The sequence below is a fragment of the Ursus americanus genome, chromosome 18 (assembly GCF_024610735.1).
Source record: "Ursus americanus isolate L20-20 chromosome 18, mUrsAme1.1.p, whole genome shotgun sequence".
In the NCBI taxonomy this organism is placed as follows: Eukaryota; Metazoa; Chordata; class Mammalia; order Carnivora; family Ursidae; genus Ursus; species Ursus americanus.
In genome coordinates this window covers 41,545,145-41,815,751 of record NC_142144.1, presented here as the reverse complement: position 1 = coordinate 41,815,751, position 270,607 = coordinate 41,545,145, and the positions used below count along the sequence as shown (strand labels likewise).

Below are 270,607 nucleotides of genomic sequence, written 5' to 3'. Positions count from 1 at the left end.
TGAACATTAAGTTGCGTTTTTGGTACTCTAAAATATTAAAATATTTTATGTGTTAAGCAATTCTAAGATTTAGAACATTTCTCCCAACTGTGACATCTGCATACAAATAACAAATGCTGAATCCCCCTCCCTTGTGTCTGAAGGCACTCAGGAAGAAATCTCCATAATGTCAGTAGCTTCTCTCAGACAATTCTGTGTACGGAGTAGTTGAGCAGCAGATGTTGTAGGGAAAGAAAAAATCTTTTTTTTTCTTTCTACCCTTCTAGGCTTTCCGTGGGGCGCTGTGACGAAAGACAGATCAACAAGAGAAAAACAAATTTATTAACATGTATATCTCCTATTTACAAGAGAAACTCAGAAACGAGTACTCAAAAAGGTGGTTAGAGTCTGGGTTTATATAACATCTTAACAAAGGAACAGTGTTTACAGAAGAAAAGAAAAGGACCTCAAGTCTTTAGAGGCAGCAACTTACGGAGAGGCAAATATATGAGGAGCTAACGGTAGATGAAGGCCAGTTAGTGAAGTTCGTTATGTAGACGTCTCCGTGTAGTCTCTAGGCTGACAAAGGGTCTAAAGTTGTCTCCTATGACTAACTTTTGTCCTTCCTGGTAGAGACAGGCAAGAAGGGACACCTTTGAAAATTTATGTCCTGCTTTTACGCAAATAGGGGAGTGGTAGCTTTTCTTGTATCTCCTTCTTTCCAATTGCATTTAGCTCAAAATAATCCTTATACAAAACTGGCATATTCTGGAGTGGCAAATGCTACTACCATTCACTACAGTGTCCAAAAGGATAATAAATGACCATTACAAATATGTTGGGCTCAGATGGGAGAATTACATAAAAATATCTTACAAACTTGAAGTGAGAAGTTAGCCACATGACATTATTTCATTTTCAATTAGATTCATTTTAAACTTCTTGAAGGCAGCATATTAGAAAATAAATCTGTATATAAATAATGTATGCAAGTTGGAAATAATGTAAAAAACGTCAAAAGTCCAATATATATGTATGTTATGATTATAGCTGTAATCACATTAACTCTGTAGGAAGACTGGAAGAAAACCAACTAGTAGTTACTTACTAGATCGGTGGGATTTGAGATGAAGTAGTTCTTACATTTTTTTTTAAATACTGATACTAAAATAGTTATTTTAAGACTACTGTCCATTTAATTCATCCTTTCTCACAAATTTGGACCAAAAGAACTCTGAAAGTAAGCTTAAAAGATAGGAAGCTTCCAACCAAATGAGGAATAGATGGTACCAGAAACGCATCTATACTTAATGCTGTGTATGTTGTGCAGTCCTAACAGAAAGGAAAATCATCTCTAATAAGAAGTAAAAAGACTGTACAAGGCTGCCTACCACAGATAACTTTAAATGATAGCACATGTGAGGTGACATAGCGACATAATAAAACTCGCTAAGAATGAATGCAGGTCGAGCACACAATCAGAGAGGTTGTTGTAATTATAAAGAACACTAAAATTTTCCAATAAAATGTTCTTTCGCAGCCAAGTCGCCGTCTCCTATTTCTTCCAGAAAAGCACCAAGGTATTCGGCCACAAAAATTAGCCCTCCAATCTCGCGAGAGCGGTTTACTCTCGCCTAGCTTGTAGTTACCGGGGCAGAGTCAGAAGATTGGCCAATCAGGATGAGGGCTCTCTCTCCGCCCCGCCTCCGTTGCCGGGATACGCAGTCGCGCGGGGCCGCTAGTGGTTAGGTCTGAGGGTCTGGGAAAGCTGCGCGAGGGAGAGCGAGGAGTCGCGAGTGAGCCAACGGGTACCGAGACAGACTGGTGGGCTCCGCAGGGGTGGCGGCCTCGGAAAGAAGTTGGAGCTCTTCTGACCGCTGCGACCTCCCTCCTGACGCGACGGAGGAGGTGAGAAATCCCAGGTCTCATCTATCCCTCCCTCAGTCCCTCGGCAACCGGTTTTCTCACGTAGGAGAAACTGGTCCGCTCCGAAGAAAATATTTCCGAACTTTTCGCCTCTTAGCTGTTCTCCTCAGCCTGTCGCTAGGCTAGGGAAGTCCGACTCCAGTCCAGGAAAGCGTGTGGAGAGACCTCCTCAGACAGTCTCCTGTGGAAACCTGACAAGGCGAGACCAGAGAAGGATTCTAGAGCCTCAAAAAGAAAATTCACTGTGGTCTGAGGGATTTTACTCAAAGTAACAAATTTCTGTCTCGTATTCGCAGCTTTCCGCTTCTTCATATATGTTAAAATGGCTGGTTTAGGAAGGATAATGGTAGCAGTAATTCGGAGGCAGATGTTTTATATGTAGTATCTGTCATCTTCACAACAGCGCTAAGGTACAGCTCATTGCCACACTTGGGTCCTACAGATGAGGAAACATATCCAGCGGGGATTATGTAGCTGGTAACTGTCAGAGCTAAAGTTTGTGTCACTCATTTTTCTGAAATCAAAGGCCAGGCTCCTTCTCTGTGTGAATAACGGTGGGCATTGTGTGAATGACCCAGGAGTTAGTGGCATGTTTGTTACTAATGACCCTTTGTATTTTACCCTCTGGGACTGATGTAATGCTAAGCTTTCTCCAAGACAGTAAAGCAGTGGCAATCAGGTGGAAATTTTATATATTGTACATTTTCTTAAAGTTATCAGGAAAGCTAGAGTAATAGGCTTAAATTTTACATTGACAACAGTCATACCTCATTTTTCTTGAGCTTCTCAGATACTGTGTTGTTTTTGTTTTTGTTTTACAAATTGAAGGTTTGTGGCAAACCTGCATCAAGTAAGTCTGCTAGCGCCTTTTTCCCAACAGCATTTGCTCACTTCATGCCTGTCACATTTTGGTAATTCTGGTGATACTTCAAACTGCTATTATATTTGTTATAGTCATCTGTTAATAGTAATTAGGACTTGCTGAAGGCTTAAGTGATGATTAGCGGTTTTTAGCAATATTTTTTCACTAAGGTGTAAATTTATGTAAACATAACTGAAACAAAATTTAGTGAAATACCCTTCCTTTGTGCAGTAAACTCTTATATTTTTTTATTTCACGTTTAAAATATATTGATCAGAACCTACCAAATTGTTTTCACAACCCACTAATAGGTCGTGACCCATAATCTGAAAAATGCTATTCTAAATTATCAGCCAAACTTTAAATAATATATTCTGATGAGTAAAGGAGGGGGCTGAAAAACTGGGAGAGAATGAGTGAATTAAGGAACTGGTTTAAAAGGAGATGCAGTGAGAATAAAGATGAGATAGGTATAAGGAGTGGAGATTAAGGTCAGAGAATGAAGTATTTTGATTGATACTGAGGTGAAACAATTCCAGGTGATGACAAGCTCCAGGTCTACCCACAGCTATGGATGACTGAAATGGAGTTGAAATGGTTACTGAAATTTAGGTCAGGGAACGGTGACCTAGAATGTTAGGTATTGAATCCAGTATCCCTGTGAAAGTCATCTAGGACATTGGTGGAACTGAAATAGAGAGAATGAACTAGGTACAAAAGACTTTAGTGAAGATGGAGGGAGAGATTAGGTGGTCCATAGATAAAAGCAACGAGGAAAGATCCAAGGCAATAAGGTTGCAAAGGAAGAGAGTCTTGTTCATTTTTTTTTTAAAGATTTGGAATAATAATATTTTGAAAGTGACGCTGGGGAGCAAGGGGAGTGTTGTGCACTCCCTTTGTTTTGGATTTGTGTATTGAGAAGCTAAAACAGCCTTTCCTACTGAAAGTGTTTTTGGGAGAAGCTGGGATTCTGTTATAGCAAAGAGTAAAATGAAGTATTTGATAACAGGGTTGAGAATATAAGGGAATGAATCATATACCAAGAGCCCAGAGAAAAAGTAGGGAGAGAAGAAAGGTGCTGGATATGTCAGAAAAGAGAAATTTTACGAGAATATGGGAAGAGCTCAAGACAGAGGGGCTTGCATTTTAGTAAGAAAATAGGGAACTGAGGAAGGCATATTATAATAAATGATTTCATGGTTCCATTCTAAATGTAACAATGTCAAACTTGAACAAAATGAAGCAGGTTTAGCCTTGTAGTGGTACTTGGAATGGCAATTCACAAGAAGTTATTGTGGATTAAATGTTTAAAGGAAAGCTATGTGAATGTCCAGTGTCTTGCTATAGAAGATACCAAAGAAGAATTGAACTGTTTCTTGTTTCCAAATAGTGGTTAAAGTGAACAAACAATGGCCAGTAATCACAAACCTTCTGCAGCTCGCCCTGTTTCACGAGGTGGAATTGGGTTGCCTGGAAGACCTCCTTCTGGAATACGACCCCCATCAGGAAATATTCGAGTGGCAACTGGAGTAAGTTTCAAACAATTCTATTGAATTCTTGTGCATATGTCCTGGTAGAAGTTGGAAAGCCTGTCTATAATAATTTTTCTTTGTTCTTTCTTTATTTTGTCAGCATACTATTACACATAATTTTGGGGGGGAAATACCTAGAAGTATAAATGTGGGAGGATGTCTGAAGGACATTATTGAGAGAAGATGCCTGCTAATACTGATATTCAAATTTATTTTAAAGGTACAGTAATTTCAGTGGTGTAGTTTATTGGTGCCTGGATCAAATGAAATGGAGGAGATGAGAAACAAAATTATACATACATAAGAACATAATGATTAAGGTGACATTTCAAAATAGTTGGAAAAGCATGGAGCATTCAGTAGTGCTTTCAAATAATGGGTAAACCATTTATTTTTAAAAATCGACCTCTCCCTCACACAGAATTCTAGATGTTTTAGAAACTTTATATTTACAAAATGAAACTGTAAACGTACTGGAGGAAAATATAGGCGATTATTTCATATAAACTTGGTGTGGACTAGGCCTTTGTAAAACAAACACGAAGTACTGAAAAGGAAAGTATTTTTATATTTATATATTTCAATTTTTTAAAATTGAAAACACCGTAAGAAGTTAAAAATGACAAATTGGTAAAAAGTATTTGCAACATTTATATCATAAATAGAGTTCAAAATCTTAAAATGAAAAAGCAAACTTTACTAACTTGTAAGAGCTCTTTTTATAGTAAGGCTCTGAACCCTATGTTCAATCAAAATTACATGAAAATTACATGTTCAATCAAAATTACAATATAAAACTATTCTAAAATTCATCTAAAACAATAAAAAAGCAAAAATGAGAAAAGTACAGTGCTCTAATATAAAAATACATTATAAATAATAAGTAAAACAGTATTTTGGTTGCCACAGCAGCCTAGAAACAAACTAGAAAATGTTCATAACTTAATGTGAAATGGAGAGTCTCATAAATCAGTAAGAGAAACATATACCACATTAGAAAAAATTGGATAAACTTTATAAACTGATAATTCTAAATAGACTAATATCCTGTAAAGATGATTATTACAGTTTCATTAGAGTTATAATAGTGAAAATTTTAAAGCAACTTAAATTACCACAGGTAAATCTTAAATAAATTATGATATATCTATCCTTATAATAGGCTATTAAGTAGTCATTGAAAATTATTTTCAAAGAGGATTTGAGGAAATTATATATCTTTATAATATAGTTTTAAGTGTAAAAAGCACTGTGGTGCCAGTTGAACATAAAAATATACATTTATATGTAAATAGAAAGAAAATAATATGCCAAAATATTCATATTAATTTTTCTGAAGATTGCAACTGATGGTTTCAACTCCTTGTATATCAAGCTTACACAGTAGGCTAACTGCAAACTAGAAATAATGCTGGGTCCTGTGTTTAATTCATTAGAAGAACAGTAATTTTTGGCGGGAAAAATTTTGGTAAAGTCAGGTTTTCTTAAATTTTTCTGGTTTTTCTAGAGTTTCAGGTAATATTGTTAACATCATCAACTTACACTGACATGGTTTTTCTAAAGTCTTCACATATATAGTTTTGAGCTATTAAGAATTTTTATTTTAGTAAGAATTTATGCTTGCTAATGAAATATTTATAGAAGAATTCAGATACTTATTGGCCACCTACTCAGTGCCATGTGCTTTACCCATTTAATGTTTGTAGTTTTTAAAATATTGATGCTTGCTGTAAAACATACAAAGGAAAATGTCAGAGTTCCTTCCTACCCCAGGTATTACTATTGTCGACAGTGTGATGTGTATCCTTCCAGACTTTTTTCTGTTCATTTACAAACACTAATACACATGCATGTGAGATTGTATGATTTTAATATTTTCTAAAATGACTATATTATATACATTGTTATGTATCTTATCCATTACTTTCAATAATATAAGTATATTTTCATATGAGTACATATATGTCTATTCGTTCTTTTAAATGTGTGTAATTTTAATTTATACTTCTCTGTATTTTTATTTGGTAAAGTTTACCTAGGAAGAGATTTAGCATTCTCTTCCAAAGATCACTCAGGATAATCCTGAATTCATTTCATTTGAATTTGTGGTTAACAGTGTTTCTGTGTCCAGCATATTCTTTGGTATGTTTTACTCTTGCTGGCCCCCACAATAATTACCAAGTAATTCTCAGAATCACTTAAGAATTATGTTATCTTATAGGATTAGAGGCTACCATCTAACAGTATTAAAGACAATCAAAATGAATGACAATGGTTATATACAATCCCTATCTAAAATGTCTACTACATATTTAATCTACTACTTAATTCTTTGACAGAGAGTGGGGAAAAAGGAAAGAAAGGGTGGAAGATAAACATAAGAATGATAACTTGGAACAGCTTCGGGTTGTCTCATACCTTCCCAACCTGTCCATGTTGTATGAACTGACATGTCTTTTTTTCCCCAAAGATTTTATTTATTTATTTGAGAGAAAGAGAGAGAAAACACAAGGGGGTGGGGGAGCAGAGGGAGAGGGAGAAGCAGAGAGCTGGACAACGGGGCCTCAATCCCGGGACCTGAAGGCAGATGCTTAACTGACTGAGCCACCTAGATGCCCCAAGAAGGGAGTCTCTTGTTCTTTCCGCAGAGTGTATAATGTTATATTGGATTTTGAAGACCTGACATAGAGAATCATGTGGAGTAATAATATGAATGCTTATTGAATAATGTAATCCTTTAACTCTTATTTGGCTATCTTGTGATGGAATTATATATAATTTCAATTTAAAAATGAAAATTTCTTTTTTATTTTGAAGGTAATGTATACTTACTGTAATAATGCTGAAAATACCAAATTGTGAAAAGGATAACATAAAAATGAACTATAATATCATTATATTATATGAGAATAACCATTGTTACTGTTTTTTATGTAATTCTCCAGACTTTGTTTTACAAAATGGAATTATGAATACTGTTCTATAAACTATTTTTTTATATATTACAAGTTATTCAACCATTCTGGTGTTTAAATAAGGACAAATATGTGTATATTTAGTTTCTTTCCAATTTAGGGGTGTTATAAATAATGTTTGCACATAGAAATGTATTTATTTATTCATTTAACCTTATTTTTCTTGAAATATAGTTGACACAATAAAAATTTTTTTTAGAATTTTAAATTTTAAAGAAATGTGCTATTTAATGTTCACAGAATTTTAAATGTTAAAGAATTTTATTTAATAATATTTCATATTTCAGAAATTCAAAAATATAAGGAATATTTTACAAATTAAATAGGATTTTAATTTTTAAAAAATATTCTTTGCAGTCTTAACAGTAGTAGGAGGTGTAGTATTTTTCTAGTTTACTAAAACTAGAGTCATGTTTTTCATTTAGATGCCACCTGGAACAGCAAGACCAGGCTCTCGTGGTGGTCCCATAGGGACAGGAGGAGTTCTCTCTTCTCAAATCAAAGTTGCTGACCGTCCTGTAACACAACAAGGTTTGAGTGGAATGAAAACTGGAATGAAAGGTATCTATTTTAAGAAGATGAGTATATATATATATATTTTTAAAGATTTTATTTATTTATTTGACAGAGAGAGGCAGCGAGAGAGGGAACACAAGCAGGGGGAGTGGGGAAGAGGGAGAAGCAGGCTTCCCGCCAAGCATGGGGCCTGATGTAGGGCTCGATCCCAGAATGCTGGGATCATGACCTCAGCCGAAGGCAGACGCTTAAGGACTGAGCCACCCAGGCGCCACAAGATGAGTATATTTTATATAAGAAGTATTACAGGGGCACCTGGGTGGCGCAGTAAGTTGAGCATCTACCTTTGGCTCAGGTCATGATCTAGCAGGGATCAGTGGGGAGTCTGTTTCTCCCTTTCCCTCAGCCCCTCCCCCTGCTTGTGTTCTCTCTCTCAAATAAATAAAATCTTAAAAAAAAAAAGTATGACGGTACCTTATTGCTAAATGAGAATTATAAAAAAGCTATTTTATTCAATTTTTATTCCTTGATTCACAAAACTGTGGTTAGGGTTAAATAAAAAAGTGAATGTGAAAATACATTGTGAACTAGAGAGTACATACATATGTGAGCTATTTTAATCTTCATTTTTCTGAACATGGAATTTGTTATAACTTGAAGAAATTTGAAATAATTTGAAGAAAAGTTCAGGAATGAAAATTAGATTCTAGTACTACATAGAAATATTTTGAAATACGTTTTGATATAAAAAAATCACACTATTAAGATATTTATGTAATTATGAGAAATGAGTCAAGAAGTGTTACATTTTCTAATAATTAATGCTTCATTATAATATAACTCCCTAAATAAGGAAATAAGGCTAATGTATAGATTTTTACTGCATCTTTCCTTATGCCTCTGTCTGTGTTTAAAAAGGCATAATAGTACATTACGTGTTAAGATTCAAAAAATTGGTCTGTGATATATACAAATCAAACCATGGTGAACTGCTTTATAATGAGTTTTTTATTTTCTGTATTTGTGACAAACGACTTATCAGGGATGAAGATATTCTACTGGGAAAAAAGTAACTATAAGATATTATACACTCTTGTATAATGTAAGGTGCAATGCCTTTGAGAAGTTTTCTTTATTGTAATACTGCTTAGCTTGCTGAATATTAAAAAACAATTGTTTAGAAATGCTTGCTTAATAATTATCAATATTGTGGAAAAAGTGTCAAAATTATATAATTGTTTAGTCTTTAAAAATGTATTCATAGAAATGTTTGTACATTTTATATTATTAAAAATTGCTATAGATAACTTATCAAATATTTATTACTCTATAGATTTCTCCTTCAGAACAGAACCAGTATCAGTTAAGATAGTTACTACCAGTATACTTCAGAGTCTTACATGAAAGAGTTCTGATTATTAGCGCTATGCACTATCTGCTGTAACTTGTTCTTACCTGCTCTGGTGCCCCATTTCCCACTCTAACACATTTTCTCCCTCTTCTGAGCATACATCTCACAGTCAGTGCTCTCTACCCTTACCTCTCCCACATTGCAGAGCACTTCATCTCTCAAGGTTTGGGACATTTAGCCTAGGACTATATTCTTATTCCTACTGAAATAACTGAAATAATATCGTGTTTCTGAAAAAAAGATCTCTGAGACAAATTATGAAAAATCATAATCTCTTGCATTGAGAAATACACAGTCTAAATCTGCACTGTCCATTATGATAATCAATAGCTACATGTAGCTATTTTTAAGTTAATTAAAATTAGATAAAATAAATAAATATTCAGCTGTCTAGTAGCATCAGCCACAGTTCAAGTGCTCAATAATCCCACGTAGCTACTTTATTGGACAGTGTTGATACAGAATATTTCCATTGTTGCAAAAGGTTCTCTTAGATAACCCTGTTCTAGACTTTCTTAGTTTGCATTCAGTCCACCTGACCTGTAGAGTCTATTTGTCTTAACAGCCCTACCTCTAGTCCCATTTTTGTGGTCTTAATTCAAGTTTCCATTATGACATGATGCTAAGATACTCTCTTTTCATTTCACCTTGAGATCAAGAGTCACATGCTCTACCGACTAAGCCAGCCGGGTGCCCCACTGTTCTTTACCATTTTAATGATTCATCTTGATTATCAAATTTATTGGGGCATAAATAAAGACTGTCAGAACTGTGGAGTGTAACTGTGGTTCTGCTTTGGCTTTGCTATTTTGGTGGCATTTCCAAACTGAACAGTAATAATTAAAAACCTTTTTTTTTTTTTAGGTCCCCAGAGGCAAATTTTAGACAAATCTTACTATCTTGGGCTTCTTCGGTATGTTTTTTCCTATGTATGGTCATGAAGTTTTAACTCTGGTACTTATTAAGATAACTAGGTGTCTTTTGAGTTCTAAGAATTATTTTGTGTTCTAATATAATTTCTGGTTAATTTGTGTTAACAAAATATATGTGATAATACAATTAGGCCGAGATTTTAAATTGTATATATTTGCATGTATATGAGCTGTTTATGTTCACTATTTTTCATAAAATGATAAGAATAATCTTTTATGCTTCTTTCACTAATTACTCTGAAATATATTATTCATACCACTGACATGTCACTAGTTGTATCTAATAAGAAAGGAAAAATGTATACTTATTTATGATATATTAACTAGTGTAGGGTTTTACATAAATGTATATTTGGTCAATTGCTCCAAATGTGACATAATTTTAATTAATTCAAAAGGTTTATCATGTGACTCTTAAGAATGAAGTTCTAAATTGAGAACTTTTTTCTTATTCTCTACCTACCTTTTTCTTGCTCAGATGTCGTACTGTCCTATCTCCATTTTCCCATTTTACTTTGTTTTCCTCTTGGCTCATTATCTAGATCTTCTTTCTCTCTTACTTCCATTTCTTTTAATCCATCCTTCTAATCGTGTCCTAAAAGTCCTGTTTTCTTTCTCAGTTATCCTGGATTCTTTCATTTCTCAATTATCAGGATCCTTTATGATTCTCAAACTTCTAAAAGGCAATAAAGAGAAGTGTAGGTTTTCCCCATCAGTCCATTAAGGTTAGCATTAAGCTAAATTAACATCAGCAAAAAAAAATAGTGAGGCCATCAGTTATATAGCATCTCTTATTATCCAGCCACTTCTTAATTAAAAGAAGGAAAACATACAGAACTATTTTTCATCATTGCATTTCCTTGCTTCTCCAGGATTTGTGCTTCTGCATAAAAAAAGTAGTTCTAGATATAATTATTATATTATATTATCTAGATGTAATTATTTGATGCTATAGCAGTGGTTCTCAACTGGCAGTGATTTTGCCCCCTAGAGAACATTTGGCAATTTTTAGGTACATATTTTGTTGTCACAACTGGGGTTGAGGGGTTCTGCTACTGATAACTTGACCAGGTGTACTGTTAAACATCCTACAGTGCACAGGATAGCCCCTTCCCCACGGTCAGACCATTCTTTAGGACCTAAAATGTCAATAGTGCTGCTTTTGAGAAGCCCTGTCCTAGAGGGTAGCAGGAGCTGTAAGGGTGACAATTAAGCATCTACTTCTGTCTAAAGATAGTTCATTTGACCAGGCTTACATTCTGGTCCTATTGCATCTCAATGATTAGAGAATCTCTTTCAGTTTCTTATCAAATTTGGGATATGCCTCATTCTTAGTTAAATAAGCCACATAAATTGTTTTTCTTTCTTTAGTGAAATTTCACAAAATAGTTTATATTGTTACACATCTATGAGAAGTTTGTTTTGTTGGACTAGAAAAGCTCTTTTCTGGGTTAGAAATATTGCTGACTTTCTAATTTCTTTTCATTTAGAAGTAAAATAAGCGAACTTACAACAGAAATTAATAAACTTCAGAAAGAGATAGAAATGTACAATCAAGAGAATTCAGTATATTTGTCATATGAAAAGAGGTGAGTAATTTTGGCATTAAAATTATACAAGACCTTTTTTATTAATAGGCAACATTTAATGTAATAGATTTCAGAAGTTTAATACTGAATTCATAGTTGAACATAATGTTTGTGATATTCTTCTTATTTATGTGTTTATGAATATTTGTTTTATGCTTGCAGAGCTGAGACTTTAGCTGTTGAAATCAAAGAGTTTCAAGGACAACTAGCAGACTACAACATGGTATTTGCTCTTTCCTGAGATTTTTTTGAATATTTTTATTGCTTTTTGCCACCTTAAAAATGTATTATTTTAAATACCAAATAATACATGAATACATGCTTATGGTAAAAGATTGAAAACAGGGAAAGTGTACAGATTAAAGTATCACTTTGCTTTTTCCCTCATTTCCCTCCCCAGAAATAATTTGGCTTAACCGATTGACATGCATTCTGCCAGTTGTCTTTTTTTTTTTAATGTTTCAATTTTTTATTTAAAATTTAGTTAGTTAACATACAGTGAGTGTAATGTCAGTTTCAGGAGTAGAATTTAGTAATTCATCACTCACATATAACACCCAGTGCTCATCACAAGTACCCTCCTTGATACCCATCATCCATCTAGCCCATCCCTACCCACCTCCCTTCATCAGCCCTTAGTTCTCTATCATTAAGAGTCTCTTTTATGGTTTGCTTTGCTCTCTCTTTTTTTCTTTCCCCTATGTTCATCTGTTTTGTTTCTTAAATTCCACATATGAGTGAAATCATATGGTATTTGTCTTTATTGACTGACTTATTTTGCATAGCATAATACACTGTAGCTCCATACATGTCATTGCAAATGGTAAGATTTCATTCTTTTTTATGACTGAGTAATATTTCAGTGTGTGTGTGTATATCACATCTTTATCCATTCATCAATTGATATCCATTCATCAGTCAATGGACATTTGTGCTCTTTCCATAATTTGGCTATTGTTGATAATGCTGCTGTGAACATCAGGGTTCATGTCACCCTTTGAATCAGTGCTTTTGTATCCTTTGGGTAAATATCTAGTAGTGCAATTGCTGGATCATAGGGTAGTTCTATTTTTAACTCTCTGAGGAACCTCCATACTGTTTTCCAGAATGGCTGCACCAGTTTGCATTCTCACCAACAGTGCAAGAGCATTCCATTTTCTCTGCATCCTCACCAACCTCTGTTGTTTCCTGTGTTGTTAATTTTAGCCATTCTGACAGGTGTGAGGTGGTATCTCATTGTAGTTTTGTATGTATTTCCGTGATGATAGGTAATGTTGAGCTCGTTTTCATGTATCTGTTAGCCATCTGTCTTCTTTGGAAAAATGTCTATTCATATCTTATGCCTTTTTCTTAAGTGGAGTATTTGTTTTTTGGGTGTTGAATTCATAAGTTCTTTCTTTTTTAAGATTTTATTTAGTTATTTTATTTATTTATTTATTTATTTATTTTAAGATTTTATTTATTTGTGTGACAGAGAGACAGCCAGCGAGAGAAGGAACACAGAAGGGGAGTGAGAGAGGAAGAAGCAGGCTCCCAGTGGAGGAGCCCGATGTGGGACTCGATCCCGGAATGCCGGGATCACGCCCTGAGCCGAAGGCAGACGCTTTAACGACTGCGCTACCCAGGCGCCCGTTATTTAGTTATTTGACAGAGAGAGAGAGTGGGGGCACACAAACAGGGGAGCGGCAGGCAGAGGGAGAGGGAGAAGCAGGCTCCCCGATGAGCAGGGAGCCCAGTGTGGGACTCGATCCCAGAACACTGGGATCAAGACCCGAGCCGAAGGGAGACGATTAACCAACTGAGCCACCCAAGTGCCCTGAATTCATAAATTCTTTATAGATTTTTGGATGCTAACCTTTTGTCAGATATGTCATTTGCATATGACAAATATGTCACTTTCTCCAATTCCAAAGGTTGTCTTTTAGTTTTGTTGATTGTTTCATTCACTCTGCAGAAGTCCCAATAGTTCATTTTGCTTTTGTTTCCCTTGCCTGTGTCTAGTAAGAAGTTGCTTATAGCTGATGTCCAACATGTTACTGCCTATGTTCTCTAGGATTATGATGGTTTCCTGTCTCACATTTAGGTCTTTCATCCATTTTGAATTTATTTTTGTGTTTGGTGTAAGAAAGCGGTCCCGTTTCATTCTTCTTCATATTGCTGTCCAGTTTTCCCAACACCATTTGTTGAAGAGACTTTTTTTTTTTCCATTGGGTAGTCTTTCCTGCTTTGTTGAAGATTAGTTGATCATATATTTGTGGGTCCATTTCTGGGTTTTATATTCTGTTCCACTGATCTGTGTGTCTGTTTTGTGCCAGTACCATACTGTCTTAATCACTACAGCTTTATAATATAGTTTGAAATTCAGAGTCCTGATGCCCCCAATTCTGTTTTTTCTTTTCAAGATTGCTTTGGCTATTCGGGGTCTTTTCTGGTTCCATAGAAATTTTAGGATTGTTTATTCTACCTCTGAAAAATGCTGGTGGTATTTTGATAGGGATTGCATTAAATGTGTAGATTGCTTTGGGTAGTATAGATGTTTTAACAATATTTGTTCTTCTAATCCATGAGCATAGAATGTTTTTCCATTTCTTTGTGTCATCTTCAGTAACTTTTATCAGGGGTCTATAGTTTTCAGGGTACAGATCTTTCACCTCTTTGGTTAGGTTTATATACCTAGGTATCTTACGGTTTTTGGTGCAGTTGTAAATGGGAGTGATTCCTTCATTTTTTTTCCCTCTTCTTCATTATTGTATAGAAATACAACACATTTCTGTACATTGATTTTGTATTCTGCAACTTTACTGAATTGGTATATCAGTTCTAGCAATTTTTTTGGTGGAGTCTTTCAGGTTTACTACATAGGATATCATGTCATCTGCAAGTAGTTAAAGTTTGACTTCTTCCTTGCCGATTCGGGTGCCTTTTATTTCTTTCTGTTGTCTGATTGCTGAGGCTAGGACTTCCAGTATCATGTTAAATAACAATGGTGAGAGTGGACATCCTGTCTTGTTCCTGACTGTAGAGGAAAAGCTCTCAGGTTTCCCCACTGAGGATAATATTAGTTGTCGGTCTACCATATATGGCTTTTAGGATGTTGAGGTATGTTCCTTTTAACTCTACTTTGCTGAGATTTTTTATTAAGAATGGATGCTATACTTTGTCAAATGCTTTTTCTGCATCTATTGAGAGGATCATATGGTTCTTTTCTTTTATTAATGTGGTGTATCATGTTGATTGATTTGCAAATATTGAACCACCCTTGCAACCCAGGAATAAATCCCACTTGATCATGGTGAATGATTCTTTTAATGTACTGTTGAATGTGATTTGCTAGTATTTTGTTCAGAATTTTTACATCCACGTTCACCAGGGATATTGGCCTGTAGTTCTCTTTTTTAATGGAATCTTTGGTTTTGAAATCAGGGTAATGCTGGCCTCATAGAATGAGTTTGGAAGTTTTCTTTCCATTTCTATTTTATGAATAGTTTGAGAAGAGTAGGCATTAGCTCTTCTTTAAATGTTTGGTAGAGGGGCACCTGGGTGGCTCAGTTGGTTAAGCATCTGCCTTCAGCTCAGGTCATGGTCCTGGGGTCCTGGGACTGAGCCCTGCACTGGTCTCCCTTCTCAGTGGGGAGTCTGCTTCTCCTTCTCTCTCTGCCTGCAGCTCCCCTTGCTTGTACTTGTTCTCTCTGTCTCTCTGTCAAATAAATGAATAAAATCTTAAAAAAAAAAAAAAAAAGAACTAAGTGGATATAATACTATCCAGTAATTATAATAAAAAGAAAGGTTTGGTAGAATTCCCCTGGGAAGCCATCTGGCCCTGGACTTTTGTTTATTAGGAGAGTTTTGATTACTGCTTCAATTTCTTTGCTGGTTGTGGGTCTGTTCAAGTTTTCTATTTCTTCCTGTTTCAGATTTGGTAGTTTATGTTTCTAGGTATTTATCCTTTCCTCCATATTGCCTAATTTGTTGGCATGTAATTTTTCATAAATTCTCTTATTATTCTTTGTATTTCTGTGGTTTTGGTTGTGATCTGTCCTCTCTTGTTTGTGATTTTGTTTATTTGGGTCCTCTCTCTTTTCTTTTTGATAAGTCTGGCTAGGGGGTTATCAGTATTATTAATTCCTTCAAAGAACCTGCTCCTGACTTCATTGATTGGTTTTTTTGCTCTTTTTGTTTCTATATCCTTTCTTTCTTTTTCTTTCTTTCTTTCTTTCTTTCTTTCTTTCTTTCTTTCTTTCTTTTTTCTTTCTTTTCTTTTTTTTAGAGAGAGAGAGAGAGAAAGCACATGGGGGGGAGCAGAGGGAAAGGGAGAGAGACAATCCTAAGCAGATTCCACACCCAGCGTGGAGCCCATCTCAGGGCTCAGTCTCAAGACCTTGAGCTGAAATCAAGAGTCGGATGCTTAACTGACTGAGCCACCCAGGAACCCCATATCATTTATTTATGCTCTAATCTTTATTATTTCCCTTCTTCTGCTGGCTTTAGGCTTCATTTGCCATTCTTTTTCTAACTCCTTTACGTGTGAGGTTAGGTTGTGTATTTGAGATTTTTCTTGCTTTTCAAGGTAGGCCTATATTGCTATATGCTGACCACATTTGCTGCATCTCTAAGGTTTTGGACCATCGTGTTTTTGTTTGTTTCCATTTTTTTTTTTAATTTCTTCTTAAATTTCCTGGTTAACCAATTCATTCTTTAGTAGGATGTTCTTTAACTTCCATGTATTGGGTCTTTCCAAATTTTTTCTTGTTATCTTGTGGTTAACTTCTTCCAGTTTTATAGCATTGTGGCCAGATAATATATGTGGTATGATCTCAGTCTTTTTATAGTTGTTGAGGCCAGATTTGTGACCCAGTATGTGATCTGTTCTGGAGAATGTCTCATGTGCACTTGAAAAGAATGCGTATTCTGCTGCCTTAGGATGGAATGTTCTGAATATATCTGTTAAGTCCATCTGGTCCAATGTGTCATTCAAGCCGTTGTTTCCTTGTTGTTTTTCTGCTTAGATGATCTGTCCATTGCTGTAAGTGGGGTGTTAAAGTCTCTTACTATTATTCTGTTATTATCAATGAGTTTTTTTTTAATGTTTGTTATTAATTGTTTTATACATTTGTGTACTCCCAAGTTGAGCATAAATATTTACAATAGTTAGATCTTCTTGTTGGATAGACCCCTTAATTATGATTTAGTACCCTTCTCCATCTCTTGTTATAGTCTTTGGTTTAAAATCTAGTTGTCTGATATAAGTATGGCTACTCTGGCTCTTTTTTGAGGTCTGTTTGCATGGTAAATTGTTCTCCATCCCTTCACTTCCACTTTGCAGGGGTGTTTAGGTCTAAAATGAGTCTCTTATAGGCAGCATATAGATGGGTCTTGGTTTTTTTCTGTTTCTATGCCGTGTCTTTTGATTAGAGCATTTACTTCATTTATATTCAGAGTGGTTATTGATAGATATGAATTCAGTGCCACTTTATTACCTGTTAAAATGTTGTTTCTGAAGATTTTCTCTGTTCCTTCGTAGTCTTTGTTGCTTTTGGTCTTTTTTCCCCACTCAAAGAGTCCCCTTTAATATTTCTTGTGGGGTGGGTGTACTGGTCATGAACTCCCTTGTAGTTTTTGTTTGTCCTGAAAACTCTTTTATCTTTCCTTCTACTCTGAATGACAACCTTGCTGGATAAAGTATTCTTGGCTGCATATTTTTTCCATTCAGCATGTTGAATATATCATGCTACCTTCTTCTGGCCTGCCAAGTTTCTGTGAAGAGGTCTGCTGGTTAACCTTATTTGTCTTCCCTTATAAGTTAGGGATTTCTTTTCCTTTGCTGCTTTTAGGATTTTTTCCCTTATGTCTGTATTTTGCATATTTTACTATGATAATCTTGGTGTTGGCCTACCTTTGTTGATTTTGATGGGAGTTCTCTGTGCTTCCTGTTTTTGGATGTCTGTTTCCTTCTCCAAATTAGGGAAGTTTTCAGCTGTAATTTGATCAAATAAACCTTCTGCCCTGTTCTCCCTCTTTTCTTCTTCTGGGACTCCTATGATAAGAATGTTATTGGGACGCCTAGGTGGCTCAGTCTGCTAAGCGTCCACCTTTAGCTCAGGTCCTGATCCTAGGGTCCTGGGATCGAGACCCACATCAGTCTCCTTGCTTAGCGGGGAACCTGCTTCCCCCTCTGCCTGCCTCTCCCCCTGCTTATTCTCTCTCTCTCTCTCTCTGACAAATAAATACATAAAATCTTGGGATGCCTAGGTGGCTCAGTCAGTTAAGCGTCTGCCTTTGGCTCTGTCATGATCCCAGGGTCCTGGGATTGAGTCCTGCATCAGGCTCCTTGCTCAATGTGGAGCCTGCTTCTCCCTCTGCCTGCCGCTCCCCCTGCTTGTGCTTGCATGGACACGCTCTCCCTCTCTCTAATAAATAAAATCTTTAAAAAAAAAAAAAAGTTTGTTATTACACTTTAAGGAATAGCTGAGTTCCCTAAGTCTACATTCACAATCAAATATTTTTCTTTCACTCTTCTTTTCTGCTTGATTTTCCATAATTTTATCTTCTTTTTTATTTATTTTTTATTTATTTATTTTTAAAGATTTTATTTATTTATTTGACAGAGAGACAGCCAGCAAGAGAGGGACCATAAGCAGGGGGAGTGGGAGAGGAAGAAGCAGGCTCCCAGCGGAGGAGCCCGATGTGGGGCTCGATCCCAGGATTCTGGGATCACACCCTGAGCCGAAGGCAGATGCTTAACGACTGAGCCACTGAGGCACCCCTTATCTTCTTTTTTTAAAAAAGATTTTATTTATTTATTTATTTATTTTAATAATAATTTTTTGTTATGTTAGTCACCATACATTACATCCCTAGTTAGATTTTATTTATTTATTTGACAGAGAGAGAGAATGTAAGCAGGGGGAGTGGCAGGCAGAGGGCGAGGAGCAGGCCCCTTGCTGAGCCGGGAGCTGGATGCTGGACTTGATCCTAGTACCCTGGGATCATGACCTGAGCTGAAAACAGACAACCGACTGAGCCACCCAGGCACCCCTAAATTTTCTCTTCTTTATCACTTTTTCATTCTTCTTCTTCTTCCATCCTTGTGGTCATTACATCTATTTGGTTTTGCATCTCAGTTATAGCATTTTTTCTTTTAGCATGACTAGTTTGTAGGTCTTTTATATCTGTGGTAAGGGGCTCCCTGGTGTCTTCTATGCTTTTCTCAAGCCTGGCTTGTATCCTTATGATAGTTGCTTTAAATTCTGGATCAGGTTTATTACTTATATCTGTTTTGATTAAATCCTTGGCCATGTCCTTTTCTTGTTCTTTCTTTTGGGATGAATTAATCCCATTTCAGTATTTTGTCTAGGTCTCTGTCTTCTTTTGTGTGTTGGGAAAGCCTGTTATATTTCCTCCTCCTGAGAGTAATGCTTTATTAAAAAGGGGTCTTATACTGTCCAGGGCTTAGTGCGTAAGCAAGTGTTTCTGGTGTATGCTGTGTGTACTCTGCTGCTGTGTTTTGGCTGCTCATTCCTTCAGGTCAGTCCTCTGCAGAGTTTCTTCTTGCCTGCAGTGGGGAGTGTTTGGACCTTGGCCAGAGTGTGGCAGGTTTTAACTAGATGTGCTCTGGTCTGCTTGTTAAAAGAGGCCTGATACTATTTCCACTAGAGTGGAAGCTTTGCAGCTCTCTATGGTTAACAGACATTAGATAAGAGCCATTTTTAGTTGTAGTGGGATGTCTTAGGTAAATTAATTAGTATGATAATATTAATAATGTGTAAAATATGTTGTTTGTAGGATAATGAACTAACACCTAATAGAGGGAAAACATTTAGCCAATATCTAACGTATAGTGAGATCTCAAATGTTAGGTCTTAGTAGCACTTATTCATATCAGAAGTGAAATATGCTATATACTAACACATAGTACATCAATAAAGCTTAGTCTTTTAGAAAGTTCTATCCAAATAGCTTGCTTTTAGTAGCTTTCCGGTTCAATTTCTGGCTCCACAACTTGCTAAATTTCTTTATGGGCAAAATGTGGGTAGTATCTACTTTGTGGAATAATTGTTAAAACTGTGTGAAGTAATACATTCAGCAGGCCCAGAATAATGTTTGGCACAAGGTAAATACGTTAGCTATTTCTATTATTGCCAAATTTTTTGAGGTAGGCTTTCTGGTGTTCTGATGGTGCCTTACCCCATTGGGGTGGTTTTTTTGTTTGTTTTAGTTTTTAGAAGACGAAGAAAATAATTTTGCATTTTCACTGGTATAAATTTATAAATATGTTAATACCCTTTCTGCTGGGGAGAAGAGACACAGGTTCCCCAAACTTTTGTCATCTTCAAACACTTCTTTTAAGGTCAAACATCTTTTCAAAGCAGGCAAAGCTCTTCTAATGTACAATCTTTTTAAAGTAGTTTATTACTGCTCACTATGCACCCTAAAAATGTGATTTATTGATTGGCCAAATGCATAGTATATACTTAGCTCAGTATTTGTTTGTATCTTAGAAGATAAAATACTTGGAAATATTAATACTTAAAATGACTACTCTTTGTTTGTAAGATTGAATACCAATTTACGAATTATAGAAAAAATTTATAAAGACTAATAGAGTGGTTTTTTTGTATCTTTGTTTTTAGTTGGTAGATAAACTTAATACCAATACTGAAATGGAAGAAGTAATGAATGATTACAACATGGTAAGAAAATTTATAGGTATAAGCAGTAGACCTACATAGATCATATCCTCCAATACAAAGCATTTATATCTAGAAATAGTTTGATAAAACTTAACACACATTACAGTAGGTATTATTCTCATCCTAAATACTATTTTCACAGTTGAGTTCCCTCAGTTGCTTTTTTTTTCATTAAAGATTTTATTTTTAAATAATCTCTACACCCAATATGGGGCTTTAACTCACAACCCCATCAAGAGTTGCATGCTCTACTGAGCCAGCAAGGTGTCCCTTCAGTTGCTCTTTTTAAATTCCTTCCTCTTGGTCAGATTTTCCTAATGAATGCTTTAGTGTCTTTCTACAAGGCTAGATTGAACCAATCTCACACACATTAGTTAGGGAATCTCATCTATATTTCCTTGTATATAAATTAGTTTGGAATACATTGGGTTTAATTTTTGCACAAATGGAGCTGAGTACTCACTGGAAATACAATACCACCTTTACAAAATTTTGTAAGAGAGAAAAGTGAATAGTTACTATATGATGCCAGATATAATTTACTTTTTGATTGATAAATGAGAATTTGTGTTCAGTGTTCTTAGATTCTTTGGCAGAAAAAAAATATTAGTAGCTAACTTTTTTGATTACAAACATTTGGAAGAAAATAACATACATAGAGCCTATAGTTTATATAACTTACAATTTATTTTTACAACTTTTATATAGCTTATGATATAGTTTGTAACTTACACAGAGTATTCTGTGAAAGCATAAAATTTATAAAATGACTTTTTTCTAAATTGGGGTTCTAAAAACATAATTTGGTGAAATTAGTCTTAGCTTTAAAACACAGGAGAATTCCCAATTTAAAAATATATTTTTAATACCACATGTAAAATGTGGAGACTTCTTTATGTGTTCTGTCAGTTGTTTGGGATAGAACCAAATTCTAGGCTGAATATGCACAGGTAGAGTCAAGTAGGAGTACTCAGGTAAAATTCTGTTTAAGGATAAAACTTGTGTTTGGTCTAAAATCAATATATTACTAATCAACTATTGAATACCCAATAAGTTTTAGAAATTCTATTTGCATAAATTAAGTTTACATTGGATTATTCGAGAGGTCACTAAAGAGTGGTGAATATTTTTGGTGTGAGATTACAGTGCCTGTGAAAAAGACTTCCTTTTTGGGGGGTTGTAGTTTGTTAAGCGAAATAAATACTGTATATTTTTTTTAACTTTGCATGTGGCATTAGGATTATTATAATAATCTCTCAATTAGTTCATGACCAGAGTAACTTTTAAAGAAGTAGTTCAGTTTAATGGTAATTTTTTATCACTAACTTCTCCGTTAACTCTTCCTTCAGCTTAAAGCTCAAAATGATCGAGAAACACAAAATATGGATATCATATTTACTGAAAGACAAGCGTAAGTACAATCTGTGTAGAAATCAAACATTTCTAAGGAGCTGAATTAGGTAGTTTAACTTTGAAGTCATTTCCTCTTTTTTCCCTTGCTTTTTTTTTTTTTTTTTTAAGTAGGCTCCACACCCAGTGTGGAGCCCAGTGCAGGCCCAAACTCATGATCTTGAGCTGAGATCAAGAGCTGGATGCTCAACTGACTGAGCCACCCAGGATTTTATTTTAAAAAATTGAATATTTGCAATACAAATTTTATTGTTTACACATCTGTTATTTTCGTTTACCATTAAGTATCCAAATCCTGAGTAAATAAAATTACTATCATTTATCACTAAGTACCCAAATCTTGGATAAAAAAAATAACCAACTAGATTAGATAAATAAAATTTCTCTTTCAAGTAGTTTAAAATCTAAGATGGATGAGAACATCTTCATCTCTACCATTTATAATTTTAATCTGGGCTTTTTAACTAGTTTGAATTATGAGATTCAAGGCCCAGTCTAATAAAATTGCACATTATTAGTGAGCTGTTTACATTATTTCATTACTCAATTATTAATTTATAATTAATAGTTATATTAATGCATATATGTGTATACATCTTTTTATATAACATGGTTAAAAATCCAATTACAAATAATTTTGACTTTGGTAATAAGTGGTGGTGTGGTAGTTACAAAGGCCTACAAAGGTAATAGGTAGATGTGATGTAGTTGTCATAGTCCATTTGGGCTGCTATAACAAAATACCATAAACTGGGTAACTTATAAACAACAGGAATTTATTGCTCACAATTCTGGAGGCTGGGCAGTCCAGGCTCAGGCCACCCACATGGTCCCATTCTGCTGAGGTCCCTTTTCCTGTTCATACAGGCATCTTCTTCCTCTAAACTCCCATGGTAGAAGGTGTCTGTGGGATCTCTTTTATAAGGGCACTAATCCTGTTCATGAGGGTTCCACCCTCATTACCTAATCACTTCCCAAAGATTGCACCTACAAGTACCATTACCTTTGGGGGCTGGGATTGCAACACAAATTTTGGAGGGACATAAATATTCAAATAACAGTCGTTAATGTAATTATTTTTCATTGATTTTTGGCCTTAATTAAATATTGTCCAAGGCAATGCAAACATAAAACATAAGCTATTTTGTGTACACCCACCCCATACATATTTTGTCTCAGAATTTTATCAGTCTTAATCTCTTTGAGAGCAAGAGTAATAATTAATCAAAATCACTTAAATTCTGTGACTCCAAATATACTGTCCTATCACTTATGCATATAAAGTAAATATTTGATGAAGAAAAGGAAATTAACATGTAATGGTAAAACATTTGAAAGATAAATATGATTTTTCTTTGTTGATTAAAAATAAAGGAACCTCTTTTTCCTTTATCTGTCATTTGATACTGCTGTAAAGTACTGCCTTAAAAATTATAAATACTGGAAGTCTCTTCCCATTTACAAAGAAAATTACATACTCATGGTGACCAAGCTCTTTCTTGAAAACTTTCTTTTTTACTGTTCTGGTTTTGAACCATTTAGCAAATATATATCATTTACCATACATAAAATAACTCCCCTAGGTACCTAAAAAGTAAATAATGAACTGTAGTCTGTTGAACATCTAACAAGAGTTTAGAACATTAAGGTCCTCATTTATTTCATATTTATCTGCAGTTATATAATATTCAGGTCAGATTTATAAATATATGTATATGTTTTATATATATTTCATCCAGAAAGATAACTCACATATTATAAATTTAAGACTGTCTTAGGCTTTTATGTCTATTTGGTTCATTTAGTTAAGGAAAAAAGTTCTTAAAATATGGTGATTTGTCCTAGAATGTCAGCAGTTTCTTATTATCTGTAGTTTGTAGTTGAGGCTGAGTGTAATTGGTTCTCCTGACCCTTTTAAGCAGAAATTTAAATTAAGAACAAAAGTTATCTTCATGAAGTTTACTTTTATATGCAGCAGGTGAATGTTAATCAGATGGCCAACATCTCAGTAACACAAGGATCTACCTTGGCTACACATTCAAAGAGAGCTGGTAATGCCATACCTTGAGAAGGCAGGTCCAAAGAATTTTATTCTCTTCTCTTTTAGTATGACCATTTAGTGTGGTATGACTAAACCATCTGTTTTATTATGGAACATCTATTCATAATAAGTTATAGTGTAGAGCCTTTAATATTTTACTGTAACATTACACTTGGCTTTAATTCAGTTTCATATGCCAACATTCAATTATTAGAGGCTCAAGAGATTAAATGTAGTCTTTGCTCATTCATAATTATATTTCATTTTACTACATTTTTCAAATATTAATATTTCCCTCTTAAATTAGGAAATGATATTTTGGTAAAATAATAGATTATTTATAAAAAGATGCATTTTGTTTCCATAATTATCTAACTCTTAGAATCAAGATTTTAAACAATTGATACTATCTAGTAGGAAATATTACATGTAAAACATTTATATCCTTTATTGAAAACATGTTTCTATAAACACAAGCAAATAAGGGTTATAAATAAGTGAGTGAGTTCTATTTCACAGAGTATATATCATCATAAACAGTTTTTATTTCCCTCAGTAGACATTTGAACTGAATTTACTATTGCTATAACCTTTAAAATGACTATTCTGCAGAATATAATGTACATCTACATTATTCTTAGTCTCTTTTTTCTGAGAAACTGTCAAGTACAGATGCATTTTTAAAACTTTATTATAGAAAAATTTGAACATGCACAAAAATAAAATAGTGTTATTATACTGGTATCATCTCCCGGCTCCATCAGCTCCATCTTCCAGCTGCATCAGCTCATATCAAGTCCTGGTCCATACAGACATCTAGGCACTACTCCCTTCCCTGTATGATGACGGAGAAATTCTAAAACATCATATTATTTCATCTATAAATGTATTTTATTATAGTGTTTTAGAGATATTCTTTTCTCTAAAAGATATAAATACACTTAATTTTCACCCCTATGGAAGGAAAAAAAAATGAAGTGTGTGTGTATATGTGTATATATATATAATTCAGGAAGCATTTAAAAAAATGTTTTCCAAATCCATGAATTCATTCTATGAGCATAAAATCAATCTTTGTTGTATGTTTAAGCATTTCACTTTGACAGATCCAAAACCTTTATTTTTTAAAAAAATTTTTCTAAAGATTTTATCTATTTATTTGAGAAAGAGAGACAGCACACAAGGACGGGAAAAACCAGAGGGGGAGGACAGGGACAAGCAGACTCACCACTGAACACAGAGCCCGACATGGGCCTGGATCCTAGGCCCCCCCAAGATCAAGACCTGAGCCTGAGCCAAAACCAAGAATCAGAGACTGAGCCACCCAAAACCTTTATTTTTTACTGATTCTACTCAATAAAACATTAATATAATTTAATATGTATTACATCAAATATCTGGGCTAATAATAGATACAGTTCATTTTAATGAATGATCACTTTAGGTCTTTTCCTTATTAGGATGTGTGGTCTCCTGAATACTGCTGAAAATAGTAATGCTAGTATTGTCACTGTAAGCTGTGACTGTCAGTTACTATATTTGGACCTACTTGCTCAGTACCAATGAGAAAAACATGATTTTATGATATTCATGTGTGTTGCAATTAATATGAAAGTCTACTAGCCACAGTTTGGTATGTCATATGCCTAATTTCCATTTATGTCAAAATTGTGAGTAAACTGATAACATTTTTTAAAAAATCAAGCATTTAAGGGAATTAATTTTCTTCACGTAATTCATGAATATCTATATATTTGTCTTCAATAAACCCGTCGTCATCTGCCACAAATGAATGTAGTCGTTCAAATATTACTGTAATTTCTTCAGAGTGTGTATCTGGGGACTGTGAAAGAGAACTTGAATTTCCAGTAAAACCATCTTCATAGGTTTCTGCTTCGTGCTCTTCCAGGCGATGATGATTGTAACTAAGCAGAAAACTATACCATATTGGGCATTTGATAGCAACAAAGATGAGGAATGAAGTCATCAGTACAGTGACTACCACACCAACAAGAAAAGCCCAGCTTTTTCCAAGAAGTTTATGTTCTTAATTGTAGTACCGAGAGAGAGAGAGAGGGAGAGAGATTTTGTTAAATTGACAAAAATAAAATAATAATCATATGTCCTAATAACTCCATAATATTGGTATTGGAAATAAACATTATAATTTTCTTTAAGCAAAAGTTACTAAAACCACAAGATATTTCATAGTGTGGTAAAAAAATACATTTTTTCCAAAATAACTACTTGTCTTTGCAGGTATTATATATCAATTCACCAAAGAACTTTGACTTATACTTATTAAGAATTATGACTTACTTGGTCAAAACTAAGATTCAGAGAAGTTAAATAAGTTTGCATAATGGCATTTGGATGGTAACTAGCAGAGCCTAGTTTTGGAAACTTAGTATCTTGTAAATCTTTTGTTGAGGTGAGGAATTGTTCTTTTACATTGTTTCTAGAAATTTAAAATTTAGAAAAATAAGAAGTACTTCAGTTTATTTAGTATACTGCCTTCAGCAATATTAATATTCAAAACCATGGGGCGCCTGGGTAGCGCAGTCGTTAAGCGTCTGCCTTCGGCTCAGGGCGTGATCCTGGCGTTCCGGGATCGAGTCCCACATCGGGCTCCTCGGCTAGGAGCCTGCTTCTTCCTCTCCCACTCCCCCTGCTTGTGTTCCCTCTCTCGCTGGCTGTCTCTCTGTCACATAAATAAATAAAAAATCTTTAAAAAAAAAACAACAAAAAAACCAGTACATTACCTGAATTTTTTAAGTTGTTCAAAGAGCTATTAAATGTTGAGTTGCTAATGGACTGAAAATGGTTATAAAGATCTTCATTTATAAGTGGAGGAAATTTTGAGAAGCATTCAGCATTGTAAGGTACTGTTTTGATACTGTAGTACTTCAGGATATCTGGGTAGGTGCACGTGGTGATGTTCTCATTTTCTGGTAAATCAGAATAAGATTTATTATGGAAATAGGATTATTGTTGTTAATAAATTATTATGGCTAGCATTTTATAATTATTTTTACCTAGAATTTTTTGGTATACCTACCTGTTGTTATTAAAGATTATAAGAAAGATACTCCTATATTTGCTTAGCAACACAAGAAGGGAAAGATTCACCTTGTTTATTAACTTATTTTACAATATATATAGTTTAAAGGCAGTATCTGCTTATTGTTTAGTTTGTGTTAGTAAAAATGTTATGATTAAGATTGTGGTAAAATTTGATGTCAGGCAGAGCATGGTTTGCAGTTAAGAAAACAGGGCTCTTGTTTTTACGTACTATCTGGCAAGATATCCTAAGAAAAGGAAATACCAAAAAAAAATTACTCTTATGTATTTGTATTCAGACTGCAAACTTAATACATGAAGTGACAGTAACTGCAAACTGCAAACTTAATACATGAAGTGACAGTATCATCTCACATATATAGAACATTAACATTTCTTTTCTTCTCCTTTTTTCCCTAAAAGGCAGAAGAAGAATATCTATTTAACAATTACTTTTGAGTGTTTCTTCCTGCTTCCCTTAAACAGGACTAGTTTCTTTTTTTTTTAAACATTAAGTGACAGCTTTCCTGGGGTGTGACAATAAAAAAATCACATTTTGATTTTGCTTCATTTAAATAATGATAGCTTACCTAGTGTCACATTTGATGTGTTCAACCAGTTCTGCAAATTCAGTAGACTGCAAGAGCAGTTCCATGGATTTCCATATAAAATTATTAATTCTAGATGAAACAATTGTGGTACATCAAAATAGCTTATGAAATTGCCTTGCAGATTCAGAAGTATCAGGTTTTTTAGAGGTGCAAATACATCAGGATTCAGTTGAAGTATATTGTTTTGACAGAGATGTAACTGTTTTAGTTTATTTAAGCCCATGAACGCACCCTGTTGAATTATGTGAATGGAGTTTCTACAGATATTTAAAATTTCTAGATTGGAGAGGTTACCAAAGCCATTATTATATAACATAGTGACCTTGTTCTCAGTCAAATAGAGTTCAGTGAGTAAAAAGTATGTCTGTAGAACCCTGGTGTCTGTAATATTCAAAGTAATTTGGTTATAACTGAGATCAAGTATAGTAACATTTTTATTGATACCCGCTGGAATCAGAGAATAATTCTTGTCAGTGAAATTACATTTGACTTCCTAAAAAAGAAAAAAAAATTAGAAATGCATTAATTAGGAAAAATATTAACAAAATTTTCATATGCAGGTAATTAGACATTGGAAGGAAATAGTTCTGTTTTGTTTTTACAGGGGGGGAGGGGCGGAGGGAGAGGGAGATCTCACAATCCTGAGATCATGACTTGAGGTAAAATCAGGAGTTGGGTGCTTAACCAACTGAGCCACCCAGGCACCCCTGGAAGAAAGTAGTTTTAGAAAAACATTTCCTCTCTAATATTTTGATGTTATAGTGTGAAAAAAGTAAAGCAAATACTTTTATTTCTTCATTGGGATGAAATACTGAAGGTGAAGGAAATTCTGATACATGTACCTGAGCAAAGAGATTCTAGTTAATCATATGGATATCTTCTGTTATTACATACTCATTACAGAAAGAATATATTATATTATATATAACTTCATTACATATGTGGAAATATATGGCAAATAATTCTCTTATATAGTATTTCATTTGTGCATGATTTATAATGCAATTATTTTAGAATTTGTTGTTTTTGAAAAGAGCTACCAACACTACACCTAGGGCTATTAAATAATTAAGAAATAATAATATATAACCGAGTATAGGGCTAACAGCTCAAAGTTTGGGGTTTTAAAATAAAATATTAATTTTTTTAAGTGATCTCTACAGCCAATGTTGGGCTTGAACTCATGACCCCAGGATCAAGAATCAGATGCTCTGGGGCGCCTAGGTGGCGCAGTCGTTAAGCGTCTGCCTTCAGCTCAGGGCGTGATCCCAGCATTCTGGGATCGAGCCTCACATCAGGCTCCTCTGCTAGGAGCCTGCTTCTTCCTCTCCCACCCCCCCTTCTCGTGTTCCCTCTCCGCTGGCTGTCTCTGTCAAATAAATAAATAAAATCTAAAAAAAAAAAAAAAAAAAAATCAGATGCTCTACTGACTGAGCCAGCCAGGTGCCCCCAGAAAATATTTATTTTATAACAGAAATTGAGCCATATATTGAATTTAAGAGCCAGCCAACATGAAGTGCTTTCCTTATGTGGCTGTAGATCCAAAAAAATAGTTCTTATTTTGACTGTTTTGCAATTGAAGTATTCCCATAATAATAATAATGCAACAACAATAATTTTCCTCATAAATATATGATTTTTAAAAAACGTTTCCTACATTTTAAAGAGTTATGTTTAGGGATGCCTGGCTGGCTTGGTCTGTAGAATGTATGACTCTTGACCTCACGGTCCTGAGTTTGAGCCCCATTTCAAGCACAGAGATTACTTTAAAAAATATATAAATAAAAGAGTGGTATTTATATCCTGAAACTAATATCAGATTTTATAGTGAAAACTTACAGACTTCTTTAACCAACTGTTAAAGAACTTAGTTTAAATAAAATGAAGACTGCTTTTGTCAAATTAGAATCTAGCTCACATATCACAGATTTTGAATATACACCGCTAACCAATTACTTTTGATAGCTTAGATTATTATTATTTTTTTTTTTTTTTGCTTCAATTGCCTTGGGATGTTTTACTAAATGTATACAAAGTATACCTTTGAAAATATTTTCACTAGTTTGATTGTAAAAACTTACTGTTTTAGAAGACTGGCTTTCGTCTGATAATAATAGCAGGGAGAGGGGCCAAAGCAAGATTGTGATGCATGTAGCTTTCATATCGCAGGCCTGATAGAAAAGAGAGTATTTTCATCTCAATAGGAGAAGAACTTTAGAGAGTATTGAGGATGTTTTGATTTCCTTTTTCTCCTTTTAAATCCATTTTTTCTTAAAATATGTGAAGGGTGAAACAAGTACATGTTCCCGAACCCTCCGTGCACTTTAATCTTAAACTGAAAAGTAACTGGCAAATGAAAGTATTTTTCGAATGTCTCATTAGTTCCTGGATCAATTGAAAAGAACTTTAAAACAAGTGAAGTGGTTACCTTTTTTTAAAATTTTAATATATGTACATGAAAGTTAGTCAAGACTATATGTATATGTACATGTTTAAGTATATGCTTATATTGCTATTTTTTGTTTTTTTTATTTTTAGACATTGTCTATTGATATAATCTATTGACTTAAAACTGTGGGAGATGAGAGCCTTGAGCTCTTTTTCAAACACTCCCTACCTTCATCTTCAATCCATCGAATGTATGCTTTCTGTCTCTTCATTTTCCAAACATAGTTACTTATAATTTTGGTCTTTTTTCATCATGTAAATTTGCTTTTAAGTTAATGTCACCTTCAGAATGCTCTGTGATTAGCATATTTCAGAATAAAAAGATCTTATAAATTTGATTAGTTAGATGAAACCTTTTTTATTTCCCAAAAGAAAATTAATTACTTTATATTACATTATAAATTTATTTGGAAAAGATTTTTTGGCCACGTCCCATGTTTATATTTCTAAGGTAGACCATGCAAAGATATAATTATATTTTCTGCTCTTTTGTCACGTATTAAAGATTTTTGTAGATTAACAAACCTAAATATGGTTTGTTTTTTTAAAATTCACCAGCAACCATCAAACCTGTAAATATATGGGATCTTACCTTTACTTTTTTCTTTTCTCTGAGACTTGTGTGCTAAGGAATCTACTCTGTTTCTTCTACACCATTAAAAGTGTGTCATATGGTTGCATTTCAGTATGCTTTAACCTTTGTACCCAGTGAACATGTGATTAAAAAAAAAAGCTAGCCTTCCTTAGCAAAAGATTGACTAGAAGGATAATTCCTTAGTCATCTTTGACTTTTTTAGCATAACAAGTAAAGTGCTTTGCTTAACCCTTGTGTTTCTTAATTACTCTTGAAAAACGTCAATATTAGCAGATCTACTTTGCAAGTTAAAGTATATAATATTGAAAATGCATACTTGGAAAGATATATTGTTAGAGTGATTTAAAGTTAGTCCTAAAGGTATTTTGTGTTTAGAAGGATTCAAGTTGAAAAGATACCCTCGAGTTTTGTATTCCTGTTTCAACTTTGTTCACTCATTTTTATTATACTGTAATTGGTGGTTTTACTGCCAAGCTATAATAGGGGCAAAGTGCTCAGAGCGGCAAAAGACCTGACGCTGGCCATATTGTGGCCTTCAAAAAATGAGTTACCTTCCTTGTGCTGCAGCTTCCCCTCTGTAAAATGGAATGCTGTATAACACTAGTTACCATGTAACTACAGTAGACAGATATATCAGGCAAAAACATGGTTAAGATTCATCGTTGATAGTGAATAATCATGGAGTTCAGAATGAGTTAGTTCCAAAAGATTAACTCCCATGAGCCTCAGTATCCTTAATCTGTGAAACAAAGAGATTGAAATTGATGACCTTTTCTGCTTAAAAGTTCTATGAGCCCATAAACCCATATAAATTTAGCAGCATACACATTTGTTATACAGTAGTAATTGAAGTTCAAAGTGATGCTATCACTCCTTGTCCAATAGACAAAAATAAATAGAAATTCCAGGTTGTTTGTTTGATTTTGTTCATCTTTTATTGGGTTATTATGAGATGTTGTTTGTAGGAAAATTTCTGAGTTTAGACTATTTTATTCTGGCATTGTAAAAAGTGTGTGGGGAATAGGTGAATCTGTAGGGCTTAGAGAACGATTGTGAAAACTGTATTAGTTGATAACTACAAGTGAAAGATTAAATAGAATACTCCTATTTTGAAACTCAAAGTACAAGTTTTGATATTGAGACTAAACATTTATCTTCAAGTGTCTTTTTGTATGTAAATTTGAAGTATTTACATGATAACTAGCATCTTTTTGTTTTTTTCAAAATTTTAGAGAATTCTTTCAGAATTCTAGAGAAAAATTCCGTACTATTGATAATTGACCTTGCCTTAGGTAATAAGTGGCATATCACTGGTATTTCTTGTGATTATATGATAAAGATGGTTATTGTTTGTAATTAATATAATGACTATTACTCTTATATGATTAAATTTATGATATTTCTGTTACATTTTTGGAGACATTAACTTATTATTTTGCACTGCTAAAATATAGTTGATAACTTTTGGAGTACAAATTTTAATTTAGTAGGTAAGCAAAATATATTATTAATCTAAAGTTATGATTTTTTTTTTAATCAAATTGCACTGTAGGTCTCCCTACTCTAAGAGCAGTCAGAGCTGGGGCACTTGGGTGTGGCTCAGTCCTTAAGCATCTGCCTTTGGCTCAGGGCGTGATCCCAGTGTTCTGGGATCAAGCCCTGCATCAGGCTCCCCTGCTGGGAGCCTGCTTCTTCCTTTCCACTCCCCCTGCTTGTGTTCCCTCTCCCTCTGGCTGTCTCTCTCTCTCTCTCTCTGTCAAATAAATAAATAAAATCTTGAAAAAAAAAAAAGATCAGTCAGAGCTGTGTTACTTTTATCATTTACGTGTTGAACTACAATACAAGATTTCATTTGGTCAACGAAATTCTGTAGCTAAAAGATGTTTGAAAACCACTATTCTAGAATTGTCTTATTTGTCTTGAGGGTATGACAAAGTGTAAATACATTTTCATATGTACAAGGCTTTAAGGGTTTTCTGTGATAATCTTTGTGTTTTCTTATAAGAAAGTAATATGAATAGTAAGGAAATAGAAGGATTTGGGGATTGAAGAGAGAAATATGTAAAATAAGCCTGTGCTGATGGGGACAGTTTTTTTTTTTTTTTTTGGAAGTGTAAGGGATTTTCTTATTTTCTTAATTTTTAATTAAAGTATAGTTGACACAAAATGTTAATTTAAGTCTCAGGTGCACAATGTTGTGATTCAACAGTTCCATATGTTATGCAATGCTCACCACAAGTTACCATTGTCATACAGCACTATTACAATACTGTTCACTCTATTACCTATGCTGTACTTTTCATCCCTGTGACTTATTCCCTCCATAAGTAGAAGCTTGTACCTCCCACTCCCCTTCACCCATTTTTGCCCATGCCCCTCTTTCCTCTGGCAACCACCAGTTTGTTCTCCAAATAGAATTTTTTGTACATCTATAAGGATTACAAACTATATTGAATAACTTTACGCTATTTAGTTGAGACCATGACCTGAGTAAAATTAATTGATGTTATTCCCCTCAATGTAGTAAGAGGAATATTGGATACTTTTGATTTCAGGAAGGAAAAACAAATTAGAAGTGTAGAAGAAGAAGTTGAACAGGAAAAACAAGCAGCAGATGGCATTATCAAAAACATGTCTCCTGAAAAACAAGTCAAGTACATAGAAATGAAAACCACAAATGAGAAATTGTTGCAGGTAATACTAACCACTACTCCGTCCAGCATATAGCAGTCTTGCTACTATATGGTCTGAAGGTAGGCAGCATTGGCATCCCTGAGAACTTGACTAGACTTACTGATCAGAATCTTAATTTAACAAGGTCCCCAGATAATTCGTATAGATGGACATTTAAATTTGAGAAGCACTAATCTAGAAAACTTCATTTTCTTATGCTGAATGATGACCAAATCTTACTGTATTATTTGTTCATTTATATGCATCTTTCACTTTTGCACATCACATAGATACATGAAAACACTTGTTTTTTTTTTTTAATGCACTGCTAATAGAAATAACAAAAAACCTCATATACCAGAACCATAGGGATATTTACTTCTTTCTTTCCTGCCTAATAAGCAGCACATCTTTTACCTCTCTGTTCTTGATTTGAACATGGTGTTCAAATAAGCCAATCATGGTGTTTAAGCAATCTGGGAGCCTGCTCTGAGGGGTTATTGAGAGTTCTCCCAACATTCAGTCATGGTGATGACTCAGATTTGCAAGTTAGTGCCCTTACATACCCAGATGAACCTTAGTTAAACAGTTAACAAAGAATTAGTCCCCACAGATGCCAAAAGTGAATGTAGTTCTGGTTTCTCAGATATTACTTCATTGACAATTTAATATAATATTTTAGGGTTTATAAGATAAAATGAAACACTGAAGAAAGAGTATTATAGAAATGCCGAAATACCATCAAAATATAGTTAAACTTCCACAGTGGTTTTTGAATAATCAGCTTAAAAGTCTTGTCCCTAGGAGTGAGTCATGTAAATTATTACATGTCTTGGCCCTAAAAGAAATTAGGCAAAAGATACGGAAACATGGTTTTACAAATCAAAACTAAAAATCATAACTTTAAACAATAACATCATTAATTTGAAGGCTTCTGATGTTTAATATTTTTGAAACTGTTGATGCACTGTGAAAAGGTCTGGCTACCTTTGACAAGCTCATAAAGTATTTTTAAAGGTAGATCATGGCAAATTTTGTAGGAATAATGAAAGAAATTGGCAAAAATAGAAATAATATTAATAAATTCTAGTCAATAGCAAGATAAGAGTTGAATATGTTTGTAAAATTTACTTTGTCACATCCATATTTGAAATGCTAAGAAACAGAAACATATTATTCTAAATATAACTTGTATATATATTTACTTTTTTCCTTTTTCTTAGGAGTTAGACACACTTCAGCAACAACTAGATTCACTGAACATGAAAAAAGAGAGCTTGGAAGCTGTAAGTATAAAATCAAATAAGGGTTCTTATATTACTCAACTACAAAAGATAGTTCAGCTAAGTATATTAAAGGAACTCATTCAAGTATATATTTAATAGTTTACTAAGAGTAGTATAATTTTTTTCCCATCAGCACCATAAATATCCTACTTTGGTAAGAAATTAGATTTAGTTATTGAGTACCTACTGTGTGCAAAATGATTCTGCCTTTCTGAGGCATGCAAAATATAATGGTAATTTAAAGACATGAACAAGAGTTTAAAAAGAATTGAAGAGGGAGAGAGATAGTTCATCACTATAAAAATGTAAATGCTTGCTATTTGTTATTTGTTTAAAGCAGTTTTAATTTAAAAAAAAACATGTTTATGGTAAAAAAAAAAAATGAAAATGAAAATGCCTGTTTCTTTTCCCTCTTTCCAGACAGAACTACTTTGTATTGTTTGAGTGCCTATTCTGTGCTTTTTTGACCTCTTTACATAGATCACCAGCATTGTCATTTAATCTTTACAACAATTTTATAATCCTATTTTGGTTTTATTGCTGTAGAAAACCTCAAGAGGGAATCCATTTAAAATGCTGTCTACAGCTTGGTTTTGTTTGTTTTCACCTAACATTCTCTCTTGAATGTCTATCCATATCAGCTCTCCGAGATCTCCTTCATTATTTTAAATTACTGCATTGTGTTACATTGCATGACTATAACACAGCCTTGTAGATGAATAGGTTGTTCATAGTTCTTTTAGTTTTTTGGGGATTATAAACAATGCTGCAGTGAAAACATGCATTTTATACAAAGTTAAAGGAATATGTCTTAAGATAACTTTCTTGTAATGGGTCAAAAGATAAATACACACTTCTAAAATGTAAGGTTACCAAATTGCCTTCCAAAAAGGTCCTACTTCTAGACTCAATGTATGAGAGTGCCTGTTTTCCCATGCACTCGTTAATAGCACCATTACTCACTTTTTTCATTTTTGCTAGTTTAATGGTAAAAATTTCAATCTTGTTTTAATTTTCAGTTAGTTATGCATGAAATTGAGTATTTCTTTATATATTTGTTGGTCAATGTATTTCTTTTTCTGTGAACTACCTTTTTCGTGTCCTTTACACTTCAGTATACTGTCTATACCTCAAACCTTGCCTGCCTTTCCTGATTTCCTGTGGATTCAGGTAGGTATCATGATGATAGGATTAGTAACAATTATAGATTGACAGGATTGCTGTTACCTCTTTTGCACAAGAAGTAAGCGTTGAGTATTTTGTAATTCTTTTGGAGATTTGCTGTTGAAAAAGTAGTTTGCTTAAAAATATTAAGGGGCCCCTGGGTGGCTCAGTCAGGTAAGCCTCTGCCTTCCACTCAGGTCATGATCCCAGGGTCCTGGGACTGAGTTCCACGTTGGACTCCCCTTGCTTCTCCCTCTCCCCTTGCTCCTCCCCCCTGCTCATACTCACTCTTTCTCTCTCTCTGTCAAGTAAATAAATAAAATCTTTTAAAAAATTATCAAGATGGTTTTCTACACTGATGGTCTACATGTGAGTATATATAATTTTTATTTTTTGGATATCTCTAGTAATAGAAATATGCTTAGAAGAATGACGATCACATTTAGTATTAACACAGCTGGCCTGCAGAATTCCTCACTATCTGTTTTAAGGTGTGTGGGGAATGTCAAGTCTTACTTCACTTGGCAAATTTAGTTTCTGCAGGAAGAGGTGTAAGCTATATTCTTGGATTTAGTGTTTGTATTGATGCCACTTTTTGGCATCAGCACATGTATGCCTACAATAACATGAAATTTTATAAAAACTTACAGTAGTCTCAAATCAAGAATATATAAATAGTGAGGCGACAGGGTAGCTCAGTCAGTTAAGCATCTGACTCTTGATTTCAGCTCAGGTCACGATCTCATGGTCTTGAGATCAAGCCCTGTGTCAGGCTCTGTGCTCAGCTCAGAGTCTGTTTGTCCCTCTCCCTCTTCTCACCCTGCTTGCTTTCTCTCTCTCAAATAAATAAAATATTAAAAAAAAAAAGAGTATATAAGTCACTAATTTTATTTAACTTTTGCCAGTTTCCTTGTTTTTTTTTTTTGTTCTTCAAAAACACATTATGTTAAATATCACTCAGCTAGTATTTATTGAATATCTACTGTGCTAAGTATTACTTACTCAGTTCACTATGGTGCGAAAAAACCAGGTGAAAGATCAATATGAGTTTTATTGAGGAACAGTTTTATTGAGATGCAATTTGAACAAGTCTTTAGGATGATTAAGCAAAAGGAAGGGGGAGATAACTATGAAAAGGGATACCCCAAAATACATACATTTCTTCCATCTGTATTTCATTATCACACTTTTTCACCTGAAGCTAATCTATTACTTTGAGTTATATATATATGATGCTTTTTTTTTCCCCCAAGATTTTATTTTTAAGTAATCTCCATGCCCGACATGGGGCCCAAACCCACAACCCTTGAGATCAAGAGTCCCACTCTCCATCAGCTGAGCCAGCCAGGTGCCCCTATGTTATGCTTTTTAAATAGACTTTCAAACATTTCCTCTAATTCACTTTTTCCTTTTAAGAGTCCTTCTCTTTGGCTTTCAAAAAAGAGGAGGTCTTGCCTCTTTAAAATTTGTCTCATTCATGCTACGGACCTAGTTTGAGATATCATCATTCACTTTTATGTTTGTTAACTTAGAAAACTATTTAGATCTCAGATCCTCAGTCTCTTCATATATAAAACAGAGATGATAATATTATCTGATAGAGTTGCTTTGAGGATTAGAGATAGTATATAAAGAACATGGAGTATAGTGCCTGGCACAGAACAAGTGATTAATAAATAACAGCTTCAAATGCAATTTTCTTGCTCCTCCTCATCACTATCAACATCCCTAGCTCTTTCTGGTTATCTAATAAAGTTACCACAGCCCTTATTTTCTCTCCGTGAACAGTAGGATAGTGGTGAATATACAATAACTATTCTGCTCTTGTGTATTAATTTCCTAGTGCTGCTGTAATAAAGTAACACCAACTGGGTGGCTTAAAACAACAAATTTTCTCACAGTTCTAGAGCCCAGAAATCTAAAATCAAGGTGACAGCAGAGCCGTTTCCTCTGAGACTCTGTTAGAATCTTTCCTGACCTCTTCCTAGCTTCTGGTGGTGCCTATCAATTCTGGGCAGTCATTCCTTTATTTTAGCTGCATTATACCAGTTTCTGCCTGTGTCATCACATGGCATTCTCCTTCTGTGTCTCTGCCTGTATGTCTTCTCTTATAAGGACACCAGTCATACTGGATTAGAGTATTAGGGTCCTCATCTTAACTTGACTAAATTGGCAAAGACCCCGTTTCCAAGTTAGGTCCCATTCACAGGTATTGGAGATTACCAGGACTTCAACATATCTCTTTGGATGACACAGTTCAACCTATATAACATCGTATTAGAGTATGTATAGGACCATATATATATATAGTCCATATATATAGTCCATATATGTAGTCCATATATATAGTCCATATATATATATATATGGAAATATATTCCCTCTAGAGATCAGTTCTTCGGACTTCAAATTTAATATTATGGTTTAAGTTGTACATATATTGTGACATTTTCTTTATTATCTTTCCATTGGTAGAGATGTCTTATCTTCGTTCAGGTCTTATATTTAGAAGATAAACTACCATCTTCTTATGAATCTTAGACTGAAAATAGCTTATGAAGGAATAGGGGTTTATTTTTATTCTTCCAATTTACAAATGTGCTTTGTAGCGTCATTGAGTAGTATAGATATTTGATATCTCTATTTAAAAATGCTGATGGTTTAAATTTGTCCTTATTCTTATAAACTGAAACCTATATGAGAATAGTTTTTTCTTCTTTTTGTGCCCTTCAGGAAATGGCACACTCCCAGGTAAAACAGGAGGCTGTTTTGCTGCATGAAAAACTTTATGAATTGGAGTCTCATCGAGACCAAATGATTGCTGAAGACAAAATCATGGGATCTCCAATGGAAGAAAGAGAGAGATTACTTAAGCAGGTAGAAAAAACAAAATTACTTATTCTCCTATATCAAGATGTGGTAAATGTATTGATTTATTTAATGTAAGGCATATGAATTGAACAAAAAGCCAGTAAGTTTATTGTCTGAAAAAACAGTGAAAAGTGAGTTTCCTCTAAACTGAGATGAACTATTTGACCAAGAAAATCTGGGTGAAAGTCTTTTCTCATATAAACTGTTTCTTGATTTAAATCCCAATTTTATATGGTCTTTGTGCACATTTTGGCCATTTTTTTCATCTTTTGGATCCATATAAGGAAACTGAAAGCCCTCTTTATTGGTCAGTTAACAATTAGATGATCTTACTGAAGATCTGTTCCATTATTGGTTTGGGGCTTCATATTTAGAAAATGAAATGCTCCAAGGCTAGTGAATTTCTGTGATTATTATTATCAGTGTCTCCATGAAGTGAATGGAATTAAAATGTCCTATGAAATCACAGTATGTCACCAAGTTGTGTCACATGTATTCAGTAGCTTTATTACTACCCAAGGCTAGCTTTGATTTAGCACCAAGTTATAATTAGCCTGTTATTTATAATGAGACACCCTAACTATAGGGCCCTTAGGAGAGATACATATATATTTGGAAACAGCACCCATCAGGAACCTACAAATGAGACTCCTTTGTGTTCTTAGGTTGAACCCAAGTGGTTTGGAAGAACCTTAGAATCAACTTGGGAGCTATTTAAGTATTAGAATCATTCTAGAAAGGTATTAAAATCTAGAATCTCTGAAGTTCCTTGGAAAGAGATCACTGGAGGCGGGGGAGGGAGAGTGTGATCTTGGGATAGGATCGTCAGATGAAATACAGAACAACTAGTTAAATTTTAATTTCAGAAAGCGGTGAATAATGTTTAGAGTAAGTGTGTGTGTGTGTGTGTGTGTGTGTGTGTGTGTGTGTGTTTGTATGCATGGTATATTAGGGCATGGTATATATATGCCCTTAAAGTTATTCCTTGTTTATCTGAAATTCAGTTGTAATGGAAATTGCTAAATCTGTCAACCCCTGCCTTGCATGTGTGGGTTGGGGGGATGAGGGGAGACAGTCTCAGAAATCCTGGAAATCCTGGATATTTATGTAAACTGTTCCAGGCGTGAAGACATGTTAACCTCATGGTGCCATGTGGATAGGTACAGCTGTATCAGTCATCATCCTTCCATTGAGGAAAAAGGAAAAACCTGTGAATAGTCCTTAATGATGTGTTTTTTAACTTCAAAGGTTGAATTTTAAGAAATAGGTTTCAAGAAAGAGACTACATCTGACATTTTAGTACAGCATACCTTAGAAGGAAATGATGTTTAAGGTACCCTAACAATAAGTAATTCTTTAAGTATTATTTTCTGTTTATGCCTTTATAGGTTAAAGAAGATAATCAGGAAATAGCCAGCATGGAGCGACAGTAAGTACATTTATAATAGGACATATTACATCCATTTCACATCTTTTAAATTACATTCTAAATGTGTAATAGGTACATTTTACAGTTATTTTTTCCTGTAGTTCACACTGGTAATATTGATGCAGCTTTCGATCTTATTTACAGCTTTAAATATTTCTTTTAATGTTTAGTTAAGAGCCATTGTGTTACATAATTATTATTATTTTTGAGAGAGCGAGAGAGAGTGTGAGCTGAGTGTGGGGAGGGGCAGAGGGAGAGAGAGATTCTTAAAGCAGGCTCCACATCCAGTGCAGAGCCCAATGTGGAGCTTCATCTCACGACCCTGAAATCATGACCTGACCTGAAATCAAGAGCTAGAAGCTTAACCAGCCAAGCTACCCAGGTGCCCCTATTTTTAAAACATAGCTTTATTAAGGTATAATACATACCATACAATTCATATATTTAAAGTGTACAATTCAGAGGTTTTTAGTATATTCAGAATTGTCCAACTATCACCTCAGTAACTTTTAGAACAGTTTAATCTCCCTGGTAAGACCCAGCATCCCTTTCCTCATCCCCCTCATCCACCACTCCTAGCCCTAGGTAACCATTCTACTTTATGTCCCTGTAGAGTAACCTATTCTGGATGTTTTATATACACGGAATCATACAATATGTGGTCCTTTGTGGCTGGATTCTTTCACTCAGCAAAATGTTTTCAAGGTTCATCTGTGTTGTAGTATGCATTAGTATTTAATTTCCTTTTTTGGGGGCACCTGGGTGGCTCAGTCGTTAAGCGTCTGCCTTCGGCTCAGGGCGTGATCCCAGAGTCCTGGGATCAAGTCCCACATCAGGCTCCTCCGCTGGGAGCCTGCTTCTTCCTCTCCCACTCCCCCTGCTTGTGTTCCTTCTCTCGCTGGCTGCCTCTCTCTTTGTCAAATAAATAAATAAAATCTTTAAAAAAAAATTTCCTTTTTTGGGGGGAGGCAAATAATAATGCATTGTGTGGTTATGCCATACTTATCCAGTTATCAGTTGATGGCATTTGGATTGTTTCCATTTTTGCCTATGATGGATCATGCTGGTATGAACATTGTTGTACAAGTTTTGTGTGAACATATATTTTCAGAGTACAGATCCTTTACCTCTTTGGTCAGATTTATTCCTAGGTATCTTATGGGTTTTGATGCAATTGTAAGTGGGATTGATTCCTTGATTTGTCTTTCCTCTGTTTCATTGTTAGTGTATAGAAATGCAACTGATTTTTGTACATTGATTTTTTTTTTCCTAAGTCTTGGTTAACTGTATTTTTAAAAACATTTTTTAATTTAAGTTCTATTAATTAACATTTAATGTATTATTGGTTTCAGAGGTACAGGCCTGTGATTCATCAGTCTTATACCCATTGCTCATTACATCACATGCCTTCTTTAATGTCCGTCACCCAGTTACCCCATCCTTCCATCTCCCTCCCCTCCAGCAACCCTCAGTTTGTTTCCTATGATTAAGAGTGTCTTATGGTTTGTCTCCCTGTCTGGTTTCATCTTGTTTTATTTTTCATCTCTTCCCCTATGTCTATGGCCATAATACCCTGAATGCCCCTGATTTTGTCTGTGCATTGATTTTATATCCTGAGACATTGCTGAATTCCTATATCAGTTCTAGCAGGTTTTGGGTGGAATCTTTTGGGTTTTCCACATAGAGTATCGTGTCATTTGAGAAGTGTGAAAGTTTGAGTTCTTTTTTGCCGATTTGGATGCCTTTTATTTCTTTTCATTGTCTGATTGCTGAGGCTAAGACATCCAGTACTATGTTGAACAGCACTGTTGAGAGCGGACATCCCTGTCGTGTTCCTGACCTTAGGGGAAAAGGTCAGTTTTTCCCCATTGAGAATGATATTAGCTGTGGGTTTTTCATGTGTGGCTTTTATGATAATGAGGTATGTTCCTTCTATCGCTATACTGCAGAGAGCTTTTATCAAGAAAGGATACTATATTTTGTCAAATGCTTTTTCTGCATCTATTGAGAGTATCATATGGTTTTTGTCCTTTCTTTTATTAATGTGATGTATCACATGGATTGATTTGAGGATATTGAACCACCCTTGCAGCCCAGGACTAAATCCCACTTGGTTGTGGTGAATAATCCTTTTAATGTACTGTTGGATCCTGTTAGCTAGTATCTTGGTAAGAGTTTTTGCATTCATGTTCATCAGGAATATTGGTCTATAATTCTCCTTTCTGGTGCACAGTTTGTCTGGTTTTGGGATCAAGGTAATTCTGGCTTCATAGAATGAGTTTGGAAGATTTCCTTCCATTTCTATTTTTTTGAAACAGCTTCAGAAAAATAGTTATTAATTCTTCTTAAAATGTTTGGTAGAATTCTGCCAGGAGGCCATCCAGCCCTGGACTCTTGTTTGTTGGGAGATTTTTGATTACTGCTCCAATTTCTTTGCTAGTGATGGGTCTGTTCAGATTTTCTGTTTGTTCCTGTTTCAGTTTTGGTAGTGTATATGTTTCTAGGAATGCATCTGTATCTTCCAGATTGCCCTTTTTGTTGGCATATAATTGCTCATCATGTGCTCTTATAATTGTTTGTATTTCTTTGGTCTTGGTTGTTATCTCTCCTCTCTCATTTATGATTTTATTTGTTTGGGTCCTTTCTCTTTTCATTTTGATAAGTCTGACTAGTAGGGGTATATAGATCTTTCAAAGAACCAGCACCTAGTTTTGTCGCTCTGTTCTACTGTTTTGCTTTTTTTGTTGTTGTTTCTATATCATTGATTTCTGCTCTAATCTTTATTATTTCTTTCCTCCTGCTGGGCTTTAGGCTTTATTTGTTATTCTTTGTCCAGCTCCTTTAGGGGTAAGGTTAGGTTGGGTATTTGAGACTTTTCTTCCTTCTTGAGAAAGTGCTGTATTGCTGTATACTTCTCTCTTCATTTGTTTCCATGTATTTTTTTTTAAAGATTTTATTTATTTGCACAGAGAGAGCAAGAGCGTGCACAAGCAGGGGGAGAAGCAGAGGGAGAGGGAGAGGCAGGCTCCCCGCTGAGCAGGGAGCCCAACGTGGGGCTCAATCCATGGACCCTGGGATCGTGACCTAAGCCGAAGGCAGTTGCTTAACCAACTTCGCCTACCTAGGCACCCCTATTTCCATGTATTTTTAAAATTCTTCTTTAATTTCCTGGTTGACCCATTCATGCTTTGGTAGGATGCTCTTTAGCCTCCATGTGTTTGTGTTCCTTCCAAATTTTCTCTTGTGATTGAGTTCAAGTTTTAAAGCATTGTGGTCTGAAAATATGCATGGTATCATCTCAGTCTTTTGGTATCAGTTGAGACCTGATTTGTGACCCAGTATGTGATCTGTTCTGGAGAATGTCCCAGGAGCACTCAAGAAGAATGTGTATTCTGTTACTTTAGGATGAAATGTTCTGAATATATTTATGAAGTCCATCTGGTCCGTATGTCATTCAAAGCCCTTGTTTCCTTTTTGATCTTCTGCTCAGATGATCTGTCCATTGCAGTGAGTGGGGTGTTAAAGTCCCCTATTTTTGCATTATTATCAATGTGTTTCTTTAATTTTGTTATTAATTGGTTTATAAAATTGGCCGTTCCCAACTTAGGGGCATAGATATTTATAATTGTTAAATCTTGTTGTTGGATAGACCCTTTTATTATGATATAGTGTCCTTCTTCATCTCTTATTACAGTCTTTGGTTTAAAATTTAGTTTGTCTGATGTAAGAATTGCCACCCCAGCTTTCTTTTGATGTCTATTAGCATGACATATGGTTTTCCACCCCCTCACTTTAAATCTGGAGGTGTCTTTGGGTCTAAAATGAGTCTTTTGTAGATAGCATATCTATGGGTCTTATTTTTTTATCCAATCTGATACCCTTTGCCTTTTGATTGGAGCATTTAGTCCATTTACATTCAGAGTAATTATTGAAAGGTATGAATTTAGTGCCATTGTATTATCTGTAAAGTCACTATTTCTGTAGATTGTCTATTTTCCTTTCTGGTCCTTGTTACTTTTGGGTTCTCTCTTCACTCAAAGGATCCCCTTTAATATTTCTTGCAGGGCTGGTTTAGTGTTCACGAATTCCTTTAGTTTTTGTTTGCCCTGGAAATTCTTTATCTCTCCTTCTATTCTGAATGACAGCCTTGCTGGATAAAATTTCTTGGCTGCATATTTTTCCCATTTAGCACATTGAATATATCATGCCAATCCTTTCTGGTCTGCCAGGTCTCTGTGAACAGGTCTGCTGTCATTCTTATGTTTCTACTCCTGTAGGTTAAGGGCCTCTTGTCCCAAGCTTCTTTCAAGATTTTTTCTTTATCTTTGAAATTTGCAAGTTTCACTATTATATGTCAAGGTGTTCACCTATTTTTATTGATTTTGAGGGGGTTCTCCATGCATCCTGGACTTGAATGCCTGTTTTCTCCCCCAGATTAGGGAAGTTCTCAGCTATAATTTGTCCAAATAAACCTTCTGTCTCTTCATCTTCTGGGAACCCTATTGTACAGATATTTTGCTTTATGGTATCGCTGATTTCTCGAAGTCTGTCTTCGTGATCCAGTAGTTGTTTTTCTCTCTTTTTCTCAGCTTCCTTATTTTCCATCATTTTGTCTTCTATATGACTGACTCTTCTGCCTCATTTATCCTAGCTGTTAGAGCCTCCATTTGTTACTTTAGTTCAGTATTAGCATTTTTAATTTTGGCCTGATTAGATTTTAGTTCCTCTATTTCTACAGTAAGGGATTCTCAGGTGTTTTCTGTGCTTTTTTCAAGCCTAGCTAGTATCTTTATAATCATTGTATTGAATTCTAGTTCTGACATCTTACTTATAGCCATACTTACTAATTCCTTGGCAGTGAGTACTTCCTGCTCTTCTTTCTTTTGGGGTTTCTCCATTTTGTCATTATGTCCAGAAAAGAATAGAAGAAAGACAGAGAGACAACAAAAATAACAACACCACCAGAAAAAAAGCAAACAAAACTAACCATAAGAAAACAGAAACAAAACAAAATAAGAAAAAAATCAAACAAGAAGTAAAACAGAACAAAACAATAAACTAGAGCCCGGGTATATTTGGTCTGTTTGTTAAAAGAAACTAGATCCCAAAACAGGAAAGAAAGAACAACTTATATACACACAAAAATAAAATACAATGAAAGGAAACCAAAAATAAAAACGTATATATAGTATATATAAAAATTTTTAAAAAGAATTGAAAAAATAAGAAAATAGCTGGAAAAAGATAAAACTGAAAAACTAAAGAATAATAAAAAAGCCATGATTGCTATATAGTGTTTTTCCCAAGAGTTGAAGTTTTGCAAATTCTCTATGATTAGTAAACTTTGTGCTAGCCGGTTATTCCTGCTATTCTTCTGGGGTAGGGGCCTGTTGTACTGATTCTCAGGTGTCCTTACCCTAATGGAATTGCACCCCTGTTGCCAGTGTAAGCGGCTCCAGATTGCCTGTGTGGCACTGTTTTGCTCCCTGAAGGCTTTCAGCACCAATGGTGATGCCCCAATCTCTAGCCCTGGAGCTGAAGTTTGTGCCCCCCACTTTTCAGTGAGCCCTCACAGAAAAGCAGTCAATCACTCTTCTCTCCCTGATGTCCATCTGAACGGTGTGTTCACCCAGTCTGTGACCGAGTGTTTTTATCTCAGGCATGCAACCCAGTTTTGAGTCTCCAGACTTCCTGGATTCCTGTGGCATGGATCCACACTGTTTCTCCCAGGGTGGGGAGGGGGGGTCTCACTGCACTTCTGCCTTTTCCTGGGTCCCTGTCCAGAGAGCAATTGTGTGACCATGCAGCAGTTCTCAGTTTATGGCAACACTGAGCAGAAAGCTGGCACCTAGACACTGTTTTCAGCCAGGTTTCCTACTCTGATGCCTGGGGACTCTGCTGCACTCAGGCACCCCCATTCTTTTTGTGACCTCAGAGTTCCTGAGACCTTGCTTTCCCACCTGGAATTCTGTCCCGCTTCGTCACCTAAGCATCTTTAAGCCGGGGATGTCCTCCACCATAGCAGACTTCTACAAGTTGCAATTTTTCATTCCTTTGCTTTAATACCTTCCAGTAGCCTTCTTAAGAAGGCTCCCTCCCCTTGCTGTATCCTCCAGTGTATCACCCTGGATTCACGTCTCCACATCTTACCTTCCAAAAAGTGGTCGCTTTTCTATTTGTAGAATTGCAGCATTTCTTTTCTCAGATCTCCAATTGATTTCGTAGATGTTCAGAATGATTGGATAACTGTCTAGCTGAATTCCAGGGACTAGATGAACTTAGGGTCCCCTACTTCTCTGCCATCTTAACTCCTCCCTTATTTATTTATTTATTTTAGAGAGAGAGAGTAAGCAAGTGTGAGTGCATGAGTGGGGGCAGGTGCAGAGGGAGAGGGAGAGAAAGAATCTCAAGCAGCCTCCGTGCTGAGTGGGGAGACGATGCAGGGCTCAATATCATGACCTTAACTGACTGAGCCACCCAGGCACTTCTCCTTTGCCCATTTTTTTTTTTTAAGATTTTATTTATTTATTCGACAGGATAGAGACAGCCAGCGAGAGAGGAAACACAAGCAGGAGGAGTGGGAGAGGAAGAAGCAGGCTCATAGCGGAGGAGCCTGATGTGGGGCTCGATCCCATAACGCTGGGATCACGCCCTGAGCCGAAGGCAGACGCTTAACCGCTGTGCCACCCAGGCGCCCCCTCCTTTGCCCACTTTTTAATTGGGTTATTTATCTTTTTATTATTGTAGGAAATCTTTATATGTTCCAGAGACAAGTCTCTATATCAGCTAAATGATTTGCAAAGTTTCTCTCCCATGCTGTGGGTTGTCTTTTCATTTTCTTAGTAGTGTCTTTTGAAGCACAAAAGTTTTAAATTTTGATACTGTCTAGTTTATTTTTTCTTTTGTTGCTTATGGCTTTGGTGACCTATCTAAGAAACCAGTTCCTAATTCAAAGTCAGGAAGATTTATGCCTATGGTTTATTCTTAGAATTTTATAGTTTTGCCCTTATGTTTAGATCTATGATCCATTTTAAGTAAACTTTTGTATATGGTGTAAGGTAGTTCAGTTTTATTCTTTTGTTTTTGCATATCCAGTTGTCCCAGCAACATTTGTTGAAACATTCTTTCAACAAATTTTATGTAATATTCTTTCCGCGCTTAATTATTTTAACACCGTTGTCAAAAATCAGTTGTATGTAGATAAGGGGTCTCATTTCTGGACTCTCAATTTTATTTCATTGCTATAATATCTTCCTTTATTCCAGTACCACACTATATAATTACTGTAGCTTTGTAACAAGTACAAATGCTGTTTGTTAAAATTTTAACCTATATAATCTTCAGTCAATGGTAAATTTTCTCTTATTTTCTAATTTTTAAGACTAATTTGCCAATTTAGTTCAGTTTGTACAAACCAACAAAAAAAAAAGGTTGCTAAAGATTTTTCACGTTAGTATCACAAGTTAAGCTCAAAAGAAGCATTGGGGAAAGGTCTGCTTTTGAAGTCAGGCAACCTAACATTCCTAGAATATACTTATACTCTAAATATGAATCCTAAAGAAAGATCTGGGAAAGACTTCTTTCTCTAAATTTATAATATTGTCTTCAGAATAGGGCATATTATATACAGATACTATTTTTGCAACTTAGAAAAGATTTCCTAACATCATCATCAAATGTTTCTACTTGAATATCTAAGTTATCTGTCATAAATTTATTAAATAATATTTTCAACAGGTTAACAGATATAAAAGAAAAACTAAATCAGTTTAATGAAGAAATTCGACAACTGGACATGGATTTAGAAGAACACCAAGGTGATTTTTCTGGAATTTTTATAATGTATAATAACAGATATATAGCAGCATTGATTTAGTATTAACTTGGGCCTCAGGGACTATTTACCTGGGATTTATTATTTAATTCTTAATGAGATCCCTAACTTCAACTACTAAAATGCTTAACTGTACTATAATAGTAAATATTATAACTAATATTAAATTATTTAAGCTGATTAAAAACTTGAAATAAAATGGTTATATAATGACAAGAATTTGTTTTGTAAAGCAATTTTTTTTAAATGAAGTAAAACAGTTGAAAGTTGTTACAGATTTCTAATTTATACCTCCTTAATATGGTCAACTATCAATCAATAGGGGTAAGAATTGAGGAGGGGAGAGAGGATCGTGTTACAAACAGAAGAAATTAATTATTTAGGGGTCCCAGTAATGAGGTAGCAAGTAATGATTATTCTGATCCTTTTCCAACTTTCCCTAGCTGTGGATTTGAAGAACCAAAGGGACTAGAACACTTGTGGGAGCCTGGGGTGTGAACACATGGAAACGTTTTTGGTGGCTATTTGAGAGCTATAGCGGATGTATGGTTGGGGGAAGAGATTGGGCATTGTAGTTTCCTTACCAGCTTCTTTCTAATAAGGATGAGAAAGGTGGCTTCCTCATGGAAGTTTAGTCACAGATTAACTGCAAACTGGTATTTACGTGCTCTTGGATTAGCAAGAATTGACTGTATATTCTTATGAGTTAAGTATGGTATTGTAAACAGTATACATAAACGTGTATACCTATTATGGCTGAAAAAACACTCACAGCAGGCAAAAGGGGTGTTCTATTCCTAAATAAATTTTTTACTTCAGTTTTAAATGTTGTGTATTAGTTTTATTTATATTTTTTTCTTGATGTATGAATAATAGCATTAGCTACTATTGATTAGTTACTTACCTGGACTGGGCACTATGTGATCTTTGCAAGAACTTTTTGAAGTCTTATAAGCCGTTTTATACTTGTTGAAGCTCAGAGAAATTACTCAAATTCCCACAGCTAGTAAGGGGTAAAGTCTAGATTTAGACCAAGTTCTCTTTGTTTTTTTGGTTTTTGTTTTTTTTTAATAAGATTTTCTTTTCTTTTTTTAAAAAGATTTTTTTAATTTATTCATTTGAGAGAGAGAGAGACAGAGAAAGCACAATCAGGGAGAGAGGCAGAGAGAGAGGGAGAAGCAGACTCCCCACTGAGCTGGGAGCCTGACGTGGGGCTTGATCCCAGGAACTGGAGATCATGACCTGAGCCGAAGGTAGATGTTTAACCATCTGAGCCACTCAGGCGCTCCAGACCAAGTTCTCTTTGATCCCAAAGTTTTATTCTCTTTCCAAGCCTAATCTTGGTTTTCTGATATGAAGTGCTACATTTGTGAAATAAAAATGTTCTTATGAAATGTTTACATAGTTGTATTTACATATGGATAGTAATGGCTTTATGTAAGACATATTTAGGCATATTAGTCATATAAGGCAGACAAACTTTAAGTCCCAGTTATTAGGTAAATAAAACTTATCCGAACTTTTATTTTCTTATCTGCAAAATGAATATAATGGTCCTTCCTCACTAAGGTTTATGAATATTAAATGGCATATATGGCAAGCTAGGCTTAAAATAAATTGTTAAGACTAAGGTCATACTATTTTCTTTATTAAATTATTTTATTGCTTTTCATTTATATAGATCTAATATTCTAGATTTTTTTATTAATAACTTAAATTATTCTGAGAAATCTGATAGTGTTCTTGATTTTAGACACTTTATAGGAAACTTTCTAAACAATTTTCCTAAATTTAAATTTCTAACAACATTCAGTTTACTTTTCCAGGAAAGTAACTTGCTTTGAGGGTAACAATTTATTATTAATTGCTAGTTCTAAGATAAACAGAATGTTTTGAATTTTAGCTTCTGTTTTCCTTTTTGTTTTCTAACCTTCTTTGTCCTTTTTGATTAATGTGGAAAAAGATAATCTACATATGTAAAAATATATGTATATATGTATGTTCATATATATATATATATATGTCAACACATTCATTTTTTGTTCTTCTGCTATAGTGTGAACATCCTGAATTATGGGTATAACAGCACAGGGGTTTTGTTAGAAGATTATGTATTAGCTCAGGACTTCGTTATTTCTTGAGTGACCTATTGCAGGAGACTTCCAAATGGTTGTCCCACCTCCAGTCTTTCCTCCTCTCAGATTCATCCACCACAATGTTGCTAGAGTGACTTAATGTAAAATTGAATCTGTGTCATTCTCCTGCTTAACAGTGGCTCCCCATGACCCATGAGATAAAGTTTAAGAACCTTTGTATGGCATTATAGTCCCTCTGCAGTCTGACCTATATGTTGTCAGTCTCCTCTCCTACTCCTCATCATCTCTATCCTTACATTCTAATAAAAATCTCCTTGTGGTACTCCACATATCACTCCCTTTACGATAAATCAAACTGTTTCATGCTTAGTCCTTTGCTCCTACTATTTATTTTGTCTTGAATGTTCTTTCCCCTGTTATTTACCTTAGTAATTTCTCATCTTTTAAAATCTACTTCAAGTATCTAATCCACCATAATAACCCTAACTTCCCTCCCTGACCTATTTCTGGGCTGGGCTAGATGAGTGACCTCTTCCATTATCAGAGCACACAGTGCATAAATATATCACTTATTGACCACACTATATTACCGCTATCTACTTGGATGTTTGTCTTTCTTCTGAGGCTATACATCCTCAAACGATCTGGACTGTGTCTTATTCACCCTGGTAACTCTTTCATCAACACAGTATCTGGGAAAATAAACACTCAATAAATGTTTGTGGAATGAATGGAACAATGCTATACTTTAGCAGGGAAAGATTTGTAGAACAAAAGATGAAAGTTGGGCTCTATCACTTCTTTGTGCCCTCTAGTTCTTAGGATGTACATATGCACTCTTTTCCAGAGATAGCTGGGTTGGTTAGCAAAGGTCTTATTATTTTCTAGAAGATTCCTACCTTGGATTCATGATTTCCAGTAAAGTGGTGGGTTCTGACCTACATCTGTGTTTTCAGCAGTTCCTTGACACAAGATTGTAGATAATCCACTCCTTAAGATGTGGAGGATAGTCAAGTTATTTTGACTTTCCAATTCATACTTCTTCCTGCTTCAGGCTTTATTCCCTCTGGCACATTTTACTAATTTTGTAGATGCTACCTTAGCTTCTGCTATTTTTGATACCTTTGTATGATCCATCTAAGGCCACCTTTTGCCTTGTAGGGGTTCTGGTTAAGATAACATATAAACTATAAATGATGTTTATATATGTCTCACTGTGTGAGTAGTGGCTTCATCCTTTCAGTTTTGCATAATTCATTTTAAATTCAAAGGCATCCTTGGATACTGGGCTAGGTACAGTTGTGTTCCCTGCTAGGTATTAATGGTGGCCGCGTAGTCCAATATCTTCCTTAAGTGCATTATATTTATTCATTTGGGCAGGTCTCTAAAGTTATAATTTGCCAAAAGTTACATATAGTAACTATGTCTCAAAGCTAACTAAGTAAATTAGACGAAGTTGACTATTCTAAGAAAATCTTCATTGTGCAGATGTTGAGTTATCCTCATAATACACTTGGACTTTTGACCAATTCTAGATAGGCTTCTTTGCTCTAAAATCTTTACTTTGTCTTTGTTAAGTGACTGAAAAAAATAATAATCTCCTTGCAAAAATTGCAATATAATAAGATAGCATTACTCTTTTCAAACTGCTGAGGGATTTAATTTTATCATCTTAAATATATGCTAGACTTCACCCAGATAGTAGTTTTACCTTATTGATGGATAAGGTAATTTTTTTATATGGGTTCTAATAATATTTAGATTGAAATATGCATACTTTCCTGTAATTGTTATTATTATTTATGCTAACTAGAAGCAATGAGAAATAGTTCTATTGAAAGTTACTAAAATGGTCAGAATTTGGGTATAGACTACATCATTGCTAAACCAGAGCATTATTGGCAGATGCTGTACTACTTTTCAGAAAAGGCAGAACCCACCCAGATTTCTCCTTTCTTAGCTAAATGGAGCCATTAAATATTTGCTTAATTGTTGCTTTTTAAAATATTGCTTTGCCTAAAGCCAGCAGAAGAAAGGAAATAATAAAGATCAGAGCAGAAATAAATGATACAGAAACAAAAAAACCAGGAGGCATCTGGGTGGCTCAGTCGATTAAGTGTCTGCCTTTGGCTCAGGTCATGATCCCAGGATCCTGGGATCAAGCCCTGCATCAGGCTCCCTGCTTAGCGGGAAGTCTGCTTCTCCCTTTTAGTTTCCCTCTGTCCTCTGTCTCTCAAAAAAATAAAATCTTTTTAAAACAAGAAGAAACAAAAAAAAAAACAGTCAAAACAGATCAATGAAACCAGGAGCTGGTTCTTTGAAGGAATTAATAAAATTGATAACCTCTTAGTCAGACTTACCAAAACGAAAAGAGAAAGGACCCAAATAAATAAAATCACAAATGAGAGAGGAGAAATAACCAACACCACAGAAATGCAAACAACTGTAAAAGAACATTATGAAAAATTATATCCCAACAATTTGTTCAATCTGGAAGAAATGGATAAATTCCTAGAAACATATAAACTGCCAAATCTGAAACAGGAAGAAATAGAAAACTTGAATAGACCCATAACCAGCAAAGAAATTGAAGCAGTGATCAAAAATCTCCCAACAAACAAAAGTCCAGGGCCAGATGGCTTCCCAGGGGAATTCTACCAAACATTTAAAGAAGAGTTAATAATTAACTATTCTCAAACTATTTCAAAAAATAGATATGGAAGGAAAACTTCCAAACTCATTCTATGAGACCAGCATTACCCTGATTTCAAAACCAAAGACTCCACTAAAAAAGAGAACTATAGGCCAATATCCCTGATGAACGTGGATGTAAAAATTCTGAACAAAATACTAGCAAATCACATCCAATAGTACATTAAAAGAATCATTCACCATGATCAAGTGGGATTTATTCCTGGGTTGCAAGGGTGGTTCAATATTTGCAAATCAATCAACATGATACACCACATTAATAAAAGAAAACCATAGATGCAAATAAAAGCAAATAGATGCAAAAAAAAGCATTTGACAAAGTATAGCATCCATTCTTAATAAAAACTCTCAACAAAGTAGAGATAGAGGAAACATACCTCAACATCCTAAAAGTCATATATGGGAGACCAGCAACTAATATCATCCTCAGTGGGGGAAAACTGAGAGCTTTTCCTCTACAGTAAGGAACAAGATAGGGATGTCCACCCTCACCGTTGTTATTTAAAATAGCACTGCAAGTCATAGTCTCAGCAATCAGTCACATAAAAGGCATCCAAATAGGCAAGGAAGATGACATGATACTCTATACCCTAAAGGGGCTCCTGGTTGACTCAGTTGGAAGAGCCTCTTGATCTTGGGGTTTGAGTTTGAGTCCCATGTTGGGTATAGAGATTACTTAGAAAAAATAAAATCTTAAAAAAAAATAACAAAAAAACCCCAAAAGACTCCACCAAAAGAATTGCTAGAACTGATACACTAATAATTCAGTAAAGTCACAAGATGCAAAATCAATGTACAGAAATCTATTGCATTTCTATACACCAATATGAAGCAGCAGAAAGGATAAATCAAGGAATCGCTCCCATTTACAATTGTACCAAAAACCATAAGATACCCAGAAATAAACCTAACCAAAGAAGTAGGAAATCTGTATTCTGAAAACTGTAACACACTTAGGAAATAAATTGAAGATGTCACAAAGAAATGGAAAAACATTCCATGCTCATGGATTGGAAGAAAAAATATTGTTAAAATGTCTATACTCCCTGAAGCGATCTACACATTCAGTGCAATCCCTATCAAAATACCACCAGCATTTTTTACAGAGCTCAAGCAAACAATGCTAAAATTTGTATGGAACCAGAAAAGACCCTGAATAGCCAAAGCAGTCTTGAAAGAGAAAAGCAAAGCTGGAGGCATCACAATTCTGGACTTCAAGTGAAATTACAAAGCTATAGTGATCAAGACAGTATAGTACTGGCAGAAAAACAGACGCATTGATCAGTGGAACAGAACAAACAATCCAGAAGTGGACCCACAACTATATGGTCAACTAATCTTCAACAAAGCAGGAAAGACTATCCAATGGGAAAAAGACAGTGTCTTCAAATGGTGTTGGGAAAACTGGACAGCAATATGCAGAAGAATGAAATTGGACCGCTTTCTTACACCGTACACAAAAATAAATTCAAAATGGATGAAAGATCTAAATGTGAAGAATGAAACTGGACCGCTTTCTTACACCATACACATAAATTCAAAATGGATGAAAGATCTGAATGTGAGACAGGAAACCAACAAAATCCTAGAGGACAACACAGGCAGTAACCTCTTGGACATTGGCTGTAGCAACTTTTTACTAGATATGTCTCCTGAGGCAAGGGAAACAAAAGCAAAAATGAACTATTGGGACTCCATCAAGATAAAGAGTTCTGCACAGTGAAGGAAATAATCAACAAAACTAAAAGGCAGCCTTCAGAATGGGAGAAGATATTTGCAAATGACATATTTGATAAAGGGTTAGTATCCAAATCTATAAAGAAGTTAATCAACTCAACACCCCCCAAAACAAATATTCCAGTTAGAAAATGGACAGAAGAAATGAATAGACATTTTTCCCAAAGAAGATTAAAGCTGGCTAACAAATGAAAAGATGCTCAATATCACTCATCATCAGGGAAATAGATATCAAAACTACAGTGAGATACCACCTCACACCTGTCAGAATGGCTAAAATTAACAACACAGGAAACAGCAGATTGGTGAGGATGCAGAGAAAGGGGAACCCTTTTTCACTGTTGGTGAGAATGCAAACTGGTGCAGCCACTCTGGAAAACAGCATGGAGGTTCCTCAGAAAGTTAAAAATAGAACTGTCCTATGATCCAGCAATTGTACTACTAGATAGGTATTTACCCAAATGATATAAAAATACTGATTCGAAGGGGCACATGAACACCGATGTTTATAGCAGCAGCATCAACAATAGCCAAATTATGGAAAGAGCCCAAATGTCCATCAATTGATGAATGGATAAAGAAGATGTGGTATATTTATACACAATAGAATATTACTCAGCCATAAAAATGAATAAAATCTTACCATTTGCAACGATGTGGATGAAGCTAGAGAGTATTATGCTAAGTGAAATGTCAGTCGGAAAAAGACAAACACTGTATGATTTCACTCATATGTGGAATTTAAGAAATAAAACAGATGAACATAGAGGGGAAAAAGAGAGAAACAAACCAGAAAACAGACTCTTAACTATAGAGAATAAATGGAGGTTTCCTGGAGGGAAGGTGGGCAGGGGGGGATGTGTTAAATGGGTGATGGGTATTAAGGAGTTGACTTGTTCAGATGAGCACTGGGTGTTGCATGTAAGGGATGAGTCACCAAATTGTATACCTGAAACTAATACTACAATGTATGCTAACTGGAATTTAAATAAAAACTTGAAAAAATATTACTTCTGAATGAGAAAGAGAAAGTAATGGAAAAAGCACTATTGTTCTGGGTAAAGAAAAAACAAAAAATAGATAATAGTAGCTTGTATTCTCACTTAACACAGGATATTCTTTCAATTAAGAATCCTTTTACGTCAAGGTTTACTTCTGACATATAGCTGAGTAATTTGTTTTTGTAATTGTTGACTTAGAAATTTTTTCTTCTCACCACAGATTAATACTTGAGAGTTTATATATCTCATACTGAAGCTTCCTCAAAGTAGGTAATGTTTCTTGGTCCACTTAAATCAGATCCTTACTTTATTCTTCACTATATTACATTAAATTCTAAAAAGAAGAGTGTTACTGTTTTAAAACATGACAAAACCTTTCATGGAGTAAGAGCACAAAATAAGTGATCAATCTTCTATGCAAAATTTCAAAACCTTTTGAAACTGGGTTGATTCTCAGCTTTACCCAATAGTGGCTTAGGTTTAGGCTTTATCTAGTCTGCTCAGTTAGTTACCACTTTTCCATCTGGTTACAGCTTTTGAAATTTTATTGCCGTTATATTCTTTTTTAATTTTTCTTATTGCTGGGAGTTTTACCTTTAAAAATTCTTTTTACTATAGTTTTTAGTTCAGTTTGGGGGAGGATTAGAATTAACTGTGCATACTCAATTTGCCATTTTTATCAAGAAATTACCAGTTTTATAAACTTTACTTAGAATTTCTAGAATTTTAATCACCTGAATATGCTTCATTTTATTGGGGGGGGTGTGCTTGTGTGTTTGTGGGTGTGTTTGTTTTCCCTCAACTGACCATTCTCATGCTTTCATTAACTGTGCAATTTACCTTAGCATGTAACAATTTATCCCTTCCTGTTTTAAAATTTTTTTTCCTTAAACTAGTTATTTTAAAGACTCTAGCTAATTTATTTTTTAAAATTGTGTGCTTTTAATATAAAAATCTGGTATGTACTTAATGTGAAAAATTCAAGCAATACAGAGTGTATAAATATAAAGTAAAAAATCATCTCCTTTCTCCTCATAGTCATCCCAGTCTTTAGAGTTATTCCAGTCTTTCATATTATTTACAGTTTGATGTTTATAGCTTTTTAGATTTTTTCTATACATATATAAGCATATGATTTTAAGATGGAGTAATATATAATTCCTCTGAGGTTGAGTCTTTCATTTAACTATATTTAATGTACATTATTCCATATGAGGATGTATACTTCATTCTGGGAAGTATAGCATAGTGGCCAGTGTCACGATTTTAAAGCCAGACCAAGAATGGTGCCTGGCACATATTTATTACTCACAACAACTGTTAGCTGCCATCATCATCTTTGTTATTGTTATGGTTAAATAGTGTTCACTGTATCCACATTGACATTTAGGTGGTTTCTAGTTTTTCGCTACCAAGAATAACGCTGCAGTAAATAACCTTGTTGCATATATATTTTTTAACTTGCATATTTCTATAGGATAAATTTCTAGAAGTGAAATTATGAATAGAATGTTACTTATGTTTACAGTTTTATTATTTTTGCAAATTTCTTCCAGAAAAAGTTGTGCCATTTTATACAACCAACAGCAGTATGTGGAAGTGCTTACTCACCAATGTTATTTAGAAATTTCTTAGTTTTTGCCTGTCAAGAGAATACACACTTTTTTAAAAATTTAAATTCAATTAACATACAATTTATTACTGCTTTCAGAGGTAGAGATCAGAGAATATACACTTTGACAGTTCACTGTTCCTAAAGGCCTGCATTTGTAGTACTACTATGATCCACAAGGTGGGGCTAATTTTCTGGATGTCTACTTACACAGACCAGGCTTGACCAATACAGTTGAAAAACTAGTCATGTTTTAAAAAAATATATCTTTTATTTTTAAGCACTTATCTCTGCAAGAAGGATTTGGGGGCATTATTACTACAAATAATTCCTTCATTTTTAGAGTACAGTATCTTTCCAAAGATGGATTAGATTGTAAAACCAAATGTGGGATTATTAATATAGTGTATCAGACGTATAAATATCTAACTGCAACAATGTGATAAATATGTATCATAATAGAAATATATGTGAAGTGCTATAGAATCATTGTATTACTGTCCTAAACTCTATACAAAGTCATTGCAATTTATTCCGTAATTTATATGCTTCTTTGAAGAGTAATAAAAATATAAAACATTTTTCTTTGGTTTGTCTATAGAATACTTTTTCATACTCAGGGTCCCAACACCTAGTTTAGAAGCTTTTATTCTTTGCATATGTCAGGTAATACGGAATTTATAAAGACAGGATAGTTTTATTTAAGAGCACAGGTTCTGCAACCAGAATGACTGGATTCAAATCTGAGCTGTGTTATTTTACTGGCTGATCTTGGAATACTATTTGACTTTTTTATACCTTAGTTTCCTCATTTTAATTTTTTATTTCCTATTATTTTTTTAGTTTCTTCATTTTTATTTTTTATTTTTTAAAGATTTACTTATTTATTAGAGAGAGCACATGTGTGAGTAGAGAGGGGCAGAGGGAGAGGCAGAGAAAAAATCACAAGCAGGCTCCATGCTCAGTGTGGAGCCAGACTTGGGGCTCAAACTCATGACCCTGAAATCATGACCTGAGCCAAAATCAGGAGCCAGGTTCTCAAACCTGAGGCGCCCCTAATTTTTTTCATTTTTAAAATGGAGATGATAACAGTACCTTCCTACTATTTATAGTCACTGTGCAGATTAGATGAATGGGGTTTTGTGAGTGTGTGTGTGTGTGACTGAGAATAGCATACCATTATAAAAGTGCATATAGTGTTAGTTATTAGCTGTTATTATTAATGCTATTAATTTATAAACTGAAACTTGAATAACTTTCCCGGAGATTTTCCCAAAACATTTTAGGAAGTATTTCCCCCAGGATATATAAAATAATTGATTCAGTTTCCAAGTGGTTTATCTTCTGGTATCTGAGATGTCAAATGGCATTTATACATTGCCATTCTATAGAGACTCAATATACATTCAATGAAGAAGAATGAATCATTGCTTATTGTTCAATTTGAAGATTGGTTAGATTACAGTTTGTATTTTTCATTAGAATGGTGGTATTATTTCCAGATCAGGTGCATGAGCACCATCTGTAACAAATTCTCAGGCTCCACCTCAGACCTACTGAGTGTGAAATGCTAGGGATAGGGTTTAGCAATTTGTGTTTCAGCAACCCCTCCTGATGATTCTGATGCATGCTAAAGTTTATAACCACTGCTTTAGGAAATAATTAAGAAGTTCGTTGTGTTGAGTACATTCCAAGGACTACTTATTATACCATCCAGTTTTATTGACTTTACTCTGTTAAAACAAATGTCTTCATGGTCCTTTTTCTTTTCTTTATACACGAGGCTTTTAGCAATAATTTAACTTTTACATAATTAGAGAATTTTTATTATATATTTTTAAAGTTCCTCCAGTGTGTAGAGATAGAATTATCAGACTTGGTCTGCATAGCTGTAAAGAAACTTGCCTGCCAAAATTTAAAACATTTTGCAGAGAATGTATGGTTGATAAGTTGGATGAAGCTTGAAGCCAAAAGTTAGTTTAAAACATTAAATTTATATGGGCTCATTTTAACATACCAGTTTGGTAGTATTTGATAGGCTAGTTTATTACTTACTGCTCTAATGACAGGTGAAAAGTAGATAGGAAAGAGAAACTGAATATAAAAAGATGGAATTTAATAGGAACCCCAAACTAATTAAAATTGAAGTAGGAAAGGGGAAGAGAAAGTGGTCTGGCTTACTAAAATATGTGAAAATGTTAGTGGAGATTTAAACAACTCAGTATGAATTAATGTGATACAGCCTCCAAAACAGCTGAAATCCTAGGTTGCATTAACAGAAAGATGACTGTATAGACTGTGGGAAGTGATAGTCAGTTTTGAATCCTAAATTTCTCGGCATTGTATTCTTTTCTTTTCTTTCTTTCTTTCTTTCCTTCTTTCCTTCTTTCCTTCTTTCCTCCCTTCCTCCCTCCCTTCCTTCCTTCCTTCCTTCCTTCCTTCCTTCCTTCCTTCCTTCCTTCTTTCTTTCTTTCATTTCAGGTAGGAGGGAGGCAGAGGGAGAGAGAATCTTAAGTAGGCTCCACGCCCAGCACAGAGCCCAGTCTCATGACCATGAGATCATGACCTGAGCTGAAATCAAGAGTTGGATACTTAACTGACTGATCCACCCAGGCACCCCTTGGCATTATACTTTAAAAAGGGTAAAGAAGAACTCTGAAACTCACTAAGAGTAGAATGAGCAGAATGGTAGAGACTAAAACCATGCCACATAAGGAACATTCAAATGCATTGAACACTCAAAGGTACTGGGGAGACTTAGCTTGCTTCAGAATGACCCCAAGTGCTAGATAGGAAAGAATTCGGATACGCAGATGTCCTTTAGGGTTTTATTCTTGGCACACTTCTCTAATTTTATTTTCTTTTTGCTGCTCTTTCACCTCTGAAATCAGTAGGCCTGCTGATTTGGGGGGGCTTGAGACCAAAAGAGTCATTACCTATGCCATGTTATATATTAACCAAGATAGAAGATGGGGGGAAAATGGTACTCAGACCTTCTCCAGGAGCAGAACTACTTCTCAGAATATAAAAGTCAAGCTAGCTCTATAATGTAGAATGAAGGGAACATTTGATGGAGAAGTAAGAGTCATATGAACTGGCAGGGAGGATAAAGCAGGCTGTGGTGCTACTCAGCCTCTCGGTAGTGCAAGAAGAGCATATCTCCCTTACTCCACTAGCTTTCTATGGCAGAGAGCATCAGAAAACAATGATATCCTCTCCACAGTATTCCAGATTTTTTGTAATAGTCCATACCCATTTCTTTTTTCCTCCACATGAGGGGAAAAACCCTGAATTTATAGTTTATAATTTTGAGATACTTGTATTGGTAGAGTATAAATGTCTTGAAGGCAAAGGTCTTCTTCATCTCTGTAATTCCTACATTACTTGTTAGAGTGCCTTACCAATACAATACTTTCCACATAAGAACCTTCTGAAGTCTTTCACCTATCTTTCACCTAATAAGTAGTTATTATAGGACTTCAAACATATATTTTGTACATCTAATAATTTGTAAGCCCTTCTAGGATAAAGTTGTAACTATCTTGCTCATTTTGATTTCCCCAGCACCTGCTACGGTATCTGGCACATAGCAGGCATTCAGTAAATTTGGAATAAATAAATTATGTAGAACTATAATTGCATCAAATATTAAGAATTTGAGGATAGCTGTAAATAACCCTTATTTTATTAACATGCCCTTTTCCTTCTCCTTTGGTCTTCTTAATCTTACTACTTTAGACCCTTTTGCTTGCCTGCTTTTGCATGTCCAGTGTCACATACTGATTAGCTTCTCCAATATATGATCTTGTCCCCTCCTATGATAGTAAATCTAAGAATAGATTTGGTTAAATAACTCCTATATTTTACCCTATCTTAGGACTGCCCACGTCTGTGCTTCTCATGGGCAGCTCAGATATGAACCCTCCAACTGAGAAATCGCAAAATAGAGAAGTTCACTAGTTCTCTGATCTCTTTTCTTCTTAGCAACAGTGATATGAGAAGAGATTTTATGAAGCTTGGGAATCTACTAAGATATATGGGATCTCTGTCCTATCTCATCCAGCTGGCCAGATATGTCTTCCAGCTCAATCTGATGACAGTTAAGAACATGGATTTGAGAAGAGAGGAGAGGAATATTCTCCCAGGTTTCTTACTTGGATGATAAGTTGTGGCCAAGGACGTCTAAAAATAATGGGGAATACGGAGGGGTGCAGACTTTGAGAGGGAAGACTCATGAGTTTAATTATGAATATACTATTAGGATGTCCTGAGAGATACCCACAGAATGTATCTAGTAAGCAGTTGGATAAAATAATCAGAAAATTAGGGAAAAGGTCAAATTTGAGAGTTCTTAAACCACAAGAATGAGTGGGATTTTCTTGGATGTAATGTAGTATTAGAAGTCAACTAAAAGCAGAAACCAGAATTTAAATGTAGAAGAAAGGGGAAGCCACGAAGAGAAGACATAAGGAATGATCCGAGAGTAAGAAAAACCAAAGAAGTTCCCACCCCAACGACAAAAAAAACATAAGGAAAAAAAATTGAAGGAAGAAAGAATGTATCAATAGTGTCGGTTATTGCAGAATGAAATAAGGACTGGGAACTGCCCCTTGGATTTGATAATTAAGGAGTTATGTAATCTTAGAGAAATTTCATTGGTATGGCAGAAGGAAAAGCCTCATTACAGTGCCTTGAGGTCTGATAGCAAGATGAGGAACTGGAAAAAGCTTGTATAGGAGATTCTTTTACGTTTATAAGAAGAAAGATAAGATGGTAGTTAAATTTTTATAAAGCCTAGGATGCAGGCCTTCCTCATAATCCCTTAATGCCTAACCAATCTCTGAGGAGTGGGACTTCTCAGACAACCAGAACTTTCTTAGAAACCTAGGATATGGCAGGTTCAGCAGAAACTAGCTTTTCTGCTACATCACGTATGTTGTATAACATTTCCATGCATATTACCCTCCTATGGAGGGTATTCCAGCTCTAATTCTTTGTTTCCCACTCAAAAGCTATTGCCACGAAGTGAGTGAATGGTGACAATTTTAATTTGTCTATAATCCATTTTTGAAAAAAATCATATACAAATTTGTAATTAATAACAAAGTCCATGCTTCCATGTAATTCGAGGCTCTACCGCAACTGTCTTCCTCTACTTCCTAACTTTACTCTAGCTAGTGCTTGAAAAAACCTGCATAGGAGTTTATACAGAACACTGGCTGACCATTGCATTTGAACCTCTGCACTGTAACTTTGGCTCCCCTGTTTTTTTTTTTTAACCCTTAAAGTTCTTCTAAATGCCAGCTTCTTATCAGAAACCCCCTTAGGAATCTTTAGTCTATTATTCTGTCCATGCTTACTGGGCATCATCTTAATAAGGTTCCTAAAAATTGCTAAAAATTGACTGGTTTAGATAAAGATTACAGATTGGTGCAAGCACAAATTTATTCTGCTTTCTCTACCTGGGACCCTGAGGACACAGGGCTGCAGCTGTCTCACTAGTCTAGGGAAATAATGGTATCCTTTCAAAACTCAGTTTTTGTTACACTGAAAATCCTTTTGTTATGAAATAACATGATCCACTTCTGTTAATGGCCCCTTTATGCCGTTAAAGTATCCAGTTTCATCCATTGTCAGGGTCCAGGATTTTTGCCCTTTTTAAAGATTTTATTTCTTCATTTAACAGAGAGAGAGAGAAAGAGAGAGAGAGAGCACAAGCAGGGGGAGCCCCAGGCAGGGGAGAAGCAGGCTCCCTGCTGAGCAAGGAGCCTGATGTGGGGCTCCATCCCAGGACCCTGAGATCGTGACCTGAGCTGAAGGCAGCTCAGAAATACAAATTAATCATTTTATTACCCTGCTTAAAATCTTCAGTAGTTTTACCATTGCCCTTAGGTGGAGGTCCAAACTTTTGTATGTATCTTATAATGTCTCTCATCCATCATTTGCCTCTTCTTTGTGCCACTTTTTCACTTCACATTCTCTGCCTCAGCCATACCACTCTTTCAGTTTCTTGTGCTACCATACTCATCCTCACTTTCAGGTTTCTGTATTTGCAATACTTTGATTTTGAACCTCTTCTTCTCTGTTTCAACCAGGTAACTCCTATTCATTTTTTCTTTATAATGCGGCTTAAATATTACTTCCTTAGAGAAAATTTCCGGGAATTCCAAAACTAGATAAGTTGTCTTTATTCTGTGCTTTTTTTTTTTTTAAGATTTTATTTATTTATTTGACAGAGAGACACAGCCAGTGAGAGAGGGAACACAAGCAGGGGGAGTGGGAGAGGAAGAAGCAGGCTCATCGCGGAAGAGCCTGATGTGGGGCTCGATCCCACAATGCTGGGATCACGCCCTGAGCCAAAGGCAGACGCTTAACCGCTGTGCCACCCAGGCGCCCCTTTATTCTGTGCTTTTAAAGCACCCTTTTTCATACGGTAGCACTTAGTACATTCTAATAGCTTGTTCAGGCTTTATAGACTTTAAGGTCTGGTGAGGGAGGTTACTTTGCTATTTTGCCTGCTGTTGTGAGTTATTCAAAGATGAATGAACTTTTTGGGGAGCTTATGTTTCCCATCACCAGTAGTGTTCATGCGCAGGTTGAGTAGGTCCAAGTTGGGACTGAAATAGAGAACCACTGGAAGATTTAAAGTCCTTTCCTGTCAGGAGATTTTTTTCTGCATTATCAAATATATATATATATATATATATATATATATATATATATATATATAATTGTCTTAAAAGATTGTATGTTAATTTAAAAAAAATTCACCGAATAGAAAATATCGAATATTCAATAACTATTGGTATATAGAAAACCTAAGAACTATTTTACACTTACAGCACTGTGTCTGGAGTTTTTGAAATTGATGTTATATTTTCTATCTCTTATAGGCGAAATGAATCAGAAGTACAAGGAGCTAAAAAAACGAGAGGAAAATATGGACAGTAAGTGATCTTACTGATACGAAAATATTCTCAGAGATCTGTTGATGTATACCAAATCAGAGATTTCATTTTGGGAAGATACAATGGCTAATAATAAATGCAGAAGAATTAATAAATATCTAGCATAGTTTAGGGACAGGTAGAAAATTTTAAGAAGGGTTTGTGTGTGTATGAGTATTTTTGTGCTGAGGATAGATTCTAAAACTAGTACTTCTGTTTATTTATATAGAGACTGCTTACTGATTGAATATTGAATGTTCTCTTTTTCCTGCTTCACTGTATTCATCTTTAGTATCTTTTGCCTTTTTTTTGGCTTTTCATAATACTTCCTGTCATTATTTATCAGCCTTCACCTCAGATCTTGCTGCTTGGTTCTGTTACTGACTGTAGCTTTAGTAGCCTTCTGTTGCAGCTTCTCATTTGCTTTTTAAAAATCTTAACTTTGTAAGTAGATCTTCACTTAATTGCGTTCTGTATGTTCATAAATTTTTAAAAATTGACCTATATTATCTTACTGGTTTCCTTTTTTAATAATCATTTTGCTAGAATCTGAAGTTTTATCAGTCCGATGTCAATTGTTACCTTCATAGAAGCATGCCATTAAGTAGTAATTGCTAACTCTGATTTAACAATATCCCAAGATTTCTTTAAAATCTCAGCAAGTACCAAAAATTATCTCAAAATTAATTATTTGGGGGCACCTGGGTGGCATAGCGGTTAAGTGTCTGCCTTTGGCTCAGGGCGTGATCCCGGCGCTATGGGATCGAGCCCCACATCAGGCTCCTCCGGTAGGAGCCTGCTTCTTCCTCTCCCACTCCCCCTGCTTGTGTTACCTCTCTCGCTGGCTGTCTCTATCTCTGTCAAATAAATAAATAAATAATTACAAAAAAAATTATTTGTTTTGTGCTAACAGTAAAGTTATTTTAACTGTAAGTTTTTATTTTTGAAAGAGGCATAGAAATGCCTTAAGAATATAAAAAAGAGTAAATTATGTACTGATTCTATGTTAGACAAGAGAAAGGAAGATTTCTTAGGATATTTATAATGTGAATAAATTATTTTATTTAGTTGAGATTAATGCAACATTTTAAAGAAAATACTCATTTTCAGATGAAATAAGTAATCAGCAACTATTTTCTGTATTAAAATTAGTGGCTAATTGTAAGTATGAATAATTATAGATATATCAAGGAGATCCTATGTAAAAACAGATTTTTTTTTTATGTTCTCCTTTATATCGGCTGTTACTTCTGAGCCCAGATTTGTAACCTTTAGTTTATTTATATTAAGATCATAACCGTTAAGCTTTAAAAGCTTGAAACTATGTAGAAATATTCTTATTGAGTGATTTAATTACCCTTGGGTTAATAAAAGATTAAATAGTGGTAATTTAAAATTTGCTTTGAATTTCTAAAAAGTACTGTTAAGACCTATAGATCAGAATTTATATAGTGTTAACTATATTAACAGAAGCTTCTCATCATATTGTCAATCTGCAGCTTTTATTGAGACTTTTGATGAAACTAAGAATCGGGAACTGGAAAGGAAGGCACAGATAGAAGCCAATATTGTTTCACTTTTGGAGCACTGTAGTAGAGTGAGTACCATGTGCCTGTCTTAGCATCCTCGTTATTTTTACTGTGATTACCTTTCCAAATACACCTCAAAAAATGCAGTGGTTCACTATTGCATCTGTTCATTTAATCTGTTTCCTTTAAATTCCCTTGCTTATTATTTTATTTCTTTAAGCTATTAATTTGTGTATTTCTGGCAAAATTCAGGTAAGGATGATAGGGAAAAAGGATGACATATGTATAATGTCAATTTTATAGCAGTAAGTAAGGGACCAATTCAGAGTAATTATTATGATTTTTTCCCTTTGTTAATGTATCTGAAGTTGGTGAAGTAACATTTGCACAGAAACTTCAAAATCTAGATGTTATAATGGAAAACGTTGATATATTTTTACACGGTCATTTGTATTATGAATAGAAGGGATTCTTTTCTTGTAAGGACCTACAAGAGTATAGGTTATCAGGGAGTATCTTGATTCATAAAAAAATGTTTATTGAGCAGCTACTAATGAGTGGTAGAATAGAAGGAAAAATATGCAATCTCTTTTAAATATTCTATGTGTCTTAAGACTCCTAGCAGTTCTTAAAGTAGTGTATTTGAATTTCTTCTTCAGTGAGATAAAATTCAGAATTACTTCTTTTACATTAGCTTTAATTTAGTCTCTCCTTATTGCAAAAACCTGACTTTGAATCTCACTATATTCTTCTTAACATACATAAAACATACATGATAAAAGATGTATTTCAAAAAAGAATACTGATTCAGAGCATCTAGCTTCCAAGAGTTTTTTTGGAGAGTCAAATCAGTGGAATTTTTTTCCATTTTTATTTCTCTACAAATACAGAATATAAATCGTATGAAACAGATCTCTTCTATCACCAATCAAGAGCTGAAGATGATGCAGGATGATCTCAATTTTAAATCCACTGAAATGCAGAAATCACAAAGTACAGCTAGGAATTTGACTTCAGGTGAGAAACAGATTTTAATATCCTTTTTTTTTCTGTAACAAATTGAAACTTTAAAAATTTATGTTATTTGATATTTTTGAAAGGCTGAGAATATAATTTATGATTGCTTATTGCTCCAGTCATTTATAGCCTCAGAATTGTGTGTGACTTTTCACATTAACTTTTATTAGTATTTCATTGGGATATTCTGATTAATTTTTAACATTTATTGAATGCTTGCTCTGTGCCTGTGCACAGAGATTAAAAAAAAAAAACAAATCTAGTCTCTTTCCTCAAGGAACTTTCAGCTTGGTGGAATAATGACAAACAAACTACTAAAATATAATGAAACAGTACTATGATAGACACATAAGGAGCAACAGAATTACATTGGGTTCATATCCATCCCAGTCTTGGGTAGTTAGGAGAGGAATCCTCAAGGAAGTAATATTTTAATATAATTAGTTTCAGCCATTATAACCGACATGATACTAGAGCAACCCTCTCCAGTAGAAATGTAATGCCAGCCGCATATATAATATTAAATTTCCTAGTAGGTAGGTTATAAAAGTAAACAGACAGGTGAATTTTAGTATTATATTTTATTTAATCAGTTTATCCAAAAGATTATTGCTTAAACATGTAATCAGTACAAAAATGATCAATGAGATTTTGCAGTTACACTCCATCTCAACTTGGAACTAGACATAGTCAAGTGTTCAAAAGCTGTATGTGGCTAATGGCTGTCATTTGGATGGTGCAGAGATTAAAAACAAATACACAAAATAGAGTTTAAAGCGTTTAGGATAGTGTGTCAACTACACTCAAAAGAAAAAAAAATTTTAGGATAAAGTCAAAATTTGTATAGAATCTTTGGTTCTTGAACTGATGCTTTCTAACTATGGGTGTTTTTGCTAATGTGTAGTGATTTTGAATTAGCCATGTTTGTTTGTTTTTCCTACTTGGAATTACACTGACAGTGAAATTATGAGGAATAAAGAATTAGTATTTGCTAACTTAAAAATTTTGAGATTCTTGTATTGGAATAATGGATCCACAATGTTCATTTATCTGGAATCCCAAAATCTAAAAAGCTCCTGGCAGCAAAACCTGACCTGACCTGAACTGACATGAGGCTATTTATAGTCTTTAATTATCCTACCTAATGTGACTGTTCGTAATTTTTGCTGCAGAAATAGTTATGTACTTGATGACAGGATGCTGCCTTAAACCCTGCTGTGGAAGTTATAACATATGTGCTATATTGCTTTTCCTAAAATCTGAAGAATTCTGCATTCTAAAATGCAATTATCTAGGAGTTTTATATAAGGATTATGGACCTATAAATGCATGCTGAATGTTATACAACTGAATTTAGATTGATGTTATAGGTAGACAATAGTTATTTTATACCATTAAGCATATTTTATCTGCCCAGATTTATTTGAGTCTGTTTGCTGTAGTTTTATTTGTATATCTGAATTATATGCTAAGAAACTAAAGAAGGTATGTTCTAAATTTGATTTATACCTACTATTGGTTTGACTATCAGAATTTTAATTGTAATAAAAAACACATAACATAAAATTTATCATCTTAACCATTAACTGTAAGTACAATGTTGAGCAACAGATGTCTAGAACTTTTTCATCTTCCAAAACTGAAACTTACACCGGTTAAGCAACTGTCCATTTCCCTCTCAACTCTCTCCTCTGCTAACCACATTCTACTATGTTTCTATGAGTATGACTACTCTAAAAACCTCTTTTAAGTGGAATCATGCAAAGTTTGTCTTTTTGTGAATGGATAGTTTACTTAATGCCCTCAAGATTCATCAGTGTTGTAACATGGGACAGGATTTCCTTTTCTTTAAGGCTGAATAATACTCTATAGTATGTATGTACTACCTTTTTTATTCATTCATTGATGGACATTTAGGTTGTTTTCACCTCTCGATTATTGTGATTCATGCTGTGTAATGAACATGGGTGTGCAAATATCTCTTCGAGAGCTTTTCAAATATGAATATTTGTACATCCTTATTTTCTTCTTTCTATAAGCTAAAGAATTTTATCTTTAATTATTCCATCTAGGAAATCTCTGTTTTGTGTTTTAGATGGTAGTTTTAAGGTTTTCATTTATCTAAAGTCAATTTCAATTTTAAAAGTTTTTGCCTCCTTTAAGCTGTCTTTGTATAAGGACTGTTGAGAAACAAATGAATTCAATTATAAGGACTTTGAATCCTTTCATACTTTTATACTTTGTGTTTACATTTCCTTTTAAAAACTAGTCATTATATTTTCTCCAGTGATGTAGGATTGAAAAAGAATGAGAACTGGCTTTAATTTTATTCAAGTTTATTATTATGATAAGGATTTTACTGAAAAATTTCCTTATTAAGATTTGAATTTTCTGGCCCCTACAATTAATTTCATTTACTCAATTATTTTTAAGTATTAATTTAAACCAAGAATATAAATTATTTTCCCTCTCTTTCCTTAACACAATCCCCCATCAAAATTTTCTTGTATCTAGAAATCACCATAAGAAGTCTATAATATTCTTGTTCACCTTTCAGAGATAATGAATTTTACATTCCCACTTGTGAATTGCCTCCCTTTTGGCTCTTGCATTTATAATTGAAAATTACCTGATTTTCTTAGTGTACTCTGTTTCTTAATGCGACAATATTATTCCCAAAGCGACAAAAGTATTTCTTGGGGGGAGAGTAAAAAATACCTTGATTATAATGGTTTGTGACCCCCCAAAAGGGTCACTGTACGTAAACAGATACACATTATATCTGTAATATAAAAGTTTCGTGGGAGGGTGGTGATTAGGAAAAAAACAGTCTACAAAAGATTCCTTGGGGGGACAATAATGGGGGGAAAAAAGATTGCAAAACACGGGTGTATTGCATGAGTAAAGAGGCAAGGAATCTGTCAGCAATAGTTTTTATTTATATTTTTGGAAAGGAAACTTCAGGGAATAAACAAATGCACTGATGGCAGAATATTTCAGAAACATTTCCCCATGTCAAAGTGGTTCCTTCTGAGATTTTGCTACTATGTACACACTGCTTAGTAAACTTTGCAACTTCATAGCATATCAGAAGGAACTAGTCTGCATCCTCTTCCTGTCTCTTCCCTTGGAGAACTTTTTAGCTTTTGAAGGGGACCTGCTGTTAAAGGAAGATAAACTTTACCCTATACCAACCAACCATTTTCTCCCTTTCTCTAGGAAAAGCAGTTTGTATAGCTCCTAAATGTATGTCCCTAATATATCTTCAAATTAAACTTTTAGTTTGAGTTCAATAACATTTTCACTGAACAGTCAAAATATACAAGGTACATACATTTTCTTTTTGGAGGACTGCAACACCATAAGTCTCAGTGACTTTGATTTAACACTTTGATTTTCATTTTAAGTCTTTTCAAACCTAGTTGAGATATGAATCCAACAAAACAAAACCCACTCAACAACATTTAAGTCCACACATCTGTATTTTTTTTTATAACATATATGTCAGTATGGTTGAATTTTAAGACTCTTAAAGGGACAAAAGGAAATGCTCAAGTTTAATTATACCAATTTCAGTTTGGTTGGGAAAAACTTCCTTTCTTAAATTACTGTCTTCTGAAGCCTTAAAAAAACTATTTGATATTTTATGCTCTATGATAATTGGTATTTATACACAGAGAATCTTTCAGTTTTGAACATGGTATTTTACTGTAATGTTACCTTCCACCTATATTTTAATCCATAATCTTTCTGGTTTCATAGGTAGAAGAAGAAGGTTTAATAGCGGCTTTGTATTTGATTTTCCCATTAGAGAATCTGTATAGATAATAAAACTCAATTCCAAGTAAATTTTGCTAAATTTTATTTGAAGAAGCCAACTTAATGCCTTCCTACATAGAGGGAGACATCATGGTAAGAGGGCAACAAAGTGCCAAAATCCACACATAAACTGTGTTCAGATCCTAAGCATTTGAGTAAACTTTAGGGGACCTAGGAAAAAGCAGCAGTTAGAAGTTGAAAGACCTGAGTACAGAGATTTTATATGCTGCCTACTCCAGAGAAGAAAAGTTTAGGGTTTTAGTTCAAAGTTTATTGCTCATTTAATATATATCAACACTTTTCAAAGGAGCACAATATAATTCAGAACCTCTGTAACAAATCGTTTAAAGTGTCAATTATACTTTAAAAATTTATAGGAAAATGTGAATCAAGGGGGAAACCAGTCAGTAAACATTGAACCTAAGATAATCCAGACGTTGAAATGGACAAAAGAAGACTTTAAATGTTTAGAAACATACGTAAGGGTTTAAAGGAAAATAAAATCATAACAAATGAACAGATGGAGAATCCCACAGAAAAATAAAAATTACAAAAAAGAACCAACTAGCATTGAAAATATACCTAAAATGAAAACCTGACTGAATGACCTTAATAGAAGATTGAAGACAGCAGAAAAAGAGTCTGTGAACTTGAGGATCAATAAAAATAATATAATATGAAGAAGAAATAAAAATGAGTAGAACCTAAATGATCTGTGGGACAGTTTCAGGCAGTTTGACATACATATATTTGGAGTCCCAGAAGGAGTGGAGGGACAGAGAATGGGGGAGAAAAGATAGTTGAAGAAGTAATAATGGCTGAAAATTTCTCAAATTGGATGAAAAACCAAGTTTTATAGGTCTAAGAAGCTCATTGAACCCCAAACATGATTGATATAAAAATCCCTTACCTAAACCCATCATAATTAAACTGCAAAAATGCAACAAAAAGAAAAAGCAATGAAAAACGCCAGAGAAAAATAGTACATATATACAGGGAATAATAATCCCACTATAAGATTAAATTTTATGTTATTTTATTGTAAAAATCTTTCACCCCTAAATCTCTTAAGTAATAAAAGGAAGATGTTCACATTTGGCTTTTAATACTCTGAAATACCACCATATTATTCTGAGGCTATTCATATCCCTACTTTAAAATAGAGGTAAAGTGAAAGCAAACTGTTCAAAGATGAAAATGTATAACTATCTGCCTCTAATACACAAACAAATAGCTGTTCAGGATATTAGGATCATTGTCATACCTAGCCCTGGGAACATAGGAGAGAGGAAACTAGCTTAGGCAGGTTTGAATTCAGATATCTTCATCTGGATGTGCATGATGTATATATGTATTTCAGTTCCATTTTAGTATCCATTTTTTAGTTTGCTCTAATCCTATTTTACTTTGATAGCTATAAGAAAAGCAAAACAAAGAATGATGCCTGGGGAAGCCTGAATAGCATGAGCAAGTGTTACTGTTCCTCTTCTCGTAGCTCACTGTTCCTCACTGAGGCATCTTTCTGGATCATTAACATTTGCTGTTTTAAAAATGAACCTTTCATAAACATGATAATGATATCACTCAGCACCAAAGCCTGACTGGCTGCATGACGTTGGGCAAATTACCTTTCTAATGGGGCACCTGGGTGGCTCAGTTGGTTGAGTGTCTTCCTTCAGCTCAGGTCATGATCCCAGCATCCTGGGATCCTGGGATGAAGCCTCACGTCAGGCTCTGTGCTCAGCGGGGAGCCTGCTTCTTCCTCTCCCTCTGCCTGCCTCTGTCTGTCAAATAAATAAATAAAATCTTGGGGAAAAAATTACCTTTCAAAGCTTCGGTTTCATCATATAACATTTACCTCCTAAGGCTATTAAGAAAAGTAGAAGAGATAACATAAAGCCAGGCACATTTCAGGTACTCAAAAATGTTGGTTCCCTCCATTACTTTTCTTTCACTTTGAAAGAGAACTTCTTTGGGGCACCTGGGTGGCTCCGTCAGTTAAGCGTCTGCCTTAGGCTTGGATCGTGATCCCAGGGTCCTGGGATCAAGCCCTGCGTTGAGCTCTCTGCTCAGCAGGGAGTCTGCTTCTCCCTGTCCCTCTGTGCTCTTGTTCTTTCTCTCTCCTTCTCTCTCTCTCTCTCTCTTGCAAGTAAATAAAATCTTTTTTAAAAATTTAAAAATAAATTAAAAAATAAAGTCAGAACCACAATGTTAGGAAGTCTCTGAAATAGAGAAGGTAGATACTGTATCATTTTATCAGAACAGGATATTTTTTAAATATTGTTTTCTTATTGTTATTTGTATTCATTATAGAGGATTTGGGAGATACAGAAAAGGATAAATAAGAAAATTTAAAATACAGTCCCACTATCAAAGTCTATGATTATTAAATTTTGGTATTTTTCTTTACAGTCTTTTTTCTTTTCTTTTTATTAAGCTTTTTATTTTAATTCCAGTATAGTTAACATACAGTATTATATTAGTTTCAGGTGTGCAATGTAGTGATTCAGCAGTTCTATACATTACTCAGTGCTCATCACAGGAGGTGTACTCTTTAATCTCCATCATCTATTTAACCCATCCCCCTACCGACCTCCCCTCTGGTAGCCATCAGTTTGTTCTCTGTAGTTAAGAACCTGTTTCCTGTTTGTCTCTTTCTCTCTCTTTTTTTCCTTTGCTCATTTGTTTCCTTTCTTTTTTTTTTTTTTAAGATTTTATTTATTTATTCGACAGAGATAGAGACAGCCAGCGAGAGAGGGAACACAAGCAGGAGGAGTGGGAGAGGAAGAAGCAGGCTTATAGCAGAGGAGCCTGATGTGGGGCTCGATCCCATAACGCCGGGATCACGCCCTGAGCCGGAGGCAGACGCTTAACCGCTGTGCCACCCAGGCGCCCCCATTTGTTTCCTTTCTTAAATTTCACATATGAGTGAAATCATACTGTATTTGTCTTTCTCTGACTGATTTATTTCGCTTAGCAGTATGCTGTCTAGCTGCATACATGTTGTTGCAAATGGTAAGATTTCATTCTTTTTTATAGCTGGATAATATTCCATTGTGTATATATACCACATCCTCTTTATCCATTCATCTACCTGTGGACACTTGGGCTGATTCCATAATTTGGCTATTGTAAATAAGGCTGCAATAAACATAGGGATGCATGTATCTCTTTGAATTAGTGTTTTTGTATTTTTTGGGGGTGAATACTCAGTAGTGTAATTACTGGATTATAGGGTAGGTCTGTTTTTAACTTTTTGAGGACTTCATTCTGTTTTCTACAGTGGCTGCACCAGTTTGCATTCCCACCCATAGTGCACAAGGTTCCTTTTTCTCCACATCCTTACCAACACTTGTTTCTTATGTTTTTTATTTTAGTCATTCTGACAGGTGTGAGGTGATATCTCACTGTAGTTTTTGCATTTCTCTGATGACAAATGATTTTGACTATCTTTTCATTTGTCTCTTGACCACCTGTATGTCTTCTTTGGAGAAATGTCTGTTCATGTCTTCTGCCCATTTTTAATTGGATTATTTGAGGGTTTTTAGTGTTGAGTTGTATCAGTTCTTTGTTTATTTTGGATACTAACCCTTTAGCAGATATGTCATTTGCCTATATCTTCTCCAGTCTTTTCTTTTTTTTTTTTTTCATCTTGGAAAAAGAAGAAAAAGCCTCTCCCAAGCATTCTCTGCCCAGCTGTCATCCCTTCCTTTCAAAGGTTTCACATCCAAATTTTTAAAAGCTTTCCTCTCCCTTTTGGTCCCATTTTTTTTTTTTTTTATACGAAATCTTTTCTCAGGAAATACATCAAGGGTTTCCTGGACAGTAAGTCCAACTTGTATTTTGCAGTCTTGTTTGTTTGTTTGTTTTAAATTTCTAAGTAGTAGTCTGCATTACAAACCACTCCTTTATTCTTGAAATGTCTTTTCATTATCGTTTCTGATTTTTCTTTTATTTCTTTGGTCATTTCTTATTCTCCTTTATGGGATCCTTCATGTAAATCTATTCTTTAAAAATTTGTTATTCTTATAGATTCTGTCATGAATTCTTTTCTCTTGATGATTTCAACCATTCCCATAGTTTCAGGTGCTGTTTCTATGTTGATGATTTCAAAATCTCTATCTTCAAATTTCTCTCAGGGCTTCAGACCCATATATCTATACATGGCATGTTTACTATTTAGGTATTTCTGAGGTAACTTGAACAGCATATCCTAAGTTGAGTTGAACCCTTCATCTCATTCCCTACAAACAAAATTTGATACCTCCTTCTGCCTTCCCTACCATCTACTCCTTTACTCAAGTTGGAAATGGGACTCTCCATTGACTCCTCTTGCTCAACCACTGTATCCATTCAATTTCCCTGATATATCTTGAGTCCCTCCACACCTCTCCTTCATTTTTTCCTCATTTATTTCCATGTGAGATAACTTTAGATTTCGTATATATAGTTGTCTTCCACTGGAAAATAGGTTCTATAAAGTTAGGGATTTTCATATGCTTAGTTCATTGCTGTATCCCCTATGCCTAGAAGTTTGCCTTGTACACAGAAAGCACTTAATAAGTATTGCTTAAAAAAAAAATCCCCAAAGTGACTACACTAGTCTAAGATTTCTTACGTAGCTCTCTGAATCAACATTTAACTGGTCTTCCTGCACCAATTAATGCTTTTCCAATTAATTGCCCACATTAAAACCAGAGTGAACTTTCTAAAATTTAATTACGCTACACGCTGATTTGAAATCCATTGATTAGTTTTCATAGCCCTTAGAATAAAGTTCCAACTCCCTATTTTCATTTAAAAAGCCCTTCATGAACTGAAATTCTTCCCACTTTGAACTTTGGGTTCTAATCATACTGAGCTCTTGTTATTTGCACATATGTGCCATACTTTCTTACCTATAGACTTTGCACACGTTGATTGTTTTCTCTGGAACTCATTTACTTTCTCCTTGGTTTGGTTGATTCCTAATCCTTAAGGCCTTACTCAGTTAAAAGGCATGTCTTTAGAGAGCTCTCTTGACCAGTACCACATGCTCTCATGGCTCCCTGTATTACCATTTTCATAGTAGTTATCCAAAGTATTGTAAATGTTTATTTAATTTCCCGGTTCTACCTCTAGCATATAGCTCCTTGAGCAAAAATAGTGTCTCTGTTGATTTCCATTATATTCTTAGCACCTAGCACATAGTAGATGCTCCATACTTTTAAAACAAAGTATGAGATACACACACTCCCTCCTATAAATACACATCTATACAGTCAGTCCTCCTTATTCATGGATTCTTGTTTGTGAATTTGCCTACCCACCATAATTAATTTGTAACCCCGAAATCAGTACTTTTAGTATTTTCACAGTCATTTGTGGACATGTGCAGTCAGAAATGTCAATTGCCTGACATGCATTCCCAGCAGAATTCAAATAAGGCAACACTGTCTTGTTTTAGTCCTCACACTGTTAACAAGTATCCTTATGTGGCATATTTAGTGCCACTTTTTCCCATATTTTTGTACCTTTTGTTCATGATTTTGCTGTATAAAATGGCTCCCAAGCATACTGCTGAAGTGTTGGCTTGTGTTCTTGAGCCCAAGAAGGCTACAATGTGCCTTACAGAGGAAATGTATGTTAGATTAGCTTCATTCAGGCATAAGGTGGCCTTGAGTTCAGTGTTAATAGATGAAAAATATATATTAAATAAGGTGTGTTTAAATAGAAACACATATAAAACAAGGTTATGTGTTAATTGGTGATGAAAATACTGTGACCAGAGGCTCTCAGGAACCTAACCTGTATCCCCTCTAGGAACAATAGTTTGAATTTGCTAACTCAATATTTACAGTGACTTTATAGAATATAACTACCATAAGTAATGAGAATTGACTATATATGTAGTTGTGAAATTTTGTTCAATATAATGTTTCATAATTTGCTTTCATGCCCCTATTAAAAATAATGGGCCTTTATCTCATAACATATGTTACATTATTAAGTAAGGAAAAAACACATATGTGAGTTTTTAAATGTTTGTATGAGCATGGAGACAAATATGGCTGATATACATCAGGTTATGTTGGTTACCTGGAGGGTGAATATTTTTTTTCTTAATTTATCTTTGTATTGTCTCACTGGTTACAGTGAAACATCTTTCTTTTGCAGATATTCTTGTAAAACATGATTTTTAATGGTTGCATTGCCTTTCTCTTTGTGAAAGGAATTAAGTTTTGACTAATTATGGTCTTGAATTTTCTTGTGTTTCAGATAGTCAACGTCTACAGTTGGATCTACAGAAAATGGAACTTCTGGAAAGTAAGATGACTGAGGAACAGCATTCTCTGAAAAGCAAAATTAAGCAAATGACAACTGACCTGGAGACATATAATGATTTGCCAGCTTTAAAATCATCAGGTGAAGAAAAGAAAAAGGTAAATAGTAACAGTCTTACAAGATTATAATTCAAATTGTTTTTTCTTGATCAAATTTAATATATATGTAGTTCGTAAAATTTATTATTTGCAGTTGATTATTTGATATATAAGCTAAGATTTATGTATATAGGAGGAATTTAGAGAGTTGTAAGTTTTAAACAAAAGGCAAAAGCAGGGAAAAGAAAGAGCATTTCAAGACTTAACTCATCACTGGCTTTTCATTGCTATTTACATTAATTTAAAATAAATTTGGTTGGATAGGAACATGTATATAGCAGCCTTAGTAGAGTTATTAATTCAGCTAATACTAATTTAGCTTATTATAACTCAAAAGATACTTTTACAAACAGGTTTTATAGTAATTATAATCTTGGTAGAATTTTACCAGAATATCATTGAAATTATTTAAGTTAAAAATGATTTATACTGACTTACTAGATATTTGCTAAAGTCTGTCATTTACTTCTATTTGGATCTATCTAGAAGTTACATGAGGAGAGAACAGTATTAACAACCCGCAGAAATGCCTTTAAGAAAATAACGGAGAAGCTAAACGTAGAATATGAGACACTAAAAACACAATTGCAAGAAAATGAGACACATTCTCAGGTAAAAAGAAAAAAAAAGACTCTGAAATTTATTTCTGTTTTTAAACTCTCTGTCCCGTGTTTTTGATCTATATTTCCACCCCAAAACGATTTTTTTTTTAACTTGCTTTATTTATCCTTCCAGACTTTCTGGCTTTGAAGATAGCCAGGCTGTGTACAATCTCTACTCAGAATGAATTTACTTTTGCTCTCCTTCTATAAACCTATACTGAAGAACTACTCTGTGCTAGGCCCTGTTCTGGGCACAGCTGATATACTTTTTAAAATTTCAAAAGTAAAGCATTTTTAATGGAGAAACTTTGCTAACTTACAAAAACCGCAAAGAGAGAAAATAAACCTTAATGACTAATATCCCACAGAAGAAATAATTCTTGTCATTTTTGTGTGGGTCCTTCTAGTCTATATGTATATATTATGTGTACACACATTTTTTATATATATGTATACATTTATTTCTATATATTTATAGAAATGGTATCATATTGTACATATTATTTGGAAACTTGGTTTTCATTATTAACTATGCCTAATAAGTAGTTTGCCTTGTCATATCTTTTAAAAATATAATTCTGTATAATATTTGAATAATGGATACAGTATAATTTACTGAACCAATTTCATATTATTGGACATTTAGGTTATTTTTAGTTCTTAAAACTGTTAATGCTGTAAAAAGCAGTCCTGTCCTTGAACTTCTTGATTTACATTTCTGGTTATTTATACAGGATGCACAGAAAAGCCCCCTTTTCATATCACTTATCCTACTGATAGAATTACCTGAACAATGTCGGAGGTCTTCTAGATTGAGTGCCCTGTCTGAGAGGGTAGAGAGGACACCTGTTTCATTCACTTTCTCCCCACACTGTGCCAGTGGCTGGCACATAATAGGTGTTCGATAAGTATTTGTTGGAGAATTAAATGAAGCATGTATGACATGTACAAAATCAGTAGATAAAGATTGATCATTCTCATCTAATTAGCATATATTAGCAATTTGTAGCTATGATTTATTAATGCTAAATGCATTCTTTCTTTTCTTTAAATGGTAATATGATCATGATAGACAATCATTGTTAACATTTTGGTATAATATCCTTGTAAACTTTTTTCCTTTGCAGTTATACACCCATATTGATTATATTATTTTTACAAAAAATGAAATTCTGTGCATGTAGTCTTTAAACATTCATTTTCTCACTTAAATATTTTCAAGCTCCTTTTTTGATACTTTTATGACTATTTCATTGTATGGATTTACCATTTTAAAAACAAAGACATACCTTATATTCTTTTTGAAAGGGGTGAAGTCTCATCAGAGTTTGCCACAACTACTAAATGCTTAGAAGTCACTATTTTACATTTTCAAATTTATTAGTTCTTTTTTCTCTACTTCATAATATACAGGTCTAGATATAGATTTGTAAGTGGCAAAATTATCCTAGGCTGTTTAGAGTGGGGATGGATGCTGGAGAAGAAATCTAAGAAAAAGTTTATGAGGCCTTTGTCTTAAATGATTCTTAGGAAAAAAATACTGCTTATGGAACATCAGCTCTCCTCTTTCACTGAATAGATTATTTAAGGAGGAGAACACTTGACAAACACAATTTCTTAGAGCCAGTCAATGGCTACTTGTTTATTCCCACATCAAGTGCTAATCATATACTTAACCCCATATACTGGTAACAGGAATTCACAACATAACTCATAATTCACCGTCCTTCTCTGTATTATTTGTTGCTTTTTGGGAATACCCACTGATCAAATAAAATCTGGTCTCCTTATCTTTTGCAACTATTTTCTCGAAAACCGTTTTTTGACATCTTTAAATTTCCTAACAGACTTTGATGAATGGCTATTATTTATTTGATATCATTTAAACATATTTATATTGGAACAAACTATTAAACTCCTAGAAGAAAACATAAGGATAAAGCTCCTTGACATTAGTCTTGGTAACAGTTTTTTGGTTATGACATCAAAAGCATGAATAACAAAGGCAAAAATAAATAAGTATGCCTACATCAAGCTAGAAGTCTTCTGCACAATGAAAGAAACAATCAACAAAATGAAAACAAAGCACAGAATGGGAGAAAATATTTTCAAATCATATCTGATAAGGGGTTAATATCCAAAATATATAGAGAATATACAATAGACTGTTTAAGTAAGTTGTAGGAAAAGATTCATGCTTCAAGATATTCTCGGAGGTTTAAAAGCAAGTCACTAATACAGATGTATAATATATAAGGAAGTTGACCATCTGACAGAGTGTTGCTTTTATAGCATTATTTATTTAGCACTTAAGAGGTCTGCATTCTAAGAAGGCCACCTCTTTGTATGAAACAAAAGGGAAAAGTTTGGTACTTGACTTTGCAAAAGGTTATTAGAGATTTATTGCCAAAAAGTGCTGACTGCTTCCTTAAGTCCATCTTAACTTTGAGTTCCTATCTGGGGAGCCAGATCTGATTTAATAGTGTTAACTCACAGCACATACAGTTTACATAATTAATTAGTTAGGATTTATCATAATATCTACATTTATCTCTTTAGAGGAAACAATGGGATGGATGCTACATTAACACTGAACATAAGCCCTGAAAATAATTTTAACATGAAAGTAGAAAGAAATATTAATGCTGCTTCAGTTATCAGATTCTTTAAAATGATCATTACCTCTTAGAAATGTCCATACAGCGCATTATTTTAATGTTTCATTTTTCAGACAGTCCTTTGCCTAGGAAAAATACTATGTGCATCTTAAAAAAGAAAGACCATAACCCAGAGTTAAAAGGTTAATTAAATCAGAAAAACAATTTAATTCTATAACAGTAAAATTGTCTTCTGAGGAAGCAACCATCAATATAATATCCACATTAGCTTCCTGTTGATGCAGAAATTATTGTAACAGTGCCAGCTTTTTACCAGCCCTCTTATAATCTTCACACTGCAGCTCTGCTCTTATCACAGCTTGTGGAATTAGACAGGAAATTTAGCCCTGGAAATAAGGAAGTTACTCCTATATAGTTGAACCTTTGACAGTGTTAGAATATATATCACATTTGTAGCATTAGACTTCCAGATTTCAAGGAGAGATTCCCATCATGTCCCATTCTTTTCTTTCAAGTTCTTTTTGGAAAGGGAAAAGTCATAAATTGTCTTTCAGTTGGCATGTTCATTGCATAATAAATATTGTAAATATTTTTTCCAATTAAAATAAACATATAGAGTAAAACCTGTTGTCAAATTCAACATTGTACTTATTAATGTATTTACTATTGTTTAATCCTTTCTAATTTTCCTTTTTGTCTGCCATGGCTTTATCTCATCAAAATGCAAGGAGTTGATAAGATTTAAAATTGAATGTTGTTTTTTTTTTTTTCTTATCCTCTTAAAAGGGTGTATAATTGTTTTGAATATGGGTACTGTTTAACATTTTTATTTTGTGTTTTTTAGCTTACAAATTTGGAGAGGAAGTGGCAACACCATGAACAAAATAATTTTGTGATGAAAGAATGTATCCTTTAAAAAGAAGCAAGTGAACTTGACTGATTTTTTTCTTTTTTCCTTTTTTTTTAGATTTATTCACTAATTTGAGGAAGAGAGAGAGAGCGCGGGGTGGTGGGGAGATAGAGGGAGAGAGAAAAAATCTCAAGCTGACTCCCTACTGAGTGGGGAGCCCGATGCAGGACTCAACTCACAACCCTGAGATCATAACCTGAGCCCAAACCAAGAGTTGGATGCGCAACTGACTGAGCCACCCAGGCACCCCAGAGTGATTTTTTTTCTAAAAATTTCTTTAAAGAAATGAAATGAAATGAAATTTAACATAAACTTATCAAATACCTAATATGTACAAAACACCAAGCTTAACTATGTGGGGAATAAATGAGTAAGACTTAGTTTCCAGTCTACAATAATTGGGCGTATGTGTGTGTGTACCAAAGTAACAATAGAAAGCAGACTATACAAAGTCATAGTATGGCATAGTGATTAAGGGCACAGGTTTTGGAGTAAGGAGATCTAATTTTCAACGTTGACTCTACTACTTGTAGGTTATGGACTTGGGACAATTAATTTGTTTAAGGCACAATTTTGTCATCTCAAATATAGTTAATATTTCCTCATAGAATTATTGAAAGAATTATATAAAACCATGCATATATGTATATTCATAATTGTTTGCTGATGCTTATAATGCTGTACCTTGGATATCTGGGCAGCAGAGGGAGGTAGCCCCAAGTAGTATCCTGAGACATTTGATTTTTAAGTTCATCTGTGTTTCAGGCAATTCAGCTTCACATTTCTACCAGGGTGGTACTTAAATCCCATCTTCTTGCTAATCTTTTTGTGTGATTATATAGGAGGAAGCAGCTAGTGAGGACATGGGTTGTGAAATTGTAAGAAACATTTCCCCAAAAGTTATTTTCTGTTCCCTTCTTTGACCCTTTAAAGACATCTCTGCCTAGAGAAGTAGCTCCTGACTCATTGGTAGTTTAGATTCTCCTCTAGGAAGCTGCCGAACGTCAGCTCAGGGCAGCACAGATCCCGGCTTACTTCCAGATCAAATGCATCAGGGACTCTATTTGCAGCAGTCGTGCTACTCAGTTTAAAAGCAAAAGACGCTCAATACGCTTTAGTCCAGCAGTCTAGTTTATGCAACAAAGTAGAGGACTTTGGAATAGAGTGAATTCTAGAGACTTCTGAAATTCAGTGTGGTACTCTAGAGAACAGGGTTCTTCTTCTGAACATTCAGTTGTTCTTAGACCAGAATTAGATTGAGATGCATTACATTAACTATAAAAAAGCTCTTGGGGGTGCCTGGATGGTTTGGTCAGTTAAGCGTGTAACTCTTGATTTTGGCTGAGGTCTTGATCTCAGGGTCGTGAGATAGAGCCCCATGTGGAGCCTGGCACTCAGTGCAGAGTCTGCTTGTCCCTCTCCCTCTGCTCCCCCTCATGCTTTCTCTCTCTCTCTCAAATAAATAGATAAATAAAACCTTTTTTTAAAAAAAGCTCTTATACTGTAAGTGAAGTTTTTGAAACAAGTTTTGCTTAGCCTTTTAGGTTTCAATTGATCTTAATCTGTTAATATATATTTTTTACTATATTCTAATTGTGCTTTTTCTGGCCATTTTCAATTTTCAATAAGAAAAATTTAAAAAATAATTTGGTTCCTTCCTAAGCCAAAGTGGATTACTCTTTTTGTTGATTACCGTTCCCCCTTAACTCATATAATTAGTCATAGCAACCAAGAGTCAAGAGAGTGATTACCAGTCAATTATGAAGAATGTGACCAAGCAGATTGCAGAGTACAATAAAAGCATCGTGGACGCTCTACATAGCATGAGCAGAAACTGAGTCTGAACCAACCTTAAGTCTCTATAGTAGTATGCTCTTGCTGCTAAACTTTGTATAAGCTGACTGAAAAAGAATAGCTTATCCTTGAAGAGTTTTACCTAAAAATTTTGAGTGCTATAATTTTTGTGACCTCTTTGAAGAGGTTATACTATTTTAAATAGTGTAATAGTTCAATAAAAAGTTTGCATACAGAAAAGCATGTTTTTATGTTTGCATTTGTTTGTGTGGGTGATAAAAATGTGTCAACCAACCAAGAGATGAGCTAAAAGTGGCCATGGAGATTCATTTAGTTGGTATAATCCATCTATGGCAACAAATGTGTCAACTCTAGGAGAGGGATACATGGAGCGAGATTCTGATTTAGTACTTATATCAACCTTGTCAAGTTTTGTTTCTAGAAAAAGTAAGAATGGAAGGGAGATGTTTAGCTTTGAGCTTTTTTTCTCAAATAGGGTGTATTTGATGTATTTTAGGGAATATAAAGTTGCAGGTAAGTATATTAACACATATTCTTTGTATATCAATTATCCCTAATGATTCAGAACTAAAAACTTTAACCTTTGCATTTGAAAAATATTTTCTTATGTGTATATGCTAGGAAAAACATGAAGTTTAAAAGAAATGCTGTGCTTATGGTAGTCTGTTTTAGACAATAGCTGTGGCTATTCATTGCCACTCTGGAGTATACATTTACTTTTTTGGACTGTAAGTAGATTAATTTGTGAGCATTGCCAGAACATTTGAAAAGAAAAACTAGAAGAGGTAGAATTGTATAGTATAAGTCTAAGAGATATTATAGTAACTAAAGATGTATCTTCTTTTGTGGGCAGGAATGAGTCATCTTGGCCAGCATAAAATATTTCTAAAAACTATCCTCCTTTTGCTCTGATTTCATGTTCATCAAGTAACTCCACTTCTCAGCATTCCTGAAACACAAGCATATTGGTTTCTTTAAAAAGTGGGGGGGGCTTTATTGAGATATAATTTACATATTATAAATTACCCATACATGTTGCTTTCTTGAAGTAAATATCACCATAAACTCTTCAACTTTAGTGTGTGTGAGATTATGTAGACGGGTGAGCATTGTTGATTTTGGTTAACTCTGGATTACTCATATGGCTGAAGATTCTGGACAGTGATACATTCATTAAGGTGGCATTCTGAAAATGTGTTCCTCAGATCTTGAGTTCTTTAGGTTATTAATAGGTGTTATGCCACCAAAGGATTCATGGTCAAAGAAGTTTGGAAAACATGGTTTGTAACAAAGGTAACTTGTTTTCCTTCTTCTTGACTGCTAAGAGCCCTTAATATGCTAATGTACAATAAGATCAAGAAGAGTATAGAGTATTTAAGGGTTTTTTTTCCCCCCCTGAGTGATGGGATTGTGGTTGTTTTAATCTTCCTTGGACTTTTGGTCTAAAAATTTTGGTTCAAAATCATCTATCATGTACATACAATATTTAGAAATGCAACAAAAATTCAAACGAAGTTCTATGTACAGTTAGTACTTCTAACCTCTGGAAAAGAAGTATGATAGTAAGACAACTCTCCAGTTATTGAACTAGATCTGACCCAGTCTTCACCCAGAAAGAAGGTAGGAGGAAGAATGACCTATCTAATAAACATATGTGTTTGCACTATAAGAATGAGAAGCTTGGCAGGAAAAAAAAAAATTTCTTTTTAAAAAAGCAAGGTTTCCAACCTCTGTTTTAAATTACTCGTATATGATATTTGTGGAACATAATTGAGCAGGATTTCTTTAAACTAAAACATGTGTTATCTGAGGGAAATTCTCACTAATGTCTCTTCCTTCCTCTCAGAGCTTTTCAACAAATCCAACAAGAATATTTCTTTGCTAGGATAGAACTGGAGGCTACTATCTGCATGAACCGGCTCTTCCTCAGTCAGTCACATTGCTCAGTGAGTTCCATTCCTGTTAAAACAACACCTTGTAAGTCATATGGAAAGAAGCTGCAGACTGAACAAACATGCTGAGTAATTTTACTAATGAAAATCAACATGGGAAAGTTAGCAAGTCTTTGTTTTCCCCATCCTTATCCTTCATCAATAAATAAACATGAGTTCTTGAATTTCATTTTCACTAGATGGAGAGTCCTTGATTTGGACCACATTCTGATGGAGTAATGCCATTCACACAAGAGATAAAAGACCAGTTAGTAGAAGCTCCCAGGGTTCTTGCTATCTGCCTGCCAGGAAATTAGAACATTTAGGCTTACAGTAAGAAGAAATCAAGATAGACTGCTAGAACATTATTGTCATCTATTTTAATATTAACGTAACTTTCATTTTCATGTACCTTTCTAAATAGAAGTAGGTTATGTCTTTAAATTGCAGATTCACGGTTTGAGAACTGATATTGAACATCTTTAAAAAGACAATTTTTTAAATTAAGTTCTATGCCCAAAATGGGGCTCAAACTCATGACCCCAAGATCAAGATTCACATGTTCCACCAACTGAGCCAGCCAGGTGTGCCTAAAAAGACAATTTTTAATGCAAAGTTAGAAAATTAAGGAAAGACAGGAAACAAAATGAAGAAAATAAATTATTTGTCATGTCCCCAGTCTCTTTAGATGTTTATCTATATATCTGTATATATATCTTTTATTTATATACTTATGTATTTTTAATAAAGTTTCTTAAATTTACTTTTGCTGTTTATAATTTTGCAAACATTTGTCCATGTCATTATATATTCTTGTACAACATGTTAAATTGATGCATATTATTCTATTATACAGATATTTTCTTAAAAACAAATCCCTCATTGAATGCAGTTTATGGTGTAGGAACTAAGCATAGGTTTTGGATTAGGTAACTGAGTGGGACAATCACGACTCCCCTACTAACTTGTTATATGACCTTGGGAAGTTACTCAGTCTCTGAATTTTAGTTTCTTCATCTGTAAAATAAAATAATAGGGCTTAATCATAAGATTGGGTCAAAGAGTATGCAGAATTCAAGACACAAATGGCTTTCAGAAAGGTAGCGTGATATTAGCAGTGTGCAAGAGTGCTTGTTTCCCTGCACTCTCACCAACACAGTGTTATCCAGGTTGACAATGCACTACCTCATTTGTTTTAGTTTTTTTAAATAAACATAATTGCCTCCATTACTATAATTAGGAAATTTATTATGTTTTAATTAATATGAAGGATATGTTTCATACTAAAAAATCTATTAATAAAAATAAAATTTTAAAAATATTCATTACAACTTTGTAATAATGAAAGTTTAATGTTTGATGCTTATTTTTAAAAGATAGATTATACTTTGCTGCCTCAATATGTTCTCTCATAATATATCATAATGAATTACTGCTCTGAAAAGCTGAACTGTATAACCTTAAGTAGAATAGGAAGAATCTGTGTAGAAATAATCTACCTGATAATAACCAGGGGTCTTCTGTTTGATCATTTTGTCTGTCTTCCTCCAAGTCAGAGCAATTACACATAAGGACAAGCTGTGTTAGAGAAGGGACAATGATATCCATTAGAAAGTTCAGTGTGCAAGAGAGTTTGGAGGAAGCATGAGTCCTTAAGAATTCAATGGTCTGCTACCTAAAAGAAGCTTAGACACACTAGGTAAGTCTCTCACAAGACAAATATAAAAACTAAAATGAGATTTTCAAAATTAACTTCTGTTTTATTTCCAAATCTTTCTGTAAAACAGTATTCTTACCATGATAATAACATGATGGTAACCATGGATGAAAGCCAGACTTAATCAGTTAAAATTATATTTGGCACAAGGTCAAGAAAGAACTACTACTAACCAAACTGAAATATCTCATTTTCTGTTTTCATTTTCAACAGATAAACTCACCCTATTAGAGGAAGCCCAGAGTGACATGAAAGTGCAAATATTTGATACAATCCATAAATTCAACCTGAATTTTTTTTCTCAAAGGAAACTATAGTTCATTTTTAAAAAGACTCTATCTTTCATTTGCTTCTTGTTAAAGTGAACTTTCCCTTAGTTTACTGGAGATGGGGAGGGCTGCCTTAGAGATTGACCAGCCCCACCCTATCCCCCTTGCCAAGGACAAAGCAGGGACCTGTCTCAAGATTAGGGGAAATGGTTAAGAAGGAGAGGAAAAGAAAATTGCTTTTCCAGCTTCTCTAACTTCCCATGTAGCCTACAGAGAAAAGCAAGCATCCCTTGGGAGGAAATAACAAAAGTGCTAAACAGTAGATGGATGGATGAAGCCTGCATCCCTGCAGTGTACTGGAGCTCTTGCCTTTATAATGTCACTTGCTTGTAGTTATCAGAAGGCCAAATGGACATTTATTACCAATTGGCCTTACCCTCCTGAGGGGCCTCTACCTTTGAAGATGTTCTTTGGCTCAGTTCCTTTTCCTGCCAGAAATATCAAAGTCAGTAAAGGGGGTCTGGTAAAGCTGTAAAAGGCTGGTTGCCTTCTTTCCTTTTCTAAGGGCACGTATGAGGTATCTGGTTAGACCATAAGAGGTATTCGTAAGAGACCTTAAGAGACAGCTAACTGGAAGAAGTATCAGGTAATAAGAGATAAACAAGGCTCTTCTTGCAAAACCTCTCACAACTATATTATCTCCAAGGTGCCCCCACCTCAGCTGAAAAAGAAAGTTCCCCACAAAATAAAAATTCAAAGGTTCTATCTTTTCATTAAGCATAGCTTGGATTTCCTTACCAAACACTCTGATTTGTCACACTTTTGATTCTTAAAATACTTCATGACCCTCCTGTGTACTGCCATTCCCCTCCCTCAATAATAACCTCAACAAGCATGGCAGGTATTGATGCCATATTTGCTTAATTATCTTAGTAAGAATAGGGTATGATCTGAAGAAAAGAATTTTTAAAAGAATTTATTGGTTTGATTGTCTGAAATTCCATACCAAGCTAATGCTTTGACATTACAGCCTCAGAAATTGTAATGTAAACAAAAAGGACATTTCCAAATGATGATGAAAGGAAATTTAGCACTAACACCCCAGTAAGGAAAAGTCCCTGGGATTTCAGCTACCACATGGGTTAGACCCTTTGCCATGTCTTGTAATAATCTGACTTTATTTCTAGTTCATTCATTGTGATGAAAGCATCCATGACACAAATATGATTAGACATTTCTTTAAGCTTTCTTCACTGAAAGAGCTTTGTAAATCTAATTACTGCAAAGATTTCCCTCACTTACTGAAAAAGATCTATCCCTTCATAATACTCAGGCTAGTCACATAGTTCCTATGGCTCTTTCCTTCACTACCTCACTCCTCTGCTTGTACGTAATTACTTGAAACAACTGAAAGGGCATGAGACCTTTGAGTTTGAAGAAGTTCTTCCTATGCAGCTCACCAGCTGAAGGCCTTGGGGCAACTCATTCCAGTCTCCTTGAGCCTATTCACAGGGTTATAATAAGATTCCTACCCAATTAAGGTGTGTGAAATTGCTTTAATGTATAAAGTGCCATGTAAATAAAGTAGTAGTTACTATATTTCTTTAACTTGTTCCCATCCCCACTGCCCACATACAAACATCATCAGTACCCATTCTTCCCTCTCAGAAGCATATATATTCTATCTCAGAAGCAAGTATCTTAGGAGAATAGTTTCTAAGTCCTTCTAAAAAAAGGTCCCTCTCTGTCCAAGGCTAACTCCTCCCCGGTGCTTATCATATCCACTAAAGATTATTTATGAATCTTTCTTAACTTTCTACCATCCCCTTTCTCCTGTGGCTTTAGCCATTCCTCCATTGATTTTATCCTCTCTGTATAGAAACACATTCATCTTCCCATTACTTTCACATTCATTGTCTGCAAAAGCCTGATCTACTTCACACCCTCGTCTCTTCCAAACACTGCTTTTCTCTATTGCACTAGAACTGCTTTGTTAACACAACCAAATGATATCTTTTTTTTTTTTTAAGATTTTATTTATTTGTCAGAGAGAGACATCCAGTGAGAGAGGGAACACAAGCAGGGGGAGTGGGAGAGGAAGAAGCAGGCTCCCAGCGGGGGAGCCTGATGTGGGGCTCGATCCCAGAATGCCAGGATCATGTCCTGAGCCGAAGGCAGACGCTTAACGACGAGCCACCCAGGCGCCCCACAATCAATGATATCTTAATTACCAAAATTAATGGACTCCTTTGGGTTGTAGTCTAGTAAAATTTCTGTGTAGGTTTTAAAATTATTAACCATTCCTTCCTTGAAACTTTTTCTTCATTTGCATTTTATGACTTCACTTTCACTTAATTCCTCCTACCTTTTTGTCCACTGTTCAGTCTTTCCTAGGCATCTCTTTTTTTCTGCTTCTACAAGAGGCTTAGAGAATATTAGTTTGCCAAATTAAATAAATTCTTTCCCCTTGGAAAGAATTTGGAATCATCTCAAAGATCCCTATGTGGTAGGCTGATTTCACACTGTGATAGTGAGTTTGTGGTTGGGATAACTATATAATGAAGACTGAATCATGACTGCTTATTTTCCATAGACTTCTAAAGTGTCACTAGATGTGGGGAATTTTTAGTAACAGCTAACATGAATTCAGTTTAAGCCTCATCTAAAGGTATGAAAAGCTGTAGTAGCAGAAATATAATAAAAACTCCATTATTAAACATTTCCTGAATGCTAGTTGTGTAATTATCAAGTACCAGAGTCACTTGAGCATCTTGTCTTCGTCTGGTACTACTAGACCACAAGTATTTTCTCCTACCCTCTTTAAGGAAGGTTAGTAAAAAGAATTCCTTATTTCTACTAAACTATGAGGTTTTTCATCACACTGTGGGCTCCCTGAGGACAGGGATGGTGTCTTAGTCATCTGTGTCCTCTCTGTCAAGCAGACCACTTGACATGTAAGTTCACAGTGAATTCTTATTGAACTGAATTAGTTTGGGCGGGATAGACTAAACCAAATTAAAATGGCATGGGAAATGCTTTGGAAGGCTGTTTGGAAGTTCCTTAAAAAGTGAAACATAGATTACCATATGACTTAAAAATTCCACTTGCAAATATATACCAGGGAGATGAAACATATTCACACCAAAACTTGAACATGGATGTTCATAGCAGCATTATTCATAATAGTCTAAAAGTAGACATAGTCCAAATGTCTATCAACTGATGAATGGCTAAATAAAATGTGGTATGTGTACACACACACACACACACACACACACACACACTGGAACATTATTCAGCCATAAAAATGAGCAAAGTACTAATATATGCTAAAACATGATGAGCCTTGAAAACATTCTGAGTGAAAGAAGCCAATCGTAAAAGGCTACAAAATTTCGTATGATTCTATTTATATGAAATATCCAGAATAGATGAATTAATAGAGACACAAAGTAGATTAGTGGTTGCCTAGAGATGAGAAGGGAAGAGTTGAGGGGGTTATAATAAAGGTGCAATATTTGGGAGTGATGAAAATGTTCTAAAATTGAAATGATGTTTGTACAACTGAATATTTTTAAAAATTTTAATTGTACACTTTAAACGGATTTTATGATATGTGAATTACATCTCATTTTTAAAAAACACTAAGGTGGCACCTGGGTGGCTCAGTTGGTTAAGAGTCTGACTTCAGCTCAGGTCATCTTGGGGTCATGGAATCGAGCCCTGTGTTGGGCTCCCTGCTCAGCCAGGAGTCTGCTTGTCTCTCTCTCTCTACCTCTGCCCCTCCCCTCACTTGTGCTTGCTTGCGTATGCTCTCTCTCTCTCTCTCTCAAATAGATGATAAGTAAGTAAGTAAATAAATAAATCTTTAAAAATAAATAACACTAAGAAGAGTTAAGGAAACTACATATAAATCATAAATCTAGGCTTTGGTTAATGTGGAAGAGACTTTTCATAAAATTACTCATTTTTTAAAGGATTTTATTTATTTGAAAGAGAGGGAGAGAGCACAAGCAGGGGAAGCAGCAGGCAGAGGGAGAGGGAGAAGCAGGCCTCCCTGCTGAGCAAGGAGCCTGATGCAGGGCTCCATCCCAGGACCCTGGGATCATGACCTGAGCAGAAGGCAGACGCTTAACCCACTGAGCCACCCAGGTGCCCCAAAATTACTCATTTTTTTAAAAAGGAAAGGACGTGGGAGTTGTATACAATTACTGAAGAGCTCTTTGAACATTCTCTTGGATTCTGCTCAGAAACAGAAATGTCTAAAACTCTATTTTTCTTCCCTAGTGTCACTACTATATTCCAAAGGGACTTTCTGAAGCTTATTCAGAGATAGGCCATTCCTCTGGGGATGGATGGTAGACAGATAGATACAGGGAGAGTTGATTACACGTGTTGCAGAAAAAAAAAAAATACAAAACTTGCCCTTCTATATATATAATTCAGAAAATATTTCTTTTTTGTGGAGTATTGGGATGGGTGACAATTTTGATAGTTTTTCTATCATAATACTTCTGACATTTGCAGCAGTTGATTCAGTTTTCCCTTGTCTTTTACTGTGGTTGAGGCAGCATCTGTTGAAATTTATCATTTAAGCCCCCATTTGCTCCCTAGCTGTTTTTTGAGGGTCTGTGATTTGTTATTTCTAGGCAGGATTTTTTTTTTTTCCAATGGCCAGACCGTTTCTTCTCTAAGATGTATACAAAGAAAAGTAAATATGAAGGCACTGTAACCATATGGGTGCAGACTTAGAGCCCCTGTATAGTTTGTACATTTTAACATCATGTCAGTTATTTTATGTCTGTGGAGATGCATTTGGAAAAGGGGGGACATACCTGTCTACTTCTTGAGAGAGAGCTAGGGATTAAATAGATAATTCTTTTAAAATATTTTGAATTGAAGATATTTTAATACATGTATATACTCTAAGTCATTCACACATGTCTATTCAGGGATAAAGCTTTCTAATCTTATAGGAGGAAATACTGCCCTGCTGATTTAGAACAGTTCTGTCCAATAGAAATACAATATGGGGGCGCCTGGGTGGCACAGTGGTTAAGCGTCTGCCTTCGGCTCAGGGCGTGATCCTGGAGTCTTGGGATCGAGCCCCACATCAGGCTCCTCTGCTGTGAGCCTGCTTCTTCCTCTCCCACTCCCCCTGCTTGTGTTCCCTCTCTCGCTGGCTGTCTCTATCTCTGTCAAATAAATAAATAAAATCTTTAAAAAAAAAAATAGAATATGAAGTACACGTATGACCCAGATATGTAAACTTTTAATTTTCTAGTACCCACATTAAAAAAAAGGAAAAAGAAACAGGTGAAATTCATTTTTAATATATTTTATTTAACTCAATATATTCAAAATACCATGTCAATGTGTAATTAACAAAACAATTATTGAACTATTTTATGCTTTTTTAACTGTTCTAAATCTTTTGAGTTTTTATAGTATATTTTAGTCTTTTTCTTTTTTTTTAAAGATTTTATTTATTTATTCGACAGAGATAAGAGACAGCCAGCGAGAGAGGGAACACAAGCAGGGAGAGTGGGAGAGGAAGAAGCAGGCTCATAGCGGAGGAGCCTGATGTGGGGCTCGATCCCATAACGCCGGGATCACGCCCTGAGCCGAAGGCAGACGCTTAACCGCTGTGCCACCCAGGCGCCCCTATATTTTGGTCTTAATAGCTCAATTTGGACTGGCCACATTTCAAGTTCTCAATAGCAACATACTGATAGTGGCTACCGATTGGACAGCATAGATTTAGAATTCAGAAATTTTTATTCTGATTATAGCAAGAGGATGAGGCATGGGAGGAAGCCAAATGGCAGTTTTGTTAAATAAAGTAAAATTGTTTCGGAAGGAAAAAAAAAATCTTTTCTTACATGAGATAATAATCTAAAGTAGGACTTTCTGAATTCTTTTTGATTAGTCTTAAGTTATTTTTACAGACCTATTTTCTTTGAAAAGTAATCTTAACTGGTCCAATGAAGAAAAAAATATATGTGGTAGTTAGGAATATTTTAGATACTTTCTTCTGAGTGGGACCTCTGAAAGAATCTGACTGGCCAGATCTTCTTAATTTCAGGAATTAAAAATATCAGAGGATTTGTGAATTGTGCTTGTATTTAATAACTCCAATATTAAAAAACATTGCATGGGGGCGCCTGGGTGGCACAGCGGTTAAGCGTCTGCCTTCGGCTCAGGGCGTGATCCCGGTGATCTGGGATTGAGCCCCACATCAGGCTCTTCCGCTATGAGCCTGCTTCTTCCTCTCCCACCCCCCCTGCTTGTGTTCCCTCTCTTGCTGGCTGTCTCTGTCTCTGTCGAATAAATAAATAAAATCTTTAAAAAAAATAAAATAAAAAAATAAAACATTGCATGGCCTATATTATATATAATAAGTATTAATTCGTAATATATAATGTTAATCAGTATAATATAATTAGTAATATATATTACTATATGATATATATATTAATAATATATAACTATAATATTTTATATCATTTATATGATGCCATTATTAATATTTTCTTCATTTATCCGTGTATCCAAATAGTAAACTTTAATTGCCCTATTTGAAAAGCTTTGAGTTACAGAGCTGCTCTAAGAAAGCCTCTAAACTGAGACCTCCTTTGGAAGAAAATCAGTACAGGAGAGAGTTTTTCTAGTCTCTCCTCCTATGCCCCACTTCCCTTGTCAAAAATAGCATATTGACAAGTCTATTTGACTAAGTATATACCCTTTTATTTAAAATAATGCTACATTGAGGGGCACCTGGGTGGCTCAGTCAGTTGAGCATCCGCCATCTTGATCTCAGCTCAGGTCTTGATCTCAGGGTCCTGAGTTCAAGCTCCACATTGGGCCCTATGCTGGGTGTGGGGCCTACTTAAAAAAATAAAACAATAAAAATTAAAATAAAATAAAACTTACATTGGGAACTAATAGAAGTTTAGATGCAGCTACAGACAGTTCTCAATAGGGATTTATTTTAACCTGAATTTTGACACTTAGTGAGTTATCAAATACTGTTATTTAACAATGTTTAAAGTAGGCTGGGTCATACAAATAAACTTAAATTGCATTCTGCTACCTCTTGAGCTCTGCATGAAACTCTCCCTGCCCCCTTTTCAGCCACACTCCCTCTCCCCAGGCCTTCCTCTCAACCTCACAGATCTCTGGCACTAATATCTGCAGAGGAAGGAGTGGGGATGAAGGCAAGTGGATTAAAACAATGGGGAAGGGAAGAAGACAGAGTAGGCAAAGTACCTTGTGACCTTAAAATAACGAGCTGTGTTTTCCTGTGTGTCTGGTAAACTGTCTCTAAAGACAATTCCAAAAAAGAAGCTATAAAAATGTTTAGAATAAAGACAACATCCTTGGGCTAAGAGCCTGCCCTACCAGGTTTGCTACTATGAAGCTCATCACACTTTTGAACGTAACTGAAAAGCAGATTTTAGTGTTTGGAAGGTAAGGAATGGGAGTGAGGTGAGGTTAGTCTTACTACAGTCTTTTGAAAGAATTGACAAAAGTAGTGTTCTTCCTGTTCCCATCTGTTAAAAAACATAATCAGGACTTCTTGGTTGAGATAGAAATAAGTTTCCAGTTTTGTTGATTCAGGGTAAAACTCTGCTGTGTGCCTCTAAATTTTTCAGATTTTTTACATTGAAGCAACAACATAGTGAATGAGCAAAGAGTGAAAATTTCAATGCAAGTAAGATTTCTAAGTAACTGTGGTGCACAGAATATTGCCTCCTAAAGATGTTCACATCTTAAATCCCACAACCTGTGAATATGTACCTTACATGGCAAAAGAGAGGTTATAATTGTGATTAAATTAAGGATCTTCAGATGGGAAGATTATTCTGTATTAGCTGGGTGTGCCCAATGTAATCACAAACATCCCTTTAAAAAGGAAGCGAGAGGATCAAAGCCAAGGAGATAAAATGTGAGGAATAGAAGAAAAAGTTAGAATGATGTAATTTGAAGATGGAAGAAGGGTTATGAGCCATGAAATGCAGGCAGCTCTGAAAACTGGGAAAAGAAAGGAAACAATCTCCCCTAGAGCCTTTAGAAAGATTTTAGCCTCAGACCTCTTAGACTTGTGACTTACAAAACTGCAAGGATAATAAATTTGTGTTGCTTTAGGTCACCAAGTTTATGGTAATTTATTACAGCAGCAATATGTGCAACATAAGCCTCAACCCTTTGCAATTTTTATCAACTATAGTTTCTGTCCTTGCATTTATTTATCATCATTTCACTGCCAATAACAGGAACTACTAATGGTGTGAAGTCCATCATGGTAAAAGCAATTCATACCTATACATATAAAGGCAACCATACCAGCAAGTAAGGCTGCGTATTTCCATTTATCAAATTCATTCAACTAATATATATTGAATAAAAAAGTTGACCAAGACCAACAAAATCCCTGCCCAGATGGAGCCTACATTCTAATGTGGGAGACAAACAATAACCAAACAATGCTATTTCATATGATGATAACTTTACTTTGCAAATGCAAAAATTGGCTGATTTTGAAAAGTAAACCTAACTGCCAAGCTCATGAATACTATAAGATGTTTTTTCCTGAGGCATTCAAGTATAGCCTCCAGGAGTTCCTCAAGACCTGGCACCCCATCTATTTCATACCAATTTTTTCAGATTTTATGGGATAATCACTTTCTTTTTTTTTTTTTTTAAAGATTTTATTTATTTATGTGACAGAGAGACAGCCAGTGAGAGAGGGAACACAGCAGGGGGAGTGGGAGAGGAAGAAGCAGGCTCCTAGCAGAGGAGCCTGATGTGGGACTCGATCCCAGTACGCCAGGATCACGCCCTGAGCCGAAGGCAGACGCTTTAACGACTGCGCTACCCAGGCGCCCTGGGATAATCACTTTCTAAAGAAAACATAAATGAATATTACAGTCTCCATCCCAATAATCTACCTCTAGCCTTAATGCCTCATCTCAGAATAATCCAGCACTGTTGAGTCTCAAGTTGTCTCCAGAATCTTTGTATAAGAGTGTTTTAGAGATGGTAATTTCATTGAAAGTGTGGATAGGAGACTTGTCTTAAAGCTCTGTTTGAATAGAAAGCACACCATTTATTTGGGGAACAGTGATGTAGGTTAGGGGTGAAATTCAAAAGCTGCCCCTAAGCCACGTGTTGCTACTGCCACTCTAAGATGGTAACTAGAGAGTTAAAAAAGATCTAGTCACTGCCCTGGGCAACTTGGGAGAAGGTCTGAATCAAATGAAGAGAAGATTGAGGTCAAGGGAATCAAAATCAAGACACATGGTTAGCTAGAAATGTGGTAGGTACCAACTAAGCTCTGTGAATGTTCTGCCTTTGCGTTACTTGGGAGTAGAGCACCTCCTAACAAGATGTGGAAATATAGTATTCTTACCTTTATGCCTGACATCATTAGCCACTAATTGTTCCAACTGACTGTAAGTGACATTTATGGAACTGCACAGGGAGTTTCATACTATCTATGTTTTTGCCCAATAAGATAAAGCTCCAAGCAGGTAGTAGTAAGTCTACATGCAAAAACCGATTTAAGAGACAGCCTTCATTCTTTTCTTTCCCTTACACGTTATATTCGATTCAACAGCAGCTTCTCAAACATCACCTGATTAATCTATTTTTTCCCATTTCTTTTATTATAATCCTAGTTCAAGCCACCATTGTATTTTTTTCTTGGACCTTAACTCATCTCTTGCCTCTCTACAATCCATTATTTAAGAGAAGCCATGATAATACTTTTTATTTTATTGAAAAATATTATAAGTTGAGTAAATACAAAGAATTTTACAACAAATGTCAGTATACTCACCACCCAGAATTAACAAGTTAATATGTTGTCATTACAGATATGAATGGCATTCAAAATATGATAGAAATAGATATTATAAGAATGGTGATGTCTTTCCCATTCCTTTTATCAGTTCCATAGCCCAGAACTGATCACCACCTTAAATTTGGTGTTTATCCTCTCAGGCTATTTTTACATTTTTATTCTATGTATATGTTTATAAACAAAAAAAATAGGATTGTTTTGTATTAAAAATTTTACATAGAAGTATTATTCTGGACCTTCTTTTTCCCACTAAACATCACTTTGTTGAAAGCTATCCCTATTGATTCTTACAGGTCTTTTTCATTTTAACTGCTGTGTAGTTTATTTATTTGACTTTTTTTCAGTTGTCTTACTGAATCACATTTAGGTTGCTCTATAATTTTCTGTATTATGATGCCCCAGGGAACATCCTAGTATGTGCCTCTTTGTATGAATGTATATGACTTTCATTAGCTGGATTAGAATTGCTAGATCATAGGGTATGCACATTTTCAATTAGTTCTTCCCAAAGTGGTTGTGCTATCTCCTGAACTTGATATTTTTAAACTTCAAATTTTTTTTAATTGTTGTTTTAATGGAATTTCCATGATGACTAGTGAGGTCAAGTATCTTTTGTTATACCTAGTGGACATGACGTTTTCTTCTGTGAATTACTTGTTTATATCTGTTGCCTATTGCTGTTTTGGATCCTAATAATTTATGTTTTATATATACCTTTCACTTTAATCAAAGTGATATTTTAAAAATAGAAATTAGATCATAATCCTCCCCAGCTTAAAATCTCCAGTGACTTCTCACTGCTAAATACTTTGCAAGTCAGTTCTTCATGATCTTGGGGATCTTCTGACCACCTAAGCTAACCTTGTCCCCCTCTATTTACTTTCCCTTTTTCGCACTTATATTTCTATCTCTTTCTGGTATGTTCTTAAGTGTTTGATTAATGTTGCCTCCACCCTCCAGCCTAGAAGTTGAGCTCCATAACGGAAGAGACTTGGTCTGTCTTTTTTACTATAGTATGCAGCAGTGCCTTGAGCAATGTTAGTAGGCACTTGTGTTTTTGTTAACAAAAATGAAACAATGACCTTACTATAAATCCCGTGCTGTTTGTAATATATATTGGTATATAATAGAATGTGTATCCATTCATTCTCAGTAATACCTGGAATAATGCTGGTAGGTAGGTACTCAACAGATATTTTTAAATGAATTAGTGATTATTTTTATCATTGCCGTAAAATCCTGTATTGAGAAACTTATGCTTAGTGTTGGATGGTCCAAAAAAAAAATGTTGGATAGTCAACAAAACTAGATAACCAGCACTCATCGTAGAATTTTTCTTGATGGTCTTTTCTTTCTAGATATACCACGTATCAAGCCCTTTCCAAGGGAAGAAAGGGTTACCATACAAAGGAAATCTGGTTTCAGAACAATGGGGACCTAATATAGAATACTGGTTAAGAGAATGGGTTCTAGAGCCAGACAAATATGAGTTTTAATCCTGCCTGCCACTTGCTAGATGGGTAACCCTGGACTTGCCTTCTCTGATTCTCAGTTTTAACAACCTCAAAACAAGGAATATAATGTCTCCCTCATAGCATATAGATGAAGTGAACTAATAAGGTAAAGCATCTGCACAGTGCCTGCCACCAAAGTGTTCAATAAATGGTAGCAGTTAATATCATCAAATGGAAGTTATTACAGATATTCTGTAATGGAAATAGATTTTAAGTTTAAATGGCATTTTAAGATTACAGTATGGTTATAATATACTAAGGAATACTTTTTCCTTATGAGAACAAATTGCCTCAGGTGATTTACTTCCTATCTTTACTTCTGGTTTCCATTCATGAATTATTACAGATTTGTGCAAATTTCAAGTATTATTGCCTAGGCCTTTTATTTATAAAAAATGTTCCTTTCTTTATTAATACATATATGTGTAACATTTTAGATAATACATAAATATGAACACATACATCTTTAGTAGTGACTTTTTTAAAATATCTCCTCTCTTCCCCCACTTCAGCCTCCTTCATACCCATGGAAGCCCATGTTAACAGCCTAATATGTATCCATCCATTTTTTTCTCTTGATTTATATAATTCTATGCAGACCTATTCATAATATATTTATATACATATGAAAATACAGGGTTATTTTGATCATTAACTTTAAAAATTGGACCACATTCTCAAGTGTGTCACCCAGAGGAAATACCTTTAATTCATTTGAGTATAACATGAATTCATACTTTAATAGCAGCACAATAATCCATAATTTAGATATAACATTACCTATCTAGCATTTCCCCAATTACTGAGCATTCATTTTGTTTTCATTTTTTGGCACTACAAGTTATGCTACAATAAACATCCTTATATGTCTTTATCTACTGATGTGTTTATTTCTTTGGGATAGATTCCCAGGAGTGGGATTGCTAGGTTGAAGGAAATGTGTATTTTAAATTTTAAAAGATATTGATCAATCTTTTCCACTACAAGCAAGAAATGTAAAAACATTTTATGTCACTTTTACCAAAAATGCCACTTATATGTAACAGTTATGTAGCAATAAGTGTGAAACCTTTAAACAAAAAGAACAATAAACTTCTGGTAAGGAAGTTTAAAACAAAGATACGTTCCATTGGGATATGTCCTCCTTTTTAATTACCGTAATTGGGAAGTGGAGTTGAGTAGGTGACGGGGGCAGGAGGAGGAGACTTTAAAACAGAAAGGATACTGAAATAGAAATCTTTCCAAGTTTACTTTCATCAATAGGTGACTTTCCCCTCCATAAGTGTGCTGTTCTAAAACAGGATGTCTGAGCATCCTGGTAATACACAATCATGTGGCTGTTACATACTTTTTCTTGCAAGTTCACTGGCTTCTTATTCCTTTGTCTACATGCTTTGTGGTGTGCAGCATACTGATTTTTACCACTTAAACATTTTTCATTAATTTTCTGTAGTAAGGAGTGGAGAAAGGGGAGAGAGAAGAACAAAGGCTGCCTTGTGAAAGAAAGTACAGACATGTTATCAAGTCCTTCAGCAAGTGCAAGTGAAGTCTTAGCAGAGTTAATCGCTCAGTTCACTAAGTTTACAGTGCATCTCTGTAGGGAGCAGAATAAAATACATGATTTACAAGTTGGAATGAAAAAATCTTCAGAAAACAAAGTTATCAGGCCATTCCTATTAATAGAAAGAATACTAATAGAGGCTAGTATGCATTCTAAATGTTTCTCCATTAGTAATTTCTTTTTTTTTTTAAGATTTTATTTATTTATTTGACAGAGGGAGAGACAGCCAGCGAGAGAGGGAACACAAGCAGGGGGAGTGGGAGAGGAAAAAGCAGGCTCCCAGCAGAGGAGCCCGATGTGGGGCTCGATCCCAGAACGCCGGGATCACGCCCTGAGCCGAAGGCAGACGCTAAACGACTGAGTCACCTAGGCGCCCCACTCCATTAGTAATTTCTATTAGGAAATATGACTTTTGTACATGGTAGATGTATAATAAGAAAGATTGGCATACTTAATTTGCATATTTACTTTAAAAATATGATAGGTGAAAATTGGCTAAAATGGTAAAATCTTTCTCCTGCAGACCAACAGAAAAAGAGCCTGATTAATTCATGGCCAAGTGAACTAATTTAAAAAGACAACACGAAGATGACACTTGAAACAAAGTTGATATAAAATTTTACATTATTTTGAGAATAAATCAAACCCTTCTACAAATATGTTTCATTAAACAAGAAAATATTAAGAAACTTAGATGATGGGAATACTTCCTTAATGTTTCATTTCCTTGCTCCTTGCATCACAATTATTGTGTTTCAGATGAGAGCATTCTGGAAAATATATTTATGCGTATATGTATGTATATGTATATTTTTTACCAGAAATTTGTCATCTTTTTAAAAAATGAAACAACTTTATTGTTTTTTAAAAATATAACTTCAATTCAAATTAAGTGGGTAATATGTTCCAAAAAGAGAGATTCTTCTCAATTCCTAGGAAAAAGAGTAGGATATATAACATTCTCTTACAGTAAGGTTGGAATTGTGTTTTTTCATCTGCTATAGGTTTGGACAAGGTCTAGGCCTGGTCTTTATCAGGCTTTCACTGAACTGAAGAGAAGGAGGCGAAGGTACAGACCAGGCGTATCTCCCAGTGTGGGAGTGACTAAGAAGTACTATATCTCTTCTTTTAAGTCTAAAACTTCAAAGAGAGCAATGATTAGAGGGCAGTTTAAACTATCAAGCCAAAGAAATGCACACACCTAATACCTAACTGTCAAAGGGGTGATTCACAAGTTGGTTGCATAACTGGAGGAAAAAAAGAAACTTTTGGAATTAGGATAAACAAACATAAATACAAACAGTTGTATTTATGCTGAAACTCCAATTGGTTTTTCCCATAATTTGGAGAATTTTTGAGAAGAGTGCCCTGAAAATCCAAAGCTTATCTAGCAGCAACTCAAATTCAACACAAACCAGACAGAGTCATCTTTCTTCCTAGCCTCTCCTCTGCTATGGACTTCTTTTCTACATGACTGAGCCTCTTAGCTGGGTTCTATTTATATTTTGTGTTCTGTTATTCTATATGCATTTTTAGAGAAATCACAACAGGAAAACCCCACTGAATTTACTCTTTAATAAATACTATGTAATATAACTTTTCCAGACTTCAGTTCCTCCTTTGTAAATGAGGACTCAAACCATGTAGGTAGAAAGATTATAGACTCGAAACCAGACATGTCTGTTCATACCCCAACTCCCACTTACCGTGTGTGCTGTCCTGGAAAAATTTATTTATTTATTTATTTATTTATTTATTTATTTATTTATTTAGATTTTATTTATTTATTCAACAGAGAGAGAGACAGCCAGCGAGAGAGGGAACACAAGCAGGGGGAGTGGGAGAGGAAGAAGCAGGCTCACAGCGGAAGAGCCTGATGTGGGGCTCGATCCCACAACGCCGGGATCACGCCCTGAGCCGAAGGCAGACGCCTAAATGCTGTGCCACCCAGGCGCCCCTGTCCTGGAAAAATTTAAAAACTCATCTGCATCAACGTCTCCTTGCTCTTACATTCTTTGACTTAATGCTTTATCTGATGATGTTTCCATATTTCCATATCATATTAAAGAAAATTAAATAAAATGTTAGCTTTAAGAGAGCCATGAAATTAGTAGACATAGACTGCAGAATAGCATATATTGCAGTTAAAAATATTACGATTGGAGGCTCCCAGGAAAGTACTTCAATCCACTTGACTCTACACAACCATGTTCTTGCTGGCCTGAGAGACTGCCTCTAGCTGCCTCCACCTGAGATGATCTCATCCTCCTGCCCACTTATCTATACTCTAGCCACACTTCAAAGCCCAACTCAACCCGCATTCTCTAACTGAAGCATCCATTTCCGAAACATCCTTCTGAAAATTTTAGTAAAAATTGAACAGTAATTAAACTTTCTAATTAAAAGTACTTAGGCTCATTATGCATTTCCACCCTTAACAATATGTAATGCACTGTTTCACATGCATAATGTGCTTAAATTATTCATTCACTTACTTTCTTTACCACATACTCTGTAATATAGGACTTTATGTAATGTTTCTTTGTAAAATGGAAATGAAAATTCCTATCTTTCGAAGTTGTGGAAGATTGAATAAGATAATGAAAGGGCCTGGCCTGTGTTAAGGCATAAATGTCTGTTTCTCCTTCTTTTGTAAACAGGTATTTTCTGAAAATTAAAAAAAAATTTAATTCTCAAAAATAAATGATACCTTATCCAGAAAGCAGTTTTCTACCTTTGTCACAAGAAATAATGTAAGTAGACTGGTCATCTTTATTAGAGTATTTCAGTATCTACTTGGAGATGTCACTTGAAAAAGTTTTCTAACTGTGCTAACATTAATAGAATTCCATGATCAAATGTTTAGAATGCTGGGATGATAAAAAAAAAAAAAGGTGATTCCTTCTTTTTCCTCACCCTTCAAGGGTTGTTTCATATATTGATGATATAGGCTCTTTTGTAACATTCTGTACTAACATCCCTGACCTCCTAAATAATTTTTAAAAATTTGAATGCATTAAGGTTCACTCTTGTGTAATAAAGTTCCATGGGTTTGACAAATGCACACGTCATATATCTACCATTACAGTATCATACAGAATATTTTCACTGCTCTAAAAATCCACTGTGCTCCATCCAATCAACACTACCTCCAAACTCCTGGAAACCATTGATCTTTTGACTCTATAGTTTTGCTTTTTCCAGAATGTTATAGGAATCTTACAATATCTAGCCTTTTTATACTGGCTTTTTTAAATTTAGAAATATACATTTAAGTGTTTTAAATACCAAATAGTATTCCATTATATACATATATCTGAATGTTTTTAAAATAGCATCCTATTCTTGCTTCATGACACAATATCCTCTATATTTCTATAATTAATATTAGTCCCTTTAAAATTTTGACATTGTCTTCCTTAGTAGTCTCTTTTTCCTCCAAGTTGCTTTTCTTCTGGCTGTTTTTGTAGGCCTCTGGTTTTACATTAAAGGCTTTCCTCAGATACCTGACTGTCTTGGCTGTTTAAGAACAGGGGACCAGAAAGCTAACTGTAAGCTCTGAGCATGAGGTCAGTGCTGAGTAGGAGCTTCAAAACTAATGGATTGGTTTCTTTGGAGGTGCCCTACTGATGTATCTGTTGGAGAAATATCAACATCTTCAGACATATTCACTAAGGCTGGTCAGATTGCCCAGAGATCTGCTGATCCTTTTGCCAGTTTTCTGCAAGTAAAAGTGGGGAGAAAACCCAAGGTTTAAATTTAGTTCAGAACTTTAGCCTATTCCTACTGCCTGTAACTGTATCGTCCAAAGAACCTCTCTTTTATACCTCCGTCAGAGAGAAGGACTCCCTGCCCCCTGCACCAGTCTTCTAGGTGGTAGAAAAACTATGGTTGCTCCACTCTGTGCAGTGCAAGAAAAATGCCTTGAGGGTCTAACTGTTGCATTTTTATTGGAATAGTTTTATTGAGAGACAATCCACAAACCATACAATTCACTCTTAAACACATAATTCAGGGGCGCCTGGGTGGTGCAGTCGTTAGGCATGTGCCTTCGGCTCAGGGCATGATCCCAGCGTTCTGGGATCGAGCCCCACATTGGGCTTCTCTGCTAGGAGCCTGCTTCTTCCTCTCCCACTCCCCCTGCTTGTGTTCCCTCTCTCGCTGGCTGTCTCTCTCTCTCTCTGTCAAATAAATAAATAAAATCTTAAAAAAACATAAAAAATAAAGTATATAATTCAGTGTTTTTTAATATATTCACAGAGTTGTGCAACTCACACCACATGGATTTTAGAACATTCTCATCACCTCGCAAAGAAGCCCTGAGTCCCTAGCAGTCACCTGCCCACCATTCCTTGCATCCTCCACTGCCCCCAACCCTAGCCCTAAGCAACACAAATCTACTTTATGTGTCTATGGATTTGCCTATAAATGGATTCACTTTTTTTTCCCAAATAATAGCCCATCATGTGGATATACCATATTTTATTTATTCACTTGTCAGTTAATGGTTTCAGGTTATTTCTACTTTTTGGCTATTATAAATAATGCTTCTATGAACAATTGTGTACCAGTTTCTCTATGTACATGTTTTTGTTTCTTCTGGGTATATATCTAGGAATGGAATTGCTGGTGACTCTTCCTTAACCTTTTGAGGAACTGTTGGTATTTTAACCTTATAAGGTACTTTTCCAAGGTAGCTCAACTATTTACATTACCACCAGCAATGTGTGAGTGCTCCAAATCTCCACATCCTAGACAACACTTGTCATTATCTTTTTTATTACACCACTCTAGTGTATATGAAGTGGTATCTCATTTTGTCTAAATGATTTTAAAACATACTTTCAGCTACTCTTAATTTTAATTCGACTTTATCCCCACTTCCAGAGGTACAAGTGGCCACTAATTTATCATCTTTTAGAGGTTCTATAGTGTATGTTGCTTTCTCTACCAATCACTTAGCAGCAGCATTTTGGTGCCTGCTCTATCAGGTTAAGCCTGGCCCATCAATGTCCAGGCTTCTAAAGTTTTGTGGTTTCTCTCTTTCCCATTTTCTTTATCTGGTTGGTTTTATATCTTTAAATAATTCATTTGTTTTATTTTAATGGTTTTGAGAGGGAGGAGTAGTCATGTGTATGATTAATTCACCATCTCTAAACTAGAAGTTTCTTTTCTTTTCTTTTTTTTTTTTTTAATTTATTTATTTGACAGAGAAAGAGAGTGGGAGAGAAAGAAGCAGGCTCATAGCAGAGGAGCCTGATGTGGGGCTCGATCCCATAATGCTGGGATCACGCCCTGAGCCGAAGGCAGACGCCCAACGACTGCGCCACCCAGGCGCCCCTAGAAGTTTATTTTCAATTCTATTTGTATGTTGGAGTTTTTGTTTGTTTATTTTAAGGAGAATAAAGTTTAACAAAATGTTTCTTCTTTCTAAAAGAGGCAATCAAGGCATAAGCTAGATTAGAATGAAATATTACTTTTGGGAGTAAAGGAAAACACAAGCATACTTGAATTATTTGTCATGTGATCATTTAAGAAATATATGAATTATATCAATACAAGTAATTGTATTAATTTTTTTCATCTTTTAAATTAATCACTGAGATACATTACTTTAAACTTCATACAAATGGTGGCTATCAACTTCCTTTTTAAACTTTTAACAATATTAATAGTAATATTTTGTACATACTGTATCCCAGGCACTGTGATAAGCATTGTTCATATTATATAATTTTTCTAACAACTGGGTGAGGCAAGAACTTTCAAACTGCTAGTACAGAGAAGGAAGTTGTGGCTTTCATACTTACTGAAACGTGCTAGGAAATGGTGGGCTTAGGCATTTGTGTTTGCTTTTCTGATTCTGAAGCCTGTTCTCTTAATATGCTGTGTTACACTGGGCAAGACCTTTGCTTGTTCAATTTATAGGCACCCCAGTTTGGTTAACTCTGCCATAGCATAACTTGTGTATCTATGTGTTTAAACATTGTCCTTGGATCTGGAAGTATTACATCTACATTTTAAATTAAACATACATAATTGATTAAATAAATTCTTCCTGCTTATGGATTTTTTAAACCTTTAATCCAGTTTAAAAAACAGATAATTATAGTCAATTAACATTAACTTAATGTGTGATGCTGGAATGCCAGTTTTGGAAGTCAATTTAAATATGGGCTTTTCTGTTTTAAAAAATTTGTAGCACACAGGTGCCTGGCCCTGGGTGGCTCAGTCAGTTAAGTGTCTGCCTTTGGCTCAGGTCATGATCCCAGGGTCCTGGGATCAAGTCCCACATCGGGTTCCTTGCTCAACAGGGAGTCTGCTTCTCCCCCTGCCCCTCCCATCCAGCTTGTGCACTTGTACTCTCATGCTCTCTTTCTCACAAAAATAAACAAATAAATAAAAACTTTTTTTATTTTTTATTTTTTATTATGTTATGTTAGTCACCATACAGTACATTATTAGTTTTTGATGTCATGTTCCATGATTCACTGTTTGCATATAACACCCAGTGCTCCACGCAATACGTGCCCTTCTTAATACCCATCACCAGACTAACCCATCCCCCCACCCCCTCCCCTCTAAAACCCTCAGTTTGTTTCCTGGAATCCATAGTCTCTCATGGTTCATCTCCCCCTCTGCTTTCCCTCCCTTCATTTTTCCCTTCCTTCTCCTAATGTCCTCCTTGCTATTCCTTATGTTCCACAAATAAGTGAAAATATATAATTGTCTTTCTCTGCTTGACTTACTTCACTTAGCCTAATCTCCTCCAGTTCCATCTATGTTGATGCAAATGTTGGGTAATCATCTGTATCTTTGGTGTAAATACCCAGTAGTGCAATTTCTGGATCATAGGGTAGCTCTATTTTTAACTTTTTGAGGAAACTCCACACTGTTTTCCAAAGTGGCTGTATCTTTTTTAAAAAAAATTTGTAGCACAAAGAGACTCCACGTTCCTACCTTAAAGAGTATTTTGCCAAATGCAGGAGGAAAATAAAAACAAAACAAAACCTTCTTACTTAAAAAAAGTTAGTTTCTATTTTGAGTTGTTTTGTTAAATTCCTCATTACAATTGTTTTTTTGTTTGCTTTTGTATCTCATAAGAAGGATTGTGATTGCTATCTCAGTGGTTGGGTGTGGCTGAAGAGATGATACACGATCTAACATTCTTTCCAGGTTAATTTGCTCTTTCTCCATCTCTTCTCCACTTGACTGAAGTGACTAACTGAAAGAGTTTTTCAAGATAATGGGAAAACTTATTACAAAGGCCCCATGAGGGGAATGGCTTATGGGGCTATGTGTTGAGAATGTTCCAGGAATAGTGAGCAGATCATTGTGCCTAAGTGCAGAGGGCAAGGGGAAGGCGGCTCCTGATAAAGCTGGAGAGGTTGGCAGGATGGCTCCTGTAGGCACTGCAGGCCACGCCAAGAGTTCACAATACAGAGCTGATGAGTAGCCATGAGTCACAAAGGGCAGGGGCCTTCCGTGTGGCCAATGCCTGGTGTAAGAGAGTACCTCATGACCCCCTACTGTTTTAATCTCAAGAAATCAAAAGGGAGAAATTTGGGCCTGAGTTTCTAGAAGTTTTGCAGGCAGTTTTAGAAGTCAAAGAATTACTGTGGAGTTATTTTACAGTGAGATGCATAGGTATTCCTGAATGGCCTGGCCGAGATAGTTTCAATTTCATCTATGGACACATCCATGAGGAACTGTAGATCTTATGTGCAAAAAAAAAAAAAAATCTTATGTGCAAAAAAACAGCCTCTCTTCAGAGACCCTTTCCTAGACATTTAATCCATCAGTGCTAATGTCAGTGAATTGAATAAACTCACGTTCACGTAGGAACTAGTTAAACTGCTTTTGTTTGGTTTTCCAAAATACTAAAAAAGTTCTCCAAACTGGAATGTCTCTTAAATAGTATTTAAAGGCTCTGTATTTCATGTTTCAACTCTATGAACCTTTATAGAAATAGCTGCTAGAAATACATACAAGATTCCTGCTCTCAGGGAGCCCACAGTCTATCTACTATGAGAGAAAGATGAGCACACCATTTTCCTGACATAAAGCATGGTAGATTCCCCAGTGGAGACCTGATTCAGCTTTTTCTACGGTTGTCATAGGTGGATGTTGATGCTTTTATCTGTGAAATGTATGGGTTGTATTTGATGATGATGATGATGATGATGATGATGATGATGATGATGACAGCTATTGTGATTACCAGGCATTATGCTGGATGCTTTACTCAAATTACATGTTATTGCAGAGTAAATGTCCTCCTCCCCCCTTCCTTCATTTAGCAGATGAGGAAACTAGGCTTCAGAGAACTGAATTAGCCCAAGGTAAAATAGCTAGTGAGTTGGGTTCTTGTGATTTCCCCATCAGTGATTCTGGAGCTCTGTACTTCTTGTTCTTCGATGGACCAACTCTTTAAAGACTAGTTTCTATGATGTATTTCTGGAATGAATCAGAGGCAATTTGATAACCACTTTATCACCAACCTTCTAAGGACATTTGCCCTGGTTTTGTTTTGAATGATCAAATTGTTCTCTAAAACGTGGGCCTTGCTGTACTCACTTACCAAAACTTCACTGAGTATCTGTGAGTGAAACATTGTGCCAGTAGAGCTACAAAGATGACTACACCATTGCCCTTGACTCTGAAGAACTCAAAGTCCAGAAAGGAAACAAGGAATTATAATGCAGAGTGACAAATACTGTTAGGGTAATTTAAAAAGCCCTCTTCCTGCTTCTCAAGTCCTGCCTCTCACACTCGTCTACTCACTCTTCCTCCTCTATGTACTCCTTATGGTAGTAGCTCCTCTTGGGTCCCTCACTTTGTATACCATTTGAGTGACCTCATTCATCCCCACAGCAATGCTCAGATACTTCTCCTGAGCTTCAAACTAAGCATCTATCCAGACTTGGCTATCCAAAATCCAATCCAAGCCTATTTATCTATCCTAGAGTTTTATGCTGGATTTTCAATATTTCCCCACAAATGAACTTGATGGCCCTTTCACAGTAAGTATTACCATGTCCATATTGTTATACAAAACAGCAACCTTGGCTTACCCCTAGTCTCCTCCCTCCATGTCAACCCCTAACAGTCATTAAATTAATATTTCTATCACTCTAACAGTTGTCGTTTTCTCCACCTCTGATGCTAGTAGAGCCTTAGTTCATACTTTAATGATCTCTAAATGCCACATTGCAATATTCATCTATTATGAGATTTCCTAGCTATAATCTCTACAAATTTAATATGTCCATTACTTCCAGAGTGGTCTTCCTAAAATGAAAGTTTGGTCATGACATTCCTTGATTTAAAACCTTTTATTTCCCATTGTTATAGATCTCAGTAATATATACCAAATCTGAACCCAGTTTGATCAAAGCACGTTGTGTCTTGCCAAGCCCTTTCTCACCCTTATTTCTGCTTGCTCAATCAATCACATTTCCCCTAACACGGTATATTATTTCATACCAGTGAGTTTTGTCTCAGACTACTGGTCCATTTGTCGAAATGCCTATCCTACCTCCCTCCTGTCCTTGTCATGGTAAACAGCTCTGCTTTCAGTACCACACTGGAGATTGTCTTGAGCTATCTGGCCTTTTCTAGAGTGGAGCAATGAATAAATAAGTAACTGTTAAAAAGAGAGAATAAGTCTGCTATGACAAATTTCAAAAATTACCACAGTATCAAAGTAGACTTCAGAACAGGAAATATCAAAAATAAAGATTAATATTAATTAAAGACAAGTCAATTTACAAAGATATGTAACAATCCCAAATATGAATAAACCTAACAAATAACCTTCAAAATACATGAAGAAAAATTGATAGAATTGAAAGGATAAATCCAAATCCATAATTATAGTTGGAACATTTAACACTCTGCTTTCAGAAATTGATATAACTGGTAGAAAAGAATAAGTGGGGGGCGCCTGGGTGGCACAGCGGTTAAGCGTCTGCCTTCAGCTCAGGGCGTGATCCCGGTGTTATGGGATCGAGCCCCACATCGGGCTCCTCTGCTGGGAGCCTGCTTCTTCCTCTCCCACTCCCCCTGCTTGTGTTCCCTCTCTCGCTGGCTGTCCCTGTCTCTGTCAAATAAATAAATAAAATCTTTAAAAAAAAAAAAAAAAAAAAAGAAAAAAAAAAGAAAAGAATAAGTGGGGTTATAGAAGACCTAAATAACACTATACTCCAACTGGACCTAAGTAATTTTTGGAACACTCAGACACCAACAGAATGTATATTCTTTCTAAGTACATGTAGAACACTCACCAGGATACACCTTATTCTGGGCCATAAAATAAACCTAAATGAATTTAAAAGAACTGCAATCATACAAAGTATGTTTTCTGATCACAACAGAATTAAACTATAAATAATTTAAAGAAAGATACCTGTAAAATCCCCTAAATATTTGGGAAGTAAACAACTCATGGATTATAAGGGAAACTAGAAAATATTTTGAACTAAATAAAAATGAAAATTCAACTTATAAAAGTTGTAGGGTACAGCTAAAGCAGTGCTTAGAGGGAAACTTATAGCATAACATGATTATATTAAAAGAGAAAGGTTTCAATTTAGTGATACAAGTTTCTACCTTAAAAAACTAGATGTTAAAGAGTAAATTCAAGGTAAGCAGGAGGATACAAAGGAACTAGAATTACTAAAACAATTGTGAAATAGAAGAACAAATTTGGAGGACTTATACTACCTCATATAAAGATTTACCATAAAGCTCTAGTAACCAAACCATATAGTATTCACAAAAGAATAGACACAGAGATTAATGGCATAGAATGGAGAGTCTAGAAAGATACCAATACATTTGTGGCCAGTTGTTTTTTGGTAAAGGTGCAAAGCAAATTTGATGGAGAAAAGATGGTCTTTTCAACAAATGGTGCTGGAATGGTTGGGCATTCACATGCAAGAAAATAGACCTCAACTTTTACCTGACATCTTAAACAAAATTTAAAAGAGATTAGTGAACAAAATAAAAAATTATAAAATTTTTAGAAGAAAAAATAATCTTTGTGAACTTATGTTTGGCACAGAAGCAATATTTGTAAAAGAAGATACAAGCATACAGATACAGAAGCAATATTTATAAAAGAAAAAGATAGGGGTGCCTGGGTGGCTCAGTCAGCTAAGCGACTAACCCGCTAGGGTCATGATCTCAGGGTCTTGGGATCTCATGATCTCTGGGTCTTGGGATTGAGCACTACATCAGGCAACCTGCTCAGCAAGGAGTCTGTCTCTCTCCCTCTCTCTCTGTCCCTCCCCCTGCTTGTCCTCTGCCTATCTGTCTCTCAATAAATAAAATCTTAAAAGGTAAATTGCGTTTTTTTCCAAATTAAAAATTTTTCCTCTGAAAAACACAATGTTAAGAAAATAGAAAGACAAGCCACAGATTGGGAGAAGATATTTACAAATCACATATTTGACACGAGTATATAAGACTCCCAAGACTCCTGGGGCGCCTGGGTGGCACAGTCAGTTAAGGGTCTGAATCTTAGTTTTGGCTCAGGGCTCAGGTCTGATCTCAGGGTCCTGAGATCCAGCCACCTGTTGATTCAGACTCTGGCTAAGAGTGGAGTCTGCTTGGGTTTCTCTCTCCCTTTCCCTCTGCCCCTCTCCCTGCTCCCCCCCACCCTCCCTCACATACTCACTCTCTCTCTCTCTCTTTCTCTCCAAAATAAATAAATCTTAAAAAAAAAACTCCCAAGACTCCCCAAAAGAAAAGAAACAACTACAGTAAAAAACAGGCAATTTGAACATTTTACTAAAGAAGATAATAGCAAATAAACACATGAAAAGATGCTCAGCATTGTTAGTTATTAAGGAAATACAAATCAAATTACAAAGAGATATCTCTATACACGTATTGCTGTATAGCTAGAAAACAAAATTTTAAAAACCTGACATAACCAAATGCTAGGGCACTTGGGCATATAGGGGAACTAGAACTCTTACATGTTGGTAATGGGAATGCAAAATGTTACAACCACAACAGAAAAAGTCTAGCAGTTCTGTATAAAATTCAGTATATAATCCATAGAATCCACTAATCCCAGTCTCCAGTATTTACCTGAGAAGCAAGAAACATATGTTTACACAAAATCTATGTATGCAAATAATATACAGCTGAAGTTATACAGATGCATAAAGTTATTGGGACATTCCAAATAATGAATAGATAAACTCTGGTATGTCCATACAATGGCATACTATTCAGGAACAAAAAGGAACAAACTCCTCATACATGCAAATGCAGGAATGAATCAAATAAATTATGCCAAATGAAAGAAGCAAGATTCAAAAACTACATACTATATGATTCCTTTATATGACATTCTGGAAACATCAAAATAATAGAGACAGAAAACGTATCTGTGATTGTCTGGGGCTGTTGGTTAGATGAGAGGACTTATGGAAGTGGAGCACAAGGGAACCTTTGGGTTGATGGAAATTGGAGTGATTGGAAGTTGGGGTGATATACAAAGGCATGCATTTGTCAAAACTCCTAGGACTATGAACTTAAAAATGGATGAATTTTTACTTCACACCCATTAAGATGGCTACCACCTAAGATAATGAGCGTTGACAAGGATGTGGATAAATTGAAACCTTCGTGCATTATTGGTGGGGATGTAAGATGCTGCAGCTGCTATGGAAAACAATATAGAGGTCCCTCAAAATATTAAAAATAGAACTACTGGGGCCCCCAGGTGGCTCAGTTGGTTAAGTGCCTGACTTGATTTAGGCTCAGGTCATGATCTCAGGATGGTGAGATGAGCCTCATGTGGGACTCCACTCATGGCACAGTTGGCTTGAGATTCTCTATCTCTCCCTCTGCCCCTCCCCCTGCTCATGTGTGCTCTCTCTCTCTCTAAAAATAAATAAAATCTTCAAAAAAAATATCGTATTATCCAGTAGTCCCACTCCCACTTCTGGGTATGTAAATCCAGAAGAACTGGAAGCAAGATCTCAAAGAGATATTTGTATACTCATATTCATTGCAGCGTTATTCACAATAGCCAAGAGGTGAAAACAACACAAATGCCCATTAACTGAGGAATATATATAGAAAATGTGATATATGCATACAATGAAATATTATTCAGCCTTTAAAAAGCATGAAACTCTGTTATATGCCACAACATGGGCAAACCTTGGACATTATGATAAGTGAGATAAGCCAGTCACAAAAAGGCATATAATTTATGATTCTATTTACAGGAGATATCTAAAGTAAACTCCTAGAAACAGAAAGTATAATTATGGTTGCCAGAAGCTGAGGAGAGGGGTAGATGGGGAGTTGTTTTTCAATGAGTATGGAATTTCAGTTTTGCAAGATGAAAAAAATCCTAGAGATCTGTTGGTTAAAATTGAAATTTATGTGTTTTATACCACAATTTTTTAAAAGGCGGTAAATTTTACTGCATATAAATTATAGTTAAACGTAATTTTTTTTTCGAGACTGAAAAATTTCTAAACTTTACAGAAAAAGCAACGACAACTACCCAAAAACGAACTTCCGAATCCCATCTCATTCCAGGGCCTTCTCCCCTCTCTTGCTGGCTTTAGGATCTCTCCACCTTCTCACCTCTCCGGGGTTCTGAAGGTCTCCCAATGCTGTGTTCCAAAGAGTCCACAGGAAGACAGGTCAGGCAGGACGTCCCTGGTGCAAGCACTTCTGTATAAGGAAAGCAGGAGAAACATGGCCATGGTGGATCGGTCTACTTGGGGCAGAAACGCGAAGATGATGGCAAACGGGAGGAACTCAGGAGAGGCTCCCACACAGCGGTGACAAGAAGGTGTCCGTTCTCTCGCTTGTCGGCTGGTAGTCTGCGGGGCTGCAGCATCCTCTCCGTCAAGTTGCAGCAGACTCGCGCTTTGCTCTCATTCTCCGCAATGGCGAAGAAGCCGAAAAGGTCCAAGTGGCCCGGGTAGGAGTAGTAGGAGTCTCGGCGCTGGTTCACCAGCCCCTGCCGCAGCCCTCGGACGGCAGCTGCTCCAGGGGCTGCGGATGGTGCAGCGGTCCAACATCTCACCGCTTTCCCTCTGCTCCCAGGACAGAGGCCACAGGTAGAGAAGGAGAGGCTCCGAGATTTTCACGCAGGAGAGGGGCCATGGCACAGAATCCAACAAACTCAACTTTTTAAAAATGTGCCCAAAAGTCTTCATTTGAAAAATGTTTGCTCTTTGCGTTAAAACTTTATAACTCTTTGTACCAAAAGACGAAGTCTACGTTTCCACCTCTTGGATCTAATCTTAGCTGGGTGCCTTGGTTTGGTGAATAAAATGTGGCAGGAGGAATGATGTGCCTGGGCCTTATTAAAAGATAAATTGAGCCATATTAAAGATGTTAAGAGTTAATTTGAGCAAAAATTGATTTGAATCAGGTAACACCAGATCAGAAGTGGTTGGAAACACCCCACCCATAGGAGTATGGGGGAGCGGCTGGGGGAGGGGCTGGGGAGAGGCTGGGGGAGGGGCTGAGGGAGGGGCTGAGGGAGCGGCTGGGGGAGCGGCTGCGGGAGAGGCTTTTCTAGAGAAAAGGAGGAAGCAAAGTAAGAAAATCGTTGATTGGCTGTAGCTTAAGGCCTAGTTGCTATGATTGGTTATCCTTCGGGAGGGTTTTGATTTCATAACCTTGAGGCATTTACAGGCTTGGATTTGGTTTACTTATGTAGGCCTACACAGCTTTAGAGCCACCTCAGTCTAATGGGCTCCTTGGTCAATTAATTTAACGGCCTCAAAAAAGCTTGCTTCCCTGACTACAAACGAGGGAGGCCAGGTGAGATCAGAACTGTCCAGGTGAGGGCGCCTGGGTAGCGCAGTCGTTAAGCGTCTGCCTTCAGCTCAGGGCGTGATCCCAGCGTTCTAGGATCGAGTCCCACATCGGGCTCCTCCGCTGGGAGCCTGCTTCTTCCTCTCCCACTCCCCCTGCTTGTGTTCCCTCTCTCGCTGGCTGTCTCTCTGTCAAATAAATAAATAAAATCTTAAAAAAAAAAAAAAAAAAAGAACTGTGCAGGTGAGCCTGAACTGTTTGTCGAGTCACAAAGTCATGAGCGATGTAGGTATTTGTTGTTTTAAACCACTAAGTCATAGGGTGGTTTATTGGATTTCATTAACTACCAACCGAAAGAAGCTTTTACAGATGAAATGACATATGAATTGTATTTTGAAGGATGAATAGGAGTTTCTTTTTTTTTTCTTTTTCTTATTATTTTTGTCTTTTTTTGAAGGGCTTTTGGGGGGGGGTCATGAAAAATATCCCCAGTCTATTCTGTCCGTGGCATATTGGTCTCAGTGGTTGCAGGGCATTCTGGTTACTTTTTCCCTTAAGCCATTGAGAAAATAGCACAGGATCATCTGGAATGAACTACAGAGTCCCTGCAACCTCTGGGGCTAAAGCAAAGACTCCTAAAAATTTTACTGCCAGTACCATCCTTTGGTGTTTAATCACACAATGCCTGATTTCGTTATTTAACTGTTCCTGTTTTGATGTATTGTTGTCATGCTAGGATGATGTCATTGTGAGGTTCACAAAAGCAGAAACTACATCTTCTAGATCTGCTTCTCTTCCTACAGCAACAAGCGTAGTCCTTGTCATTTAGATGCTAAAAGAAAAAAAAAAAGATTTAGAGTAAATGAGGTTCGTGGAGGGTCAGGTATTTTCCTATTTTCCATAGCCGTCAGCTCTGCTCTAGACCACAGTGGGTGTTGCCACTTTAATTGTGATGTCCTGGCGAAGGGCCAGGATTTAATGGCTGATGACCCTTCCTTTTCTGCTAGCCCCTGTTAAGTACAGTGGGTTCACAAAAAAGTTCATGAAAGTCCTTAAGAAGCCAGACATGATGGCACTGGAGGTTCAGTGACCATAGCCCTACAAAAGGCAGGATGATGCCAGGGCTACCCTGTGGGAAGAGCCAACACCAAAACCTGTTTGCTTACCTCCTGGATGCTGGGCTTTACTTGGATTCTCTTTCATATTTGCCAATGGGTGTTTTAAGGTATATCCTACTGCCCTGGGTCTCAAGGATTTCCCCCATTCTTCTTCATTTGTACATATATGCTCACTATTTTTTAAAATGTTGAAATTTTAGAAAGTTATAAAGAAGAAAATAGATATTATCAAACAACCTAGAAATAATAGCATTTAATATTTTGGCATACATTTGTCATATATATTGGACTCTGTGTGTGTGTGTGTGTTTTAGGTGTATAAATTTCACACTGTTCAAACTTTTTTCCCAGTCAACAGTATACTATAAACATCTTTACATCCTTCATTGACAGTATGCTTCCACCACACTTTGACATTTGTCTATTTCATTGTATACCATGATTTATATAAATAATCCATTTTTATTGGCTGTTGAGATTGTTTCTGTGTTTTGATTATTGTCAACAGTGCTTCTATAATGCCTTTGTACATATATTTTGGGGCACATCTTTGGCTTTTGCTTGGGATATATCATAAAGGTGGATTTTCTCAGCTAAAGGATATGCATCTATGGCTTTTGCTACATATTTGTGATACTGACCTCAAGACATGTGAAACCAGTTCAGAGTAATATTGTATACTCTCCACACTTCTTCGCATTCTTTATTGTCCCTTGATATTTTTGTTAATCGTCTGAAAGATTTTTAATGTTTTCTCTAGATGTTTTTTCCTTTATTAAGTGCGAAAACCAGAGGATAGAAAACAACAAATTAGCCAAGTGCCTTGTTGGCTTATTTTGTTTGCTTGTTGCTGGTTTGGTTTTCTTTTTTATTCTGCAATGAGTATGTCTGGAAAAATAAAATTAAACTGAGTAAGCTTGACTCATGAGGAAGCTCCCTTTCATTTCCCTGGAGCAAGGCAGTGGAGTGCTCACAGGTCCTGATATTAGCAATTACTATTTTGGAAGCACAATGAGAAGTGACTACATTCTTCAGTGTTATCAAGCTTTTTCCATTATCTGTCAAAGTTTCATTTCACATACTTTCTTAAGTGTATACCCTGTTGGTATTTATGATATTTCCTATATTTCTCTTTATCTACATTTTAGCATGTTGAAGTCTACAGATGAACTATGCAAAAAAAAAAAAAAGAGTCATATATTAAACTTGCAAAAATTGGAAGCCAAAGACCAAGATTCTAATACTCCCTCTGCTACCCACAGCTGAGCACATTTCTTAGACTCTGTGGGACCTCATTTCTGCATTGCAAATAGTTCTGTATAACAGTCCAGGGGTGGTAGTGATGGCCGAGAATGGGGAAAGAATCTGTAGAGAGGCTTTATTAAATAAAACTTGTGCCAGCTACTATGTATATATTATCTTGCTAAATAGGCATTATTTCCCCTCATTCTCTTTTTCTTTTCTTTTTTTTTAAGTAGGCTCTGTACCCAGCATGGAGCCCAACGCCGGGCTTGAACTCATGACCCTGAGAGCAAGACCTGAGTTGAGATCAAGGGTCAGATGCTTAACTGACTGAGCCACCCCAGTGCTCCCTGCCCTTATTTTAAAGAAGAGAAATCTGAGGTTCAGAGATGTGAATTGCCTAGGTCATACAGTGAGTCGATTATGGCAATAACATGGAATCTAGGTTTGCCTAGCTCCAAAGCCTTTTCTAGATGTATGTGAGTAATAATGTGTTTTCATTTATTAGCTCATGAAGTATTCATTTAAGACCTACTATGTGCCAAACACTGTGCTCAGTTCTGAGAATTCAGTGAATAAGTTAGATATCCTCTGCCGTATGAGGATTGCAGTCAACTTGGGGTGGGGGGAAGCGACACAAATGTATGATTACCAGTTGTGATTAGCACCATGAACAAAAGGATGTGGTGTTGTGAGAGAAGAACAGGGGAGAGATTTCTGAGCCTGAGAAGGTAGCAAGGAGTTAGGCAGGCATGGGAAGATGATTTCAAACTTTCCAGGTGGACCGAGCTGCTAAGGGTGGAGAGCTGAACCAGCTGTCCCCCCACAAGGCTCTTCAGGGGATGGAGATGCCCTGATGATGGCCACAGCCAGCTTTCTAGAGAAGGCTTGTGGCATGTCCAAGTATGTGGTATTTCCTTGATACGTTCTGTACTGGGGAGAGTCCTGTCCAGACGTGGAAGTGGCCTCTCCCTTCCCTTGGAAATTCTGGCATACCATCCAGTTTTGCAACTTCCCAGTATGTTGCCAGTCAGCTCTGCTGACCTATTGGCCCCACAGAGCCTGGTGAATCTTGTATTATTGTTCCTTGATTGGTTCTTCATGTTCTAATATCCACAGGGCAGAAAGTTAGAGCAGAGCATGTTTGGCCACTTTTGTCCCCAGTAATCTTCACTTTACACTGGGAATATACATGCTAAAGATTCGGACATCCCAGAGAAAAGTTGCTCAACCTTTTAACTAGTGATATAATTATAGGCTCAGGATATTTAGTAGTATTTATTCAGTGGGGTCAATACTTCGGATAGCATTGGAAAGGATTACATGGAAAATGAGATCAAACTTCATAGCTCTTTTGGATAATGGAGCAACATTGCCTTTTCCAAAATGAGCAGCATTTCTGGATTACAGAGCAAAGAACGAAAGTGAGTCACCTATTTTAGATAAGGGAAGGAGAGAGAACTTAACAATTCGAAGTAAAGGTAGATCTTTCTGGATAATGGGGGAAAGATGAAACTGAGGTGCTTTTCTGAATAACAGAGGGAGGCAACCCACAAAAGGAAGCGAGGTAGTAGCATCTTTGGCCCACAAGAACTAGCCAACAGGAGGGCATGTGAGCAATTACTTCCTTGTGTGGCCATCAAGCACAAACAGAGGAAGCTGTGCCTGAGGAGGCAGGTGCCCTGGAGCTTGTTTATTTCCAAGGCTTTCCATTGCTGCTCCATATGGCCTGGGGCCAGTGGACCTCACAAAGCCTCAGCCGCCATGTTCTTAAAATAGAGCATGTTTGTGACCCTCTAGGTTCCGCAGTGACCGAGATACAAAGCTAGCATCTTCTCTGAATTGCCCAGATGAGAGGACCTAGAAACCCACTTGGAGATGCTGTGAGGGACGGTTTAGTCATTTAGACTCAGGAGCTGTTACAATTGGAGGGAAATTAGTCACATCCAGTATAAATCCTTCATTTTACAGTTGAGGAAACTGAGGCCTGCGGGTGGGAAATGACTCGTCCAAGACCTCACAGGAAGAACAGAGCTGGGACTAGAGCCCAGAATCCCCGACTCCCAGCCTGGTTCTTTACAACACCAAACTTAAAGCCATTTCATAAGATGAGAGAATGGCTTTCTGGAGGAATTGCTTGGGACGGAAATCAGAGACTGAACGGAAAGACTCAAGGAAAGGAATACATTAGCATTTAACGAAAGTCGTCTATGAATTAGGCATTGTGCCAGCTTCATTTAATCCTCTCAAAAATCCCCATGTTGGAGATAATATTGCCGTTTTACAGCTGTTGAAACTGAGATGCAAGAGATTAAGTAAACGTGGGTGAGTAAGCACTTGAACCCAGGTCTGCTTGAAAACAGCCTGCGCTCTCTACCCGAGCAGACTGGAAACATCCATTGGTTCTCAGGATCGTCACTGAGGTAATAAAACCTGGGACAGAAATGAGGCAAGGCCAGCAGGCGTCTGCCTTTCCCTATGGTGAGCAGGCAGCCCTTTCCTCAGGGTGATGAGGAAGAGCGTTGACGCTCTATTCTGAAGTTGTAGTTTGTGTTATGGAGAAACGATCTTCTGGATCAGTTTAAGGTTTCTGATCTCATTTTAAGTATGGTTACTCCAGTGGCTGTTTTCCTTTTGGCCTAGGTATTCTCTCTGCTCTTATGCATGCTATTTTTATTCCAATTGAATCACTTATATTAGGTATTGACACAGGTTATTTTTAAAGTTTTGTATATAATTTGCTTCGGAGACACCACCGGCCAATAACCATGAAACCCCTTTCATTACTAAAATCCTTCGAGGCTAAGTGCTTTAAGAAATGAGATCACCTTCAGATGAGTCGTTATCGAAAATTAAAGCTATAGCCAGTAGCATGGATATTTTCGGGCTCTTGGCCAGCAAATAAACCATCTGTGTGAAAGAAAACAGGCTGACAATTTTGGACTCTGGTCTCCGTGGCTGCATTGTGCATTGACCTCACCGGTAATTGGCCAAATTAATTGCCTTTGGGTTGTGTTCTCTCATCACGGAATCTTCCTTTCCCAATTCAAACCATGTGGGTTAAAATGAGAAAACAAAAGCAAATACTCCTCCCCACCCCACACCCGAAAGCCCCTCTGTCAGGGATCCCAAGTGGACCCAGGGGTGGGGGTGGGGGGGGCGGGTTGCTGTTGGAGGCCGAGAAGGGCTGGTCATCACCGCATACCATCCATAGGTGGAGAGCTGTTAGTCTGTTTCCCGCCTATCAGAGGATACCCCTATTGTTCCTGAAAACGCTGACCAGGACCCACACCTCCAACAAAAATTCCTCTACCCCTTACAACAGCAAAAGCAGCAGCAGAACTAACAGCAATAGAGAAGTGTTTTGATGAATTGCAAGATGGCTGGGGCTTGCAGTGCCCCCAGTCCTGCTGATACCAAATGCCTTTAAGATACAGCCTTTCCCATCCTAATCTACAAAGGAAACAGGAAAAAGGAACTTAAAACTCCCTGTGCTCAGACAGAAATGAGACTGTTACAGCCCGCTTCTGTGCTGTTCCTTCTTGCCTCTGACTTGTAAACAAGACCTAGTAGAACATGCGAATGGAAAGTCACAAACCTCTGTGTGTTTGAAAGGATCCTTGGGACCTCATGCACTTCTGCGGAAACTGGATGGAGAGATTTGGGAAAGCATGGACTCTTTAGCCGGCTTAGTTCTCTATGGAGTCAGCTTGCTCCTTTCTGGTAAGATTTGGCTTTGATTTTTTTTAGTTTTAGGTTTTTTTTTTTTTTTTTTATGAGTTAGTGATTCTGGGCTTTCTCACCAGCTGGTAGTGCCGGTTAACAAGGGGCAGCTGTGGCATGGGCGCTGTTTATGACTTCACATTTAATATATGTGAGGATTAAAATGCAATGTCTTTGTGGCATTGGATTTTTCTAGAGTTTCCCTTCTGCGTAATTGTCACCTGTGTTGCCACAGATCATGAGAACTGATCGGGTCACTTTACTTGTAGAGATTCACTTACTATGATGCATTATTTTACTGCTCCTCGTTTGGGATTGTTTCCTTATTAAAAAAAAAATAAGAAGCCCAGTTTTACCTGCTGCAAAAAAAATCTTCCATAATTTTTGAAAAATGAAATTCATGCAGAGAATTATGGGGCCCACGTAGGGCAATGTGCAGATTGTCATTTTTAAATGAGAACAAAAATGCTTTTCTATAAGGATTTCATATCCATGTCCTATTTTAATCAAAACTGTCAAAGGCTCGGCTTTTTGTTTGTTTTTCTTAGAGCTGGGGTCATGGCTATATAATTTTTGTTATATTTGTAAAAATATTCGGCATGTAGTAATTTATAAAGTCTTTATTGGCCCAATGGGACAAAAGTTAAGGCAGTTACCCCGATCCCTGGGCACAGGAGAGTATCGGAACCTGTTGTAGAGCTAAGGAATGGTTGGCTTGGGTGTTTTTAGATCTGGTATGTCTGTTGCTCAGAATCTCCAGATAGTGGCATGCCTCTTATGTTCACTCACCCTGTGGGACGCTGGCTGAGACTGGTATCAATACCTGAAAGGCAAATCACAACTATAATCGCCACGAGTCTCTCCTTTTTAGTTTGAAAACATTCTAATTATTATAATGAAAATAGAATTGGTAATGGAAATCAAATTGGGAAAATGTGCTGAATTCAGTGGTGCAGTCTGTATTATATTACTAGAAATTGATCTAAATGTACATAAGTATGTGTTAAATTATTTTCATCTTTTTCTATGTTTGAAATATTAAATACTCAAAAAAGTAATCCAACAAGACCACAGAATTGCATGTAATTTGTCTATAGCTTTTCAGTTTGCTTTCAACACCCAATTATATTGAGGATTTAATAATATTTTTAAGACTAAGAATGTGTAATATAAATTGCTGAGTTGATTTCAGTGTTTTGTACAACTTATTTATATTAACATAGAAATGTTGATTTCTCCAGTATAGACACCTTTAAAACAAATAATTATGATTCCATTTTTATTTTGCTTTCTTTTCTGTGTGACATATTTATCAGTAACATGAAGTTTGGAACTATCCTACACCAGAGATTATAGTAATCAAAGCCCAGGGATCTGTAGTTGCTCTGAGATACTTTATAAGTTAAAGCACCTGTGTACACACACGTGCAAACACACAATTTTAATTTACTTTTTCCCTCAAAGTGACTGTGTCATGGTTTTTTGCAGTATAGACTTAGACATAAAATCAGGCCAAAAAAATTATGTGTTTGAAATAGTTGTTCTGTGTCTAGACCTTAGTTCCCTGGAAACGTAGCCCTGACTTCAACAGGGGGAGGCCCAAGGAGGGGGATTTCATGCTCCTGTTCAAAAGGAAGGGTGACACTAGCAAGGTTGGTTTCTGGGGTAGGTCTGTTGTATTGGAATCCTAACTTACCTTCCCAGTATAACCCTCCACGGACATGGATACACAATGCTTGGTAATTGCAACAAGAATCCAGCACAATCATGTCTACAAGCATAGGAACCCATTCTTCACACCAGACTCCACTGGTACACCACAGTAATGGAGCAAGGGACTTAAGGCTTATGCGCTTCTCTCTCTAGTCCAACGGGTTGTTTCTGATTCCTTTTTCTCTGAACAAATAGGACTGAAACAATATGTCGCATTTACCTCAGTGAAGGTGGCTCTGGGTGGCAGATACTGACACATAAGGAAAAGGTATATAATTTTCAGAAGACTTCCCCAGATTCTGGTACATTCCCCTCCCGGTTGAGAATCATGGCCAACTTACAAACAAGTTCTAATAAACATACTAGCTTTTCCCTACTCTCCAATCCTTACCAAATTGAGCTGTTATGTCTAAAGAGTTGTATATGCAGAAATACAAAATAAATTACTCTTTCTGCTTTATCACAGTATGTCCTATATGAGCAACACTGACCCAATGGGAAGTCTCTAGTAGTGTGCCTTCATATCTCTTTCCTGCTTCATTTGACATTTTAAATAACAACCACTATCTCTACTAGTGGATATCTTGTCTGGAATGACAGTGGAAATTCGGCTACAAGGTCAGGGAAGTGGTCCCAGATGGAACCTTCTCATTAAGGCTGGTCTTAGAAGGCTATATCGGGTCTGAGTAATCAAGGGTGGAGGTCCAGAAGCTGGGACCAGAGACACACCTGGGAATTATTCTAACAGGGAGGAGTTTTGCTTTCTTCATAGATGCTCCCTACTACGCATTGTCTTTGTTGTAAATGTCAGCATTTCCCTTTCGGCTCTTTTCTGGGCGAGCGTCCTGCAAGAGTTCTAGTTCTTTTAAGACATATCTCCAGGAGGGAAGGACTCGTCCAAGTCCATTTCAGAAGACTGTGGTATGTCTTCTGGCGGATTCATATGGGTGGGCTCCAAATTTTTCTGACATTATAAATTTTTCTACTAAAAAAATATATGTGTGACTGTGTAACCTGCTTATTCCCTGTAGATGGCTTATTGGTTAGAGCACAGAATCTGGATTCCGATGATTTCTCTAAGGTGGATAATTGGACCAAACCCAAAAGATAGCATTTCAAAATAGATGAATGTGAAGTTATAAGTTTGGTTTCAAAAAATGTATGTATGTCTGTTCAGTGTGAGAGAGTCTTGGTTTGTTGAAAGTTCTAGGGAGTAACACCTACATTTTGGTGATACACAAAATCCATAAGTGCCGACATGTGTTCTGCTTACTAAAAATGTAATAGATAAGCTGCAACAGTTCACTTAAGTAGAAATAAAAGGTCTACATTAGAAATGGTAGTCACTTTACTGCTCAGAGAATATCCATTAAACACTGAAGACATTGGGAAATTTGACAGCAAACATAGTGGTCAAGCAGGATGGTAAGTCCTTTGGAAAAATATTTAGCCAGGAGAAAAGAGATGAAGAACAGTATTTTTAAGGGTTTCCATAGAGAAGATGCCATAGATTGACATTGTATTTTGCCAGATCTAGGATACAGGGATGAAGGGCGTTTGGCTTTATTAATGGAAACCTTCTAAATACTGGATCATCGTCCCCATGAGGAGTGGGCTCCCACACTGGAGACTGTTGAGGCATAGATTGGGTCATCTGAAGAATGTGGAGTGTGATGGTTACTCTACTTCTCTTTCACGTCCCTTTCATTTTACTGTTCGTGGCTCCTCCCTTCTCACTTAGGTGGAGAAGAGTTCAGAAAAGTCACCAGCATCTTTGCCCGATGAATCCAAACTGGGTGTATTTCCTGAATTTTAACTCAATCAACATACCTTATGAGAAAAAAGCATATGTGTACACGTGGTATGATGACTTTTCTGAAGCCACTGCTCTATGGGACTGAGGTGGAGCCAGTCAAGAATGCAGGAGAAAGTTAGGAGTATGGATAGTGAAATCACAGACGTGGGGTTAAGCTCAAATTGGCTGACGATGGGAAAGTTACTTGGTTTCTCAAAGCCACTGTTTTCTCACCTTTTATGGATGAGAGGACCTATTCCCCAAAATTGTTATGCGCATCATGTGATGCAAGGAGAGAGCTTACCAGTAAGAACTTCCTTAATAAATGAAGCTAGTATAATAAAAAAGAAATGCTTGTATGAGGACGTCTGTGCTAGTTCAAGACTAGTCTAATCTTTTTCAGCATGTAGGGGAGTCACTTATGCTCATAGAAGCACTCTCCTTCTAAAAGACCTCAACATAATCTAATTCCACAAATTTTATGCTTGGCTCTCTCCATGTGGGCTATTATCCAGTGTTTCTCCTCGCCTCCCTATGCATCCTTGCTCTAGACTCTCTGCATTCACTCCGGCCCATCTCGACAATCTGTGCACTCCTTCCTCCTGGCTCTTGTTCGTGCTCTCCCATCCATTTGGAAATGATACTTTTCATGCCTACTCTGCAAACAGAGTTCAACTCAACTTGCCTAGGCCAACTTTTCCTCAGGATCTTCCCCTTATCCTGAGTTCCCTTACCATATAGGTTGTGTCTTTGTGACTTGGGCACATAGATTTAGCTCCATCAGCCTTTAACATTTTTGACAACAGATACTGCTTCTTTTTTGTTGTCTATAGTGCATGCATTTGATGTTCAATAATCTTTATTGGGTAGAGTTTAATATGCCATAATAAATTGTTGGTATGCCACAGCAGTCCTGAAAGAAAGAGGGAATGTCGTAGAAAGGGTTTTAGTCACATTGAAATAATAATAATAATAATAATAATAATAATAATAATAAATTTCATATAAATTGCAAGTAGTATTCACTCAAATCTTAAAAGGTTGCCTTATGTTAAATATACGATGTGAATAAGGTCAAAAGAAAATTCCTTTATTCCCTTAGGTGTGAAACATAAAAATACATTCATGAAAATAGGTCTAACCTGGCCTTTACGTAACATTAGATATTGTACTACTGTTGAATATCACCCAAAAGATATATCGACTTTTTGTTCAATAGACCTTTGAATTATTGCCCGCCTTCTGTTTATTCATTTATTCATTCCGTTACTCAACTATCATTTCAGTCAGTGAAGACATATTGAGGATTTACCTCATGCCAAGTACTGTTCTAGAGACCAGGAATGCAAAAAGGGATGAGTCCTTTTTTTGTCCTTGCTAAATTCGCATTTTAGTAGGAAAGGAGTATAGGCGGATGAATTATATGATGTTGTGGTAAATGATACCATAGGGATACATATAAAATCAAGCTTTTCAAGAGCTACAAAAGCTATTACTGGCTCCAATAATAAAAAGTGAAACTCTAAATATAAATTGCATATAAATGTCTAACTAGATGTCTAAAAACATAGAATGTCAACTTCATTAGTTACTAAATATAGTATGAATAAAATGAATAATATTTGACAACAATCTCTAGGTTAGGTTTTCCTCACTTTGCAAGAATTCCTAAATAGTTGTGATATTGCCAATTACTGCCACTTGTAGTTATAAGTTGCTCACAGCCAAATGATTTGAAAACTAAGAATATAAAAAGGAAAAGGGAAGAAAGCACTTTCCATCAGAGGGAGCAGGGGGTGTGGAACAGCAGGGCAAGTTCAAGGAAGTCGAGTAAGGCTGGAATGTAGGGTGGAAGTGGAGAATAAGGTTGGGGTCAGAAAGGGAAGGCCTTGTAGGCCATTTTAAGTAACTTGTACCTCATTCTGTACATGTTGAAACTTAGTACGGTGTTTGTCCTATCGTAGCTGATTAATATTTTGGAAAATTCACTGTGATAATAGTAGGGAAGATGGGTTGATCTGGCAGAGAGCGTAGGCCCAGACTAATAATGTGTCTTTTCAAAACTCCAGGAAGGAAGGCCTGGATGGACAAGGGGGTTGAGAGTGTTCAGGAGGTGAAACTGTAAGGATTGGTGATGGGTTGCATATGGGAGATTGAGTGACAGGGGGAGATTAAGTATTGTTCTGTGGTTCTGTTTTGGGTAGTGGTGCTGTCATTCACTGTGCTGGAAATGTGGCAAAAGGAACTGGTTGGACATGAACTGAGTTGGAGCCAATCATTATTTTGTACATGTTCATTTTGAGGTTCCATGTAAAGGGAAATATTTGGCAAAATTTGACTCTCTGGGTCTGAAGTTCCGATGAAGGAGATTGGGCAAGGGCTTGAGACAAAGGCATTCTTGGTTTATGGGAAGTGAAGCCATGGTCATGAACGTATATGAAAATTAAGCGAAGGGACAAAAAAGAGGAAGTAGCCAAGGGTTCTATGAAGAAACAGTCAGGGAGTTGGTAGGAGAAGCAAATCCAATCAGATTTCTTTTCTGGAATTTTAGAGAATTGGTGTGGCCATAGCTAAGGAAGAAGAGTGTTTTAGGAAGAGGAGAGTAGAATGGGGGCAGTGGAGTGACAACCTCTGGGCTTGACATGGGGGCACCAGACCCCAGGTGTGTTGTTTTACTGAACACCAGCTGCACTCATAACATTATGCACCAGAACTGGAAGGGATGTCAGAGGATCAGTTGGCATCATTCCCAGCCTTCAGGAAAGGGAATGTCTAAAGTTGCCTCCCTTATTTCTGGAATTTCAAACTGATAACCCAATTCCCACCAGTCTGGCCAGACTATTCCTTAACTCCTAGCGCACGTGCAGAATGTTTTTTAGATTGAGCCGTGCCTGCTTTCCTCTGCATCCCATCCCCCCACTACCTCCTCTTGTCCCTTCAAGAATCTGACCATCCTTCTCTTGGTGTTTCTTTCCCAAGGCTGCAGGGGCAGGTGTGGGGACATGGGTCTGCCAGATGGGCAGAGTCCTGATTCTTTTCAACACATCCGCTGATTAGAGGGAGTGCATTCCTCCTGTCCGGCGGTTCCCTGTCTGACATGTATGGATGTAACAAGGGAGCCTGTCCAGCAGCCAGATGACAGACATTGTGGGAGGCTGCTGTTAGCATTCTGTTGGCCACTGCCCTTGCTCAGGGCTTGACCAGTGAGGTGTATGTGGTGGTCACACCCATCTCAGCAGATCTGTCAGCTTTCCCGCTTTTGTTAGAGGGTGACATCATGCTTCCTGGGGGGAGTGCTAGAAGACAATGCCCGGCCACTTTTCTCCAGATACAATAGGCGGAGTCAGGAAGGCAGTATTGACATTGCTGGGGCTGGGAGGCACTCACTGCTCTGCGGCCGTCAGATGGTGAACCAGCTTAACCTTGGCACACAGGGCCTGGGTTGTGCAAGGCGTCTGGCTGCAGAGCCAAAGGGGACTCCGCCCTGGGGACGGGACTGCTTTAGACATCTGGGAATCTGGGATGGGCTTCAAATTCCGATCGCTCTGTCAAAAACAACCACAAAACAATAATCGTACCAGATAACAAAAATGACTACCATGGATTGAATGTCTATGTGCCAAGTATTTAAAATGATTTTTTAATAACTCACAACAACCTTTCACAATAGATAATATTTTTTAAATAGATGGCAAAACCGACGCTCAAAAAGCAACTTGGTTAAAATTTAATAGACATCTATTATTTCGAACTGCCTAGCATCCCTATTTTTCAGGAGCTGTCATTATTTCCCTGTGACCCTGATGGGACTGCCAATCACTGCTCGCAGAGTGTACCACTCATCTGACCACAGCAGTTGGTTCGGATGGAGGATCCATGACCCAGTAGGGCCAGTTAGACTCTTTCTCTGGGAATTTGTGAGCAAGAGGTTCTCTTTCTCCAGTGAGGACACTGAAGACCCGGAGCTACCAGCTTCCCTGTACAGTTGAAAGAAGCTGGTCTTTGGCAGGAGAGAATGAGCTCTCTTGCACAGAGAGAACAGAACCATGACAGGCATTCCGCGATTACTGGAGTGTTGAGTCCGGCGGTTTTAGATCAGAGACCCGCCCCTGTACCTTCCAAACGAGGGAGCCAGTTACCTTCAGTTGCTTCCATATTTTGAGTTGGCTTCTGTCTCCTGAAAGTGAATAGTCCTGAGTGACCCCATGGTTTCAGTAGGAAGTGATAGAGACAAGAGTTAAGCTGAGAATAACCTGACCCCAAATTCTGAGGTCTTTTAAACTCTGGGCTGTGCGGTTTTTCTAACTAGTGTTTCATGGTCACCTCAGGCTGGTTCCTGGGAAATGAGGCTGATGACAATACTTGTTCATGTGGTTTTGGGAAAGATTTTAAAGGAAATATTACTTAAAATACTTAGTACGGTGTTGGTACATGACGAGCCCTCAAAAAAATCAGATGCTCTTTAATGTTTGCTTATAAACGAAGCTGGAGACTCTTCCATTGCTTTATGCTGGTCTTTTCAAAGCACAATCCCTGTGTGAGGGCAGGAAACTCCTATTCTATGCCAGATGGAGCTCCCCAGCTTCCCTTGGTGAAACTCAGCCTTCATACCCTACCTTTGGCCTTGTCTCAGAGAAAGGAGGGAAAGCTTAGAGCTGCGTTTCTTGAGTTTTTGCTAAAAATCTGGAGTGTCAGGTAGGGGAATTCCTTCCAGTGGCTCTACCAAGTAGCAAGATGGTGCTCCTTACATTTCTCTTGCCAGCCCCCAATTCCTTCTTCTCTCTTGTCTTGACTGAACAGAGGCTCTAGGATGATTTATCAACTGTAGGTCCCACCTCATTTACTCAAAACCTAATTCCTAGTTCTTGACAATTTACGGTGGAATTGTCAGTTCCAAATAGAAGTTGCATTTTTGACTAAGCTCCTTATTGGATATATGGACCCATCTAGATTAAGTGTGTGTGTGTGTGTGTGTGTGTGTGTGTGTGTGTGTGTGTAGCTCTTCTCCCATTTCACCACTGTCTTTACTCCAATTACTCCAGCTCTTACTCTTTTTTTTTTTTTTTAAGATTTTACTTATTTAACACAGAAAGAGAGAGAGAGCACAAACAGTGGGAAGAGCAAACAGAGGACAAGGAGAAGCAGGCTCCACACTCAGCAAGGAGCCTGATGTGGGGCTCAATCCCAGGACCCTGGAATCATGACCTGAGCTAAAGGCAGACGCTTAACAACTGAGCCACCCAGGTGCCCCTCCTGCTCTGATGCTTACTTCCTCTTTGTGTCTAGTACCCTCACGTATAGAAAGCACTTTGTCATCTTCTGGGGTTGCTTTAAATGTCCACTATTTTACGACTCATTGCTGCCTCTTCAGCATCAGAGGGCAGAGTGGTAGTAGCCGTCGGTTGTAATCAGCGCCTTTTCGGGAGCCAGTCTTTGCCTATCTCACCAGGCTCTAGGGATTCTCAGTCCCTCATGCCTAATTGGAGGTGTATTTCAGCCATACTAGGCTTTTTGCAGTTTCTAAACATACTCTTTCAAGCCTCCATGCCTTTGTGTATGCTGCCCAGAACGCCCTCTTCACATTCCCTTCTTCATCTGACTTATTCGTGCTTCAAGGTTTATCTCCGGTGTCATTTTTTCAAAGAAGTCTTCCTTGACCTTCTTACATGGGTTTGGGCCTGCCCTTGCCTGGGATTCCATCAGAAATGTGACCTGAGGCAAAGGCACATGGGTAGGTAGATTATTTGGGAAGTGATCTCAGGGAGCAGGAGTGAGGGACAAGGGGAGTAGAACTGTACTAGTTATCATGCTGGTCACTGCTATGGATGCTGGAGCCTCCAGACATCCTGAGGAGCCTTATGAAATGAGACTCAGAACTGTTTGCCTGTAGCACAGAAAAAGCACAGGCATTTATCCATTGCAATCCTCCTGCTTTGTGCAAGGTTATGTAGATATAAGAAGCTCGTGAGTTACTGCTGGTGTCCTGTGCTATTGTGCCAGACAAAGTCCCGGGAGAGGAAATGAGATCTACTCACATGGGCTCTGGGTGAACTACTTGGAGATTACACTTGCTAAAAGCTGGTGGAGGCCTGCTCAGAAGTGGCTGCTGCAGGTGGAGCTGGACCAAGAGCTGAGATGGGGAAGATTTGCATTGGTGCCCGAGAAGGGTTGCTTGCAGGCACCCTTATGCTTGCCTCTGTCATCGTACGTAGAACATTAAATTACAATTAACAGTTTACTTGTTGCTCTTGCCCACTAGGCTGGGAGCTGTGTTTGGCATTTCAATATTCTTAGCACCAGCCATAGTATACTGGCTGGCAGAGAAATGCTTTAATAAATGGTTTTGCATTGGATTAAGTGTTCCAGCCGTTGCTTCCCTAAGGGTGCTATATATATTACCGGTGGCCTGAAAAATGATTTGTTGTGGTTCTTGGAAGCATATTTTAAAATTATTCATTTTTATATGTAAGTATAAATAGATGCATGTATATATATCAATCATATAATTTCTTAAATATTCTTAATATGAAGCTAAGAAAAGAGTTAAGGAGAATGGTTAATAGAATAATTGTACAAGCAGCATGTAGAGTCGGCAAGAATCATAAATGTGATACATAAATTACACAGTTTGGGAGACGTTGCTCTAACTGAATGAGTTAGCTAATCCTTTTTAGAACTCTGTCCAGATAAAAAATAGAGAAGTAATCTGGCATATAATTAATACTATCCTAGTGAAATGAACAAAGTGAAGGCGTCTATGGGGATCAACTTGTCTCAAAGGACCATCTAGGACTCTAATCTTGCTTTTCCCAGTAAACCTGGAAAATGGATATTTGCTAATAAATCATAGACACCGAGTTTACCCCTTGGGCATACTGGGCATCCATCAAATCGGCCCAGCGGTTAGCCAGCAAGCCAGCAGGCATCATCAACCGGGGCAAGAATGGGTAGGTCAGGGGCACCTGGGTGGCACAGCGGTTAAGCGTCTGCCTTCGGCTCAGGGCGTGATCCTGGCGTGATGGGATCGAGCCCCACATCAGGCTCCTCCGCTATGAGCCTGCTTCTTCCTCTCCCACTCCCCCTGCCTGTGTTCCCTCTCTCGCTGGCTGTCTCTATCTCTGTCAAATAAATAAATAAAATCTTAAAAAAAAAAAAAAAAAGAATGGGTAGGTCAGTTATATTCACTCATTCAAGCTAACTTTTTCTGAGCCCTTTCTATGTCCTGGGAATCTGCTAGGCATTGCAGTTAGAAAGATGGTTAAGAGAGGCACATGACCTCCAGTGCCTTGTAGTCTGCTGGGTGGAGAGCTCTGCTTTATCAGAGGCAGACATTGGGAGCATGGATAATGGGGGGGGGGTAATCCTGCAGATTATCAAGAAGGTGATGTTTGAGAAGGATGAATAGGATTACGCTTTGTGGAAAATCAGGAGTGGGAGTGAGGAGTAGAGCATTCCAGGCAGATGAAAAAGCATGAAAATGGGGGATAGAAAGTTTGAGAAACATTGGTGCAGTGGTCCTATGTGGCTATACTCCAGCGCACACTTAAAGAGGTGGCAGGGGATACAGCTGGGGAGATGAGCTGGAAGAAGGTAATTGGGTTTGAGATGGGCTGAGTGGGCAGGGACAGCGTCGAGACCCTTCTGGGGTCATTAGGATGTAGGGTGAAGCTGTGTGAGGGAATGAGATTGCCCAAGAAGACAGCAGACTGGGTCTGGGAACACCTACATCAAGGGGTGAAATGGGTAGAGGAAGAGGAAACCGAAGGCATTCAATGAGAGAAGCTGAGGGAGGAGGGGAGTTTCAACCACATCAAAACTTGCAGAGGCAGGAGCAGGGCAAGGAGAGGGACTAGAGAATTTGGCAATTAGGTATTGTGCGTGGCAGAGCATTCTTGGTGGATGGGCCAGGATGGGGTTGAGGAGTAAGTGGGAGGTGGGGAAGTGGAGTAGGTAAGTATAACTTCCTTTCTGAGAGATGTCCCATACCCTGGAAGGTTCTTGTTATCCTGCGCTTTTCTCTAAGCTTGATTCTGAGTGATCGGGTAGGAGAAGGTATGAGGTTCTCTCTGCCAACACTGGCTCATGGTGCTAGGAGGATACACAGAGGTCTGGAGATAGTAGGGAAAGAACTCTTCCAACACAGAAGATGTGGTTCCTCTTGCCCCTGGATGTGGTCCCAAGTTACCTGAATTAGGGAATTATTTTAGTTTCACAAACATGGTGCTAGAGGTAGAAGTCTTCATGCAGGGGCCACACACTATTACATAGAGTAACAGAATAGAACTGTCCGAGACTTAAAGGATTATCTAGTCCAGCATTTCTGAATACCAATTGCGAGAGAATCCTAGAAGCCCTTATTTTTGTTTTTTGAGTATCGTATGGAGCTAACATTTGGTACCTTAAGAAATAGTGATTTGATTCAACTTTCTCATTTCACAGATGCCAACACTGAGGCTCAGCACTTTGCTCAAACCCACTCAGCTCATTAGAGGCTGTTTCTTCACTTTATAGAGAATATGGAAGGCAATAGAAATTAGAGCTTAATGCATGTACTGTGTAGTCAAACTACCTATGTAGCTTAAGTTAGAGCCCTCAAATCATCCTTTTATAAATTCCTTTCTTTCTCTTTTAAGCGTTTAATGGGCACAGCTATAAAGCCCCTGGCAACGTTGGCTGGCTTTGTGCCGCCCGGCCCTCCCACCCCCATCCCCCTGTGTATCTCACCCCCAGAGTCAGCAGTGCTTTTCACACAAACAGTCTGCCAAGAGGTGTGGAACTGGAGCCAGAAACACACAACAGCTGCAGAAGCTCAGCCACGTCTAGAGGCTTGTGGTCATCTCCAGCAGGCCTGGACACAGCCTGACCACTGAGTGATTCTGGAGGACATAAGCCATCAGCGAAGTGTGGTTCCAACATGAGTAATACATGCATTCTGCCAGCTGCTTCTGGAATCAAACAAAAAAAACAGTGTTGTTGCCAGCCAGGGAGAAAAAAAAATCACCATTAATTGCATCACTGTCTTCCCGTTAAGGCTGGGGAGAGCCTGTGACTCAGGCTAACTTCTGTTAGAGAACCTCTTCCTCTCCTAGAGATCATTTTCTGATGGAATTCATGGCTTATCACCCCTGCCAAGCCCACATTTTCATTCTCCCAGACTCTGGGGGCAGATGGATCTGGGCTAGAGCCCCACTCAATGTGACAGTGTGACCTTGGACAAGTCCTTTCTCCTTTCTGCAGAATGGAGATCATGTTACCCACGCTAAAGAGTAGTGTGGATGACATGATATAAGAAGATCAAATGCTTAGCAAGTGCAGGTTCATAAAAAAAGCGCAACAAATACTAGCCATCATTATTATTTATGTTTCCCTATGTTTCTAAGGGCACTCTATTGCTAAGAACCTGTGTAAATGCTATTCTATTCCAGTCCATCCCATTGCAACATCTCATTCCTTCCCAGCCTATTCTAGTCTATGAACATTTCTTGAGTTCCTTCTCTGTGCCCCACTCTGGGTCAGCAGATGTAAAGATAAATAGAATGAAGTCCCTGCTGCTAAGGAGGCTGCTGGTGGGGTGTGGCTTGCAGATGGACGTACACTAGATTCTCATTATTCATAATAGTTCTATAAACCATGAACACAGGGTTAGATTCAGGCAAGTCACAACATTGTTGTCAACCAATTGATATACCTAGCTTTCTATTTAAAGGCAACGTTCTTGTCAACCAGTTGATACACCTAGTGTTTCAATTTACAGGCAAATCATTTAGTGCATATGGCTGATTGATTAGCATGGAAGTCGTGGTCATCAGCACTACCTGCTGCCTGAACGGGGTTTCTGTTACACACGGATTTTCTCCCAAGGCACATCACTGCTTTCTCAGGCTTAGGAACGCTAGACAGCACCACAATACTAAACTTGGGGCCATTTCATTTTTTTTATCTTTTGGGTTTGTCTTAAATTTTTTTTTTATTTGAGTACAGTTAATGCACAATGTTACATAGGTTTCAGGTGTACAGCATAGTGAAGTGACATATTGATACATTATGCTGTGTTCATCACAAGTGTAGCTGCCATCTGTCCTGTTACGTCACTATTCTAAAATCACTGACTATATTATGATGTGCCTTTCATTTGTTTGGGGGTCTTTTTTATTATTATTATTTATTTGAGAGAGAGAGACGTAGACAGAGATAGCGACAGAGGGCACGAGCGGGGAAGAGAGGAGAAGCAGGCTGAGCAGGGAGCCTGTTGCAGGGCTGGATCCCAGGACCCTGGGATCATGACCTGAGCCAAAGGCAGACGCCCAACCAACAGAGCCACCCAGGTGCCCCTGAGGGTCATTTTAAATGGTGAAATTTCCAATTAAAAAGATAAAAACAATAGCACTAAATATACCGTGAAGAGGGTACTGGTTTACCGTTGGCACTATGTGCGTCTGAGGACTCAGTGTTTTCCTGCTGCGCCACGCGTTCTCATGACTGGGGAGCCACCATGGGGGGTGATTTGTAGGTTATAAATAAATGGTAGGCTAATTCACAGACACGGAATCAACTAATAATGAGGACAGACTATTGATACAATGGACTACGCTCAGGTGGTAATAAAGTGTCCATAGATGTCGAGGATGAGCACAGGAGAGAGGGAAATGGGTTCATTCTGGGACAGTCCGCCCCACTGATGGGAATGAGGCTTTCAGAAAGGCATTTCTGACGAGCAGACAGCAGCCATGGAAGCATGGAGGGATGGCAGTATGGCTGCCAGGCTGGGGCCCGGGGGTGGAGGGCTTTCTGCCTCCAGCATTGTACCGCGCGGTCTGACTTGACTGGATGCCCTTAAGCTGGCGTCTTCTCGCCCACATTCATCTAGAGGCAAGACCCAGCACTGAGACAGCAAACACACATGAAACAATCTGACTCCACAGTGTTAGTGAGTAATAGACTTTTCAGTGGGTCAAAGGGAAAGATGCTTTGTATTGTACAGTGTGCAGAACGTATTAAGTTCACAAGTAGACATCTCCCTATTTCTCTGGCAAATTCATCTCCAGCTCCCGGTCTCCTGATTTCTTCTCCCTTCCTCCACTGCCTGTATGATGAATCCAGGCCGTTCCATTTTTCACCCCCGCTTGTACATACCACTCAGCAAAGGAAAGGCCAGCTAGTTATCCAGCCCCTTCCTCTGGAATCTTAGCAGGAGCCCTGTACTGGGACTCTGGCATGGCTTCGGGGAGTCTCTACTCTATACTTCATTCCCCACTTATCCAAAAAGTCACCCTGTAAAATACTTTCTGCATATTTTGGCATAAGCAATAAAGAAGTACAAGGTCCCAGATGAGTTACCACTCGCATTACTGCCACTTACTACTGATGGAGTATTTTCTCATCTTGGACACATGACCCGTGGTTGCCACAGTTTTTGAAGAGCCTAGTCCAGGCCCTAGCCACACAAGATATTTGATAAATGAGTAGATCTCCACTAAACTGATGATTTGGGGAAAAGGAGTCATTTTTGTAATGTGTTGCTCCTCAAAACTGATAGGTAATTTCACTTATTGTAATTTTCTTACAACTTTCACAGAACAGTTTTGTAATTCTCATCACATTAAATTCTAGACATTTCTTCCTAATAATTCTCATCAAAATTTCTGATGATGCTACTTTTGAAACTTAAATAATTGTGAATTTTATCTTGAGGAATAAGCAGAAGGAGCAGCTAAGAAAATTCGGGGGGGGGAAAGTAATTCTTGGGAATAGCTGTATTAGATCTTAAGGCAGAGTGCAATACTATCATAACAATGGGGTACAGTACGAGTCTGGAGATACAGATTAATAGACTAAAAAAGCCAGAACCAGACCCAAGTTTATGTAAAATTTTATTATCTATAAAGGATACAAATCAGTGGGGAAAGGAATAACAGTTCTGGGAAAATTAGTTATCTGTTTAGAAAAAAGAACTGTTTAAAAAAATCCGTCTGTTACCACACACGAAAATAAATTCTAAATGGATTCAAGAGTAAATGTAAGAAAGCCATCAAAAGAAGATGGAAGTGAATATTGATATTTCATATGGAGAAAGACTTCTTAAGTTTAAAAACAGTGGAAGAAACCACAAAAATAAAAATCAATACCCTTAGCTACATAAATATTTAAACTGTTAATTTAACAATAAGCAAAAGTTAAAGGCAAAGGAAAAAGGAGAAAAATTCTTGCAACAAATATGACATGTAAGAGACTCAAGCATTTTCATAAAAGCTCACTGAAATTGATAGAAAAAATCATAAATATCAACAGAAAAAGAACAAAATTCACAGAGGAGGAAATATAAATAGCTAGTATAAATGGCTAATAGGTTTGTGAAAAAGTTCACTCTCTAAAGAAAATCAAAATAAAATACTATTTTTCTTTATCAAACTGGCAAAGATGAAAAACCAAGTGAGAATATTCAAGAATACATGGCTGGGGTTGGTGAGATGAGTGTGTTTTCATACACTGTAGCTCTTCAGATAGAAATTTAGCAATGTAAAGCAAATTGTTATAAGGTTTAAAATATTGTAAGATTAAGTAAAAATTTAGGATATGAAAGTGTTCTGTGTTAACCTAGGAAAAAACCCTATATGTGTTGGTCTCTGCAGTTCCTCTTTGCATATGCTATGGCGGACAAAACAAAGGATATGCATCAAAATGTTAACGAGAGTAAAAATGTTTCTTCGTAACCATTTCTCTCACTGTATTTGGATAGGCTTGATCTGGTGTTTAAAGAAAGATTTCATACTAAGAATATATATATTTAGGTAATTTGCATTCTGACTGTTCTAAAAAGCAGATTAAGTATAATACTTTTGTGGTTCTAGAGAGAGTCGATGATGATCATTTTTACTCTTAAATTGTTACTACCTAAAGGGTAAAAATAATACAAAGGACCCACATTTATCACGACTGCTGTCTATTTTGCACACATAAAATAGTAATGACCGTCAAGGTATTAATGAATGTTGTGTGATAACAGAAAAAGGAGATTCTTGGGGCAGTCTCTTCCTTGGACATTTTCATTGGGACATTCAGATGATCTATTGAAATAAGACTAGGAGAGACAGTGAGAAATGTTTCTTTCACAGGATCCAGTTAATTTTTGATGTTTGGGAATAAAAGTACTATACAAATCGGAACTATGGGTAGTTATTTCAAATTATAGCATTTGTGTGTGTTAGCTTCCTTAAAATGTATGTTTTTCTACAAAAATAATTTGATTATAAAAATGTTGACAAAAATAATGCATGATTCTGTTGAAAAATTTGGATATGCAGAAAAACATTTTAATATATAAATTAATTATATACTCCTTTAATATACAAATATATTAAATACATTTTAATATATAAGTAATATAAAATAACAAATATACAAATGACATATTTACAAAGAGATCAAGAGAGAAAGAAAGATTAAGAGCCTGAAAGGCAGACAGAAATACAGAATTGATTATTTGGTTTTAAACATCTGTTAATTATTGTCTTAAAGCATAAACCCAGTTTTACAGGTTCCCTTTTATGATGGGAACTGAGAGAGGGGGGAAAAAAAGGCATCTCAACCACACGATCATTGACCATAAACCAGCAGGACCATGCAAAGTGAAGGCACAGAGCTAAGCCAGGTCTTCTTCTACTTTTTTTTTTTTTTTTTTTTTTTAGATTTTTTAATCTATGTATTTGAGAGAGAGAGAGAGGGAAAGAGAGAGAGAGAGAGAGAACGAGCAGGGAGAGGGACAGGGGGAGAAGCAGGCTACCCGCTGAGCAGGGAGCCTGACATGGGACTCGATCCCAGGACCCTGAGATCATGACCTGAGCCAAAGGCAGCCGCTTAACTGACTGAGCCACCCAGGCGCCCCTAAGCCAGGTCTTCTGCTGCTGCCATATTATAATCAACCAAACCCTGAAACAAATACTTTCCTCCTATCCCTGGACCGCCTCTCAGCACTTAGACTTAACCCTGAGGAATGAAGTGAGAATTCAGGGAAGTGAGGGATGAAGGTAAATATCAGAAATGGAGTTGGAATGTCCAACATGATTCATAAAGAAGAGGTATTGCTATTAATGAAGAAGAGAGTCATGGCTTGTGTTAGGGTCATGAAAGCCTTGAGAATGTCTAAGAACACCTCGTGTCAAAGGGCATCTTTCAAAATGCCATGTCCTTCTAACTCTGGGTCTTTTGCCCTCCACGTCACCAGCACCTTTGCAAACCGGAGGGGCCATAGTCAGCTGAGTTGGAGTGAGGTGAGGACAGCAGCCCCCAGTGCCTTCTGCAATCTTGCACCATGGCCTCCTTTGTTATTACAGTGGCCCTGTAATGTGGCCAAACCCGAAAACCAGTGTCCTCAGCTTACTGCTGTCCTTTGGTATTTGTATCCGAACTAATTACCAGAGCATGTCTGATCTTTCTACAAATCTCCCATTAGACTGTAGGCCAGTGGCCCTCATCTTTGCTTTATGGAACTCTGAGGTTGCCGGGGGCACCAGTGGCTGGCACAGCTGGCCAAGGGGAGTCAAGGCCTGCTGGCCTCGGGCCCTATGCCCCCACTTTACCAACTTCAATCAGGGTAACTATACTTTTATGTAATTAACATCGTCTTCTATATAATATTTCACTTGGTAAAAGGAAGCCTTTGCTTAAACAAAGCGCATGGAGGAAGTGCTGGCATAAGTTACAAGATACGCTTGGGCAAAGACGGCCCTGAGCTGGTCTCGGTGGACACGTATCCCATTTAAGGAATTATTGGCTCAGCCAATACTGGCTAGAAGTACGGTTTGAAACTGAAATACGAAAGCTGATCGGTTTCTTCCATTTACTGGAAACCCTGAAACCAGGTCATCACGCTTGTCTGTGAAGGCTGATAAAGTGTTGATTGAAGGTTTGAGAGACTCTTCTAGGAATAAAGAGGATGTATCTTAAGCCATGAACTTGATAACACTGATTTTTGTCAGTGTTATGGGAAAGCTTGTTTGCAACAAAGCAGAGTTTTGGGTGGATGAGCTGTTACTGTATTGATATTCATATTTTGTATACTTGAAGGACGAGTTAATATCATCTCACTTACGCTGTGAGATTTACTGCCAACAAACCTAAAGTTGCATAGGTCCGTGGGGTATCTTTTGAATATGTACAGGTATTCCCTTTTAAATTGACATTTGAGTGTTGAGCCCTTTCACATATTAAAATTTTGAAATTACCCACACAGTCCTTAGCAGTCAAGTTTTAATTTCAAGCACACACAATAGAGCAAAAATGTCATCTTCCTTTCAATACATTTTACATCATACAATCTAAGAACTAAAGTCAATTTGATCTAGTTTTTAACTCCTTTAGGAACCAAGCTTAGGAGTATCAGAAATTCTGTTTGAAACCTAGGGCTCTGGCTGATGAGTCATATTGTAAAATTCTGAATCCAGGGATTTTGGACTTACATTCCTAGAGCAGATAGTAAGCCTTGTTTTCCAGCGGTGACCTTAGACTATAAATGTGTGTCATTCTTAGATGGAGTCAGATTTCGTCATTAAAGAAACCACGGATTAAAACTTCATGGCCCCTACTAGAAGTTAAGTCCATTTGAAGACCTAACACATTAGGAGAACGGAGGCTTGAGCACCGCAGCCCAGAAAGCCAGGACATAGAAGGAATGTAGTTCTGAATTTTCAGAAGTGGATAACCTGAGGGAGGCTCCTTTCTTGCCTCTGATTGTGTTGCCTCTCTGGACTGTTACTACGTGGAAAAAAGAGACAAAAAGGTGTGAAATACATTTTAAAGGGGATCATTGTCCTAGTGCACCGTTATTGTGCTGGCTGCTTTTTGGTAGCTCACTCTCTGTTTTCTTTGGATGTAAGATAAAAATGCTACTACAAACTTGAGCTTTTCCCTGTGACTGGCTCTGCAGGCAGCATCACCCCTCAGGAGGGTGGAGTTGTGCCTGTTTTGCAGGGGAGCAGACCCTATTTTCTTTTCATTGGTCTCTCAGCTTTAGAGAATCCTGAGGTCATCGTCATCATCGTCATCAGCATCGCTATTTATTGACTATTGCACTATTGTCACACTTAACACGTCACTCATAGAATTTACAAAAATTGTTTCGTATGATGTAGACTATACACTTATCCATCCTCAGCAAACTGCTAAGAGGTCAGGATCCTCTCCCCATTTTACAGATGACCAAGCAGAGGCACGGTAGGCTCAGTCACTTGGGAATGGTTCCGTGTTACATGAGTAATACGTGGCAGATCTGGGAGTCCAACACTGACTGGTTTGATTCTCTAGCTTCCGACCACAAACTCTGAGAAGCCTCTGCTTCTCAGCAAGGCTTACCTCCCTGGCATTTTACTGTGATGGGATCTGTTTTGAGATAGGTGTAGCCCCATGCAAGGCACCTGGAGGCTGGAGGCTGGAATAGAGTTTAGACACATCGCTACAGTGAGAGAGGCATGACTGTAAATCCAAGGCTTAGCGTGCAGAGCACAAGCCATTTGCTTTCCTTCCAATGAATTTTTAAAAAAATGTTTACCTTTTTATTCTGTGTGTATAGTACCACCATCCAGAGATAGCCACTGTTAACATTTTCCAGATAAGATTGAATTTTATATCCCTCCCTGTGGAATTCACGTGCCTCCTACCAGCTTTCCCCTGTGAATTCCCAGGGCGCTTACATTCTCATGGTTCCCTCCTACGCTAAGTTTGGCTTCAGTTCTAGTTTAATTTATGCACCCCTCCCTTGCTCCCTCCTGCTGCTATAGTCTCTGTTCAACTTGGTGTCAGGCTAGACATGCAGCTCAGCCTTTTATCTCGATTAAAAATAAGACAGGCAACAATTTTTCAGCACATAGACACACAGGTACAGATAGACCAATCATAAACGAAGAGACACCTAGATAATGCATTTGTCAGTATAACGCACTTGATGACTTGAAACAGAGATGTGTTTTATACTATGGCAGTGCAGACACACCTACTTCTTGAAGTGCCTCAGCTGCCCGTCATATTGCTTGGAACTTGTCTTTTTTTCTCCTCTTTTGTGCCACCCATTGGGATGATCTTAAATTTATGAATTAATTCAGGGAGAGTTGTCTTTCCACTTCAGAACACGAAACATTTCTCCATGTTTTGAGAACTTTTTTATCTTTTGGTGAAATTTCATAATGAGATACTTTTGTAAAGGTCCTACACGTTTCCTTTTGGGCTGTTACTACAACTGTGATAAACAACACTGTTCTTACCTGCTGGGAATCCATACAAGTATTCACAGGAAATGAATCCTTTAAGTGCTGAAGTGATTTGCTAGTATTTTATTTGGGATTTTTGCTTTTTCATAAGTAGATAAGGAGTAGTTTTCATTGGTCAGCTATTTATTTGAAGTTCGATAATAGGATTATACTACCTTAAAAGAATTGGTAGATTTCTATTTTTTTTAAAACATGTTTTCGTATTACATAAACTCATCAGCAAAATTGGTTGGCCCTGTGAGTTTTTGATGAGCTGATTCAGGCTTTGTGTTTTTTTAGTTTAACTTTAGGAATTTTTATTTCCTAATAAAATCACCAAATATATTTTTTTCAAATCTATTGAAAATTATACATGGGATTTTCTTGTGATTTAAAGCATCTTTTCACAAGCTATTTTACCTTGTGTCTTATTGACTATTTTAGTTTCTAACTAGATTTCAGAGACTTGATACTGTGAGTTATCCCCACCACAAACCAGCTCTTAGAATTCTCCTTTTTCTATTTTTAAGTTTATTTATATATGTATTCAGCTTTATTTTTTCTTTCTCCCTGCCTTTCTTAAATTTTTATTTATTTATTTATTTATTTATTTATTTATTTATTTATTTATTTAGAGTGTGAGTAGGGAGAGGGGCAAAGGGAGAGAGAGAATCTTAAACAGGCACCACTCTCAGCACAGAGCTGAGGTGGGGTTGGATCCTGAGATCATGGACCTGATCAAATCAGGACCCTGAGATCATGACCTGGGGCAAAACCAAGAGTCAGACACTCAACCAACTGAGCCACCCAGGAGCCCCTTTCTCTGCCTCTCTTAAGTCTTACTAGTTCTTTTACACATGTTTCCTGAGTAGAGTTCTTGGTTTATTTATATTCATTAATAAGCAAAGTATTTAAAGCTATACATTTTTCTCTGAGAGCAGTTTTGGACTTATTGTGTGGTTTTGAAAGTAAGATGGTTATCTTTTATTTTCTAGAAATCTTGCTTTTAGTTATGGTCTTTTCTGAGAATTAGTTATTTCAAAGACCGCTTTATGATTTTTAAGAGTTGGGTTGTCTTTTCTTGTTCATTGATAGATCATTAAACTCGATTTATTATGCTGTGTGTGGGATCATTAGGTTGTGTTTGGGGAATATTGCATGGGTGGTTTCTCTTTGTTGGACCTGACTGAGTTGAGTGTGTGTGTGTCTGTGTGTGTATGCAGCATGTGTTACAGCAGGGCTGTTACTCCACTGTTTTGTACTGATCATCTGTACTGATTGTCGAAAGAGTGAAATAATTCTGTGCCGTCTGGTGAAGGCTGCCAGCCCCTCCTGAATGCCCCTTGTCCTGCCACCTTGGCTGCCTCGGTCCCTTTAGGCTTCCCAGCCATCCAGCAACTAAAGGGTAAGAGCTGGCCTATCAGAGTCTTTCAGACTCTGGCTTTTCTGGCTCTCAGATCAATGTGCATTTTAATCTGGTTGGCCCAGGTTGTTAAATATATTGAATATTACCTCTGAGCCAAACCAAATTTAAATTAACTAAGTGCAATTAAATGTGCTTGGTCTGAACAACATACAAATAGAAAGCAGTGCGGATAATTTCGTGTGTCCTCCCTTTTCTGAGCTTGGTCTCTGTTCCGCTGCTTCCCGTGCTCTGGTTGTGAAGCCTGTGTGTGGAGGTACATATTTTTTGTGCCACCTGGCTCCTGAGTACCAGCCAGCTCCTTTATCTGGTTCTCGCCCACAGCACCAGTGATGTGTTCCAGTGCCGGACGAAAACCTACATGTTACATTTGTGGATTAATAATTCACTTCCACATTATTTTTTAAGGATGAGTTAAAGGATTGTCAGGAGTAATTTTGTCTACATACAGTTTTACCTGACATGCTGATCTTATGAAACGTGTGGCTCTACTGGGTGTACTCCATTTAGGTAAATACTGTTTGGATGATTGGGGGGAAGAAAGAAGCTGAATTTTTTGTTTTAAGGTATAGAATTATATAAACCTTAAAGGTACATATAGGTGTTTGTGTGTGCATATATGGTTGTGAGTGTGTGTGTATGTGTGTGTGTGTGTATGTATATAATTTATAATAATATTATGTTTGATTTTTTGTATACTTCATCAGTCAAAATTTGAGAGAGATGTGATGCTGTCTCCCAAAACTATTGTACTTTACTCATATCCTTTTTGCTTTTACCTGTTTTCTCTTTATTTGATTCTACGTGATTTAAAGCACAGTAATTCATAACCACTGTGCTTTCATTGTGGACTTTATTTTCCATCAACATAATATAGACTTAGTTCTATTTCCATTTCATGCCTTCAGTCTTGAATTCCCCTTTGTCTGAAACTAATATTATTACTTTTGTTTTCTTTTTTCTTTACTTCGTATTCTTTTTTCTTGTCATTTCTTGGTAAATTATTTGTCCATCTCTTTGTTTTTAAGATTGTGTGAGTTTAAGTGAGTCTCCTATAAGCATCATCTAGGAAGATTTAATTTTTTCTGAGAGTATCTGTCTGTAGGTGATTGTAAACGCTTATTTTTAAATCATAATATGTTTAATCTTAACTTCTGACATCCTGTTTTATGTTTCTGTTTTTTATACTTCCCTGATATTTCCTTTTAGATTGCTGTTTTTTTCTGTCCTTTGCTTATTTGACTTATATTTTGTTTACATTTAAATTCTCTAGTCATTTTTTGATATATACATCCTGTTTTTTTTTTAAAGATTTTATTTATTTATTTGACAGAGAGACAGCCAGTGAGAGAGGGAACACAAGCAGGGGGAGTGGGAGAGGAAGAAGCAGGCTCATAGCGGAGGAGCCTAATGTGGGGCTTGATCCCATAACGCTGGGATCACGCCCTGAGCCGAAGTCAAGACGCTTAACGACTGCGCCCGCCACCCAGGCGCCCCAGTATATCCTGTTTCTTAATTTTATTAGTGGTTACTATTAAGTTTGTCAAAAACATTCTTTAACCTATACTTCTCTATTTATAATAGTGAATAGTGAAACCATATATTGAACATCTGCATATCAGCGAGGAACTTGGCACATCTAAACTTTGTCCCGTCCTTTATTCTCCCTTCTAAATCTTTTCTTAATACGGAACTTGATATTTAAGTTACATATTTTCAATTTTAAGAGGTACTTTTGACATTAAAAATATTTTAATAATAAAAACAAATACATTTTTCAGTCCAATTTTATTGGCCTTTGTGGTTAGTAGATGCTGATAAGAGGCTGATCACTGAGCTACAATTCTTCATTTTTTTCTTGTCTTTAGTGAAAAGAGAAGCTACACCAAAGGTGCTAGTCAGATGACGCTTTAAATCTGAGATCCTCAGCTCAAGTGTATATCGATAGATGAATGGATAAAGAAGAGGTGGTATATTTATACAATGGAATATTACTCAGTCATCAAAAAGAATGAAATCTTGCCATTTGCAATGACATGGATGGAGCTAGAGTGTATTATGCTAAGCAAAATAAGTCAGAGAATGACAAATACCTGCTTCTTCCCCTCTCTCTTCCCCTCCCCCCGCTCATGCTCTCTCTCAAATAAATGAATAAATAAAATCTTTAAAAAAAAGAAAAGAAAACAAATGAGCTTAGGAAAAAAGAAAAGAGAGACAAACCAAGAAACAGACTCTTAAAAAAAGATTTATTTATTTATTTATTTGTTTATTTATTTATTTATTTTAGAGAGGAGGAGGGAGAGAGGGGGAGAGAGAGAGAAAGAACATGAGCAGGGGAGGGGCCGAGGGAGAGAATCTCAAGCAGACTCCCTGCTGAGCACAGTACCCACTGTGGGACTCAATCTCATGACCCTAAGATCCAGATCTGAGCTGAAACCAAGAGTAGGATGCTTAACCGACTGAGCCACCCAGGCTCTCCAAACAAACTCTTAACTATAGAGAATAAACTGACGGTTTCCAGAGGCGAGGTGGGTAGAGGGATGGGGGAAATAGATGATGGGAATTAAAGAGTATACCTATCATGATGAAAAAAATAAAATGATTGAAACAAAACAAAAATAAAGCTGAGATCCAGACTTTAGTGTGAAGACGATCTATTTGTATTTCATGACATTGTTAATTAAATATGACCTCACATTTGGTACCTTAAAGTCCTCTATATTCTTTAATTCAATAAATAGGTATAGTGGGTTTGAATTTTCAGTTATGACAGTCTGCCCATCTGAACTTTATTTCTTGAACTGTGCAAAATGGAAGACAAATTCCTGTTACCTCTGAGATTTGAACTGAGTCTCAGAAGAGATTGGACTTGACAGATAAATATACGTAGGGAAGGGCGTCCATAGCAGAAGGAACCATGTCAGCAGTGGCCGGAGAGGAAAAGCTGCACAGTCTGGGGCCACAGAGACCAATGGCACTCTAACTCTGCAGTATCTCAAGTGAGAAAGAATGAAGGCCTAAAAAGGAGTTGAATGTGAGAGACACAGCCGAGCTAGAATGCGCAGAACATGATGACCGGCTATAAACAGTGAGGGAAAGAGAGCTGTCGCCAACCAACAGTTTTTAGGCATCTGTGTTAGGAAAGTTGGAGGCTTAAGAGATTGTAAGAGAGGGAAGGTTAAGGCAAGAGAAGATGCTGAGTTCATGATAGTCCTGTTATATTTGAAATGCCTATCTAGGGGTCCGTAGGCAAATTCATAACCTGTGTTTGTAGCTGGGAAGAGGTTAGAACTGGAGACCCAGATTTGGAACAAGTGATAACTGAAGCCTTGGGAGTTGGTGAGATCACCGTGAACACGGAAATGGGGTCTTCCGTAGCACCGGTCAGGCCATAATCTCGGGGCTAAGGCCACAGCCACTTGCTGAGTTTTGGCAAGGAGGGTGAATGGGAAACGAGATCCGAGGGAAACCTGCTGTTTTAGATGCACGGTGCTACACGTAGAATACGCCCGTACCTCTGCTGGAATGACCCGGTACTAAGGTATACAGCTGCTGAAACAATGCCCACGGAGAGCCTCCTGTGCCAAGCTCTCCATCAGGGAAAAGGAAGAGTTAACACTTTAACTCTGCTGCGGGTGTTTTACATTTAAGACCAGGTGTAGTCCTCATGGGTTGCTCGGTTCATCTAATCACTTTCATCACCAGTGATATATGGAGATATAAATGACTGATAGGACCGTTGTGAGAATTATGTAAAACAATGCACTTAAAGTTCTGAATGATAGTGGGTTCTGGATAAGAGGTAGCTATTATATTACCAGCAATTTTAGTAATTGTTCATGTGTAATTGACACAATGCTATTGAAACACCAAACTAGCAAATACTTGATAATACTGATTTGCAAATGGCCCTGCTTAAACAAATAGCTCCAGGGAGGCGCCCCAGGGACTGCTTCAAGGTTGGGGGAGTAGGGACAATGCTGGGCTCTGATTTCCCTGCCAAGCCACAGGAAGCATGGTTTTATCTGTTTTAGTTATCAGACATCAGCACAAAATTGTGTTTACATAAAGGACTCAACTGAAAAATGAGAGCTGTTTGGAATGACCACAGACCTGAAGGCATGCGGGAAAGGAACGATTACTGAACTCAGAGCGGTGGCAACATGGGCCTGTCCTCCAGAGCTGTGGCTTCTGTAGATGGCTTGGCACAGGGGAGCTGGGAGAACAGATGCCCTGGCCACACGCTCCTTCCACCCTCTGATCTCCTGCTGGGGCTTGCTCCTAGCTGAACCCAGTGGAATACAGGCGGCCTGCATGGACCCAGCGCTGGGTGGAGGAGGTAGGAGAGTGGCTGGCTTGGGGCACACCTTGTCAAAATGGAACAGGAATAGCCTGGCCCTAGCAGGTGAGACTCTTAAACAATGACCTTTACATTTGTGCACTAAATTTGACTTAAAAAATGGGCCCAGCCTATGCGTGTCCAGAGTATCTGACTGGAACATTTAATGAAATCGCTTCTCTGGCTTTCATTTTTCGGACTGCTTTCCCTCAAGTGACTGCACAGACAGGCTCTGTCTCCTTGCGGGCAGAACAATCTAAGTACATCCCACATTGTCTAATTGGGAAGATAAAGGAATCATTCCCCTAAGCCATTACAGTGATTAACTGCCCAGCAGCGGCTGTCTACAGGATCCCAGCCTCTCACACTGCCACACCTATTAGATACCACATCTGTGCAGTCCCTAAGACACAGCGCCTGCCCTGGGGCACCTGGGAGGCTTCCCAGGGTACACGAGAGCATCAGCCAAGTCAAGGGTAAGCAAGAGTTAGCCGGTTGAACGTGGACATAAAAGCACTGGAGGAGGGCCATACAAGCATGGAGTGTGGTTCTTGCAAAAAGACTCCAAAGATGAGTCCTTAGGAAGAGTTGCCAACATGTTTGAAATGATGTCGTTGTTCCTGGAATAAATGTGGGGTCTGGCAGGGGCCCCAGGGCATTACACTAACTGTGGACCCAGGGCTTCCCAGGAACCCTCTCTTACGGAAGACACACAGACTACCACATCTCGAGACGTTCAGGCTGCAGTATGATAGAGGAAAACCCGACAGAGAGCTTAGTTGGTATTCTAGCTGGCCAACGTGTCTGTAATTTGGAAGTACAAAGGATTTTTTTTTTTTAATGGAGGGAAGGGTATGCGACCAGGCAAGCTGTTTTGTTTCCAGAAATAGGTGACTTCCATTCACAGAAATCATTCATGTAAGGCCCAGAAGACAACAGATTCCAAAATTGTCATAAAGGAGTTTCTAAACCAAATGATACAAGGCTAGAGGGCCCCTGAGCCCTCTTGTAGGAGTTAAGATCATGGACCCCATTGGTGAGCCAGAGGGGTCGAGGCCTACAGAAGGCAGAGCTACAGTCCTGTTGAAGAGTCAAGAGAAACAAAGTATAGGAATAATACTTTCAGTAGTCAGTTGCACAGACTCACTTTTTAGACAATGAAGAAAATGTCAGAGCAACTCCTCTGGCCCAGGGACAAACAGCATGGGGGGCCGCTGGGTCAGGTGAGTGGTTTCCCTGAGGGGTCAGCTAGCAAAGGCCCATGCAGAAACTGAGCGATTGCTTATGTTACCTTCACATGGCCCCCGTCCCTTCCCCCCAAGGCTGCCACCATGTCACCAAGCTGGTTGTGAGACTGCTTTTCTAGAATCACTTGCATGTGCAGAGAATTGGTTTCCTGTTAAGGTCAGTCCTGTAAGAAAGGGGACAAGAATCAAAGTACTTTTGAAGGAAACCAAGGGAATCTTCATTAGCTCAGGATCGGCCTGTTTCCTGCTCCTGTGGGTTTGAAGTGTGTGGGAGGGTAGGCACACAGCAGGACACAAAGCCATTAGCAGTCCTTCCTTCTGTGGGTGCTTTAGTTCCAAGATAACTTAAAAAAAAAACCCCAACCTTCCCCTAAGGCTAAGGCAGACAGTGATTTGACAGAGATTCACGTGATCAAACTGGCTCTGTGCCAGGCTGATGCAAAGAGTTCCTGACATAGAAGTCAGTGATTTAGATGTCATTCTCCCATTTTATCGTTGAGTAAAATGAGACAAAATTTCAAGACCAAAACTTTTAACTACTCCACTATCCTGTTGATGGTGCCGGGCACTTAGTAATTCACAAAGTAGTCGCCCGGGTTTAAGATGTATTACTTTCAATTACTGTGGAATTCTTCCCATTCAACTGAAACATTATATTAAGAATATACACAGTCTGCCAGGCGCAGTGCTTGATGCTGGAGAGTTGAGGATGAACAAAGCAGTTCTTTTCTTCAGGGAGCTCACAGCCTAAGGATGGAAACAGACATGTCCGTTATTGATTAGAACACTGCCATGAGACTGAGTAGTGGGTGCTTTTCTGTAAATAAAAATATTTTAAAAATTGCAAAAGAAATACAACACTAAGTACGTGAAGCAATAAGTGAACATCTCCCTTCTTCCTCACCCCACCCTTGATTCCCAAGCCTGACAATTTCATGATCCCAAGGTACCACTGTTACGAAATCAGTGTATGACTTCTAGGCTTTTCTCTATATTTGGCAAAGATGAGATCATGGATATTGTTCTGTGTCTTTCTTTTTATTTTTTATCTTATTTTTTACATCTTGTTTTCTTAATGTATCAGGGACATAAATCCATGCAAACTTCTAATACTCCATTGTATGTAAGAACCATCATTTATTTATCCATGCTCCTAGTCATGAATTTCGTGGTATTCCCAATTTATAGCCATAAACTGTGATGAATATCCTTGCCGTGTCTTTGCATATTTTTAAAAGTAATTATGGAAGATACATTTTTATTGTAATTTTAAAAAATTAATATACAGCATAATTGACTTTGTGTGAGTGTACAGCCCTATGAGCTTTAATGTTTTAGAGATTTGTGCAACTGTCACTGCAGTCAGACTACAGAACCATTCCATCACCCAGAAGTCTTATTATACTGACCCTTTGTAGTCAAATCTCTCCCACTCCTAATCCTGGGCAACCACTCTTCAGCTCTTCATCCTTAAAAGGCTTTCCTTTTCCAGAATGTCATATAAATGCACTTCTACAGTGTGTAGCCTTCTGATGCTGCCTTATTTCGCTCAGCATAGTGCCACATTGTTGCAAGTTATCAACAGTTTGTTCCTCTCTGTTGTCAAGTAGTATTCCGTTGTGTGGATGCTGGTGCATCCGTCTACTGAAGGTCATTTGGGTATTTCCAGTTTTGAGTGATTTTAAATGAATAGAGCTGCTATAAACATTCATTGCCTAAACAAGAATTTTCATTTCTCTAGGGTAAATACCAGGAGTAGCCTTGCTGGGTGATATGATAGATGTAAGTTTGACTTTATAAAAAAATGTTGAAGCATTTTCACCCAATTTCCCATTCATTTTACATTACAACCAGCAACGACTGAGAGGTACAGTTGCTGTGCGTTCTAGCTAGCACTTAGTATTATCAGGGTTTTTTGACTGATAGTTTTGTTTTTAGCCATTCCAATAGGCGGATAGTAGTTATCTCCTTGTAGTTTTAATGAGCATTTCCCTAATGGCTGGTGAAATGAGACATCTTTCTGTATGCTTTTTTGCCATCCATAAGTCTTCTTTGGTGAAATGTCTCAAGTCTTTTGCCCATTACAAAAAAATGAATTGTTTTCTTACTGTTGAGTTTTGCGAGTGTTTTTTAATACCTTCCGCATACAAGTTGTCAGCTATGTGACCTGCAAATATCCCTTCGCAGTCTGTAGTTTGTCTTCTTAACATTGTCGTTTATAGATCAAAGTTTTAAATGTTGATAAAATCTAATTTGTTCATTTTTTTTCTTTATGGATCACATTTTTGGTGTCATTCCTAACAACTCACAGCCTAACCCCAGTATAATGAAGATTTTTCTTCCATATCCCCAGCTTCATCTATTTTAACATTTTATAGGACTCATTTTTAGTTAATTTTTAAGGTTAGAGATTTTTGTTCAGGGCTCACTTATCTTTGCATATGGATGTCCAATTGTTCCAGTACTATTTCTCGAAAAGACCAACCTGTTGTCACTGAATTGTTGATACATTTTTTTATTTGAAATGGTATGAGTATAGTTTAATTGTTAATGGGTCTTGGAGCCAGTCTGCTTAAATTTAAATCTCAATTGTACCACTAATTACCTGTGTGACAATGACCAGGTACTTAACCTCCCTTTGCCTTAGTCTCCTTTTCTGTAAAACAAAGAGTTCCAGCGCCCACTTGGTAAGATTGCTTTGATAGCAATTATGTGTGATACCCTTGAAGCAGCGCCTGACGTAGTAAGTGATGAATTAGGGTTAGTCTTTAAGTAACTTTATAATTACTGTAGATATTGCAAGCATGTCCTATAAATGCGTTTCCAAGAAAATACAAAATATTGCTACCATTTTTTCTTCAACCTACTAATTGGCTATTTGTATTTCTTCATCTGTGAATCGACACTAATTTATTTTTTTAAAAGATTTTATTTGTTGAGGGAGAAAGAGCAAGTGAGAGAGAGAGAGCATGAACAGCGGGAGGGGGAGAGGGAGAGGGAGAAGCAGACTCCTCACTGAGCAGGGACCCTGGGATCATGACCTGAGCTGAAGGCAGATGCTTAACTGACTGAGCCACCCAGGCACCTGGGACTCATTTATATATATATTATATGTATCAATACTACAAGTTTTAACAATGTTTTTTCCATTAGAGGGTTGGAACTTTAAGTTCCACCCCCTACCCTCTGGGGAAGGGAGAGGAGCTGGAGGTTGAGTCCAGCAATGGCCAGTGACTTAGTTATGAGTCAAACTGAAGCCTCCATAAAAACCCAAAAGGACTGGGTTCAGAGAGCATCCAGGTTGGTGAGCACAGAGCTGGGTATTCAGGAACAGTGGCAGTCTTAGGGCACGGGATCTCCCAGATCTGTCCCCATATGTTGCCCTCGGTACCGCTTCATCTGGCTATTGATTTGTATCCTTTACCATATCCTTTAATAAACTGGCAAACCTGTTTCTCTGAGTTCTCCGAGGCCCTCTAGCAAATTAAAAGAAGTCACTGTAGCAAACGTCCTAGGGAGGAGGTCCCGGGAACCTCTGCTTCATAGCCAGAAGTACAAGGAACGCCCTGCACTTGCAGCTGGCATCTGAAGTCCAAGGAAGAAGGTTTGGGAATCTGCAATCTGTAGCCCAGTGGAGAAGCATAGATAAGAGCCTGGACTTGTGACTGGCATCTGAAACAGGGTGGGAGGTGGGTAGTGGGCAGTTTTACAAGACTGAGCCCTTACTCTGTGGAATCTGATGCTATCTCCGGGTACATATTGTCAGAATTGGATGGAATTCTCAGATACCGTGCTGGTGTCCAAGCATTGCTTGGTTTGGGATGTTGGGGAACTCCTCCCCCCACATTGGAATTGGGTTCAGGAACCCAAAAAGTGTTGGTGTCAGTAGACCTATAAAATGGAATATAAATACCTTTCTTCACTATTATTGTAAGATTTCAGATGTACGGTGCTTGTAAAGCACCTAGCACAGTACCTATTAAGTAGTGTATGATAAAAAGAGTGCTAGCATTTGTCCCTACAGGATATAATCTGAGGCCTGCTGGCAAGGTTACCCCTCTTCCTTTGTCACTCTCCTCATAGCAACTATCGTGATCCTGAACTTTTTCAATTATAGACTCATTTCTTTTATTTGCTCTTCTAATAGTTCTCAGTGTGTGGGCACTTTAGGCTGTTCTTGATTATTCTCTTTTTTGTGCAAGCAAATCAGTCAAATTGGCTTCTCTCTCAGGAGCTGGAGATCAGGGCACTGAGGAGTTAAAGAGTCTTGTTTAATTCTGTCTTGGAAGATATAGATAACAGTCTGTAGAAGTAGACATGCACACCTTTGGGCAGCGTAAGGGCGGAGGGGAACTTGGCAGGTGACTGAATTGGGAGAAGAGCCCAGAAAGAATAGGTGGCATGGCACCAAATGTGGATTCCCCTTACACCCAATACATTTCCTGGTGCTGGATGAACGTGGTCCAATTAAAGAGCAGTCTTCTCTCAGGGTGAAGTGGACAGGAAAGATTGTAAGGCAGCATTGCAAGGCTTGGGGGAATTTGCAAGGTGGCAAACTTCACTTCTGGGTATTCCCAATCTCTCTGTCCTGTATCCTTTCCAGATTTTTGGCTACCTCTCCTCAGGGTCTTTCCTCCCTTGCCCTGCTTCTTCCAAGCTTCAGGATTCTCCAGGTACCATCCTGTCAGATCTGTAAACATTCCAAATTTCCTCACATTAAAGATCTGTCCATTTATACTCCTACCCCCCGGTGACAGCAAGGGCCCTGGAGAGAGATTAGCATTTGGGGACTGGCTTTACCATTGCCTTTCATGTGACCACTGATCAGTCTCTTGTCTGTAGGCCTCAGTTTACCTTTTATACATTGTGAGACTTGCATCGGGCAGTCTCTCAAGTCCCTTTCAGTTTAAGCAAGCCTTGATGTGATGGTACCATTCTACCTCCACCCCCACCGTATGGAACAGAGTTTGCAAGTAAGTGTTCATGTGTGCTTGAACTCAGTGAAGTCTCACTGTGTGGACGTTCTGCCTATTCCCTGGAAATAAAAAGTTTCCTGCCAACTGTGATGCCAATTCTAACTAGAACATGTTACTTGTCCTGGATGGAAAATTTCTGGTGCCCTAAGGTGGGGAGAGGATGCCATTTCCTCCAGGAGATAGACAAGGACCCTATTTGGCTGGGAGGTAGGGATGGGAAACAGGCATGCCCTTTGAGGCAAACTGGCTTGGCACAACTCCTGGTGAGAGCAGTTTGTTGTTAGAGAGGCACAGCCTAGTCACATCAAGGATGTCTTGTCTAACTCCCAACTCCCAATTATACAATAAAAAAGTTAGTAACTTCCTTTAGTTATTTCTAGTCTTGTACGTTTTGGTATCTTCTCGTTAATTGCCCAATTCCTTCTTGGAAGGAACCTTGAGGATAACGTTATTGCTCAGAGACTTAATACATACATAAAAAGATCATGGAGAACAAAAAGAGATGGAAGTGTTGGAAGCATGCCTGGGAACTGGGTTTCTTCAGAGGAGGCAAGAAATCAGAGAAGATACTAAAAATATTTTAACATAGATACATAGAAATGGCTCTAGTAGTTCTTAGGGTCCAATAAGAAGAAACTAATGCCAACTTTAGGATAGATTTAAGAAAGAACATTCTAGAAGTGAGTTCTATTAAACACTTAATCATTCTTAAAATCCTGCTTCATAGTTACCCTTTTGGGGAAAACTATTCTGTCTTCTCATACCATTTTGCTTTACCTGAGTAAGTCCAATTCTCCTTCAGGCCAGATGTCATTTCCTGAGGGAAATTTACCTGATCCACACATCCTCCGCCCACCCAGCCAAGTCTGATTAAGTTCACCGTTATACTATCCCATAGCAACTTGTCATTCTCTCTCACAGTATTTATCATGGTTCCAGGGTTACATTTATTTACGTACTTAGTTTCCCACATGTGTCTTTCACATTTGCCTGTAAGCTACATGAGGGTTGAGATCATCTGTTTTATTCATTGTTGTGTCTCCAAGATGGAGTACAGTCCCTGGCACAAGGGAGGGACTCAGGAAATTTGTTTAGTAGATGGATGGACATACAAATGACTTCATGAGAGGTTTTTAAACTATAGATAATTTTCCTTTTCTGGACATTATATATATAAAAAATAACTATTCTGCCAAATATCCTGGATAGTTTGGGGGTTGTCTTGGCTTCTTTGGCTCTTTGCCAATTCCCTCATTCCAGAAATGCTTTGGCTAAGATAGTGTTCATTGACAATTTAAATATTTGGAAGTTTAAGATATCTACTGCTGTTACAAAGGTGAGACATCCAAGAACACCTTGGAAAGATTTTAAAAGTGGTCAATATCAAATTTCCAAGAAATCATTCATACAGTTGCTCTGAAGACAGTATATCTTACTCCAAACACATATCAATGAAACTGTACCAATACTATGATTCTAAGGTGATAAGAAGCATAAAGAAATGGGCTCAGTATGCAATAATTTAGCCTGCTTTTTCTGCTTAGCCTGCCAGCACTTTGAAGACCGGGGAGCTGGGTTAATCAGAACTTCACTATCTGCAGCAGTCCTGAACTTGAATGTGGGAAAGGAGAAATAGGCTAATTGGAATAAGCGTGTTGTACTGCATTGGAATGTGTTTTCATTGATAATCTTATTTAACCTTTCAGTTTTTTCATCTGTAAAAAGAAAAGCAGTTAAAAGTGATGCTCTCTGAGGTTTTATATGTTTTTATTTAAGCAAAATCATTTTTTCCCCAAATGAAAGCTCACATGAAGTGTAAATGTAAAAAACAGATAAAAGTTGAGTGGATCCTTGAGAGCATGTATGTGTGATAATTTCACCTCCACCAGTTTCAGAAACTTCCGTAACAACATTTTAGAAAACGATAAATAACTCCTTGAAATACAGTTTGAAAAATGGCTTCATCTCTAATTTCTAAATCAGTTAAGTTCTATTATGTGGGTATTGATTTGGGTCCGCAATCCGTTCTATAATAATTTTTTAAAATTTTTTATTAAAAATTTTAATTACTGTATAGTTAACATACAGTGTTATATTAGTTTCAGGTGTACAATATAGTAATTCAGCAATTCCATATATTACTCAGTGCTCATCAAGATAACGGTACTTTGGGGGCACTTGGGTGGCTTAGTCCATTAAGTGTTCGACTCTTGATCTCAGCTCAGGTCATGATTTCAGGATTGTGAGATTTAGTCCCACATTGGGCTCTGCTCTCAGCAAAGAGTCTGCTTCACATTCTCTCTCTCCCTCTCCTTCTGTCCCTCCCCCTGCTCCCCCGTGCTCTCACTCTCTCAAATAAATAAATAAATCTTAAAAAAAAAAAAAACAACTAAGTGTACTCTTAATCCCCATTACCCCATTTCATCCATCCTGCCACCACCTCCCCTCTGGTAACCATCTGTTTGTTCCCTATAGTGAAGAAATAGTTTTTTGGTTTGTCTCTTTTTCCCCCTTTATTCATTTGTTTCTTAAATTCTGTGTATTAGTGAAATCATGATATTTGTCTTTTCTCTGACTGGCTCATTTCACTTAGCCTAATACTCTAGCTCCATCCATGTTGTTGTGAATGGCAAGACTTCATTCTTTTTTATGGCTGAATAATACCTTCCTATGTATATGTATGTATATACACCACATCTTTATCCATGCATCTATTGATGGACACTTGGGCTGCTTCCATAATTAGGCTATTGTAAATAATGCTGCTATAAACACGGGGTGCGTGTATCCCTTTGAATTAGTGTTTTTGTATTCTTAGAGTAAATACCCAGTAGTGCAATTACTGGATCATAGGGTAGTTCTTTTTTTAACTTTTTGAGGACCCTCCATACTGTTTTCCACAGTGGCTGCACCACTTTGCATTCCCACCAACCGTGTGCAAGTGTACCTTTTTTCTACATTCTCACCAACACCTGTTCCTTGGGTTTTTGATTTTAGCCATGCTGACAGGTGTGAGGTGATATCTCATTGCGGTTTTGATTTGCATTCCCTGATGATGAATGATGTTGAGCATCTTTTCATGTGTCTGTTGGCCATCTGGATGTCTTCTTAAGAGAAATATATGTTCATGTCTTCTGCCCATTTTTAAATTGGATTATGATTATTATTGGTATTGAGTTGTATGAGTTCTCTCTGTATATTTGGATACTAACCCTTCATTGGACATGTCATTTGCAAATATCTTTTCCCATTCAGTAGGTTGTCTTTTAGTTTGTTGGTTATTTCCTTTGTTGTGCAGAGCTTTTTATTTTAATATACTCCCAATAGTTTATTTTTGCTTTTTTCCCCTTGCCTCAGGTGACATATCTAAAAAGATGCTGTTATGCTGATATCAGAGAAATTACCGCCTGTCCTCTCGTCTTGGATTTTTATGGTTTCGCCTCTCACATTTGGGTCCTTAATTCATTTTGAATTTGTTTTTGTGTACAGTGTAAGAAGGTGGTTCAGTTTCATTCATGAATGTAGCTGTCCAGTTTTTCCAACGCCATTTGTTGAAGAGAATGATTTTTTCCCATTGTGTTTCTTCCTTTGTTGAGGATTAATTGATCATATAATTGTGGGTTTATTTCTGGCCTTTTTATTCTGTTCCATTGATCTATGTGTCTATTTTTCTATGACTATTTTTGTTTGTTTTAAGTTTTTATTTAAATTCTAGTTAGTCAACATATAGGGTAATACTGGTTTCAGAAGTAGGATTTAGTGACTCATCACTTACATGTAACACCCAGTGCTCATCACAAGTGCCCTCCTTAATCCCCATCACCCATTTAGCCCATCCCCCTTTTAGTCCATCCCCTGCCCACCTCCCTCCATCAATCCTCAGCTTGTTCTCTATAGTTAAGAGTCTCTCATGGTTTGCTTCCCTCTCTTATTCCCCCCATTCTCCTATGTTCATCTGTTTTGTTTCTTAAATTCCACATATGAGTGAAATCGTATGGTATTTGTCCTTCTCTGAGTGACTTATTTCACTTAGCATAATACACTCCAGCTCCATCCGCATCTATGACTGTTTTTAAAGAAAAGTATTTCTTTGTCTTAGTTAGTGAGTCATCATTCTGAGCACTATTAAATACAAGAAAATCTAAGTACGAAAACAGTTAATAAACATTTTGAGTTACCACAATGCAATTTAATAAGCAAATGTTACTGTGAAAGGTTAGATGATGTGCTGTTAAGCCCACAAATGACAGAGTGAGCAAAATAACGTTTTAGGATATTATGGTTCAACTGTGACGGACAATCTTTTTTTTTTTTTTTTTTTTTTTTTTTTACGGACAATCATTTATTAACTTGGCAGATGCCATGTCATGATGGAAAGCATTTCCTTACAAACAAGACACATTTTAGGCAAATATTAAGAAGTGTTTGCAAGGTCTTTGCTAAGGAAAAATAATATCAATCCCCAAAGCATAAACGATGTATGAAATTCAATATGCATCTTACTTACTCATACAGCAAACTTAGCCTTGATGTTAGATGTGTCAAGAACTCAGCACTGGCTTTGGCCGGAACCCTTCAGACCTTGCTTGAGGTGAAACAACTCCACGCCAGTCCCCAGTGGGACTTGGAGAAGACAGCGCTATCATGTAGGAAAAGGTGTTAGGCACAGGAGCTGATATTGGTGTGAGCCCAGACGGGGTCTGTCTTCTGGCACCTTCTCTGAGGCACACGTCCCCAGTAGCAGATTCCTCCGTGGCATCAGTTACGCACCTGCTGTCACACCTTTCACAGTGTCAGTGGCTGAACTCTTTCAAGAAGCCACAGGCCACAGCCATACCCATTGCGTTAGGGCCCCCGCTCCTTTATTCTCTTTGAGAGGCCAAGTGTGGCTACCCTTCTTCTCCCAGTTCTCAAAGGGTTTTTGTTGTTTGTTTGTTTTTTAACCCATATTTTTCCCCAGCACTGTGGAATGGTATCACATATCCTATTAGTCCAAAGGAGAGAGAAAGAGAAAAATGCATTACTTGGATGAGATCCAAAAAGATTCGGATGTAGGGACAAGTGATGAGAGACACATACATTCCTCTGGCTCTTGAGTCCCTTCCAAATGGATCTTTTTAAGGGAAGAGCAATAGCATTTACTTTTTACATTTAATTTTTATTTATAGGTATTATTCAAAGAGTTCAAATGCCAGCATCTATAAGTATACGGTGAAAAACCTCCCTCTTATCGTGTCCCCCAGCTACCCTGCTCTGCCCTAATGGGTCATTCTTGTTCTCAGTTTCATGTCTCACCTTCCAGAATTTCTTTAAGCCTATACGGACAAGTACAAATACATACTCTTGTTTCAGGAAAACTAGGTAGATGACTTTTAAGATCCATCCCAGGAATCTGATAGGTATTTCTTCTCTCCAAAGCTCACATACAAAATCTTTCTGATACTTCCCTGGAAATGGCATTACGAAGGACAGACACCTCACTGGTGGGAGAGGGCTTCCTGTAACTGGCATGCTGAGTAAGGGGAGGAAAGTGCAGTCCAGTCTGGACCCTCGGAAGTACGCGATTTCCCTTTCTGTCGCTGAAAGCAAAGGGAGAGAATGGGAGGAACAAAAGGAAACCAGACCCATACCCAGAAACCATGTACAGATGAAGTGTGGCTGTCTTTTCAAATCAGCTGCGTTTTCTATTATTTCCTAAAGTCATTAAATAAACCAGAACCAGTGCCAGTGCAAGTTCAGTGAGTTCAGAGCAGATCCCTTGGTTTTGGCAAGTCATTCACCTGGTCCTAGAAACGAGGCTGGATTGAACCGGAGCTGAAAGAATTATGGCGTTTCCTTCCTCTGATGACTCTCTCTGGGAACATGCCTGGAATGAGTGAGTGCGGGAGACGAGGCAGTATTCACTCCGAGGCACAGCTGGACATACATGTGGAGGGGAGCTGGGTTCCAGTGTTATTTCTGGAAGCCCTAATTCCACTGCTAGTTTCCCTCACCCTCTCTCACAACATTTTTCTTATCCCAACCCCTGTCTCTTCTCTGGAGATTGTGAAATTACCATTGAGGCTTGGAGCAAGATAGACGGTTCAGGGTCAGGTTTGGAAACCCATTCAAAGCAAGATTTTCTCCCTTAATCCCGTGTATTGAGTTAACATAATAAGAAAAAAAATATAGCTCTCATTCCCATTTACATTAAGATTTGACTTTGACATTCTTCTTAGAGAAAAATGTAACTCCTGATAGGGTCATTCTCAAAACATCACTGCCTACATCCAACACTGGCAGTTGCCATTAAAAGAAATTGTATGAGGCCTTCCTGGCAGGTATCACACTTGGCAGAAGCCGAGGCTCAAAAAAGATCCAGTAACTGAATACCAGTCAGCCCTAAATACTCAGCAACCATCAACCGCCTTTCTGTGGCATCTTATAAAAACGGTGACTTTGCTTTTTCCTTCTCAAACTCAGTAACTCTCTAAATAGCCTTTTAAATATGGGCAAGGAGGTCAGGTTAGACTCAGAAGAACACTTTCACTTTTAACCTCATTATTCTGGAAGTGGGAATGGTGAACTTGAATCAAGCAGATCTGGAATAAAATTTGTTCGTCCATCCATCCATCCATCCATCCACGCACCCACCCACCTGTCCAAGAAGTATTTGTTAAGTCCTTTATATGTGGAGACTAGGCAGGGTATTCCTATGTAGGTCGGTGTGAACAAAACAGCTTCAATCCTTGTCTTCATGGAACTTGCCATCCATTGTGCTTGACCTGTCTAGTCCCCGATCATTGTATGTAGACCTAGGGATCACCCATCACTTGAGCCAGAGAACATCCTCCATTCCTGTATTCCACACTTGATAAGAGCAGAGAATAGGCAAAGATTTCATTTGTTCACCTTAGAAATTTTGGAAATCAGAATAGAAGAGAAAGGAGGGGAGGGAGGGAAGAGAAGGGAGGGAACGTGAAAAGAAGGGATTTTTCTTTTCTAAAATGTGCTTTGTCATTTATGGAATAACTTTTAAAGGCCGGATAGGATTTTGTTTTTACATTTGGGGAGGGTTGAGGTTTGGGTCTAGGTGTTCAGGACACAGAATAAAGAGAACTGAAATAATGGTCATTGTAGGCCCCACATATAGCAGACACAGCGCTGAGTAAGTTGGGTACTTTATTTCATTTAATCTTGACAAGAATCCTGCAAGATGGGTCTTGTTAGCCTCATTTTTTAAAATAGCTTTATTTTTTTTTAAGATTGTATTTATTTGAAAGAGAGAGTGTGAGAGAGAGGAAGAGAGAGCGAGAGAGACCAGGACCAGGGGGAGGGAGAGGGAAAGGCAGACTCCCATACTGAGCAGGGAGCTGGACACGGGGCTGGATCCCAGGACCCTGGATCATGACCTGAGCCGAAGGCAGACACTTAACCCACTGAGCTGCGCAGGCGCCCTTGTTAGCCTCATTTTAAAGATGAGACAAATGAAGCTCAGAAGGAAACGGGGACCTCACTCAGTCCCTCTCTAGGGTAATTCTTTGATAACGATGAGAGGCTGTAAAGTTAGCATACAGTGTATATAGTTGACATATTTCTTGAGAATACTTTATTGTGGCAGTACTACATTATCATTAATTTTTAAGGATTAATTATTTTCATTAATAATTAATGACAATAATACTATTATTGTGAATTTAACTCAACAAGCATTTGCTGAATACCTAACTAATGTCACATAGTGGGTAGAGATATAATGCACAGCTTTGCTTTGGGAGATGGAGAATAACTGAGAGTCCCCGGAAGCTACGGTGTGAAGCGGGGCAGGAGGGGTTAGTAGTGTCTAGGTGATGCCATGGTAAAGAGGCTTGGATCTTGCCCTATGGAACAGTAGTGTTTTAGAAAGACGGCTCACAAGCAATTTTTAGCCAGGACTTTGTAAGCACCGGTTTATCCTGTGGAGCCATGTTAATAACCTTCCTCATAGATGACGCACCTTCTTTCTTTTTTAGGAACAGTGGACAGTGCCATGGACCTGATCTTGATCAATTCCCTACCTCTCGTGTCTGATGCAGAAACATCCCTCACCTGCATTGCCTCTGGATGGCGCCCCCATGAGCCCATCACTATAGGAAGGGACTTTGAAGCCTTAATGAACCAGCACCAGGATCCACTGGAAGTTACTCAAGATGTGACCAGAGAATGGGCTAAAAAAGTCGTTTGGAAGAGAGAAAAGGCCAGTAAAATCAACGGTGCATATTTCTGTGAAGGGCGCGTTCGGGGAGAAGCAATAAGGATCCGGACCATGAAGATGCGACAGCAAGGTAACACGCGCCTTGGTCGGGGGCCCGGGAGGTCCGCTGAGACTCACACACTGTCCTGCTCTGGCCGCGGCTCGGTTGGAGACCGGGTGTGGGCCGCGTGAGTGTGGAGCTTGGGGACCTCGTCTGCTACTGTCCAAGCATCGTTTGTCTCTAGTACACACAGAGCATTCGGGGTAAAAGAGACCAGCCGGTCCACCTCGCTCATATTCGACCCCTTCGCTAGACCTCGTGCCTAGTTCATGAGAGGAAATGAAATGTGTGACATATTGTCCTAAGAGCTCTGTGGCCTTTCTGGAGATACGCACATGTTCCATGGATGTAATATGGAAATCAGAGCGATGAAGCCAACTGTCCCTGCCAAAATATTAGCTGTTTTGAGTTTTCTTGTTGCTTTTTCATTTGATTCTTTGTTTTGCTTGCCCCTGAGTATTCTTAACAGAAGTTACTCTTTTCAGGGGACAATGTGGTAGAAATAAAAGACTTAAAAGGGAAACATCTATCAATAACTCAACTTACTTGGCTAGTGTGTTGGTTATCTGTGGCCATAACAATGTTGTGTACCACACAACCGCCAACCACAGTGGCGCACGCAGTAAGAATTGATAGCTTGTGGGAGTAAGTCAGCTGGGCTGCTGGGGGGCTCTGCTGTCCTTGACTGGGCTTTCTCACACATGGATGCTGGCCGACTGTAGGCGCATTATGCCGGCCTTGGCTGGGCCAGCCCGGCTCTGCTCCATGCGTCTGTTTGCCTTTCGCAGGCTAACCTAGGTATATTCTCACGGAGATGGCAGAAACGCAAGAGAACAAGGGGAAACACACAAGGCTACTTGAAACCTAGCCTCAGTGTCGTACACGCTCTCTCCTGTCTCATTTCATTGCCCAAGAAAGTCAAATAGCTGAGCCCAAAGTCAACATGGATGGGCATCCCACAATTAAATGGCAGCGATTATGGAGACAGGGAGGGATGAAGAATTGGGGCCCTTTTTGCAGGCTACCATTCTTGGAAAGAGACCACGGTTTCAGTTGAGAACTTGAGTGACCACACTTAGCTCAGAGAACACCGGAGCTTTGAAGGGAAACACTGAGGGGCTTCTGGAGGGGCTGTATTATTCTTTGCTACTGCCTCACCAGCAGCGATGGGATGGACTCTTTCTCCCAAAATACAACAAAATACAAACAAAAGCTAAATCTTTAGGCCAGTCCATCAAACCGATGACAGTCGGAGGAGATAGTTGTGCATATTATTTAATGATTCTATTTTGCCCTAAGGCTCCCAGGCCTGGACAGGCAGGTAGACTCCTGGTATCCTGGTGCTGCTTGCTGGGAGGAAGGCACAGAATTCCAGCAGAGATGATCTCTCCTTGCTCTGACTGGATTGATCTGGCCACTCACTCATCAGCCCTTTTTTGGGGGCTGGTCATACCCATAGCGAAGGAGTCCTTTCCAGATCCATGTCATCATAACCACTGTGGCCTGAGAATTGTCATTTCATGAGATAATGACATTGTGAACTCTTCAGGGTTTGATTTTTCTCTGTAAAACTGATCCACACACCTCTACACATGTCTCTGATTGGCAGTTGTTTTTTTTTTAAGATTTTATTTATTTATGTGACAGAGAGACAGCCAGTGAGAGAGGGAACACAGCAGGGGAGTGGGAGAGGAAGAAGCAGGCTCACAGCAGAGGAGCCTGATGTGGGGCTCGATCCCGGAACGCGGGGATCATGCCCTGAGCCGAAGGCAGCCGCCTGAAGACTACACTACCCAGGCGCCCCTGATTGGCAGTTTTTTAAGATAGGCGTCTGCATGTGTTTAGACCAGTGTTTCTCAAAGTTGAATGTGCTAATAGATCACCCGTGGGTCTTGGTAAAGTGCAGACTCTGGTTCGGTAGGTCCTTAAGGAGAGCCCCAAGATTGTGCGTTTCTCACAAGGTCCCAGGTGATAAGGTGCCTCTGGGCTGTGGCTCTTACTTTGGGTAGCAAGTTCAGCCCCTATCTGGGGTCCACCTGAAAACGTTTCTTTGAATTTGCTAATGTTGGTAATTAAAAGATTTGAAGGCAGCAAGCTCACTTTAAAGTCAAAAGTGAAAAAAATCACTATTCATTACAAATGAAGGAAAAGATTTTCTTAGTGAAACTTTGCCGTCACCTTTAAATGACACTAGGGTGAGTGGGAAAAGTGCACAGCAGACGTTCCCAGGAATGCCGCTCTCCGGTGAGGGGAGAGAGTTTGAACAAAGGGATGTGATGTGTGCCAAAGGTATCATAGCGAAAAAGTCAGCCCTATTATTTTTCACACGTGTCGTTCGGGATTTGACTTGTATAAAGTGTTAGGCCTTTCTGCTGACGTTTCCACATTCTGAATGAAGATAATCTGAGATTTGTGCCCCCGTAGCTGCACAGGAATGAAATGTGAGGTGCCACTGTGCCCTTTTCAGACTGGCCTGCGTCTGTCCTTGACAGTGTAGAAATAAGAACCTGTCGAGTATATTAAACCAGAATTTGGGGTGTCAAAGACCAGCCGTAAACTGAACGTCGAGGCCGGCACAGGTAAAGGAGAGCTTAAATTCAGTTCAATAAGGTAAAGGCAGGCTTGCTGGTGAGAAAGCGTGGAGAGAAGATGCCTTTTAGGCTTCTGCTCACCTGAGTTTTAATTCTGTCTCCACCACTTACCAGCCCTGGGGCCCCGGGCAAGTTCCTTAACATACGTTGGTCTCATTTTTCATCATCTGGGAATGAGTATAACAGTACCTTCAAAATTGTCTTAAGTTTTACATAAGATGGTGTATACCGAAAGCCAGTCCCTGGGGTGCATTTACATGAAGACTTGGTGGATACGGTAGAGGTGCTGCTAGAAGCTGGGGTGAAATGAGGCATTGCGGAGTAAGTTACAGACTAACAGTAGCGCTTGTAAGTGGTGGGAATGGGATTTGATGCCAAGTGGCCTGACTGCAGCCCGTGTGGGTGGCCATTACCATACCCTTGGCACTTCCATCCCACTTCCTGTCAACCACCCTGCCCCATTCTGAGTACTTGTCCTGTAAAGGAGAGCAACTCCAACAGAAAGCCTGCGGAGTAACCCAGGGCCCGCTGTAGAGACGGGTTTGAGCCTAGCTCTGCAACTGAGTCGGATGCAGGGCAAACTACTTCGTTGAAATCAATTTTCCTCATTTGAAAAAAAAATAATGGGTAGAGGGATTTCACCACAGACATTTGAGAATCAAATGAGACCCCCACTATATCTGGCTCATAGGAAGTCTTAAGTAATCATCATAGTGCCTTGGAATAAGCGATAATTTAGTAAGATTATTTTTCTACTCAGTTGTGGAAAAACATAATACCGTCCATGAACATAATTGTGGAAATTTCTACAAAATAGAAAAGAGGTAGTGCTTTCTCTCCTGCGTTTTAATGACAACATCTCGGGCTGTTGAACTGATTCCGTTTCTTTTGCTGACCTACGGTGGGAGGAAAGTGATATCCTTTATGGTGAATCAGGAAAACCTCCACAACTATGTCTTCGTGACACTATTCATTCCCTAGCAAAACACGGTGGGATCTCAGGGGTGCCTGCCCAGGGACATAGCAGGATAGGATAAACAGCGACGTATTCCTGCTTGCTGCTGACTCGTGCATCTGGGGAGGAAGTGGAAAATCCATTTGAGATGTGCCAAAACACGCTTACATTGGCTCCCACACTCCAAATGGTCAAACTGTTTTTATCAATGGCATCATGCAAAGAAATCAAAAGCAATTTGTTCAAACTCACTAGTGATTTCATTTGGGGGTAGGGAGGTATAAATGAAGTTTGAAACATTTTCACATCCAAACGGCTGTCTCAGAGTGTTCCATCAGGAGGAAACATCGATGATTTCCTTCCTATTTTCATTTGAGAAGTAGCTTTACTTTAAGAACATCAAACCTTCCAAACATGATTTGTGACGTTGGTAGAGAGGAGCCGTGTGTATCTAAATAACACAAATGAGTGTGTTAAAAACAAAAAGAAAATAGGAAAACTTGAGATCTGATTCATTCATATGTTCTTTCATTCCGCAAGCATTCTAAGGCCTCTTTTTGTGTCTCACGTGGGAGCTGCAGTGACGGTAACATTTCCTGAATACTCATGTGCCTGACATTCCCCTAGCAATTTTATATACTTTACTGTATAATTTAGTCTTTACCAAATGTGTCTCTGGTGAGGACTGTTAGGACCTGTATTAATAGATAAGGCTTCTATCTATTGCAACTTAGATGCATTCACATACCTGGTTTCCATTGTTGGACCTGGAAAGGTTCACTCAGGCTGATCCCAGAAGCCAGACCCCAACCTACACCCTGTGCTGCCTTTCGAAACAGATGTGAACTTGTATCTTGGAGCATTCAGTCTAGCCGGGGAGCTGCACTGTGCGGGGGCTGGCGTGGGGCGTGCAGGGCATTTGGAGGACAGCCTTGGGGCACTTACCTGGATCCCAGGGGATGTGTAAGGTTCCTGGAGAAAGGGACATCTACATGGCGACTGAGGATGAGTGGGACTTGGTGAGACATAGGGGAAAGGAAGGAGCAGAGAAGAAGGGAGGGAGTTTGTGACTTGGGTGTGAGTGATTCCACGGTCCATTTGCAGAACTGAATGTAGTTCAGTTCTGCCATTGAGAGCGGAGGTGATGGGCCTGGAGTGAGATGGGTCTGGAGAGCTAGTGTTGTTGAGCAAGTGTTTGCGTCTTGACTTTGTGTCTCAACTTTCACAGGGATTCACGGTCAGGAGGCCTCGGGTAAGGGACTAAGTCGCCCTTAACTCCATCTCCCACATGGGTAGACAATGGATGCACCATCTTTATAGCACACTTGTGAGACTGTACAAAATAATGGACGTAAAACTACACTATTATCCTTAGCCTTTATCATTAAAGGAGACACCCAAAATTGCACTCATTATTTTACATCCATGAGAAACATCTTTGTTTATCACTGTTAGTACTATCTCTTCTCTTCGCCAGCCCTTAAGGAATAAGTGAATCATGTTCTTAGTTAAGTTCTGCCGATTAATTAGCCCATCCCAATGACCTTGAACAAGTCATCTTCAAGTTCAGGCCCTTGCAATCTCATTTATAAACGAGGCACTAGGACTTTAAAGCCTTTTGAGCGCTAACATTATATAACCTCTGAAAGGCTTCCAGAGCCAAGTAACCTAGTCCAAATCCTGACTCTCCCATGAACTTGCTGTGTGATTTTGGACAAGTTACTTTACCTCTCTGTACCTTAATTTCCTCGTTTGTAAAATTAGGATAGTTGTAGTACCTATCTGATAGAGGTGTTGTGAAAATTAAATCTGTATGAAGTGCTTAGAAAAAGTAGGGCCTGGTGGTAGGCACTACTGAAAGGTGCTTATTGTTTTCATGATCCAGTCAAGTCACGTGACATTAATCTATGCATACTGTGTACAAGTGGGGCTCCTGGTCATCAAAGTACAGCGTGAAGGTTGTAGACCCCTTTATTAGTACTCAGCAGAGAACAGTCAACCTAGAGCCAGTAATGCAAGAGGTGGCAGGCTGGATAGGGGCGGACTCGGCAATGACCATGTTTCTACCTAAGAAAACAGGGAGCGTATGGGGCACCTGGGTGGCTCAGTTGGTTAAGTGTCTGCCTTCGGCTCAGGTCATGATCCCTAGATCCTGGGACCGAGCCCCACATCAGGCTCCTTGCTTGGTGGGGAGTCCGCTCCTCCCCCCACCTGCTGCTCCCCTCTGCGTGCTCTCTGACAAATAAATAAATGAAAGCTAAAAAAAAAAAACAAAAAAAAACCAGAAACAGGGAGCTTAAAAGGCACAAAGTCTGAAATAATAAAGAGCCACAGAATGGGGAAAAAGAAAAGCCCCACTGGAGTTGAGCCTAGTGGGGAATGTCAGTTCCTTTTCAGGATACAATGCCGAGTGAGAAGTCCCATGGTCCGCTCCATGGTCAGATCTTCACACAAAGGGGCAGAAAATAAAAACAAGCTGCAGATAAAAGAACAGTATAAAATGATCACAAAAGATTCTCACAGGAGCCCGGGATCATGCCGCAGAGGACAGGAGCTGCACACGTTAGGATGGCTAGAAGAAGCCCCTTGTCACTGCGAGCGGGAGCCCCATCAGGTCCCCCTGCCAGTCTCTGCGTGCCTTCCCTGCACGCTTGATCCATTTCAGTCCCCATGAGAAAGCTGCCACTGTTGTCCATATTACAAACGTCAGCACAGCGGTGTTGCCGTTTTATATTTGGGAAGGATAGTGACCTCTTCTAAGTACCCAGGGGCTTGGAATACATCATTTCATATTCCCAACAACCTTTCAAAGTGAATACACTTACTTCTAAATTAGAGATGAAGAAGCTGAGACATTCAGAGTTTAAGTAACTCCTTCAAAGAGGTCCAGTAAGTGGCGGAGAGTGGCTTCAAGCCCCCCAGGACTATCGTCTTCCAGCACTCACAGCGCCCTTGGATCTATCCAGTTTTTCCTCTAGGTGTGCCCCATGTCACCAAACACATTGATGGGGGTGTCCTGGCAGGGCACCATGCCTGGGTGTGCAGGCACAGAGAACAGGCCTGGGAACCTGAAGCTGAGTCCTTCTGAGTGTAGTTCAAGGCGTCCTCCGCCCCCAGGGCAGCCCTCGGAGCCCCTGTGTGCAGGTTCCTGATCAGCCTCTCTCAAGCCACCAGTCCGAGAGCCACAGAGGAGCCGGGAAGGAAGGCTGATTACCCCTCGGTCTGCAGCAGGCTTGCTCCTAGGCTGAAATGCCTCAGGGATCCACACCTTAGGTCACAGTGTGCTTTGCCATTGATTTCTAATTTAGGTGCTTCTGGTCCGAGAATTTGTTCTATAGGATATTGATTCTTTGCTATTTATGGAGATGTGCTTTGTGGCTTAATAAGGGACGCAATATGCTTGAACACATATGTTCTTATGCCCACGGATCTTTCGTTGCGTTACTCAGATTTTCTCTATTTGTCCTTAGTAATTTTTGGTCTGTTCCATGCATCAGGTTCTGAAAGTTTCTACAATGCTTGTGGATTTGTCAGTTTCTTCCTTTCAATCTGTCAGTTTCTGTTTCGTGGGTTTTGAAGCTGTTGTTAGATGCATATATAAGTTCACGATTACCAGAGCTTCCATTTTTATAGCGTCATGTAAAGACCATCTTTATCCCTGAAATTTTGTTTTGGCTTTAGAATAAATTATTTTTTTCTGACATAAATACTGCAATACCAGCTTCTTTCAGTTAGTGAGTCTGGCATACATTTTTCTCTCCTCAGTCTTCTGTGTTACTATGTTTAACATGTAGGTCATGAAAAAGACCATATATAGATGTATGTATTTTTTTAAAAATTCATTCTAGGATTCTCTGGCTTTTGACATACATTTGGTAGAATCTAGCTTTTCTGTATGCTGTGAATTCTATTTGGGCTTTTTTCTCTCCTTTTAGGTCTCCTGCCCTCCATGTTTAAACTTACATATTCTGATTTTCTTCTTTTGGTGGCAATCCTTAAATTTTTAAAAATGGCTTAACTTGTATGTCATTTTATCTCAATAAGGCTGAAGTTTTAAAAAAATTGGCTTATCTCAATAAAGCCTGAAGTTAATCCCCCTTATTCTTGTAATTGTGGCTCTCTGTAGATTATGGTGTAAATTAAGGGAATTCAGAAACTGTTGTGGCTGAAAGAAATCTAGAAGATTTTATTCACACATCTTGTCCAACAAACCAAAAGACTCAGGCAATGTTGTGTTCCAAGACTGACACAAACACAGATGTTTCCAAAAGGGTTTTATAAGTGAAAACCAGTAGCTTCCCCAGGGTCTTCCCAGTACTGCCCAGTCCCATAACTATGTCAGTATGCATGGATGTCTATATGTTATATATTTTTATTATATAATAAATATGGTTTTTTATGTATAATTAAGAAGAGGAAGGGAAGATGCTGGACCCCATCTTTGCCTTCTTGTCCAATATTCCAATATTTACATCATTAGTAACAAGTCCAAATATTGAGAAATGCTTGAGGCATTCCAAAGCAATTAGAATTAGTTGGATTAACACAACCCAAAAGGACCATGACCCAAAAGGGAAGAGCCATTTCGCAAACGTCTAACCATTTCTATTCATTTCCACTTTGAGAAAATGTGGTAGGGATTGGAGAAGGGTGGATGAGTCATTGTTAATATAGTTTATAACTAATATCAGGTCTTAGTTTGATATCAGATATTAATCAACATAAAGTCCTTATCTCCCCAACTAGTTGCATGGAAAAAATACATATATGTATAGTGTGTGTATATATTTACATTTTTACGGAGAGAATGACCATTCCTTTCATCACATTTTCCTAAACCTTAATGGGGTTTAAAACCCATTAACTGCCATTGTTTTTCCTGTCCTACATATCATCTGACTTCTGGCAAGTGCCAGGACCCATCTTTTGAAGTTCAAAGTTCATTTGCTCCTGGAGAAAACGTGTGACCTCATTTTCTTATTTGTTTTCTTTCTGTCTTTTAAAAGCTTCCTTCCTACCAGCTACTTTAACCATGACTGTGGACAGGGGAGATAATGTGAACATATCTTTCAAAAAGGTGTTGACTAAAGAAGAAGATGCAGTGATTTACAAAAACGGTGAGTATGTGTTTCGTTTCCTGCCAGCACCATGGTGTGAGACATCAGATAGCACGAAACGTATTGGGTCATTATCCTGGTGCGGTCTTGGGGGCAGATGTTGGAAGCAAAGTCGTTATGATGCAAGACAGTTGAATCTTATTAAAGAATCTCTATTAGGCAATGTGGTTGGTTGCTTAATTAAGTAAAGTAGAGATTCATATACATACATGAATGTACGTACATTCTATATTTACGAATGTATAATATGAAATTGTGAATGTACAGTAGACCCCCATCATGATGTGACAAGTGAGGTCTCAGATTCAGCCATGTGAAATGAGGGTAGCTTGACTGCAAGGTTAAGGACATTACCAGATTGAGCATGGGAAGCCAACTGGTGGTAGGTCTGGGGGTCCAAGGGTGTCTTACAAATCCATCTCGCTCCTACTGTGGTTTGGCACCACCTGGTGGCAGTTGCCCCACCCAGCTGAAATATTGATGGGGACTATTCTGAGTTCTGCGGGGGATAGGACTCCCAGACTGGAGTACTGATTCTAGGTATCTCCCAGTTAATAGATAAGTTGGCAGGGGTGCCTTTGGCTGTTCATCTCTTCCTGCAGAAGACAAGCACGTTAGCTTTACCTCTATCTTCATACATTTGGTAGTAGGTGGTGTAGACCAACCTATCTGCTCTATCACCGTAACTTTCCCAGTTTGGGGGAGAGCACTGAATGGCTCAGCCTTTCCGCTCTTCTACATCCAATATGCTGGAGCACATTTTCTATATCTGACCGGGGAGAGCTGATGAAGTGGAGGGGCCAGATGGGGAAAGAGGAGTGTCTTCGTGTGACCCACTGTTCTCTGCTCTTCTCCCTGATCAGGTTCCTTCATCCACTCAGTGCCCCGGCACGAAGTACCTGATATTTTAGAAGTGCATCTGCCTCACGCTCAGCCCCAGGACGCTGGCGTGTACTCAGCCAGGTACATAGGAGGAAACCTCTTCACCTCGGCCTTCACCAGGCTGATAGTCCGCAGTAAGTGATGGAGAGGCCACAGTCTGTGACGATTGGTTTTTAGATCGTTAGCTGCAAATAACAGAAACTGACTCAGGATACTTAGGCAAAAACCAGGGATTGATTGGAAGTATACTAAGGACTCTAGAGAATTGGCAGAACAGCTGACAAACAAGTTTCCAGAAAAGATAGGCCCCGGGGGAGATCTGGGGCTCAGCAGGGGTGGGGGCGGCTGGACTTTCTCTCTAGGAGGCCACTCCTACCCCAACTGTGCTTCGGCAATGTTTGTTTTACTTACTAAATTTGAATTTCCAGGACGAAGAATCAGATTGGCCTAATATATGTCAAATGCCTACTGGCCTAGACCAATGAGCTGTAGTCAAGGGTGGGGCCAGATACTACAGGGAAGACTCTAGGACCTCACACTTGAATAGCAGCTTCATTCCCATTAAAAAGGGGGCATCACAATGAGCTAGACAGTCTCCCTGAAAGGTGTCTGATACGCGGGGATGAGTTAGGCCTTCTGGATTGGTCTGATATCTAGTTAAACAGTGGGTCTCCTGTGAGGCGCTTGGGTGGCTCAGGCACTTAAGCATCTGACTCTTGATTTCAGGTCAGGTCATGATCTCAGGGTCATCAGATCAAGCTGCTAGTCGGGCTTTGCGCTCAGCATGGAGTCCGCTTAAGATTCTTTCCCCCTCCCTCTGCCTTTGCTCCTCCCCCACCCCCTCGTGCTCTCTCTCAAATAAATAACATCTTTTTAAGAACCACATTAAGTCTCTTGTAAATCCCACACTTTCCAGACTTTTTAAGTCTCAAATGGGATTTCTGTTTTCTTATTTGAAAAATGTTCATGAGTTAGAACTAGTAAAAACTCTGCCACCCCCTTACACCTATCAAAGTGGGGAGTAACTATCAACCATTAGTTTTTATAAGAAATTGATTTATAGAAAGAAAAACTTGCCTTGAATCTTCCTAGCTCTACCAAGTATTCAAGATATTAGACAACTCAGGTCTAAGTATTTGGGCCGCTCTGTCATTCTTCTAATGATTGGAATCTCTCACTCGTGAACAGTTTCTCTTTTTCTTTGCATTATATTCATTCATTTGTTCTGTGCATTGTGTTGGTATGAAAGTACGAGGATAATAAGATGAATCACTGTCCCTTGGGTAATTCTCAGAGCAGTTATATAGGCAGATGGATAAATAGTTTTGCATTGTGACAATAGAAGTATGAGAAGTGTCGTTCATCTGGTTTGGGCAGGTGGAATCCCCTTTCATTCCCCTATCTCATGTAGAGTCTAGACGGCAAGAGCACAGTTGGCCTTAATTTCATTTGGGTGTTTCTCTCCAGTCTAATACAGCACCATGAACCAGGGGTACTCGGAGTCTGGGGTATATGGGCCCATTTTCTAGTAATATCAGAAACATCAGATGTTGACATATGGTAAAAAGATTTAACTTTTTAAAAAATGTCCAAACAAACATGACTTAATATAGACTAGAAATTGAAACTCACCTGAAATTTTAAGATAAAGCAAAAGATTTCAAACACATTTGATCTCTAGCCCATCTCTTGAGACTGCTAGGAGCACATGGTCATTCCTTTGCTTAGGAGTATATTGGTGAAACTCAGAAGCACTGCTAATATCTAAAATAATTCTAAGAAAGTTTGAGTTAGGCTTCAGTCATCCCATTTAAGAGTATTTTTCCCCAGTGTAATTTATTTGATGTTCTAAGCAACGAGGCACAGCTGAAGGCATTTGCCCATTTCTCATAACTCTAGGGTATGTATGGGACACATTGAAGCCCAGGAGTAAATCAGTCATAAAGACTCTGTGTTAAAAATCACACTGGTTTATTTATAGGATTTCTTTTCGATATAAATTCTCTCTCTGACAAAAGATTTCTTACAACCAACGAGTTTATAGGATTTCTCTCCATATGCATGATTATTTGGTTTCCTAAAATAGAAGACCTCAGGGCTTTTGATGAAAATCACAGAAGCCTGATTGCATCTTGTTGCTTATCAACAAACTCTTTTCCTGGCTTCTCCATCCCCAGGACATTACCCGAGTTTTCCCCTCAAGCTTTATTCTTTTGTCTTTCCCAGGATGAGGGGAAGAGCTGAGAAAGGTCTATAGAGAAGTAGAGAGCTAGAGGCACAATTTAAAGTAACATGAAGCCCATTGTCTTCTCCACAGGCTGCCATCATTAGTTTCCAACAAGTGCAAATAACCTGTGGTCTGGCTCTCAAGAAATCACTAATTGTGCAGAAGTATTTTTCCCTTTATATATTAAGGCATGAAAATATTAACTTTTAGACATTTTGTAGCTTTATCTATTAAATGGAAGTCTGTAAGAAAGGGTCTGTGTAGACAGTCTTCCTGATTATTTTAGAGAAAATACTGATAACCAGGAATTCTTGCCAAAGAAATTATAAAGTTACATCAGCTGTAGGCACAGGTCCAAGCTCACCACCGTGAGACTAACATTCAGAGACAAAGACACTAGTTCCTTTCAGATGAGAAATTAAATCCCTGACCACAAAGGGTCATCCCAACCCCCCTGTGTTTTTTCCTTATATCAGAAGGTGTCCTTGGACCTAAAAAACTATTTAAATCACCAAATGTTAGAAAGAAGTATCCAGGAAAAAAGAATCTAGAGCATTTTACCATACTTGTACTTTGGGTTTTATGTATCTTGTTTCATTTCCTATATGTTTTTTACCTGAAAAATAGGTGGATACTCCTAGGTCCTGCTCACTTCTTTAGCTGAATCTTGTCTCTACAGACTGTAGACCAGAGGTTCTCACGCTCTGGCATGCATCAGAATTATCTGGAGGACTTGGTAAGCATAGATTGCGAGGCCACCTCCAAGTCGGTAGGTCATGGATGGGGAATACATTTGAGATTTGCATTTCTAGCAGATTCCCAGGCAATGGAGAAGCCGTTGGTCAGGGATCACATTTGGAAAACCATTGTTCTGACTCTGATCATACCTGCAGCTCTAGAACACTCCAGGCTTTCCTCCCCTGCCTCACCTTTGCTTGGAACACGTTCTGCAACCTATCTTCTTTGCTGATTATGTGGTCATGCAGATTCTGCTTGCACACCACCTCCTCCGGGAAGCCTTCCTTTATGCCCTCCTCCATCCCCAGGACAGGGTTAGGTACTCCTTGTCTGTCTGTCCTTCCTTCCTTCCTTCCTTCCTTCCTTCCTTCCTTCCTTCCTTCCTTCTTTCTTTCTTTCTTTCTTTCTTTCTTTCTTTCTTTCTTTCTTTCTTTCTTTCTTTCTTTCTTTCTTTCTTTCTTTCTTGATTTTATTTATTTATTTGAGAGAGACAGAGATAGTGACAAAGAGCACAAGAGGGGGGGAGAGGGAAAAGCAGGCTCCCTGCTGATCAGGGAGCCTGACGTGTGACTTAATCCCAGGACCCTGGGAACATGACCCAAGTGGAAGGCAGATGCCTAACCGACTAAGCCACCCAGGCGCCCCTCCTTGTCTTTGTTTCTATCCTTATTTCCTGTTTCCATGTCTGTTTCCCACAGAAGACTGGTAGCTTTTAGAGAACTGAGATTGTATTTTGTTTCTCTTCACTTACGAGTGTCCGCTGGAATGACTGCCATGTGGTAGGTGCTCAGTAAAGGTTTGTGGAGTGAGTGTGCTCTACTCACCAGAGCCTTGTTTTCCTTAAAAGGATGTGAAGCTCAGAAGTGGGGACCTGAATGTAACCGCGTCTGTACTGAGTGTAAGAACAATGGTGTCTGCCATGAAGATACAGGAGAATGCATTTGCCCACCTGGGTTTATGGGGAAGACCTGTGAGAAGGGTAAGTCAAAAGCACTTGATGAGTAAGTTGTGGATTTAAAAAGCCATCACTGCTGCATACAGAATTTTAACTCTGGACACCATTGGCAACAGAAACTAAATGGCCCATGTTAGGCCATGTGGGAACTCGGTGTGAATTGGAAAAAGGTGCCCTTTCCTAAAGATTCTTTATTGCCCATCACTGTAAGGCTGTGCCCACCACAGCTGAGAATGGATTATTTGCCATATTCACTAGTCTAGGGGAGACCCTTAAAAGAAGACCCATACATTTCAAGGGGTTGAATATTTGACTCTGAATCATCTTTTTCTCCCCCCAAAGCTTGTGAGCTGCACACGTTTGGCAGAACTTGTAAAGAAAGGTGTAGTGGACCAGAGGGATGCAAGTCGTATGTGTTCTGTCTCCCAGACCCCTACGGGTGCTCCTGCGCTGCAGGTTGGCAGGGTCTGCAGTGCAACGAAGGTACGTGCCAATCACACCCCTGAACAGAAAACGTGCTGGCACGTAAACCAAGGGGATCCAGCTTGCTGGAAACAATAGCAGGGGATGTACCGGACTGGTCACGCACCTCTCCGCTGCTGAGCTGCAGGATTTTGAATCACAGATGTTTTCATCCCAAGTTAATGATGCTTTCATAAAAACTCTGGACCTTATAGAAAGTGCTTCTCATGCACGTCATCCGGGGTTCTTATTAAAACACAGACTCTGATTCCATTGTGTGGACTGGCACCTGAGGTCTGCATTTCCAAAAAGCTCCTGGGTGGTGCTCATGCTGCTGGTTTTGAGACCACACTTCGAGTTGGAAGGCCATAGAGATTTGTTTTTTTCCAGTGGGCTATAGATATCAGAGCTCTGAGGTCTGATCCAGACAGGATTTGGGATTTGAAAATAGAGGAAGATCTTTTCTTCTGTGGACCTTACGGAGGCAGTACTAACTTCCCCCTCCTAGCCACCCACAGCCTTAGTTTTCTCCCTTCGCCTCTGCTAACAATGGTTCTGGTGTCTTGGTTTACAGCGTGCCAGCCGGGTTATTACGGGCCGGACTGTAAGCTTAGTTGCAGGTGCACCCACGGGGAGCTGTGTGACCGATTCCAAGGATGTCTCTGCTCTCCAGAACGCCAAGGGCTCCAGTGTGAGAATGAAGGTAAAGCAAGGTAACACTGTAGTTAGGGCCATGTTTAGCAGGGCTGAATGAGCTTTGCTGGTTATAATTCTTGCCCCAGCAGCCCAAATTCCTCAAGCCACTTCTGTTTCCATTCAGAAGTTGGGAAGTATAGATCCCAAGTCCTAAAGGACAACATTCTTGTTCTTTTCTACAGGCCATCCTACTGGCCTTCATTTCTCCTTCCACTAGGAATAAACCACGTGCTTTTTGTGGCACCATAAGTGACGACGGGCTAACTGAGGGCCCTGCCTACCTCGTCTGTTCCCTTCCCTGGGACCGATCTTTTCCCAGGATATGGGGAAGAACTACTTTGGAGGGATTTGGACAAAATATATTTTCAAAAAGAAAGATATGAAAAGGAAGCAAAAATAGAAAAGATGAAGTCTCAAAATGAAATTTTAAGTAATTCTAGTTCAGAAATTACCGTAGAGGGGCACCTGGGTGGCACAGCGGTTAAGCATCTGCCTTCGGCTCAGGGTGTGATCCCGGCGTTCTGGGATCGAGCCCCACATCAGGCTCCTCCGCTATGAGCCTGCTTCTTCCTCTCCCACTGCCCCTGCTTGTGTTCCCTCTCTCGCTGGCTGTCTCTATCTCTGTCAAATAAATAAAATCTTTAAAAAAAAAAAAAAAGAAATTACTGTAGAGCCAGGTACCCACAAACTGACCCACAGACCAAATCCAGTCCGCTCTTTTTTTTTTAACAGCTTTATTGCGTTATCACTTTTATACCATGAAGTTCATTCCTTTTAAATGTACAACTGAATGATTTTTAGTGTATTTACGGAGTTGTGTGACCATCACTGCAATCCAATTTTAGCACGTTTCTACCATACCAAAAGGACCTTGTACCTATTAGCCGTAACTCCCACTCTCCTCTTCTCCCAGCCCCTGGCAACCATGAATTTCCTTTCTGTCTCTATAGATCGACTTATTATATAAACTGTAAATGGGATCACACATCCCGTGGTCTTTTGTGGCTGGCTTCTTTCACCGACCATCCTGTTTTTGAGGCTTCACTGTATTGTAACATTTATCAGTACTTCATCCTTTTTATTTCCCTACCGTCTGTTATTATAAAGAAAATTTGATTGGCACGTAGTCACACTGATTCATTTAGAACATATAATCTATGGCTGCTCGCACATTGTAGCAAGGTTGAGTAGTTAGTTACCAGAGAACTTTCAGCCTGCAAAGCTGAAAATATTTACTGTCTAGTCCTTTACAGAAAGAGTTGGCTAATGCCTGCCCTAGAATATACTTTTTAAAATTAAAAGAAGCATATTTTTACATATTTTCAAAATTAAAAAATAACATATATTACTTTTCCAATCCTACAAATCTAAATGTTTGTATAGGAATCTACACTCAGAGCAGCAAGACCAAGACCCTTACAGCTTTTTCTCTGTTCATTTTTAGAGTCAGAACAAATATGGGAGGAAAATACCAACAATTGTTTTTGCAAAGGCTTTGGCTTAGTTTTATGTGTTCACTTTTTTCCCCAGTGTTCAGACTTTTGGCCGCAGGGCAGGAACCTGGGAGGGTCTAGGAAGGGAAGGAAAGGCCTTGGGGCTGCCGGGGGATTGGGTTGAAAATAGGCAGCTAACAAGCCGAATGATTTGAATTTTTAATTTCATGCCTGCTTTTCTTTTCTGAGCCTGAAGTTGCACAAGGTGTGAGAACCTCAGACTTAGATCGGGGCCCGGCTTCAGAGAGCAGCCCCCCCCCGCCCCTTTCCCTACTTCTGCTCCATCTCCACCTGCGCACCCACCTTCACCTCCGGCTGACCGTGGGGAATGCAAGGCGACAGTGTAGGAAAGACTGAACTGCCTTCAAAGTGTCAAAGCGCTTTTTAAAGCTCCTTTGTGAATTACAGGCTGAAAAAGCTGGTAGATTCTAATCACAATCCCTTCAAGTCTACAGATAGGTCAAGGAATTACCATTGTAGTTCTCAGACCTCTTTCCTTCCTGCTCCATACCCTTAACTCAGAGCATTCTAGGCCCAGGAAATAGAACATGAATATAAAACACGAATGTTGTGTTTACAGTGGCCCCGCCTCCCCGCCCCCCCCAAGTATCCAACAGCTTGTAAATTCCTGCTGATCTTGGGGGGCACTTCTAACACCCACATTCTTCACTAAGTGCTGGACTGTTTTCTGCCATGTCTCACATTTAGTTACAGAGGGTCTGAGGTTCTCTAAAACCCCACAATTCAGAATAAAATTGCTATATTTCAGGATGATTCAATCTCTGCAATGTAGGTATTACACAAGGGGTCCTGTTACCCTTGTCGATACCAGAGATATTGTCTTTCAGTATTGGCAGCAACACTTGTGGTTGGGCTGTTGCCTAGAAACCAGTTTGGGGGAGTAGTTCTATTCTACTTCACTTCTTGCATGTCAGTGTGAATGGTTTTCCTTGCCTGCTACTTGCAGATTCGCTGACCTGTGTCTTGTATATTGAAATGGAGGATCGTGTTGGTCAGCAATATCTTGGGGTTGTTTGCTGAGTCAAAGAGGACCAAGTTTTTGTTTTTGTGAACATTCTCTTAAAAAGTAAAAGGAGGGGAAAAGTAAGGCCGGGAAGATGTGGCCATGATGATCGTTTTAATATAGAGACTGTCGGTTCCAGATCCGCTGAGGGGAGCACAGCATCACGGCGGGGTGCGGACTCTGGATTCATACAGATCTGAACTTGATTCTGGACTCTGAGTCTCAGTCTCCTCATCTGTAAAATGGGGACCACAGTAGCATCCCCCCAGAAGTTTATTATGTGATGATAAAACAATATAATATCTGCAAAGTTCTTATCTGGGACTTGACTTGCCCAATGGTAGCTGCTTTTATCACTGTGGCTGCTGTGTCGACGATTAGATTTCACAGCGCTGCTTTCCCCGTGCAGGCACGCCAAGGATGGTCCCACAAATAGAGGATCTGCCAGATCACATAGAAGTAAACAGCGGTAAATTTAACCCCATCTGCAAGGCGTCTGGCTGGCCACTACCTGCCAATGAAGAAATGACTCTGGTGAAGCCGGATGGGACAGTGCTCCATGTAAGAGTTATTCTTAATCCGACTCCTGACACTACTAGATGCTTTCAGTGTGGTAATCCCCGCGCTACAGGCTGGATTCCACCCTGGGCTTGCATCCCCCAAAGCCAGCGTGTTATTACCTTGGACAGAAGGCCGGGTCCCTGGGGAGGTAGAGCAGTCACTGCCGCCTGGCCAGTGCCACAGGGCAAGGCTGGAAAGAGACCACCGCAGCGGAATTGATGAAGCTGAGTGCCCACGAGAGCACTCATCCCGCAGAACTTTCCGACTGTGGGGGTTGAGAGATACGTGTCAGCCTACGCAGCTCTACTCCTCTCCGTATATCCCCCTGTTCTAACTTCTCGTATCAGGAAGAATGGGGTGGTCTTGTGGCCACCAAAGGGTGTGGCAAGGTGTGGCCACGTGAATCAGCAGGAGATTCTTGTGTTACCTACCACGGGCTATCAGGAAATGGAACTTTGATGACTGGTATACTTCTATTGTGTTCTTTGGAGCAAAAATTAGCAGAGTATAAAAGAAGGGAGTTCAGCATAATTTGGTTGATTCTAGATAGATCCACTCCCACACTTCCCATTCAGAAACCATAAACCATGGAATCCCCTGGATCTGAATACATTCCTGCCCCCCCCCCCCGACCTCGTCACTCTGCCCTCGTGGCTGGTGCTCAGCGTGGGTTACGGTGCTGTTAGAGCAGTTCTTTGCTGGAAAGGACTAAGCAACTTTTCAATATGTTGCCCTTCTCTCTCCCAACAATCTCACATGCAGCACAAACCAGAGTTTCCCAAATTTCTCTGTGTCACCAGAGATCCTCAGGAAGTTGATGTATTTTCGTATCTGAACATTTTGAAATGGTTATCTTTTTTTTTTTTTTTTCCTCTCAAAGATGACTGAAAATCAACCTGACAAGAGGGTAGATGCGCGTGGCCTCCCGGGGGCAGGATATATAGAATGTGCCATTACTGCTTTCTATGATGTTCCTGATTCCATTCAAACAGCTCATTAGGTAGTGAAGCCAATTGACAGCTTCTTAAAATCTTGTTGGCCTTTTTCTGAGTTAATGGAAGTAACAGCTACCGTCTAGTGAGGGTCAACTGTGCTGTAGACATGCTGCTTAATATTACCTGTCCCCTTTCTACAGAAGTAGAAACAGGCTGGGTGAAACTGAGTAAGGAATTGGCCAAAAGTGGCAGAGTAGGGATGTGAATTGCCGTCCACGTATCTTCAGAGCCCTGATTTTCCCCCACAACACTCACTCAATAGCTCCTCAGTTATTTTGGGAAACCATTTTGTCCTCTCACCCCAGCCATCTCTGTACGAAACCGGGAAGGAACAAATGTTACCAGAGCAGTTTAAAGGAATTAGATTCCTAGCCTGTAAGTGTTTACCCCACACTCCCAAACACACAAACACAACAGCAGGATCTGAGAGGGCATCAATCCAACATAAACTTTCAGGGTTACTACAATAGCTTGGGAAATAAGCCAATGATTATACTAGCATTGCATTTGGCTTCTTAATCTCTCCTAGAAAACTTCTTATCAAACAATGAGATGGGGTCAGTGTTATGGACCTTTCGTGTGTTTATGCCTCCCTAGAAGCTTTTATTTGTATTTGACCCTTCCAGCCAAAAGACTTCAACCTCACGAGTCATCTGTCAGTGGCCACATTCACCATCCACCGGATCCTCCCCCCTGACTCAGGAGTCTGGGTCTGTAGCGTGAACACTGTGGCTGGGATGGTGGAAAAGCCTTTCAACATCTCTGTTAAAGGTAAGCTGTGTTTTCTGGAGGAAGAGCTTGCGTCCTCGACGCGCTGTGTTTACGTGCCAGTGGGTGCTGCCCCCAGACAGAAGTGTTATCTGAACACGAAAATGCCTTCTGGATATTTTCCAGGATACTATGCCTTGAAATTTTTTTATATGCATGAAAATGGAAAGGAGGGATTAAGTAGATGACCTTTGGAGTCACGCAGCCCTGGCTTTGATTTTTGTCCCTAATAGCTAGAAAGCTTGTGTATAGCCCTGAGCACTGAATTTAACCTCTCTGAGCCTTCCTTTATTTGAAAATAAAGCTTAGTTCCTCTACAGCTCAGGGTTACTGTGAAGACTTGTTAAATATGCATAACACCTAGAATTGTGTCTGGCACAACATGTCTAGTAGTGTTTATAGAACATGAAAAGTTTGACTTCATCATTGTTGCGACTTCCTGTTCATTATTGTACAGAATAATTTGGAAAATACTTTGAGAATTACTCACTTATTATGAAGCCCAGGCTATGCTATATAATGAACATGAATAATTTTTTTCACGTATTCAGCATTGTGAATATTCTTCCTGCTATGAATTAGTATTTCAAAATTCACAGTAATCCAAGTAGATGGGTACCCATTTGTGGCTTGAGGGGGAGAAGGAACACGGAGGTAAATCCAAGTTAGCTTGGCTGGTATTCATGGATACTGCAAGGAATTTTAAATTTGGAAGTTTCTCATGAACCTGTTTAGACAAAAACAGCTAACAGCTCTCAGATATATTTTGTAGGAAGGCACTGGGCTAAGTACCTCACATACCTCATCTTATTTAATTATTATAAGAACTGTGTGCAATAAATATTGTCATCACCACTTTACTAAAGTGTTTAGTTAACTTGTATAAGCTAGCACATCTGTTAAGGAGTAAATCTTAGTTTTAAACCTGGGTCTCCTGACTCCAAATACTGCACCATTTTTTCTAAACTATTTCGTTTTCTGAGTCTCCCATGTTAAAGTTTAGGAAGCAAGATAACCAACGTTGACTTGTATTTTACCCATTTTGTTACTTGATTAGGAATCTTTGGGCTATCCAAGAGGTAATCTCCGTAAATGAAATAAATTTAAATGCCCAGATATAATCTTTTTTAGAGACCGATCACAACATTATGCTAAATACAGCCTCGTAGACTGGGATTCTCTACCCTGAACATCCACAGAAAGTGCCACGGAATCTTTAATGGTTTTTTTTTGATTACTGGAAAAAGCCCTAATCTGTTTGATTCAGTAGAATCTTCACATGATCAAAATAATTTCTTATATCTTGCATGTTCTTGAAAGGAAGGAAGCGATATGCAGACAAGACAAATTACCTTATTTTTAAGCTTCTTGGAATGTTTGCTGCCCATGGAAAATAAAGAAGTCAAAAATAAACCATGTTGCTAAGATTCAGAAGAGTCAGTGGTTCTAATTTTTATTTTTCAGTGGAAGACATAGCACAGAACATGAACACATAGAAGCATCTGTAATACTGAGTTATTGATACCCCTTCACGTCATATTTACTGATGTATATAAAATCGAAATAGCCATTAGGCAAATTAATCAGTGTCTTTAATCATAGTATTTTTTTTTTTAAAAAAAGATGCAAGGCTTTTGCTGCTAGAATACAAGTTGGTACAACCACTTTGGAAAACTGAAAATATATTCTAAAGTTAGCAAACACATACCTGGCAGTTCTCTTAAATATAAGCTTAAAAGAAATGAGTGTATATGTTCAAAAAGACATCTTCCATGTTCAGAGCAGTTTTATTCATGAGAGCCCCAAACTGAAGCTAACCCAATTACCCATTCACATTATAAGGGATAAATAAATTGTAGTATATTCATACCTAATGGGTTGCTAGGGCTGCCATACGGAGTGCCACAGACGAGGTGGTTTAAACAACAGAAATTTATTTTCGCACGTTCTGGAGGCGAGGTAAGTGACCAGGGTGTCAGCAGAGTTGATCTCTCCTGAGGCCTCCCTCCTTGGCTCACGAATGGCTGCCTTTTCCCCGTATTTTCACACAGTCTTCCCTCTGTGTGTCCTCATTTAATCTTCTTATAAGGACAACAGTTGCACTGGATCAGGAACAACCCCAATGACCTCATTTTGACTTCATTACCTCTTTAAAGACCCTGTCTCCAAATAGAGTTACCTTCTGAGGTACTGGGGATGAAGACCTCCACATAAGAATTTTGGGGAAACACAGTTCAGTTCATAACATCATAAAATGGAATATTAAACAGCAATAAAAGAGAATGAATTTCTGCTGCAATATGGATATCACAGATGTAATAAAGAGCACACGAAAATACATGCTTTATGATTCCATTTATACAAAGGTAAAGAACAGGCAAAACTAACTGATAGTGACAAAAGCCAGGGTAATAGTTCGCTATTGACAGCAAAAGGGCACAAGGGTACCTTCTGGGGTTGGAAATGTTTCCTGTCTCAGTCTGGGTAATGATTACATGGGTGTGTGCACAGGTAAAGTCCCTCGAGCTAAATACACTTAAGATTTTTGCACCTTATAATATGTATATCTCAATACAAATTACTAAAAGACAAATAAGAAAATGATAAATTACCAAAAGAAAGCTTTTGGAGCAATTTGTTTCACGCTTATAAAAGTATCATTTTTACAAGATCCTGGCATTAATAGCTACAATAAAACAAGCGTTTGCTGGTTTAAACAAACAGGTGGCCTTATTTGATCATATAAGGGAAGCATGACTTAATGAATTTACTCACAGAAGTGCACTCTTCTCAGAAACTGCCCTAAGTAAAAACACAGGCAGAATCTGAAAGATTCTGTGTTACATAACATACATCCTTGGGGAGGAAAAAAAAACAGGTATGCATTTTTAAGAAGGATGGGCTGATGCAGCTCCAGAACCCACTAGAAATTCAACTGACAAACATTTATGCAGCACCCGTAAACCTACATGGTTTTCGCCCTAATGGACTTTAGAGTCCATTGCAGTGCCTTACAACATGTTGATCATTGTCACCGCACCAAGGAGCCCCTTAGAAATTTATTCCCAACTCTCCTCCCATCATCATAGAATGTTAATATCATGAATGTACTGCATATCTGTTTATGTACTGTGGCCCTTTGGAAGGCCACAAATCATTGTAATATCTGAGGCTTTTTCAATCCTACAAGAATTAATATTAACCTACATGGGGGGTGTTATTTCACCCTATTGAGAATACATGGTCTTTGAGATGGGCAGATTATTCTGGATTATCTGGGTGGACTCACTCTAATCAGTTGAGTCCTTAAAAGCAGAGAATTTTACCTACCTATCTTCAGAAAGAGATATCACAATGGAAGAAGGGTTCAAGATCCATGATGTTGTTGACTCTGAAGATGGAGAAAGGGCCACAAGCCAAGGAATATAGGTGATTCCTAGAAGTTGGAAAGAACAAGAAAACATAGTCTCCCTTTGAGCTCCCCCTACTAACATCTTGATTGTAGCCCAGTGAGACCCATGTATGACTTCTGACCTCCAGAACTGCAAGAATAAATTTGTGTTGCTCTAAGGAAAAAAAAAAAAATACACACACACACACACACACACACACACACACATACATACATAAAGAGAGACAGACCATGCCTAGAGGAAGACCAATATCAAGTGATCACACAAAATATCTAAGAATAATAAACTGTGAAAATTGCAATGGAGGAGGAAAAAAGTAAGTTTTTTGAAGCCTAACTGATGTTCCGTATAGCCCCTGTGAAGAAATCACATCAGAGCTAACTGCTGAATGATCAGTTGAGAAGTAACAGAGAATGGTGGGAGGTCTGGTGCCTTGCTTTCAGGAGAACAACATTTACATAGAGCCCAAGACAGAAAGGAGCTTGCTGCATTGTTAGTTGGATGAATTGAAAGGTCAGTGGCTGGGTGATGGGCATTAAGGAGGACACATGATGTGATGAGCACTGGGTATTATAGGCAACTAATTCATTGAATACTACATCTGAAAGTAATGATGTACTCATTGGCTAATTGAATTTAAATTAAAAAATTAGAAGAAATAAATGTCAGTGGCACTGGAGGGTATTGGGTGAGGGGAAGAGGAGGCAAGGGCTCAATCGTGCAAGGACTGACAGGTCATGAATTTTAGATTTTATTCTAAACATGATGGGAATCCATGGTAAGATCTTGAGCAGAGGAGTGATCATATTTTAAGAAGTACTTTGTAGATAGTGGGTTGGAGGGGCGCCTGAGTGGCTCGGTCGTTAAGCGTCTGCCTTTGGCTCAGGGTGTGATCCCGGCGTTCTGGGATCGGGCCCCACATCAGGCTCCTCCACTGGGAGCCTGCCTCTTCCTCTCCCACTCCCCCTGCTTGTGTTCTCTCTCTCTCTCTTTCGCTGGCTGTCTCTCTCGCTGGATGTCTCTCTCTCTCGCTGGCTGTCTCTCTCTCTGTCGAATAAATAAATAAAATCTTAAAAAAAAAAAAAAAAGATAGTGGGTTGGAGGGGCAAGAGCAAAGCTAGGAGATCACAGCTCAGGCCACTGCATTGAATCTGAACAGGGAACTCTTAAGAGTGATACAGGAGACTGGGGGAGTTCTCGGGCCCTGAGACCTCAACCACCAGCCGGTGACAGGTTCTTGACTTCCTCAGAAAGAACTCAAGGAATCAGAGCAGAAGAAGTTTTATTGCAAAGCCAAAATACACACTGAAATGGGATGGGCAGAGTTCAGGTACAGGCAGATACAGGATCTGAGTTGCCCTGCGTGGACGCAGAGTTTTGCTTTTTATAGGTAGTCATAATGAGCAGGTGATATATTCTTCGAAGGTTCTGGGAATAGGCGTATATTTCTAAAAACTGCATATCATTACGCATGCTCTATGGCAGCTACCATGCGCAGGCGCAGTCTAGTTTTTCTCTTACAGATACTCCATAGTCAAGATGTACGAGGAGTACTCTAGGACCCCCAGTGGCGGAGTCTTGCTTTGTCATTTGCCTGCTAACGGTCTGTGCATGGGCGCCATGGGCTTGAGCAACAACAGGATGCTTAAGGCCCTGAGCAATCGCAGAGCTATCCCAGGGTTTACTCAGTTGTCACAAACAGTCTGTCCGATGTCAGACTCGGCTCCCTGTCTTTTGTTCCTCGTGCAGTTACCCGGTGTTTCCCTATGTACCTGCCTCAAGGGGGTTTTGTTGGAAATGTAAGGTTACCCCTCCTCTATCCTCACCAAAGTACGATAATCAACCTCCAAAGACTAATCTGTTGAAAATTTTGTTTAGTTCTTCCAAAGCCCCTGAATGCCCCAAATGTGATTGACACTGGGCATAATTTTGCTGTCATCAACATCAGCTCTGAGCCTTACTTTGGCGATGGACCAATCAAATCCAAGAAGCTTCTCTACAAACCTGTTAATCATTATGAGGCGTGGCGGCATATTCAAGGTAAGGTTTGAACAGGAAATACTCCAGCTAAAAAAGTGGCACCAGGGGAAAAAAATTCCTCAAATATAGAAGCACAGAAATCCTCTCTCCCACTCTCATTCCTCTGCCCCAGAGTAGGGGCTGTAGCCAAGGATCCCATTTCAGAGTTAATAACCTACCAATCCTTTAGTCTCACAGTGCCTGTGATTTCCTAAAAAGGGTCCTCTGTGCACTGTATGTAGGTAATTGAGGAAGTTACAAAAAGGAGAACAAAAGGAGGTTTTGGCTTAATATTAACCCAGCTGACCTGGAAATGTGGAATTAAGTCATGGCACTGTTACTGAGCCCTTCACATTCTCTTGGAGACTGAGCCAAAATTCAGAATCCTAGTGACTTAAGTTGCTGTTGACAATATCAATGGCTAGGTTTTATTAAAAAGCAGCTTTTTTTTTTTCATATGGTGGTAATAATCCATCGTCACTTTCTGCAAGTGGACATCCACAACCTGTTCTTCTAAGAACTCTTAAACAGCCCAATTTTTTTTTCTTACCAACTGGAAATTTATCGTATGGTAAGGCAGTACTTTTGCAATACCCGTGGAGAACAGAGCCTGGCTAAAGCAAATAGCTAAGGACAAAAGATGCATATACTATTTGTTTATGAGATCTATTTTCAATTACTTCAGAGGCCTCCATTTGTAAATGGTATGACTATTACAAAGCTGCTCTCCGGTCTTTGTAAGCAAACCCTCGAAGAATCTCTTCTGTGGATAGCCTGATTGTAATCACTATGTATTTAACAACAGTGACAATTAAATTATAGTATTTTAATTGAGATTTCCGCCCCTTAAATCTAATTATTATTCTATATAGTTGAAGATTTGTGTGGTTTTACCCTACAAATGAAAAGTCAAAAGCCCTAGAGCAGAAGTGATTAAGTGGCTCAGAGAGACTTAAATTAGTGTGTACATCGTAACCTGGAAACTTCCTTAAAAAGGCCTCATTTTCCTTATGTTAGGAATGGTGAGGCCCTGAAGGGGGGGTTGCCTATTTCACTTAGAGATTGTATTTTTTAAAAACCAAACACTAGTTCACATCACAATAACAACATTCCACTTTAAACAATGTGCAAGAATGCCAGCTTAAGTTTCCTGAACTTTCCCTCTTCTCAGTGACAAATGAGATTGTTACACTCAACTATTTGGAACCTCGCACAGAATACGAGCTCTGCGTGCAGCTGGTCCGGCGTGGAGAGGGCGGGGAAGGGCATCCGGGACCCGTGAGACGGTTCACAACTGCTTCTATCGGTCAGTGGAAGCAAACAGCATTTATCCCTGCGCTGGGTGGGAGGGGGGAGGAAGGGGAAAGAGGAAGGAAGACCAGGAAGGGTGGTGGTGGGCGAGTGGGTGGGTGGGGATGCAGGGGGAAGGAGTTTGCTTTTGAATGGGTGGGAAAGTGACAGGAAGGTTGGCAGCTTGGAGCCAAACAGTTCTTTTATTTGGGCTGCACTCCTGGTCTATGTCCCTGGGGGAGGGTGTCTGCAGCAGTGTGGGGACAGAGGAGGAAGCAGATGAGCCTTCAGGAAGTCAGGGCCATCCCTTAGGAGTTGGGATTTACTTAGCAGCAACTGCTTGGCTCCTGAGTTTTACCAACAGCTTCCTGTTTCCATCTTAAGGGCCTAAGCCAGACTCTTGCCACATAATGTACCTCAGAAATCCCAGTTTATTTATTTTTAAAACTAATTTCTAGTTTTTCAAAGTAGCTCATGCACAGAGTTAAAACATCAAAAAGGATGAAAGGCTTTTATCTAAAGAACAGCAGACCCCACCCCCCAATGCTGCCTCCTACAGGCAGCCCATTTTACCTCCTTAAGCTACTTTTTTTAAAAATGTTTTTTTATTATATTATGTTAGTCACCATACATTTTTTTTATGATTATTTGTCAGGGAGTGAGAGCACAGGCAGGGGGAGTGGCAGGGAGAAGGAGGGAGATGGAGAAGCAGGCTCCCCACTGAGCAGGGAGCCCCATGTGGGGCTCCATCCCAGGACCCTGGGATCATGACCGGAGCTGTAGGCAGACACTTAACCAACTGAGCCACCCAGGCATCCCCCTGAAGCTACTTCTTGTTGTGTATATGCCTCCATGTTTCTAAATCAGTGGTTCTCAAATATTAGTATCCATAAGAATTACCTGGAGAACTTGTTAAAACAGATTTCTGGGCCCCACCCCCAGAGTTTCCAATTCAATAGGTTTGGGGGGTGGGGTTGGGCTCAAGATTTTGCAGCTCTAAGAAGTTGGCAAGTTGTACTTGATGTTGTCGATCCTTGATCCATACATTCTAAGTAATACGTGTAGGGATATTTCTTTGACTGAACAATTTTATTATTGATTGCCCTTCTATTGTTAATTGAAGGTCCCTTGAATTTGTGACGTTTCCTTGACACTAACCTAGGCTCCAGCTTTCTGCTACCCAGGTACCCCTCTCTGAAACAAGGGAGTAATCCCTTGTAAAGCTTGCTTTTCTAGTGTTCACCGTGTCTTACCATTTGTTACTGTCTTCTGGTCAACACTGTATAGTTTTAAGTTCACATATATTTAATTCATATCACTTTAAAGGGTAAGAATTATCTTCCCCATTTTATAGATTAACAAGTAGCATCTCAGAGTGGTTCATAAATTGATCTTCAGACTTCACATCTTTTTATTTCTCCAATTTTTTTTTTTTTTTTTTTACCTAGGAGCCCAAAGATACCACTTCTTTATCCCAATTGGTAAATTTTCCTGTTCTCGGTCTAATTCCTAAAGGGAGAAGGATCTAGAATGAGTGTGCTCTCCTGCAGGGGTGTTGCATCCCTAACAGAGACTGCCCCCTTTGCTCATCACCCCTCCACCCCCAGTTTTCATCTCACCAGCAGCACCCTTGAAGAACCAAATAGAACTCAAGAGCTACTCTGGTGCTTAGAGAAGCAGTGTGAAAATAAGGGATGGTTCCCCAGGAACTCCCCAGGTAGCAAATACAAAAAATAACACCAGAAACTGTAAGTTAGAAGATGAAGGGATCCAAGGGGCCTCTGCTGTGGTCAGGTTGCTGCTAAAAGGCACATGGTAGTTAATTCTTTCTCGGGCCGGTGTTGATGAATCAAAGGGGAAGGTCATAGTCTGACTCAGATGGAAAGTATTTATGGAACAGATCATAAAACACTTGACAGACCCACACGGTACTGTCTTCAGCACTCAGAGTATGTTCCAGCCAGGACGTATTTAGAAGTCTCTTGGAATATTTCAAAGTAGTTCTCGGGGGTAGGTGGGGAGGGAATTCTTGAAGGTTCTTGTTTTCCCATCATTTGAATTTTGCTGATGTTTGTTTTTTAATTCATCTGGCAGTTGCACTATTTATAAATGTGCTGATTTACTGGTGAAGGCCAGGAGGCCAGGGAAGAGATCACACTCTGAACACAGGCAGAAAGAGGGTAGGTAGGGAGGGTGGAGGGTAAGTCATGTTCCTGAGGGAAAGGAAAAGGGAAATGACCATTTATCGAGTGACTCCTCTGTACCGGGCCTGGGCTTAGGAGGGTTACATATATGCTCCGAAACATCAGTTCTCCGCTCTGCTTTGTCATTATAAGTGCCCGACTCCTCTGGGCGACTTCTTTGGAACTTAAACTTCAGAGATAAGCGAAAGGAGTTACCATCACCTCTTTCAATTTGTAAAGGTTGTAGAGAATAATAGCTATTTAGAGTAATAAATGTATTAATATTAAATAGTTAAAATAATGATTTTATTTGCAAAGGCTGCAGAGAATTATTATTGCTTTAGCATAATGTGAAGCGAGTTGTGAGACCTGATTGCTGGCTCTGCTTAGTGTAACAGCAGTCGGAACTGGCCTTGGAAGTCTCCGTCCTGGTCTATGGAAACAGACACTTTCTCTTACCTCTAACCCGAAAGAGCTGTTTTTCAACCTTTTTTCCCTCCTCCTCTTTCTCTCCCGTCCTCCTCCTTCACTTACTGCCCCCTTTAGATATCTGTGTCCTTAGGACAAAAGAGACCTTTTGTCCTAAGGTTCTTCAAGGGTGCTGCTGGTGAGATGAAAACTGGGGGGGGGGGGGGTGGAGGGGTGATGAGCAAAGGGGGCAGTCTCTGTTATAGATGCAAAAAAATGAGACAAAAAAATGTCTCTTTTGTCCTAATGCCTCCCCCGTCATGAATTTTGATACCATAGATCTGTTTATATACTGTGGCCCTTCATAAGCCATTGTAATATCTAAAATGTTCTCATATCCCATGAACCAGTTTTTGCCCCCTTAGGGGGCAATAATGTCCCCACTGAGAATGCATGAGTTAGAGGATCCCTATTCTATGTTTTGAAAATACTTAATATCTGGAATTGAAAAGTCAATTTACTACTATTATAACTGAAGATACAGAGTCCTTCTGTGCCCATTGACACAAGATAAGACAGGAAGGGAGGAAGGGAGGGAGAGAGGAAGGAAGGAAGGAAGGGAAAGTAGGTTATGTAAGAGTCCCTGACTCCTTCTAAGCATTTTCACATCCATTATCCCATGTGCTCCTCCTGAGTCTGAAAGATAACTAATTCCATTTTGTGTTACATGTGAACTTGGAGAGCTTATGAATTTTTCCAAGGCCAAAACTAGGCATGCTCCTATCTTTTTCATTTCAAAACCCATGATGTTTCCATTCAGGCACCTGTCTGGTAGCCCAGGTTCTTGGCCATGGCAGCGTGTGGTCATAGCCAATACCTAGCTTTGATCAGAGCAGGGCAAGGCCAGGCCCTACACCACAGCTGTTCCAGTGTTTGAAATTCTTGCTATGGGGAAGTAACCCTGAAATTGTAGAAAATATATTGCTCAAAATCGTAACCAAAACACTGAATAGTTACCCACCCATCCTATCCCACAAACTTGGAAAAACCACTGTTTTAATTTTTATCAGTTTCCTCCCTATCCTTCACCAACTGTAGCCATGACTTTTACATGCTGCAATCAGAATTTTTTCTCACGTAGTATAAATATTTTTACCGGCCTCCTATATTATTTGCAATGATCTATTTCAATCCATTGGATGGTTATACCATAATTTATTAAAGCATTTTCCTATTTTGAGCATTTAGGTTTCTTCTGGTTGTTTATTATCATAAGTAACACCGTAACGAATGTCTTCAGGCACTTAGGTTTTTCTCTTCCTCTGGATCATTTCTTCAGGATAAATCCCTGGTGTGGTCAGCTTTATAGGGCCAGAGCAGACGGTCATTTCTAGGGCTCTTGAAAAATACTCCCAAGTTGTTCTTTAAAGGGTTCCTGTGTTATAATTATTCAAACTATAAATTAGAATTGTTATAAAGATTTGCAATTTTGATAGAGAAAAAGTCTGACGTGGCTGCTAGCTTGTGTTTCTTTGATGGTTTGTGAAGTTGTGTATTATTCTAGAAGCCAAGGTTACTCTGTAAAGCTGCCTTTTGGGGCTGTTTGTGCTTCACCCGAAGCAAAAATCATGATCTAGGGGCACCTGGCTGGTACAATCGATAGAACATGTGACTCCTGATCTCAAGGTTTTGAGTTCAAACCCCATGCTGGGTGTAGAGCTTACTTAAAAATAAAATAAATCTTAGAAAAAAAAATCATGATCTTTCTGGTTTCTCCCAGGTCTCCCTCCTCCAAGAGGTCTCATCCTCCTACCGAAAAGTCAGACCACTCTAAATTTGACCTGGCAACCAATATTTCCAAGCTCGGAAGATGACTTCTATGTTGAAGTGGAGAGAAGGTCTGTACAAATGAATAGTGACCAGCAGAATATCAAAGTGCCAGGCAACCTGACTTCAGTGCTGCTCAACAACTTACAGCCCAGGGAGCAGTACATAGTCCGAGCCAGAGTGAACACCAAGGCCCAGGGGGAATGGAGTGAAGATCTCATTGCTTGGACCCTTAGCGACAGTAAGTAACTCACATGGCCCCAGGCTTGCCTGAATGATGTTTGGCTACTGCTGCTTGGACTTAGCTACCATCAAGTCAAGACTGTTTGCTAGATATCGTAAAAGGCAGTTAATTGTGAATGGAAGCTAATTAGTGCCCCCATCCCAACACATTCAACCATTTAAATAACCTGTAATATATAAGAAAGCTCCATGTATTTGGATTTGCAATAGTTCATGCACGACTGTGCTAAATTCACGTTTCCTTGGTATGGAGTTATTTATTAAGTAAATTAATAACACGAATAAGGTTTTCTAGGGTATGTTTAACTTGTTATGGGACAGGTTTCAGTTTCAGTTTTCTTCAGACCCACAGATGCTGGTTAATCAGATAGGTCTTTCCTAATCTTAAAGGCCAAATGACTCTGCTTGAAAAATCTTCATAGTAGATAATTCTTGGGGCTACAAAATATATTTGAGAGTAATAAAACCTCTTTTCTTTCAAAATATTCTGCAGTTAAGGATTTTTTTTCTATTTCAGATTGAAAATTAGTTGGAAGTTCTTGGGTTTCTTGGTAATATTGAAAGTTTTTCATCATTAAGCAAAGAGTTCTGTTTTGAATCACTGCATTAGAACTGTGTCTGCGTATTCTGGAGTCCTTGGAAAAATTAAATATGTCTTGGCCACACCGACTACCACTTAGGTTAGGATCATGGGGTCCCTTGCCACACTCGGTGTCTGAGGCTCTCTTCTGCAGCTGCATGTCCACTCGCTCAGTGCCAGGTGTAGAAACTGGCCTTGTGTTCCTCCAGCCACTCTCTTGTATCAGTGACATGTGCAAGTTTCACCTGCTTCGTCAGTATTCAGGGAGTCTTCATCATCTTTTTAAAAATTCTGTGAAATTTAAAAGTTACAGAATAGTGCAAAGAATAATACAACAAACACCCGCATTCCCACCACCCAGAATGAACAGCTGTTAATATTTTATCATATTTGTTTTCAGCCTTTTTCTTGATTTGTGGAAGTAAAAGCACAATACAGACAGATCACAAGCCCCTTGGACTGTCATCCCTACTCTCATTCTATGGCCAGCTCCCCAGAGACAACCCAATTATGAATATGCTGTGTATCTTTCCATTCAAGGTTGAATCAGGTCAATATGTTAGATTCATCCACAAGTGCAAATATGCATACATACCATTTTTTCATCTTGATTTTTGGAGTAAACACTCTGATTTCTACCTTATCCATGTTCATTGTTTAGATCTGACATAATCTTTTCTAACTTCTGCGTAATATTCTATGTTATGACTATATCGTCTTATTTATCCATTCCCTTCGAGGTGGACATTTAGATTGTTTCCTCCTTTCCTTTTCCTTTTTCCTTTTCCCTCCCCTCCCCTCCCCTCCCCTCCCCTCCCCTCCCCTCCCCAACTCTCCTCTCCTCCCCTCCCCTCCCCTCCCCTCCCCTCCCCTCCCCTCCCCTCCCCTCCCCTCCCCTCCCCTCCCCTCCCCTCCCCTCCCCCCCTCCCCTCTCCTCTCCTCTCCTCTCCTCTCCTCTCCTCTCCTCTCCTCTCCTCTCCTTTCCTTTCCTTTCCTTTCCTTTCCTTTCCTTTCCTTTCCTTTCCTTTCCTTTCCTTTCCTTTCCTTTCCTTTTGTAAACTATCCCAAACAAAAATGCAGTGACCATCCTTACACCTGTCTCCAGGAGCATAGGTGTGAGAGCTTTCCTAGGGAATATGTCCAGAAGTAGAACTGATAGGCAATGTTTCTCATTCAATGTGTCTGATGGCCAGGAGTATATGAGAGTACCATTTTCCCTACATCCATCTCTCTCTATATTCTTTCCCTACATCTATATCACTCGATACTGGAGATCTTTCTATTTTTCATAATCTCAAAGGTTAAAAATGGTGCCCCACCATTAATTTCAGTTTTCATTTTCTCGATAACTAGCAATGTTGGGTATCTTTTCTTGGGCATTTGGATTTCTGCTTTATGATGTATTTGTTGATACACTTTGCCCAATTTCTACTGGTTGTAACAGAATTTGATGTCTTAATTTAATGCAAGGATGAGGAAATATGTGATGGTATATGTGTTGCCGTTTTCCTGTCTTGTGCCATTTTGTCAAGTCTCCATGGAGTCTACTTCCAATTGATTGGAATTACCACCCGAGAAAACACATATTTGCCATTCTTGGTTTATGAGCTGACAGTAAGTATCTCTTAAAAGCATAATAATCTAAGAGATGGTAGTGTAACTTAAGTGATTTTTTTTTAATTTCTAGTTCTCCCTCCTCAACCAGAAAATATCAAGATTTCTAACATCACAGACTCCTCAGCCATGATCTCTTGGACAATCTTGGATGGCTATTCTATTTCTTCTATTATCATCCGTTATAAGGTTCAGGGCAAGGATGAAGACCAGCACATTGACGTGAAGATCAAGAATGCCACCATTACCCAGTATCAGCTCAAGGGTCTAGAGCCTGAAACAGCTTACCAGGTGGACATTTTTGCAGAGAACAACATAGGGTCAAGCAACCCAACCTTTTCTCATGAACTGATGACCCTTTCTAAATCTCAAGGTTGGTAGAGTGGGGTATTTACCTAGAATTATTTCTGGAGAGTATCAGAAAAGCCCCACTATCTTAAGATATTTACCTCATATGTATGTCATATGACATAATTCATTTGTCCAAATAGGCTTCACCATCTCTAGATAGGTTCTTAAAATGAAAATGCCCCTGGTAGGGATACCCTGTTGATCCATTTTCTTTTAAGTCTTAGACTAAATTAGCCCATTTGGTCTGCAATGGAAGCTCTGAGGAATGTGAATTTGATTCCATGGAAAAAAGAATGTGGAACCTGCTTCGAGAAGGCAGGCCTGTGCGGGGGGCTTCAGCTGGAGGCCCCAAGACTCAACTCCATTCTTTGGCAAATGAATTCCTTTTTTAGCTTGATGACACTACGCAATTCTAAGTTGTTTTTGGTTTTGGGCTTTTTGTTGTTGTTGTTTTTTCTTTTTGGATCCGAGTTACGGTGTCTCCACATCCACCACTAACCCCCCACTCCAGTGAGAGTAAGCTTTTCGAAATAGATGGAGATCCCTCAGAGTGCTAAGCACACGATGCCCAGTGTTCGTGACTGATAACACCAGTCGAATGTAGTCAAGTGAACAAGAGACCAGGGTGGGCGGGGCTGCGACTCCTGGAGCGCCTTCCCTTTGAAGTCTGTCTGCAATGGCACCTGCAGCCCTCTGCAACGTGCAAGGGAACGCGGAGTGACATTAGATGGGAGGTGTTGCAGATTTATAATCTGGGCTAGAGTTCATTCTTACGGAAAATCTTATAGTAGTAAATAAAAACTTGATTTTCAAGGGCTACCTAGGGCTTAAGAAATAAAATGAAACATGCTTTATTTTCAGGCTGATTCTTTGGAATATGTTTGGAATGTCCGAGGACTGATGAGTCTGCCAATTACAGAGAGTTGGAGCTTTCAGTTGACCCTTAATAAATGCATTGTTTTTACAATTATTGGTGTTTTAGTAAAATGTATACAGGCCCTAAATCCAAACTATACATAAATACAAACAGAAAAGTTAAAAACAAGACATAACAAATAACAAAATCCTCAGCATTCTGTTCCAGATGTGTCTTTATGCACCCTTGCTTAGAAAGAAGGAAAAAGAGGGGCACCTGGGTGGCACAGCGGTTAAGTGCCTGCCTTCGGCTCAGGGTGTGATCCCGGTGTTGTGGGATCGAGCCCCACATCAGGCTCCTCCGCTATGAGCCTGCTTCTTCCTCTCCCACTGCCCCTGCTTGTGTTCCCTCTCTCGCTGGCTGTCTCTCTCTCTGTCAAATAAATAAATAAAATCTTAAAAAAAAAAAAAAGAAAGAAAGAAGGAAAAAGAGAAAATCAGAAAAGAATACTTGTAAGTAGGTAGGGTCATGCTCTTCATACTGTTTTTCAGAAAAATATGTTTTATTTAATTTTATTTGAATTTAAATGAGGGAAAGAAATGGGTTAGAGCAGATTCTGTAATAGTTTATTTTGACTTGAGCCCTAAATTTAATGTTTTTTTCTCTTCTGTCTTCCCTCCTTCCCCTCCCCTTTTCCTTCATTCTTCCAATGGTATTCTTAGATTTTCTACATTAGCTTTTTAAACAAGGGGGAAAAAAGCAAAATATCTTATAGACTCTAAGCTCAGCATCTTAGATCTCAAGAGCTTTTCTACTTGGGGAAATTATGCAGGGAAGTTTAGCCACTTTCCCAAAGTCCTGTGTCTAGTTAGTCATTCTCACTGTTACTTGATAATGTGCTACTGGTTGGGCCTCTACTTGGAAATAAAAGTGGGGGAAATGGTAATAACTAATAATTAGCACTTTTCCTTTTTTTTTTTTATAGGTCTTATAACAACCCTGTGGGTCAGACTTTTTTTCCATTGAGTTTCAGAACATATAAACAAGGAGCCCAAGTTCCCTTAGCAATTAGGTGGCAGAGCCAGGGCTGCCATTACATTTCCGTTATACCGCGATGTCACCCATAGATGGTCTTGGACTATCTCTCCTAAACTAACCCTGCTGCTTCTCTCCTGTTCTGCGCAGCACCAGCGGACCTTGGAGGTGGGAAGATGCTGCTTATAGCCATCCTTGGTTCTGCGGGAATGACCTGCCTGACGGTGCTGTTGGCCTTCCTGATCATGTTGCAATTGAAGAGGGCAAATGTCCAAAGGAGAATGGCCCAAGCTTTCCAAAACGTGGTAGTGCCTTCTCTTCCTACTAGCTAATAAGTAAAAGTCTGCATATATGCCAAATCTTCACTTTAAAGACATGGACCAGGAAGTATGCCTGGGTGTCTCAGTTGGCTGAACGTCCGACTCTTGATTTCAGCTCAGGTCCTGATCTCAGGGTCGTGAGTTCAAGCCCCACATTGGGTTCCATGCTGGGTGTGAAGCCTACTTTAAAAAAAAAAAATGTGGACCAGGAAATGTACTTGTAAAGCAGATATTTCCCTTAGTCAGGTCTTATCTTCTCTTTCATTTCCATTATGAAATGGGAGATAAACAACATGATTATATAATCTGTTGTCCAATCCTGAATGATTTTGAGAGTGAAAATTGCTCTTAATAATTATCTAAGAATCCAGGGTTAAAACAGAACTATTGCTCTGCCACAATGAGATGTATGGTCATTCTAGTGATAAGTCACCAAGGAGACCAATCTTGCAATATAAAGAATTGAATGCTGTTGCTAAGGAAGGACATGGGTATAACCAGACCTCAGTGTGATGGGTAGCGATGTATTGCGCTAGGCAAGTTTTCCCCACATTTCCTATTTCCGGTTCCCATTTTCTATTTCTTACCTCCCACAGTCTTATTACCCCTCATATATATGTGTAACATATATGAATTTTATGTACATGTGTGTCTCTCCATTCCTTTGTGCCCATCAGTCTGTCATCATAGTTCTTAATACCTGGCACTGCCTCATTCTTTCATCTAGAAATTTTGACTAATAACCAAGGTTTACAAAATCATACCTGACCAGTATACACCCCGAGTCCTTTGGTATGCTAGAGCCTGAACGTTTCTCTAGTTTGTGATTTCAAGCTCTGTAAGATGAATTCGTACCCAACTTTATCAATTCCGTGTATAGAACATTGAGGACAGTTACACAGTCCAGATGAGGTGCACTTCATATCCACAAATCCCTGAGAGTCCCCTCCTTGGAGGACAAGGGGAGCTTTGTTATCTGACTCCATGCCGGAGCTGGCTCAACGCAGGCTGTCACTGGAAAGGAAAGACCAGCAAGGGGGCTGGGAGTGCTGGAGCTTTGTCATGGTATGTCAGCAGCCTCTCAAACTCAGCAGAACAGGTGATGCTATGTTGGGCTTTACTCTAAGCCTCTGTCATGCTGGGGCCAGAGTCTGCTCCAGAGTGGGCTTGAGAGGGTCTAAGGTTTAGGATAAGTCAGAGAGAGTGAGTCAAGAATAGACCAAGACAATGCAAGGAAAGCTCTTGTGGAGGCACGGCCTGTTACTGCCCCCGACAGGATCTCTGAGTTCTTTTCCAAACCAGAAGTGAGCACCTGCTCGTTCCGCAGCTCAGCAGAAACTCAAGTGTGACTAACTCGGGGTCGTGCCATCCTGTGGCATACTTGCTGTTACTGCCCTCTGTCTTGCACTCTGCAGACATTGCTGATCGATTGGAGCGTGCCTTTCACCTGAGACCTAGAATTACCTCATGCAGCCCTGTAGACAGCCTGTTAGATGAAACCTATTTCCATCTGCATTCTAGAATTAGATAGACAATTTCTTGTTTTACTGGTATGTATATAAGCCAGGAGTATTTATGCACGTTAGAATTATGAAAAATCCTGACACAAAACCCTGAAAAAATTATTTCTCCAGAGGGAAGAACCAGCTGTGCAGTTCAACTCAGGAACTCTGGCCCTGAACAGGAAGGCCAAAAACAACCCGGATCCTACAATTTATCCAGTGCTTGACTGGAATGACATCAAATTTCAAGATGTGATCGGGGAGGGTAATTTTGGCCAGGTTCTTAAGGCGCGCATCAAGAAGGATGGGTTACGGATGGACGCTGCCATCAAGAGGATGAAAGGTCAGTGCTTGAGATCAAGTCAGCATTTCACTAGGGTGGGGAGAAAACTTGACTTCCTGTCCAATCTTTCCGCTATGGTCTTACATTATTTAAACAAAAAGTTGGCATGATGTCAAATACAGCTGTTCTGTGCAGCGGCAGGTGATAGTTCCTTTGAGGTCAGCCAGTGATAGGATCAGGACACAAATACGAAGGCATGAGCTGTTTAAATGCCACTGTCTTGACTCGTTGGGATGTGAGAATACAGATTCTCTGTCACACACTGCTAACTTTAGGGGAGCGCTGCTGTTTCTCTTGATGCGATGGTTCTCAAAATTGAGCGTGTATCAGAATCACCTGGAAGGCTTGTTAAAAACAGACTGCTGGGGTCCACCCGGGTTTCTGATTCAGCCAGTCTGGGGCAGGACCAGAGGATTTGCATTTCTAATTAGTTCACAGGTGATGCTGATGCTGAGGGTTTGGAGACCACACTTTGCAAAACACTGTCTTCGTGGATTATCTGCATCAAAGCTCCTGGAGACGTTGTTAGAAATGCATCTCCTCGGCTTCTCCCACTGTCAAGTCCAGTGTGTGTGAATTTCTGGGGTGACATGTGAGAATCTGTGTTAACAGGTGTGTTCTGTGATTCTTCTGTACACTCAAGTTTGGAAACTACTGATCTAAGGTCAGAACAACTCAGTCTTTTCCAGTTGTGTTCATCTCAGGGCTGCTTGGTGCCTGCCCACTTACCAAGATGGCTAGTAAACATCTTCTGAGAGAGCAGAACGACTAGTTCTCTGGCGGTCCGAGCTGTGTTCTCTTCTGTGTGAAGGAGCAGTTGATGCGTGGCTTCACTGTGAAGCCGCGGTATTGCTTGTACGGCATCTGGGCTTGGAAAGCCGTGTGTCAGAGCAGGGAATGTCACTAACTACTGTTGTTGGTCGGCCTCACAGAGCGGCCTCTCTAAGGTTGCTGATAGGTTTTCCTTTTTGATGGCAATATTGAGCCTAAAGTTGGAATTAACCCCAAATCTCCTTAAATCATTCTTGACAAAAAGAAAATAAAATTGTGTCTGTACTTAGAGATAGTATGTTTGAAACACACACACACACACACACACACACACACACACACACACACGAACACATACAATCTTGCTTACTTTTCCAGAAATCTTTTTTCTGTTTTGCTACATTAGTCATGCGAGTTTTGGGGAACAGTAAGGATAGTATGAGGGAAAAGGTGTAGAATCTTGTAAAGCCAGGGCTTTTAAAATTTGGCCTGAGCCTGATTGTCTCATGCCCATGTGAAGAGGTAAAACAGCTTAAATGGGGCATCAGGGCGGAGACTGTCTGATGGGAGAGTGATGCATTCAAAGGAGGACAATTACCGAAGTAGGGAGACAACCTCATTATAAAGAGCTTCATTTTAAAAATGCTCTCAAGGCACTGACCCTCAGGCTTCTTGTGGTATGAACAGGGTCTCTGACCTGAGATTGCCTACTAGTTAGTTTTATGGGTACCCTTAGCCCATATGAAACATTCCTGTAATTTCCAAGCACATTCAGGCATGCACAGGGCTACCAGCACCCGACTGTCCCCTTCTCCCACCTTTCCTACGCAATGTTATTTTTCAAAAAACAGTAAGAGCACTCTGTCACTGATCAAAGCTGATCAGTTTGTGCATCAACCAGAGAGAGCCTTCCCTTCGGCCTGGTTGGTACCTGGCTGTTCTTCCTCTGATCCAGGTGCTAATGGAGAGGCAGGATGAAAAGAATAGAAACAAGCACGATTCAGTTTCCTGACCACCAAGCACTTCTATAAAAGTGCTGTTGGATTTGAGTTTATATCTTAGCAGGACTGATTTGTGGAAAAGCAAGTTAAAATTATTGTAAGAAAGGAAGGTGTGTGCATTCCTTGTGTTGTTGCTCTAAACTTTGGTTCTCTTGCTCAGCATATTAGTTGCTGGACAGCGGCTTCCGCTAGAATAGCTAGAGTCTTAAGTGGAGGCTGCTCCATCGCTACCAGCTCATTTCATGGGGTATTTGAGAGTTTAAACAAGGAAAAGTTTAAAGCAGTGGTTCTCAACCAGCGGTGGTTTTGCCCCTTGGGGGGACATTCAGCAGTGTCTGGATACATGTTTGGTTGGGCTGCTGGTATCTAGTAGGAGAAGCCAGAGATGCTATTGAATGTCCTAACGTGTGCAGAATAGCTCCCAACAACAAAGAAGTATTAGCCCGAAGTGTCACCAGTACCAAGTACCCTCTGTAGAGTAATCTCTGATTTCTGTACAGTTTTCCAGACCTGATGGTGACTCAGTGCCTCTGAAGGTCCTCTGAAGGGAGGAGAGGACAGTTATTTCTAAAGAGGTCTAACAGAGAGGGATCACAACTCTTGACTTTCTTCCCAGAATATGCCTCCAAAGATGACCACAGGGACTTCGCTGGGGAACTGGAGGTTCTCTGTAAACTTGGCCACCACCCAAACATCATCAATCTCTTGGGAGCGTGTGAACATCGTGGTAAGATGCTCTTTTCCTATCTTTCCTGCCAGATTTTTTTTTTTTTTTTGAAACGGCACATTCCATGTTAAAATCAGTAAAGATAATAATCTTAAGAATGTTCCCCATCTTTTTTAAGTTGCAGTTTCAATCCGAATGTCTAGTCCCATTTATAAATTGTGCTGAGGTTTGGCATCTTTTTGGAGGTAGGCCCCGAGGTTGGATCGTTGGCCTCTGATGTAGTTCACCATTCCTGCTCAAAGGTACCCACGGTTGCTGCACACTCCCATCCTTGCTGATCCAGAAGTTTCCTCAGCTACAATTGCTTAGGAAGATTGGGGGAGCCTTCAGCACCAGGAAGAGAGAAGTGCATTGGCTCTTCTTAATTGCCTACCTTTTGCCCTCTAAACCCAAGACACTGATACTTTGAATGTTAAATCCTCGAATGCCAACAATCACCTGCAATGTGAAAGCACTGGTGATGGTTAGGATAAAATAATAACAATAATAAGCTTATATCTGATTGAGCTTTATTTTTTCCCAAACCATTACTGGTACAATTACGGTGGAGATTTACAACTATCCTATGTCGCACATATGCTTGAAGTTCAACTTCTGTTATTAATGCAGATATTATCGAGTACTTCTGTGAGTTGACTTCTGCATGCTGTCTGGGCGTATGTTCTGCAGCCACACTTACACTTAATTTCTCATGGAAAAGTTCGCTCCCGCAAAAAAGCTCCACACAGCAATTATTTACAAACTTGACAACCTCTTGTTGACTTTGCAGCACAAACAGCAACAATAGAAAAGAGACTACTTCCTTTTCCTCAATTTATTAAACTAAAAATACTGGGGCTTCAAACAATATATCATTCTGTGATCCAATAAGGGTATAATTCTGAAAGCCAGATCATGTCCCTTAGGTTAAATAATGAAGTAATGACATTTATTTTTGAGCTATTTCCTGAAAAGAGTAATCAGCATGGAACAGCAATAAATGAAAGCTAAAAAAAAAAAAAAAGAGAGAGTAACCACCACCAACAGAAAACTATCTATCTTTTAAATTTTTACCCTGTCATCATCTTAGCACATAATTGGTTGGCTCTTAAAGTTTATAGTTCAGTAAGGAATTGAGAAAGCATCGAGGTGTATCTTGCCTTACAGTACAGTGCTAGGATTTTTTTTTTTTTTTTGCCCAGAATTTCAATGTCTTAGAATGTGTTTGAAGTTCAAAATCATTTGACATTTTAATTTTAAAAAACGTTATACCAAAAAAAATTTACCTTTAAAAGACAGTATAACCACTCTACCTTTCATTGATCCTAGAGATCAATGTTTTTATGAAAGATTAATTTTATTTTAAAAAAGAAGAAAACAATCTGGAATAAAACCAAGACAATGGACCATAATTTCTTCAAGCACCTGTTGCTTTGTTCTTCTAAAAGTTTGAGTTTTCTGATTTCTCTAAGCAAAACGCAATCTCTGACATTAGACTCTGCTCACCAGTGACCTAATCAGCAATAGAGTGACTTAGTATGAGTTTTTGGGAAGGAGTAGAAGCAGGAGAGAGAAAGTTGCCTGGTGGCAGTCCTTCTGCCATGAATACGGAATCTTTTTTATTCTTCTTTTTAAAAAAATAATCTCAAGAAAAGCTAGAGACAGACTGGAATAATATGCTTGACTCATATTAGTTCTCAATGAATATTGAATAAAAATAAAAGGTGATGTGGACCAGCTATCCTAGATCTTCTGGAGGCAAACGTATTGATTTCATTCTACTCTTCTTACTGAGTAGGTGAAAGCATTCAGGAAGTCTCCATGTTAGTCCACATGTGGCAGGACAGAGGGGAGTGGGAAAGAGGGGACCCTGGCTTCAAGCATGGTGCCCTTTAAGCATGGCAGGAGCATGGAACTTCTCTTCCTCCTGTTGCCAGTGTTCCCAAGGTTGGTACTGCTAGACATGTTGCTTTTAGATATTGAGTTTTATAAGCAGTTCCCAGGACCATAGCACATCTCAGAAATTTCACAGCTGTTGAGGGCCACTGAGAAGGTAGTATCTCTCCCTTTCCCCACAGGCTACCTGTACCTGGCCATCGAATACGCCCCCCATGGAAACCTCCTGGACTTCCTGCGCAAGAGCCGAGTGCTGGAGACCGACCCGGCATTCGCCATCGCCAACAGCACCGCCTCCACACTGTCCTCCCAGCAGCTCCTCCATTTCGCAGCAGACGTGGCCCGCGGTATGGACTACTTGAGCCAGAAACAGGTTTGTTGTGAGGACCTTGCTTTGGACATTTTTCCTTTGAAATTCTCTCCAGAATCAGAGTTGAGTTGAATTTCTACATTTTTCAAGTCCTCCTCCCCAGTATTTCCCCTTACAGTCTCCCTACTTTTTATCTCTTTGTTACTGTTCTATTTATATAGAAGTTAAAGCCGAACCCTTTAAAGGGTTGAATCTCAGCATAATGCGTTTGGTGAGCTGCCGTGACCCATCTTAGCCTCATCTGGGTCCCAATGATGCACCGTAGCAGAGGACTTACGGCAACAGGAAGGTTTAGTGACTGGGTTTCTTTTCTTTCTTTCCTTCTTTCTTCTTTTTTTTTCTTTTCCTTTTCCTTTTCCCTTTCCTTTTCTTTTTTCTTTTCTTTTCCCCCTCCCCTCTCCTCCCCTCCCCTCTCCTCCCTTTTCTTTTCCCCCTGAAATGCTTCTCCCAAGACATGGTGGGTCTTTGGGCAGAATCCACTGAGGATTTTGGAGAGGAACTTAAAGGGAATTGGATTCCTCTCTTGTCTGTTTCCCAAGGTTCTTGCCCCAGTGGCTTTGTGTCAGCAGAATGAAGTGAACAAGCAAAACTGTGGAAAATACATGATTTTTTTTTTAAATTTCAGTTTATTCACAGGGATCTGGCTGCCAGGAACATTTTAGTTGGTGAAAACTATGTAGCCAAAATAGCAGATTTTGGACTATCCCGAGGTCAAGAAGTATATGTGAAAAAGACGATGGTAAGTTTGGAGAGACACCGAGAACATACTCTCCAGCCCTTCCCACCCCCACCCCCCCACCATGGCCCTTCTCTTGGAATGCCACTGTTCTCTGGTGACTCAGGCATCTGGCTGTGTACCCCAGGAGATAACGCCCTGGCCCAACAAACATCCTTTCAGAGTTTTGACTCCTGAAATGACTGAGGGCTCCACATTGACCAGTGGAGAAGCCACTGTGGCCTGTGGCCAAGGGATGGGACACGCAGGCCTCGTGGTGCAGGGACTCTGCTCTGCATCCAGTCCGGACCCCTACATGTCTCACCCAGAAACCTCGGAGGAGCTCCCTCCATCCCCTTTCATGCACAGCAAGCACAGGAGGGGCAGGAAAGACATTTAACATACTTTCCAAATATAAAGGAAATCTGTTAATGAGGTTCCTCAATCACAAGGAGGTCCTGGAGAGAAATTTGTAACTTCTTAAGCCCACAGAAGATGTCCCTTTTCACCAAAAGTTCTCCACTGTCTCTCCAAGCCCACCTCTGATCCACATTCACCCGATGATACCTCCTGTCCCAAACAGTGATATTTAATCTTCAAGTACAAGATCCCAGGAGAACTTCACCATAAAGAGAACTTCATCATAAAGCTGCAGAATCACCCCTTCCAGGGACATGAGAGCTGTGACAACATGGCACTGCCCTGTGCTTTCCCTGCATGGGCGGGCAGGTGCAGGGCCTTGGGGCTGACCCATCCTGTAGTCATCACATGTGTTTGGTGGCTCTACCCTAGTGGCATGGCTCCCTCTTTCCTAGGTCTGATGGACATGCTTTCCTGGGACTATTGCAGTTTTCACATGGTCCCTTTATGTTCGTGGGTAACAAAGTGCCTCAGCCAGGCTCGGGCTTCTGTATTTATCCCCTTATTCAGGATTTGTTAGTTTGTTTTTTCCCCCCAATACACTTATTTTAGTTACTGACAAGATAACACAAACAATATTCAAGAATGTTTCGAAAAGGAAATGACCCTAGTTCACCCCCTTGACACATTTTTCCTTTTTTACTTACTGTCTTCCACAAACCTACATATTTTTATACAATAACTAGCCCAGTGAACATAACCACTTTGGATCTTTCCAGTCCTTTTTTGGATAAGGGTTCGAAGTGGGGCCGCTTTGGCCCTTAGAGACCATCACACACATCCAGTGGGGCCCCAGATGCTTATCAATGCCAATGCTTTCAGAAGCCGTAGGCGACTCCCTGAGGGTTGGCTTCCACGTATACTTTCTTCTCTAAGCCTTTCTGAACTTGCCTGACCCGAAGCAGGCACTGTTTCTCCGTGGAGGGGCTGGTCTTGTCTTAAAGAAGCAGGACGCACCACTGATCCGTTACTCCCCGCTCCTCCTGAGCCACCTGAAGCTTGCAGTCTTCTTCACAGAGCCCCTTTCCTTGCTTCTCTCTGGTGTTTGGGGGCTGCAGTGCTCTGGGTGACGGGGGGGAGGCACTGACACAGTTTAGACCACGACCTACACATTTTATTTGGATGCTGTCCTCAGATCCCCAAGGAGAATGCTGGTTTGCTTAGCATTTCATAGGGCGCAGGGATTTCTGCAGTCTTGGAGAGCTTAGGAGAAATGCTTAGAGGGGCAGAGCACTTAGATGGGTCAGAGCTTGATTCTGTCTGCTAGCAGCCAGGTGAAGTGTTGTGGCAGCACGGGGTCTGGGAGGAAGGACACAGGGCGTCCAAGGTGGGGGAAAGGTGAGGGAACCAAGAGCAGCAAGCTCCCTGCAAGAAGGCTGCAGTGTGGTGAGGTACCACCAGAGGGCAGAGTGGCTACCTTCTCTGGCCTGTTTAAATCCACGATTTTCTACTCTCACTGCACTTTAGAATCGTCTGGGAAGCTTTTAAAAAAGTACAGATGCTGAGTCCTACAGCTGAGATATTATGATTCAGTCGTTCTGGGGTGGGACTCCTACATCAGCCTCTGTTCGTTTTTTAAGTCCCTCAGGTGATGCTAATATTGGAAGTGTTGCAAACTAATGTACGAAGTGATTTGGGGCTTTATCATTGATCTAGCCCCTCATCATAGATTTATTTATGACTACAGTATTTCATGCTTGTGCTAGGTTTTGGGGTAACATAAGTGGAGACAGCCTCCACTTTCAAAGAGTTCGGACACACAATGAACAATTGTTAACAGTTGATGAGTGCTGAGGGCCAGGAGAGCACAGGGGAGGAATACACACTGAACTGAGCCTGTGGGCAGTCATGAGGGCTCCCTGGAGGAGGCCAGCTCCTGGGTTTTACAAATGTTAAATAGATATTGGAGATACCTATTTAATCTATTTAATTCAGGAATGAATTTGATGACCAGGAGGGGACAGTATATACAAAAACCTAGAGCCAAACATTTGGGGGCTCAAGCAATGCATTGTGGCTGGAGTGTATGCAGAGAAGAGGGAGAGTTAAAATTCAAGGTGGGAGGTGGAAGGGGTTATAAGGTCTTCTTGAAGATTCTTGAATTTCAGCTAAAAAATTTTGGATTCAGTTAAGGACTTGAGATCTTAGGACAATAAAGGACATTGAAGAACTTTAAGAAAAGGAACCATGGGGCTGGATTTGCCGTTTCAAGTGATCAGTCTGGCTGTAATGAGGAGGACTGATCCTTAGGGAGTGAAACTCTGAAGCAGGAAGATCAGTTAAGAGGTTGTCCTCAGGTAAGAGGCGATGGTGGCCTGAACCTCGCTGAGAGAGCATGGGGGACAGGTGGAAGTGGACAGATCCAAAAGAAGTCAAATGAGAGAAATAAAGTGAACATGGAAGTCAGTAATTGGGAGGCATGAGGTCAGAAGCTAGCGGGTACAGAAAAGCAAAGACAAGACAGAAAATGTCGGTGACTCTTTCCATTCCTGTGGCGGGCAGGCAGCAGGTAGGTAGCAGGTGGGCGGTGGGGAGGGGTGAGCACGGAGTGGAGGGAGGCATGATGTTGAGGATACACTGACGATGCAGGCGGGAGAAGGGATAGTTTTATAATTGAAGCTTCTGTACTAATCGGGACTTGAGATCAGAAAGAGCTTCAGGATATCACTACTTGCCAAAGACCTAGGAGACCAGGACATGTTCAGTAGTTTTGGGGTCCAGGGACTCCTTGAGGTAAGCAGGGCTGGCACTTTGTGCATGTCTGAATTTGAGAACACTCTTGCTTGCGGCACATACCCAAACAGCAACTCTTGATTCTGCCGGACGTTACGTCTGGGGAATTCCAAGTAGAGTTCCCTGTGGGCTTGAGTGAAGCGGAGCTCCAGGCACGCTGTGCGCCTCGGGCAGGGTCCCTGTCTCGCCTAAGTGGCATCTCCCTTTGTTCTTTCCAGGGAAGGCTCCCGGTGCGCTGGATGGCAATCGAGTCACTAAATTACAGTGTGTATACAACCAACAGTGACGTGTGAGTAAGCCTTTTGAGGGATTTTTTTTCCCAGAAAAATAAGCATTTGACAGAGGTCTTAGAAGCAGGAATATAATATCCCTCTTGAATAAAGCTAGTCAATAAGCCCAGGAAATAAATCCATAGTCTACAAAATGAAGCCTCAGAGTACACCGTTTTCACGGTGTAAGATCCCTGGGTGGCAGGCTGTGGGCTTCCTTCCGCCTGTCAAGGAGAAGTGGTGAATTCTCAATCTCCAGGGGAGCAAGGGGGATATGGGGCTTCCTGTGGCCTCTGCGTCCCAGACTGACCTCAGCACAAGGCGCCAGAGTGCGGAGGCAGCCCAGAATAGCTGCTGGGGTCAGAGGTGGCAGGGACAGAAGGCAGGCCAGATCAAGAGAGCATCTCTGCTCGCAGCCTGCAGGGACAAGTCTCCGGCTGCTGGTGGAAGGGAGGGTTGGGAGTGAGACTTAGGCCAGATGGCCCACACCTTTACCGACAGGAGGAAAAACTGAGGTCTCGAGGGTTGAGGTGACTTGTCCAGGGAGTTTAGCTTCTGCCTGGGGAAGGGCAGGGGACTGGCGAGTTCTGTGTCCTCACTGCGTGCAACGTGCACCTGCTGTCCCCGGCACCATCTCGTGTTCTCCGCCTAAAGCGAGTGGGGGCTCTAACACGGTTTCCCTGTTAGAATCCTTCCATTGGCCTGAGAGGAGATGAACGCATGCTGCATACAGGGCCCTGTCCTAGGGAGTGCACACATTTAACGTTTCCTCCTCTGGCAAAGCGTCAGTCACCCTGGCCAACTTGTTTGCTGATTATTGGTTTCCCTGTTGTCTCCCCTGCAGATGGTCCTACGGAGTGTTACTATGGGAGATCGTTAGCTTAGGTGAGTATCCATGTTTATCTATCAGGTGAGACTTCAGGTGACGGGAGTGCCCCCCCGCACCCCGTAACTCCACGGGTGCCATTTTTATGTATGTCCATGGCACCACCAGATGGGACTGGGAAATAGAACTTATAGGTTTCTGTGTCTGAGTGTCCTTGTTCCCATGTTTCTGTTAGGAGAGCCCTGTATCTAAAGTCCTACTAACAACCTGGTGGCTGTGAGCTTCATTAGAGGTTGTCTGTGTGCAGAGATGTCACAGAACTATTGCAAGTTTGCTTCTACGGCTTGAAGATGCTACATTACACAGCCATGAAAGTCCTTTCTGAAGGCCATTTAATAGCGTGTGGAAACATGCATGCCAAAATCCAGAAAGTTCCTTATGCTAGGATCCCAGTTTTATAAATACTACACTTGAAAAACCTGGAAGGACTACACAGCAGAGTAATACACACTATTGCTTGCTTCTTACTTTTTTGTATTTTCCAAGTTTTCTATAATGAACATGTTTTATAATTAAGATTGGGCAGTAACTATCATAGATGAAACAGGAAGTAGATGAGCTAACTGCAGCTTCCCAAGTAGGGAAAAGATACATCTCACTGGGACACCGGACGGGTTGTACAGGCTGATTGAGGGAAGAGAAACAGCACTGTGAATAAGGAGCCCTGTGCTGGGTCTTTCCACTGAGGGGATGGCCGCACTGCAGTGCGGTCGTGGCGTACGTGCAGCTGTGCTGTGGGGTGGGTTTGCTCGGAGAGGAAGGTCAGGCTGGGTGGGCACCCACGCTTGACACACCCTTTCTCGCAGTCTCTCGGCTTGAGAGGCTCGGGCAGGAGACATTGCGTTCCACACTAGCGGGGGCTTAGGGCAACATGGTTTTCTGTCTTCCAGGTGGCACCCCCTACTGCGGGATGACATGTGCGGAACTGTACGAGAAGCTGCCCCAGGGCTACAGACTGGAGAAGCCCTTAAACTGTGATGACGAGGTGTAAGTCACCCTAGGGCCATTTCATCTTGACCTTTCCCATGTGTTTCTTGAACAGACGGACTCAAATGGAGGGGTTACCTGATTCACACACACAGCGTGATCCCAAATAGCCAAAATAAGGGGTGAGGGGTTCCTTAAACTAAGACCGTTCTACAGTGGGCAGGGAGTTAAGCGCTTTATCGGCATAGAAATCCAGGAGGAACGCAAGGCGATGATATCAGGGAGGTGGAAATAAGGAAAGGCAGCAAATGCAGAAAGGATCCGAAATAAATTCATGAATAAATGTATGAAACCTTGAGGCTAACTTTGGGGATAGAGATTTCAGAGCTGTGACATTAGGAAGATGGATCTTCTTTTGTCACAGAATCTTGATTCTGCAAGGATAATTTTCCAGGAGTAAGAATAATTCCCCAGGGAAGAATGGTTAGCTTTTGTGCGCCCACCGTTCCCAGAACGACCTGACGTAGCTGCTGTCTGATGGCACGATGTGCAAGGGCAAGGCTCTGGGTTCAGCAAAGAATGTGTTGTCCTCACGGAGCCACTTCTAAGTGTGCTATTAATTAGGTCACTGGTACAAAAGGCATGAACCTGGACCCTGCTAGGTTGCTGGCCTTCGGGGCACAGAAGGCTCCCCCGAGGCATTGGTTCCCAATGTGAAATTCAGAGCCCCACCCCCAGACGTTGCTTCTGTAGGTCTAGGGTGGGTCCCTGGAATCTGCATTTTAATAATGCAAGTGGTCTGACCCCATGTGAAGGAGTACTGTCGGTATAGACCGGTGCTTCCCAGACTATGGTCCTGGGCCAGGCAAGATGCAAACAGACGATACAAAAGGGAAGGAGCTCTGTGGTCACCTATGTGGGGCAAGTGGGGCAAGTCAGGTTGCACAGGTTTTTTGTTTGTAAAGGCAAGACTTCTCAAGCTTTACTCTGCTAAGCCCTGAGAGGAAGGTGCAATAGGTGGCATCCTGCAAATTTATTAGAGCATGGAGCCTTTTTTTAAAAAAATGAATTACTACCATTTTGAGAGATGTAGTATTCCAAGGGAGACGCTGCCCTAGACACACGAGTCCGTTCTTTCCAGATCATCAGAAGAGCTGAGATCAAGATCCTGGAGGAACGGTACTCAGGATAGGCACTAGTTTTACTGACAGAAGAAAGGGGGAACGTGTGGAGGGAGGGGGGAGGCCAGCTAGAAACTCGTTGCTCTACTTTTGTGCTGCTGGTTAAGCGGAGATGCCCATGTGTGAAATGGCTGCATTCTCTTCTCTCAGTTTCCATACCCCACCCTGGGACAGGCCCAGGACTGAAGCAGAGTCCCAGAGTTCAGTGCTTAACTCTTTGTTTTCAAAGGTATGACCTCATGAGGCAGTGCTGGCGGGAGAAGCCTTACGAGAGGCCCTCGTTTGCCCAGATCCTGGTGTCCTTAAACAGGATGCTAGAAGAACGCAAGGTGAGCACGGACTGCCAGGCAGACCCTGGAGTCACAATTCGTCATGTGTCCTGTATGGTTAAAAAATAAAAATAGCTGATACAATTCAAGTCATTCTGGGCATAGCCTGAGGCAATAGAGGGACGTAGGACGTGGCCGCAGCTGTGAGGATGTTACAGTGTCAGAGTTCATAAGATTTCCATAAGAGTCACACCCAGTGGAACAGAGAGAACAGAATCCTCCGAGCTAGTAGGAACCTCATCAGTCATCGAGTGTGACTCTTGAATTTTACAGATGAAATCTGCACAAAGAGGTGAGAGACATGTGTCCAAGGACACACAGCTGGTAGATGGCACAGCCTCGTCTGCAGGTTCCTAGGGGGAGGGTCAGGAATTCTGTGAAAAGGTCTAGCAGGTAGTTGGCTATACAGATCTGAGGTTGAAAAGGCAAATCTAGGTTAGGGAAACAGATGAAAAGTCACCCGAGTGGTAATTAAACCCGAGAAGTGGGGAAATGGGGACTGAGAGACTGTGGTCCCTCCAGAAATGTCCCAGAGAGACAAGAAAGAATGGCCTAGAGACCGAGGAGTGTAAGAGGGTAAAGTCTTAAGTGCAGAAAGCAAGGGATCCATTTCAGGAAGAAAGTTGTCAAATACAAGGTGGGGACTGAGGCCAGAAGAATGTGCCCCAGGGTACCTAGTATTTGAATTGAAACAAGTTAAGGAAACTCGAGTCTGACTATTCCTGCCCCCAGCAGTGGCAGGACTGAGGAAGCCTGTGTCTCTGAACCACTCTTGCTTCCTAGACCTACGTGAATACCACGCTTTATGAGAAGTTTGCCTACGCCGGGATCGACTGCTCTGCAGAAGAAGCGGCTTAGAACAAACCACATCCGTCTGGATGGGATGTTGCTCCTTCCCGGCATGTCGGACCCTCGATGCCAAGAAAGCCAGCAAGACTCTACCAAGAGAGGTGACACAGGATATAAAAATGTATATATATTGCTGTATGTCTGGGACGTGACCACGAAAACCCGTGTGTGAATCTATAGTACACTTTGACTCTACTAGGACTGTATATACTGTTTGGAGTAAGAATGTGCTGAAATCCGAATGCCTGTTTGTGGTTTCATATGCAATAATATATTTTTCTAAAAATATGGACTTTACAGGAAGGTGTGCGCGTACAATTACTATGATGCCTAACTCATTATCACCTTGGATATTTTTGATATTTACCTTCATAGTGAATGCTATAAAACGTTTTGCTGTACGGAAGAAAGATGTTGTTAATAAACCTCACACCCACCCTGACAGCACCGGTGAGGGAAGTGGGGGAAATAGGTTAATCAGGACACAGGTGAACATTTGGAAGAGATTCTCCCTTCCATCATCTCTAAACTTTCTCCCTCAACTGTAGAAGCCATTTCAATTTCATTTGGTCATCGGACACCTTTGTCATGTGTTTCCAGAGCCCCCAAGTCAATTCAGAGTGCTACCATGGAAAAATAGACTTAAATCTCTTTCCATAGAAGTCTAAGGATCTTTAGAGAAGTACAAGTTTGCTAAATTAATGGGATTTAATTTTAGTTTCTCTGGTGACCTTGATTTGTGTATTTTAGGAAATCGAGTAGGAAACCTGGGGTTCTATCTGGGAGACATGTGACATTTGTATCAACAGAACATCCCTCCACGTACTACACATGTCAAGTTTCCGTGTTGATGGATTGTGAGTTTACAGTTTATACCGTAGGCACACGTTGCCCTGAGATTGTATAGTAAGGGAATAAATGTCTTGCCTACCTGTTTTTCGTCCGGGAATGTTTCTCACAGGTCTTGCCAGATGTCTTTATTAGACTTTCAAGTTACCGTCCTCCAACTTTGTCAGTGCTGTGAGTGGGGTACTCCACCGACATGCTCTCTCCAGCTCGCAGCGCTGGAAACATCGAGAAGTGTTCTGTCTAGTCCCCTTTCTTGCAGCAGGGCCCTGTGTCTTCAGTAGTGCTCCAGTGTCAACTGAGGGCTTAGAATTGGAATCTCTTTTAACTGTGACAGTGTGAAATCGTTCAACAGAGAGCGTTAAGGTTCCTATTCCTGCCACTTAACCCACCTCATGTAGTCAGAAACAACAGCAGGACCCTTTGTTCACAACAGCATATTCAGGTGGAGACAGCACCAGTAAGGCTGCTGGCGTACCGCGAGTCAACAGATGGAAACTCAATGAAGAGCCCTGGAACACTGGCCCGGACATCTGTACTAGCCCCTAGGGCTTCTTACCCACATGTTGTAGAGACACTCCTGACAGCGCTTAGTTTGAAAGTACATGGAACTGAACAAGGATGATCTGAAAATGCAGATAATCCCTTCAAATTTTGCATATGGCTTTGGAACAAATTTTAAGGTTTTTTTTTTTCCTGTAAAAGTTTGCCCTTCTTCATTATAAACTCATAATGATCTAAATTTGAAATATTTTGTTTGTTTCACATCAAGTACATGACAAGCGGCATGGCTTAGAAGTACGTGGGACAGCAAGAAAAAGATGTCCGGGATCATTAAGTTACTTGTAAGTCACAATACGAAGGTGGCCAAACGGAAGTACGTTTGAGCGCATAGCCTCACAAGCAACGGTCAGAAGGTAACTGGCATGCTTCCGGCACAGAGACTGTGCTATCGATTAGGCTGACTTACCTGTACTATAGGCAGTGAAACCGTTGTAATTTTGTAGCATGTTAGCAGCATTAATATTGAAGATTCATACTTAAGAGTAATCAAACGGAATAAAGTCCTGTACTTTCCACGTTATCAGAAAGCAAGAAAGATGGCACTAACTCCTCACAGGAATGAGACAATTCAAGGATTGGGAATACAGGTTAGTGTGTTTAGAAGATCGCTAGGACACTGCCTTAAAAAAAGGAGTTGGTATGAATTAAAATCCAGTCACAATACACTGGTTAGAATAAGAACACATTACACAATAGCCAAATAACCAAAATCTTTATGTTAACAGAGTACACAGAAAACTTTACATTTACTTTGTGAGGAAAATCTATTTACCAATGAGACCTAAAAAAAATTCTGTTAGGTAAATATGGCTTTAGGCATTTGGAGAAAAAAAAAGAAATGTACGTAACTGGAGACGTGACCCTTATGGAGGTCACAGGCCCACTGCTTCAACTGTAAACCACACGCCATTGTCACACGTGATCCATGAAGAGGAGTCAAAAAATTCAAACCAACTTAATCCTTCCCACTAACCACCCCACAACCCCCTCATAACTTTTGAAGTAAACTGTGGAAATTTAACCTTGAAAATGTAATAAATAAACCTCAACAGCATGTTTCTTTCTCCTCTTTGAAGAAAAAGGTCAAGAAAGTTCATACCATCACAGACCCAACTCTATTGCCAGCAGCAGAGGCGTCACTGAAACAACACTGCGGGGTTGAAGATACGCTCAGGCAAAGGGATTACTTCTTTCCTTTCAGGTCTTCTTTTACCTTCCAGAGAACCAGTTCCATGCAGGCAGTTGCATTTTCCCTTGAATCGTGACCTCCAAACAGTACAGAACATAAGACAACATGTCAGACCTACCATGACTGCACCCACGGCTGTTCTCAAAACGAAGCCTTGAGTTCATGTTGATAAAAAATTAACCCTAGGCACTTACCAAATATGATTCTGATGGCTTTGCAAAGATTATACACAAATCTAGATTAGCAAACATTCCTATGTAGCCTGTCCTCACACTGTCACTACCTTGCTGTGACAAAATGGCACATTGTTACCTTTTCCGTCTACCTCTTTTCCAGAGAAAGAGAACAGCAAATTGGCAGGTATTAAACAATCTGGCAAAAAGCCAAAAATAGAGAGTGCTAGAAAAAGTACAACTCTCTACACAAAAAATGACCTTAGATACAAGTGGGTGAAATGTACCCAAAATATAAAGTCTACAGTTCTGATGAGAATAATAAATGATGTATGAGATTAAATGAGAAAAAGCGTATGATCAGCATGTCTAAAATGGTATGATATTTTTCATTTGTGTTATTCTGGGGAAAAAATGGCATATTATATGTTTATATAAGCTGTTTTTTGTTAAGTGAAATATTTTCCTAAGGCTCAAGACGGTTTTCAATAGAACACATTACAGTTTAAAACAGAATTTTGTGGGAATTTTTTGAGATGTATTTTTAGCAAAACAGATTAAAGACCCACCGTGAGACAGCAGTAGTGTCTAACAAAGAATGAAAGAATAAAGACCATAGTACAGTTGGTATTTTGTACAATTAATGACAGGATCAGAGGGCCTTCCCATATCTTAAGTATCTTTAGAAACACAACACTGTAACGTAAATTTTAACATATGCAGAATTTTCTTAGAATTCTATATTGTGCAAAAGAGGAACCTACGTGGGTGTGCATGAACGTATAGAGTGAGTAACCTCCATTCCAAGGCAGACACTGCTCAACTGTGCATATGGCAATGCCACTAACGGGGGAGTTGGCAGCTATACTTGCTGTACTTGATTAACTTGTTTAATGTCGGGCATATTTCATCAGAAAAAACAGAAGATGTTCTGAGAGCAAGATACACAACCCAGTATAAATCAAGTGCACATATGATGAATCTATTGAGTCTGAACTATACTTTTTCTAACAGAACACACACAATTTACTCTGGATGAGATGACCTGAACCCAGTAAATTTTGGAATCTCATTCAGTGGAAAGTTCATAAAGAGGTACCCAGCAAAATTTAGACTGGAATTAGATTTCCACACCGATAAAAGTTTTATACATGAACTCAAGAGCTAGGTAACTTGCCAAAGAATGATCTGGCCCTCATTCTCTGTGTAATGGCTATTCTGATGCTGGTGGAAGATCCAGGACGACACCAGGCAGTGGGCATTTTAGTGCTATTTACATAAGCAGATGCGTTAGGGTTCTCCATGCTAGGAGAGAATCCATAAAGAAAAACTTAGGCATTTCAGGGAGCAGAGCTTTTACCATGAACCCCATGGTTTGTTCACTCGAGTCAAACTTAGGATCCTGATAGTAATCATAAGCAAACAGGCTCTTACCATTGTCCTGAATGATTCTCTGCAGGTGGTCAGCCACTAGACTCTTGAGGGATCTTCTGTGAGGCAAGCCTAGCCGATGAGGAAACAGAACTGTTGTGTCCACAACTGAAGTATGAATCAGCTGTCAAATGAAAGAGAAAAATCTTATCAGAAGCTCTCCCCAAAGAATAGCAGCCCTGATAGCAGCGACAACCGTTGTAGAGGGAGGACTATGCTCCGTGGGCAGGGAGCGTGAGGCAGCTACGACGTATCAGTCCCTAAGCACTCCACATGGATTAATCATTACAAGCTGCAGACTAACATAATGAGGCAGTTATTTTATCGTCCCTTTATGATATGTGCCCTTTTTACAACCAAGGGCACTGCAGCTCTGAGAGGCGAAGAACGGAGTGAGTAGAGTGTCCGGAAATCAAATCTAAGCAGTCTGACTTGTGGATTCACTTTCCTGTTGTGAGCACCACCAGGGGGCAGCATGTGCAGACAGCTTCCAACCAAGACTGGGGTAGATGCAGAGCCACGCTCCTCCCACCTTGGGACTCCACTGAGGTGGGGGGGGGGGGCACACCTCAACTTAGCACATGCCCTACCACACGTTAGTAGTTTACTTGTCTGTGTCTGGGGAGGAGGCATGGACAAGGGCCCTGTCCTGTCTATGTCCAGATTTCCTGTGCTTATTTATACATGAAAGATAATGCATAAATTTTCACTGAAGTCTCATAAAGCAGAAAATTAGATAAAAAGAGCAGTCAGATAACTGAGAGCCTAGAAAGTGAGGTACCAGTTTGGATTCCTGAGGAGGGGAGCTGTATTTTGAAAGGAGCAAAGAAGAAGATTAGCTTCAAGAGTAATTTAAAGACTCACTGAAAAGTGAGGAGTTGGAAAATTAACAGCACCTAGTATGCCACGTTCAGAAGCACTGCAAATTCTCCTTTAATGTGTCAACGACCAACCAGACACCAGCTCCTGGCTGCGGGGTACTGAGTAAATAAAAGACGATGGTGGTAGAATTAGAGAAAAATAGGAAAATCCATGAGTTATCTGGACAGAAGAAACAGACTGATTACAACGAAGAATCGTGATGGTTTAAAATTCTCTGATCTGGGAGACAGGTGGAATAGAATGGTTCCTGAGAAAGGAAAGACAGTCGTGGTGAGAAGTTCAGATTGAGAGGTGAGGTCTCTGAGGCGACAGGAGGACATACCTGAGAGAACTTTCTCAAAGAAAACTTATGTCCATCCCCACCTCTCTTTTCGCATAGTTTGGTAGGTGTGGGTGGAAGCACATCCCAGTTTTATCCGTCACATGCAAAGACAGCACTGCTACTGGAACCAAATGTATACTTTGCCAGGTGCTTTACAGAGAACAAGGCTGACATTCACATATGAAATTTAAATGGCTTTATTTGTATTCTTGCACTAAAGAAGAACTAGCCCTCCTCTGCGTGAAGGTAAGTCCTGGGGTGCCTAGAACAAATAATTGGCAAAGGTCTCCAAAGGTCGAGAGTGGTGCTATGCAAGTGGTAAGCCACCAGCCGCATGTGGCTAATTAAATTTAATATAATCAATGAAAAAATCATTTTTTCAGCCACATTAGACATATTGTAAATGTTCAATAACCAAGTGTGGCTAGTGTCTGCCATATTAGATAGTGAAAATATAGAAAGTTCTGTTGGATACCAGTGTTCTCGGACAAGGGGTGGCCACCAAACTCTTAAAAATGCCAAGCTGCAAAAATTTTGGGCTTGCAGACCACACAGTCTCTGTTGTAACTATTTAACAATGCAGTTGTAGCATGAAAGCAGCCACAGAAAATACAGAATTGAATGGGGGTAGTGGGTCAAAAATAGGTGGCCAGCACCAGCCATGGTGTTCCGACTCCTGTTCTAGAACTCAGAGCAAAGAACAGATAATTTTAACCTGAAGTATATTAAGAGGTAGATTTTCAAGTCTATGATGCCAAGAAAAATGAACATGACATTTGATTTTGAGCTTACCTGTAAAACCTACCTGGCAATGTGAGAAAGTATCTCCAAGTAGGTGAATAAAATAACATGTCAGAAAAACTTAGTCTCACCCACTTGAATATTAAAGACAATGTCAAACAATGATTTTGGTTTTATCCTAATGGATTTTCTTTTTGATTTGGATGAGCCACATGCATCCAGCTGTCTTACATGCTTCTGGTTTATGATGGTTGGACTATATTATCAACAGGGACAGCAATTCTTTTCTTCTTAGTTAACAGGGCAAATCAACAATCAATGATAACGGAATGGCAAGGACTACCCTCTTAACACATACTGTTCTGTAAAAGTATGAGGCTGTAATTCTTTACCTTAAGAGCATACAGACTATGTTCAAAGCTATGTCCAATTAGTACAGTGTCAGCACTGAACAGGTTCAACAGGATGGCTTGGACATCACGGATCGATGTTTTAGTGTTCTTCAGGTCATCTTCGACCACACCGGAAAACCTGCCCCAGTAAGACACACAAAGCAAGAAGGTAAATCGCTGGATTTCATCTGTTAGAGTTAAAACACATCACTGACCCAATGTGACAAACACTCACTGAACAAAACAAAGATCTTACGTATAACCATCAGCTACCCCTTTACTAGCTTATATTTGTAAAACGTCATTTGGATTAATTAATGTGAAGCTGGGAGGGGGAGACATTACGAGCCCACCTAGTCCCTTTGAGCTCTCTTTGTATACTCCGGGATTTATCTCCCATTAAAGTAAGCCTAAAACAGCCACTGTGGAAAACAATATGGAAATCCCTCAAAAAATTAAAAATAGAAATACCATATGATCCAATAATTCCACTACTGGGTATTTACCCAAAGAAAACAAAAACATGAATTTAAAAAGATATATGCACCCCTATGTTTACTGCAGTACTACTTATAATAGCCAAGATATGGAAGCAGTCTAAGTGTCCACTGATGGATAAAGAAGATGTGGTGTAGGTACACACACACACACACACACACACACACACACACACACACACACAGGAATACTGTGCAGCCTTAAAAATGAATGAGATCTTGCCATTTATGACAACATGGATGGACTTAAGGGTATTATGCTAAGTGAAATAAGTCAGACTGAGATTTCACCCATATGTGGAATCCAAAAAACAAATAAACAAAAAGCAGAATGAGACCTATAAATATAGAGAACTAATGGTTGCCAGAGGGAAGGGGAACGGGAGGATGGCCAAAATGGGCAGAGGGGGGTGGGAGATGCTTTTAGTTATGGAGTAAATAAGTTATGGGAATAAAAGGTACAGTGTGGGGAGTACAGTCAATAATATTTAAATAGTGCTGTATGGTGATAGACGGTAGACACTTGGGAGCACAGAATAACAGACAGGTGTTGAATCCCAATGTTTTACACTTGAGACTATGTAACACTGTAATGTCGACTATACTCAAATAATAAAAAAATATAAAACCTAAAGATGAAATATGGGTAGCATGAAGAGCCCTAGGCAGAGCCCAGATAACCTAAGTTTGAACTAAGCTATGACTCTACTACTTATTTACTATATTTGGGTTTTTTACTGTTTTATTTATTAAGGTTTTAAATTTTAATTCCAGGATAGTTAACATACAGTGTTATATTAGTTTCATGTGTAGAATATAGTGATTCAACAATTCTATACATTACTCAGTGCTCATCATGGTAAGTGTACTCTTACTTCCTTTCACCTATTTCCCCATCCCCCCACCCCCTCCCCTCTGGTAACCATCGGTTTGTTCTCTATAGTTAAGAGTCTGCTTATTGGTTTGTTTCTTTTCTCTCTCTCTTCCCTATGATCGTTTGTTTTGTTTTCTTAAATTCCACATATGACTGAAATCCTATGGTATTTGTCTTTCTCTGACTGACTTATTTCCCTTGGCATTATACTCTCTAGCTCCGTCCATGTTGTTGCAAATGGCAGGATTTCATTCTTTTTTATGGCTGAATAATATTACATATATATATGCATATGCACGCACACACACACACATATATATATATGCACACACACATACTACTTCTTCTTTATACTTATTATATTTGTTTTTCAGAAAGTTAACCTTCTGGTCTCAGTCTTATCTGCAAAGTTATTTACCAATCTTAACAGCTTATGAGGACCAATGAAATACATGCAGAAAACTATGCTAATGGCATCCATGAAGCACATTCTAAATAACTGTCCAGAAACATGGCTACTGCTATGCTTTACTGCAATCTAGGAGAAAAGAGAGAGATAAAAATACTGGGAAAGTATTTTTAACTTAAACTATATATTGATATTATTGTCTTCTGTAAACAAAACATACAGCTCCACTTTTATTTAATGTAGTATAGAAAGTATTAGCTAGAGCAACGAGGCAGGAAAAAGAAATAAAAGGCATCCAAATTGGAAAGGAAGAAGTCTCAAACTGTCACTGTTTGCAGATGACATGATTTTACATATAGATAATCCAAAGATGCCACCAAAAAACTGTTAGAATAAATGAGTTCAGTAAATTTGTGGGGTCCAAAAATCAATATACAAAAGTCTATTGCATTATTTATATACTAATAATGAAATTTCACTAAAAATTAAGAAAATCCCATTTACAAGCATAAAATACCTAGGAATAAATTTAATCAAAGAGATAAAAGACATACACTGAAAACCAAGACACTGATAAAAGAAATTGAAGGGGACACCAGTAAATGTAAAAATATTCCATGCTCATGGATTGGAAGAATGCTGTTAATACTGCCATATCACCCAGAGCAGTCTACATATCTAATGCAACCCGTATCAAAATTCCAATGGCATTTTTCATAGAAATAGAACAATTGTAAAAATTTGTATGGACCCACAAAAGATCCTGAATAGCCAGAGCGGTCTTGATAAAGAACAACAAAGTTGGAGGCATCACACTTCCTGATGTCAAACAAAATCACAGAGCTCTGGTATTCAAAACAGTATGGTATTGGCATAAAGACAAATGCAGAGATCAATGGAACAGAATAGAGAGTCCAGAAATAAGCCCACACATATATGATCAATTAGGACAAAGAAAGAAAGAATACACCATGGAGAAAGGACAATCTCTTCAATAAGTGGTGTTGGGAAAACTGGACAGCCACAGGCAAAAGAATGAAAGTGGACTACTATCTTATACCATACTCAAAAATGAACTCAAAATGAATTAAAGACTTGATTGTAAGACCAGAAACCACAAAACTCCTAGAACAGGCAAAAAGCTCCTCAACATTGCTTTTAGTCATTTTTTGGGATCTGAATCCAAAGGCAATGGCAACAAAAGAAAAAAAAAGGGGGGGGGGACTACCTTACACTAAAAAGCACAGTTAAAGATACCATCAACAAAATAACCCACGGAATGGGAGAAGGTATTTGCATATCACTTATCCAATGAGGGGTTAATATCCAAAGTATATATAGAACTTCTACAACTCAACAAAAAATCCCAAACAATCTGATTAAAAAATGGGCAGAGGATCTGAATAGACTTTTTGCAAAGATATACAGATGGCCAACAGACACATGAAAAGAAGCTTGATACCACTCATCATCAGGGAAATGCAAATCAAAACCACAATGAGATACCACCTCACACCTGTTAGAATGGCTACTGTCAAAAAGAAATAACAAGTGTTGGTGAGGATGTGGAGCAAAGGGAAACTTCATGCACTGTGGGTGGTAATATAAATTGGTGCAGCCAATATACTGCCAGTATACAGTATATTATGGTACATAGCCATACACTATGAAAAACATGGAGCTTCCTCAAACAAGTAAAAACAGAACTACCATATGATCTGCTAACTATACTTCTGGGTATTTATCTGAAGAATATGAAAGCACTAATTTGAAAAGATGTATGTACTCCAGTGTTTATTGCAGCATTATTTTCAATGGCCAAGATATGGAAACAACCTAAGTATTCACTGATGGATGAATGGATAAGAAGATGCAGCATAATATCTACAAAGAAATATCACTTAGCTCTAAAGAAAAATGAAATCTTGCCATTTTTGACAACGTGGATGAACCTTGAGAGTATTAGGTTAAGTGAAATAAATCAGAGAAAAACAAATACCATATGACTTCACTTATATGTGGAATCTAAAAAACAAAATAAATGAACAAATAAAACAAAACTCATAGATACAGAGATCAGAATGGTGGTTTCCAGAGGGGAAGGAGGTTGGGGGTAGGAAAAAAAATGGGTTAAGGAGACCAAGAGGTACAGATTTCCACTTGTAAGTCAAGGGGATGTAATGTACAGCGTGGGGACTATAATCATTAATACTATGCTGTAAATTTGAAAGTTGTTTAAAAAGTAAATCTTAAAAGTTCTCACAAGAAAAAAGTTTTTAAACTTTGTATGGTGACAGATGGTAACTAGTGTTATTGTGATCATTTCACATGCAAATGAAAAATTATATTGTACACCTGAGAATGTATGCCAATTATACTTGAATAGTTAAAAAAAAAAAAGATACCTGGCACCATTAACAAGCTTAGGGAATGTGATACATAGTTAATCAAATATTTGGATTAAGAGGAAATTATCATGGAGTACTTGGGCTTATTTTAAAATAGTTTTTAAAAATTCAAGGCACTGAATACATTTGAAGTTTTTTTGAGACTCAAAAATTACTTATAATGCGAGCACTTCAGTTATCATTTTGTCACTATGAATATCAATAATTGCCAAATATTTCCTGACTTGTTCCAAAAAGCAGTTAGAGAAGATTCCATTAAAACCATGAAAAAATAAGTACCGCTAGAAGTACAGTAACATTAAGTATATTACGATTTTGTCAATAAACACCAATAAAGCTGAAAAAAAAACCCAGTAAAATAGACAGGGCTATTCAAATATGGCAAAAATGAGCAGGAAAAAAAATCCAAAGACGTCATGAGAAAGATTAGTATACAAAATGTATTTTCCGATAACAGCAACCTTTACTGAGTTTTTATGCATAATCATTTTTATGAACTGTGAGGGAATTTAGGTTAAAAAATGCTTATTAGAATGCTCTATAAATATTCTCAATATTTATCATCAAAACAACTTTTAATTTACATGACCACTTTGTTTTATTGTGTTTCAAAACTACAGACATATACACATTATATAGTATATGATACATATACTTCATATACAATATTATATATTACATATACTACACTATATTATACATAATATATAATGTAGTATAATAGAGTATATAGTATACATACTATATATGTATATACAAGTCATATTTTTATATATATAAACAAATCATATAAACACATATGTAAATGAGTAATTTTCAGTACTATTGGAGAATGTGTTAAAAAACTGAATAAATACAGTCACATGAATAATAAACACTTCTTATTTTAAAGGGAAAATTGAGATCCGTGCCATTTATATTTGAAGAAATATATAAATAGGTCATGTTACTTGGCTTATAAGCCTTTAGGAAACCCAAATTCAATTGATCAGGATATCACTGGTGTTCCATAGAGGTTTTTAAAAATTAAAGGTACATCTATATTGTAATTTCAAGTTAGCACTGACTTTGGGTCAGAAATATGTCATTTTTCAGTAATGATTCCCAGAATAGAATCTGCACTGAACCGTCACTTTGCATGCCATATCAAAGCTGTGTACACTCAGGGACATGTCTACAAGATCACAGAAATTTTCATCGAATGGGAATTTTTACCTAATGGAAATGGCTAATATGGTATTTTCAAAAGGAACTGACTAATGATGGAACAAACAATGAATAAGATAATTTATTCAATATTTTTGCCCCTCTAGCTCTTACCTACCACTCTAACATGTTAACACCATGAGGACTGAAGCCTTGTCTTTTTTTTTTTTTTTTAAAGATTTTATTTATTTATTCGACAGAGATAGAGACAGCCAGCGAGAGAGGGAACACAAGCAGGGGGAGTGGGAGAGGAAGAAGCAGGCTCATAGCATAGGACCCTGATGTGGGGCTCAATCCCGCAACGCCAGGATCATGCCCTGAGCCGAAGGCAGACGCTTAACCGCTGTGCCACCCAGGCGCCCCTGAAGCCTTGTCTCTTATTTAGAATTGTAACCTGGGGTCTAACACAGTGTCTGTCTGCAAAATTTCAGCAAGGTACTCAATAAAATATGAATGTTTTTGAACAAATGAATGAATTAAAGGAAAACAGTAGTACTAAGCTAAAACTCACCTAAAACTACATGTTGACTATTCTACATTCTCCAAAGCCAACCCTTCTATATAATGCATACCTGGTGTTGTAGTCAATGACTTCTTCATCTGGTTTCACAAATGTATCATAGACCACCTGGAGGCTGGGATCAACCACGGTCACTTGAGTGAGTTCCAAACCTTTGGCAGTATAGCACTATAAAGGGGGACATATTAAACTTGCATAACATATTGAGTAAATATTTTAACATCTGAGATATCCTAAAAGAATATTTCTAACTAGAACATAAAATTTAATCATATTATTTAGATTTGCTAACAAAAGCCAGTCAGTGGATCTGACAGTCTTGTAGAAGATGTTCCAAGCTTTGATTTTATTAATGTTAATAGTATTTCTGCTAATAAAATAGTTCCACTTTCTTGGCCTAGTCTTTACAATTATTTTTACTAAACATCAGTGCTATCCGGTAGGGCATTCCATGATGACAAAATGTTTTATTTCTATGCTGTCTAATACGGCAGCCACTAGCCACACGTCTGAGGGGTGCCTGGGTGGCTCGGTCACTTAAGCATCTGACTCTTGATTTCGGCTCAGGTCATGATCTCAGGGTTGTGAGATCGAGCCCTGCCTTGGGCTCTGCACTGGGCTTGGAGTCTGCTTGAGGTTCTCCCTCCCCCTCTTCGTCTGCCCCTGCCCCGCTGGCACGTGTGCATGCTCTCTCGCTCTCTCTCAAAAAAAAAAAAAAAAAATGAAATATGGCTAGTGTGACTGAGGAACTGAGTGTTACCTATTGGGTAGTGCAGTTATAGATCTTGGTGAATGTACAAGAGAAAATCTTTACCATAAATACATAAACATGGCATTGTAGAGGACAACCATGGGAACAATACTTGATTTCAAAGCCTGAAGCAGCCGTAATTGTTTCTAGTTAAAGACCTAAGCTTCAAACTTCTATATCCTAATTAAATTCTACAAATCTGCTCTCCAAATATACTATAGGGAATAAAAATTTTATGTTTTGGGAGAGACAACTATTCACATGATGTTTAACACGTCCAACGTACTTTCCCCTATTTTAGTATATCTGATTTTCACAGTAACCACGGAGTGATCATTAACCCCATACTTTACAGATGAGAGCATCCAGGAGACTTGCTTGGGGGTGACAGCGGGTAAGGGGTGGAGCTTCCCAGGTCACAGGATTCCAAGTTCTGTTTGTTCCCTATGTTTTTATATTGATTCTCATATGAAGAAAAATCCCTACAAATATTTTACTGTCTCTATAAACAATAGTTTCCAAAAAATTTATTCAAGTTTTTATGTTGATTCTGGGGATAATGGTACTAATTATATAACATTTTCCACCCATATAATTTCAGCTAGTGGAGGAGTAGAACCACCATTGGTAATAGAAAAAGAAAAACTAATAAATAAAAAGAGGACCAAGCACCAATTCCCGGCTCTGTCCCTTACTAAGTATAGGAATTCCTCCAAGTCGCCTCTCTTTAGCTTCCAGTGCTTCTGAAAATATGTGAACTACACTGCAGAGCTATGTGGGATGGAGATAGAGCCCAGCAAAATGCGGTCATACAGTGGAGAGCGCACCACAGGAACTCGCTGGTAATGACTCCAAGAAGGGGTAAGAGAAAACGCTGACATACCACCTCACAGTTCACAGCAAATACACCGGGATTACCGTCGGGCGGCGGGCACTTGACAAAAGTCTGCACGAAGCCCTCTGTGTTTTCTTTCTGGTCATGAACGTGAAGCTGGAATAAACATTGCCAATAAGCTACTGTATATTTCTGCCAGGGCAATTACACTCATAAAAATTTCCTCAATTAAAAATTAGCTAATGAGTTCTTTCAAATTCTTTCAAATGCTTCTTGATCTCGGGAGGCAATACCTCTGGTCCTGACACGAGCAGCAGTCTGGGTGACGAGCCCTACCTTGGCGACCTGACACCCGGCAGATCCAAGGACGCCTTCACAACAGCTGTACCGTGTCTCTAAGCCACCGAGGACTGCAAACCAACAAAAAAATAAAAATAAAAACAGGCAAGCTTGCAGAAGGGCTCACTCCCAGAGCATGTGTCTTACCTCACCCTCAGAGACCTTTAAAGACACTGTCGTGCACGTGATCTGATATTACCAGTCCACATAGTCCTACTTTTAGGTATTACATCACAAAAAGGAAAAGTCAACTCCTAGAAGCAGAGTTGTTATGGGTTGCTCTTTGAAGGTGAATTACAATAGCCAATGTCCTAAACACCCTCCACCCCCTTCCTTCCTCTTTCCCTCATTTTGCCCTGGTCCCTCAGCAATCCTGTGGCATCATTTTTTTTTTTTTTTTTAAGATTTTCTTTATGGAGAGAGAGGGTGAGAGCAGGCACATGAGAGTGGGGGGAGGGGCAGAGGTCAAGGGAGAAAGAATCTCAAGCTTACTGTGAGCTGAGTTGGGAGGCCCACTGGGGGCCCGATCCCAGGACCCTGAGATCATGACCAGAGTCAAAATCAATAGTAGGACACTTCGCCAACTGAGCCACCCAGGAACCCCTGGTGTCACTTCTTTATTCTGCTTTGACTTTACCTCAACTGTCTTTTCAAACTTCCCTACTCCTTGACTTTCCCTCTCTAGTGGAGCCCTCTGGTTGAGGGCTCCAACTACCACCTTCTCCCTTCCTGTGACTGAGCTGTTGATCTGACCCAAGAAACATCACCCAGTTATGCAGACTGAGACCACAACACAGATGTCGCCTCCAGCCTCGGCTGGACCTGCCAAATCCTGACGCCCTCTCCTTCTGCATCTCTGACCAGGCAGTTTGCACATTTTCACAGCAATAATCCCAAGACTTCGTAACTCTTTTCTTATCCCACTCCCAAATTCCATCTCACCTGTTCCCTTGTCCACCTCAGCCCTTCTTCTCTCTGGCCTACGTAACATTCTCCCAACTGGTCCCTATTAAATCCTTCTGCCTCCAGTGGTTTCTGCAGCAGTTTTCCTATAACATGTGGTTCAGACTGATTTTCCTGAAGCACATGTTCATTATATCACTTTCCTCAAGTTGTTCCCTTGTACATTACTGATCAAGTACGACTTTCTCAGGCTGGCACTGGTCTCTTGCTTAACCAGCCTTACATTATTCATTCCAACTTGACATCCCACAGCTTTATCTTACTTTCTCTGGTGATGAGAAAGAGGCAGAGAACCAGTATTAACACAGCATCTATCATAATCCAGGACTTTGACATGTCAGCTCACTGAACTGCCACATAAAGTTCATTCTATGAAGGTGTAAACAAAAGTTCAGGGAGCTGAGGTAACCTGCCCGAGGTCTCAGAGCAAGTAGGTGGCAAAAAATCCCCAAATCTCAGGTCTGCTGGGTCCAGAGTCCTTGTTCTGTTCATGACGCTGTATTGTCTGGTTAGCCCATCCAGTCTGCCTGCTACCCTTACTCTTCCTTCAGCGTCTTCCCTCCTTGTTCTTCTCCTTTTGGAATTGACAGCCCCTCCTCCCTGTGAAACTAAGCCCTCCATGCTCTAAACACTCAGGCCAAACCTGCCTGATTTATTCTTTATCCGCGTATTTTTTCTGTCATTCAGTCATGCCCACTGTTCTTTTCTAGTTCCTTCTCCTTGCATTCTTCTTCATAGTATTTAGTACAATCTCATTCATATTCATGCCCATCTCTACATACATAATTCATGTGTCCACGCACCCACCCAAAGATTTATTGACAGTCCATATGCGTTTGGTACCATGCTAAGTGCTGGGGAGACAATGGGGAGACACAACAAGAATGGATGGTGGTCCCTCCCAAAGCTTACAGTCTTTCGGAGATGGCAGATAAATGACTAGATCATTATGAAATGTGGTTAAGAGCTATGAAAGGAAGAGGCAGGGTGCTGGGACAGAAGAGGGCAGACCTCATTCAGATGGTGGGGCTGGGTCGAGTTAAGCAGAGGCACAGAGGTTAAGAAGGACCTAGCCACGGCAAAAGAAGAGAGAACAATAGGCAAGAAGGCTCTGGACAGGGGGCCAGTGGGCTGTGAAGGGAACAAGGGACAGGGTGGAAGATGGGGGCACAGGCCGAATCAGGCAGGGTCAGAAAAGTAACCAAAGGCTTTTCATCAAAGCAGGGCAGAGACAGGACTAGACATGTGATGTAAAAAGGTTGTTCTGGGAGCTTGGGGGTGAAAAATAGATTTGAGGGGGCTGGTAGGAGCAGCGAGACTGAGCAGGAAGATGGTGCAATGACTGGGGACAGAGATGGGGGTGACCTGGACCTGGGCAGGGGCAGGAGAGGTGGAGACAGCACAGGCTTGGGCTACGTTCCTGAGGGAGAGCAGAGGAGACATGCGTGCTGCTGAGATGAAAACGTGCTCAACAAGGAGACTAATTGATGGCACGTGGGTTTTCAGTTTGTGTAGGCAAAACACCCAGCTGAGTGGACTGCAGCAAATCCACCGTGTTGCTGGGAAGATGCGGGCTGGCGGGGGAAGGAATCAAGAGTTCATCTTCACTCAGCGCCACGGCAGGGCGGCAAAGAACGGGAGCTACCGGCAAAGAAACTGTTCTACCGCTGGCAGGTGCAAAGCCCGTGAAGTCCAGGGGAGCAGACCGCCCGGAGGACCTGCTGCTCTACTGTCACGGCCTGGGAGTTCCCGAGCCCGCGGGCCGCAAGGTAGGAAGTGGTGGTCAGAGGTTCAGACTTCAGGGGGTACCGTCTCTCTTCACGGGACTGCATTTATGCAGACAGCGAACGGAATACTTTCTTAGTTCTCTCAACAGCCCGGGCACTGGCTGGTGAACTCGGCGCAGCAGAGCTACCAACTACTTGCCTTTATGACGCAGCACGGGGCCGAAGTGGTAGTTACATTCTTCCACCCTGCTGTGCTTGCCTGCGGGCGTCACACCATATATTTTCCCACAACGACAACATATCTTCCTAGACGCTGAAACAGAGGAGGAAGGGAAATTATTCGTGAATCTACAGAGAGAAAAAAAAATGGATGGACGTGCAGGCAATGAACTACCCGTGCATTCTTGATCCTGCACGGATCACACACCCAGGGCTGACCCTGAAGTCACAGGAGATGTCACAGGGCTACTCAATGGAATATTTGCAGGTGACCTGTTCAGGCCACCAGGGCTCCCCCTCCTCAAACAGGCATCCCCTACTTGCCCCCCGAGTCAGCCTAACACCAGGTAATTGTGATGTTAGCACCACAGTCTGACTGTAGCCAACGTGACGCATCCTCCATGTTAGTGCACAGGAGCTCCTGAAATAGGGGGCAGGTCTTCTTTATTGTTTTATCCCTTTTCGACATACAGTGACCTGTACGTATATTAAGCTGCTGAGCGTATATCTGACATTTTCACTAGACCCATTTATGAATGTTTTTCATTACAAATCCTCAGACTGGCTCTGATGATGATAGCAACTCTTGTCTGAATGTCTATGAGTTTCTGAGGCACGCGCTGTGCCAAGCACTTCACACGCATTCCTGGAACGGATTCTTGCAACAACCTGATGGGGTAGCTCGATTATCCAGAACTGGGAAAAACCAGGGCTGAGAAAGGTTAAACGACTTAATCACATCCAACCAGCAACCAAACCCGGATCTGCCTTGCTCCTTCAGAGCCCATGTTCTTAACGGGGTTAAGGGTTTAGGGAAGAAAAAGAAAAAAGTAACACAAACGGTGAAGATAATCCTGAGAAAAATTCTAGAGTTACAAAAGATAAATATTTTCTAGTCACTGAAAAATATTCCTATAACTGCATTTCAAACTTTAATGGACCTAAGATTTGACAGTTGCAATATTAAGTATCCTGTATTTTCTTGTTTGGGGGAGTAGCAATGAATTTTAACTAACCATGCCTAGTAGTTAGAGAAGAATGTAGAATAATAATACCAGTTGTAAATCTTTTGATAAGAATTCCTAATGAAAGGATACAAAGTATTCAAAACATGACACTGCCTATGTGTATGAATAGTAGTTAGGAATAAGGACTCAAGAATCAGACTCCTTGTGTTCAAATCCTGGCTTTACCACTTATTTTCAGAGGGACCCTTGACAAGTCATTTGACCTGTGAATGGAGGTAATGCTAGTACTTACCTGAAATGATTAAAACTTCATAAAATAAATTATGAAAATCAAATGAACTACTTAAATCCTGGAAATGAAGTGGAAAGGGAAATAATCCTTTCAGTGTTCCAACCTTAGTAAGTAGCGGGGATCATTTTCGGTCCCATGTACTTACCGGCATTCACAAGAGCTTTCGTCATGCCCGGGGTTAGAAGAATACTTCCTGGTTTGTCAGGGTTGGGTTGGGGATAGTTATTTTCATGTAACTGTTCTTCTGTTAGAAGGTAGTCTTTCAGATGTCTGTAGAGAGTAATTCCTGTGAGTGCTAAGAAAAAAAAGAGAAAGGGTGTTCAATAAAACTTAAATAGCATGTTTTAAAGGAGTGGTAAAGTTAGAATTTACTAACCCTTTCAGACATGAAAAGCTAGGATGCTGACTAACACTAAGTAAGGGAGTGCCCTAAAAGAATCCAAGTCTCCGTATCTTATGACAAAAAGAAAATATACATATATTGCTCCCTGCATCATCTGATGTCCTATACTCTGGATAAGAGAAGGGGTAGTTAAGACACAGACCCGTAATAGTTAGTGCATATTAAGCATGCCAAAAACTATCCTAATGACTTTGATTTAAACTTTATATTGACCCAGAAGGGCAAACACATTGACCTCGTTCTTATAGACATGGGAAATGAGGCTCAGAGAAATGAATACACATGACCAAGGTTACACAGCCCAGGTGATACCCAAACTCAGACCCTCTGGTTCCAAATCATGCTTATTGATTCTTAAGAGTCACGGAGATAAGAAGAGTGCAAAAGCCTACAAGCAGGAAACATGGTGACTTTCCCACGGGCAAAATGCACGAGTTCAAGGATCTCTTCCCAACATCATTAACCCTTAAATCCCCTCACTCTAATGGGGTCTTAAAATTTCTAATTTATTATTTAAAACTGGCAGAATTCGCTAGACCACTTTTGGCAAACTCTTTTGTAAAAGGAAGATTTCTTCTGTGTGAAAAGTAATAGGAGATTCTAGAAGCACCTACTTTGTTTCAGACAAGTACTTGGAGGACAAGTACTACCATCCGGTTTTATGCAAAATACAACCAAATTCAAGTAACACCTTTTCTCTAGCTTCTTGCTCCTGGAAGTTTGTTATAAATTCAGACTCTGAGGCTGTTCCTAGACCCGCTGAAGCAGAATGTACATTTTAACGAGATAGCCAGGTAATTACATGCACGTTAAGTTAGAGAAGCATGACTCTAACTGACTGAAAAATGTTGTCTCCCCATTCCAGAAGGGGAGGTTGAGGATTCAAATGCCGCCTAAGTACAGCCCATTCTTCCATCTATTTATACTACTTTTTAAAAAGGATATCAAGTATGCACAGTCTGCAGATGGTACCTCTTAAGCACAATAATTGCATTATGCTGCATTTAGTTCCCTTTTAAGGTGACACGGACTAGGGTCTGTCATCATCACACCAAGCTTACCACTTCTCTTTTCATTCTTTTTCAATCCAGTTGTTTTGTTGTTACTGCTTCCAGACACATCTAGAACATATAAGAACTTTTCTCCTGAGACCATAAATTATTTTTGTCTGCTTCATAAAAAAATATAGAACACAAGAAAGGTGTACAGCATAGTCAAATTTTTATTTTTACCTTAAAACAAGCACCCAACAAGTGAGACCAAACATCTTCATAACCAATTCCAACTTGGGAAAAAACTTAAATTTCTTGAACTACTAAATAGGTCAGGACTTCATATCTTCTAAAGCTAATATATTTTGTATTTTGGCTAGAGTATGTCTAGATATGAGTCAATGAGTTTTTATCGTCATTGACTATAATTAACAATCAGCAAATCATTTCTTTTTCCATTGCAAATATCCAAAATATGTACTTAGACTCCTATGTTCAACTTCTGTGTGCTACATTTAATATGAAAAGAAGGGGGGAAGTTAGAATACCATAAAAATACTAACCTAAGAGACCTTGTATATTTTAATTTTTAAAATTTTTATTTTATTAAGTTTCTTAATTCCAGTATACTTAGCATACAGTGTTGTATCAGTTTCAGGTGTCCAATACAGTGATTCAACACTTGCATACATTACCCTGTGCTCGTCTCAAGTGCCCTCCTTAGTCCCCATCATCTATTTCCCCCATCCTCCCACCCACCTGCCTCTGGTAACCATTGGTTTGCTCTTTATTAGTTAAGAGTCTGTTCTTTGGTTTGTCTCTTTTTTTCCTTTGTTCATTTGTTTTGTTTCTTAAATTCCACATACAAGTGAAATTATATGTCCTGTGTCTATTTTTTTTTTACTTACTTTGCTTAGCATAGTACACTCTAGATCCAACCCTGTTGTTGCAAACAGCCAAGATTTCATGCTTTTATATGGCTGAATAATATTCCATTGTGTGTATATATGTATGTGTACATATATGTATTATATATAATATAATGTATGTATATATCGTCTTTATCCATTCATCTATCGATGGACACTTGGACTGCTTCCATAATTTGGCTATTGTAAATAATACTGCATTAAACATAAGTGTGCATATATTCTTTTGAATTAGTGTTTTCTTATGCTTTGGGTAAATACCCAGTAGTTCGATTACTGGGTCACAGGGTGATTCTATTTTTAATTTTTTGAGGAATCTCCATACTGTTTTCCACAGTGGCTGCACCAGTTTGCATTCCCACTGACAGTGCACGAGGGTTCCTTTTTCTCCACAACCTCACCAACACTTGTTTCTTGTGTTTTTGATTTTAGCCCTTCTAAAAGGTGTGAGGAGATATCTCGTTGTACTTTGATTTGTATTTCACTGATGAGTGATGTTGAGCATCTTTTCATGTGTCTGTTGGCCATCTGCATGCCTTCTTTTAAGAAATGTCTGTTCATGACACCTTGTATATTTTAATGCAGTTTAAGTCTACTTCAAGTGCTATATATTTTTTAAATGCCATAAAGAAATTAGAATAGCCTAAGCATAACACAAAACCCAAAAACCAAAAAGGAAAATACCTTCTATAATATTAAAAACTTCATAAATAAGGCTGAAGTACAAGTGACAAACTGAGGAAAGCATCTGCAGCACACTAAAAGGAGATATGCAAAAAGCTGTTGCAGATGAATGGGCCAATAATAAAAGGGGGCAAAAGGATGCAAAAGGGAATTTAAAAAGAGAAAGGAAAAGGAATGTCTTCATAGTAATAATTAAAAAAAGACTACAATAACTTCATTTCTGGCATATAATTTCACTCTGAAAGAGGATAAATGATTAACTTTTGCAAGGTGCCAGGACAAACACATAAACTCCTACCTTATTAGTGGGGGATGTAAAGGGCAAACATTTTCTGGAAGCATTTGCAATATTTACTGATTTTAAACATGCAGGCCCTTACTGCTAGCTACTCTGTGCACAGGAATTTATGCTAAGGATATATCTGCTCTAGTACGAGGAAATGTCAGAGTTCACACTCCATTAATCACAGAACTTACAGTAGAAAAAACATGCAATCAACCTACATACTCAGATGTGTTACACATTCCACACAACAGAACATCAATACCATAGGTTCTATACAATCAACTATCATGTAGTCATTAAAAAGTATGATACAGCTCTGGATGTTCACACAGATTCTAGATTAACAGACTAGAGACTTCTATGATACCTTATTCAGTGAAAAAAGTTAGACTCTACATAAAATGACTGTATTCATTTAAACCATTAAAATATATATTTCTGTATTCATTATAGAAGGGTCTATATAGAAGATCTCAAAGAAGGTTGTCTGGCTGTATTTTTGTTTTTTTTTTTGTTTTGTCTTTTTAAGAGAAAGAGAGAGCATGAGTGGGGGAGGGGAGAAAGAGAGAGAGAATCTTAAGCAGGCTCCACACCCACGTGGAGCCTGACACAGGGCTCGATCTCATGACCCTGAGATCATGACCTGAGCTGAAATCAAGAGGTGGATGCTTAATTATCATATGGTTTCACTTATTTGTGGAACATAAGGAATAGCATGGAGGACATTAGGAGAAGTGAAAAATGAATAGGGGGTGGAGATCAGAGAGGGAGATGAACCATGAGAGACTATGGACTCTGGGAAACAAACTGAGGGTGTCAGAGGGGCGGGGGTTGGGGGATGGGTTAGCCCGGTGATGGGTATTAAGGGGGCATGTGTTACAAGGAGCACTGGGTGTTATACGCAAACAATGAATCATGGAACATTACATCAAAAACTAAAGATGTACTGTATGGTGACTAACATAACATAAAAAACCAACCGGCCACCCATGTGCTCCTAGCTGTTTTGTTGTTTGATTGTTTGTTTTAATGCTTTTCTGTATGATTTGAATTCATGCTATGTATTCTCGGTGGGGGTGGTACTACCCCTGAGCAAACAAAACTGGCTCTTGAGGAATAAAAAAAAAATCATAGCTATTACAACGGCATGTGGCTTTCCAAAACTCAACCTTACCCAACAAAATATTATCCCTTAATACTTAATATTACTGAGGATTGGGGGTGGGGGTGGTGAAAAAAACACTGTCTAAAAAGAAGCCTGAGGGGGAACAATGGGAAAAAAACAAAACAAAACAAAACAAAACAACCCAGACTAAGAAATACTATTCCACATGGAATGAGTTACTTTTATAACCAAAAGCCAAGGTTACATATCTCCGTGATAACCGCTCTTGAGGAGGTTATATTCCTTTGTCTAATTTCAAATCTAATTTGTTATTTTCAACCAAAAATCCCACTTGCACAGTCTACTCAAGAGAATATTTTAAAAATACAGGGCACTGAGTATCTAAAAACCACCCTGCTAATGGAAACACGTTCAGTGTCAGGTGTTCATCCCAAGATTTTATCTTACCACTTGATTAATTAAAAAGAAATTACCTTGTCTCAGCTTCTTAAGAGTACTTATTGCTATGTTCACATACATATTCCTACCGCCACAGCGTTCATAAATGGCCTTTTCTTCTATTTTAGCCTAGAGAATGAAGTGAATAATAAAAAATATCAAATCTCTGGTCTATGGGTAATGAATGTCATTTATGATATAATGGAATAAATATGGCAAAATATTTAACTCAAGGGATGGGGAAATGGCACAAATAAAAAACAACCTATTTTACATTTTTGTGTTTATGGTTTTTGAGAGAAAAGAAAAAACTTATCCCATATATCAAATCCAAGAACTAGATACTTATTGTCACAAACTAAAACCACAGTACAGAGTGTGCACAGTGTACAAAGCCCACAGTGTATATAAATTCACTTGATTCTCAAAGGGAGCCCCTAGTGTATCAAAAGCGTATACTATTATTCTCATCGAAAAGGTGAGGAAACGAGGCTTAAAGTGCTAAATACTTTAAGATCATAAGCAAAGGGAAGACAGGATCCATTCTTCATTATCTTTATTTTGTATGTTACTTTTCTAAAACTATAAAGTAATCATTACTTTTATACCAGGACTCATTAACATAGGTCAGTAAAAGAAAAAAAATGGATGATTTATGACAGAAACAAGAGGAATAAAATAATAAATAGTATATTAATACTTTATTGAGCACTGAGTATTGCAGGTTTGATATCAGCTCATTCAATAATTTCTCAATCGTCATTGTGATTCTGTGAGCATGACTGTCATCATCACTAGCATATATGAGGCTCAAGAAGAAGTATCTTACTCTTGCAGAGCTAGGAACTGAATCCAGGTGTGCCCAAACACCAAAGCCAAGGCTCTTCTCACTACACTAAATCTCACAAAGGGAAAGCCATGGGAAGGGGGAGGAGGCTGGCGAGTTGGGGAGAGTAGAAAACTTAAAAAAAAAAAAAAAAAGGCAACATTTCTCTGTAAGGGACTCCTTTTTTGCTTGTCTTTGCTTTGCCATTATTCCTTAACCAATAAAGAATCCTAGAGGAGACAGGCTTCCGGAATGGCAGAACAAGAACCTTCATGAACTCTGTGTCCCATTAAAATAATAAAAATACTGGCAAAACAACCAAAAGTAACCATTTCGAAACCCCGAAAATTAACCAAAGCCACAGAACAAACTGAAAATTATCTAAGAGAAACTACTGAACCTCGGTAAGACAGTGGGATCTGTACGATTTTGGCTTGAGGCTTTTCCCACCCCCCACTTCCCACCCCCCAGCTTACTGGCATAGCAGTAAAAAGTTGGCAGCCTGGTAGCCAACAGAAAGGACAGACTTCTCGCATAGCTACACCATAAGCATCATCCCCAGAGCACAGTCATTATTTTGTCTGAACAAGCAGCTCCCCAGAAAATCTCTGTTTGTGTGAGTATTTGATTTTACTCAGAACTCAGCTCATGGGGGCGAAAAAACCCTATTCCCAGGGTGCTATTAAAACGATAGCAATTGGGTGGCAATATGGCAGCTACCTAAGGTTATGATTTCCCACTGGGCAAAAAGGAACCTGGTCAGGAATTTTTTAAAAAATCTTGGAGACCTAGATGATCATAAAGAACTCTGAAGAGCTCTGACAATATTTCTGGGGCTTAAAAGATGGCCCAGGAAAGACCTGAGAAAAGAGAAGGCCTTACAAGGCTGTTCTTGAGGCCCTGGCACAAGCAGGAAGTAAATGCTAAAGCTATCGACAAACTGTGGAAAGTTTTAGGGCACGTCTTCTCACATAGGGCCCCTTGGCAAAGGGAGGAAGACATACAGACAAGGCATCGAAGAAAATTTTCTAACCAGTCATTGGCTGACCAGTAAGTTATGCTGACAGAGGGTGACCCCTTTGAAGCCAGCCTTAAAATAAAAAATAAAAGAACTTAAAAAACAATGCTACTAGAGAACTTAGTGTCCATATACTAAAGGAATACGTAGTTAGCCCAGTAAAGTCACTACATAAGTACGTAGCAACAAGGAAAAAAACAAAAACCTAGCAACAACAAAAAAATGTATCTGACACCAGAGTTATCACAATATACTATTTAACCATACAGTTTTCAACAACAACAACAAAATGTGAGTCATGTAAAGAAACAAAAAAGCATACCTCATACAGGGAAAAACAAACAAGCAAGAGAAAATGTCACTGAGGAAGTCCAGATTTTGGACTTAGTAGATAGTAGGCAAACTTTGTAAATACATACAAAAAATCAAGGAAACCATGTTTAAAGAATGAAAGAAAATGGTGTCTTACCAAATAGAGAACATGAATAAAGAGAAATTTTAAAAATAAATTTTTAGAAGTTCCAGAGTCTTTAAAAAGTGTAAAAATTGATATAAAAAATTCACTATAAGTGCTCAACAACAGGTACACTCGATGGTTATTTGAATCCACATGAGAAGTGAAGAATATTGGCAAATATAACTTCATAGGAAAACATAAACGAGAATAAATGTGTTTGTTTGTAATCCTTTTCTATTTTAATAACAGCACAGAGCAATAATTATAAAATTGTGTTGATAAGCTTATAATGTAATAATATATAATACTGTAAACTGTATGGTAATAATGGTATAAAGGAGGGGGTAGGAAACACACTGGGAATTTTTGTCTACTATTGAAATGAAGGTAGTTTTAATCTGAACTAGATTATTATAAATTAAGATGGTAACTGTAATCCTCAGGGCAAAAACTATTACAATAACTAAAAAAACATGGCCAAAGAAACGACAAGGACATTTAAATGGTACACCAGAAAATATCTACTTAACACAAAAGTACTAATTATAGAGAAAATAAAAAGACACAAGACAGATAGAAAACAAATAGCAAAACAGATGATATAAATCCTCTTGCTGGTCATTAGTTACTAAATGTAAATTGATTAAATACTCTAATCAAAAAGCAGAGACTGGAAGACTCGGGAAAAATATATTTAACTGAATGCGACCTATAAGAAAGACACTTCAGATTTTTTTTTTTTTTTAAGTAATCTCTACACCCAACACGGGCTTGACCTCATGACCCTGAGATCAAGAGTCATATGCTTTACCAACTGAGCCATCCAGGCACACCAAGATAGACTCTTAAGATTCAAAGAACTGGTTGAAAGTAAAAGAAAAAAGAAGTACTTTGTAAGTAGTAAAAGATACTTGGAGCGGCTATACTAATATCAGACAAGGTAGACTAAAAAAAGTTTTAATTTCAATTTTAGTTGGTGAACATACAGTACAATATTGGTTTCTGGAGTAGAATTCAGTGATTCATCACTTACATATAACACCCAATGCTCATCACAAAAAGAGCCCTCTCTAATACCCATCTAGCCCATCCCCCACCCACCGCCCTCCTTCAACCCTCAGTTTGTTCTCTATCATTAAGAGTCTCTTATGGTTTGTTTCCCTCTCTCCTTTTCTTTTTCTTTTCCCCCTTCTCATATGTTCATCTGTTTTCTTTCTTAAATTCCACATAAGTAAGATTATATGGTATTTGTCTTTCTCTGACTGACTTATTTCACTTAGCATAATACACTCTAGCTCTACCCGCATCATGGCAACTGGCAAGATTTCATTTTTTTGATGGCTGAGTAATAACCCATTGTATATATATACTACATCCTCTTCATCCATACATCAGCTGATGGACTTTTGGGCTCTCTCCATAGTTTGGCTATTGTTGATGATGCTACTATAAACACTGGAGTGCATGTACTCCTTCGAATCTGTATTTTTGAATTCTTTAGGTAAATACCTAGTAGTTCAATTGCTGGATTGTAGGGTAGTTCTATTTTTAACTTTTTGAGGAACCTCCATACTGTTCCCCAGAGTGGCTGCACCAGTTTGCATTCCCACAACAGTGCAAGAGGGTTTCCCTGTCTCCAAATCCTCACCAACATCTGATGCTTGTGTTGTTAATTTTAGCCATTCTGATAGGTGTGAAATGGTATCTCATCATGGTTTTGATTTGTATTTCCCTGATGATGTGTCTCTTGGTCATCTGGGTGTCTTCTTTGGAAAAGTGTCTATTCATGTCTTCTGCCCATTTCTTAAATGGATTACTTGTTTTTTTGGGTGTAGAGTTTGTAAGTTCTTTATATATTTTGGATACTAACCCTTTATCAGATAGGTCATTTGCAGTATCTTCTCCCATTCTGTAGGCTGCCTTTTAGTTTTGTTGACTGTTTCCTTGGCTGTGCAAAAGCTTTTAAAAGTCCCAATAGTTTATTTTTGCTTTTGTCTCCCTTGCCTTAGGAGACATAACTAGTAAAAAGTTGCCACAGCCAAGGTCAAAGAGGTTTCTGCCTGTGTTCTCTAGAACTTTGATGGTTTCCTGTCTCACATTTAGGTCTTTCATCTATTTGAATTTACTTTTGTGTATGGTATAAGAAAGTGGTCCAGCTTCATTCTTCTGCATGTTGCTGTCCAGTTTTCCCAACACTACTTGTTGAAGAGACTATCTTTTTTTCCATTGGATAATTTTTCTGCTTTGTTGAGGATTAGTTGACTATATAGTTGTGGGTCCATTCTAGGTTCTCTATTCTGTTCCATCAATCTATGTATCTGTTTCTGTGTCAGTACCATACTGCCTTGATCACTACTACAGCTTTGTAATGTAGCTTGAAATCCGGAATCGCGATGTCTCCAGTTTTGTTTTTCTTTTTCAGAATTGCTTTGGCTATTCAGGGTTTTTTCTGGTTCCATACACATTTTAGAATTGTTTGTTCTAGCTCTGAAAAATGCTGTTGGTATTTTGATAGGGATTGCATTATATGTGTAGATTGCTTTGGGTGGTATAGACATTTTAACAATGTTTGTTCTTCCAATCCATGAGCATGGAATGCTTTTCCATTTCTTTGTGTCCTTTTCAATTTCTTTCACGAGTGTACATATCTTTTACCTCTTTAGTTAGGTTTATTCCCAGGTACCTTATTCTTTTTTGAGACAAAGTAGATTTTAAAACAAAAGTTGTTACTAGAGACAAAGTCATAATAAAGTCATTCCATCAGGGAGACATAATAATTATAAACAAATATGCCTCTAATAACAGAGCACCAAAATACAGAAAGCAAAAGCTGACAAAACTCAAGCAAGAAATAACAATTCGACATTAAGAATGGAGATCTCAAGTTTCTCTTTCCTCCAGTCATCCAAGATGCCAAAAGGAAAGAAGACTAAGTGGAAGAAGGTGGTCCTGGTCCCTGCTGTTGTGAAGAAGCAGGAGGCCAAAAAGGTGGTCAGTCCCCCACTGGAGAAAAGGTCCTAGAATTTTGGCATTAGACAGGAGATCTAGCCCAAAAGGGACCTCACCCACTTTGTCAAATGGCCCCACGACATTCAGCTGCAGTGGCAAAGGGCTACTCCATATGAATGCTTAAAAGTGTCTCCTGTGATTAATCAGTTCACCCAGTTCTTGGACCTCCAAACAACTACTCAACTGCTTAAGCTGGCCCATAAACCAGAGACAAAGCAAGAGAAGAAGCATAAATTATTGGTCCAGGCTAGGAAGAATGCTTCCAGCAAAAGGGGATGTCTCCACTAAGAGGCCTCCTGTCCTTCGAGCTGGCGTAAATACTGTCACCACATTGGTGGAAAACAAGAAGGATCAGCTGGTAGTGATCGCACATGATATGGATCCAATTTAGTTGGGTGTCTTCCTGTCTTGTGTTGTAAGATTGGGGTTCCCTACTGCACTAACAAGGGGAAGGCCAGGCTGCAGCACCTGGTCCACAGGAAGACCTGCACCACTGTCGCCTTCACACAGTTAACTTGGAAGACAAAGGAGCTCTGGCTAAGCTGGTGGAGGCCATCAGAACCAATTACAGTGACAGATATGATGAGATCCACCTCCCTGAGGTGGCAACATTCTGGTCCAAATTCGGTGGCTCACAATGCCAAGGTGCAAAAGGCAAAGGCTAAAGAACTGGCCACCAAACTGGGCTAAGTGCATGCTGTTGAAATATCTGTACCTAAAATAAAAAGTCCTGTTTCAGCCAGTGTCAAGGAAAAAAGAGAGAGAGACCTTAATACCCTATTTCAATAATGGAAACAAGTCAGATGGTGAAGAAAATAGAGTATTTCAACAACACTATGAATCAACTATTCCTAGTAGACATCTATAGAACACTCCATGCAACAACAGAATATATATTATTCTTAAGCACACATGGAACATTTTCCAGAACAGATCTTGTGTTAGGCCATAAAATAATCCTCAATAAATTTAAAAGGATTTAAATCATACAAAGTATGTTCTCTGACCACAATGGTATTATATTACAAGTCCACAATAGGAAATTTGGGAAAGTCACAAATATATGGAAATTAAATTACACAATGGGGCAAAGAAGAAATCACAAGGGAGAGTTAAAAATTGAGATGCATATAAATGGAAACACAACATACCAAACCTTTTGGGATACAGCTAAAGCAGTGATTAGAGAATAATTATTACTGCAAATGGCTTTATTAAAAAGATCTCAAATTAATAACCTTGTGTTCCATCTTAAACTATAATTTTAATAGCAAACCAAACCCAAAGAAAGTAGGAAGGAAACAATAAAGAGTGGAAATAAATGAAATAAAGAATTTCCTAAAATAAAGATGACTAACAAAACCAAAAGTTGGTTCTTTGAAAAGATCAACAAAGTTGATAAAACTTTGGCTAGACTGACCAAGAAAAAGAAAGACTCAAATTACTAAAATCAATAATGAAAGAAGAGGCATCACTACAGAACCTTTTTAAAGGAATATAAAGAATTACAGTACTATGAACAACTATATACCTCCATATGAGAAAATTCAAATGAAATGGGAAATTCCAGAAAGATAAAACCTCCTGAAATTGACTCAAGTATACACCAAGAGATGAATTACTAATTAAAAAGAAAGTAATACAAGCCCAGATCTCACTGATGAAGTCTCCCAAATATTTAAAGAACAATTTTTTAAAAAGGAATTAATAGCAACCATTCATAAAGTCTTCCAAACAAATAAAAGAGGGAACACTTTCCATCTCATTCTATGAGGCCATTATAACCCTGAGGCCCAAAAAGAGAAAGTTACCACAAAGAAAATGATAATGTCCACCAGAGGAATAAAGAAAATATGGTATCACATGTAATAAAATATTATTCAACTTTCAAAAAGAATGAAATTCTGATATGTGCTACAATATGAATCAACTTTGAAAACATTATACTAAGTCAACAAAGCCAGACACAAAAGGACAAATATTGCATGAGTCTACTTAGATGAGGCACCTGGAGTAAGCAAATTCGCAGAGACAGAAAGTAAACCAGAGGTTACCTGGAGCTGGGGTCAGAGAACAACAAGTTATTCTTTAATAAGTACAGAATTGCTGTTTGGGATAAAGAAAAAAAACTGTGGAAATAGTGGTGATGGTTAAACAACATTGTGAATGTACCTAACACCACTGAATTGTGCACCTAAAATGGTTAAAATGGGAAATTTTATGTCATGCATTATTTAATCACAATAAAAACAACAGTAATATTTTAAAAAGAAAATTACAGACTGGTGTCTGATTAATCAGGTGTAGACCTGATTAATATTGACACAAAAATCCTCAATAAAATTCTAGCGCACTGAATTCAACATAAAAAAGGATTATACACCATGACCAAGGGGGTTTATCCAAGAAATGCATTAGTTTAAGATAAAAACAAAAATGAAATACACACACACACACACACACACACACACACAAAACCAAAAAACCGACCCACAACAATGTAATATACTACATTAATTGAATACAGGACAAAAACTATATAACATCAGGAGGTAAGAAAAACTTAAAGAAAATCCAACATGATAAGGCACTTAACCTAGGAATAGAAGGGAACTTTCTCAACCTGATAAAAGACATGTAAAATCAAAACATCCCGCAGCTACCACTGCACTTAATGGAGAAAGACTGCAAGTTTTCCCTTTAAGGAAAGGAACAAGACAAGGATGCCCCCTCTTACCACCTCTACTCAATATTCTTCTAGAAATCTGTGCTAGGGAAATTAGGTAAGAAAACGAAATAAAATGTATCCAGATTGGAAAGGAAGAAGACTATCTCTATTTGCAGATGATATGGTCTTATATAAAGAATATCCCGAGGAATTCACTGAAAACTATTAGGATAAACAGGTTTCGAGATACAAGATAAAATTATCGATTGTATTTTTATACACCAGCTATGAACAATCTGAAAATAAAATTACGAAAATAATTCCATTTACAATAGTACTAAAAAGATTGTAATGCCTAAAAATAAATTTAACAAAAAAGTTCGAGACTTGTACTCTGAAAACTATAGAACATTGTTGAAAGGAAGTAAAAGATCTAAATAAATGGGAAGACATTCTATGTTCATGGGTCATAAGACTTAATATTGTTAAATGACAATCCTCCACAAGCTGATCTACAGATTCAAGGCAATCAACACTGTAACTCAGTATTTTTGTAGAAAATATAAGCTGAAACTAACAGTTATATGTAAATGCCACTGACCAAAACAGTTTGAAAAATTTAACAAATTTGGAGGAGTCACGGTTCCAACTTCAATACTTACTACAAAACTACAATAATTAAGATTGTGCAGTACTGGCACAGGGTACAAATAAGATCAATGGAACAGAATCGAAGTTCAGAATTTATGGTCATTTATATTTAATATTTATGATCAACTGATTTTTGACAAAGGTAACAAGAAAATAAAGGGGAAAGAATAGTGCTTTCAACACACGGTGCTATGACACCTGGATATCCATATGGAAAAATCATCTAAAAAATGGCTCGTATACCTAAATGTCAAAACTAAAACTGTAAAATTCTGAGAAGAAAAAAAACAAAATAGGAATAAATCTTTGTGATCTTGGTTTCTTAGGACACCAAAAGCACAAGCAACGAAGAAAAAGAGATGAATTGGAATACATCAAGATGAAGAACGTTTTGTACTGCGAATACCATCAAAAAGTGAGAATACGATCCAGATATTTGCAAATGGTGTCTCTAAGAGACTTGTATCCAGAATATATCAAGATCTCTTAAAACTCAAGAATAAAAAGACAAATAACTCAAAACATGTGCAAACGATTTCAACAGACATACCCGAGAAGATACATAAATGGCCAATACACACATGAAAATATGTTCCACATCATTAGTCATCAGGGAAATGCAAATCAAAATTACAATCAGATACCGTTTCATGCCCACTAAGATCAGGGTACACAAAAGGACAGAAACTAACAAGCACTGGGAGGATGCGGGGAAGCTGGAACCCTTTACATTGCTGATGGGCGTACAAAATGCTGCAGTCACTCTAGAAAACAGTTTGGCAGTTCCTCAGAAAGTTAAACATAGAATTGATGTATGACCCAATAATTCCAGTCCTAGATATATCCTCAAGAGGAATGTAATCATTTATCCAAACTCTTATAATGTCCACTTATGTACAAATGTTCATTATTAATACCAGTAAGCGGAAATAATCCAAATGTCCGTCAACTGATGGATGGATATGTATATCCATAAAACAGTATTATTCAGCAAGAAGAAACTACGTAACGATAACATGCTACAAAATGGATGACCCTTGAAAACAGTATGCTAAGTGAAAACATTAAGCTGGTCACGACATAACTCCATATTATATGATTCCTTTTTCTAGAAATGTCCAGAATAACAAATTGCAGACAAAGTAAATGAGTGGTTGCCTAGAGCTAGGAGATGTGGAGGGCAGGGGGAGTGACAGCTAAATGGCACGGGGGATCTTTCTGGGGTGATGGAAATGTTTTATTTATTTTTTTTTAAAGATTTTATTTATTTATTTGACAGAGACAGAGGCAGCCAGCGAGAGAGGGAACACAAGCAGGGGGAGTGGGAGAGGAAGAAGCAGGCTCATAGCGGAGGAGCCTGATGTGGGGCTCGATCCCATAGCGCCGGGATCACGCCCTGAGCCGAAGGCAGATGCTTAACCGCTGTGCCACCCAGGCGCCCCCTGGAAATGTTTTAAAATTGATTGTAGTGGTTGTACAAGTGGCTGACTTGAGTATACTAAAGGTCCCTGGAATGTACATATTAATTGGTTGAATTAATAGGGTATGTGAATCATATCTCAATAGAGTTGTTAATAAAAAGAATCCTCAGGGCGCCTGGGTAGCGCAGTCGTTAAGCGTCTGCCTTCGGCTCAGGGCGTGATCCCGGCGTTCCGGGATCGAGTCCCACATCGGGCTCCTCTGCTGGGAGCCTGCTTCTTCCTCTCCCACTCCCTTGCTGTGTTCCCTCTCTCACTGGCTGTCTCTGTCACATAAATAAATAAAATCTTTAAAAAAAAAAAAAAAAAGAATCCTCAAGTTCTTCCTCACTCTTAATACGAGAATCTGTTAAGATGATAACTGCACTTACATCCCAAATGTTTCTAGCACCTGGCAGCTCTCTGTTTTGTGAAGCAGCAATTCTATGGGCAGCATATCACTTATAAAGGTCTTCCTCGTAAGTGATGTGTAATCTGCCTCTTGTTCCATTCACTCATGGTCCATTTTATAATCTCCCAGAGCTGGGCACCTGGGTGCCTCTGCCGTTGAGCAACTGCTTTTGGCTCAGGTCATGACCTCAGGGTCCTGACATTGAGCCCCACCATGGGGGGGCCTGCTCAGTAAGGAGTCTTCTTCTCCCTCTGCCTCTCTCCCTCTCCATCCCCCTGCTCGCACTCTCTTTCTCTCTCAAATAAAATCTTTTATAAAAAATTCAAAATATAACCTCCCAGAGCAATGGGAATTAGCCTCAATCAGAGGCCTGATGGCACTAAGTCCAACTCTAGTGCTCAGACATGTGTTTGTCTAGCAGTGTTTGAAATAGATTTTAACAGAACAACGCTTCAAAGATTAGGATTCTGTAAATACTGGACTTTCGTTGCCAAACCGCAATAATCAAAAGGAGCTAAGTGGTGTCTCTCCCCTGCAGAATGCACTCATTCCGCGCAGTAGCCATGGTTCCCCAACCCCTTATTTCTCCCACAGGCCACGTGGGTTCTTGAAGATGTGCATGGGGCGGGAGCTATAGCTACTGCTACTGATTTGAAAGGTTTCATTTTCGAAAAAAGGTTTTAAGTAGGATTTGCAAATACAAGCGCCTCCAAGAGACCAGGCCTGGCCCATAAATGAGAGTAAATAGGCGTATGGAATAGAGAGTGGAGGGGACTGTGGTTCACTCGACACTATATGCCCTACATAAAGGAGGGGAGACACTACTCAGATTAATATACTATTGGCCTTGATAAGAAAATTATGGGACAAGGCCAGTTTTTGTCACTAGAGTAACCAGGATACTCTCCAGAACTTAAGAAGAGCAGAAAAGTCCTCCAGGAACTGGTCCCACAGCCTGGTTTTAAAAAAAAAGAAGTGAAGAGAAAATGAATGAAGTTATTTGCTAATCGTGCCCCATGAGGTTTTTTTTATTCAATGTAATAGTCACAAAGTATGTGTGTATCTTCAGATATACTTTATTGTTCAGTACTGACCTTGTTAAGAGCCTCATCCTCTGTTTCATAAACTCCCAAATACTTCTCAACAAAGAGGTTGATATAGCGTTGTCTCACTTCCTCAGGGACTTTGGAAGAGGATTCTGGCGTGACCAAAGCCCGCTTCCGATGAGCCAGCTTGCATTTCGGCATCTTGTTAAATACAGAATCGTTGATGAGAGAAAAGAAAAACATGTGTTTCTGTTTAACATTCCTACTATGTGTAGAAAAGAAGTAAAACTCTCTCAATTAAGTTCTACAGCAATTAAACTCAAAAATAATTTCAACTTTTCAGTTCATTAGAAGTAGAACGATACACGGCACTAAGTGACCTGCACTCACAGAAGTCTGCCGGGAGCCTGCGGTCAGGGCTGCACCCTGTGTGTACCCCACTGCAGCTGACCCGAGCACTCAAGTCCTCTGCTTTCCACACCTGGAATCCTCCAGCTCTGGTGTGGTCCTCTGCTCAGCAAATAGGAAAGTTGGTCACTTACCCATTCTTAAAACAAATATAGGTCCCAATGTCAGTTACCATTTCACAAAGAAAAATGCTCAGATTGAAATAAAATTTATGAAGGATTTGTGCCTACTCAATATTAAAATGGTGCCAGCTATAAAGAATTTCAGCATGACTTTTGAAGAGCTTATAAAGATGATGAGAGCTCTAAAATGAGTTCATCTGCTTCACTTTGGGGTGGGGGGGGCAGGGGGTGGAGGGGGGAGCCAACGTTACACTTCTCTGTAGTTGTTCCCTTATAGCACACAGATGTTTTAGGGAGGGAGAAAGCCTTAAAATTGACAGATAGTTTTCTGCTGAAGAAACAGTAAACAGAAAGAAAAAAAAAAAAAGTCATTGCCACAAATAGGAGAAAAATAACTAAAGAGGGAACGTCATACTACCATATCACTGAAGCTCTGCCTGCCTCCCCCCGCCTCATATACTTACACATGGACACCCCTCACTGGATATTTCTTGAAAGGTATATTCCAATGTGAAACTTTCCTTTGAGAAAAATTTAGGAGTCTTAAATTAATCACAGCCGCAGAGGTTTTAGGTCTAAAAACATGCCTCATATCTCCAAGAACAGGATAAACAAAATAGCTGAATGTGACATGCAGACACAAATCCCATCATAAAATGAAAACAACTGTATCGAACAGTAACCAGGAAAAGCGGAAACTTCTCTCTGGGTTCTGGCATTTATTTGAAGGAGGGATCTCCATTAAAAAAATAATAGAAGCACTCTCCTAGGGACTCTACGTGTAGACATGAAAGCTAGTTATTAGAAATAAAATTCTGGTCTCCAGACTTAGTTTATAATACCTTCATAGGGAAAGAAGCAATACTTTTCACAGGAATGTGTGATTTGCTTGGCTTTGCAGTTGGCTTTTCCCTTGATAGAACCACATCCAGATGAAGGCTGTTTGTTGTAAGCGAATTTTCTAAGAAGGTTTAATGAACAAGAAAAGAAAAGGTAAGTTTTAATGACCTTAGCCTCAGATGATTAGAGTTTAATGATCAATTCAAGGTTTCATAATACTTCCTTTACAGACTATATTTTTTTCTTGAAACAAAATGTAAACACAGAAAAATCCCAATAGCTAATCCCAATATACTCTAGAAGAACAAATTTAGACAGTTTATAAAGCTATTCATTCCACGAAGAAATGCTTGCAAAATCATAGCTCTATGGCTTGGCATTTAGGGATAAACAGCATAAATGATTTCAGTATCATGCTAATCATATTATTTCACATAAAGCTCCATGTCAGCGACTCAACTATAATTGGTAATCGGTGGATTTCACAGGAAAGGTTTTTTAAAATAAGGTAAAATTCCATTTCTTAACTAAGTGATTTTCTCATACCTTCGGATGCTTTCCTTTGGGTCTGAGAGATCGGACACGCAAATATTGTTTTCTTCTGTTCTGAAGGGGCTGCAAGAAAAGCCTGCCCACTCCTTATGTCAGCCATTATCTGCACAGCCTGTTGCTGGGCCCGAAGGATTCCAGGGTGACTAATTAGTGGGGGAACGGGCTCCCTCAATGGGCTAATGATCTCTTTACTGGCTGGAACCTAGGGAGCATCAACAGAAAACACAGAAAAATGATTTTAAAATTCGAGAAGACGGATACTTTCACTTCCCCTTTCTGCACAGAGGCTTTTGAAATGGACTACATTTCTAATACCCCACGTAATACAGCACACACATAAATGAAGTATTTCCAGAAATAAACGGAGGGAAAAAATTGAACCTTTAAAGCATATAATGTAAGAAAATTTTCTTGAAATAAGAAAACACATTAATTCTCCTATGAAAATGACACTTAACTTTGTATGCAGGTAAAAATGTTAATAAAACAGCTAACAGGAAGACATATCCTACCAAAATTACTGGAATTTGAAGCTAAGGAAAGAATTCTTTAGGTCACCAGGCAGAAGCATCAGGCGGCACATAAAGGAAGAAACAGCCGGCTAGTCTCAGACTTCTCTCCAGCAACACTGAGTACAAGGGAATGCAACGCCAGAAAGGACGTTCAGCTTGATTAGTAACAAAAGATGTCATACACAACGTGGAAATAAATTTTCACCCAGACTGACAGATATAGAAAAAAAATTAGTACCCATTTTTGGTGAAGGTTTGTGGAAAGGGAACCCTAAAACACCATGTAGGACTGTTACAACCCTTCTGGAAGGCAATATGGCAACATACTTTTAAAATGTTAAATCGCTATCTTCCTTTGTCCTGTTATTTCCATTCCTGAGGATTTATTTTAAGGGGGAAAAATTTGGGGGGGGGGGGAATGAAAGGGAAATAATGTTAGCTTCCAAAAATTTTTTCCTGAAGGAAGGGTAAGAAACTACTTTAGTAAGTACCTACATCTGACCCTTGGAGAGATACTCCGTATCTCCATTTCACAGATAAAGAAAATGAAGCTCAGAGAAATTAAATAACTTGCCCAAGGACACCTAACTGTTCTGCAAAGAACCAGAATCCAGGTTCTTATTTGGGACTTGGAAGCATAAACTCTATGCCACGCGAAGATTCTGCTGTCAATGTGTCCCAAGCACAAGGAACACAGAGAATGGAGCAGAGAAATGGAGTTTGCTCATGGCACTCTTTAACCTGAGGGTGGTAAGGGAACACTACTCACAGCAGTGCCTCCTTAACTTCTTTACAGGCCATCAAATAAAGTGAGCACATCCAATGTCACATGAGGTTTAAAGCACTTTGAAAATCTACAGTCCACTCCCCTTATTCACAGCACTTACTGTCCTCTAGAGTCCTGCAACCAACGAATCAGTGAATACTGGAACATGGCTCCAAGGGCAAACAGAGCTGGGTTCAAGAGAATCTCCGGTCACATTTCTGTCAACCACTCAATAACCTAACCTTATGTGTGTTTTTTTCTTTTTTTTTTTTTTTTTAAGATTTTATTTCTTTATTCGACAGAGATAGAGACAGCCAGCGAGAGAGGGAACACAAGCAGGGGGAGTGGGAGAGGAAGAAGCAGGCTCCCAGCGGAGGAGCCTGATGTGGGACTCGATCCCAGAACGCCGGGATCACGCCCTGAGCTGAAGGCAGACGCTTAACGACTGCGCCACCCAGGCACCTCTGTGTGTTTTCCTGTTTAAAGACTCTTTACTTAGTACATATTGCTGACTCATGAACGTTGAACTTGGGGTCAACAGCACTGTAAGTCATGCCTACACAGAGCTCATCTAACACATCGTCTCTGCGAGGCGCATCACAGCCTCTGGCTCTCGGAACACGAGACAACCCTACACCTGGGGGCCATTTTAATTAGCAAAATCACCAACAACCACCACACAAATGCAAAGAACATGGCACTAAATAGAGAAAAGGACGTGTGTGAACAGTAGGAAAGCTGAAACAAGAAGGCAGCACTGCCTTGTTCAACCTTCGCTGGGAGTGTGCACGTGAGGCAATTTGTTTTTTCGGTTTTTTTTTTTGTTTTGCAATTATGCACGCCAACAAAGGACCACATAAACACAAGTCTTGATTTTAAGGTTACAAGTTAACTTCACTGAATAGGTGAATTCGCAAATACAGAATCTAGAAATAATGAGGACTGACCATAGTAATTTATATTCAAAAAGCTATGCATTAACAACATACCTGCTTTTCATGAAAATGTTAGGTAATGGGAGAAAATGAAGGATGCAGAAAATGCTTACTAGCAGGAATCAACTTACTGAGTGTCCACTGGTGCCCCCGGGTGGATAAGACAGTCAGTAATGGAACATACTTGAAGCTCAAAATGACAAGGAATGCACTTTATAAGATAATGTGCCCCGCGAGAGAGGAGCTAAATAACTCACATGAAACTTGGCAATGTGTGCAATTCTCTTTTTTGGTCCAGAAATGTTTTGATAAGACAACATCTCTAATTCCATTTGCTTTCCTGAAGCCTAGTGGGAAAAAGATAAGAATTATCCAATTTCTGCAGAGTAAAGGCAAATCTAGCTTTTTTCCTGGATAGCCACAGGAATCCAAGCTATAAAACACGGGGCAACTTATTAAGAAATAATTCACAAAAAATAATTTGAAACATTTGACATGCATACACTACTACAGAACATTTCTCTAAGTGAGGAAATCAACTATAAGTTGCTGTATGTACTGCTATGGCCTCTGGAATCTGTCAAGTCTGCAAGACACTATATCCGGCCAATTCTCAAGATTTTTGTCTTGTCATTCCAATATATTACTGATCACAAGGAGAATATATATTATATACACATGTTATATAATTCTTATTTCTACAGAATTCAGAATAGAGTATTTAAAGGAAACTCCTTTAAATTTAGGAAAAGGATTTTTAAAAAAAAACTCACTGACCTGTTTAGTAGTCTCTCCACAAGCTTCACGTTCTGTGAACTCAGTAAAGATTCGAAGACATTCCTTCCTAGTGTCGTCCGAATCAGATGGAGTGTCCTCTTCAGTATGCTCCTTATCAGAATCACAGTCAACTAATTTGCGGTCTTCAAAAGTGGTGAAGTCTTGACTATTGTCTTGTCCTTTCAGCATTTTGTCTTCTGCACGCTCTTCTGAGTAATAGATTTGGGGCTGGTCTGAATACCGACATTCACTTTCCTCATTTTGAGTATCATAAATTGTTTTTGTGTATTTTTTGCTCTGTGGATACCTCTCATTACAAATTCTGTTCTGTATTTCTTCGTCACTGAGAGGTGCACAAGGTATGCTTTCTTCTGAAACAGAGACACAGTTTTCCTCAGCACCAAAGCTTCCTGTCTTAGAAATGCGGTTTTTAACACCATACAAGTTTATCTTACTTTTAATATCTAGTGAGCCTTGCATGAGCCGCTTTGGTGGTTCCAATTTGTTTCCGTCATCATCTCTTTGTGTGGTTAGCTGGGTTTTCTCTAGCGTTTCCTCTTCTGTACCACTAATTTGAAGATTTCTCTCCTCTGAGGACGTTATATGTATCCTTTTGTCCATATTCGGATATTTGAAGCCTCTCAAAGGTTTAGATTTTTTAGAAATGGGCATGACTGGAGGCACATCCATTACAAGGTCATCTTCATCAGATTCTTGAAGATTTATTGTAATTCTTATTGGTGAAACATAAGGTCTTTGGCTCTCTTGGGACTTGTGGCAATTATCCCCCCCAGATTTTTTCAAGTGGCAGAGGTGCTGTGTGCCAGTCTCATCCTGCCTTGCTTTCGAAGCACCAAGCAGCCCCGCAGAATAATTGAGCAAGGGGTCATATTCAAGATCTGTTGCTGGACATTTGTGGTCCAGCACATACTTTCTAGGCTGACTCTCTTTGTTCTGTGATGGTTCGTTCCACTTTTCCTTTTGAAGCAGGCTATTATAGTCAAGAACATCTTGCCTCAAATTTGTGTCACTCAACGAGGGAAGGTGGCTCCGAGGTAGTGTTAAAGTAAACTCGGAGAGCCTCTTCTGCTTTTCTTCAACCTCGGTCTTGACAGATTCAATTTCTTTGTTGAGCCTTTCCAGTTCTTCCATAGTTGTGCCTAGTTTTGTCAATGGAAGAGGAGTTTTGTTTTATCCTTAAAAATCACTTCAGATGAACTGCAGACTCTGAAATATCCTGGACAAGCAGTTTACTATCAGAAGGACATTAACTCCTCCAAACCCAGCCATTAACACAGGGGGCTGTTTACTAACTGATCGGTTCTTAGAAGCAGAATGAGAAGTCAAGGACTAGCTCTCTCTACATCTTTCAAATGGCAAGCCCATCTCCTGGACTGATTAAATAATATTCGTGCCTCATTACTAGAGTGACTATATATCAATGGGGCAGGCCGGTTTGCACATAATTATTAAACTGTCAAATGTAATACAGTTTGGATGTGCCCCGTTCACCTTATTATTTACCAACCAGTGACAATTTGAAAAGAGCTCAAACAGCTCAATGCCACTTACACAGAACTGCACAAAGTTTCATACACCAATACATCTTGGTTATAAGAAAAAGTTATTTAAAGCACCAGTCTTTCCTAAATTCAGTGGGCCTCAAAATTCTCATTGAGTTCCCTGGTATTCTACTGATTGCTTCAAACATAAAACACACCCCCCCCCCAACAAACGTCATAAAAAAATCTTTTAAAAAAAATTCAGTCAATAAAACAAACTCCAGAGCAGCTGGATTCACACTCCTGAGGAAAAAGCAGGATAGTAACAAGAAATAAAGCTTGCAGAACAGCTATTCACAACACCTGGCAGCTCCTTCTCGACTTTTAACTAAGGAAATCACAAGCTTCTTCCCTCTTTCCAAGATACATTTTCCTATATCATTTATGGAACAATTTATACACTTCTCTCTTCTCTCAAACACGTTTGGGATTTAAGGTGTGGTCCCAATTTTTGAAACTCCGATTTTAGATAACCCCCATGTTTTTGTAACACGCTTTTTTTTTTAACTTTATTCATTATTTGAGAGAGACAGAGAGAGAAAGCATGAGGGGGGAGGGTCAGAGGTAGAAGCCGGGGGGCCCTCCTGGGGACTCCATCCTGCGACTCCAGGATTACCACCTTAGCCCGAGGCAGTCGCTTCACCGACTGAGCCACCCAGGCGCCCCCCACACGTGCTTCTTCTTAACACAGTGCGCACTCTCTTCGCTCAATAGCCTTTCGTTTTCTATTAAGAAATTAACTGTTGAAATCTGAAACAATGTGTTACAGACGTGGAGGGAAGGAGAAGGCAAAAAGCAAGCACAAGAATGAGAATTATCCTAGGATCCGAACAACCTCCTGGATTGAATTTCCCTTTAAATAAACTTGGACAGGCGCCTAAACTCTGGATAACCAGCCAGAACAGCATTTTATTTAGCACATAAAATGGGTTTTATTTGGTTGCCTTGATTCAGGAAAGGCTGTTTAGCACTGCTTTGGGGGCGGTAATGAAAAAAAAAGTGATTATACTTTCTCTCCAAGTCACAAGGTAAAAGAACTTTTTTACCTCCTCAGAAGCTACATTTAGGGGGGCTAATTTTGAAGTTTGAAGGCACCCGTAACAATCTTCGCACAGGCTAGAAGTGACTGAGAGGAGCTCCTCTCTACTGTAAATGTTTTTTGCCCCAACCAGGATCGTACCTCACCTCTACACCAGAGCACAGAAAACCCCCTGTAATAACTCCACACTGGGGATGGGTGGCAAGGAGAGAGGGTAAGACCACACAAGTCCACGCGCATCCATCTCACAGCCGGCAAACCTGTGCACGCCTCTCCAGGATCCCGCGCTCCGGGAGCTGGCATCTACGGGTCCACACAGCAAGGAGCCAGCAGCACTGAGCGCGCACCGCTCGCCCGCCTCCCTGACCACGTGACTTTGGCCCCGCCCCACACCCAGCTGTGTGCGGAACCGCCCACGTACGAGGTTGGCGGCGGGGGGGGGGGGGTTTGCGCACGGCTCTCAGTCACTTTGGCAGAGGTGTGCTCTTCCCCCACCCCCGGGAAGAGAGGTTCTTAACACAGCCAGCCCACTCCATCTCCCCGAACCCTACTGTCCCACCGCTTCCAGGTTTCAGGAATCTTGCGACCACCCAAGAGGCCTGAGAAAAATGCTCCCAGTTAGGACCCCCATAGCACTCTTACTGTTTGGCAAATCTCAGGACATGCGTTCCACTGGAGGGATAAAGAAAGAGGGAATAAAGGTTGGCACTTAAGGCTCCTGATCCTGGGTGTGTGGTGCTGGGGAGATTTACTCTTGGGGACTCTGGGACAACTTGGTTCCTCTTCCTAACGCAAGCGATTGTTTCTCTCTTGTCTGTAATAGCCACTCTGTAGGAATTGCCCTTAAATAGCTAAGGTAGTGGAAAATAGATCAAAGTCCCTCTTTGATGGCTGAGGAACAGGCGAAGTATGGACATCAGAGAAAGTAAATAAGAGGATGTTTCAGAATGCTGGGGAGACAGATAAGTTAAAAAGCAATTGGGGTTTTTTTTTGTTGTGTTTTTTTTGTTTTGTTTTGTTTTTTGTTTTTTAATTGTCCTTTCAGGTGAAACATCCAGAGAATCTGCGCAGGAAATGCAGGTCTTGTTAGGGTACAAATCAGAATCTCTCCCCGCGCCCCCCAACACACACACACCCTCTTCTCACTTCTAGACTAGGAAGGGCGGGGATACCAGTAAGGACTACCTGATATTTTTCATGCCCGCCCACCCCCCACCATAACTTGACTGCACGTTACATGGTATCTGCAATGCAGATATCTTCTATGCCCACTGATGAGAAGTCATTTTTAAAAAATATGGTTAACATCTTTTTTGGCCATTTTAGCCATAGTAATGCTATAGGGATTAACTCTCTCTATGGTACTTTTTAGTACTGGAGATAAGTTGGGTGATTGCAACGTGACTTACAGCTATTTCTGATCAAGGAAATTCTCGGCACTTCCCAAGGGTGGGTGGAGAAAACAGGTGGGAATGGTTGGTAGTCAACCCCTCCTCAAGCCCACCTCACGTTCTTTCCACCAGCTCTTGCTCACCCGTGGTTTCAACATGGCTTCTCCACACCTGGAATACTTCCAAGCAGCCGCAACCATCTGCCTCACTCGGTTCCCACTGCACTTCCCGGTGCCTGAACTGGCAGTACAAACGCTGGCACAGAGCCCCAGCGCCGCCACAAGGGCATGGAAATGGCGAAAGTAACCCACAGACGGTAGCATGGGCCACTGCTCAGGGTCCCCCCCGCTGGCTCAGGAACTCTGCCCACTGCGAGCTGGATCCGAGGTGAGCTGCCGGGCCACTTTTCCCTCGAGTCAGTCTCATATAGGCCGTAGCTACTCAAAGGTGGAGCTTGCTAGCTTTCCGAACCAATGGTGAGACTCGGGCTGGAGTCAAGGCAGAAATCAGGGAGTGAGCAAATGACTCTGAGAATGGTTGGTAGGGGACCTGGCAGGTGAGTGTAAAGAGTCTGTCTTCTGTGGGGAAGGTTTATCAAGACCTAAGCTAGAAGTAGGGAAAACAATTTCCCAAGAGCAATAAGGAGCCTTAAGGAGCCTCCTACCCTATGTATGTGGGGCCTACCTTGCTCCTAAAAACCTTTGATTTTTGTTATGTTTGGCTAGTAACCTTCATGGATCACAGAGAGAACTGCTCTTTGGAATCAATCTTAGCTTTGCCCCTCTCCGGGAGGTGATCTTAGGCAGGGTATCTTGATCTGTGAAATAAACGTGCCTTTCAGTGTGATGTAATGTACCAAACCTCCTAGCACAAAGTAGGTGAGGATTTAGGAAGGCGATAAAACCTAACTTCTCCCCCCCGCAAGCTCCACACATATCCACAAAAGATCTAACGCATGTTCCCCAAATCCTTCCAGTTGAAACTAATTCCTCAAAGGGAAACAATATCCGTATTCCATTGGTCTTCTTTGAAACTGAAATACTCCTGGGATCGATGGCCTCATAAGTGACTGATAACTCAATGACTTTTAAACAAGAATGCTAGGAGTCTTGTAGTGATCCAAAGGGGCGCCTGCACCCCCGTGTTTATAGCAACAATGTCTACAATAGCCAAACGATGGAAAGAGCCCAGATGTCCACTGACAGATGAATGAAGAAAGAAGATGTGGTATATACACATGATGGAATATTACTCAGCCATCAAGAAATTGAAATCTTACCACTTGCAAGGACATGGATGGAACTACAGGGTATTATGCTAAGCGAAATACATCAATCAGAGAAAGACAATTATATGATTTCATTCATATGTGGAATTTAAAAAAACAAAACATGGGATCATAAGGGAAGGGAGAGAAAAATAAAATAAGATGAAATCAGAGACGGAGACAAACCATAAGAAACTCTTAACTATAGGCAACAAACTGAGGGTTGCTGAAGGGATGGTGGGTGGGAGGGACGGGGAAGTGGGTGATGGGCATTAAGGAGGGCACGTGATGTAATGAACCCTGGGTATTATGTGCAACTGATGAATCACTGAACTCTACCTCTGAAACTAATGATACACTATATGTTAATTGAATTTAAATAAAATAAAAATTTAAGAAGTGGTAAAATTAAAAAGAATGCTAGGAGTCTCTAGTACTAATTTAGTTTCATTTCTTCATAGGGCACAACCAGTAAAACACAAACAAGTGTGTTCTTTTTGCTTTGGTGAGGGGGGAGGGGTGTAGGTAGTGGTGATTACCCTGAAAGTCCCCAAAATGCCCCCAGATAAGAGAGATATCCAAATGTCCTCATTTTAAAGCTAACCGGCCAAGAGTGAATAATTTTCATAAGTCACTCTCCAGGATTATTTTTACTGGATGAGTTTTCCACACCTTAAATTATTTTCTTGTATTTTTTCCATTATATAATTTTTATGGCTGAGATAATTTTATTGAATATGTCCTCCTTTTCAGACGCCAGAAAATTTAAATTTCTCAGCAGAGTTTCCAAATCATGATCTTAATGGGAGTCACAAAGAAACTTCTTTTCTTACAAAAATTTAAAGTCGTCTATTCATCAGTGGGTGTTTCTTCGCTTGGTTCCTCACTCTGAATTAAATCTGACTCATCATTCCCGCCTGTATCATCATTCCCGCCTGTATCATCTGAGGCTGTGGAAACCATGTCCGTCGTTCTAGATTTTGACCTTGTGTCTGTTTTTCTCAATTCTGAAGAAGTGGTGCCCCAAAACGTGCTGCTCTCAGCACTCTTAGAAAAAGATGTGTCTGATATGCCTTCTGATGGATGAAAATAAGACAGAGTTGCCAGCTCTGGGTTGACGGTGTATTCAGTCTGAAATCTACTTTTATAACTGAAAAAGAAAACATGTATCAAGAGTTGTTTTTAATTACATACATTTGCAGCTCAACTCAATTTAGAAAAGAATCACAAAAATTAAAATAATATATTAATTCTGTCCAATTACTTGGTATAACACCATATAAATAAATGAAAAATGTTAGACCCTAAGCCGATGTGCCACTTAGAACAGAGTTCAGAGCCTTTTTGATCCAAGGCTAGCAAAAAAGAATGCATATCTGGATTCTCTATATCCTTTCCAATCAACTAGCGTTACTTTTACCGCTAGATGACTATTTAATAGAGTGGGGAAAACTTTCCCTTGAGAGAGAGCTCTATGCTCCTTTCTGAATAGGGGAAATGGAGCTTAACTCGAGATCTTAAGAGAAATTTGGGAGCCACATTCCCTAAACTATCTACAAGAGAGGAGGGTGAGCGCTTCACATCGCGCACGTTCCAAAGGCTCCAGAGGTCTGTGGACTTACTTAATTGTCTTCACTTTGTACAGCGTGGCACTGCACACCGCCAAGAGGATAACAAAAAGGAAGAGGGTCATCAACGAGATGCCCAGCATTAGTTTTAACTTGATTTCCTGTAGCTTGGTCAGGGTGTCTTCACTGGTAGCATTCAAATCAGAGTCTGAGAGGAAAGAAAGAAAATGCAATGGAAAAGAGTAACGGTCTCCAGCATGTTTTCCTGGATGAGTAAAGAGAGCAAAGCAACTGAAGAGAAGCCTTCGCCATCCAGAGTATTCACTGCACACCCTCACTTGTCTCACACAACGCAAAGAAGACTGTAAGCTACTCCCTAGGGCTAAGTACTCTTTGCCTGTTCTTTTCAACCTCCACAACAGTCCTGGAGGAGCTGTTCTTCGCTCCATTTTCCAGGATCACAGAAGTTTATGAATTCGTCCATGGCACACAGCGAGTAAGTGGCAAAATCTGGTTTCAAACCCAGGTTACCAGATGTACAAATGTGTCTACAGCAATCGTCCTTCCTGACTAATAAAGACCATTTCAAGACTCTGAAGGGATGACCATTAAAAATGTGACGAACTTACACACCAGGGCCTTGTCCTTCAGAAGAGAAAGATACCCTTTTACTGTTGGGACCTGCATTGATTTTTCTCTGATGCTAAAGGGATGGTGCACCAGATGCTTTCTCCAGGAATTGAAGAACTGCATTTATCATTTTGTTACTGAGATCACACCTAGTGTATTTGATGTTAAAAAAGAAACGAAAACCTACTTCTTTCTAAAGTAAGTTAAATAATAAAAATCATGTCCAGACATCAAAGGTCTTTTTTACTAAATCTATTAATGAAAATACATCTTTGCTGCCACATTTTACATTTGCCTGAATTGATGTCTGACTTAATAGACATTTATTTAATGGTGACTTGAAATGACCGTGTTGATATTTCTCTCTTCCCCCAACTTTCTCCCGCCCAAAAGTTCCATAGGCTTTCCTTATTTTCTAGGTCATGGTGTTTTGGTGATAAGCAGGGACAAGCTCCCATGTTTGTATTCCCTGATTCCGTAATTGTCAAAGTGCGATCTTAGACCGCGAAGAGTGAAATGTATACTGCTATCAGTGACTGTTATCTTGACTTTGAGGCAGATGCTTTGGGGAATTATCAAACAAATTATGTTAAAAGGGGCTCTGCTGCTCCTTAAAAGGGTTTTTGTAAAGAGGTGTGCTTGTAATACATTTTGTTTTTCATGGTGATGCTCAAAACTAGAGAAAGATTCTGACTCGCTGTGTCTCTCTCTGTCAATAAATAAAATCTTTTAAAAAATCTTAAAAACAAAACTAGAGAAGGGTTTGGAATTCCCCACCACTGGAAATCACAAGAAAGCTAATTACAAGCTTGGGCAGATGTTATCTGTAAAATGGAGATAATACCAACTTCATGGAGTTGCTGTGAGGACTGACATCATAATGTATATAAAGCCTCTGGCATGTTATATGTGCTCCATATATGATAAAAAATTAATCATGTTCAATTTAATTACTGGGAAAGACAAAATATTTCTCAAGTAACACAGCATTAATCATTCCCATATATAATTTTTCTAAACAAAGACTCACTTGATTTTCTTAAAACCCTGCAAGGCAAATGGCTGTATTTGTCAAATAGTCCAATGCTAAATAGAGATGTCAGGCCTTAGATGTATCACCAGATGCTAACTTTTCCCCAATAGTTTATTTGTAGGACAGAGGTTTGGGAGAAATTAATATATTGCCTTGTCGTGAAATTTTCTATTGAAATCAGGAGTTCTTTTACTCACATAAATATAACTAATCCATGAATGAAAATTACCAAAAAGAAAAAAAAACTGCATTCAGCAGCAGGAATTCTCTCATTCATTGCTGGTGGGAATACAAAACGGTATAGCCACTTTAAGGGTCAGTTTGGTAATTTCTTACAAAGCTAAACATAGTTTTACCACACAAGCCAGCAATCACAATTCTCTATATTTACCCAGAAGAGTTGACAACTTACGTCCACACAAAGACCTACACATGAATGTTTATAGCAACTTTATTCATTATTGCCAAAAATTGGAAGTAATCAAGATGTCCTTCAGTAGGTGAATGGATAAATTGGTATATCCACACAACGAAATGTTATTCAGTGATAAAAAGAAATGAGCCATCAAGCCACGAAAATACACGGAAGAATCTTCAATGCATATTACTGAGCGAAAGAAGCCAGGGTGAAAGTCTATGTACTTTATGTTTCCAACCATATAACATTCTGGAAAAGGCGAAACTATGGTGATGGTGGAAAGATCAGCGGTTGCCAGAGGCTCGGGACAAAGGGGCGGATAGGCGGAACACGGGATTTTTAGGACAGGGAAACTGCTCTATGACCGTGGTGGTGGACATTTGTCAAAATGCACAGACCTGTGCAACGCAAGGAGTGGACCCTAGGGTAAACTATGGACTCGACTTCATATTAATGTACCGCTATTGGCTCCTCCAACGTAAAACCTGCACCAAACCAGGCAAGATGAGAATGATAGGAGAAACTGAGTTGGGGGAGTATAGGAGAACTCTCTGTACTTTCTGCTTATTTTTTCTGTAAGCCTAAAACTGCTCTGAAAATGGAGTCTATCAATTAAAAACACCGCATTCTAGATATGACTCACTTGCCTGCGCCTCTGTTTGGTTTATCTGTTTTAGGAATAGAAGTCACAAAACCGGAAAATGAAAACATCTCTCTGCATATATGGCAACTGGAGAATAATGCTTAGGGACAATCGCTTTTTAAAACAGCAAATGTCCTCTCTGATATGATGTTAGCCACCGCGCTACCCGAAAGTACATTCCACATTACTAGAGAAAACAGTACCGCCATGCAGTGAAGTCACACACTGAAATGTGTGCCGGCACTAATGCATCCATTTAATTGAAGTATTTTGTTCTTACTTGGAATTGGGCGAAATAATTGATCTTTTTCTTCAATCTCCTCTGCTGTTGGTGTTGCATTTAAAGCTGTTAAGACAATAAATTGGTGTTATGGTAAACAAAATTCACTTATGAAAATTACTGTGCGTGTGTGTTTAATATAGAGAGTTTATTCTCATTATTCATGACAGTTATGCTCCGTCAAGTCACGGGAACACTGACTTAGTGAATATTGAATTGTTGCTCTTGGGGCAAATGCAAGCTTAGGTTCCTGAGGACCTCTGGTCACAACGTTGTCATCAACCAATCAATACATAACTTGTTTTATGTGTGTTTCTGTTTAAAGATACTTTATTTACTATACATTGCTGATTCATTGACACTGAATTCATGATTAATGTGATTAATGGCATTATAACTCAAGCCTAAACAAAGTGTATCTGACACATATTTTCTCCATAAGGTATATCACCGCCTTCTCGTGCTCAGGAACACTAACCAGCATCTTAATACTACACTTGGGGGCCATTTTAATTAGGAAATTCACCGACTGAAAGCACAAAAATGCAAAACACATAGCACTAAATAGACAACAAGAAGGACACTTAATTACAGTGTAAGAGCTGCAAAAGGAAGGCAGAATGTTGCCTTGTTCTGTCTGCGCTGGGAACGTGAGTGTCGGGCAATTAAAATTTGTTGCTGCTCTGTGCATGTCTGTAAACGACCATGAAAGTGATTCGGGGGTTACAAATATATTTTAGATGTAGGTAAATTCGCAAATACAAAATCTGCAAATAATGAGAATCAACTGAATATGGTATGCAGTTCATGTTTACAATGCATATGCATGTACATGTGTGCTACACGAATGACATTTATACATGTGTGCATCTGCAGATACATTCATACATGCATGTATAAGACATGCACATTGCACTTACATATGTCTGCTTATATGTTTATGATATATGCATTACTTTTATACATGCATATATTTTGATACATACTTTGCATTTATTCGCATATCTCCACGTGCTTACATGCATCCTGCTCCAAACACAAAGAAGAACTACACTGAGCAAGAGCCTTATTTAAAATTTTTAATCATAAATAAACTGAATGACAAGATTGCAACATTTACAGGAGAATAAACTTTTGGGGGAGAGAATCAGAAAGTGTGTGACACAATCAATTTTGTGGGTTTGTTTTGCATTTGTTATTACATGTGATAATGGCAGCAAAATGTTGACTTATTAATTCTTAATATTAGAACTATTTGCACGGATGTTGGCTTTCTCACATAAGACTTTAGAAAACCAAAACATTTTCCCAGCTACCTAACTACTATGAGTTTACCTTTAGCTAACATTGTCCAAAATGCAGGCTCATTTGGACCCTTGCTTGGTCCTGTTTAAAAAACAAAATAGAACAGGATAACTAAGTAAGGTAAGTTCACTTTAGCAATTTGTGATAGAGCATTTATTCACTTGTTAGTTTAGTCATGTAACAGTTATACCTTGAGATTCCACCATGTGCCAGACGCTGTGGTTGGCATTGAAAGTCAGGAATGAAGACACAGGCCTTACGCTGACGGAACACACTCTCAGTTTGGGAGGCAGACAAGAATCACTGTTAATTATGATGCAGGATAATGGGGGTGGGGGTTCCAATAGAAATGCACAAGTGGTTTGCACAGAGAGCCCTAACTCCAGTTGCAAAGGCCAGAAACCCTTCGAAAGGGAGATGATGCCCCAGTATGGGCTTAGAGGACTAGAAATTGTTTTCCAGGCAAACAAGCAAGAGTGAGATCATTCCACTGAGTCATGAGCAGATTTTGTGAGTTCTGAGAGCCTCGGGTAGACTAGAGTGAAGAATATGGATGGGGAATGTGACCAGAAATGAAACTTGAACATTTCTCAATGGTCAGATTATTTCAGGTTTAAATGCCTGGTTAAGAAATTAGAGCATGAAAAATAAATAAATAATTTTTTTTAAAGGTTGTTAGAACATGACCCATGCCCAGTAGTAAATTACTAAAGATATTTACGAAAGGAACACCACCAGGATGATGAGATTTCTATTTTTAAATAAACCAAAAAAAGTGACTAAGATTTTTGTTTGTTTTAGTAGTGTTAAAGATGTTAAAGTGAATTAGTTTAATTCACAGTAATCGTATGAGAAACATACTTGGATGCTTCATGTAACGACAGGTCCATTGTCTTCAATTAGACCACTCATTCAAGACCTTAGAGGAGAGCCATCCTGGGTTGTTATGGTTATCCAAATATTTTATAAGGAACACTATTCTTGACAGGAAAATAAAATGATGATTTTGATTTTGAAACCTGTTACTACCAACCCCCCCCCAATAATTTTAGGAAACACTAATAGTTGACTCTAATTAGAGATAAATTTATTCCTCAAGCAGATAGAAATTTTTACATTATTATTTAAAAATATTAAAATGTATTAAAATATACTTATATATCTAATATAAATATAAATGTAATACATTTTATTAAAATAAGTTTTATTTTAAAAAGAGCTCACTCCTATCCCTTGTCAGGTAAATCTAAAAATTGACTCTGATTTTCACTGTTTAAAAGGTTTTAGAGTGACTTCAAATTGTAGCTGTATAAATTCTTTAAGCATGCATGTTTCACTTTATGAAACACCCAGAGTACAGAAACATAAATTAAATCATATAATGATATGCTCCAAGTATGACTACAGCTTAGAAACTTTAATACTTCGATTTTTTTCCCCATAGTGTTCTGTAGGACTTTCTTCACTGGTGCCTTTTCCAGTAGGTGATATAGTTGTTTCATTGACAAGTTTATCTGCAAAAAGGGATAACAGATTATCAGCATATACACATATTGACAGCATCTGTGACTAGGCATTTTTTTTTAAGCTAAAAAACGGAACAAAGAAAGAGAAAAAAAAGAGAAAGATGTTGACTTTTTCCTGAGACGTATTAAAGGAAGGGAAAGAAGAAGGCATTGAAGAATAAAGTTTTTGAGATAATGGGTTGCCTGAGAGGGGATTGATGCACCTATAATTTGAGAAAAAGCTGGGGCGGAGGGGCTGTGGGGGGTGGTTGTGGTGGTGGTTATACGCTTCCTTTAGAGGTAAAAGAGATGTATTGGATGAGAACATTGGCTTCAGATGTTTCCCTGAACAGGACTTGAAGTGATCTTCTCAGCCCCGGACGGCTTGGTTGCCAGTCAGTGTTAGGACACAGAAGAGGAAGGCGCACCAGTATCCTTGTAAATCAGAAACATTTGCATGTTAATGACTCAAAACAGAGTTTTGGGTACAACAATTTGGGGCTACAAATCAAGGGTCTTCAGGCCTATTTTAGTATATATCTCAGTCTATAATGTGTCCCTCTTCTGGAGGAATGTCAGTAAGAGTGTATTTGGGAACAATTGTGACTGAGGGACATTTTCCGTAGCCTGCTCATGGTGGCCATTTCAGTTAATTTTGTTTAATACGGGAGTCAATGAAGTTCCCATGAAGTACAGGCAATCTCATTATAGAAGAGTTCTCCAGAGAGGCAGAATGAATTCAGACTGAACCCACCAAAAGCACCATGACAGGTGCCTTGTTGGCAAGAAAGCTATGGAAAAGAGAGTCTGTTACCAGAGTTGACATGATTCGGGCAGGGCTCCAACAAAAACTGGTAAGTAATCCTTCCACTCTGCTACGCATCCCTCATACTTGGAGAAAGGTGGTGTGTGGACTTTCCCCTTGCCCTCACAGTTCTAGGGACTAAAAGAATTGTTAGTCAAAATTATTCTGGAGAATTCCATCTCCTTGAGGGGCTTGCTCCTCTAGAATGTCCCTACCATGTTAGTATATCTCCTGTCAGAGCCCCCATTTAAAATGGGAAAAATTTCTTATCCAATCCAACTTTCTTTGACAATATTTTGAGGACCTGAATTGTGGGAATAGAAATTAGGGTTTTAGAATTTCTTCCATGTGTCCTATGGTCCTCAACAATCCATCTCCTGAAGAAATTTGAGCTACCTGGTCTGTTGAAGACCTGGCTCTCTGTTTCTTGTCCCAAACAACTCAAGATGGTGTTTGCTGTGTACAAGCAAAATTCCCATGAGTGATTTGTTTAATTAACATATGCCCTTAAAATGTCCCTCACTTATGTCCCAAGGTTTAGAATTACTCAAAATATTCCATTATTGTCAAATAACTTTATTAATAATTAGGTATTACCGAGTCTTGGCTTTTCCCAATATTGAAGCTACTAGGGCCAGAAACATTCTCTCCTTCTTATTTAATTTTATCCTCTTTTCTTGCCTTCTGTTTTATGCCTGTGTGTTTCATAGATATGAGCTATTGATACTTCATGGTGAAAGATATGTGTATGTCCTTTGGAGACTTTTAATGGCCTCCAAAGTCACATGCTGGCAACAGTTTTATCTAGCAAATTAATTACACTTGGTGGAAAGATGCAAAAAGGAAATAAGAACATTTGAAGTTGAAGGTATAAGCAGAAAGGAATAAAAACGTGGGTTTAAGAAAGACATACAATTTTCTAGAGCCCTAAATCTAGTCATTATTTTTCTTTCCATGAAAACCAAAAATATGAGGCTAAGGTATGTAAGAACCTCCTTGACTCCTGACTTTATTAGTGCAAGAGGCATGGAGTCTCCTTATTTAGGAACTAAGATTCCCTGACTCTAGCTCCACTAAGACATTTTTCCTACTTGACACTCTCTAGTGCTGTTTGGAAATCTTGCTTTAAGGGCTTTTCATATTTGCAACGGTGACTTTCAGTATTTTTAGTACTTACAGTTTCTTAGGGCAAATTGCAAATCTGTTGTTGCTCTCACGGATATTTCAGACTGGCTGCCATTTGGATTTTGGGTTGTGAACACATCTAAAAATACAAGGTCGAATGTTTTCAGCAACTAAGTTACTTCTTGTTCCCTTAAGGTTTTCCTCATCTGATTTTTTTTTTTTCTTAAAACATAGGCACTGACTAGTTCCAAGAAAAGAATAATAAAGTATTTGAGGTATTCTTCAGCTACAAATTAAGGAAATGGTTTAAAAATAAACAAGGTTTAAAAATAAAATTCATGGAGCTCCTGGGTGACTCAGTGGGTTAAGCGCCTGCATTCGACTCAGAGGAGGATCCCAGGGTCCTGGGATCGAGCCCCACATTGGGCTCCCTGCTAAGCAGGGAGAGGGAGAAGGAAACTGCCTCTGCCGCTCCCCCTGCTTGCACTTTCTCTGTCAAATAAATAAATAAAATCTTTAAAAAATAATAAATAAATAAAATAAAAATAAAATTCATGGGGAAAAGGCCAAATTAGTATCCTTATGCTAAATAACATTCTGAGAAGAAATTATTGAGGGTTGATTATAACTCAAAACTAATGGATATATCCACCCAACCAGAGTCAAAGTAAATTGGGTCAAGACGGCAGACTGACATATTTACATATGAATACATACGCGTCTCCTTTTTTCAAAATCTCATGAAATGACAGAAAATTTTATACATACATGAATGCATCTGTGTTTGATACATACATACATATTCAATCATCCTACCATGTAGTCACGTTCGTGCACACACAAACAGTGCCATTACTGTATCATGATTTTTGAGGAATTTCTGAGCTAGATCTATGGGGAAATATAACAAAAGGACACCAAAGCCCAACATGCATGTTATGAGTTATGAAACTATAAAAATTAAAACACTTCAGTACTTTTACAGAGAAAAACAGATGAAAGAAACAATAAAAAGGTAGCAAATGGCCCAATTTCAAATGAGAATTTAGATTATCTTAAATAGGTTTCTCATGAGTAGGGAATTGGTGTTAGATATTTGGCAAACCTCCTTGAAAAATATAAAGTTTGGTGCCTAATTTATGCCTTATACAAAGATAACGATTTAAGACCTAAGATTTATGAGCAAAAATATGAAATTATTTGAAAAAATGGGAAAATAATTTAATTTCTTCAGTTGAATAAGACCAAAATATAAAATGCAGAAATTATTTAAAAATTAATAAACAATTGATTTTTAAAAATTACAATTTTTCTCTGTGATTAAGATACCTAAACAGGTTTAAAAATAAGCAACAGCCTGGGAAAAAAATACTTGTTAACTTTTACTATAGGAAAAAGATTATTATAGTAAACATAGAAAGATCTCCTACAAATAAATGAAAATACAACCTGATAGAAAAACAGACCATGGATATGAATAGACAAATCACAGAAGTAGAAATAAAATACCCAATAAATATAGAGAAAAATACTCAACTTCACAAGTAATCAGAATGCAAATGAAAACAGTAATGGAAATTTCTCACTTATATTCACAAAATATGATTAACAATTTTCACTGTAGGTGAGATTGTGGGGCATTTTTGGAGGATATAAATCGTAGATACTTTTTGGAGGGCAATTTGCTGGTATCAATATTTTTAAAGATTTACCCTTTATCCAGCAATGCCCAGTACTTGGTATCTATCCAAAGAGAGATACACCCACTGTATATGAGAAGAATGTAAAAGGGAAAGACTGCACATAACCTAATTCTTTAAAAGATAGTGGATAAATTATGGGACGTCATTTTACAGAATACTAGGTATCCACTAAAAACAATGAGGCAGATGTGGAAAGATCTCCAGAGTTGTTAAGTGAGAAAAGTAAGTCATAACACAATTTCTTAGGAAGATCCCATTTATGTTTTGTATATATATTGTGTGTAAGAAAGATTCTTTCTTTAATCGAAGTCATCATCAGGCTCTTAGTTTATTTACCCTCTGGATATTTTTTTAAAAAGGTACATCCTGAAATGGAAATGATTGCACCATTTGCACATCACAGGGAAAAGACTTGGTGGTGGATAGATTAGATAACACTCCTGACTCTGGCTTTGGTAGTATGAAATCTGGCAATTGATCTCTCTGAGAACTAGGTGTGTTTTTCACCTACAAAGGAAGGACATTGATTCACCAAGGAGAAAATAGAAATAACAATTTATGCATTATTATTATCAAAGTACTTGAGTGTATATATATATGAACGTGAATATATATGTATATATCTCAATTGCATTCCTATTTTTCCTTTGATTAATGTTAAGAGGGATCCCAAGATAACTAGATTTAATCTTAATTTGTTTTTATTTTGACAAGAGTTTCTTACGAGTGGTGGACCTTATAAGGACACAGAAAGAAAGCCCATATGTGTAATCATGAATAAACTGAAGTTTGATGACCTTTCAAACATCTTAAAGTCATCTTGCTATGAAGTGAATTTTGTGCCCCCCCCCCCCGAAAAGAGACATGTTTAAGTCCTAACCCTCAGCATCTCAGAATGCAACCTAATTTCAAAAGAGGGTCATTGAAGATATAATTAGTCAAAATGGAGTCACACTGGAGTATGGTGGGCTCCTAATCTGATATGAATGGTGTCCTTATAAGAAGGAGGAAATGGACACAGGCACATCAAGAATGCCATGTAAAGATGGAGGCAGAAACTAGAATTGTGCTACAAGCCAAGGAATGCCTGGGGCTACCAGAAGATGGAAGAAGGAAGGAATGATCCTCCCCGAGAGGTTTTGTAAAGACCGTGGCATGATCAAAACTTTGATTTTGGATTTCTGATTTCCAGAATGGTGAGAGAATAAATTTCTGTTGCTTCGAGCCACCAAGTTTGTGGTACTTTTTTTCAGCAATACCCACCTCCAAATAAATCTTGGTTAACTCACCACAGAATTAAATCAATTGCAAATCACCATAATGCCATGATGAACTCTGTTATTTATAGGAAATTACCAAAAGAACCTTGTTAAACTTCATAGCATCTCATGAAAAAAGCTGTAGAAAATAAGAATTTCATTTAACACACTGAAACATTAACAAGGTAAATAAAAATTTAAGAAGTGGGAAATAAAATTACAGAGTTTTTAAAATGTTAAATCAAAGCACCACAACCAGCTTTTGTATATGTGTTGCTATTAACTTTAAAGACTTACATTGTTTTATATCTTTATAATAATTGCCACTTTTCTCATTAGCAGGAGTATTCTCATTAATTTCCGGTTCCTGTTTATATTCTTTCAGAGTGCTAGGTGCCCACATCTCATCTGCAAGATTCATGATAAGAAATACGTTGACTTCTTTTACTACTTTCTTTTTTTTTTCAACTGCATTTTTCTACAAAGGATTTGAGGCAGAGATTTAAAATGTAAATTATGCCATATTTCCAATAATAAACTTTGTATCATCCTATAGAAAACTGTCACATACCAGTTTTCTAAGATAATGGGTCATCTTTCTTATTTGCTCTTTCCGTAAAACCTTTAAATGCTACTCACCACCACCATGGGAAGTCGTATTGGGGTCCTGTAAGGAAAGAACCCCAGATACAAAAATAAACAATATAAAATTCATAGGGAAAATGATTGATTTATCCAGTAACCTCCTGCTTCTCCTCAGAGTTTTCTTTCTGTTGCCCAGCAGTTCCTGTAACTAGCTAGGACATTATGATGTCACTGCCTAAGGGAGATCAGAATGCTGGGGATGAATTTCCAAAAGCTTTGTGACTCAGTCTGACATCTAGTTTATCTTTGATGTTAAAAATGGTCCAAAAATTAACCATTATAAGATTTTCTTTGAAAATCAGGAAATACATTTTCATGAAATAATGTGAATTATTAGTCATCAGATTTTAAAGAACCATTAATATCGTTGATAGCAAAATGAGAACAGAAGTTTTTGGTTTTCCTTTTCTGATTAAAACCCTTCAGAGTGTAGGAATAGAGGGTACATTTCTCAATCTCATAAAAGCCATCTATGAAAAGCCTACTGCAAATATTATTCTCAATGAGGAAAAGCTGGAAGCCTTTCCCTTAAGATCAGGAACTCGACAAGGATGTCCACTCTCGCCACTATTATTCAACATAGTACTAGAAGTCCTTGCAACAGCAATCAGACGACAAAAAGGGATCAAAGGTATTCAAATAGGCAA

The 270,607-nt window shown here is 38.7% G+C and overlaps 5 protein-coding genes across 7 annotated transcripts; 2 read left to right on the top strand and 3 right to left on the bottom strand.

The window, feature by feature from the left end:
- Nucleotides 1-1,709: 1,709 nt before the first annotated feature.
- Nucleotides 1,710-82,890, top strand: IFT74 (intraflagellar transport 74). 2 transcript variants are annotated; one of them, XM_045780370.2, is made up of 20 exons: nt 1,710-1,887; nt 4,158-4,296; nt 7,700-7,835; nt 10,066-10,114; nt 11,624-11,722; nt 11,885-11,945; nt 20,353-20,412; nt 21,762-21,823; nt 33,133-33,271; nt 34,474-34,536; nt 38,434-38,577; nt 39,960-40,000; nt 47,738-47,817; nt 63,886-63,939; nt 65,439-65,536; nt 66,359-66,485; nt 76,563-76,726; nt 77,213-77,338; nt 80,791-80,851; nt 82,576-82,890. In XM_045780370.2, exons 2-20 carry the CDS (start codon nt 4,177-4,179, stop codon nt 82,692-82,694), a joined length of 1,803 nt encoding a protein of 600 aa, XP_045636326.1. In that variant the 5' UTR covers nt 1,710-1,887; nt 4,158-4,176; the 3' UTR covers nt 82,695-82,890. The 2 variants fall into 2 exon arrangements, with proteins under 2 accessions (XP_045636326.1, XP_045636328.1); XM_045780372.2 differs by lacking the exon at nt 20,353-20,412.
- LRRC19 (leucine rich repeat containing 19) lies at nt 25,180-30,681 on the bottom strand. Its single transcript, XM_045780373.2, has 5 exons — nt 30,575-30,681; nt 29,616-29,705; nt 27,514-28,027; nt 26,626-26,811; nt 25,180-25,909 (listed from the first exon to the last, which is right to left on the bottom strand). Exons 2-5 carry the CDS (start codon nt 29,694-29,696, stop codon nt 25,581-25,583), a joined length of 1,110 nt encoding a protein of 369 aa, XP_045636329.2. The 5' UTR covers nt 29,697-29,705; nt 30,575-30,681; the 3' UTR covers nt 25,180-25,580.
- Nucleotides 82,891-119,940: 37,050 nt separating the features above from the next.
- Nucleotides 119,941-215,273, top strand: TEK (TEK receptor tyrosine kinase). 2 transcript variants are annotated; one of them, XM_087869605.1, is made up of 23 exons: nt 119,941-120,416; nt 161,138-161,449; nt 169,972-170,082; nt 170,946-171,098; nt 174,777-174,908; nt 175,227-175,367; nt 175,921-176,049; nt 178,969-179,120; nt 180,742-180,886; nt 186,175-186,336; nt 187,487-187,621; nt 191,977-192,264; nt 194,534-194,833; nt 196,853-197,004; nt 198,657-198,867; nt 201,256-201,366; nt 203,424-203,614; nt 204,237-204,350; nt 207,698-207,768; nt 208,593-208,633; nt 209,525-209,621; nt 210,972-211,071; nt 211,855-215,273. In XM_087869605.1, the coding sequence occupies exons 1-23, from the start codon at nt 120,365-120,367 to the stop codon at nt 211,927-211,929; spliced, it is 3,375 nt and encodes a 1,124-aa protein (XP_087725731.1). In that variant the 5' UTR covers nt 119,941-120,364; the 3' UTR covers nt 211,930-215,273. The 2 variants fall into 2 exon arrangements, with proteins under 2 accessions (XP_087725731.1, XP_045636711.1); XM_045780755.2 differs by having other exon boundaries at nt 196,853-197,007.
- Nucleotides 214,028-254,750, bottom strand: LOC123781315 (RNA exonuclease 1 homolog). The gene is made up of 16 exons (XM_045780756.2): nt 254,644-254,750; nt 251,783-252,942; nt 251,263-251,352; nt 248,787-248,994; nt 248,243-248,361; nt 246,919-247,071; nt 235,362-235,455; nt 231,933-231,992; nt 230,614-230,763; nt 229,189-229,302; nt 226,297-226,370; nt 226,009-226,116; nt 224,427-224,542; nt 218,461-218,599; nt 216,127-216,247; nt 214,028-214,596 (listed from the first exon to the last, which is right to left on the bottom strand). Exons 1-16 carry the CDS (start codon nt 254,684-254,686, stop codon nt 214,514-214,516), a joined length of 2,832 nt encoding a protein of 943 aa, XP_045636712.2. The 5' UTR covers nt 254,687-254,750; the 3' UTR covers nt 214,028-214,513.
- Nucleotides 254,751-256,188: 1,438 nt separating this feature from the next.
- EQTN (equatorin) lies at nt 256,189-270,372 on the bottom strand. The gene is made up of 7 exons (XM_087869606.1): nt 269,613-270,372; nt 266,406-266,492; nt 264,376-264,432; nt 262,949-262,999; nt 261,614-261,679; nt 258,664-258,817; nt 256,189-258,191 (listed from the first exon to the last, which is right to left on the bottom strand). Exons 1-7 carry the CDS (start codon nt 269,734-269,736, stop codon nt 257,891-257,893), a joined length of 840 nt encoding a protein of 279 aa, XP_087725732.1. The 5' UTR covers nt 269,737-270,372; the 3' UTR covers nt 256,189-257,890.
- Nucleotides 270,373-270,607: the final 235 nt, after the last annotated feature.

Coding starts and splice junctions, on each gene's coding strand:
- IFT74 (XM_045780370.2), top strand. CDS start 4,177: ATGGCCAGTAATCACAAACCTTCTGCAGCTCGCCCTGTTTCACGAGGT. Junction 33,272..34,473: donor CAAATGAGAAATTGTTGCAG/GTAATACTAACC, acceptor CCTTTTTCTTAG/GAGTTAGACACACTTCAGCA. Junction 38,578..39,959: donor GAGAGAGATTACTTAAGCAG/GTAGAAAAAACA, acceptor ATGCCTTTATAG/GTTAAAGAAGATAATCAGGA.
- LRRC19 (XM_045780373.2), bottom strand. CDS start 29,696: ATGAAAGCTACATGCATCACAATCTTGCTTTGGCCCCTCTCCCTGCTA. Junction 28,028..29,615: donor AAAGCCAGTCTTCTAAAACA/GTAAGTTTTTAC, acceptor TTTCTTTTTTAG/GAAGTCAAATGTAATTTCAC. Junction 25,910..26,625: donor GAACAACTTAAAAAATTCAG/GTAATGTACTGG, acceptor ACTACAATTAAG/AACATAAACTTCTTGGAAAA.
- TEK (XM_045780755.2), top strand. CDS start 120,365: ATGGACTCTTTAGCCGGCTTAGTTCTCTATGGAGTCAGCTTGCTCCTT. Junction 186,337..187,486: donor GGCGTGGCGGCATATTCAAG/GTAAGGTTTGAA, acceptor CCCTCTTCTCAG/TGACAAATGAGATTGTTACA. Junction 201,367..203,423: donor GGGAGCGTGTGAACATCGTG/GTAAGATGCTCT, acceptor CTTTCCCCACAG/GCTACCTGTACCTGGCCATC.
- LOC123781315 (XM_045780756.2), bottom strand. CDS start 254,686: ATGCCAGCTCCCGGAGCGCGGGATCCTGGAGAGGCGTGCACAG. Junction 226,371..229,188: donor CCCCGTGCTGCGTCATAAAG/GCAAGTAGTTGG, acceptor GTTGGTTTGCAG/TCCTCGGTGGCTTAGAGACA. Junction 226,117..226,296: donor CCGGGTGTCAGGTCGCCAAG/GTAGGGCTCGTC, acceptor TGTTTATTCCAG/CTTCACGTTCATGACCAGAA.
- EQTN (XM_087869606.1), bottom strand. CDS start 269,736: ATGAATCTTGCAGATGAGATGTGGGCACCTAGCACTCTGAAAGAATAT. Junction 263,000..264,375: donor AAAAGGCACCAGTGAAGAAA/GTCCTACAGAAC, acceptor TTTTTTAAACAG/GACCAAGCAAGGGTCCAAAT. Junction 261,680..262,948: donor TTGGACAATGTTAGCTAAAG/GTAAACTCATAG, acceptor TTGTCTTAACAG/CTTTAAATGCAACACCAACA.